Genomic DNA, 284,750 nt, shown 5'->3' with positions numbered 1-284,750 from the left:
TCCGCCCTGAGTCCCCTTCGAGGTGAGAAGGGTGGAATATAAATACTGTAAATAAATAAATAAATACACCATGCTGAATAACTAGACACTGTCAACTGAGGTCACTTCACTGCTAAGTCTACATTATTAATGAGCAAGATAAAAATCACCCTTTCCATTACAGATCCTTGGTGGAGTCCATGTATTTACAGCCAATTATTATAGGAGCCCTGGTGGCGAAGTGTGTTAAAGCACTGAGCTGCTGAACTTGCAGACTGAAAGGTCCCAGGTTCAAATCCCGGGAGCGGAATGAGCGCTCGCTGTTAACTCCAGCTTCTGCCAACCTAGCAGTTCAAAAACATGCCAATGTGAGTAGATCAATAGGTACCACTCCGGCAGGAAGGTAATGGCGCTCCATGCAGTCATGCTGGCCACACGACCTTGGAGGTGTCTACGGACAACGCCGGCTCTTCGGCTTAGAAATGGAGATGAGCACCAACCCTCAGTCAGACATGACTGGACTTAACGTCAGGGGAAACCTTTACCTTTTTATTATGGGAACAATCCAGTTATTCCTATCCCCGACTTTCTTTCTTGAATCTGTTACTGAGCTGTGAAAAGACCCATGCTTTGATACCATGTCTGCTAAGTTTGCTTGAAGGTTTTTTTTACCATAGCAATGGCTGGGATTTTTTAAATGTTCAAAGTGCTTTTATATAATACTTGTTTATTGATGGTTGGTGTTTTCCATTCATTTTTTATTTTATCTTAATTTGATATGTTACATATTTTATTTATATTATCTAATATGTTTTATTTCTTGGTTGTATAAGCCGCTCTGAGTCCTTTTTTGTGAGATGGGGAAGGGTATAAATAAAGTTTATTATTATTATTGGCATTAAAGTAATTTGGATTGAGCCCAGGTTTGCTTCCCCACCTTGATAGGTTTAATGACCGTCTGTTCTAAAGTATAATCATTATCTTAAAAATTTACTTCTTCAGAACTAAAACATATTTACTCTGTGTAGATATCCCATATTAGCATTTATTTTTAATAATGGATAGGAAGGAACTTGTCAAGTGTGCAAAGTTTCAACATTGTTGAGAAGTTTCATCTAGTTTGACATGGAAGTGATTTAAATGTCAACTTTTGAAATGTGTCCTTAAACCGGCTGTTAGAAATTGTGGGAGTTGGAGTCCAAAACACCTTGGGGGGGGGGGGGGGAGGCGAAGTTTGTCCATGCCTGCCTTAAAGGGTGCATCCACACTATAGAATTAATATGGCATAATACCACTTCAACTGCTTTGGCTCAATACTGTGGAATATGAGGATTGTAGGCTGGTGAGGTACCAGTACTCTTTAGCAGAGAAGGCCAAAGACCTGGCAAAACTATAACTCCCAGAATTCCAGAGTATTGGCAAGATTTCTGCATAGAATTGTAGTTTGTTGCTTTCCAGTCCACATTATTTCCCTATGAATTATAATTCGGAGGGCTAAACGGAGAGGGAGAGAAAGGGCTGAAATTTAGAAAGAAGGAGTGGTTTGAGCAGGATTTTGGCCTTTTCCGCCGGAACTGTATAAGGAGCTTCTGTTTCAGGCCGAGAACCCTAACCGGAGGACACGGCGGCTTTAAAGGGGGACACCGGAAACTGGTTCCCTCCCACCGGAATCTCCTTGGGTCACTGAGACGGGAGATGTTTTAATAATATACGAAGCTCAGGCAGTTTTTGGAGAGACGTCGCGATGAATGTGTCTGTCTCGGTTCCCTGAGATGCTGGGGACGCTTCCTGTGGGAAATGTGAGGGAGCCGCGCCTTTGCTTCCAGGAAAGCCAGTCAGCGACGACATTCAAAGGGAAGCTCGAGTGGAGCGCCTCTCCTGCCAGCTTGTCCCTCAATTTATAATTTCCTGCTGATAGAGGGTGAGTATAAATGGGCATGAAACATATTGTTGATGGGGAAAGACGTGGGGTGTATCTACACTGTAGAGTTAATGCAGTTTGACCCCACTTTAACTGCCATGGCTCAAAGCTACGGAATCTTGGGAGTTATAGTTTGGTGAGGTACAATAATAATAATAACAACAACAACTTTATTTTTATACTCGCCACCATCTCCCCGAAGGGACTCGGGGCAGCTTATAGGCAGGACCAAGCCCAGGGCATACAACAAAATTTACCAACTAAAAACACAGCTAAAGACATAAAACATATAACAATCTAATTAAAAACAACAGGGTATAAAAACATCATTAAAAATATCAAAACCAACCTCAACAACCAGTAACCAGGAATATGGTGGGCATGATCAGACAAGAGAGGGCTGGGCATGGGCTTGTGCAAAAAGTAGGCTATGGGCCAGGGCAGAAGGTAAAGTGCCGAGTACAATCTATCGGTAAATTAGGGCTGGGCATTCGTGAACAGGGCCTAACTGTCATCAAATGCACACTGGAACATCCAGGTTTTCAGAACCCTGCAGAAAGTGGACAGAGTGGGGGCCAGCCTAATCTCCTTGGGAAGGGAGTTCCATAGCCAGGGGGCCACCACCGAGAAGGCTCTCCCTCATCCCTACCAACCATGCTTATGACAGTGGCGCGAGCAAGAGGAAGACATCCCCAGTAGATTTTGGGGCTCGAGCCAGTTCATAGGTGAAAATGCGGTTGCGAAGATAGGCAGAACCCGAACCATTTAGGGCAGTGGTTCTCAACCTGTGGGTCCCCAGATATTTTGGTCTTCAACTCCCAGAAATCCTAACAGCAGGTAAACTGGCTGGGATTTCTGGGAGTTGTAGGCCAAAAACACCTGGGGACCCACAGGTTGAAAACCACTGGTTTAAGGCTTTGTAGGTGATAACTTGGTCTTTGAATTGGGACCAGAAAGTTAGCAGCAGGTAGTGGAGCTGCTTTAGTAGGGGTATCATCTGCTCCCTATAATTAGCTCCAGTTAACAACCTTTACACCAGTTGCAGTTTCCTGGCTGTCCTCAAAGGTAGCCCCATGCAGAGTGCATTGCAGTAATCCATTCTAGATGTAACTAAGGCGTGGACCACCGTGGCCAAGCCAGGCTTTTCAAGGTATGGACATAGCTGGCACATGAGTTTTAACTCTGTGAAGGCCCTCCCGGCCACCACTGACACCTGGGCATCGAGCTTCAGTGTTGAATCAAGGAGGATCCCCAGACTGCGGACCTGTGTCCTCAGAGGGAGTGTAACTCCATTGATCACAGGTTGCCACCCTATAACCCCGATCGACCTCGCAACTGACCAGGAGGACTTCTGTCTTGTCTGGATTAAGCTTCAGTTTGTTAACCCTCATCCAGTCCATCACATCAGCCAGGCACTGGTCCAAGATCCGGGGGGCTTTCTTGAAATTCTATAGATACTATAAAAGCCTTATAAAACTGTGGCCCCATGTACACTGCTGTATAATCCAGTTTCTGAGTCCAGATTATCTGCTTTAAACTGGATTATATGGCAGCATAGACTCACGTAATCAAGTTCAAAGCAGATAATCTGGATTCATAAACTGGATTGTATGGCAGTGTAGATCCAGCCTCATATAATCCAGTTCAAATCAGAGAATCTGGATTCAGAAACTAGATTATATGGCAGTCTAAATCCAGCCTATAATTCCCAGGATTCTGTACTATTGAGCTGTGTAAGTTGAAGCTGTATCAAACCACATTAATTCTACAGAGTAATTGCACTCTTGTAAAAGCGGAATGAAATACAAGTCAAGCTTCCTGTTTCATATACACCTTACACACATAGGTTGAAGGTAATTGTATTCACAATATATTTGTGTATGACAAAATGTTTGCATATTTTAAACCACAAGAAAGCAGTGGTGACCAATTATGGAGCATTTTCAATTTTGGATGTCTGTCAAAAGGATGCTGGAAGGGAAATGGCTCTTCAGAATTCACACTGAAGACAGGACAAAAAGAAAAGTAAAACTGGAGCCCCTTCCACACAGCTGAATAAAATCCCACATTTTCTGCTTTGAAATGGAATATATGGCAGTGTGAACTTAGATTACCCACTTCAAAGCAAATAGCAGATATTGTGGGATTTTCTGCCTTAATATTCTGGGTTATATGGTTGTTTGTAAGGGCCCAAAGGCACCTTCTACACTGTTATATAAAATTCAGATTATCTGCTTTGAACTGGGTTATAATCCAGTTCAAGGTAGATAATGTGAATTATCAGCTTTGATAATCATAATTATGTGGCAGTGTAGAAGGCGTGTTAGTTATGTTATGTTGATATTATTTTTAAATTAGTTTTATCTGTCATATTTTGTTTTTGTTTGGGCTTGTTTTGTTAGCCGCCCTGGGTCCCTTTGCGGAGATGGTGGCGGGATAGAAAAAAAATAAAGTATTATTAGTTATGCCTCTAAGCAAGTGACGGTATATAGCACATGTGTGTCTTTTATCTTTTGCTCTTGAAGAAAGGTGCATATATTTGTAAAGGATATACATTATCTTTAACTGGCAATTGAGCCAACTATGCTTCATGGTGTAATAATTATAGAATTAAGCAACAGCTTTTTTTTTAACAAAGAGACATATTTGACTCTCAGAATTTAAGTTATTCTTTTGTTATTTTATATGGAAGTCAGTTATCGGTAAATTTATTTTGAGTCAGAACAACATGTGCAGTTAGGGGAGGAGTATCTGTATATGCTAGAGATCTTTTGGATGGAGTCAGGACTCCAGTGTCACACTAAAATGTTGTCTAAATACAAATTCCTCTACTAATACTATATTTATTACTAGCTTGGGTACCCGGCAGTGCCTGGGTTATTTGAAATGGGCATTGTTTGTTTTTGGATGTTAGGTAATATCAGTTTTAGTCATATGTTACACTATTTCTTAGAAAAAACACTGTCTTTCCTGCTGTTTTTATGAATGCTTCAATTAGAAAATGCATAAGGATATGGGTTAACTGCAGTTCCCAAAAATCTTGGGTGAACCCTCCCCAAACTCCGCCAGTATTCACAGGTAGCCATCTTGGGTCTGTGTACCAAATTTGGTCCAGACCCATCATCTGTTAGGTTCAGTGTTCTCCGGATAAGGGTGAACTACAACTCCCACATGCAAAGGACAGTCACCCCAGAACCCCACTATTATGCAAAGTTGGCCATGTTGGGTCTGTGTGCCAAGTTTGGTCCAGATCTGTCATCAGCTGGGTTCAGTGCTCTCTGCATAAGGGTGAACTACAACCCCAGATTCCCAGGGCAATCACTCTTAAACCCTCCCAGTATACACAGTTGGCCATGCCAAGTGTGGTGCAGATCTGACATCTGTTGGGTTTAATGCTTTCTGGATAAGGATGAATTACAACTCCCAGATTCCCAGGGCAGTCTTGCTGAAACACCTGCCAGTATTTATTTTTATTCACAGTTGGCCATGTTGGGTCTGTGTGCCAAGTTTGGTCCAGATCCCTCATCTGCTGGATTCAGTGTTCTCTGAATTCGGGAGAACTATAAGTCTCTGTTGCCAAGGTCAGTCACTCACAAAGCTGCCAGTATTCACAGGTGGCCATATTGGGTCTGTGTGTCAAGTTTGGTCCAAATCCGTCACTTGCAGGGTTCAGGGTTCTCTGAATACAGGTGAACGATAACTCTGATGTTAAGGTCAATCACTCCAAAGTCCACCAGTATGCAAAGCTCTCAGTATTGTGTCTGTGTGCCAAGTTTGGTCCAAATCCATCACTGGTGGGGTCCAGAGTCATGGAATACAAGTGAACTGTAACTCCAAGAGTTAAAGGTCAATCACCCCCAAAGTCCACCGTTATTCCCAATTGGCCATGTTGAATTTGTGTGCCAAGTTTGGCCCATATCTGTAATCAGATAGGTTCCGTGTTTTCTGAATACGGATGAACTATAACTTCTGGATGTCACGGTCAATGTTCTTGGAACTATAGCCTGTTTGTGGAGGCGAGAGGCTGTCTGTGAAAGTGGACACCTCCACCACATACACATTTTCATGTTTATTATGTGTATAGATGTCCCACCTAGGAGCCAGGATATATTAAGGGGCTGCAGACAAGTTCCTTGTCATCCTCATTATTGGTTTTGTGGGTGAAAGCTGTTTCCTGTGTTGAGGCTTCTTACAGCACTATTGATTCATGTACTGTATAGAATTTAATCTTGCAAGTAGGCCAAGGGTATTTTGGATTTCACCTGGCTGTGCTATTCAGTGAATCTTTTCTCTGTCTTTCAGAGCTTATGAAAATGTTCCCTCAACTACAACGCTGTTGCTCCCAAATTCCTTTGAAGGTAACGTTCTCCCAAACCATTTTGGTATCTGTACAGAAACAAGTTCACCCAGCTACTTCGATTAAAACATTACGATTAAAATGTCAAATCACATCTTGTCACTATTCAGTTTTCTTCTCTGAATTACTAAAAAAAAATTCAAGATGACAGTAATCTATAATGACTAATTTATCAATTAAGGATTCAATGTTTCTATATTTTTACATGTCTTATTTTTAACACTTCATGCTGTTTCAGAGCCTCTATTGGGCCACATGGGCCATCATTGTTACACTGGGCAGTTAATAATAAACACTGTAGCAGAATTAGGGTAGAAGATAGCCTTTTGCCTGGTTTTGTAGATCAGTCCCTCAGTTGGCAAATGGACATTCTGGGAAACCTCCATGAGTGGTTTTTCTTTAAAACAAGATTTAACCTCATCTACATTTTATTTCATCCTTCAAAGTTTTTCATTAGGGATGGAGCCACTGGAGTTCATCCCTTTCTGATCTTCAGCTATGCTGCTAGGTCATATCAGATTATACCTTTATTTTTTGTCACACTGGTATTTGAAGTGTAAACACACAAAAATATTGCTGTGAGAGGTTTGCAACCAACCAAAACAATATGAGAAGGAATTGGTGCCTCTGAAAATATGGTCTTCAGCTCCATGATGCTATGTCTCCAGTCTCCCCATCCACTCTGCAAATAAGGGTTTGTCCTACTGAGTATTAAGCACTTCATATTTTACTGCCTGCTTAATCCTCCTCAAAAGTAAATAACATTCAATGTTTCACATTAGATTCACAAGAGGAATCGGCTAATCGCTTTCTTGTTAACATGTGAATCCTGTAGGGCATCTAGAATTCCCCTGCTAATGCTATAATCTGTCTTGGCCAATCCAATTTAGTGCCAGGGAATGCAGGAAAAGCTAGTAGTAGTTCATCACTGACTTGAAAATCCTATCCACTTTCTTCATTCACATAATCTGAAGAACTGTATTACAACAAGGACTAATTTTATTAGATATTCCTTAATTTTTCTCAGGAAAATGCCTATTTCTTTCCCTAGATAGTTTTATAAATCCTAATGTTTGCAAGCTACACATTAAAACTGTTTAACTGTTTGAGCTACTTTTAAGTCCCAAACTGAAAAAGAGCACTATTATTATGATCATCATTATGATTATGATTATTTCCAGTGGAAGAATTCAGGGTATGGTTAGTTCATTCAGCAGAACCTCAGTGGGGATAAAAGTACATATTTAAATATTACCCCTACTCTGATTAAGACACATAAACATTAGGTAGAATTCTTTAAACTATAATTTCAGCATACTATTAATAAAGAAGTGATTACATCTGAGAGTGAGTGTAAAGGAACCTATTCTTTAAAAGACCACATTCCTGAATGTCATACAGTAATGTGTTTTGCACTGTATTTTCAGATAGCCTGTGTTCAAAGACTTCCACAGCCAGGAAGGACTCAAGCTGTCTGCTCTCCTATCCCCTTCAAAGGTGGCCCAAGTCTCCTGCCAAAATTGCAGGTATTAAAGCAGACATCGGCTTGTATGATCAAGGTACAGCATTTCCATTGCTCCTTCTGCAACTGGAAGAAAAAGAAGCTTCCAGAGCCCGAACCTCGCAAGCTGGACTTGTTAAGATATGACATGCCATCACTCAAGGACTCACCAAAGGCTGCCTTTTATTTGGGATTTGCAGGATTGATTCCATTTGTTTCAATACCATTGTTCATGTCTATGCAGGAGGCCTATTATCCAGAGCTAGCATTTGCTCAGATTGCATATGGTGCCTCTATACTCTCTTTTCTTGGAGGAATCAGGTGGGGATTTACTCTTCCAGAAGGCAGCCCTGAAAAACCTGACTGGTTTACTCTGAGTAACAGTGTTGTTCCTTCATTATTGGCCTGGTTTGCATTGCTTTTCAAAGATGAAACCACTGTGGCTGGAACCATGGTTATAGTTGGCTTAGGAATAGCCCTGCATTATGATCTGGCCCTCTTTCCTACCTATCCCCGCTGGTTCAAAGCTTTGAGAGCTGTCTTAACTATAATAGCTGTAGGTTCATTGGGTACCACATTATATGTTGTCAACACTTATCCAGAGAAGCACTTAATTGAAAATGCAAATGGAATTAAAGAATCAAAATAAATGAGCAAAAAATACAATGACTATTGCAAGAGAGGGGAATCACTCAACATTTACAAGATTCAATTGCATAAATTTGAATTTTGGCTCTACAAGGAAGACTACTATGAGAGAAAATGGTTGCTGAATTTCTCTGCTTCTGAATGTAAAGCTGTGGAAGAAAAGAGGTAGAAGGTAACTACTAAAGGCCCAAGAGGAACTTTGCACATTAGAAAATACAGCTATGGCATGCGTCTGCTAGAATAGAATTCTAGTGTCTAGGCTGCCAAATTCTGCATACTTAAGAATATGCCCCTTAAATTCAGAAATACTTATTTGTGAGAATTAGGTTGTAAGACACAATTATTTAGAAGTAAATTAAATTAGTTTTATACTTGAACCCTTTAGAGATTCATCTCTAGCCAGCATGAAGTTTTAAGTAACGAGATATTTCTGAGAAAATGACCTGGCATTAAAAGAAAAACCCTACTACTGATGTGTATGATTTTTTAAAAACATGTTCATAGCTCAATGTATTTTCATTATATGTTTTATAATATTTTGATGCCAAAGATATGCATTTAAGTATTTACTCTTTTTTGTAGATTATTTGTTTACTGTGTTGATGAAGGCTTTCATGGCCGGAATCATAGGGCTGTTGTGTGTTTTCCGGGCCATACAGCTCAGAAAACACACAGCAACCGTTAGTTGTTTACCTTTCATATTTAGTTTCATTTTTTTGTGCAGGATGTTGATTGCCTTGCTAAATTTTTAAAAAGAAAAGTATAAATGCAAAACCAGAGCACATGCTTACAGATGCCTTTAAAAGATGTTTAACTGGACACTTTAATGATGAAGATAGGGGAGGAAGATGGGCTAATCACAATGAACTAAACATCTATGTGCTTGGATCCTCAACTACTAGGATACCAATAATGACTTAACATCTACCAGGACTATTTATTAAACAGTTTCAAGATAATACATTTGCTCTAACCAGCATTGAACCAAACATGACTTTTACTTGGACCGAACTTTTAATAGTGTCTTTTGTTATATAATGAATATGCATTTGAGTGAGCTACCCTCACACCTGATTTCAGCATGCAACAAATTTTGCAAATAAGAAATGGTTGTTTCTATGTAAGAAACATACAAAAAAGTAATGAGTGAACTCATAAAAGAGGATAATTTGAGTAGAAACGTTACTATTCCTCTTCTATCTTCAGTGTACCATGTGTTTGTATGTCAATAACATTCTTTTGAAAAATATTCATTTTTCCACTACATTTTCACATCATTCAGCCATAAATACTGATGCATATAGATTCAGATACACATGTATGGACAAACTTATAAAAGGATTAAGGGTGTATTAGCTGTGCCATGTGATCTTTTTTACTGCCATTGCCAACTAACTCATTTCTACTAGTCATTACCAAACATCAGTGCTGTTCTTTTTAACTACCCAGATTATTTGTTGTGTCAGCAGGGAGACATAGGGCACAGCCTTTGGAAGCTTCAATAAAAGATTCTATGGAAATATAGAATGAAAACAATGATGCCCAAAGACAGGTTCTTGTTATCCACATGGAAAGAGCTAACTGTATTTCAACAATAAAGCCACTAAAAAGAATTGTGATCAACCTTGAGGAAAGAAGAAGCATAAGATGTAAACTACAAATCTCATCTTGTGTTTCTATTTAAAAACAAACTCTGCCTCCTTTTTATTTCTAAGGCATTCAGCAACTAAAACATGCTTATTGAACATATTTCTAAAGAATAGCTCTATCATCACTTTGTTGTTTTTCTCCAAGTAAAATAATTTATGCAATAGAAAGTAGAAGCCAGATCTAAATCAGTTAATGGATTTTCATGACAATAAAATGCTGATGCTGAAGATTCTCATTAAGAATTGATGTGGTCAGGTTAGCTCTAAATATATTTCACTTCAAAGAAAATTGTCTAATTTTGCTTATGTCCTAGAAATGACAAAAGACTTCCAGGACAACAAGGATTTCATCTCTATGAAGATTGCTGTCAAGTTCCATTGCCACAGTTACATATGCACTCTTGCATGGTCCACAGAGAAACACAAAGATTTTAGTAAAGCCAGTAGTAGTAATCGCAAAAGATGTTGGTTCACGTTTTGGAAATCTAGATGCCCATGAACTGCAAACACTTTTAGGAAGCTGAATCCTCATATCTCTAGCACACGGACATTCATACTCAAATGCTCTTTGTTTTTTTTAAAAAAGTATTGTACTCCGTCAAAGCACTGCCACACCTCCTTCACACCGGCTGGTGATCATGTTAGCAATTTCAGTCCAAGCGTCCGTATGTGGGTTATAAACCTCCACAGAGTCTGAAGTCACTGGGGCAGCTGAATCATAGCTAGCAGTCCTTCCTCCTATGGCATAAAGGAGACCGTTGACAGCTACAACGCAAACTCCAGCTCTTGGGGCTTTCATTGAAGCAACTTCCACCCATTTCTCCTAGTCATTTAAACAAAGAAAATTTTAAAAGCTATATTTTTTGTGCAAGACATTATTTTGCAAAAAATGTTCTAAATTTACATTTTACAGATGTAAAAGGGTTTTTTGTTAGGAAAGGCTCTTTCAAATGGACAACTTTGCTTTCTTGTGAAGTTTCAACTTTCATTAGTGACCAAATGTAGAGAGTTGCAAATATGCAGAACAATGCAACCACAGTACACATGTGGAATGGAAAGGAAAATGTCAACAAATAAATAGTACAGATCTAGAGTAGCATTTCCTTAGACTTAAATAAGAGGGAGGTAGCACTATAATTGTCATAATAGCCAATCAATTAGTGTGCTGTATGAATGCCTACTATATGAAACAAGAAGATGCTGAATTCAGCTTGGTTGGAAGTGTGTACACTTACTCCTGAATAACTGAGTACAGATCCACTATTCAAACTGTACCTCTGTGCATAATCATAAAGAAACAGCTCAAGTTGCAACCTTGAGTATATATTTCTTATAATAGAGTAAGACGTAAGGTTAGCTGAACAACTCTACAGTTGCAATGTGATCTGCAGAAAGGACCATACCTCTTCAAAAGAGTATTTTTCACAAGTCGGAAGGGCATCTTGAGCCTCATCACATCCGCCAACAGCATAGATACAGTCATTCAGAGGAGCCACACCCAGATAGGCTCTCCTGGTGCTCATTTCAGGGAGTGTAGACCAGCGCTTAGTTATTGGGTCATAGGCTTCCACAGAACACAGTTCTATTCCTTCATTGCTAATGCCTCCAACAACATAAATCAAACCTGAAAAACCAATGGTTTACAATTAACTTCATGCCAGCTATATACACATAATACCTGCTATAGATCATTGGGCTAGCTTATCTTTGCACTCTCATTCCAATAATACTGAGCAGAATCACTGAGAACTGGGTCAGGTTAAAATCTTCCCTCTTTCTGTACCAGTACTCCAGTATTTCAGATTACGTAGATACGGGGAGTATTTAACTTCACTCCCATCTCAGCAATATTGCTCAATATACAATCCAAAAAATATCCAATTCCAGAACAATTCAGGATAACTGGTTAGAGACTATTTTAATATGCTCCTTCCAGCAACTGTGCTACTTCTGTCATGTTTTGTATGACATGGAGCAGACAGAAAACAATCTCACATAGGATTACTTCCCTTTACTCTCTTTCCAGCAAACATTCTGATGGGCAAGTATATGAGAAACAATATTTTTTCTGTATTCCATTTTCTAGTAAAACTGTGCCCCCAACAGCTTGCCAAATAGTTGTTTGATACGCTAATGGGAGCCCTATTTTGCAGGGCATGCAAGCGTGACTCTGAATTTTTGGATGGCAGATGGGGCAGGTGGATAACAATTCCACATTGCTGGGGAGGAGGACACATAGGCCATACACCACAGACCAAGTACTGCCCATATCTGCCTTAATGAGATTCTGTTTAAATGAACAGTTTTGAGACTGCAGCCTAAGGATGCTTTTCACCCAATGCTATTTTGCCCAATATATTACTTTTGAAAGATAATTCTTTTGCATAAACCTGCATGATTCAAGACTGAAAGCTTCTTGCAAACATTCTTAATCTGCAAACACCCTTTATGAACAGTCTTATGGAGGTCTATTCAAATGCAAAACTCAGTGAATCAAATAGTGGAAGTCAAATGATAAATGCACACAGGAAGCACAACATCCAGCACTATTAATACAATACTTAATTCCACAGAATATGTTTCATAGTACTGTAATTTCTGTGTGGAAAATGTCTTGTGTAATCGGATGTATTTACTGTAACCAGATGTATCTGGTGGGTTATCATCTACTGCATTATTAGCAATTAGCAACATTTATCCAAATATTTTTATCCATTTACCTTGTATTTCACAGCACCCAAAATTGTATCGTGGCACAGCCATACTGCCCACAACCTCCCAGCTATTTTCTTCAGGATCAAAGCGTTCAACTGAGGTGCCAATCTCTGCTCCAACCCAACCTCCTACAAAGCAGACAGCGCAAGTGAGAAATACAACCGAGTTAATAGTTCCTTAAGGCAGTTTTACATCTATCTGGTTTCAAAAGGATAACATAAGCAAGAGGATGGAATGTAAAACACTAGTCTAACAGCCCTGCTACCATGTTTTCCCAAAAATAAGACAGGCTCCCAAAGATACGCTAGGTCTTATTTTCAGGGGGTGTCTTATTTTTCCATGAAGAAGAATTCACATTTATTGCTGAACAAAAAAAGGAACATTTATTATATACTGTACAGTAGTTTTCATCACAAACCAGCATAACCAGACAAACTGTAAATCCTATTAATAATTTCTTGTTACTACCATTATTTCCATGTACAACAATCTATGGTACGTACATTTACCGATCCTACATGCTCTGGTGTTCTGTTTGGCAGGCATGCTTTGAAACAAAAACTCTGCTAGGTCTTACTTTCAGGGGAGGCCTTATATTTAGCAATTCAGCAAAACCTCTACTAGGTCTTACTTTCAGGGATGTCTTTTTTTCAGGGAAATAGGGTAATTAACATACTTATTTACAATTTCCAAGTTTCTCATTATTATTTTCAAGCACGATCACTCAGTCTACAAACTTCCATTATCAGGAAATTATTTTAAAGGCAAGCTGGAGATGAAGTGTTATCTATCAGCAGGTACATTAGATATTGCAATTACTAAGATTTTACTTTAGAGAAGAAATGTGTTTGGCCATTGCCAAAAAGGATTCATTGTTAACATCATACATCTTTTGCTGTTATTCCTATACATAAAACTAACCATATATTGCTCCAACTCAATAACCAAAAGACTTGCCGAAAGCATAGATGTTCCCATAACAGGTACACACTCCTAGACCACAGCGAGGATGATTCATAGAAGCTACAGCAGCCCACTGCTTTGTAATAGGATCATAGCGTTCAGTGCAGTCAAATATCATGGAGTCCTTTTCACCTTAGATGTAAAACAAGAGTACAGCAAACTTAGATATGCTTTGTATAATTTTAATTGGTTTTGTTTATGGCAATAAACAACAACCAATGCAACCAGAAAAGAAAAAAAAATGAAACCAAAATAGAAGAAACAACAGCAACAAAAACAACATAAAAAGAAAGAAAAATGTCATTTAAATCACCAAGATTACTCAAAGGCAAAGTTTCTGAAGGTTTTGTAAGAGTGTGGGCATGTGTATGTACATTATTTAGGTATACTGTACACAGATGAGTGTGTGTCTGAGAAGTGATGAAACAATAAATATAAGCTTCCGGGTTAAAAAAATACATTCATGAGTTTTAGCTCACTCAAGCACACACTTCAGTGTGAATCGGTGTCTGTACAGAATGGATTTAGGAGAAGTTTTGGGGAGATGGCTGTCCTACAGAATCCAACGTCCTGCCCAAATTATGAAATGTAGATGTTATTTCTGAAGAACTCTATAGATATAACTAAATTCTGGGTTTTCTGGCTCCATAATAATATATATCAACCTCTGAGTTCCTACATTTAAGTAAATAATTAAAAGATGTATAACAATAATGAAAGACCAATCCCTTTTGACTCCAGCAATTTTTCACTCTTACCTCCAATTGCATAAACCATTCCTCCCAACACTGCAACTCCCAGTCCACTGCGAGCTTGGTGCAAAGAAGACACAGTAGTCCAGTACTGACTAAAAGTATCAAAACGTTCCACACAGCTGAGAGCTCTGCTGTCACTCCAGCGGCCTCCCTGTAAGCGGGTGTATCCACCTTTTTAAGAAGCAGAAGAAATGGCAGAAATGGCCTGTTTCCAAATGCATTTCCCAGTAGTTCATATTCTGAAAATATCTGGATGCTAACAAGAATCCCTACCTACGGCATAAAGATATTTCCTGGCTTTCCTCCGTGGACGAGCCTTAGGTGTCTGCAAGAAACTGCTAATCTTGCTCTCTTTGGGAGACTTACACACTTCACAGTATTCTTTTAAGAGAGTTTGGAGAGCCACACGAAGACTAAAATCAGGAACACCTTGGGAAGAAAAGAAGATGAAAAATTTGGTAATACCCTACTGACAAATGAGTGGGAACATTTTCACTGTGTTACTGGATTTATAGCTTTCTCTATGCAAATAAATGTACTTTTTAAAAAAACAATGACTCAAATAACATTTCCAATTTTTTCTAATAATAAAAAGCCAACAATAAAATGCCTTGTTTTTGGAAAATATTCACTTCAGATATTGTTGAATGTGTGAGGGGGGAAAGGATCCAGTCTTCTAATGCTACAATAATACAGTTGAATTGTGAAAATTAGCAGAATTAGCTTTTTTAAATGTAGAAGGAACAGGGCGAGCCATAGTCTTTCATACATAAGCCATAATTTATCATCTATGAGTATTTGCATAAAGCGTACTCCTGAAAACTTCTGTCTTACCTCTCATCTTGACAGTCTACTTTTGTCTTTTCCTCCAGCTGGGAAGATAATCAATGCTTCCCTACCTGCAAAAAGTGAAATGCCACCATGTTCTGCATCATCTCACATGCTATTTTAATGGAACCCAGTACTACTAATAGCTGGAAACTTTCAGATAATTAGCACACTATCAAGGGTTCCAATACAGCATGGACTTAATGTAATGGAACTCTGCTAGGGTACTTGTTTTATAGCTGTGAAGTCTTCATAGAATCAGTCCACAGACTTGTAAAGATTTGAAAGGATAAAAGTCACAAATTCACACACTACTGTATACTCAGTTACCTTCTATATATTTCAACAGTCTTTGTGGGGGTAGCAATGGAAATCTAACCGTATCCAGTACTTCCACAACATATTTCTTTCTTTTCCCTAGATCCTTCAGAATCCACTGCATTGCAGACATGAAAACTTGATATTCATCTTCTATACTCAGCTCCTCACTTCGCAAGATCTTAATAAGCTGGTCTTTTGTCAGGGCCAGGAATTCCTCCCCATTCTGGATATCCAGGAAGTGGGCATGGATGTAATTCTCTGTAAATTCTAGGAGATCGTGGCAGGCAATTTGCTCAGAGAACTGGAAGAGTCCAATGCAGTTCACTGGGTCAATCTGTCCTTTCAGAAATTCACAGCAAAGATCCACAACTTCATTGAGTTGAAACATGTCTGCTGCCACTATCAGCTCCTGGACATTATTTTCACCAATGCTGACTATGCCTGAATATACAAGGGAAACAAACTTTTAGATGGTATACAGTAACAAACAACCCGTTCACAAAAATGTCCTTGAAAGATATAATGTAGTTGTTCATTACATTATTAATATAGCACAAACTCCCATATATATAGGGGAATATATTCCCAAACCTTACATGGGTACATGAAAATCAGGTAATAGTGAATTATATTATTTTCGATGGGACAAATGACAGAAGTATTGAGAAGAGGGCATACCTAGTACAGGAGGCCCTTAAGTGAATAAGTGAAGCAGTGGATAAGAAAAGCTGCATATATCAGTTCTGTGAATATGGGAGCCATGCTGGATTTTAAAAGGGAAGCTTATGCCAACTAAAATAACAAATGGAGTTAACAGTAAATGCAGGCATAATTTTCTTTTGTTGCTGTTTTACCAAACTGTATTGATTTAGGGTTTCTCTACAGCAGGCAGATAATAAAACAGACAATGTTATGATAGCATATCATTAACTAGTTCAATTCATATATTTAGGAATTGCAAACTAGGATGTAAACCTATGTCTCAACTATATAACTTCAAATAGTTTGCTGATCTCACCAAAATATTCACATCTCAACTGAAACTGACTGCAATTTGAAACCACAAATTACCAAATTGCAAAAAGGCAGTTTGCTTCTTCATAATTAAAAACTATCACGTACAGTTAATAATAATATCATTGGGTTCTGGCAATAACCATTAGCCAATAAACATTTTCAAAATCATACATTATGGAATATGTGTATACATTCTGTTGGTTTTCTATTCCATTGCCACAGATGCATACTGTCTTTTTGCATTGGCCTCTCAAAAAACTATTAATTAAGTATTTATGAACCATCATTAGAGGTAAGAAAGCTTTTGAAACAATCACAATTAAAGAGTAAAACAGGATGAACTGAAGCAATACATTTGATCCACAAGTTTCTCGTATTACTAAAGCACTACCATAAACATAAACAGAATTTACCTGTGTAAATAAAGTCTAGGAGGATCTGAAATATGCCAGCATCCACGCCCATGATCTGCACAGTATCCTTTGAAGCCTCTCTCATCCCTCCGGCAAACAGAGCTGAAAAGTAAGGGCTGCTTGCAGCCAAGACAAGCCGGTGGACCTTGAATACTTCTTCACCAACCTGGAGCTGCACATCACAAAAGTGGTGTCCGCATCTCATTTTGTTGATCTGGGCTAATATGAGTCGAGCGTGCCTGTCTGCCAAAAACGGGGATTCGCTTGTGCTGGAACAAGCCATGACAGGGTCATAAAGAAAGCATGCCTCTTGTAGCCATCATTTTTGGAATAACTGAGAAGAAACATTTTGGAAATAAGAAATGAAGTCAGTGCTGAGCAACAATAATTTAATGTAACTATATTTTAATAAAGGTAATCATACTTGTAGGGCCCCTGGTGGTGGCGCAGTGTGTTAAAGCGCTGAGCTGCTGAACTTGCAGACCGAAAGGTCCCAGGTTCAAATCCCAGGAGCAGAATGAGAGCCCCCTGTTAGCCCCAGCTCCTGCCAACCTAGCAGTTCGAAAACATGCAAATGTGAGTAGATCAATAGGTACCGCTCCGGCGGAAAGGTAACGGCGTTCCATGCAGTCATGCCAGCCACATGACCTTGGAAGTGTCTACGGACATCCCGGCAACTCGGTGTAGTGAGTTTGCTCACCATTTTGCAGACAAAGTCGCTCAGATTCGTTCCGACTTAGATGCTGGCCTTGTTGCAATGCCAGGTGAGGTAACCGAGGCTTCTGTCTGTTCGAACTTGTGGGATTCGTTTCAGCTTGTACAGCCTGATGATGTGGACAAGATTCTTGGAGCGGTGAGGGCGACCACCTGTGCCCTTGACCCTTGCCCATCTTGGCTTTTAAAACAGGCCAGTGGTGGGTTGGTTGATTGGTTTTTGAGAATAATTAATGCCTCTTTGGGGCAGGGTAGATTTCCATCTTGCCTAAAACAAGCGGTGGTGAGACCTGTCTTGAAGAAGGCCTCCCTAGATTCGACCAACTTGTGTAACTACAGACCAATCTCCAACCTTCCATTTTTGGGCAAGGTCTTGGAGCGGGTGGTTGCCTCTCAGCTCCAGGGATTCTTGGATGATACGGATTTTCTGGACCAATCACAGTCTGGCTTCAGGCCTGGTTTCAGTACCGAGACGGCTTTGGTCGCCTTGGTGGATGACCTCCGCAGGGAACTGGACAGGGGGAGTGTGACCCTGCTGGTTCTCTTGGACATCTCAGCAGCTTTCGATACCATCGACCATGGTATCCTTCTGGGACGTCTCTCTGGGATGGGCCTTGGGGGTGCTGTTTTGCAGTGGCTTCAGTCCTTCCTGGAGGGGCGTTCCCAGATGGTGAAGCTGGGGGACACCTGCTCGGACCCCTGGCCATTGTCCTGTGGGGTCCCGCAAGGTTCTATTCTGTCCCCCATGCTTTTCAATATCTACATGAAACCGCTGGGCGAGGTCATCCGGGGTTTTGGAGTTCGGTGCCATCTCTACGCGGATGACGCCCAACTCTATTACTCTTTTCCACCAAAATCCAAGGAAGCCCCTCGGATACTGGATCAGTGTCTGGCCGCTGTGTTGGCCTGGATGAGGGCGAACAAGCTGAGACTTAATCCTGATAAGACAGAGGTCCTCCAGGTCAGTCGCAAGTCTGATCGGGGTATTGGGTGGCAACCTGTGCTTGACGGGGTCGCACTCCCCCTGAAGGCGCAGGTCCGTAGCTTGGGGGTCCTCCTGGATTCGGGGCTGACTCTTGAGGCTCAGGTGTCAGCCGTGGCCGAGAGGGCCTTTGTACAATTAAAACTTGTGCACCAGCTGCAACCATACCTCGAGAAGTCTGATCTGACCATGGTGGTCCATGCCTTAGTTACCTCTAGACTGGACTATTGCAATGCGCTCTACGTGGGGCTGCCTTTGAAGACGGCTCGGAAATTGCAACTAGTACAACGCTCGGCAGCCAGGTTTCTAACTGGAGCAAATTACAGGGCACGTTCAACGCCTCTGTTTAAGGAGCTCCACTGGCTGCCATTTACCTTCCGAGCCCAATTCAAGGTGCAGGTTCTTACCTACAAAGCCCTAAACGGTTTGGGACCCGCCTACCTTAGAGACCGCATTTCCCCCTACGAACCCGCACGATCTCTTCGCTCGTCGGGGGAGGCCCTTCTCTCGCTTCCACCACCCTCGCAGGCGCTGTTGGTGGGGACGAGAGAGAGGGCCTTCTCTGTCGTGGCCCCCCAGCTTTGGAACTTGCTCCCTAGGGAGATTAGGCTGGCCCCCACCCTCCTCTCCTTCCGGAAGAACCTGAAAACCTGGCTTTTCCGGAAAGCCTTTGATGAGTGAATTCTGTTGGTTCAAGTTGTCTGCCTACATAATAATAGACCCACTGGTTCGCCTTCTTATTGTCATTATTGTCATTTCTAGTACTTTAATGACTATGTCAATTACGTAACTACCTCCCCCCGATTTGACACATTCGCCCTTTGGCCTAGACTTGTTTTATATCTGTTTTTAACGCTTTTTCCTGCAATATTGTTTTTACGATGGTTTTACTGATATTGTTGATTTATTGTTGTAAATTTATGTGTTTTGATTTGTTTTTATATTGTGATGTTGGGTAAGGCCCCATGTGAGCCGCCCCGAGTCCCTACGGGGAGATGGGGCGGGATACAAGAATAAAATTATTATTATTATATTATTATTACGGACAATGCCGGCTCTTCGGCTTAGAAATGGAGATGAGCACCAACCCCCAGAGTCGGTCACAACTGGACTTAATGTCAGGGGAAAACCTTTACCTTACCTTTAATCATACTTGTAGATACCAGCAAATATTATTTTGATTAGTAACCCACTTCATGTATGATTTCACAATGGAAAAAGCAATAAATGGATGAGATGATCAAATGATGGAGACTGAAATTTTCTTCAGGTTTTCTATCAACGATTCAGCTGCCACTTTATTCCTTTCCTATTTCCCCTTACTTCTCCTTCTGTGCTTGACTGCCCCCATTTGATAAATACTAGATTTGGGCCCTTTCCACACAGCCATATAACTCTGAATATCAAGGCAGAAAATCCCACAATATCTGCTTTGAACTGGGTTATCTGAGTCCACACTGCTATATATTCAATATAATAAAATTCCACAGATAATATGGAATTTTATTCAGTTGTGTGGAAGGGTCCTATGTCCACATCTATGCTGATTGTTTAATGCAGTTCAAACTGCTGTGGCCAGACAGCAAACTCTCACAAAAGTGTGCAAAAGAAAGCCCTTAATGTCAGATGCCTTACAATTGGCATCTGACTAAATACTTTCCCCCCACTGTATATCATCTGCACAGTGAAACCACTTTTTTCAATACCAATTTGAAACTGCTTTAAATAGTCAGTGTATATGGAATCATGCTTAATAATTTGGCTGTCTACTATACAGAAAATCGGAAATTGATCTCACAGAGACAAGGGTTATAGTAGAGCCAAAAAGCACTTCTAATTTCTTCCCTCAGAAGAAATACACTGGGATACTCTTAAAAGATGGACATACTGTCAGGACAACTAGAATCCTTTTAAAGATTCCTGTTACACTTTGCTGCATAGTTACAGATGACCCTTATCAGTTTTTCAGGGCCAAGACGTTCATCACAGTTTCATAGCACATCAGGATCCATCTGGTTTTAAAAGGACTGAAGTTGTAATCTAATCACAACACAAGGAACACAAGCGATACTATTTTCCTTATCACTGGCGACACTGCTATAGCATTACATCCCACTTCAAGTACCATGGCAACAGCCTATGGAATTCGGGATTGGCAGTTTAGTGAGGAGGAGCATTCAGAATTCTCTGCCAGAGCTCTTGGGCCTCATGGAACCACAAGCCCAGAGTGCCACAGAGTGTTGTTATGGCAGCTCAAGCAGAATAACAGTGCTACACCAGTGAAGTGTGCTAAAGGTCATAATACCAGGCACCTCTGCCCAGCTAGGAAGGCTTAAATATAATACTGTGGTGTGTATAAATGAACTGTGTTTTATGCCTCGACCTTCCTTTTTATGTGTGTGTGTGTGTGCATGTGTATGTATGTACACACACACACACATATACACACATAGTATACATATAACTAAACTATACATACATATACAGACAGTTTCCCAGGTTACAAACAAGATAGGTTCTATGTTTGTTCTTAAGTTGAATTTGTTTGTCAGTTGGAACAGGTACATTTTTAAAGTAATTCCAGCCAATATAAAAGCTTTAGATAGTCTAGAGAAGGGTTAACACCCTGTGGTATGTGTTTTGCTGTCTGTTCATGTTCAGAAAATTAGATTATAGGATTGTGACCTGTTGGTATTGGGTTATCTAGAAATCATTCATGCATTTTCAATGTGGGATAGTTTATGTAGTTAGTTTTGTTTGATGCTTAGTAACCTGAAGCCAGAGCTGCATTCCAGAGTTGATGGCACCATTTTAGGGGTTTTGCATGTGATGTGGGAAATGGGAGTATACTTCCTGGAGACATACAGGAAGTTACATATGCATTTAGAAGTTGGGGCATAAAAGGGGAGACCTTCTTTTGTTCTCTCTCTTCCTGCCTCTTGATTCTGCCATGCTGCCTGCTGATGTTACTTCTTGTTAAGAGATATGTAGTATCCTGAGATGTATTCTTTTGGAACTAAGATGTTTTTACCTGTATGACCATCATCATACAAGATTGTGAGTAAACATATTTTTACTATTTCACTTTTGATGTCTCTGATGCTTATTTTATGCGCATGACTCTTTAAAGGGAAAGGGAGGCCGGCTATTTTGCTTTTTCTCATCTCTGCTCACATAAACCCCGAGACTTCTGTATTTTTGGTATATTGGTATATATTGGTATCATAATCCTAACAGGTTATGATCATATTTTCTAATAGTTGGGATCATTTCATTTATTTATTTATTTACATCATTTATATACTGCCTTCCTCCCCTAGGGGACCCAAAGCGGTTTACAACATACTATACAAACAATGAACACAGTGTTAAAATGGTCAAACCCATTTAAAACACCCCAAGTAAAAAACAGATTAAAACATTGCAAGTAAAACAGTTAAAATCACACAATCCAAAAGCATCAATCCAATCAAGCCAGTCCAATGTCAATTCTTCATTGCACATATGGTTCAATGTCTCTTGTTGCTGTTGAGTAAAGGCTTGGTCCCACAACCAGGTTTTTAGTTTCTTTCTAAAGATCATGAGGGCGCAAATCTGATGTCACTGGGGAGTTCTACAGCCTGGGGGCCACCACTGAGAAGGCCCTGTCTCTCGTCCCTGCCAATCGCACCTGCGAAGGAGGCGGGATCGAGAGCAGAGCCTCCCCAGAAAATCTTAGATTCCGGGCGGGCTCATCGGGGGAGATACATTTGGACAGATAAGATGGGCCCGAACCGTTTAGGGCTTTATAACCTAAACAGGAGTGATGATTTGTTAGGATCATAATCTATTGAGTAGCAGAATTTCAGTAGTGTTCCTTTAGTTTATTGGGTAATGGAAGATCACTGGGCGCATAAATATCTTGTTTCTATTTGATGCACTCAGCAGAAAAAAAATTCAAGTAGACTTCTTTAAAATAACTTGTTTGTTTTACTCACAACTTCATGCATTTAAATATACAGGTACATTTTATTTATTTATTTACCATGTTTATATCCCCGCCTTTCTCTACACCAAGGGGGACTCAAGGTGGCTTACAAACGGCACTTATAAAGTGCTTTGGGCATAAAATACAGACATGAAGTAGAATTATAAAAATTAAAACAGACAGAAAACATAATAAAAATACATTCCAATATGAAACACATCATCCAAAGGCAATTTCTAAAGCCATTCCAAAATCCATTGCACGGTTTCCAGATAAATTTTAATGCACTGCACTATTTATCAAAGGCCTGCTCCGAAAGCCACGTTTTTACTCTCTTTCCAAAGGTTAGAACGGAGAGGGATGATCTAATATCGCTAAGGAGAGAAATTAGACAAGCTCCCAGTCTGACCTCATTCCAAAAAAAATTGAAAACCTGGTTTATTCAAGCCACCTTCGATTAAGATGAACAGTTGATTGAATCCCCCCTCTACCTATATTCTAGTCTTCTGCACTTAATCACTGCCCCATGTTATTAGTACTCCTAATTACTAATTTTGCACAACTATAATTTTATTCCTCTCCCTCAAGACTAAAGATTGAAGTGACATCATGTCGCCCTTGGCCACTGGCTCCGCTTTTATGTGATGTTGTGTTTTTATATTTTTGATGTATTAATTTGTTGTGATTGGATTGCATTTATATTGTTATTTTATTGTATATTGTTGAGCCACCCTGAGTTCCCTTGGGGAGATGGGGCGGGATATAAGAATAAAGTCATTATTATTATTATTATTATTATTATTATTAGGGAGGGAGTTCCGCTTCTTGTCAGGTTAAGCTTTAACACATTTCTGTTTGTATCTTTAACTTATAATCTTCAACAGTCTCTTCAAAACTATATTGCTTTGTACAGCTCTCTTTAATAACAGTCTACTTCCAAGGAACTCAAGCCTCAACTGACTTCTAACTCCTAACACTGGCTTCTGTACTCAAACAGACTCAAGCATCAACTGGCATTCCTCGACTGTCAGCATTCTGAACGGTCACTGAACCAGTCACATGGTCTGCAGTCCCTCCCACTGCCTCAAGTCACAGAACTAAGAAAACTGCACACCAAAGAAGGCATACACTTCAAGAAATAAACAACACATTACAAACAGACAAAATATTAGATCAGTGTTTGTCAACTTGGGGTCGGGACCCCTGAGGGGGAAGCGAGGGGGATTTCAGAGGGGTCACCTTTGATTGTAGGTAAACCAGAAATCCCAACAACTACAACTCCCAAATGACAAAGTCAATCCCCCCCCCCCCCCAAACCCTACCAGTATTCAAATTTGGGCATATCGGATATTTGTGTCAAATTTGGTCCAGTGGATGAAAATACATCCTGCATATCAGATATTTACATTACGATTCATAACAGCAGCAAAATTACAGTTATGAAGTAGCAATGAAAATAATGTTATGGTTGTGGGTCACCACAACATGAGGAACAGTATTAAGGGGTCGCGGCATTAGGAAGGTTGAGAACCACTGCATTGGATAGAGGAGGCTTGAAAAGGTTGCTATCTCCAACACAGAAGATTTCACCTCACTTTCTGTCCCTGTGATATTGGATTTTGGCAAAAAATGGCTTGTTATGGAAACAAGGATTGATGATCAAGCTTCAGTAGAGACCCCCTTTCCCCTTGATAACTCTTTCAGGAATGAATTTCCTTTCCGAGGGGTAGATTCCTCTCATTTCCTGTTGTCTCACCTCTGTTCTTAACTATGAGTAGTCTGTAAGTTGGATGTTTGTAACTCAGGGGTTGCCTATCCAGTTAAAATACATATATTAACATACAGAGGACAAAGATAAAAAAGGAACATGGCCAAACAGCCTGGAAAACTCACAGCTACCCAGTGATTCCGGCCATGAAAGCCTACGAAAATACAAAGGTAAAAAATACGGGTACTAATATATGTATGTTTACTGCCCTGAGTTCCTCTGGGGAGAGAGGGCAGTCTAGAAATAAAGTTTATCAATAATAATAATAATAAAAATAATAATATTCACTGTACAAAATTGATTAGGCAAGCCTGTTTGTATGCATGTGTCTGGACCTCCTTCCACACAGCTGAATAAAATCCCCCATTTTCTGCTTTGAACTGGGATATATAGCAGAATATCTGTGGACTCAGATAACCCAATTCAAAGCAGATATTGTGGAATTTTTGCTTTGATATTCTGGAATATAGGGCTGTGTGGAAGGGCCCTGGATGGATGGTCCAAGAGAGGGCCCTTCCACACAGCCCTGTCTCCCAGAACATCAAGGCACAAAATTCCACAATATCTGCTTTGAACTGGGTTATCTGAGTCCACACTCAGATAATGTGGACTTTCTGACTTGATGTTCTGGGATATAGGGCTGTGTGGAGGGGCCCAGAAATGTTTGTGTGTATACATATATAGATATATACATGCACATATAGATACATATATTTATATGCATGTCAGACACACACACACACACACGTATGCATGAGCAAACTTGGGCCCTCCAGGTCTTTGGACTTCAACCGGCTGTTAGGAATTGTGGGAGTTGAAGTCCAAAGCACCTGGAGGGCCAAAGTTTGCCCATGCCTGATATATTGAGAAAGAAGGAGCAGCTCAATTGCATCGTCCTTGGATTTGCAAAACTGGAAAAAAGGAGGGAGGCGTTAAGAAAACACTTAGAGCCCCCCCCCGCCTTCCCTATTTCCTTTTAAACACATTTTCTCCAATTGGATAGCAGAGTTCCAGTCCACCCCCCGGATGTATGCAGTCCCCTGCCAAGTCCTCCTTTCTCGTGAGGAGACCCAGCACCCACCCTTCCTTGCTTCCTTCCTTGCTTCCTCTTCCTTCCTGTCGTTGGAGAGCCTGCACTTACGTTGCAATCAAAGAGGAGCCGAGCCTAGCCCTCGGCCCCTCAACAGCATGCATTCATTCGGGCAAACGGAAGGGATCCCTCCTGCACCCCGAAAACCTCCCCCTGCTCCAGCCACTTACCACCCTGCGCAGCTGCTGGGAGAAAGTGGGCGGAGACAAGCAGGGCATGTACGTCACAGGGGGCGTGGCCTTCTTTCAACTACAAACCCCAGGAGCCCTAGAATGGCAGTTCAAGCGTCTTAATAGCGCTACCACAATGCAACCTGCTAAGGGATATACAGTAGAGTCTCACTTATCCAACATTCGCTTATCCAACGTTCTGGATTATCCAACGCATTTTTGTAGTCAATGTTTTCAATACACGTGATATTTTGGTGCTAAATTCGTAAATACAGTAATTACTACATAGCATTACTGCGCAGACATTCTCAGCACTTGGTTTTATCTATAGATACAATAGAGTCTCACTTATCCATCATCCGCTTATCCAACATTCTGAAGTATCCAACTCAATCTGCCTTTTAGTAGTCAATTTTTTTGTAGTCAATGTTGTGATATTTTGGTGCCAAATTCGTAAATACAGTAATTACTACATAGTATTACTGCGCATTGAACTACTTTTTCTGTCAGGTTTGTTGTATAACATGATGTTTTGGTGTTTAATTTGTAAAATCATAACCTAATTTGGTGTTTAATAGGCTTCTCCTTAATCTCTCCTTATTATCCAACATATTCGCTTAACCAACGTTCTGCCGGTCCGTTTATGTTGGATAAGTGAGACTCTACTGCATATCCACCTTGAGTTGCTGTGAGTTTTCCGGGCTGTATGGCCATGTTCCAGAAGCATTCACTCCAGACATTTCACCCACATCTATGGCAGGCATCCTCAGAGGTTGTGAGGTTTGTTGGAAACTAGGCAAGGGAGGCTTATATAACTGTAGAAGGTCCAGGGTGAGAGAAAGAACTCTTGTCTGTTGGAGGAAAGTGTGAATGCTGCAATTGACCACTTTGATTAGCATTGAATAGCCTTGCAGTTTCAAAGCCTGGCTCATTCCTGCCTGCGGTAAGCCTTTGTTGGGAGATGTTAGGTCAGTGATTCTTAACCTGTGGGTCCCCAGATGTTTTGGCCTTCAACTCCCAGTAATCCTAACAGCTGGTAAACTGGCTGGGATTTCAGGGAGTTGTAGGCCAAAACACCTGGAGAACCACAGGTTGAGAACCACTGTATTTATTTATTTTATTACATAATTTCTACCTCACCCTTCTCACCCATCAGGGGATTCAGGGCAGCTTACAATATGAAACACATACATCAAAACAATTTACATCACGTTTAAAAATCTATTTAAATTAAAATGACATTAAATTAAAAACCTGTGTTAAAAACCTACCTAATTATACATATAATTAGGTAAAGGTGTTAGGTAAAGGTATTCTCCCTGATGTTAAGGCCTTTTGGTCAGCAAGTTCAGCAGCTCAACAGTTTAACTCGCTGCGCCACCAGGGACTCCGGGATGGATTATAACAGGACACAAAAAGATGCAATTAATTGTCTTTGCCCTACATTCCCAAAGGTGAAAGTGATACAGGTCTTTCAGATCTTTACAGTCAGTTAGTGTGACAGCAATAAATCTGCTTGATGTCTGCACTTTGATGAATCTCACCTTTGATAAAAGCCTACATTTTCACTGTTTATCTGTTGTTATATGCCTTTAAATTGCTCCTAGCATATGGAGATGCTAAGGTGAACTTATCTCTTAGCAAGAATGATTCAAATAATGTTTTCTCTGCCTTCCTCTGAGGCTGAGAGAGTGTGACATGCTTAAGGTAACCCTGTGGATTTCCACAGCCTAATGAGGATTCACATCCTGAAGTCTGACAGTCAAATCATTATGCCATGCTGGCTCTTCTCTTTGAATAAATCTGCGCTCCTTTGAAGTGCGCAAAGATCCGAGTCTGTTGTAACAGAAGCACTTTGAAATTGTCCCTTAAAGGATTTTACAGCTTAGTGCCACATTATAGTGTTATCTTCGCAACAAAAGGCATCTCCTGTCATTTTTGCAAATAGTACAATAGATGGATGATTCCAGAAGGGGGCACACCTGCAGCATATTTCATATCCATTCATGTAAGAAGCAGTGTAACAATTGTGGACAAAAACCACCATAGTATTTCATTTTGTTATGAACAAATTGCAGATACAGGCTCCATATCTAATTTAGTGTAGCCTTATACACACCCAGAAGTAAGAGTTTAATCTAAACTCTGTGGGGGTTGCTTTAGGGCAAAAATGCATAGAACTGCAACATAAAATATTATCAGCTGTGGTCTAGTGGGTAGAAAATGAGGACTAGCAAAAAGGGAATAGGGAAATCTATTTAATAAAAGGATCTAAGATAAATATAAGGCTCATGTCCTAGGTCCCTTCTACACTGCCATATAATCCAGATTATCAAACAGATAATTCACAGTATGTGCTTTGAACTGGATTGTATGACTATACATTGCCATATAATCCAGTTCAAAGCAGATAATCTGGATTTTATATGGCAGTGTATTCTATCAATTCTGAATACAACATCTTCTCATCAGAAACAGGAGAATGGCATTTAGTGCAGGCACAATGGTAAATGTAATCTCAACTATTAATGCCTACCTGGACTATCTCTGCCTTCATTCAGTGTCTCTCTGACTATTTTGTTTGCTTTTAAAACACTTTGCGTTTTGAAGTGCCAAAACCAGCACCACCCAAGAATTCCAGTCCAACACTTCACCCACCTCTCACAGGGAAGATCAGTAGATAGGTACTGTATTAGGAAAGATGAGGAAAGGACATGCCTAATGTAATCGATAAAACCATACACAAGAAACATAATTAACACAAGGCAGCAGTGATCAGGCACCAGATAAGGTTATTAGACTACAGTATGAAAAGGTGCACTTGCCAAAATTCCTACCTTTACAGAAATATAAGAAGTCAGGTTGTTGTTTACCGACATCTAGTCGACCTTGATTTATGGCCCATTTCTTTTCTATTTAGTCATCATAATATTTGAGTTTATCATGTGAGGGAAGGAAATTGCAATTGCAGCAAGGAAATAGTGTCTTTACCTTGAACTTCACACATGATATTACTCTTTCCCACTGCTCTCCTGGTGGGAAACAGACTAAAAAGCATTTCTTTTAGATCCCCTCCACACAGCTGAATAAAATCCCACATTATCTGCTTTGAACTGGAATATATGGCAGTGTGGACTCAGATAACCCAGTTCAAAGCAGATATTGTGGGATTTTCTGCCTTGATATTCTGGGTTGTATGTCTGTGTGCAAGGGCCCTTAGAAATACACATAATGTGTTAATAACCTTCTTTTGTGAAAGAAACACCTTCCAATGGTCTCCCCCCAGAAGCACTGCAGGAAAGCATAAGTGATGAGTTCAAGGCGAATAGTTGCAATTTGCCTGTCTGATGAAATTAACTCCATTGATTGGTACTAAAACAACCCATTGAGATAGATGGGTTGGTAACTAGGTTGAACAAATATTTGTCATGATGTTTGCTAACTGAAATGTTTGGTTTAGATAAGTGTTGTATTTTAGCCCAAGACTGTTTGCAATTCAATGAGGCAATTTGTTTGTATGGGCAAATGATTTGAATATTGTCAGAACTCAGTGTTAGTATGTCTCATTTCCCCTTTTGGGAACAATCATCTTGTTTAAAAGATGAAGGGCTTAACAAGAGAATTAACCGAGGAGTGTGTGTCATGAATTCATCACAGCTGTGTGAGGGAGAAGAGAACCAAATGCTTAATGTGCCAAGGGCATTTCCATTCCATTTTCAGCTAGAAAATAATGTACGGACAGAAGAATTACTGTAGACTCAGAATGACAGGGATGTGGTCCTATATTACAGAGCTGTAGAGGAGTTTGAAAGTCTTGTGTTAGAGTGTATGCATGTGACTTCAAGTTACCTGTTGACTTAGGGCAGCCCCATTAATTTCTTAGGCAGTTTATAAATATGATTTTCTTTCTGTTTTTGCTGCATTGCTTTGAAAGCAGGACAAATGTGCAAAACACAGTGGTCAAGGATCTGGACCAGTTCCACTCATTGCTTCCCTTGGCACCATTCAGGACTTAAGACATGAGTCCTAGCTCATACAGGCACACAGAACGTATATTTTATTTCTAAGCGCTCAACCAACAGCTTAAAAGTATCAAGAATTTCCAGTTCTCTTTGTTTTGATTGTATCTGCATATTCCCAGGTTGACATCAGGTCCGTTCACTAGATCAGGTGTTACCTACAATCTCATGCAATATTTCAGAAACTGATTTTCACTGGTTTCCATTGAGCCTTTCTAAAAATTATTCAGAAATTATAGTCAAAGTGCTTTAGCAATATTATATGAGTAAAGGATTAGGAAAATTTTGTTTAAAGTGCTTAAATTAGTCTTTCCTCGTGCAGTCTCCTTGAATTTGTGTCTTGGAGACAATAGTTGTGTTTTCTTGACAGTTGCCATCTTTAGTGGATCTGAAACAGTGGAAACATACAAAGTAAAAGCTACCAAAAATGCTTTGTAATGAGAAAAACATCAAATAAATCTCCAAAAATAACATCGGTTTGTACAAGAGCAAACCTGGGACTTTCAGACAATTTTTTTACCCATCTGGAGTTAACCTAATATTGATAGCTTCAACAGACCTTAATAATATGATTCTGCCAGATTCCTTGAAAAGCCTTTATGTAACCTATTGCAGTAATTTAAAAACCACCAATTAATATGAATGGCTGTCCATCTTTTTGGCAGGTCATCCGATGTGTGTAAGCATCCTGTCTTCTCCATTTGGATTGTCTGAAAGGTCGTATTTCCAAAATCATATTTCCAGGTACACCAGAAGTTAACAAAAGACAAGGCATTGGATTAAAAGGCCCTTCTACAAAGCCCCTAAAAGGCAGATAAAACTGGAACAAAGGGGGGTAGGGTGGATAATGACATTAAAGGAAAATGGATGCTGATGTGGATTAACAGCTGAAAAACACGTGCACTAAACCCTATTTCAGCAAAAAATACCAAACATGGTTCTAATGTCTTAAAAGGAAAGCTGAGAGTGTCCTGGACTAGGGACAAAGAAAAAGAGAGCAAGAAGGTGTTATTGTCTAAAACACAAATACTGCCATTATAAAATAGTAAACACATCTACCACAAAGAAATACAAAAGTAGCTGCATGTGTCTCTGATGTTTCTACTACAACTATTCACATAGTTGAAGAGACAGCTGTCCTGTCTGGTAATGCAAATAGATGCAGTGGTCATATCAAATAAACATTTCCCATTCCTCCCATCCAAGACAGTCTGATGCACAAACAGCCTTTGAACAATTTGTTAATAGGACTCTGAAAACGAGCAAACAGTGTCATCAGGGAAGGTGTGCCAAGAAAGAAGTTGCCTGATGCTTGGTCCTAGCAACTTCACTGCAGTAGGATTTTTTGGCTGATGGAAGGATTGTGGAATTCCCAAAACTCTGTAAGGGATGAATAATGAACAAAGCAGTCAAATTTCATTTTCAGATTGCACAGTCCCCTTTTATAACAGCATTGTTTAATGATGCTATATTCCAAAGCTGTACCTTGTTCTGATAATGTAAATTAAAATGCCCACTTACCCAGAACTGCATCATTAGTTTTGCAACTGAGTTAGTTACAACAAAAGCACCTTCGACACTGCCATATAATCCAATTCAAAGCAGATTATTTGGATTTTATATGGCAGTGTAGAGGAGGCCTTAGCCAGCCAAAACTCAGTAGTCCACTGTTCCAAAATTATTTAGATTTGTCAAATCAACAAAACTTGAAATCTTAAATTATTGTCATTGAGTCGTTATGCATTATTTTTAATATAACTCCCAGGTCTCGGCGGTGGCCAGGGGAGCCTTCGCACAACTAAGACTTGTGCGTCAGCTGCGCCCGTTCCTTGGGAGGTCTGACTTGGCCACGGTGGTCCACGCTCTGGTTACAGCTAATAACTGGGGCAGCTTACAGGGAGCATACCACCCCCTTGTTAAGCCAGCTCCACTGGCTGCCGATATGCTACCGAGCCCAATTCAAAGTGCTGGTCTTGACCTATAAAGCCCTAAACGGTTCTGGCCCAATCTACTTGTCCGAACGTATCTCCTCCTATGAGCCAGGAAGATCCCTAAGGTCATCTGGAGAGGCCCTGCTCTCGGTCCCGCCTGCCTCACAGGCACGGCTGGTGGGGACGAGGGACAGGGCCTTCTCGGTGGTGGCTCCCCGGCTGTGGAACACCCTCCCCAGAGAAATACGGCACGCCCCAACCCTTCTGAGTTTTAGAAAAGCCCTGAAAACATGGCTATGTGCCCAGGCTTTCAAAGATTAAATGATAAAAGACGACCCTGGACTGATTTACGGCTACAGCACGAGGATTTTGGAGGAATGGATTTTAATCATATGTTTTATATTTTTCTATTGTTTAATTGTTTTATTGGATTTTCATTGCTGTTTTAATTATGTGCAGGCATTGAATTGTTGCCCATTTGTACGCCGCCCTGAGTCCCTTCGGGTGAGAAGGGCGGGATATAAATGTTGTAAATAAAATAAATAAATAATGGTTTGTCTATCTTTTTAGATGCAGTTGTGAAGACTCTTATAGCAGCTTTTGTGTCTATCTAAACAAAAAGGAACATAATTTTAAGTGTAATGCCCCTTCTCCATATAAAATCCAGATTATCTGTTTTGAACTGGATTATATGGCAATGTAGACTCATATAATCCAGTTCAAAGCAGACAATGTGTTTACTCCTATGTCAGTTAACAGGCTAGCTAGCTGGCTTCTGAAAGAAGCATAGTGTTATAGAGGACAAGATCATAAATCAGAAAAGCAAATCTTGGATGATAATAATAATAATAATAATAATAATAATAATAATAATAATAATAATAATAAACTTTATTTATACCCCGCCACCATCTCCCCATGGGGACTCAGGGCGGCTCACAATGTTACAAAAGTAACAGCGCAAATACATTAACAATATACACAGTTTAAAACACAAGAAAGTGATAAAACAGAAGTCAAAACAAAGGTTTATACAACAGTAATAATACCCTGTTTCCCCTAAAATAAGACATCCCCAGAAAGTAAGACCTAGTAGAGGTTTTGCTGAATTGCTAAAGATAAGACCTTCCCCGAAAGTAAGACCTAGCAAAGTTTTTGTTTGGAAGCATGCCCGCCGAACAGAACACCAGAGCATGCAGGATCAGTAAATGTACGTACCATAGAGTGTTGTACATGGAAATAATGGTAGTAACAAGAAATTCTTAATAGGATTCAGAGTTTGTCTGGTTATACTGATTTGTGATGACAACTACTGTACAGTATATAATAAATGTTCTTTTTTTGTTTGACAATAAATGTGAATTCTTCTTCATGGAAAAATAAGACATCCCCTGAAAATAAGACCTAGCACATCTTTGGGAGCAAAAATTAATATAAGATACTGTCTTATTTTCGGGGAAACACGGTATCAAACAACCACCAATGCAATTCAGTCAAGTTCAAAGGTGGGGGGGACTATAGCAGCAATATAAGATAAAATTATTAGATTAAAATACCCCGATGAAAGGAAACTAATAACATACCATATTTTTGCCATATAATGACTCAGCAAGCAGAATTAAATCCCCAGTTCATGGTTCAAATCTATTGGAGTGGTCCAAAGGTTCAGAAAGGAACAGTTGCCTCTGGTGAGAGCCAACCTTGGGCTATTCCCTAGTTTCCTTATGTTGAGAAGCTGGGATCAGACCAATGAGAGTGCAATCAGGCCTGTTTGCTAGGTCAATGCACTCAGCACAGATGTTGCCAAATAGAGCTAAGAGTGAGTGCTGAAACAGCCTTGTTCTCCAATTCTGGGACATATTAGGACTTTCAGGTACACTTTTTCCTTGACCACATGTGTATTCATTAACTGGCTTTACCATTTTATGATACACTGTACACTGTGATTAAGCTGGCTGCTATTTTATTTTTGTCTTTTCATGATATGCTCTCTCCCAGATGGACAAGGCCTCATAGTACAATATAATCACACTGAAGGCAGCATTCAAGCTTTACAACTACAGTAGAGTCTCATTTATCCAACATAAACGGGCCGGCAGAATGTTGGATAAGCGAATATGTTGGATAATAAGGAGGCATTAAGGAAAAGCCTATTAAACATCAAATTAGGTTATGATTTTACAAATGAAGCACCAAAACATCATGTTAGACAACAAATCTGGCAGAAAAAGTTGTTCAATATGCAGTAATGCTATGTATTAATTACTGTATTTATGAATTTAGCACCAAAATATCACAATATATTGAAAACATTGACTACAAAAATGCGTTGGATAATCCAGAATGTTGGATAAGCGAGACTCTACTGTAGCTATAGCAGCATTCAGTTTGGTTATACAAGACTTGACTACTACAAGATGATTTATCTGGAACTGTCTAGTAGCTTCAGTTTGACAGGAAAAAAGAAACACGCAGAATGTTCATGGGAACATAGCTGCATAAAAGAATTACACCCATTTAAAAACATTTGCAGAAGTTAATATATTTCTTTCCATTGTTTATTGACCATAGTCCTATATGGCTTGAGTCTAGAGTGCCTAAAAGACACATCCCATGGTGTTTGTTTCTTTATGGAATGGGTTGATATTGGATTGCCTGGGGCCATTTCTGTGACTATGCCAGCAAATACCAGATGCTGTAGGCTATATTTCAGAGGAAGAGAATGACAAAACATCTCTGAGTATTCTTTGCCTTTTAAAAATCTATTAAATCCATTAGATCACCAAAAGTGGAAAGGCAACATGAGGGAGCTCATTACAGCATAAGTTTCTTTACCTTCTTTTTCTTTCAGCTTCTGCCATTGACTGAGAACAATGTTGCTCAAGCAGGTCTTTCTTAGTCTAGGCATTTTTATTTGATTTCAAATTATTTGCAGTAATGCAGTTACTTAGTTATTTTATATGTTTCTGATTGCTTTTTCATGTTCTTGAGGTTGTCAGTTACACATTTGTGTACGTATTTCAAATGTTTCTATTTAAATGGGATCAGGTTTCATCTATCTTGTTTTTTTAAACAATGCTTACCTCTTCTACCACTGACATTATATTCCTGTGGCTTCTTCTCTTGTCATCTCCATCTGCTTTATTTTGTCTCTCTGGAGGTGGCACAGTTCTTCATCATCTTTGGTGGTGGTGCTGGTGGTGGTGCTACTATTGGAAGACCTCTCCTTAATGATTTTTATCACATTGTCATCCATTTCATTCATCTGCAGGCAGAGGCAGTTGGAATCGCTAACTTTGAGCGAAACGCCCCACATGGTCTCGCACATTTCAGTCCCATTGGCATACATCTATGTGTCAGAGAGGAAAAAGCTGGTCATGCATAGAACATCCAACCCTGAGATCCATTGTCATCAAACGATTATGAATGATCCAGGCTGAGATCTGGTTTGTCTGTATAAAGGTGGCAGGTACAAGACGTAGCACTGGAAACAGCTGGTTCAGGATAAATAATCAATAATAACAATATAATAAAACTTTTTTTATATACCACCCTATCTCCCGGATGGGACTCAGGGCGGTTTCCAATCATAAAAACAACACATACATTACATAGCAACATAATAACACATTATTAAGCAAAGTAAAATAATACAATTATATAGCAATAAATAACACTTACACAGTCTGATCAAGGGGACAGGAACCATAAACCCAATATATTCAAATGTATCATTTTAGGCTAGATCAATCTTGTGCAATATATTTAGGCCCAGAAATCGGCGGTATTCCAATGTAATTACAGTACTCAAAAACCTGCCGACACCACCAGGTCTTCAGTTCCTTACAGAAATTGGATAATGTAGGGGATTGCCTGATCTCTTTTGGCAGTGCATTTCAGAGCCAGGGGGCCACTGCCGAGAAGGCTCGTCTAATGCGTCTAATCAAGTCTAATGTGCCACTGAATCTAATGCGCATCTCCATTTTCAAAACCCTGAGACCAAAAGAAGTATTTGCTGGCTAATGCACAGCAGCAAAAAGTGCATTCTTTGTAATTTGGTTTAAAAACGACACATTACAGTGGGCTCCATGTTTATAGTTCCTTTTTTAAAAACAAGAGTGTTCGAACACCAAAGCTTTCAGCAATGGAAAATAAAACCTTGAGGTGCATCTATGATGTAGAATGAATCCAGCTCAACTGCCTTGACTCAATGCTATGAGCTTTTAGTTTAGGATCATGAGAAATGCCAAAAAATACTGACTCCTCATCAAACTATAAGTCCCAGGATTGCATAGCACTGAGTCATGGCAATTAAATTAGAGATGACATCCCTCAAACAGGATCTCCAGGTGCTCCTGAAGTAGCTTTCTCTTTCGCTTTGGCTCAGCACTGAGATTATCGTATTGTGCAAATATAAAGCACACCTTAATTTTGGGATGGTAATTTTGCCAAAAAGGTGAGCATTAGATTAGAATAAATGTGGTAAATCCCCGTAGTCTTTTCAGCCATTTGCACACATCAGACGGAAAATTGCTGATAGATTTACTATAAGGGTTAAAAGTTTGTGAGTTGTGGAAAAAAACAGAATAAAATCCTTTGTGTACTGTCCAATTCTATTCCTTTTTGGGTTGTAGCCACTTTAATTTTCAGTTGTGAGCCAACTCCAACTGATGGCCTCAAATTTCTTAGCATCCACAAGAATGTAACCTACACTATGAAAAAAAAAAACATTGCTCATTTAGACTGCACTTTTTGTTGTCCCTGGCATTGTGGCTAGTGCTAAATCATGGACTGAGGAGAATACTGGAATGATAGGGCCCTGAGTCAGAAATGTTGGGACCTACTATGTGGAATAAGCAAGAGGGCTCCTATTCAGTGCCAGTTGGATTGCCATATTATGACATAATGGAGGTTACCAAAGCTGGAAGCTGACTCATGGTGTGTTCCTGTTTGAAAGAAGGTCTCCCTTGGACATCAAAGAGTCCAAGAAGGCCCATGACATGGCAAAATGGCATCACCAGCAGCATTCATAATAAAAACAAAGTTCCCTCCTAAAATGGTACAAATATTTTTGGGGAGAAGGTGACATGGAGAGGCAGTATGCCCCCCCCCCCCCACAAAATATTTGTGGTTTCCCACCATGCTTTAGACTAACAACTGACCTCTAAAAAAAATTTAAATTAAAATTAATCCTATATGTGTGTACTGGCCCTATTTCCACTCCTGCTCCAGATAACATGTACCTATTAAAAATACTAGAATTTTGAAATGGTCCAAGTGGATACATTTCTTACTGAAATATGGTTTGTTAATTGAACATCTGTCACAGTAATCTGATTTATATTCGGTCTTCTGGTTGCTTCACGCAGGAGTTTTGTCTGTGGCTTATGGGCAGCTTGTGATACACTACCTTTCTGTAAGAGATGCACTCATTCTTACAGTGATTTTCTCCTCTTTCATCAATCTCCCAGTCTGTCAAAGCATTCTTGACACAGATGAAATCATTCTTACAAGCGTCATACCTACAAAGTGAGGAAAGAGACAAATTGTAAAAGGTTGCTTTGCTTTGTGAAGTCTCTCTTGATAGAACATAGAAGGCATGTAGGCTTGTTACTCGTTTTATTACATTCATTTCACTCTCTGTGTGTGCAAGAGTAAATAATTGGCATATTAGTAAACTGACAAAAGTTATTTCCCAACTGGCAATGATTTCAGTCAGTCAACAGTTATTCTGACCTTATTTTCGGCTAAATGAATACCTAAAGATTAACATATTTCTATCAACTAGGCTTTGAAGTAAGAGTCAAAGGAGTATAATGAGTACATGAAGCACAGGGCTGCTGAGATCATTGGGTACAGTACTGGAGATATGTTTCAAGAACCCTAATAGATAATTGAAACTGCAGATAATAGCAAACCCTATATTTTGACTATGTAGGGACCAGAAGTTTGCCATATCATAGTTCTGGAGGACCCAAGAAGGCCCGCAAATACTTCCAGAAGGGAATTTTCTGGAGCATGGGAAAATAAAACTGTATATTGAATCTTTAGATTAGGGGGTTGTGGAATGGAATAAGATAATCATAATCTTAATCACAGGGTTTTCAGAAGATGGCTAGATTGTCCTGGCTATTAATTATCAAATATGAATCAACCTAACTATAACAAAATACTTAATTTAATCTTCTGCTAACTTAATTTAAAAAAATGCTATTGCAACTTCACCAACTTTTTAATATTCTAGCCTAGGTTTTGTTGTTAGCACATCAGGAACAAAAGCCCACTTTGTTTCTCAGTATATGAATCATGCCTTATATTACTGAGATTTTCAGAAAAGTTAATTCGAACGATCAACATTTTGAAATTAATAGGACTCAAAAATGTTGACTGCAAATTTGATTTAGAAAGTCTACAGAGCCATTTAAAATGTGAGATACTGGAATTTTGAAACAGTTTAGCATGTTTCAATATACCTCACAACCTCTGAGGATGCCTGCCATAGATGTGGGTGAAACGTCAGGAGAGAATGGTTCTGGAACATGGCCATACAGCCCAGAAAACACACAACATCCATCCATCCATGAAAGCCTTGGACAACACAAGTTTAGAATGTTCTCTTATTTCAAAAATACTATAGTAACAGGTCTTCAGTTTATGATTTCTGCTTAGGGCGGAATATTTCTGCATGAATCCAAGATAGTGGTGGATTCCTTCCATGGAGATAGCCATTCTCTTTAGTTTGCTGGACAATTTAAAATCTGTCCTAACTACAGGATGTGTGAAAAGCTGTAGAGGACACAACATACTTTTTCTGGGATGGACTTTTGCCTGAAATCAGTCATATTATATCGGGTTGAGCATACCTGATACAAAATTTTGAAATCTCAAATATTTCAAAATCCAAAATTATTGATCTGGGTGACTGAGATAATGACATTGCTAATGGTTCTGATGGTTCAGTGTACACAAACTTTGTTTCAAAAGTCTTATACAAAAATATTGTACAAAATTACATTCAGGCTATGTGTATTAGGTGTCGATGTATTCTGTAGGTGAATAAACATGTGGCCAATCCAAAATCCAAGTATTGTATTTCAAAATCTGAGAAAAATTCAAAACATTTTTTGTCCCATGTGTTTCAGATAATGGCTAGCTAACAAGTTGCAAACTTTATATGGACATGTTAACTTTAAAGCCCTGGAGAGTAGGACCTGAAGCAATGGGTTCAAAATACAGGAAAGGATATTCCACCTGAACATTAGGAAGAACTTCCTGACCATGAGAGCTGTTCAACCGTGGAACTCTCTGCCTTGGAGTGTGGTGGAAGCTCCTTCCTTGGAAGCATCTAAACAGAGGTTGGGTGGCTATCTGTTGGGGGTGCTTTGACTGTCCTTTTCCTGCATGGCAGGGAGCTGGACTAGATGGCCCATGTGGTCCCTTCCAACTCTGATTCTACAACAGAAGAGGAAACAGCTTTCGCCTCTACTTATTCATTCCTTTATCTCATTGTCTAGCCTCTTCCTTTCTTGCAGCCTTGGATTCCTATTTAATGCAGCAAGTAGGGGACAGAGTGAATAAAAGGACTCTAAAGGAGCGAGGATACTTTTTTTTTAACAGAGTATGCCTCTAGGCTGCAGTTCAGTAACAAAAAGTATGACATCTCAGTCTTGGTTAATTGTGCCGTGCGTGACAAGGTTTGGTTTTTCAAAGTCACATAATACAGGCAGGAATTATATAACTGCTGTTCCAGTTAATGTTCTTGGTTTAAAATAAAGGAAACCACAGACCAAGACACTGAAGGCTGAAGGAAGGAAGACAGCAGCATGCCTCTGATCCTCTTTCCAGAGAGGATCAGGAGAAGCGTCCAATTGCCTACGCCTTCCGCAGCCTTCACAAAGGGACATTGTGAGAAATAAGACACTTGTTCTATTATTTGTAACTCAGGAAAAAGAGAAGTGCAGAGGAGGAATGTACTTTTACTTCTCCCAACGTAAAAGTGAAGGGAAGAATCTGCACACAACCTCCTTCCTCTTTTGCAACTCTTTCCTTTTTTCTAGATAAGTCTTTCCAGAATGGGTAGCCCAGAGATTATATTAATTATTGTATTGGGGGGGGGGGGGGGAGAGATGCAAAAATAAGAGAAAAATCATACAAAAAGGGAATGCAGCTGACCTGTTTGAACATATCTCCCTCTATGAACCATTTCTGAGTTTAAGATCGTTTGGGGGAGGCCCTGCTCTCAGACCCACCTCCTTCACAGGCGCGATTGGTAGGGATGAGAGACAGGGCCTCCTCAGTGGTGGCCCCTCGGCTATGGAACTCCCTCCCTAGTGAGATCAGATCTGCCTCCTCTCTCCTGACCTTCAGGAAAAAGCTCAAGACATGGCTTTGGGACCAAGCTTTTGATAAATAATTAGATCTGTGCAATATGTAACTATGAAACAATGTGTTGACAAATGGAAGAGCCCTGGATTATGTTTTGGTGTGATTTTAATTGATGTTTTAATTGATGTTTTTAATAATTCATGTTTTAATTATTGGTTTTAATTGTAATTGTTTATTTGATATATGTGTGTATGGCATCAAATGGTTGCCTGTTATAAGGCCGCCCTGAGTCCCCTTCAGAGTTGAGAAAGGGGAGATATAAATATGGTAAATAAATAAATAAATAAGAGTGAAAATGACATATACACACATAAAGAAAGAAAACAGAAGAGAACAAACATGGCAGAAAATAGACATGGATGAATGGAAGAACACACAGAGAGTGGAGAAAATGGTCTATTTAGCTACATATAGTGGTGGGAAGCATACTACTAAAGAATAAGGCAGAAAAAGCCCAACCAGTGCCAAGGATTCCATTGTCCCAACAGTTCTTGGTAGCAGATAGGATGGGCTTTCCTTCCTCACAGTGCTTTTTCTGGCTGCCATTTCTCCCCCACTCCCACCATGCATGCTAATCAAGAAATCATATAAATTATTTGAATTGGGGAGGGGGGGGGAGAGATAATAGCCCGAATGGATGAGTATAGAAGCAGGTATAATGATATCTGAAGATATTCTGTTGGGAATACTACTTTTATTACAATAAAAGGAAAAGTTTCACCTGCTGAAAAATCTCAGCCCAGCTATTAGAAATACTTGTGAGCTGGCTTTCACCAAATCTTGTAGCCTACTTCCAATTTCGTAAAATGTCTGCAATCATGCATATTAATCTTGTTAATTTCAATGGTACAAATTGAAAGAGTGTAAACATCTACAGTCCCAATTTTCATCGTTTTCCTATTCCATTCTACAGTTTTGGAGGGAGGGTGACATACAAAAAAGTTAATTATTATTCTTGATCATGAGAATTTGCAGCCTACCAAGGCAAAAAGCTCATTATAAACGAAATTACACTCTGAACTCTTCCTCCCTCTCTTTCCGTAATCTTCCATCCTATTCCCTGAATTAGGCACTTCCCATAGATGATAATCTGTTTCAGGATTTGTCCTCCATTTTAAAAAGTCACTTGAGAAAACTCATTTTTAAAGTGTGATGAAGTTTGCAAGTATATCCGGAGAAAACCACATCTTGCCAACTGTCAAAGAAATGGAATAATAATAAAGAAGTAATGCTCTGACTTTTTTTCTTTGGCAAAAATCTGTTTTCATTTAAAACAAATCCTTATGTCAGAGCTAAGAATTATTAAATGTGTCAAGTTCACAATTTCCTCTGCAGCTGTCCAAGGACTCTTTGGCAGATGGGTTGTAAAGAGAAGCTGCCCCTAGAGCTCTCCAAAGACCATAGGCATGCTGAAAGATGAGCTTTAGGAGCAGGCAATCCTGAGCCAACAGGAAGCTTGACATGAGTTTTTTAAATTCTTTAAAAGCCAAGTTTTTGCATTCTCAAAGCAATGACTGTGAAAATTATCCTTTGCAAAGATGCAGGAGATTTTAAAGCAAATGCTGAGGGAGAAGTAACATTTCCTTAGATGTCATATCACATATGAAATATATTCTAAAGGTAAAGGTTTGCCCTGACGTTAAGTCCAGTCATGTCTGACTCTGGGGGTTGGTGCTCATCTCCATTTCTAAGCTGAAGAGCCAGCGTTGTCCGTAGACACCTCCAAGGTCATGTGGCCGGCATGACTGCATGGAGCACCGTTACCTTCCCTCCGGAGCGGTACCTATTGATCTACTCACATTGGCATGTTTTCGAATTGCTAGGTTGGCAGAAGCTGGAGCTAACAGCGGGCGCTCAGTCCGCTCCTGGGATTTGAACCTGGGACCTTTCAGTCTGCAAGTTCAGCAGCTCAGTGCTTTAACACACTTCGCCACCGGTGCTCCTAAATACATTCTAGCATATGTAATAAACAGCCATTAAGCTTTAGGAATACAGGACATAGAGAGATGTTGTCCAAAACTCTAAATGAATACATTTCTTATGGGAATATGCTTAAAAGGCTGGAGTTGGGGCTGGAGGACCCCAGCCAAATCCCAAGGATTCTGTGTTAACCACAGAATTACTATATTTACATTGGATTGTTGACAGTTAGAGGAATCACCTTCTTAGTAATAAGACTGCCATCCCAAAGTCTAACAGCAGCAGATCCTGTCTGATTTTGGAAGTTAAGCAGGGTTGGCCCTGGATAGTAATTGGATGGGAGATCACCAATGAATATCAGGTTTTGTATACTTTTCATAGACAAACCCCCTTGCCTATGAAAACCCTTTGAAATGCATGAGTCACCACAAATCAGCAAGCAACATGAAGGCAAACACAAATAATATTTCCAGACTGAAAACTGAAGATGGTCCCTATATATTTAATGGTTGTGTAAAAGAGGGAATTTCACTAGGTGTTTTGCTCATTACCTGGGTGCATGACAACAAAATGCCCACTTCTACACAACCATGAAAGTTACTGAAACAGAGTTTTCAGTCTGGCAACTATGATTGCTATATTTCTGATATATTGCTCATAACAATAGGCATCAACTCGAAAATTACATTAGCATCACCTAGTATTCTAATGTCCACTGGAACTGATGGATTTTCTATACACTTATGCCTTTCCAGGAATCACAAATCAAAAGCCTTACTGGGTATGTATGGCCTTCTACATTAGGTCACACATTCTGGAAGTTAATACTGCATTATAATAAGTTAATACATTTAAGCCAACTTCTATTGGAATAAAGAGATGTTTTCATGTTGGAAAGCATTACATACCAATCCAGTATATATATACAGTAGAGTCTCAGTAGAGTCTCACTTATCCAACATAAACGGGCCGGCAGAACGTTGGATAAGCGAATATGTTGGATAATAAGGAGGGATCAAGGAAAAGTCTATTAAACATCAAATTAGGTTATGATTTTACAAACTGAGCACCAAAACATCATGTTATACAACAAATTTGACAGGAAAAGTAGTACAATATGCAGTAATGCTGTTTAGTAATTACTGTATTTACAAATTTAGCACCAAAATATCTCGATGTATTGACAACATTGACTACAAAAATGCGTTGGATAATCCAGAACGTTGGATAAGCGAATGTTGGATAAGTGAGACTCTACTGTACTTGGCAATAAGATCAATAGAAATAATGACAATTACACCTGGGTAAACATCATGCAGTGAATGTAATATGATATCCCCACCAATATACCACTTCATTATTTTAACATTTAAAACACATTCAGACCAAAAGCCTTCACCTTCTGGCATGGTCCCTTCCTCTCTCCTAAATCTTTGCAATTTATATGGGCCCCGGTGGCAAAGTGTGTTAAAGCACTGAGCTGCTGAACTTGCAGACCGAAAGGTCCCAGGTTCAAATCCCAGGAGCGGACTGAGCGCCCGCTGTTAGCTCCAGCTTCTGCCAACCTAGCAGTTCGAAACACATGCCAATTTGAGTAGATTACTAGGTACCGCTCCGGTGGGAGCAGTACTATGCAGTTATGCTGGCCATATGACCTTGGAGCTGTCTACGGACAACGCCGGCTCTTCGGCTTAAAAATGGAGATGAGCACCAACCCCCAGAGTCAGACATGACTGGACTTAATGTCAGGGGAAACCTTTACCTTTACCTTTACCTATATAGGCTGATGGAGACCTGACCCCTTTCACACCACCCAATTATAGCAGTATGGCTCCATTTCAACTTCCATGAGAACATTTGGACGAATTCTGGGACTTGCAGTTTGGAGTAGAGTGCTTTAAATTCTTTGCCAGAGAGCTCTAGTGCTTCAGCGAACTACAAACCCCACAAACCCATTGCAATTAAAGCAAAATCATAATGCTACAGTTGTGTAATATGGAAAGACCTAGCTCTTTTCTTCAATGTCATTATAAACATTATAAACATGTAGATTATAATGCCTGACAGGCACAAAGCATCCAACCTACCAGTTATCACAGAATGTTTTGCACACGGGGACAGAATCAATAGCAGCTTCATATTGGTGGTGTGCCCAGAAAGCAGCATGCGGTGAGCACCTGTAAAAGCACTCTATCTTCTTCAAATAATCCTCACACCTATTATTATGTGAGAAAAAAGCAACATTATTAGATGAAAAACGTGTTATCATTAGACTGTCTATCTCTGTATTATATGATCAATTTCCACTTTCTTAGGATGCAGCACTTCAGACAGCATATCAAATGAAAACCTTGTACTGATATATTTAAAAACTCATACATATTTATTTTTTGGTACACAAGAGTGCTATATCCCAGTACCTTTTATTTCATAAATGATGAGGCACTCTGAAACAGATATTTTTGTGATTTGAAACACACTTACAGTTCATAAGTGTCTTCTTGTTCTTATGCCTTTTATTACCAACAGAACCTGCAACAGGATTTTCCAGGGAATGAGATTCCAGATTAGAGCACCAGCCAGCCTTCCCGCAATCTATGCCCAGTCTTCAATGCACTATATAATTATTATCCCACCATCTTTCTGCTTAGACAGATATCATTTGGTGGAAGTACCTGAAGCAGGAACAAGGAATAAGACTATATCTGGTCATAATCGTGTTGGGTTTTGGGTTCGGGTTCTGCAGCCTGGAGTTCATGTTACCTGAGAATCTTTGACTTGGACTGACTTCTCGTGAGTGTGGCTTTCTCCCTCCCTGGATTGTGGACTGACTTGATGATGACTTTGTTTGACGGAAACGACGTATCCTTTGGCTTTCTTCGGCGACGACTCTTAGACTACGGCTGGCTTTGACAACTCCTTCTTTCAGTTAGCTCTTTGGGGCAGCGCTGTCTGTTGGAACTCTTGTGTATTGCGCTGCTTGTTTGCTGGTTACTTTGACTGCTTTTTAATCCAGTTTTTCCTCCTGTTTAACCCGGATTATTTTCTGTTTGCCTTTTGGAGCCCAGTTTGGGTAAATTCTTTGAGTTTTGGCCAGAGACACTGAAACTAAGTGTCTCTGAGCTTTTATTTGTTTTTTGCAATAAACCTTTTGTTGGACTAAATAGTGTGTGTGGCTCTTTAAGGCCTCTGTGTCTCAACAGGGTTGGTTTAACCTCCGGTTTGCTAGTAAAATTAAATTACTGTGTCACAAAATGATGCATGTCTAAAAAGTATGTCACCAACATGAAATGTTTGGAAAGCTCTGCTGTAACATGTAGCTTTGATTCAGTAGCTCTCCCGCCAAGTAACTCTGAAATTATGCTGTACTATTAAAATCAATAAAGGTCCTTTGCCAGTACTCTCTGATTCTTGTTAGTAATTGGCAGGCTGCAGTTTTTGAATTAAAGGTTTAGGTTACAGGAAAACTATATGCTCTGTAAAGGAAAATAGTAATCAGAACAAAAGGTTTTTAATTCTGCTGCGAGCCTCTACTTTTTAATAGTTATTATTTTCAAAATAGGCAGCTTTATTTTACTCTATGATAAACCTTTTCCTCTGTTGCATGCTATTTGTATTAAAGAGTTGATGAAAGATAAACATTAAGTATAAAGATTATTTTGGATGGCTGTAATGAGACAGGCTTCCTTGCTTCATCTCTGTCATGCTGCGTATGTGTTCAGTAATGTTCAGCGTTCAGAAACAGACTTGACTGAATGCATGTCTGAAGGCTGTATTTAGAATTATATGAGCCATGGGGGTGGGAGAGGAACAACTTTCCATAGAGAGATACTATTGGCTCTCTGCAAAACCTCAAGTTAGATATTAAAAATATGGAATCCTTTTTTTTTTTTTTTTGGGGGGGGGGGGGGAGGAATAAGAAGAACTTACAATTTACTGTGATTTCCACATCTGTTCCAGTAGGTGGTGTTTACTTTAATTACTGGAGAATGAGCTAATTCTTCTGTAATGTCTGCATGACAGCAAGAGGCTGCAGGGAATTAACAACAAGAAGCATATTATAAAGGCTTACTGTTTTACATGATTACAGCTATGAAGAACTTTTATAACCTTTTGTATAGGAGTGACATATATAGTGATCTTTATCCATGATGTTCAGATAGTTGTTGCCCTCGTATTACATTTATTTATTTATTTATTTATTTTGTGTCAAAAGCATTGCACAATAAATAAGTTTAAAAGAGATAAAATAAAGGAATCACAAGCGGGCAAGAGTGACCGCGTTGTCCTTAGCTTTAAACTGTCAGGTTAGCTTCACCTTGCTAAATACATAAGGCTGCACTCAGGGTATAGTCATTTGGAGTCTATTAGAAGATAGAAAATAAGTAGTTCTTAAAAGCAAAAGTAAAGTTCCAAAAGATTGATGCAAAAACAAAGCTATATAGAAAAATCCAAGAAAACATAAGGCATAAAACAAGGTTCCATGAATGCTTGACAAAGTTCCATAACTTGAATACACAAGGCTGCAAGGTAATCCAGGAAAGCAAGAGCTAAGCTTCTATACTCCAAAACGAGACGTTGCTTTTGACAAAGGTTTGTCTCTCAGCAAATCCTTTAATATTCCCTGCATAGCATGAATGCATTTCTTTGGCCTCTGACCTCTTTTTTGTTTGCTTTTTTGTTTGCTTCGGCGGACCCGGAATTCCAAATGGCCAGCCCAATCTAGAGATGTTGTTTGGTCAAGGCCAGACAGCTCGTTAACAGCAGCCTCTATCCGCCTGTTATCTAGCTGGCAGCTATCCTCCCTTTGCACCTGCCTAGCTTCAGTATCAACAACCCCATTCCCTGCTGTGGGAATGTCTCCTTGCTCATCGTCTCTCACAGCAGGGACACTCTGAACCTGAATCCCATCATTCCCATCAGAGTCATCTTGAACCTGAATCCCATCATCTTGAACATCAAGAACCTGAATCTCACAATCCCCATCAGAGTCACTCTGTGACTCCAGCTGACTCACAACATAAACAACTCCTCCTCCGTACATGAGGCAAGACATTGTGGGCAAGCATACATATGAGGAGTTGTTTGTTCTGCTCCACAGTCACACAAGATGGAGGAGTCCTCCAGGTAGTGCCATCTCGCCAGGTTGTCTTTTGATCTGCCCACTCCCCTTCTGAGTCTGTTTAGGGACTCCCAAGTTGCTCATTCTTGGTTTGCCCCTGGAGGCAGACCCTCATGGGGTGTCATCCAGTTGGTTTAGCTGGTTTAGCTGCCCAGAGGGATATTTTTGCTGTTGCTGGAGGAACATTAAGAGGAGTGGTGGTTCTCATGAAGCTCCTCCTTGACCTGAGTTTACTGGGAGGAGGCTGATAGTCATGCAGTGGGTGGCTTTCACAATTTTCAACCTTATTTCACTCACAGTTAGAAGCAACTTCCTGTCGCACATCGGGGGAGGGGGGGGGAATGCCAGCTAACTTGTAGAGTTTATCAACAGGTGTAGGTTTAAGGCATCCTGTGATTATTCTGCATGTTTCATTTTGTTCAGTGCTATTGTTAACGAGCAATTTAGAACAGCATTGGATAGTAAGATCCAAGCTGTGGGTTAAGCCTGGAGAGAAAAAGAAGCCAGTGATTTCCAGAATACAACTCACCAAGTTGAAGCAGAAGCCACCAAGGAATTTTATTTAATTTCAGCTGAAAGTGATGTCAGCCTGTGATAGTTTGCCAAAAATAGACTGAGATACATAACATAGCAAAGCATGCTGGACCTGTCTACTGATACATTGATTGAAATAACAAGTCCCTTGGATAGGAATCTGACACATAAATGCCAGCCCTATTGAAGAGCAGCAGCATCGGAAATCTTGATGGGATTAAAATGATTCAGAGTCCAAGGAAGGGAGATGGCTTTGTCTGGACAGCTGTGGCTTACCCTTGTCTCCCCGCATAGGGGGTAAGCCATTTAGGTGAATGATTAGAATGTCCAAAGGTTTCTTCATTCTCAAATGGTCTGGCCTTGCCCTCTGAGGTTTGAGAAGAAGTCCATTGTTGTGATGCCTCATGGGCCCTGTTCCTAGTACTATTGTGGCAGATGAAGATGAAAACATGGGGTTTTCGCCGGTTCAACAAGAGCTGGAGTCTCTTCACCTGCCGGATGTTGATGTTTGCCCTCAAGAATTCAGTAAACCAGGCCTTGGGCAGAACTCCCCTCCGTTTCCCAGGAAGGAATCTTATTCTAGAGACAGAGGAGTTAGAGAGGCCCAACGGAGGAGTTTACGGATCGCTGCCAAACAACAGACTGATTAGGCCTGCTTCCCTTGGGAAATTCTAAGGAGTCTTGCATCTGGACAGAGTTGGGTTTCGCTTCTTGTTCTCTAGGGAAAGAGATTTGTTGGCGGGAAAACGAGACCCAATATAGGTGTTTGGCGCGGGAGATTCTTTGCGGAGTCAATTGATCAGCTTGAGGAGAGAGATCGTGTGTGGACTTCGTAACCCCAGTTCCTTGCTTCCCAGATCAAGCTTTCAAGCCTTTGCCTTGCCTTGCTGTTTAACCACGGACCCTGCTCCATGCTTCACGCTTTGCCTTGTTTCTAGTCACGGACCTAGCCAAGAACCAAGTTTATTTCCAGCCTTGTTGTCAAGCTTCATTGGACTCTAAGACTCTGACATTTCCCCACACTATTGCTTGGCAAAAGTGTGTGTTTCGGTCAAGTGGATTAAAACTTTGAACTCTAATATCATTTATTGGACAATATATTTTTGGACTATATTTGACCTCATTTGAAAGGTCTGCTTCTGAACTATATTCTTCACTTGTTTTATTGCTTTTAAATATTTCCTTAATAAAGATATTAGATAGAGATTGGCCTCCGTGTACGGTTATTGGTGCCCAGCAGCCAGGGGTCTGACAATTGTTTTATTTTCCAGAGGGTGATCATGGTAATCCATACTGGTAGTATATAGCCTGAGGCATCCTGGTGGTGCTCAGGTCAGGATGGTGTGCTGGTCAAAACTTCACACCAGGGTGACAGTGCTTCTTTTATAAGGGGCAAGATATCATAAAGTATAATAATAAAAATAAAACTAATAAAAATAAAATAAAATTGATAGGAGACACATGTGGGATTCACAATGGGGGAGAAACACGAGATCCAGCATCTCCATTTGTTGGTAGACAGACGCAGGTAGTCCCATGAGGCATTCAAATGGCTTTGATCTCCTTTGTGTTTCTCATGGGGGAAAAAGAGAGGAATCCCAGAGGTTCTCCAGCAGCCCAGCAGGCAAAGGGGCTTTTTGGGGTTCCCCTAGAACTGGGAGACGGTGCAAAGGATACACGGGGTTCATGCAGGGAAAGGGGAAAGGGGTCCCTGATACCTAAAGAGTTAATAGAAAGGGGAAATTAATGGCAAAGGAAAGATTACAAAGCACAATATTTTCTTGGCTAACCTTTAGCCTAGATATGTAAATGTTTCTCAGCTCAAAAGGAAGTCCCCTTTGTGAATCTTTGACTGAGATGGGAAACAATTAGAAGAGTCGTTAATTCTTTGGCCCAGGTGTGGCTCAGATGGGAAAAGTCAAATAACTTTTGAGACATGGTTTCCAGTAATAAATTTGTTACCTTCTGCTATAAATATATGAAATATAGGACATAAACCTTGATTAAATGTACATACTATCTAACATGGGAAGGGTCCTTGTTGTTGTTGTTAGTGCCTTTGCAATTTGACCAAGACTTAACCCTTATTATCCAGCCTGATATCCTTGTCCTTAGCCAAACTATAAGTTACTATCTTTCATTGGTGGGGGAGGGGTCACCTTCGACTTCACTATGTTCACCTGCTTCGCATGGCAGACTTGTGCCAAATAGGGCAGGCATACTCAGCAGTTGAGTAAGACAAGGCCAGGGCTGATGTTCTTATTAATTTTGGGTCTACACCCCACACACTGCCAGTAAGTTTCTGAAGGATGTTATTACATGCAGCTACTTTGTGCTTGGTGTTCATGCAGTATTTCCTATATGTTAGTTTTTGATCTAAGATGACACCAAGATATTTAGGATGGAAACAGTGTTCAAGCTCTGACTTTCCCAAGTAACTTTCAGTTTCCTGTTGGTTTCACGGTTAAATAGGTGAAAAGCACACACTTGTGTCTTGGCAGGGTTAGGCTTCAGGTGATTATCTTTGTAGTAGCTGGAGAGATCTTTCAAGGTGTTAGTGAGTTGGTTTTCAACTGTTTCAAATTTTTTTGCTTGTGTTGTTAGGCCAAGGTCATCACCATATATAAAGCTCTTTGTGAGTGGTGGTTGTGGCTGATCGCTCCTATTACATAAGAGATCCATTCTGGAACCATTCATGTATTATTATTTTTGCATAATATCTGAAACCTTTCCCCCTGGGTGCCAAATCTGGTGAGAAGTCTCAGTGTGTATACCTCTCCACTGAGAAAGGAGTCTGTTTCATATAACTCAAACTGTGTAACATGAAGTCATGTAATACGTGGACCTACTGTACATTTTATGAATGAATTCCATTTACTGTTTACAAGCAACACAAATTTGTGCAAAACCCAAGGCATGTATAGCTTCAGGGTATCACACACTATTCAATAAGAAAAGCCTGAAATAATTTCTGGTTTGAGTGGAAAACAATTGCAGCGTGGACTGAAATACACATTGATCAAATCAAAGCAGATGGCACTTCTACAGCTTATTTAGAAATTGATAAAATGTTTTGCATTGGCTGTTATATAAACAAAATATTAAAACTCCAGCAAATACTTCAGTTCATCTCATTAATCAAGATGGCAGCACATGCAGTGAGATCGTATAAAGGCTAATTGTTTAAATAGTTTTGCAAATGTTTTTCCACAGATTTCACAACACTTACATTTGGTATACAGGGTACATTCTTTTAAGTTGTTCTCTTGGGTGGGTATGTCCTTATGACCACCTCCTCCCAGGCATTTTTGTTTTTTTTCGCTTATTGACACTGTTAAGCTCACAAAGAATAGGAGCATCCAAAACCTCAACATCTTCTTGTTCCCCTCGTTTTTTTAAAATGTTCCTGTAACAGAAAGATAATATTGTAGAATCAGACAACTTTCTTCAGGATCACGAACAACCATAGTGACAAATATCAGAAATAAATCGTATTAAAACATAGCAGTGCATAATATAAATGCAAGAAAATAAATGTTGTGTTTACCCTCTTGAAACTATAGATTAGTGCGATAAAGAATTAATAATGTTGTACAAGATGACTATGTCATTAACACTGGGAATATAAACCAAGTTAATCAGAGAAAAATGATCTTTAACTCATGTCTTTTGTGCCTTCCAAGCTGAAGCAGTGGGGTGGTGAGTGGGAACAGGAACATCCATGATAGCTTATATGCCTAACATCCTCTGATTATGTAAGCACACATTATGCAAGAGTCCCATTTTGCAAAGTGGATGAAAGCCTAAATTTGTGCTCTGCCTCTGGCATGATTTTGGATCTGATCAACTCAGACAGATCCTTCCTCCGGGGATATGATCAGATCAGGACAGACAGCAGGGTCCCAGTTCTGTGCTGAGGAAACGTTCTGTATTCAAAGTCGTTCTTTGTTTTAGGACAGAAAACCAGGAAGGCAGCAGAGAACAAAATGTGAGTGCTATGCATAGTTTTTAGGGAAGATAGGTAGTAATAAGAGTGGTAGCATCATTAGATGGGAATTACATTCCATTTAGATATGCCACAGAATTTGCTTTTTCCAGTGTTATTGAAAAATAACAGCAATGAATTTTCCAGCCATTTTCTTGTAATATTTATGGGATGCCATTTCAACGGTTCAACCAGTTTATGCTAAAGGTAGGAATAGGACTAGTCAGTTATTCTGATGAGCTAACTACATATCACAGCCACCCTCTATATCTATGGATTTTGCATCTATGGATTACAGAAAATAAACCTTGATTTCGCCATTTTATATAAGTAACACCCTTGTGTTATGCCAATGAATATAAAGGAACTTGAGCATCCATGGATTTTGGTATGAATGGGTAGGTCCATGTGTGCAACCTTTTACATTTAAAAAATGTACCAATAATAAACACAACGTGTTTCCCACATCATAAAAATTAACTGTTATTTGTGGATTTCTGGCTATGTGATTCCTTATTCTGGAGCTCACACATTGGGTGCTTTTTAAAAAAAGGATCTAACAAGCCACTACTCATATATGTATGGTGACTGCAATAGCACCAAGTTTCCAATTCTATTCTGACTTGAAGTGGAACAAAATACTATATCACTGAGGCAAGCTCCAACTAATAATATTTTAATAGGAAGCCAAAGCCATTTTTAGTGTATGGAAAGGTTTAAATCCCTCCACCAAATGCAATTTGCAATGGCAGGCAAATGATAATAAATTTGCCAACTTTGATATAATACGGAGCTGATACTATGTGTTATTGTTAAGTGTAGATCAGGGGTCCCCAAACTAAGGCCCAGGGGCCGGATGCGGCCCATCGAAGCCATTTATCCGGCCCCCACGGCACAAGGGCAGAAGGGGGTTGGGCTAAATGACCCAAGGGGTCTCTTCTTCTCTTATTATTATTATTATTATTATTGTTATTGTTATTGTTATTATTATTAACATTGAGGCTGGGTGGCCATCTGTCAGGGATGCTTTGCTTGTGCTTATGGTGCACAGAGGCAGAAGGGGGTTGGACTCAATGGCCCAAGAGATCTCTTCCAACCCTCTTTATTATTATTATTATTATTATTATTATTATTATTATTATTATTATTATTATTATTATTAACATTGATTCTGGGTGGCCATCTGTCAGGGGTGCTTTGCTTGTGCTTTCAGTGCACAAAGGCAAAGGGGGATTGGACTCAATGGCCCAAAGAGTCTCTTCCAACCCTCTTATTTATTATTGTTGTTGTTGTTGTTGTTATTATTATTTATTGCTCGGTGGCCAACTATAGTCCGGCCCTCCAATGGTCCGAAGGATCGTGAATTGGCCCCCTGTTTAAAAAGTTTGGGGACCCCTGGTGTAGATAGTCGACTACAACTCCTGGCAACCCCATGAACAAAACACCTCCAAGTCAATTGTCAACCACCCTGCTTAGGTCTTGCAAACACAGAGCTGTGACTTTCTTGATTGTAATGCATGTTTCCTCTTTTCCTACTGCTTTCCCTTCCCAAGCATTATAATCTTTTCTATTAAGTAATCCTGTCTCATGGTAAGTACAAAGTATGGCAGTCTGTTTAGCCATCTTGGCTTCTAGGGAAGTTCAGAATTGTCTGATAGAATATTGGGACATTACATTTTTTCCCCCTTTAACATCCCAATTGGAAGGAGAAAGTAGGATCAGGAACAATGCATGTGGCAGGATGGGAACACTTTCCTGTCAATTTCTCCCTTCGTCCTAAAAGGGAGGTTTCTATGTTCAGGATGAAAACCATTCCAAATAATGATTAGTAAAATCAGTACAAGTAAGGATGCATCTGTACCCCCCCCCCCCCACACACACACTAAATGTTCTGGTTGTAAACAAAATAAGACAAATTTCTTACCTCTTTGTTGAATTACTCTTTGTCTTTGAGACAGGCTGGAATGCAAAAGGCTGACCTTTCTTTCCTCTATCTCTCTATATACTGTCTATCATCACGAGGCCACTGTTTGTCAAGAAATGTTATCTGACATTCTGCAAAGCTAACATCCTTATCTTAGGGTCAGTTCCAGTAGGGATGCTGACTGATTTACCTTGGTGGATTTTGGACAGGTCCATAATCCACTTCAGTACCCTGCCTCTAGTCATGGCCAGTTAGAAACTGTTAAGAACAGAACGGAAAGCTTGTCACCTGTCTCATGCAAAACACAGTTTTGTAGAGAAGACGGGTATATTGAACCCAGTCCATTTTGCCAATACAGCAGAACTTTCTTCTTCTCATCTCCTTTCTTCATGCTTCCCTCTGCATGTATTAAAAATATGCTCTAGCATTTTCCAAGGCCACTGAGGAAGATTATTAGGATGTAAAGGAGAAGGAAGTTAAATTGCCTCATATCAATTCTCCTGAAGGAACATGTCAGAGAAATTATACTATTGGATCCTGGATTTTAGAACACCAAAGCACTTCAGGCATGTTTTATTATTTTTAATAATAATCTAATCTTTATTCCATCAAAACACACATGCACTAAAGCTACATACAGACACATACTGGGCTACTTTACCATATAAAATATCTAGCTTATATTATCCATGAACAGCTAATCCACCTACTATCACATTATCACCACCAAGAAGCTCACAAAAGTTGACTCCCCATTCTCCAACTCAAAGAGCTAAATCATTAATTTTTCAACTTTTTTTTAATGTCATGTTAAGCTACTTTCCCTCAAATTAAAATCTTATTTTTTTAATTATTCTATACAAGTCAAAAACAATTCCCAATCTTTCAGAGATGTATTCAACCGTTTCTCTCTAATTAAGTTAGATAATTTGTCCATTTCAGTAATTTCAAGAATCTTTAAAATCCAGACTAATTTTTCATCATGTTGTAAAGATTATTCTCTACTGGGAATATTATTCTTCATAGTACACACCAATTTTCAGATTATATCCAACAATCTAAAACATATGTGCAAATGAATAAACTTGTACACTTTATTTGGATGACAGAAAGTAGAAACTTTTGTTTCCAAGTTAATGTGTAGTTGTCATTGCAATTATGCACCTAAATTTTTTAAAAAAGAATTTGATAAATGTACTATTCAAAAAAGCTATGATTATTACAGCCCATGTAATACTCGTACTGGTAGTTTTAATTTTTTAAAAAGGTTTCTTTGCATTTAGATTCCAGACGTTTGAAAAGTTAATGCCAGCCAAGGTATTCTAGGAATTTGGAAATATTTTTTTCCCCCGGAAACCAACTTAAATCAATATAAAAGTTGGGTCCAGTTTTGCTACTGTCTGTTTGCCAACTACAAATTGATGTGAGTTTTAGAATGCAGTCAAGCTATTAATATTTGACTGGAAATTAGTTTCTTGAGAGTTGATGCAAGGCAATATGGGAAACAAAACCTCAGCCTGCTTTTAAGTTTTAAGTTTTAAAATCTAAAATCTCTATATCCTATATCCTACATCCTTCCTATATCTAATATATGTGTATGTGGCACAGGTGTCTGCTCACACAGACAGCCTTTGGCCTCCACAAACAGGCTATAGTTCCCAGGGCTGAGAAGTCAGCTAGTCACTCTGACATTATCGTTACAGCGAGCTCCATGAACACGTAGCCCAACCCCTGCCAATGTCCTCCCCAAACACTATGGCCTACCACCCAAGGAATGCTTTCATTTGGGGACCATTTCATCCTAGATTTTGTTTTTTCCACCACAGGCAGGCATCCCAGGGTTCTTCATTGCTGGGGAATTTGCATGATCCCGCCTACTGCCCTTCCCTTTCAAATCTGTCTGCATAACAAACAGTCAGAACTGAGCAACAACTATACTTACTGAAGGAGTTTGGGGGATTGAAGTTGTTGTTTATTCTGCATCAAGTCAGAGCATTGTGACTCCTACTGGGGAATTTATAGGAGTTGTAGTTCACCTACACCCAGAATGCACTATGAACCCAAACAATGATGGGTTCCAAACTTGCCATGCATACCTGATATGCCCAGATTTTAATACTGGTGGGTTTTGAGGGGAATTGGCCTGGACGTTTGGGAGTAGTAGGTATTGGGATTTCTAGTTCACCTGCAATCGAACCCCATCAATGATGGACCAGGACCACACTTGGCACACAGAGCCCCCATAATCAATAGAACATATTGGACAAGTTTGGGGAAAAGGAACTTATAGTTCACCTGCATCCAGAGAAACAGTGACCCTCACTGACAATGGACCAGGACCAAACTTCGCACAGAGAAGCCCCATGACCAACTGAACATACTACAGGGGTTTGTTGGACTGGGCCTTGATTTTGGGAGTTGTAGTCCACCTGTATCCAAAGACCACTGAACCCAGCCAATGACGGATCTGGACCACACTTGGCACACAGACTCAACATAGCCTGCTGTGGATACTGACAGATGTTTTGGAACAATTGCCCCAGGAATCTGGGAGTTGTAGTAGTTCACTCCCATCCAGAGAGCACTGCAGCCAGGTGATGACCAGCCAATGACAGATCTGGACCACACTTGGTACACAGACCCAAAACGGCCAACTTTGAATACTGGCAGGGTTTGGGGAAGATTGACCCACGATTCTGGGAATTGTAGTTCACCCACTCCAAACTGAGAATACATAACATTCAAAGACAAATAACGCCCTTTTCAAATAACACAGGCACCGCCGGGTCCCCAAGCTAGTTATATATAAATCCAACCATTCCAGAAAATCAATAAACCTCAGACACTTTTGGTAACCTAAGGTAAAGAGCAAAACATAGGCTCCAAATAATTTTATCAGGGAGAGATTATGCAAGCACTTGGGCAAGATTTCCTATCTGCTTTGACTTTTGCTCTGACTGTTTAGGAAACCGGCCTGACCACGAAGGATTGCAAAACTGTAAGAAGGAACAGGATGGCTCAAGAGTTCTTGGCTTGATGCTGAAACATCCTACAAAGATCTCAGCAGTGTACTGGCTAAAATCCTTGCCAAGTTTTTGATGTGTTCTGGAATGTGTCCCAACAATCATCTGAAGCAGAACTATTAAGAATTAGGATTTTTGTTAACAGCTTCACAGCCCCAATACACAGTATATCAGTTTCCTTAAATTTATAATGTAATTAATAGACAGAACAATTACAGTACAGAGAAAGAGTGCCTTGCTTCCTAGAGCAAAGATTTGAGGGTCCCCTGGTTTGCAAATATAGATTTTCCCATAAGGCAGCGTTTTTCAACCTGCGGGTAGGGACTCCTGGGGGGGGGGGGGGTCGTGAGGGGCGTGTAAGAAGGGTCACCAAAGACCATCAGAAAACACATATTTCTGATGGTTTAAGGAACCCCTTTGGCAGAGAAGGTTGGATGTAGATTAACTACAACTCCAAAACCCAGAGACAATGCCCAAACCCTTCCCGTATTTTCTGTTGGTCATGGGAGTTCTGTGTGCCAAGTTTGGTTCAATTCCATTGTTATTGGGGTTCAGAATGCTCTTTGAATGTAGGTGAACTATAAATCCCAACAACAACTCCCAAATGACAAAATAAACCTCCCAACCCCACCAGTATTCAAATTTGGGTGTATTGGGTATTTGTGCCAAATTTGGTCCAGTGAATGAAAACACATCCTGCATATTAGATATTTACATTATGATTCATAACAGTAGCAAAATTACAGTTATGAAGTAGCAACAAAGATAATTTATGGTTGGGGTCACCACAACATGAGGAACTGTATTAAGGGGTCACAGCATTAGGAAGGTTGAGAACCACTGCTATAAGCTATAAAAACTTATTTTAGCCCAGTCATGTATATTAGGCGCTTGGCATCTGTTATAGTTTTGTCCCAAGACTGCCTGCTGATACCTAAATCTATGGGTATCCAATTCCCATTATATAAAATGGCTTAATAAAATTAAGTCCCTAATCTAAAATGGAAAAATCATGGTTTGGTTTTGGATTTTTAAATCTGTGGATGTAGAATCTGTGGCTACAGAGGGCCTACTGTAATAGGCACTGGGTCCTCAGGAGGGAGACAAACAGATGAACTGACAGATGACTTTTTAAAAAATGCATGCATATTTAGCATGCAAGTATACAAAAAATCCAAGCATCTTTATTTCTCAATGTCCCTCTTTGCAACAGACAGGAACCAATGCTCAGTGAGAAGACATAAACACTGTTGGCATTCCTAAGACCTACGCAGTGAAGAGTGCTATTTTTCTTACCCAGTCATAATCTGGGTTGCTGTATTTTCAAGAACACTTACTCTGGACTAACAATTTGTCTTAATTTATACTTGGTTCTCTGCTTTTGAATTTCAAGACAGTTTTGGAAGAAGCATAGAAAACACAGTTACCTCTGAATGTTTCCTTAATTTGAAGATATCAAATTTTGCCGCAACAGAGAAACTTTAACAAGAAGGAGCAATGGATGGAGATGTAATTCTTGGGACGCTTTTACTTCCAACAACGGTAAAACTATTTCACTTAGCAAGCTTTGTTTATACAACACTTAAAATGTTTCCCCCCCCCAAATGTAACCTTACAAGAACCTTTTGGGAAATCAAATGTTCTTTGCCTCAAAAGGGAACATTAGCTCTGAGCAGGATGGGACAAAGTGGTTCTCAAGGAAGGTTACTTTTCTGTTGCTAATGGAGGCGATTTTTTTTACCTTTTATCTTCTGTGTCTCTGAGAAAGAGTGTGGCCTCTGTCTGCATCAAGATACCTCAATATACCATCTTAACTGACAAAAATAACATCTGAGACAAAATGTAGGCCTCTGTCTCTAAACACTGCTACTTTTCTTCCCCCTGCATGGTATTTTATAATGATAAAGAGACATATCTTCTGCATTTTGCCTGGTCAATAAAGGTATGGCTATTTTTTTGGATTTTGTTGTATTTGACTGCATGGATAACACGGCACACTTGAATTTTTCTGGATTTGAAGGTATGTCTTCAGCAATCTTTGCTGTTGTTTGCTTTTTGCAATTTGAATAAGAATACAGTATATAGGGTACTTCAAAAAGATGGCCCTATTTGTAATCGCTGTATCTCTACAAACACGAATCACCCATAAATGAAACTCTTACCACTTGAAAGGACAAGGAATAGAGTTTCAAATGATTACCACTAGATGCCTCTCTCAGTGCACAATCAGCCTCTAGACCCAGGACCTCATCAGACACAGGGTCCCCAATTCTACTGTTGGAAATAGCAACCTTCTTCAAGCCTCCACTAGTAATTTGTTTATATATGAGTCTATTTGCTTACTGTATTGTATATGTATGTTTTGGTATGCAGCTTTCCTTTTACTCTATGTTTCTTGAGATTGTGGGAGGGGCTGCAGACCACATGATCAGATCTGGGACTGCTCAGGCTAAGACTCCATTTTTGTGATGTCTCATGGGTCTCAGAGTTCTGATCCTAGCGCCATCATGGATAATGATGACGAAAACATGGGTTTTCTGCCGTCTCAGCAAGAGACAGATTTCTTCCAGATGCCTGTTGTTGACGAATCTACCCAGGACTTAATTAGAAGGGACCTTGAATCGGTTTCTCCCAGTGTTTCTCCCCCCTTTTCGAGAAAACATTCCTATGCGGCGAGTCGGGGCCAGAAAGAAATAACAAGGAGAAGTCTCCGATTAGCAGCCAAACAAGACGCTAATTAGCCAAGTTTCTCTTGGGAATTTGCAGGGAGGATTGCAGCTGCAGGAAGAAGTGTTTCGCTTCTCTTTCCCTTGGGAAAGGAAGCTTTGGACACCTGCTTTGCAGGAAGATTGAAGCTCTTAAAAGTTACCCACACAGGGAAATCCATGCGGAGTCAACTGATCAACTTCAGGAGTAACTTCGGCTCCTTTTCTAGTGTAGACTGCGTTAAGTCTACAACCCCAGTTTCCTTGCCTTCGCCGTGCCTCGCTTTGCCTTGTCAAGTTTACAAGAACTATCTCGTCTTGTTTCCAGCCTTGGATTTTTGTCTCAAGTATCTAATCTTGTCTCCAGTTCTTGCCTTGGACTTACTTTGAACCTCAGAAAACATTGTTGGATGTTTCCCCACTCTACGGCTTGAAAGTAGAGTGTGTTTCGGTTATGGGATTACAACTTTGAACTCTAATATAATATAATGGACAAAATATTTCTGGACTATATTTGACCTTCTTTGAAAGGTCTATTCTTGGACTACATTTTCTACTTGTTTTCATTCTTCTATAATATTTCCTTAATAAAGATATTAGATTATATTTGGCCTCTGTGTCTGGTTCTTAGTGCTCCGCTGCCTGGGCGTGACAATTTTAGAGCAGAGACATCATGAGACTTTGGACTGTTAAGAACAAACTCATGTTGTTGTTGATTATAAGAAAGATGACCGGAAACTACTTCAAATCCTATCTATACCTGTATTGACAAGTTATGTACCTGTATGCTGAATACATGAAGGTTGTGAGTAAACCAGATATGTTACTTTTAATTAAGTCTACTTTATTTTTGTCTCTTGAGAACATGATATATGAGGGTTGAATGAAAAGTAATGCCTCCACCTTTGTAACTCCTCAACAGATGGCAGTACTGGTATGCAGCAGGTACTGGCTTGTTCAGTAGACTCTCCTCTACAGTTTCATTTGGCGGGAAGCCTTAGCATTGAACAGTTGTGTTGTTAAAGTGCGAAGTATGAAACCCTGCGCAGACGGTCAGTCAATGTGACTTAAGCAACGTGCAGTCACTGAATTCTTGACATCAGAAGGTGTCACCCCAAAGGAGATTAATCAAAGAATGCAAGCTGTTTATGGTGATTGTGTTGGTGTGAGTACTGTGCATTGTTGGGCGAGTAAATTTAAAGATGTTGAGGTGGGAACATTTGACTTGCATGACAAACAAAGAGTTGGACGTCCTGTGACAGCAACCATCGAGTTTCACAAGCAAAAAGTTGACAGATTGATTCAGGACGATCGTCGTATTACAGAGAGAAATTTCAAGCATAATCGGCATTTCACAAGAACGTGTGGGTCACATTATTGCTTTGCTTGGCCATTGGAAGATCTGTGCACGATGGGTACTGTGAGATACGATGGGTACTGTGGAGTGTTGACTTCTTCCATGATGGCTTCAGAAAACTTATTCATCGTTGGCAGAAATGTATCCAATTGTCTGGTGATTATGTGGAAAAGTGAATAGTGGTAGTTAAAGTGCACATTCTAAGGATTATTTCTGTGTTTGATTTATTAAATATTCTCATCCTAACTGAAGTAACGAAGGTGGAGGCATTACTTTTCATTCAACTCTCATAGAAACAAGATTTTTATGGGAGTTTAAATGTTTTTGGGCACTGAAAAGAACTGCTATATTTTTTGCACTGGCGTAATCCCTGTTACTAACAGATCATAGGCAACCAAGTTATCTGTCTAACATTTGTACAAGTACATGTGGATATATCCCACTTAAGAGAAAAGTTTGCTCAAACGAGTTTTTGGCTCTTCTCTGGAAGATCATATTTTTTACAAAAGGTTATGATTTTCAAATGGGCGTGAATGCCATTTTTCTCCAAACGGTTATGGGGAGTCTCGTTTTCCAAACGGTTATGATCTCTAAAACGTCATGCCTTTCCAGAATCTACACACTTTAAAAACACTTTAAAGATGGGGTTGTTGTATGTTTTCTGGGCTGTATGGCCATGTTCCAGAAGTATTCTCTCCTGATGTTTTGCCCACATCTATGGTAGGCATCCTCAGAACCTCTGAGGATGCCTGCCATAGGTGTGGGTGAAATGTCAGGGGTGAATACTTCTGGAACATGGCCATACAGCCTGGAAAACATACAACAACCCTGTGATCTTGGCCATGAAAGCCTTCAATAACACTTTAAAGATGGAATCCCATGGAGTCCATCAAATAACGCAAGAGTACTTCCACCCATTGCGTGTAGGATTCCATCTTTAAAATGTTTTTAAAGTGCGTGGAAACTGAGTTTTTTGGCGTTGGGAAGCAATTGTCTTCATAGCTCCCAGAAATAGCTAAAGGCGCTTATTTGAAGGTGGGATGGGAACTGTTAGCTTTCTCCATTTTAGATTATTGTAGTGACGTTAAAGAGTAGGTGGCCTGCTAATGCTCCTTCTGTTTCCTTTAGTGGCTTAAAGATGGTGTGGCTCCCATTTAAATAAATGTTTTTAAAAGGGTGCCTTATCTCCTTTAATGTAAGGAGCCTGAGAGCAAACGATCTCAGGGAAAGTGGGGTCTCTAAAAAGAGACATCACCTGCCCACGGGAATTAAGCGGATGGTTGAGCTAGCAGTGAGAGAAGGCAGTCTTGTGTGATGGGGCTGAATAAATTCTCCACCTTCTTTCAAGATAGAATCCCACGAAACACCATACAAAGATTATTCCATTTCATCTCCTTGTGGGATGAGGTTCTCAGTCATTCACAAGATAGTGACCCTGCAACATAAGGCCTAATGAGATATTCTTCATTTACAGAGTAATTTTTTAAGATATGTGTCTGGCTCAAATCCTTTGTTGGGAGATTTAACTGGCCCTGATTGTTTCTATTCTGGAATTCCTCTGTTTTTGAGTGTTGTTCTTTATTTATTGTACTGATTTTAGAGTTTTTTAAAATACTGATTGTGTTCATTTTCATGGTTTCCTCCTTTCTGTTGAAATTGTCTACACACTTGAGGACTTCAATGGTTTCTCTGTGAGTCTGACATGGCGGTTGTTAGAGTGGTCCAGTATTTTTGTGTTCTCAAATACAGTAGAGTCTCACTTATCCAAGCTAAACGGGCTGGCAGAAGCCTGGATAAGCGAATATCTTGGATAATAAGGAGGGATTAAGGAAAAGCCTATTAAACATCAAATTAGGTTATGATTTTACAAATTAAGCATCAAAACATCATGTTATACAACAAATTTGACAGAAAAAGTAGTTCAATACGCAGTAATGTTATGTTGTAATTACTGTATTTACGAATTTAGCACCAAAATATCATGATATATTGAAAACATTGACTACAAAAATGGCTTGGATAATCCAAAGGCTTGGATAAGCGAGGCTTGGATAACTGAGACTCTACTGTAATATGCTGTATCCAGGTTGGTTCAACAAAGGATTCCCTCAGACAGGAAGTAGCCAACCTTTGAATCTGCAAGGCCATTAATGTCAGGACCCAGGCTGCAGAGCACCAATAACCATACACAGAGGCCAGAATCTATCTAATATCTTTATTGAGGAAATATATAAAGTTAATAAAAGCAAGTGTAGAAAATAGTTCAGAAGTAGACCTTTCAGGAAAGGTCAAAATTAGTCCAAGAAAACAATGTCCAATATGAAATATTAAGGTCCAAAGTTGTAATCCAATAACCGAAACACTCACTTTGCCAAGCAAAGTGAGGGGAATTGACAAGGTCCTTTAGTCCATGAAGCTTAATGCAAGGCTAGGAAGCAAACTAGATTCTTGGCAAACAAGGCTTGATTCAAGGCAACAAGAAGCGAGGAGCAAGAACTGGGTCCGTGGGAAATCCGTGGCGAGGTCCGGGGAACAAGGCAGGGCTGGAACGAGAACAAGGTCCTGGAAACTGGAGTAGCGTAGTCCACACACAATCTACTCCCGAAGCTGACGAATTGACTCCGCAAGGAACCCTTTGTGGGCAAGCATCTATATAGGATCTTGTTTTCCCGCCAAAGCAGACTTTCTCTGGGGAACAAGAACCGAAACCTAAACTGTCCAGATGCAGGACTCCTTAAACTTTCCCAAGGGAAGTAGACTTAATCTTCTAATTGTCTGGCAGCTATCCGGGCGCTTTGGCGAGTCGCCTCCCGCGCGTGTCTATCTTGATTATAATAAAGGCGGCGCGAAAATGTGGGAGATTTCTCCTCAAGGCTTGTTTGTCTGACTTCTTGTGGGCAAACATCCTGCAGCTGCAAGGGCTCCAAATCTGGCAGAAACGGTGGGAAACCCAAGTTTTCCTCTTCATCTGCCACAACAGTACTAGGAACGGGACTACATGGCCCATAAGTCATCACAATTAAATGCTGATCAAGGTGATCAATTGCAACATTCACACATGCCTCAAAACAGACCAGAGTTCCTTCTCCCAACCTGGACTTGCCGCAGATATATAAACCCCACTTGCTTAGTTTCCATCAGACCTCACAACCTCTGAGGATGCTTACCATAAATATGGGCAAAACATCAGGAGAGAATGATTTTGGAACATGGCCATACAGCCCGGAAAACTCATAGCAACTCTGTACTATATCCCATATAAGAATAAAGACACCATGAATATATTACAAACATTTGTCTTTAATTGCTTACTACAAATATGTGGCAGCTACCAACCTTGTGCAAACAATGCCGTCCACAGGTTTATTTTGAATAGCCTGTCTTCTGTGTATTGAGTGAAGAAATAACAATGACAGGGCCAACATAGTCTAAATGTTTTGAGTAAAATGCAAATGTATTCAAAGGTAAAAACCAGCATGATATAGTTTAAGTGTTGGACAACATTAGAGACCAAGGTTTGAATTCCTACTCAACCCACTGGGTGACCTTGGGCAAGTCACACTCTCTCAACCCTAGAAGAAGGCAAAGCTCTTCTGAACAAATTTGCCAAGAAAATCCCTCAATAGAATAATAGAGTTGGAGACCATATGGGTCGTCTAGACCACCCCCTGCCATGCAGGAAAAGCACAATCAAAGTACCCCTGACAAATGGCCATCCTGCCTTTGTTTACAAGCTTCCAGGGAAGGAGCTTCCACCACACTCTGAGGCAGAGAGTTCCATTGCTGAATAGCTCTCACAGTGAATAAGTTCTTCCTAATGTTCAGTTTCCTGTAATTTGAACCCATTGCTCTGAATTCTAGTCTCCAGGGCTGTAGAAAACAAGCCTGCTCCCTCTTTCACACCCTTTCCCATCTTTATACATAGCTATCATGCCTCCTCTCAACCTTCTCTTCAGGAGGCTAAAGATGCACAGGTCTTTAAGGCGCTCCTCATCGGGTCTGGTCTTCAGACTGCACTGTTCGCATTTGATGTGTTGTCAAAGTATGGTTGTGCGGCCTCGAAAAGAGAACAGCCACAAATTTTACAATAAACTATGGGAAACCTGTGTTGTCAAAGGCTTTCATGGCCGGAATCACTAGGTTGCTGTGAGTTTTTCGGGCTGTATGGCCATGTTGCAGAAGCATTATCTCCTGATGTTTCACCCACATCTATGGCAGGCATCCTCAGAGGTTGTGAGGTTTACTGGAAACTAAGCAAGTGAAATTTATATATTTGTGGAAGGTCCAGGGTGGGAGAAAGAACTCTTGTCTCTTTGAGGCAGGTGTGAATGTTTTAATTGGCCACCTTGATTAGAATTAAAAAGGCTTACAGCTTCAAAGCCTGGCTGATTCCTGCCTGTGGGAAATCCTTTGTTGGGAAGTGTTAGCCAGCCCTGATTGTTTCCTGTCTGGAATTCCCGTTTTCTGAGTGTTGTTCTTTATTTAGTGTCCTGTTTCAGCTTCAGTAAGCAGCCAGACCTTGAAGCTGAAAGGCTACTCAATGCTAATCAAGGTGGCTAATTGCAACATTCACACCTACCTCCAACAGACAAAAGTTCTTTCTCCCACCCTGAACATTCCAGATATATAAACCCCACTCGACTAGTTTCCAACATATCTCATTACCTCTGAGCATGCCTGCCATAGATGTGGGCGAAACGTCAGGAGAGAATGCTTCTGGAAAATGGCCATACAGCCCGGAACACTCACAACAACACACACAATAGCCGATTTCTTAAATGCCGTAATACCCTGTTCTCATTTGACCTCGTCCACTTCCCAACTGGTCCCACCCTAGCGTTTTCTTCTCGCATAGGGCACTTTCCTAGGCTTCCATTCTGCCTCTTGGCTCCGCCTACTCCGATTCGGCCCCGCCCACTCCTAATTTGGCCCCGCCTTCGTGCTTTTCTCCCGCAAAGGACCGCTTTGGACCAATTGATAGCATAGAACGGTCCCGCGGACCTAGGCAAAGGCATCCCTCGTCTTCCCTCTTCGCCCCGCCCACTAACACATTAGCCCCGCCTCCGCGCCTTCCTCTACGTTCCGCCCGCTCTCCAATTCCCAGCCCAGAAGGGGTCCACGGCCCCATGATGCTTTGCGCGCCATAACATTCAAGACACGGTGTCTTGTATTCCATCGCGCCCCGGCAGCAGCTCCTCCTCTCGCGATACGTGGCCGGAGGGGGGCGGGATTGCCGCAGTGCCCGGCGTGCTCGCGCCTGACAGGAGCCGCGGCGGTGTCGGCGTCTTTTGAGGCGCCATGGCCGACGGCGAGCCCCCGCGCTGAGGGGAATTGGCCTCCTCTGCCCAATTCCCCGCCGCCATTCTCACCATGAGGAAGGGCCGCTCTCGGGGGGAGAAAGTAGGGCCCTCGGCGCTGCCGGCCCCGAGGAGGTTGGAGCAGCCTTCGCGGGTCTCCTTGGACGCCTTGAAAAGAAGGAGCGCTGCCTCCGTGCCTGCCGAAACCAGCCGGGAGCCGCCCGAAAAGGTACTGAGCCTTTAATTCTACACTGTTTAGATCAGGCATGGGCAAACTTGGGCCCTCCCGCTAGGTGTTTTGGACTTCAACTCCGACCATTCCTAACAGCCTCAGGCCCTTTCCTTTTCTCCCTCAGCCGCTTAAGCTTAAGCGGCTGAGGGGGAAAAGGAAGGAGCCTGAGGCTGTTAGGAAAGGTGGGAGTTGAAGCCCAAAACACCCGGAGGGCCCAAGCTAGCCCATGTCTGGTATAGATCCACCCTTAAGTGAGCTAAGAAGGAAGTCTCTATTCGGGAGAACGAATATTTCGGCATTTGGAATTGTTTCTCAAGTGCTGTTTCATTCAAGTGGCAACCAGACATTCTCAGCACTTGGTTTGATCTATAGATACAGTAGAGTCTCACTTATCCATCATCCGCTTATCCAACATTCTGAAGTATCCAACTCAATCTGCCTTTTAGTAGTCAATTTTTTTGTAGTCAATGTTGTGATATTTTGGTGCCAAATTCGTAAATACAGTAATTACTACATAGCATTACTGCGTATTGAACTACTTTTTCTGTCAGATTTGTTGAATAACATGATGTTTTGGTGCTTCATTTGTAAAATATATCCTAATTTGATGTTTAATAGGCTTTTCCGTAATCCCTCCTTATTATCCAACATATTCGCTTATCCAACGTTCTGCCGGCCTGTTTATGTTGGATAAGTGAGAGTCTACTTTATAAATTTAAATAGATATAAATTTTATTTCTACCCCGCCACCATCTCCACGAAGGGACTCGGGGCGGCTAACAAAATACAGCAAAGTGTATATAGATAATACATCAATTTGAAACGATAAAAATCACAGAATTCAAACCACACATGTACAATGTAAAACATTAAAATTCATAAAATGCAGTCATAGCTGCGGTTAAAAACAAGTTGTTTCAATTGACATAGTCCAGTGTCAATGTAAATCCTCGGACTAATCCTTAAAAACCTGTGTAAAATCAAAGGCTTGCTTAAAAAGCCATGATTTAAGCTGGAACTAAAGGCTTGAAGCAAAGGGGCATTCCAGAGCCTGGGCGCCACCACCGAGAAGGCCCTCTCTCTCATTCTCACCAACCATATTTGAAACAGTGGTGGGACCGAGAGAAGGGTCTCCCCAGCAGACCTCAGTGCCTGCGCTGGTTCATAGAAAGAGATGCCGTCTTGAAGATAGGTTGGACCCAAAGCATATAGGGCTTTATAGGTAATCACCTGCACTTTAATTGGATCCAGAAACTTGTTGGGAGCCACTGGAGCTACTCCATTGGTTAGATTTATATTCCTTTAGTCTCCTACTCTCCTTTACTGTTTCAGTGAGGTTAGAAGAAGCTCCATTGTGTCATTCCACTCTTTAATGATTAGAGCACCCACCGTATGTATCTGTAGAACTGGTCTCTGTGATTTCATTTAATATAATTATATGCTGCAAGTCGCTTCTGGTTGCGAGAGAATCAGCCCTCCACAAAAACGTTGCCCAGGGGATGCCTGGATGTGTTACCATCCTGCGGGGAGGCTTCTCTCATGTCCCCCTGTTCGGATATCAGCCAGCACGTCAGCGTCTTAAATCAGTGGTTTTCAACCAGTGGGTCCCCAGATGTTTTGGCCTTAATAGAATCATAGAGTTGGATGAGACCTCATGGGCCATTCAGTCCAACCTCCTGCCAAGAAGCAGAAAAATTGCATTGAAAGCACCCCTTGACAGATGGCCATCCAGCCTCTGCTTAAAAGCCTCCAAAGAAGGAGCCTCCATCACACTCCGGGGCAGAGGGTGCAACTGCTGAATAGCTCTCACAGTTAGGAAGTTCTTCCTAATGTTCAGGTGGAATCTCCTTTCCTGTAGTTTGAAGGCATTGTTCCACATCCTAGTCTCCAGGGCAGCAGAAAACAAGCTTACTCCCTCCTCCCTATGACATCCCCTTCACATGGCTATCATGTCTCCACTTTGTCGTCTCTTCTGTAAGCTCAACATGCCCAGTTCTTTAAGCCGCTCCTCATAGGGATTGTTCTTCAGACACTTTATCATTTTATTCATAGTCCTCTGGACACATTCCATCTTGTCAACCTCTCCCTTAAATTGCGGTGACCAGATCTGGACACACTATTCCAAGTGTGGCGCAGTGGGTTAAACCGCTGAGCTGCTGAACTTGCTGACCGAAAGGTCAACGGTTCGTATCCGGGGAGCGGGGTGAGCTCCCACTGTTAGCCCCAGTTTCTGCCAACCTAGCAGTTTGAAAACATGCAAATATGAGTAGATCAATAGGTACCGCTCTGGCAGGAAGGTAACGGCGCTCCATGCAGTCATTCCGACCACATGAGCTTGGAGGTGTCTACCGACAATGCTGGCTCTTCGGCTTAGAAATGGAGATGAGCACCAATCCCCAGAGTCGAACACGAGTGGACTTAATGTCAGGGGAAAACCTTTACCTATTCCAAGTGTAGTCTGACCAAGACTTCCCTGGATCTAGACAGTAACTATTTATGCAGGCCAAAATTCCTGCCGCATCACATTATCGGGTCATGTTTAATTTGTTGTCCTGTCGAGCCAGGTGTCCCCCATTCTGTATCTTTGCATTTCATTTTTTTTTGCCTAAGTGGAATATCTTGCATTTGTCCCTGTTGAACTTCATTTTGTTAGTTTTGGCCCATCTCTGTAATTTGTTAATATCATTTTGGATTTTGCTTCTGTCTTCTGGAGTATTAGCTATCCTTCCCAATTTGATGATCACTCCTTCTAACACTTCATCTAAGTCATTAACAATAAAGATGTTAAACAGAACTGGGCCCAGGACAGAACTCTGCAGCACTCTACTTGTCACTTCTTTCCAGGATGAAAAGAAGGATTTCTGGGAGTTGTAGGCTAAAACACCTGGGGACCCACAGTTTGAGAACCATTGTCTTAAATCAAGAAATAGTTTTCTAAGATCTCACAGAAAGACCTCAGCAAGCGGGAGTTCAAAAGTGGCAGGCTAAATCCCAGAACCTCAAGCCAGGGCTGATACCGAACGAGAGACTTCCTCCTGGGCACACAGAAGACTGGACAACTTGGACGGCACTGAACAGACTGCACTCTGGCACCATGAGATGCAGAGCCAACCTTAAAAAATGGGGCCACAAAGTGGAGTCCACAACATGTGAATGTGGAGAACAGCAAACCTCAGGCTACCTATTACAATGCAGTCTGAATCCTGCCACATGCATAATGGAAGACCTTCTTATAGCAACACCAGAGGCATTCCAAGTGACCAGCTACTGGTCAAAGGACATTTAGTATAATGCCAAGTTTTTAACTTTGCTTGTATTTTGAAATGCATTACAACTGTACCTTCGGTTTGCCTCTGACTCAAAAAAATAAATAATATACTTTATTTATATTCCGTTTTATCTCCCCAGGGGACTCAGGTACATATATGACAAGCATTCAATGCCATTATACAATTGACAAAGACAAAACTGTACATAGGCAGGCTTCCTTCTTTTCCATCTCCCGGCATCTGGAGGCTGTGCTCGACTTGGCCATGGGGAGGTGCTGTTTTTTAATTTTTCCATGCCAAGGAGCTTTTCCTTTCATAGATGCCTTCCTGATCGGACCACTGGCATGTTTTTCAGGGGTGCCTTTTTCCTCCCTGGAAAGACTCAAAGCGGCGAACAAATGATAAAAATCAAAATCTACATAATACAATAACACAACATCTTCCCCCCAACCCAAACATATTAACAATAAACCAGGCACATTGCATAAACATATTACATACCATATAAATAATCATAATAATAGCAACGTTTAACATCATTAAAATTCCTGGGCCTCAGGCTACTAAGGTTGTCCTAAAAACTCATTGGCCCAGTCACCTTAACATTCTTACTGTGTTTTTTTCTGAAGATAATTTCTGTTTCTATTTTTGCTACTTGATGTTGCTTTGTGGTTGAGAGATTGAGATACGAATTCAAAAGACCAAATTATTGCATACCTTTGCCTGGTGCTCACTATCTGGCTATAGGCAGGTTCACGTATACCCTGTTTCCCCGAAAATAAGACATCCCCGAAAAATAAGACCTAGTACAGCTTTTGCTGAATTGCTAAATATAAGGCCTCCCCCGAAAGTAAGACCTAGCAAAATTTGTGTTTGGAAGCACGCCCACCAAACATAATACCAGAGCATGCAGGATTAATAAATGTATGTACCATAGATTGTTGTACATGGAAATAATGGTAGTAACAAGACATTCTTGATAGGATTCACAGTTTGTCTGATTATGCTGGTTTGTGATGACAACTACTGTACAGTATATAATACATGTTCATTTTTTGTTCAATAATAAATGTGAATTCTTCTTCATGGAAAAATAAGTCATCCTCTGAAAATAAGACCTAGCGCATCTTTGGGAGCAAAAATTAATAAAAGACACTGTCTTATTTTTGGGGAAACACGGTATTATGCAGTTAATGATACAGTATCTATTTAAACTTTGCCACATAATAAACCACTATGTAATGCAAATACTAAGCATTGAGCACCTAAATTATACCCCCCAACTGTCTCCATTTGGCAGGGGCAGTTTGGATTTTTACTATCTCATCCAACTTTCTTGGCTCCTTTAAAATGTCCCAGCTTCGCTCTCTTTGCCCCATTTTCGCACTGTATTACATCAGTTGCTGCAAATTGATTTCAAAGTACAGAATTTGTTTGTAGTGCTTCCCTTAGCTTTCTTTTTCTCACTAAAATACTTGAAATGCATAGCATTCAACATTTTCTCAACTGAACTTGCAGAATGAAGTGTTACATTGGATGTGGGGGTAAAGTGCTTAGTGTGCTTGAGGTGGACTTTCACATATTTGTTTTATGTTTGAAAGTAACAGCTAAATCTACTGTGTAAAATTGATTTCCCTAGAAAAATGGTCATGGCAGACTGCTGGTGGTACCAGAGAACCTGCCCATGTACAATGGAATTAAAAGATACAGTGGCACGTATCTACACTTCTAGGTATCTGCATTGCTGCTATTATACAGGCTATTTGTTGTTTGGTATATTTTTGGCATGCATTGGTTGCTTTCATCCAGAAATAAGTTCAGTGTTTTTTATAACATACACTAAAAAGTGCTGCAAATGTGCTCCATCCGTTTGACTGAAATGTTCTAAATGAAATCAGTTCTAATTTTAAAATGTTATTTAACCCATTTTAGTTTATAATTAAATTAAATGCATATTTATGTTTTGTAAATCTTAGACTCTTTGCATTGAAGGGGTGACTAACAGTTTTTGTTTACTGATTTAATCCGTTCATTTTTGTTGTATACATACTGTGCATGTGATGGAAGCTAACCCCTGATAAATTTGTATATGTGAAATTAGCATAAAATAATCTGAAATATGAATGGTTTTATTCATATACAGTGACTGAGTAGAGTAGAATGTTTTCAGTTGCAAAGATAGAAACTTATCTTTCAGTAAATTAGAAATTTTATGTGAACACAGAATTCTAGAGCATAAACTTTCTGTTTTTTCTAGATTATAGTTTACAGATGAATGAGCATTATGAGCTGCCCAAAGCACTTAAGATGACAACATTCAGTAATAATTTGCATATCAGTAATAAGTGAGAATCCAGACTCGTTGTCAAAATACTTAAATTGTTCAACAGTTTTTATTTTGCATAAACAGGTTTAAAAAATATGAGGACTTGCGCACAAAGTAGTATGGAACTAGATGGCACATTAAAAAGGATTATAGGATATGCATAGTTATCAGACTTTATTTGCCTTTTTTTGGTTGTTCCAGGATGTTACAGCAGAACCCATTACTTTGCGATGTCGAAAGCTCAGTAATCCTGACATCTGTTCATCAACTGGGAAAAGTAAACTCCATCGTCAGTTGAGTCAAGATGACTGCAAGCTCCGGAGGGGTAGTTTGGCGAGCTGTTTGTCAGGTAACATTCTTTTTTATCTCATGGCAAATGTTCACACACATTTTGTGCATAAATAAACATTATTTTCTACATAAACCAGGGTCAAGCTGATTTCTCTTGGAATAGGTGAGAATTTCTTCCTTCAAAATTGATAGTAATATATATTTTTGAAAAGCTTTGTTATCCAAGGTATGTACTCCATTTATATCCTGCCCTTCTCACCCCCAAGAGAGGAACTCAGAGCAGCATTACAAAAAGGCAGCAAATTGATGCCATGCACATACATACATTCAGTGAAAATAAACATATACATTACAACCAAAAATCACCAGCAATATTAAAAACAATTATTAAAATCACGTCATCCAGAGTCAAATCCAAGGCCATTCCATTAGTCATTTCACAGTTCCATATACTTATATTGCACTAACTTGCTAGCCAAAAGCTTGGTCCCATAACCGTGTTTTTACTTCAGGAGATCTTAACCTCCGAGGTGGATCATAGAGGGACAGGTAAGCTGGGCTGGAACCATTTAGGGCTTTATAGGCTAAAGCCAGCATTTTGAATTGTGCTTGGTAGACTGGCAGCCAGTGGAGCTGACATAATGGGAGTTGTGTGCTCCCTGTATGCTGCTCCAATAAGGAATCTGGCTGCTGCCCATTGCACCATTTGAAGCTTCTGAACAGTCTTCAAAGGCACATAGAGCACATTGCAGTAGTCTATTCGGGATGTATCATGAGTGTGGACCACCATGGCCAAGTCTGGCTTCTCAAGGTACAGGCGCAAATGGTGCACAAGTTTTAATTGTGCGAAAGCTCCCCTGTCCACCATTGAAACCTGGGGTTCTAGACTCAACGATGAATCCAAGATCATGCCCAAGCTGTGAACCTGTGACTTTAGGGAGAGTGTAACCTCATTGAACACAGGCGGTAACCGTATACCCTGTTCTGCTCTGTTCTCGGTCCTGGCTCCAAGATAGCTGCATCTTAAAAAGGATTCATTGAGAATATTATTTTTTGAATTTCATATAAAAGCAGCTTAGCAGACCACTAAAATACTTAAAAAGTAGGCTTTTGGGATCTGCAGAACTTTCAATCAGTCTTGGGGGGTGGGGGGGGGGGAGAGGGAACAGAAAAGTAAACAAATTATGCTGGCTAGATATTGAAACCACAGACCCTAGTGTCCACAATCACTTTGGGATGTCTCTGCCTCTTTTTCACTCCCGAAGAAGTTTTGTAGGCAATTAACTGTTACAATATTTAGTGGTGCTATAAAAGAACCAGTCAAACACTTTTAAACATTTTATTTATGGACCACATGGCTTTCTCATTCATATTACCATACAATTATGCTATTATATTTTGAACTAAAAAGCCAACCAGTAAAAGATATTTTGTGTTTCTCCCCCCCCCCCCCCCCGCCCCCATATAAAGGAAAACAGCTGCTTCCTTTATCCACTAGTATGCATAGTGGCGTAGGACAACCAACATGGCAACCGTCCGGAGAAGCATCAAATTTGGTCCGTATGAGGAATCAGTCATTGGGACAGTCAGCTCCATCACTTACAGCAGGCTTGGTAAGTTTAGTGTGCTACACAATTTTCTGAAATGATTAAAAAAAAGACAATGTGACTTGCTTTTAGATGTCTCCCATTACTGTGATTTGTTTATATTTAATGTTTCTATTTTCCAATGCCTCGTCTTTTTTGCTATTTAATACTCATTTTATTTCATTGGAAATTGATTGAAAAATCATGTGGCAGAAAAAAACTTAAAATTATGTGTTGAATTGAGCATAGAAGAACAATTCTATGGCCAGTGTTGTTAAGAGTCATGAATAATATTTAATAATAACCAGATTGATTTTACAATCTGCTTGTTGCTTAAAAATAAGTCTACTTTTAAGTCTGCATTAGGCCTTTAGAGCAGTGGATCTAAACCCTAGATGTTTTGGCCTGCTACTCCCAGAAATCCCAACCAATTTACCAGCTGTTAGGATTTAGGCCAAAATCATCTGGGGATCCCAGGTTGAGAGCCACTGCTTTAGAGGTTTCTAATGTGAATCAAACAACTATTCTCTGACATTTATGCTCAGAATAAGATCTTACTTCTATTACTTTATTACTGGGGAGGGCTTCATTTGTATTACAGAGACCTTCCATGCAGAGATGATAGTTTGTGCTAGCTAGATATGAGAAATTAGTTTCTCTGATTTCCAACTTATATTGTGGAGGGGTGGGACAATATAGACATACTTTAACAAAAAAAATCTTCTTTCCCAAAGTCTTTTTACACTTTCTTCCCCCATTCTTCCTTAATGTCTGCCTAGCTGGAAGTTTTAAAGCATTGGTAGGATGGTAAAAAGAACTGGAGAAATGCCATGTGTTTGCAGTACACAATGAAAGAAAGTAGAGTTGGAAAGAAGGGGGTTCTGCTATAACCAATCTTACTGTTTCTGAGTGCCTGCCTACAACAGGCAAGGTAAACAGCAACTTTCTACAGAAAACCTTGCTAAGAATCTGTGAAAAGAACAATTGAAAGAAAAGGGGAGAGTAAAAACACCTACATGTTAAAAAGAAGTCTAGATCTCTAAATTCAGCCAGCAAAAAATATATATTAAAAAATGAATGGTGAAGTAAAAAGTAATTCATTGATTTCTTCTGTAAGCAGCCTTCATGCAGTCTTTAGAAGGTTCAAAATGTTTTTGATTACCGTAATTGTGGAAGATATCATCATCAGCAGCATCTAATTTGGTTGTTGATACTGATGTTGTTAGGTCTATACAAAAAGTTTGCTGAAGCAAGTTGAATTGCTCTTTAATTTTTAGAAAGTGATCTTTATTCTTTACATGTTTTGTCTGCCTCTGGTACTAAATTTTCTATTAGAAAGTTAATGCCTAAGACACCCCCCCCCCCTCCAAATTGGTTACTTGAGTGGAAATCCACCATCGTAAGGTCCATAAGTCCTGGTGTGCAGTGCACACAACATGTTGGTTTAAGTATCCCTTTCAAACCACCTTTTAGAACTACACGCAGATTCACAGAGGGTTTAATATGAAAAATAGCATAATTTTATCTTCAATATTCATCACATTAATATATTCTAGAAATTGCATATACTGCTACTATCGGCACATTGGGATGCATTTGGTTGGATAGCATGTGCCTTACTGAATGCTAGTAATTTTAATGGTCTTCAGTTTGCGTTGAAATATAGGTACAGTAGAGTCTCACTTATCCAATGTTCTGGATTATCCAACGCATTTTTGTAGTCAATGTTTTCAATACATCGTGATATTTTGGTGCTAAATTCGTAAATACAGTAATTACTACATAGCATTACTGCATATTGAACTACTTTTTCTGTCAAATTTGTTGTATAACATGATGTTTTGGTGCTTCATTTGTAAAATCATAACCTAATTTGATGTTTAATAGGCTTTTCTTAATCCCTCCTTATTATCCAACATATTCGCTTATCCAACGTTCTGCCGGCCTGTTTATGTTGGATAAGTGAGACTCTACTGTATAACTGAATTGACTATGTAGTATAATGTACTATAATTTGTAGTGTATAGGATGAGTTTGGTTCAGCCTTAAAGCTGCATATTTTATCATGTCATGCTCTGTTAGTTCTCAGGCGCTTGAATTTTTAGTGGGCTTCCTGTGGAGAACACAGAAAATCCGAAGAAGGGGACACAGTGTTAATTAATGTCAACTCAACTAATAAAACCAATTCAGTTATTAGTTTTGGTGGTAATAAATTAATTTACCAGTTTATAACATTTAATATTAGCATACTTTTCCAACTAACTGTATATACTTGTGTATATAAATAATGTATAAGCAGGCAGGCTTCTATAATAAGCTCCTATTAAAAATAGCTCCACAGTCTTTCTGCAGAGAGATTTACTTAGTGTTCACCACATTTTTCAGGCTCCCCCATATTGCTACCGAAACACGTTTTTGGTTAAAAAAAAAAGAAGAAGAAGGTTGAAGTAGTTTAGTGTCACGCTCACTTCAAACGACCAGCATGAACGCAGATCAAAGACAGCTGCTATCAAAACCAATCTTTATTGAAGAACACACGACTTGGAAAAAGTCGAGAATGGCATAATGTTTACATACAAGCAATTTTATCACCTTGGTTGCAACGTAACATCACACGTAAATATCATCACCAAACCCCACCCCCTGTATCACATTTCTACTATTCCCACACAAACTACTCATTATAATTGTTATGATTTTCACCCCCGAGTTCCCATGCTCTGCTGCCAGGTGTTTTCGTGAGACATTCAGGAGTGTTGATGTTATGGCTCCAATTCCAGGGCTTGCAAATTCAGCCCTGGGAATTGGTCCCATGACATGGCGCCCCCCTTTTCTCCGTCCTCCTCTTCTGTGCTTCCTCCATCACGACTCTGAAATAAATCAAACAAGGACACTAGGTATCCATTTTGTCCAAAGTACCCATATACTTTTTTAATAAACTGCGATGGAATACTGGATGTATTTTCCCCAAACTTTTTGGCAAAGACAATTGGAAAGTCACTTCGTTTATCACATCCTGTATCCTGAAGGGTCCAATAAATTTGGGGCCCAGTTTTCTTGAAGGTAGCCCCAATTTGATGTTTTGTGTGCTTAACCACACTAAGTCCCCTTTCTCCAATTTATCGCCTTCCACCCTTTTCCTGTCTGCGACTGTTTTATATTTTTTGTGTGCTTCTTTTAAGGATGCAGTCACCTGACTCCAACATTCTAGCATTTGGGTTTTCCATTTCCCTGCCCCTGTTTCTTCATTCTCTGCCCATCTTGGCAATTGGGGCAGAGGCTGAATCTCATACCCGTAAACTACTTCAAAGGGGGTTTTATTTGTTGCGGAATGTATGGTAGAATTAAAAGCTAGTTCAGCGAAGGCTAGCCACTTAGACCAATCATTTTGTCTCATATTAGAGTACATGCGAAGGAACTGCCCAAGCGTCTGTTGAGTACGTTCTACCGCCCCGTTTGTCATGGGGTGAAAAGCAGAACTTAGGCTCCTTTCTGCTCCTAGCATTTCCAAGAATTTTTCCCAGAATTTTGCTGTGAATTGAACACCCCTATCACTGACCACTCTACTGGGACATCCATGAAGTTTGTAAATGTGGTTTATGTATAATTCAGCCAGTTTCTCTGCCGATGGTAGTTTCGTCAGTGCTATAAAGTGGGCCTGTTTAGAAAACAGGTCTAATACTGTCCATATGTAGCGATGTCCCCTGCTAACAGGCAGTTCTCCCACAAAGTCCATAGCTACACATTCCCAAGGCCTGGTAGGTTCTGCTACCGTTTGTAATAGTCCCATTGGCTTCCCTCCTCTCGATTTATTTCTGGCACAATCCTCACATTGGATAACATAATTTTTTATGTCCTTTCTCATCCCTGGCCACCAACAGTGTTTTGCTATCGCCTTCGTCGTTTTTGTAATCCCCATATGACCAGCGCTCTGGTTATTATGAAAACGATGCAAAATCTTAATCCTCAATATCGCTGGGATGTACAGTTTCTTTTTCACAAACCAAAATCCCCCCTTCTGCTCCCCTTTTTCCGCGTTGGATAAGATCCACTGATCTCCTTCATATGATTGCCTCAGTTCTTTTTCCCAACTATCTTCTTCGTCAAATTTGACAGTAGCAGTGCTCTCCCTTTGAGCCTGCGCTCTTGTACTGACAGCTAAACCCCATTGTCTTTCGGAAAATAACGTTCCCTCTTTTGCTGTGGTTATGTCCTCGTGCTGAGGCATGCGTGAAAGAGCATCTGCCAAAACATTCTGTTTCCCTTGGAAAAACTTTAATTGGAAATCGAACCTGCTAAAGTATTGTGCCCATCTAATTTGTTTGGGGGATAATTTTCGAGGAGATTTTAAGTACTGGAGGTTCTTATGATCAGACCAAATTTCAAATGGGATTCCACTCCCTTCGAGGAAGTGTCGCCAGCATTCCAATGCCTTTAATATAGCTAATGCTTCCTTTTCCCATATGGGCCAACATTTCTCAGTTTCACTGAACTTCCGAGATAAATATCCGCAAGGTTTTAAGTTCCCATTTTGATCTTTTTGCAATAGTACTGCTCCGTATGCACAATCCGAAGCATCACAATGTATTATGAAAGGGCTTTGAATGTCGGGGTGCTTTAGGACAGGTTCTTCTGTAAAGCGTTCTTTTAGGGTTTCAAAAGCCTTTTGGCATTCTGGCGTCCAACTCAACTTGGCGCCAGGGGCTTTCACTTTCGCCGTCTCCCCTTTCCCCTTTGTTTTCAAAAGTTCGGTGAGGGGTGCGGTTATTTGCGCAAAGCCTTTTATGAATGATCTATAGAAATTTGCAAATCCTAGGAACGATTGCAATTGTCTCCTGGTTTGAGGCACTCCCCATTCTCTTACGTCCGACACTTTGGATGGGTCCATAGCTAACCCCTCCGGAGATATTCGATACCCCAAGAAGTCAATTTGCGTTTTGTTAAATTCACATTTGGAAAGTTTTGCATACAGTTTTGCTTCCCTCAGTTTTTGCAAAACTTCCCGGACTAGTTCAATGTGTTGCTCTCTGTCCTCGCTTACGATAAGGATATCATCCAAAAATATGAATACTCCTCGATATAATAGTGGATGTAAGATTTCATTTATAAGCTGCATAAAGCAAGCGCCGCCGTTTTTTAAACCAAAAGGCAAAATTTGATATTCAAAATGTCCGAATGCGCAGGAAAATGCAGTTTTCCAAGTATCCTCGGGTTTGATTCTTAATTTATGATAAGCTTCAATTAAATCAAGTTTGGTAAACATGCTCCCTTTCTTTAACACGGTAATCAGATCCTTTACTAAGGGCATAGGGTATTTATTATCCTTAGTAATTGCATTTAAATTTCGATAGTCAATGCACAGTCTTAAAGAGTTGTCTTTCTTTCTCCTAAATAACACTGGGGCTCCCAAAGGGGAGCTGGACGGCTTAATGAAGCCTCGCGCCAGATTCTTATCAATGTATTTCCTCAATTCCTCCTTCTCCTGAACAGACATGGGATACACTTTTGGTTTTGGTAAGTTTGCTCCTGGGGTTATTTCGATTTCTACTTCTATATTCCTTTTGGGAGGTAATTTACTTGCCTCTTTCTGATTGAACACATCCACAAAGTCCCTGTATTCAGGGGGCAATAGTTCTTGGTCTATTTCCTCCGCTTCATCTCCCTCGCTCTCTTCTTCTGCTATTTTGCTTATCTCCCATTGCGTTTGTTGCTTTTTAAATGCCAGGCTCTTTCCCCTCCAATCCACTTCGGGGTTTGCCTGTTCTAGCCATGGAATCCCTAGTATGATATTGTATGTGGCAATAGGGGCTATCACAAAGGATATTCTTCCTTCCCATTTGCCTATTTTACATGGGATCCCCTGTATTTCTTTCGTGGATACTTCCCCAGCAGCAACTGATCCACCTAGCTGCGAAAATGCAATTGGAGCGTCAAGCAGCGTTTGCTGGCATTTTAGCGCCCCTGCTAATTCCGGAGTTATAATGTTCCTAGAGCAACCACAATCCACGAATGCTCTACAGGTGGCCCGATTCTCTAACCCCGACAAGCAGATCGGCACTACCAGCATGCGTTTGTCTTGACTCACCAGCCTCTCCGGGGGTTCTGGGGCTCGCACCTCCTCCTCCGCTCGTCTCCCGGCTGCTGGCGTGGGCTTTGAGGCTTTGGGCGGTTCTCCCTTTCGGGCCCAACATTCTGCCGCCCGATGGCCCGTCTTCCCACATACAAAGCATCCCGGCTTAGGTCTGTTGTCGTCTCCTTTGAAGGGGATCCCCGGCCTCCCTCCGGGTCTCTCCTGCTTCCTCGTTTCTCCCCGACCCCTCGCCACTGGTCTCTGCTGGCCGCCGCCGCCGCCGCTCCGGAAGCGCTTTACTTGGGACAGGGTGGATTCGACGCGCCCCGCCAGTTGAATCCAACCCTGTAGTGTCTCTGGGTCATCTCTGTGCGCCGCCCAACTAAATACCTCGGGGCGCAGTCCCTCTTTGAATATCTCCACTTTGGTCACTTCGGACCACTCTGGTACCCTTTCCGCGAGATGGAGGAATTCTTCTGCGTACTCGGGTACCGTCTTGTCCCTCTGCTTTATTCCTTTTAGTTGGTCTCGAGCCCTCAATTGCTCCAGCGGGTCTCTAAATCGGTTTTCCAGTGCGGCGAGGAATTGGGGCACTGACCTCAAGCACGGGTCGCGTCTGGCATGTAGTTGCACATACCAGCTGGCCGCTCCCCTCTTTAGAGTATTACCAATGGCCCGAACCATGCTTCCTTCGGAGGGGAATGTGTGTGCATTGTCCTCCATGTATCCTCTGATGCCAATGAGGAAAAAGTTCAGTTCGGATGATTCCCCTCCGTATTCCAGTTTGAGCTCCTCTCTCCTAGGCATCCATTCTGCGGCCCGCTGCCTTTGCATGGGTGGTCTGGGGAGGGGTTGCATCAGGTTCCCCTGAGCTGGCCCTTTGATCACTCCGCGTCCCAGCCCGGCGGTCGTTCCCCGCGGCCCTCGGAATTCCGCTGCTGCTGTCGGCCCTTCCACCCATCTGAACGCAGGTCCTGCTGTAGCCCCCGCACTTCGCACTCCATCGCCGTACGGTGCATCCTCCCCGTCTCCATGGATCTCCGGCTCCTCCCCGCCTTCCTCCATCAACCCGCTGGACCCGATCCCTGGTTCCAGCGGTCTTTCAACCCCGACACCCATTCGGGGGGTTGGGAGTACTGTTGGAGTTGGCGGTCTCAGAGTCTCCAAGGCTCGCTGGCGATCCTCCTCGCGCGCCATCCTTTCTCGGAACTCCAGCTCCTGCCAATACTCCTCATCTCCACCGCCGCCTGTCGCCGTTGGGCTCTGCGTCGATGCGCGCTGGCCCCTCTGGCTCCAAGCCTCGTCCTTACTCGGCTCTCTTTCGGCACCGTATCGAGTGGGCTCCCTCTGGAGATTCTCCTCCAACAGCGGCACCAATCTTCCCACGGTTTCCGACAGCCTGGACAGGTTGGTCTCCAAGATAGACAACCGTAGGGCCACGGTCTCCGGCATGCTCCCTCCAGACCCCCAATTGGTCTCTGCAGCTGCTGAGACACCTCTTCCTCCTCTGGGGATCCTCTGGGTAATTCCGTTCGGTCTGGGGTATCCGGTAGAGGAAGCGATGGCTTGTAGCGTTTCCTCTCCCAGCGGCCGAGCTCCACTCATTTTCACTTCACTGCGACTCCGCAGGAGGGTGAGAATGGGATTCTCGACTTAAATGTCACGCTCACTTCAAACGACCAGCATGAACGCAGATCAAAGACAGCTGCTATCAAAACCAATCTTTATTGAAGAACACACGACTTGGAAAAAGTCGAGAATGGCATAATGTTTACATACAAGCAATTTTATCACCTTGGTTGCAACGTAACATCACACGTAAATATCATCACCAAACCCCACCCCCTGTATCACATTTCTACTATTCCCACACAAACTACTCATTATAATTGTTATGATTTTCACCCCCGAGTTCCCATGCTCTGCTGCCAGGTGTTTTCGTGAGACATTCAGGAGTGTTGATGTTATGGCTCCAATTCCAGGGCTTGCAAATTCAGCCCTGGGAATTGGTCCCATGACAGTTTAGACTGCCTTTCTTTCTCTGACTTAGACAAGGGAGGGCCAAATGAGATGGAAGCTTCTTGCCTCTGCCTTATCTCACTATATTTGTGCTGGGTCCCTAATAGAATCAGGTTGCTTTCTTGCTTTTCTCCCCTCCCCTTTTGTTCCAGGCTGCACTCTCAATCTCTAGCCTAATTTATATTCCTTTCCTTATCTGTATTTGTATAGATTTAGACATTTTAAGCTAAGCAAAGTACTTTACACCCTGAACTACAAAAAACCCCCAGATCACTTACTGTTCTTCCTATGCATTTTAAAATGTAGAGGAACACATTTATTTGTTGCATGCCCCTAAGTTTTAGCCTTGACATATCCATGGGTCATAGCAAAAAATAATTTTGTCCCCAAATCTGCCCTCTACTTATACATTGGGTCAGCTTACACATGGGTATACCATAGAATCACAGAGTTGGAAGAGACCACAAAGGCCATCCAGTCCAGTCCTCTGCCATGTAGAATCAAAGCACTTTGACAGGTTCTAAAAAAACATCCAAAGTGAGATACCTTTAGTAACTTTCCAAGCTCTGTCCATACCTGAAAGGTTTATGTGAGACTGTATCATGGATTGTCAAGGTACAGATACCACAAAGTCAGTCCCAAGTACAAAGTAACAATAGTTTAATGAAGAAACAGCTCAAAAGAATAAAAAAATGCTTAACAGCAGCAAAATAGTATTCAAAAACAAACACAGACCAACCGGTCAAAAAGGAGGTAAAACAGAGTCCCAAAGTCCTAAAAAATCCCAACCCACTAACCAAAATACCCGGCAGACGTATTCGCTATCATTTCAGCGAACACGTTCCAAGATGAAGTAAAGTCGTAGTCAAGCCAGTCCAGAGGTCATCCACAGCAAACAGGATACAACAGCAGCATCAATGTCCAATCCAAAGTCAGGGCACAAGAGCGAACACAATGTCCAGAACCAAACCGAGAACAGTAGCAAATCCCAAAGAATCCACAAAGTTCAGGAATCACGACCCAGCATACACTTTGCCAATCGCAAGGTCCCTATTGCAACCAGCCCTCCTTTTATTACAAACCTTCCTCTGAGTTGCAATTAGCCAATGCCCCACACTCAGCTGCTTCTGCATTCTCCTCCAAACTAGAATCAGACAACACCCCACGCTCAGCTGCCAGTTGTGCTGCCTCAGCTGCTCTTTGCCTTGCCTGCCAAGCGGCCCTTCTCTTGCTTCTAGTTACATCCTCCCAAACAGCAGACAAATAATCTTCCCTCCAAGTTTCATTCCCAACAGATCTTCTGAATGTGCCACTACTTGTAGGCTCCTCACCAACTTCTGCTACTTTTTCCAATCCATCTCATCCACAACCTCATCAGTGTCACTCCCAGCACTTCTCATAGAAACTGCTTCATTGTCAAACCCAGCATCCCCATCAAACCCTTCAAAAGACTCTTCGTCAGTGGGTTCAGTAAGTATTTGCCGAATCCTCTCCTGCTGTTGCTCTTCTATAGGATCTTGTTCCCGAGTAGACCTTTCTGCCTGCCTACTCTCCAACTCCCTGTTGTTACTACTACTCAGAGACTCATCCACAACATGTATGGTATTATTTTGAGATAAACATTGCATTTGTGATCAGTAAAAACTAAGATCTATTATTGTCAAGGACAGAACGCCACAAGGTTCAAAATAACAGAGTTTATTAAATTACAGAACTCAAAAATGCCCGTAAAAACACAAGGGCCAGGCAATTTTAGCCTTTAGGAGCAAAAAAGGGACAAGGAAAAAAAAACGTACAAAAGATAAACCGGATTAAACCGAAGTTTAATCCGGATAAAAACAAACTGCTTGCTTCAGCCTGAGGGTAAACAAAACAAAAGCCAAGGAACAAAAGAATGCAACTAATTGGCAGCAGATTCCTCTCTGCTGCCAACACGGTGCTTAGAGGAACTTGCGTCGCTCCCACACACACAGCAGACAGGATTTCCAACACGAACAGATCAGCCAAGGATTGTAGCAGAAGAGTAGACCCAGTTCCTTTCCGTGGTTCAAAGCCAGAAGTAGACGTTTGTAGTTTCCAAGTCCAGAAGGGGGAAGACAAGCCGTGGTCAGTTCAATCCGAGTTTTCAAAGCAGGAGATGGCGTCCGTCAAGAAGACGACGGAAGGTCAAGCTAATAAGAGTAAGCACAGGTTTGCACAAACAAATGCCCACACAATTCCTCCCGCCGTCTGACCCTGAATTCCAAAAACAACTTACGTCTCAGCACAGGAAAACACACCAGTCTTCAGGAAAGCGTCCCACACAGATCCCAAGCGTTTGTCCAGATTACCTTGCCCAACGCAATTTGCAATTGCTCCCAAGCCCCATTTTATGCCAGTTACAAATCCTCATCACTGTCAGCTGTCCTCCTTAACCCGGGCGTTTCCTCATCACTTTCCTCATCAGAGCTGGAACACCTCTGACTACGCCCCACAGCATCTCCAGCTGTGGATCCCGTCCCATCCCTCCAGCTAAGCCATGGGTCTAGTCCTGAAAGTCCCCATTCATCTTCTATCCTATCATGACCAGTGGCACCCAATTCCTCCCTTACCCGAGTCCAATCCATCTCATCCTCCTCCGAGCTAACCAGCCCCTCCTCCATTCTCTCCGTAAACCCCTCAAAAGACTCTTCGTCAGATGGTGCTGCAAAAATGTCTCGCAGTCTTTTTCTTTCTCGCTCCTCGAGAGTATCTGACTCTCGAGGAGTCTTACGCCCACGTCTGTCAGTAACAGAGCCATGAGGCTCAATCATAACAATTATAGTTTTGTTTTTATATATACATTCAATGCCAAAACACTAATCTGTCTGTATATTTTTTGCTATTTAATAAATATATAAGACGGAGTCATATTCAGTCAGTTTTATACTGTGTTTTATAGAAAACATGTTTTGCTTAAAGTTGTTCATAGAAAAAAGACAGTCTGAGTTAAAGTAAACAAGTGCACGTACATTTGGATTGTTTGTTGCAGATATAACCTTCAAAAACGAAACATATGATGACAGTTTTGGCATAAATTAAAAGCTGTTGGTCTTTATGATTAATTCCATGCAACTAATCCATTTTCTTTAAAAGGGCAACAGTTGGTTGCAAAAAAACCAAGTGTCTTTTAGTATTTTTAGTATTTTAAACGCAGTGGATTTAAAAATGTACACATAAATTAACTAACCTATGAACAAGTCACATTGAACAGAGTGGATCTTATTTTAGAATAGACATATGTAGTTGGGCACTGTAAATTATATAAAAGATGCCATTTTATAAAAGATGTTTGTAAAACCTTCTTATTAATATAAAGTGGTATATATTTTTAGTTTTTCAAAAAATATTACATTAGTGTGAAATTGACTCTTAAAATCTGACATGACAGTTGTGTGGTATAAACTTTATGCTTTGGTGCCATCTACTGGGGAAGATGGGCTTATTTAAAAGTCCACAATGCTTACTAGGAGATATTCTCTCATAGCCCAGACTATTTTATGGAATTATTCTGAGGATAATGATAGAAAGAAGGATGCCAGCTTCAGTTTGTTGGAAGAAAAACGGGATATTACTGAAACTAATAAATGGTACCCATTAGTAGAATCATAGAATCATAGAATAGTAGAGTTGGAAGAGACCTCATGGGCCATCCAGTCCAACCCCCCGCTAAGAAGCAGGAAATCACATTCAAAGCACCCCCGACGGATGGCCATCCAGCCTCTGCTTAAAAGCCTCCAAAGAAGGAGCCTCCACCACAGCCTGGGGGAGAGAGTTCCACTGTCGAACAGCTCGCAATAATTTATTATGTAATCAGAGTTGGACAGTCTTATCTTAAATTACAGTTTTATGTAAATATTCAAAAACATTTAACCTACTGATATCTCAATGTAATTTTATTGGTGTCTATTTTTAAAAAAAATTACCAGTAGCTGCTACATTCCCCACCCTCGTCTTATACTCAAGTCAATAAGTTTTCCCAATTTTTTGTGGTAAAATTAGGTGCCTCAGCTTAGATTCGGGTCGGCTTATACTCGAGTATATATGGTAAATGGTACGAAATAGAAAATGGTACAAAACAGGTTAGGTGTCTGGCTTTAGAAAACAAAATTCTAGTTACTAGACCTGGCTACATAATACATTTTGCAATCTTTATCCGAGGAAGACCTGGCTACATGGTCTCCAAGACAATTTTTATAGAATTGTATAAGGGCTGTTATGTCCAATCCTCTACTTAATACAGGATCAATCTTGGGTATGGATTATGCTGTCTGACTACAGAAGGATGCACATTTAGATGATAAAACATGCTGTTGCCATATAGAATTAGTTAACTTTTCTTGACCGAATGCTAGTGAAGGGCAGGATCAGAGCTCAGGGAGGGTGGAATGGTCACTACATAGCCTCTTTATCTGTTACTCATCCTTACACATGTGCATGCACACACAGAGATGCACTCCAATAATCTTTCACCGTCTTCTCACACTCCCAGCCTTGGTTATTCACCGCCTTAAGTCTTTTTGATGGCAATGAATTTACCACACTTTGATACCTATTCCGAGATCACCCCAAGCCACATTTCTTTCAAATATTTTCCTATTTGCATTCCTCACATTGCCTTAGTAATACATCTGTACACTATTGCCCTTTTAAGAAGCATTTCCTTCTTTGCTCACCTCCTGCCCATCTTTTACATTTTGAGAACTGGAGAATAGCACAAAGGGAGAGATGGTTGGTGGGTGAGAATACCCTCTAAGTGAGTGGAAGAAGCAGTAGGGAAAGAGACCAAAAAAGGTTGACCACTGCATAATTATGTGGGAAATACATGGAGAAGCAGCTAGGAAGTGTCCGCAAATAAAATTTGACTTTTCCCATCTTTGGTGGTGGAGTAAAGAACATAGCAGTTGACAAAGAAATATCATGAACATAGAATAAAATTACCATGCTTAGTAGAGTACGAAGTCTGATTATCCCCATTCAGTTCTATTAGATTCCCAGCTTGTAATGTCTAAATCAAAACAATAACAAAAATACCCACTCCAGATGCTGGCAATTTGAGGAAAATTGGCTCCATTAAAATATGGGGGTAGTGTTTTCAACATCTCAGTGGTTTTCAGTCACAATTGCATCTTTGACTGAAATGTGTCTGAGCAATTTTGCTGTAAAACCTTAGATTTTGTGAAGAGCCGGGGTTATGGGAAGATTACTATTTTGAATTCAAAGAATTAAATTTATCTTCAGTACTTTTAGGAATGTTTAAAAAAGACATGATTGAAAATGGGATTTTCACAGTTATTTGTACAGTAATAATTATATGGAAGGTAATTGTGTCCAGTGACAGACTACTAAGAGTGGTGCTGGTGAATAGTTTGTTATTTTGTTAAGTGCTGTTAGAATTAAAACTAGCCTACGGTAGTCATCATTTTGTGGTGTACAAATATACAGTTACGTAAAGAAGATTAAATATTTTAATTTGACACATAATGCTATTTAATATAGTGTTCAAAACTTTTCAGTTTGGCAGAAATATTACAGCTCAGTTATGAATCTGGTTTTCTCTCAGTATTCTTCTCCTATGTTTGGAGAAGTTCCTCAGTTGTTGAGAAGACTCTGAATCCTTGCCATATATTTTGAAGTACATCATCTTATGGCTACATAACCAAATGTAAATTCATGGATCTTCCCTTATGATAATTGATATTCATCTGCTGTCAGCTGGAATGATTGCAGTTCTCATTATCTTCAAATGCTATGTGTTGTGTCTTTTTTGTTTTGTTTTTTGTTCTGTCCAAGAGCTTGTTGAATTGATTTTGGCACACAGACCGTGCTTTCTTTCTGACAGCAGTGCTATTGTGAGTGTAAAGTGAGAAACTGCTGGAGAGTGCTTGGCAAGCAAGATTCTTATTTTTTTGTCTTGGAAATAGTTTATAAAGAATTATTCTGAATGTACATTCAGTGGGATGAAAGATGTGTTCTCATAGCATGAATATTTTATGGACCGGCTTATAGCTTGCTCTTTTTATTTTGCTGTTTTAATTTTTTTTTCTGTTGATGTGCTGTTGATCAGTTACAAAATATGTATTGCAGCCCTGCAGTTCTACCTACATAAGTGAAGTTCATTATTCTTTTGCTGTTGTAAAACTATTTGAAAACCCAGTGATAGAACAAAACAGAAGTTTGAAATAAAACCCTAAAGTGACAGTATGGTCTCTGTGGTTTCAAATCATACCTCTTCTTTTTATTCCATGACATCTACTGTATATCTATGCAGAAGTTGGTTCCACTAAATTCAGATTTGAAGGCTGTTACATCTCTCCAGGATGGTCCTGTAATCCCTAACCTTGGTCTTCTATCTTTCACCTTGCCCTTTTACCCTTAAGATCCCTGGATTTGGTACTTTGCCCTCAATACTTTGATGTATTGATTGTTGACTTCAATGGGTTAAAGCATGATATTTTATCTTGTGAATTATTAAATCAAATCAGTACACAATAATAGACACTTTCTCCTGTCAGACACTTTCCCCGAATTCTCTTCGTTTTTCTCCTCTAGCAACTCTATTTCTGACTTGCTCCTAACTATTTTACAGATGATCCTGTAGGTTATATCTCTTCCTTCATAAACGCCCTATGGCATTAGATGCTGCTCCTATCCAGTCATGTCCCAGCTTCTGGTTTTACGAAGGGGAATTTACTACTTCTTTACTTTCTGTCTTCCTCTAGCTATGGATCTCAACTATGATCATTTATCATCTTTCTTCTAGAAGTGACAACCTTTCTTTTGTGTTTATGAAAGAGAAGGCAAGGATCTGACAATCTAGAGTTGATACATGTGCCTGATACTTGGGTTTTTTTTTAGTACAGTACTTTGGTTTTTAGTATCAGTAAGTTATTTTTAGGAACTTACACTGTTGATACCTGCTATTGTCTTTACTTTAAGTCTCTCTTGTGACCCTTTTAATCTAGTATCCATTTTTCATGGCTTCATTACCATATAGTATTTTTTTAGCTTTAGCCTTTATTGAAAGTGCCTTCAACATGGCTCTTAATATCATGTCACTACAGGTTTCTCCTATGTGTAGCCTACTGACTGTCTTTGGGTCACTGATGTTCTTATTTGGATGAAAGTTAATAATTCTTCTCTTGCTTCTTCTCTTTAGTCCATCTTAAACAGTAATTGTGGGTTGAGATTAAAAGGGTTGTTTGGTCCTCCATTTCCTGCCTATCCTATGGTCAGAACTGAATGAATTTATTCTGAGGAGTCTTCTTTCCATGTGTTGAGAACTCTTTACCCATTCAGAAAGTAGTGTGAGAAGGAAGGCGGCCTTCACTTCCATGATGACATAGCAGTTTCTCATTAGCATTCAGCTTTTTACAAAATTAGCCATTACTGTGTTTAGCAAGCACGAGACTGTCTTCAATAAATTATTCTATTTAAATGATCTAATTATGATGTGCTAGTACTTTCTGTACTTCCAAAGTTTTAAAAGGGTCAACAAATAATTCCCTCTATTTAAATATTAAAGTTTTAAATTAAATATTAAAGTGTTTTAACTCTCTGGAACAAAGAGTATAAATATGGAAATCTTGTCAATTTGAGATAAACCTAAAAGGGAACACAGACTTACATTAAAGAAATTCAGACAATAAGTGGGGATGCAAATTAAGGTTTTGAGAAGCATATTGCTAATAGAATCAAGAGGAATAATAAAAAAACCCTTCAAATATATCACAATGGAAAGCCAGCCAAAGAGGCTATTGGACCATTGAGCGACAATAAATAGAAAGTTCTGAAGGGAGAATAAGAATATCTGTGCTTTGTGTGATATTTTTCAGGGGGAGAAGGGAATGAAGAGCTAAAGGCGCTCTGAATCACTTCTGAGGTTGAGATAGAGTGGGGTAAAAATTCAGTAAATAAATAAATGTAAATAGTAGTTGCAAGAGCGGAAACTTTATACCTTATTGACAATTTTCAGATGAGAAAATCACTGCATTTATGTGAATTCTTTGAAAATTCAAAAACCAAATTGCTGATGCTCTAACTAAAATATAACGTGTTCTCAAGATCCTCCTTTGCACAAGCAGAATAGAAGATAGCTAAAGTACAACCAATTTTGAAACTAGGGTGGGCTGAGGAGATTAGTTATATTAAAGCTTGTTTTAATTGCTAGAAAGATTTTTTAAAATTATGAAACATGAATAGCAAGGTCCATTGAGGATAATATTTGCTGATCACACAACATTATTTAGAGCATGAAAACAAAAAGGGATTATATGGAGACCTAAAGGAATCTCTCAGATTCTGAGATTGAGTATTAAAGTGGGAAATTGTATTTAATATACCGTATATACTCGAATATAAGCCGACCCGAATATAAGCCAAGGCACCTAATTTTATCACAAAAAACTGGGATAACTTATTGACTCGAGTATAAGCCGAGGGTGGAAAATGCAGTAGTTACAGGTAAATTTCAAAATAAAAATAGATGCCAATAAAATTTCATTAATCGAGGCATCAGTAGGTTAAATGTTTTTGAATATTTACCATATTTCAAAGAAAAGCAATAAACTAGCTCTATAAGTGGAAAAGTAGGGGCAACAAAAACAATATGGTATCAACAACAACAACAACAACAATAATAATAATAATAATAATAAAAACTTCATTCGGATCCCACCCTATCTCCCCATGGGGACTCAGGCCGGCTTTCAACATAGTAACAGGCAAACATTCAATGCTTATATAACAATGCAGAGCTAGATATAGATCTATAATTATAGATACTAATTTCACATATGCATTTCCTCCTGAAACATTTGCAAATCCCTCTGTGTGTGTGTGTGCGCGCGTGCGCGCACTTCCCCTACAATATTTGCAAGCCCTATATATATATATATATATATATATATATAAAAGAGTAATGGCATCAGGGCAGCGGACAAAACAACAAAACTAAAGGCCCCCCCAACCTCGAAATTTGACAACACAACCCATCATTCACGCCTCTAGGTTGATACAACAAAAAGAAAAGAAAAATAAAGTCCTAATTAGAGAGAGAGGAATAATTGCTTTTATCCAATTGCTGCCAGTTAGAAGGCTAAGCTCCTCCAACTTGGTCTCCTAGCAACCCAATAAAAAATAATAAAAAACACTAAAAAATGGATACAATAAAATACTATAATAACAGAAAATAACTAAAAATAATACAATAAAATAATAAAATATAATAAATAAAAATATAACTTACAATAAAATTAATTTTAAAAATGCAAATAACGTCAAATAAAAATTACACAACAATTTTTAACCAATACCACCACCACTTTGCCACAGCAACGCGTGGCCGGGCACAGCTAGTTCACTATACAGTACTACACAGGGACATAGACCCCCTCTACCCTCACCACTTTCACACTACACAAACAACCAAATGCATACTAAACATAAAGACAACCATACAACAGACATTCAATACCACCACTACCTCAACAAGTTCTCACCAACACCACCAGACAACGCCACAGCAACGCGTGGCTGGGCACAGCTAGTATATATATATATTCCTATCTATCTAGACATGTCTGTATATATTTGTGTGTTCATTTCCCCCCTGTAATATTTCCAAGCTCTATATATAGGTAGGTAAGAATATATTCATATCTATCCAGACATCTCTCTTTATATAGATATTTGCAAAGACTTGCAAACATATGAGGATAAATTCATATATAAAAATAATGTATATGTATGCCTATAGATACACAGGTACATGGATCTATATGTATAAAGGATTTGCAAATACCTGCAAACATATGAGGGGAAATTCATATATAAAATTAATGTATAAACAGAAGGTTGGACTAGGCAAGCTTTTGATCTGATCCAGCAGGATTCTTCTTACATGTTTATGAAACACTTGACACACCACTTAACACAGCAGTCCTGTACACTGTTAGCTGAGATTGTGTCCCACTGAAGTTTCTAAACTTTTGAGTAGACATGATATAATCTGATATATATTGTTTTGCATTTGTCTTGTTGTTACACATTGACCATGAAGTATCAGCACTTATAGCTAGCCCTTAAGATGGATGACAGCAAGAAATGGACAGTACTCTGCCAGCTTTGTGATCATCTTTGTATTACTTTTAAATCACATAAATATTTATATTACTTTTAGCTGACGTAAGTACTCTCTATGTCACTAAAACATTAACAAGAAGCTTTACGTGTAAAGAGCAATGAACTGAAGAGGGCTTCAGAAGATGATCTCAGGATCTGGGGACCTTTCCATGAGAGGAGATGATCTTTAGTGTAGCCTAGCCCCAAAGTGCTTAGTACAGTAAGGTCTCACTTATCCAACATAAACGGGCTGGCAGAATGTTGGATAAGTGAATATGTTGGATAATAAGGAGGCATTAAGGAAAAGCCTATTAAACATCAAATGGGAACCAACACTCTGAGGGCAGAGGACAGCTAATGACTGAACAAAGGATGCCCCCAGGCAAGAGACAAAACCTTTCCAATGCTAATTAGGGTGATTAACTGAAACATTAATGCTGGCTTCCCAGTGACAAAGGACTCTTGCCACACCCTGGACTCTCCACAGATATATATTCTTTCCTTTCCTTACTTAGTTTATCCATACCTCACAACCTCTGAGGATGCCTGCCATAGATGTAGGCAAAACGTCAGGAGAGAATACTTCTGGAACATGGCCACACAGCCCGAAAGATATACAACAACCCAAACAGCAAATTAGGTTATGATTTTACAAATTAAGTACCAAAACATCATGTTATACAACAAATTTGACAGAAAAGGTTGTTCAGTACGCAGTAATGCTATGTAGTAATTACTGTATTTATGAATTTAGCACCAAAATATCATGATGTATTGAAAACATTGACTACAAAAATGCGTTGGATAATCCAGAACATTGGATAAGCGAGACTCTACTGCACTTGTGATGGGTCTGGAAACTGTCTAGAATGATGCTGTTGGATATTATGAAGCTCTAGCATAATGTAACCCTCTAGTCTTATATTACAAGTTTTATGGCCCTTTTTTGACCAGTTGAAGTTTCTAGACCATTTCATGAAGCATCTCCATCCACATAGGATGTATCTGCACTGTAGAATTAATCCAGTTTGATTCTAATTTAACAGTCATTGTCCAATGCTACAGTGCAGATACATCCTATGTGGATGGAGATGCTTCATTTGAAAAAAATAAATAAAAACAAATTCCTTTAAAATTCACTTTTTATTGCTTTCAGAATTTAAAAATTGGACAGCGAATAAAAACCATGTTAATATGAACTGCAGCATGAGGTGCATATTGGCAGCTTGTAATGAGCTGGAGGGCACAGTTCATTTGCATAAATTATTAAGGTAATTGGGAAAGTTACTGCATGCTGGGATTTGCCACAAATCCCTTATTGCCAGCAGGATCATTAAGACAGCTAAGGTGATGGAATCCTTGTAGAACTAAGGCCCAGACTTCTAAATTAAGTCAAATCTGAAATTTTACAATTTTAAATGATATATGTTGCATTTTTGAAGCTTGTCTGCAACTTGGGAATCATACATGTTAACAATTTTAAATATATTTTATGTTAAATAAATATTTTTGGGGTTAAGGGCTGCTGCTGTACTGTTAGAATGTGTATGTTCCCTTTTAAAAAGTAAGGAACAATAAGTACAGGATACAGCTGTATCATATTATAACCAGATTTTTTTTAAAAAACGTGAACATCTAGATTGTTGAAATACATATCCCTTCCATATTCATGTATACTCAAGTTCCAGTTTCCTGTTGGAAGGAGTGGGTGGTATGATTTTTGCCGATCTCCCTTTCAAGCTAATATTACCATGGTGTTTAGGGTGTGTGTATTTCAGTGGATATATAAGAGGATGCAGGAGAAAGGAGGAATGAGTCATATCATCCTTGTTTCCCAGAGCAAGCAAAACTGCACTGACCACAAGTCTGATTTATATATATATATATATATATGTATGTATGTATGTATGTATGTATGTTCCATACTGTATCAAAATATCTCATGGCAGTATAGTTTCAGTATAGTACAGTTTCAAATTTTATAACAGTAAAAGACAATTTCTACAGTTAACAAATGTGTCAAACCATATGACAATTTTAAAAGTTAAGTAAAAGACCATGTACAGATATTTTCCTTCGTGCTTGAATAAAACCATCATTAATGCCATTAAGGCCTCCACAAGGAAAAATGATTTTGTAATCAGTGTGTTGAAGCAGCATCAACTCTTTCCAACCGCTTTCCAAAATCTGTTGCTTTTTCCAGCATACTTTATTACTTGGGCAGGCATACATAGGGAGAAGTGCTCCTTTAAGCATCAAGTACCAAGCTGTTATTAAAGGTTTTAACTATTATTACCATTGCCTTGAATTCAGACTGAAGAACAGTGCTTCAAGGTTGGTTTTTACATGATTTCTTTTTGAGGTTTTAGTTAGCATTCTGGATGTAATCCTTTCAAGATTTTCTTGCAACATTTCAAATTCATACTGAGGAAAAACCAGACTGCATTTATGTGATTTATTACTTTGCTTTTCAGTACCAGATACATTCAATTAGCATTTTACAATCTGGGCGAAAACATTATCTAATTGGCTTTTGGTTAGGATGGTGCTGATTTCTAGGTCAGTGTAAAACAAATGAGCACTTAAATTGGCGAAGAGCAGCTGTTTCAGAGCCCTATTCCACATTGTCTAGCTTTAAGAATAAATATGTCACATTTTAACTTATGATAGCCTTGATAATTGAGCTTTACCTTGTTATATGTACTGACTTATAGTGCCTTGTCAGTGAAACAGACCATTCCATCATGATTGCAGAAATATCCATAAATATTGATTTTTCCCCAGACTGTTTGAATGTAAGAAAGATATTAGTAGGAATTGATAAAACATTTAAAGGTAGAATGTTTTAACATTAATTTTCTTGTAGGTTTAACATATCTTCAAAATATGAGTTCTAATGTGAATAATCAACAATGTCCTGATGAGAGTTAGTCTTAGTTTTGTAGTGTTTTTATTCCCCTTAACAGCTAGAAACAGGATATTCAGGCTTCTCCGACTACATTAGAGAAGGAATCGTATGGACTGAATGCTGCTTATTTTAATCACTATGTTTTTGTTACCTGCCATTTTTATTACCTTCACATGACTTCTCCTGTGCATATAATTTTACTATCAAATAATCTACTTTTGAAAGAGAACAAATGATCCTTTTATTATTGACTTTTGGCTTTTTTCAGACGCCTACATTTTAAAGCATCTTACAAAATGCTTTCTGCAATCTTTATTTGTTATATTAAAATTTAAAAAATGTGGGATGCTACCAATTTCTTCTCCTTTTACTTTATACTCATTCTAATATCTATAGTTTTTTGCATCCATAACTATATTTAACCATCCATGGTTTGTTTTTCTGCAGTAATACACGCAATCTTTGCTTTTATGTAAAAAAGCCACTTGAAATTGTTGGTCCGTTTACTAATTAGGCCGCAAATATTCTATATTAAACCAGTCAGTTATCTAGACTTGTTATCCTTCAGATGTTTTAGACTAGCAACCAAGGCCAGTGCTTAGGAATAGATGAACTGTGATCTCAAACATTTAGAGATTAACAAGTTGGAGAAGGCTGAATTCAGGTAAGAAGAGAATAGTTAGAGAACAGAGTTGTTGTCTTTTAGACATCATGGTAAACCATTGTCATTATACAACTAGAATACAAAGAATAGTCTCACACTCTTTGGACTGAGACAAGCCACTTTTCAACCATGGAGTATGAAGATGTCTTAAGATTAGCTAGTTAAGATTAGCCAAAGTTTGGCAGTTAAAAATAACAGTAAACTGCAAGTACAGTAGAGTCTCACTTATCCAACACTCTCTTATCCAACATTCTGATTTTCCAACGCATTTTTGTAGTCAATGTTTTTAGTACATCATGATATTTTGGTGCTAAATTCATAAATACAGTAATTACTACATAGCATTACTGCGTATTGAACTACTTTTTCTGTCAAATTTGTTGTATAACATGATGTTTTGGTGCTTAATTTGTAAAATCATAACCTAATTTGATGTTTAATAGGCTTTTCCTTAATGCCTCCTTATTATCCAACATATTCACTTACCCTACATTCTGCTGGCCTGTTTATGTTGGATAAGTGAGACTCTACTGTAATAAAGTGAAGATGAAAGTTTGTGATCTCTTGTTTGCAGTGAAGCAGGAGACAGTTCTTGAGACTGCAGATTTTTGTGATTTGTTCTTGTCACTGTAAACCATGAGTTTGCTATCACATCCAAACATGGTCTTCATATGTCTTTCTAACCCTTCAGAGGTTTGCTTGTAAGTGAACCAAACATACTGTTAGGAATACTAAGCTACATACCTCACCAATTAAGTGTGTGTTGGGATAGAATTTGGGAATCATGTACTGCTAAATGAATGTCCCTCTTACATTAGCAAAACTTATCTAACCTATGTAGTCCCCAGACAAAGAGTAAAAACAAAGGAAACAACCCCAAGAAAATTGCAGCCACATCAGGAACACTGCAACTCCCACGAAGCATGAAAAAACATATCAGCTATTTCCAATGTGTCATTCTGGCATGGAAGCAGTTAATTTATGCATAATGTTAGAGAATGGCTGCTATGACAACATCTTTCCTTCTCTCCATTACACAGAGCCACTGTTATATACCAGGTCAGCATCAAGACCTCAGAAAACTAGGTCCCATCTTATCTGGAGGAATTGGATATTTGATATTTCCAGTTGGTGTCTACATTCCCAATCATATATGGTGAGGAGCAGAAATATTGTGGAAAAAATCCTTGCCTTTCCAATAGAAATAGTTTTGCAGGAGATCCCAGGTTTGAGCCTTAGTTGTGGCCTTCCAAGAGACAAGACTGCTAATAGTTTTCGAAAGCCTAACTGGAGTGCTCTTTAGTTTGATCCCACCTACTGGCTTCCATTGGCACTAATTCTTTTGGCCCATCTTTTTTCTAGTTATTCTCACAATTCCTTCAATTGACTATCTCATTTTCTACAGCAGCAGGAGCTGCTCTATTAGTGAACTTTAGTTGGTCTATCCTTTCACACTCATTGGAATCTGAATCCTGGTGGGGGGAAAATGGAAACTCCATTCCCATTCATTGTCCTTATTAATCTGGCTGAATTGAGAGCCTAGGTTGGGAAAAAAGGATCCATGGTCAGAAAGTTATGTGACAAGGGTGTATGGCTTTTAAAAGAAATAAACTAGGGGGACTTAACTCTGAGGTTTTGACTTCCAGCAAACGTAAAATTTTTGGGCTATAATTGATAAGTTTTACTATTACAGCACCTATAACTTTTTCTAGATGTGGCAATACAGATGCTCCTTGAGAAATGCAATGCTTTGTGCTCAAGAAAGGAGCCTGTGGCTTCACAAACAGACAGGGACTTCCTGGATCACAAGTGGAGTTCCTTTACTATGGCAAAAGGAGTTCAATTTTAGTGCCCTTTATTTCTTTCCCCACATGACCAAAATGTGGGAGTTGTTTCTGCCAGCATGAGATCCCATAATAGAAGAAGAGAATTAACTTCTAAGACAAAATGTAGGTGTGCAGCTGCAACATTTTCACTTGTCTTAAAAAACTTTGCCTAATGAAACATCCAGTAGAGTTTTTAAAGCTTGTTTCATGTGTGCCAAACATTTTGATTAGCCAATAAAGATACTATTCCTTGGTGGATTTTTCTTTTGTTCTGGTGCATGGCTAATATGACTACCTCTGAATATATTAAGAGGGTTTGCCAGATTTTACACATAACCTGAGACTTTGAAAGTTTTAGCAAATCCCATAGGTCTATCTCCATGCTTGAGTATGTTTCTACTGATTTACACGAATGCTGATAATGGGGCTTACAAAGTTGTGGAAGGCTGTCTGGAATAAGTACGTTGATATTACTACTGGTCTTGCTGTTCTCTTGTCTGTAGAGTGCTGAGCATGTGGATGGTCTTGTACTGATCTGCTGCAAGAAAGCTGCTTGTAGAGAGTGAAGGAGAAAGAGAATAACAAACAATTGTCAACAGCTTTGGCTAAAGTATGTTTTAGTCAGAATTATGGGGAAAGGTTGAGCCAGATGAATCATTTTCTCAGATAGTATTGTGAATAGTATTGCAGTTTCAGCAGTAGCTTTGCCATATACTAAAAGCCTTATGAACCATTTTGGGAGAACTCGACGGTAATGGAAGCTTGAATCATCAAATGACTCATCTATAAAATAGATAATATCAATATAGTCATTATCTTGCAGCAATACCGCTATTATCCTTTTTTGGTCTACCAAAAATGTCCCCATCTTGAAATATTTTTATTCGGTGTTGAAAATATGATGGAATCTTCATTGTTCAGGACAAAGAGAAATGGATTTCAGTTTTTTTTTTCTTCTATAAGGAATCCTACTTTCATAATTTCCTTTTACTTGGTTTTCAATGAATATGTAGTAGCAAAGTTAAAGTTATCATAAATATCTCTGTGTTGAAGATGTATCAGAGCAACAGAGGATAAGATTCCAACTACAGTGGTGTTCACACAATATAATGAGGTTCATACTGCTTATGTTTATTATTGAAAGAATAATACAGATGAATTTTTTATTAAAGTGTATACATGACTTCTAGCTTTCTTTAGTCTTGAACATGATGCATAATAACAATGAAATCTTGAAATTCACAAAAAATCCTGGCTTGGAAGCAAGAGCAGAATTCTGTTTTCTCTTCTGCTATATCTTTGTATCTTCCACAAGATACTCACATATTATTTGTTCATGTTTAGAGCTGAGATTTACTAAAATTGGATGGGTATCTTTATTAGCAAAAGTTCCTTACATTGGGCTCAAGGAATCTCTTGGATTATTTTGATGATTTTAAGTCCCAGTTCATTCATATATACATGCATGTTGCTTTTCAATAATTTCAAGTATTTAATGTCACATGGTACATTCTTTTTAATCATTAAGGCTTTTGTTGTGACTGCGCCTTGGGGACTATGGATGATGGTGGTGGGATCAGGAGAGGAAGGAAAAACCCTCGCGAGGAGGGCTCATTGGAGGAGTTGCGCAGGAAAAGGATTAGAGAGCTTAATGGGGAATCTTCTGAGGAAGATTCAGATGGGGAGTTTGGGGAAGAAATGGATGCTGGTGAACAGGTGGTGGCTGAGGAAGTGGGCACTGAATGGGCACGGCCACCGGAGATGTCTGGGGAATCGGGGCCTATGGATACTACTGAACCTTGGGTATCTTCAGGAGCAGATCCCATTTGGGCTGCTTGGAGAAGGGAAGATGGATCTTTAAGTGTGCATGGGGTTGAGTGTGGGCAGGATGATTGGAACTCTGACGAGCAATTAGGCACGCCTGATCCACGAGCCCTAGCTGTGTGGAGTTCTGACTCTGAGTAAGATCCGGGACACCTGCTGTTTGGGTGTGGGTGTTTGGACACCCAAGAGGAAGGGGAATAAATTGGGAATGTTTGGTCACTTCACTTTGCGTGTGGCAAGGTGTTGCTGAAGCGCCATTGGGATTTCTGTTCGTTCAAGACTGGACTGGGACTTTGCTTCTGATCTGCTGTTACCTTCATTGCCTTGGCTCTTTGTGCCATTTCGTGGACCTGGTTTTGATGACTGCACCCTTTTGGACCCTGGCCTGGAACTCGACCTTGCTTCTGCCTTCGCCCTTTGATTGATGTCTACCCACGGCTCTTGACTACTGGCCTGTCCTCCTGACCCTGCTGCTGTCTCCTGCCCTGACCCTGGATCAACCTGACGACGCCTCTTCGCCTTTTCTTAGGAGCTCCTGGCATTATCTGCATCCTTGAAGCAGTTTGCTGCGGTTCCAGTTTATTTGTCCTCAGACCAGTTTGGTGATTCTTTTGAGAACTGTCTCTTTAAATCCACAGAGCCGGCTGTTTGCAACAGAAAGGGCTTGGACCCACAGTGCCTTTTGCACCGGCTCAAAGTTTGTTTTCCTTAGCTTTGTTTTCCTGTTTGGAGTTCCGGATTTAAGCTACTAATTGTAGCTCTTGGAAGGTTTTTGGAAGGTTCCAAGTCCTTGTTTGTTTTGTCTATTTTTATAAGCCAACTCAATTTGTTTTAGAAGCTGAATTGAAGCCCCTTTTTAGTTTTATCTGAATATTTGCGTGGATAATCCGGTTGGCTTGTTAAAACATACTTTTGATATATATTTTTGTTTGGACTGCTTTTAAACACTGATAGTTAAGTGTTTAAAGCTATCTTCTGTGTTTATGTTTACTTTTTGGCCTATCTCCTGAATAAACTCTGTTTTGTTCGTTAATTAGCGTCTGACTCTTGACAGCTTTTGTTAACAAAGATTGGAATCTTTTGGGAACTGAATTTATAAGATGCTAGGGATCAGGTGTTTTAGTTTGATAAAAGTAAGTGTGCTTGTTTTAGCCATTCAAAGACATAGCCATGTTTAATCTGTTTCATTCTTAAAAGATAAAAGAAATCCCATAACACCTTTGAGACTTACCGAAAACAAGGAAATTCTAGCATAAACTTTTATTGGCTCCAGTGCACATCATCAGATTTATGACATGAATGATAATTTCAGCTACATTATACAAAAAATTCCTTAATTGGTACAGTAGTTTGTTTTCATTACTATGTCTTATTTCTTCAGACATCATTGGGTATTGCTGCTACTGCTAATGCTATTAATATTAATAGTAGCTATGGCAGATATATCACAGAGTGGAAAAATTAGCGTTTGAAGCATAAGTGAACCATAAGGAAAAAAGTTAAGTTCACCTTTTAGGCAACTCAGAAAGTTACACTACATTGTTTCCTTTAAAGCATTGAAATTGTCCAGGTTTGGATGATAATTGATTTCCTCTCTTAAAAATAATCAGATCACATTATGATTTGTTTTACATATGATTTTTTAAAATTGAAAATTAATATTGGATGTATGTGAATATTCAAGGATTCCTAAACAGGCTGCAGAAAATAGCAGAAATGGAGACAGATGAGAAATCATGCTGATTTCTGAAAGCAATCATGTGTTGCCAGGAGGCAATACTTTGAAATAAGGTTATACATAACTTTCTGCATTTTGTGTTCTTTTAAACTGTGAAACACGCATTGTGTTTATATAGGGCAAATCTTACTGTGGTTGTTCCTCTTTGTTTCTTTGGGGATAATGATGCTGTTTCTTTAAAATCAGAGGTCTGGCAGAGATGTTTTCTGTAGTGCTCTCCTTCTGCATTGTATGATGGTTTATGCAAATAAGCTGCCTGATCAGTCTGCTTGCAGTTAGTTCTTCTGTTGGGTGGCTCACAAAGAATCCGTAGATCTAATTTAGCATTCAGTTGTTTAAAACGGCAGATGGAAGGAGATGCTGGCGAATTGAGGGTTTGTTAGGAATCCTCTCCCCAAGCCTATAGTGGTTACATGGCATATCAGAATGATGCTATTGAATGAAACTAAGCCGTATTTGTTTTTCTGTCACTTTATAATGGAATAGTTAGCTTGTGTGACTTCATGTCATTTAGCACAGACACTAGCTGAAATATGTAAATCATCTTATCACCTTTAAGTACTAGCTAAAAATATCTGATTGAAATACTCTTTGATGACAGCCGTGTTTAAATGAAATGATGCTTTTTGAAGAATTAGTAGCAGGAGGCTCATGCTTCTCATCTTCTTGCTACTATATTTTTAAATGGTGTAATAATTTAATGAAATAGTTTAATAAGCATTGGATTTATGTTTGCTATTTGATTCTTTCTGTTAAATGCCACATTGAGGCATGGAGAAAAGAAAGTCGTCTTTTTTTGTGGCATGATTCAATCAGAAGGTGGATTGTGCTGCTTTGTAAGATTACAAAGATTTTTTTAACTGGTTTATCTCACAATATTTCTTTGTCTAAAAGTTTGCTTCTTGTGGGCCTTGTACAGTGATGATGCTCTGTGGAATTCTTATTCACTTTGTATTTTGGCTTGTTTTTTATTTTATTCAAATATTTTTTCTTCAGATTTACTTAACTGTTGTTTCTGTAAGTATACTTTCATTGTATTTTAAAATGGGATTTGTAATTACTGTGTAGCAATACTTTAGAAATACTGTACTGTGAAGATAGTCTTTGGGAAGTAATGGTGTGGGTGGTGGGTGTGGGTGTGGGTGGGATAATACAGAGTGGGAGTGGATCTGTAGAAATATGCATGCCACTTAACCGTGAGATATCAAATAGAAGGGTTTCTTTGGGACAGTTCTGTCAGTGATAAATAGCTCTGACAACGATTGGATTGTTACGTATTCAGAACACCAGACATGTGTTTCAGTCCCTTAGTGTATAAAAGGAGTAGTTAATTCTCAGCATAGAACTAAAAGAAAAATCATGACAACTATATTCAGGGAAGGAGCTCAGCATACTTGAGACAGCAGAAACAAAAGAATATGCTACTGTATCTGAAGACTCTGACATCTGCTTTGTCTGCTCAAAGGATAAAGAAATTTTGCATGTTGAACATAATGACATCTTTTTATAGATGTTGGATTTTATATTTGTTTGAACTACTGGAGGACTTTTAAAATAAGTGGCTTGTGACATTGCATTGTCAAGGAAGTCAGTTTTGTGTTTTGGAAGGTTATTGCAAGATCCATGCAGCTGTTCTAATTTACTGAGCTTGTGTGGCAGATCAATTTGACCTGAGAAAGGAGGAAATATGAATTGATTGCTTATGACATTTTGTTTACACTTGCATTTCTAGGTGTTTAACTTGTACACAAATGTGTGTGTGAATGAAAACATCTGTATTCTGAAACCAGGATTTCTATTTGTCATGGCTACTTGAATATGTTGTGACAATGTCAATAAGGAAGCACTTTAAAATATATAACTGATCACAGGCACTGACAGCTTGTTCTTCATGATAGAGGCAGACAATTTTTGTTATTTGCAAAGAAGAGAAAGGGGAGGAATAATACAAGTGAGATACAGAAGAACACTGGAAGATTTTGGTAACATAGAGTAGCCAAGAACTGGAAATATGGATGATTCAAGCATCCTGCGAAGGAGGGGTTTACAGGTAAGAAACAAATTTAATTAGCAATGCCCTGCTGAGATGACTTTAGAATATTGTGAAGATGATAGAATTGTTTTTCTGGTTTTAAATAGGTTTGAATTTAACATGGTTCAAGAAATTCTATTACAGGATTTTAAAAGCATATTTCAAGTTGCATCATATGTCTTTTATTGCATCCTATCAAAAAACAGTGTCTGATTTCCAAAATAAAAAATAAAACCACACATTTGGTCTATGGTATACAGTTCGTGAATGTTGAGCTAAACAGTTTATATTTTTATATATTAGTGGTGTAGTATCACAACTTTCAGAAATGTTTTATAAAATTGTTATGGCAGTACTTTAAAATTATAATGTGCAAAAAGTGGAATCATGTTTAGTTCACTAGTAGCTATTTCTTATGTTGATGAAAGAAGGCTGATTTAATTGATAACAGATTGACAATCTGAGTTTATAGAGTTAGCCACCTAAATTGTAGTAAAATTGTGCTCCCTCTTAACATGTAATTCTAACAGAAGAAATATTTGAGCAGGATAGCTGAATTATGAACACTGTTAACAATTATAAAGAAACCTGACAAAATACAAGGCAGGATAAAATCCTGTAAATAATGACGTGGAATAGTAAAATATTATATTGATAGATTTTTCCAGAAATATTAATATTTTTTAAATAAAATAAAGTAGGTCAAATAATAGCTTTAATGATTATTGTACTTTAAATTCAGATACATTTGAAAACAAATGTGTTATTCATATAGTGGAGAATTCTCCTAAATGATGTTACTCTGTTTAATGCAAGAAGTTCACACTTTACACAGAAAAAATACTACAGAAACAGCAAACTGAGTACTTGTACTTATGCTTAAAAGCCCCTCATACTACTTGTCCTTTCAAATGGCCTACTTGGGGCAACAGTATAAGCTTAATTATGGTTATTTCATTAACTTTATTTATTTGTTTGAGGAGTGTTAAATTAATTATTCCTCTACATAAAGACCAAAGAGAGCTACCTAATACACACTTAAAATCTTTTTGTTAGCATGTAATGTGAATCAGGACAGGCCTGACCTGAAGATTTAAATTAGACTGAGATTGAAAACAAACTCTCCTAACTGGTTAACTCAATACCAAGGTTTATTTAAAACATTTTTACTAATATTTCATGGAATATAAAAATACATGGTTTATATTCTGCATAATATTTCTAGGAAAAAATATTGAAAGGTTGGATGTTTAAACACCATTTATTTTCATTATCAAAATTTATTAGTCATTCCCAATTTAGGGCATTTTTGTTGATGCAGTTGAATTGGATTAAACTTTTCTGTTAATGGAAGTCCATCAATAGGATGCTCTATTGCAACAACAAAAGAAATTGCTTAAGGAAATGCACAAGAAAGGAATATTAAATGAAAATGGCTTTTCCCACTCTTATTTTCTGGCAGGGGCCTTCACTGGATTACAATCTTTTCTGAAACTATAAGGATTCTTTTTGTTTGCTGTTTTATCTCATTATAGTTGATTATTTAGTTGACATACATTTTAGGTAATTTATACTCTAAATGTTTAGGAATGTTTAGGATAGTTGCTGGATAATAAAATGCTATTTCGGTTAAATAGATTCAGTTCTAGTTCCTCATAAGCAGTTCTGGGTGAACTGGTACGTATATATGTCTTCCATTCTTTATAGGTAAACGATTGGGGTCATTTTGTGGAATTGTATGCTTAATTGTATGTGGAATTGTATACCCCATAGCCTTTTGTTCCCTAGTTTGAATTCCTACTTTTTAAAATAATTAAGACTACTTTGACAACGATAAAGGCAATTTGGGCCTTGCTCAGGTAGAAAAGCTGGATATAAATAAGGATTTATTATTATTTATTATAATTTTGATATATACACTGGGCTAGGAGTAAGCGCCATTGAATGCGGTGTGGTTGCTTCAAAAGAGGATCGCAGTAGATGGCTTTATTTTACATTCGTTCGTACAACAGTTTAAACTAACTAGAGTTTTCGGATATATTGGGATTTGACCATTGCTTGAAAGGACATGGTGTAAATACGCCTTTACTAGTCAGGAAGAATATTCAACTCTGAAAATAGTTTTTTTAAAAACCACATTGAAATGGGGAAATGTGATTTTTTACTTTATTCGGGGTGTGTGTAGTAGAGTTGATTTGCTCTTCTATGGCATCTAATAGATAAATTGTTTGTTTGTTTTTTAAAACTAATTTTTCCTGCCTTGAATAAGGTAGAGTGCTTTCTGGTTGAGAAGAGCACCTTTATAATGAATTATATGCCCCATGTCATTGAACCCTACTTTGTATGAACATTAACCTTCATACTTAGCTGACAAATAATTGACAAAGTGCTCTTTTAAAGTGGTTTTCTCCTATAACCTTGAAATATAAATATTATTTGGCTTGTTATTTGATTTTATTATGTACTAGCTTTGCCCTGCCACGCGTTGCTGTGGCTTATGGGAATCATTTGTTTGTCAGGTAGAATAGCAGTGAATGGCCTTGCAGCCACAAAGCCTGGCTGTTTTCTGGAGTAGCTGGAGTAGCACCCTCAATCAAAGAGCTGCTTTGAAGCCTGGCTTCTTCCTTAGTAGGGGAATCCTTGTTTGGCCAACTTGAACTGCACTGAATAGTCTTGCAGCCTCAAAGCCTGGCTGCTTTCTACATAGGGCATCCTTGCTAGGCCAGGTTGAATGGGACGGAGTAGCCTCGTGGCTTCAGAGCTTGGAGGTTTTCTATCCAGGGGAAATCTTGGTTGGCCAGGTTGAATAGCACTGATTAGCCGTGCTGCTTGCAAGCCTGGCCGCTTTCTACCTTGCGGAATGCTGCAATTAGCCACCTTGATTAGCATTTAATGGCCTTGCAGCTTCAAAGCCGGTTTGCTGCCTGCCTGAGAGAATCTGTTATGGTTGAGCCTTCTGGCTCCGATACTAGGAGACGAGGTCGTAAGACTCCTCGAGAGTCAGACTCTTTTGAGGAGCGTGAAAGGAAACGGCTCCGGGACTTATTTGCAGAACCAACTGACGAAGACTCCTTTGAGGGTTTTACCGAGGGAATGGAGGAAGAGGTGGTTAGCTCAGAGGAGGATGACATGGAATGGACTCGTGTGAGGGAGGATTTGGGTGTCACTGGCAATGATAGCATGGGAGGCGACTGGCGGGTTGCAGGATCGGACCCGTGGACGGGCTGGAGGGATGGAACGGGATCCACAGCTGGGGATGCTGTGGGGCGTAGTCAAAGGTGTTTCAGTTCTGATGAGGATGATGATGAGGAGGCACCTGGAATTAGGATAGCAGCTGACAGCGATGAGGAGTTATGAACTGGCATAAAATGGGGTCTAGAATCAATGGCTAATTGCGTTGGGCAAGGTAATCTGGACGAACGCTTGGGCTCTTGTTGGGGAACTTCCTGAAGACGGGTGTGATTCGTTTGCTGGATACGTAAGTTACCAAGGACACTGGGCATAGACGGCGGGAGGAACTGTGTGGGCTTTTTCTGTGCAACTTGTGTTTAATCTTGATAGCTTGGACCTCCGTCGTCTTTTTGACGGACATTATTGCCAACTCTGGATTGACGCTGGACTGACTGACTGACTACGACTCTGGACTAACCCTTCTGTGGCTATCGGTGGAACTTGTGGAACCTTAGACGTCTGCGTTTGGCTTTCGACCTCGGACCGGATTGGGACCCCGCTGACCGTCGTTACCCTGATTGATGTGCCTGGACCTGGTTTTCGCCGTTGCACGGAGGAGCAACAGCACGAGTTACTTCTGTAGCTCTTGAGTAGCAGAGGGGAATCTGCTGCTGGGTTTTGTGTTCATTTTGACCTTTTGTTAACCAGTTTTTGTTTGTTTAATTGCCAGGCTGAAGTAAGCACCTTTGATTTAATCCGGATTAAACTTCTGTTTAATCCGGTTTATTCTTTTGAACTGTTTAAACTCAAACGAAGTTATTTTTGTTACTTTTCACACTGAAGACAAGTGTTTGCCTAGTCCTGTGTTTCCTACGGGCAATTTTTAGTTCTGTAACCTCAATAAACTGTGTTGTACTCTATTTGGAGCGTTCTGTCTTTGACAGAATCCTTTGTTGGGAAGTGTTAGCTGGCCCTGATTGTTTTCTTTCTCGAATGCCCAATTTCCCTGCTTTCAGAGTGTTGCTCTTTACTGTCCTGGTTTTAGAGATTATATTGTTCTGTTTTATTGTACCACAGTAATTATTTCATATTACAGTAGAGTCTCACTTATACAACGTTTGCTTATCCAGTGTTCTGGATTATCCAACGCAGTCGACCTTTTAGTAGTCATTGTGTTTGTAGTCAATGTTTTCAATACATTGTGATGTTTTAGTGCTAAATTCGTAAATACAGTAATTACTATATAGCATTACTGCGCATTGAACTACTTTTTCTGTCAAATTTGTTGTATAACATGATGTTTTGGTGCTCCATTTGTAAAATCATAACGTGATTTGACGTTTAATAGACTTTTCCTTAATCCCTTCATATTATCCAACATACTCGCTTATCCAACGTTCTGCCGGGGTGTTTATGTTGGATAAGTGAGACTCTACTGTATATTTATAATCTTATTTTATCTGCTTAGAACTGGATTATATGAGGCTCCTTCTACACAGCTGTATAAAGTGCACACTGAAGTGGATTATATGGCAGTGTGGACTCAAGATAATCCAGTTAAAAGCATATAATATAAGATTATAAATGGGTAATATAGCTATGTGGAAGGGCCTTGAGTCTACACTGCCATATAATCCAGTTCAAATCAGATAACCTATATTTTATAGGCAGTGTGGAAGAGGCCTGATTGAAGAGGCCCTTGGCTCCATTAAATGGCTGAGTGGGTTGCTAGGAGACAAAGTGGGCGGAGCTTACCCTTCTAACCGGCAGTAATGGGAAAAAAGCAGTTATTCCTCTCCCTCTAATTAGGACTTTATTTTTCTTGTTTTTTTGATGTAAAAACACAGACCAGATGACTATGTCTTTGGTGGCCAAATGTGGTGTTATTTGCTCCAGTAGTTTTGTTGTTAAAGTTAAGGGAAAAACGGTCAGAACATTTATATATATATAGACTAGCTGAGCCCGGCCACACGTTGCTGTGGCGAAGTATGGTGGTATGGGAAATAAAGTATTGAAGAATTGGGGGTAGTTAAGGTAAAGGGTCAAAGTTTTCCCCTGACATTAAGTCCAGTCGTGTCTTACTCATCTCCATTTCTAAGCCGAAGAGCCGGCGTTGTCCGTAGACTCCTCCAAGGTCATGTGGGATGACTACATGGAGCGGCGTTACCTTCCCACCGGAGCAGTACCTATTGATGCATGTTTTCGAACTTCTGGGTTGACAGAAGCTGGGGCTAACAGTGGGGGCTCTCTCCGCTCCCCCAATTCAAACCTGTGGCCTTTCGGTCCAGAAGTTCAGCAGCTCAGCACTTTAACACGCTGCGCCATCAGGGGATATTATTTCCTAAAGGTTGTGAATATACAATATTTCTGATTGATTTTGTTTGTTTGTTGGAGGCAAGTATGAATGCTGCAATTAGGAAAAATGATTAGGATATAATGGCCTTGCAGCTTTAAAGCCTGGCTGTTTCCTCCCTGAGTGATTTTTTTGTGTTGAGGTGTTAGCTGGCCCTGATTGTTTCCTGTCTGGAATTCCCTTGTTTTCAGAGTGGTGTTGTTTGCGATATTTTATGTTCTTCTACTGTCTGTGGCCCTGAGAAAACAGAGGATCTGCCAGACTTTGATGATGGAAATACTTTGTTGGGAGGTGTTAGCTGGCCCTGATTGTTTCCTGTGTGGAATTCCCCTTTTTATTTACTGTCCTGGTTTTAGAGATTATATTGTTCTGCATTATTCTATCCCAGTAATTATTTCATATTAAAGAAGAATCTCACTTATCCAACATTCGCTTATACAATGTTCTGGATTATCCAACGCAGTCTGCCTTTTCATAATCAATGTTTTTGTAGTCAGTGTTTTAAATTCATTGTGATATTTTAGTGGTAAATTTGTAAATACAGTACAGTAGAGTCTCACTTATCCAACATAAACGGGCCGGCAGAACGTTGGATAAGCGAATATGTTGGATAATGAGGAATTAAGGATAACCCTATTAAACATCAAATTAAGTTATGATTTTACAAATTAAGCACCAAAACATCATGTTAGACAACAAATTTGTCAGAAAAAGTAGTTCAGTACACAGTAATGCTATATAGTAATTACTGTATTTGTGAATTTAGCACCAAAATATCACGATATATTGAAAGCATTGACTACAAAAATGCGTTGGATAATCCAGAACGTTGGATAAGCGAGTGTTGGATAAGTGAGACTCTACTATTAATACTACATAGCATTACTGCGCATGGAATTACTTTTTCTGTCAAATTTGTTGTATAATATGATGTTTTGGTGCTTAATTTGCATAACGATTACCTAATTTGATGTTTAATTGGCTTTTCCTGAATCCCTTCTTATTATCCAACATATTCACTTATCCTGCCGGCCTGGATAAGTGAGACTCTACTGTATATTGATAATCTTAAATTATCTGCTTAGAACTGGATTATATGAGGCCCCTTCTTCACAGCTGTATAAAATGCACACTGAAGTGGATTACATGGCAGTGTGGAGTCAAGATAATCCAGTGCAAAGCAGATAATATAAGATTATAAATGGGTTATATAGCTGTGTGGAAGGGCCTTGAGTCTACACTGCCATATAATCCAGTGCAAATTAGATAATCTGTGGAAGAAGCCTAAGTGAAGCCTAAGTCTGCCTGTCCCCTAACTGAAACCTGGCTGTCCCTTGGTTGCTAGGCAACCAAGTGGGCAGAGATTAGCCCTCTAAACTGGCAGCAATTGAATAAAAAAAATTATTGCTCTCCCTCTAATTAGGACTTTATTTTTCTTTTCTTTTTGTTGTATCAACCTTGAGGCGTGGATGATGGGTTGTGTTGTCAAATTTTGAGGTTGGGGGGGCCTGTACTTTTGTTGTTTTGTGAATTGCCGTGATGCCATCACTCTTTTATATATATAGATTTGTTACCATGTGAGGTAAGGCTAAATAACTCTAAAGGCATCAGATCCTGTCTGATTTTGGAATTTAAGCATAACCAGGCCGGGAAGATTGCCAGCTAATAATAGTGCTGTGTACTATATTTCATCGCCAGAACCATTTCTGAGTACTCCTTGTTAAGAAAGCCTATGAAATTCATAGGAGTGCCTTAAGTCAGCAGGCAGCTTGAAGGCCCACACACGTGAGAATGATGTAAAACAGTGCAATTTTTGGGCTTAACTGCCAAAACACACCTGATTTCTTCCCTTATTGTTATGATTTATTGTTAATAAATATTCAAATATCAATTCTTGTTTAATTTTGATGCTTCAAAAACTACATATGTCAACTTGGATCAAAGACTATACCATTTAGTCTTTGATACTCAGTTCCATATGTTACTGATTTAACTTTCTTCAGGTGAAAAACTTGGAGCTACCTATTACCGCCTGCATTTAAATAGCCTTTAATGTAATTATTTAGAGGTTCTTGAAAGAGCCACATGATTGCATGTTTTTTCTACTCTTTCTGCAAACTTTACTTCTATTTCTTGACATTGTGCTGTAATGCTTACTCTCTAAATCACAAACCATGTGAGTTTCTGATAATTAGGCAAATGTAGTGACATCAGCCTGTCATGATATTTTTAACCCACTAATGCCAGGGTTTGAAAAAGCCAGTTGCTTGGTTATCTGGGTTGAGATTTGCATATGAGTCAGTGGCATAGATACATTGAAAGTGGAGAAGTACATGTTTTTGGTGGTGAAGGCATGAAAAAGAAGAATCAATTAGTTGCAGCTGCACTGAGAGAAAGAGGAGATTATGGACCACATGATTATACATGCCAAGGTTGGCATCACAGGATCATGTAGTCATGGAGTTGAAAGCCAACTCATTGGCCATCAACTTCCTACTCAATGCAGGATCCTCAGCTAAAATATCCCTATGCAGATAGCTGTCCAGCTTCTTTTTGAAGACATTCAGAGAATGAGACCACACCAGCTTTTTACGCAATAGCTTTTTAGGCCAAAACATCCGGAGACCCACAGGTTGAGAACCACTGCCTTAGACTCATCATAGATTGGAAACAACTTGATGGCACGCAACAGGTTTTGTTATTTCCTCTTCTTCATTCACTCAGTTGTTTCCGACTCAGTTCGTGACCTCATGGACCAGTCCATGCCAGAGCTCCTTGTCGGCCGTCGCCGCCCCCAGTTCCCTCAAGGTCAAGCCAGTCACTTCACGGATACCATCCATCCATCTTGTCCTTGGTTGGCCTCTCTTCCTTTTTCCTTCCATTTTCCCCAGCATCATGATCTTTTCCAAGCTTTCCTGTCTTCTCAGGATGTGGCCAAAATACTTCATCTTTGCCTCTAATATCCTTCCCTCCAGTGAGCAGCCGGGCATTATTTCCTGGAGTATGGACTGATTGGATCTTCTTCTGGTCCAAGGCACTCTCAGGATTTTCCTCCAACACCACAGTTAGTTCTTAATTCATATTTATTGGTTTCTTTTTTTAACAAAATCAGACTTTCAGAACCATCTGTCAGTATTTTGCTAATGTTGAAAAAATCATGCATCCCTCTTTCTTTTAATCTGTCAAAATTGTGCAGCATAATGGCTGCAGTTACTTATTCTCAGTACAGAGGTAGCGAATAGTCAAGTTTCTTTGGTATATTGTGTTGGAACTACCAAATAATAATTGCTTGTATCCTCCTTACAGCCTTTAGAGACACAGAATATATCACCTCAGATGCAACCATGTCTGTGCCAGAAGTCCCAACTCTACAGCAGAAATCAGTTTTCCCTTTTGGCATAATAATATGCTGGCAGCATGCTACAAAGCTGACTTTTTCTAATTTGCTTTGGTATCAATCTCCACAATGTAAGAAATCTCACCTGTCACTTTAATGAGAAAGAGCTACGAACAGCAGGGCAGAATGCATTTTGCTTAGCAAAATGGATGCCTAGGGACATCCGTTGTTCTCTGTCTTGTTGTTGACATTCCTCCCTATTATTTTAAATGAATTGAAAAGATTATTGTTACGTGATACCTTAAAAAGCCTTACTGGGCTCGCAGTAATCAGTCTGGTCCAATCTTGTATATTGAGGTATGGTTTCTAGCCACTTCTTGCATGTGCTTATTCATAATCTCTTACGTAACTGATTCCCATGATAGGGTGTTTTCAAGAGATCCCCATTCCAATTGTCATACAACCTCCTTAGTGTGCTTTCAGAAAGAGTGGTTTGTACTTGTCCAGTCAGCTTGCTCCATTTCAGTTGGGGATTTTACTTACATACTCCTTTGCTTGTCAGAAAACAGAATCTATGAAATTATTAATTTGTTGGATTCTCCATCAACCTGTCCCAACTCCATAATTTTCTGATTCTTTAAAGTTGATCCTATATGTTCACAAACTACTTATTTAAGGTTGATTCTATATGTTCATAAACTAATTATATAGGTCGTTAAAATTAATTAACGAGTGGCATATTTTGTTTTTTCTTTAGCTAATGATTTCATTGTTAATATATATAAATGATAGCTATTGTTTATGAGAAATAGGCATCTGATTTTGAATGGAAATTGACACAATGCAGCTGTAAATTCAAGGTTCAGGTGATTGTGAAAAGATAACAGTCTTCCATTTATTTTGTATAATTTTTATCAAGCTGCACAGTGACTCATTTTACAGATGTTTTTTGCTCCTTTGCAATCAGATTACTTGAGGACACCAGATGCTTCATTCTGAATAACTTTTTATCATAATGTTATTTGGTTTTTTAATAAGATGAAGAAGAGTGTCTGGCATATTTCATAAAGCTGGATGTAATGTAAAAGAAATTGGATGGAATGTAGTTGGAATAATAAGATAACCTGAACCTTGAAGGCTCCTCATTAAAACCATTATGTTAAAACTGAATGGGGAAAAAGGCTTTTGTCTGAAATCTGGTTTTTAGGTCTTAATTGATTATGATATTGGAAAGTTGAAAACATGAACTAGCTTGTTTCAAAGTTACATTTTATAATAAAAGCGTGTTTCAAACGTATTAACTACACTATGTATGTTTGTTTTATTTACACGCACACACAAAATTTGCTCAGGCAAATATCGTAAGTCTGTATTTTAGTTTTCTCCTTTGAAAGTGTTTGGTAGCTGTCTTCTTGAAACATAATCATAACTTTCATGTTATCTGAACAAGGGAGTGGTCTGACCTATCTGCAGCTATAAATTCTTGTAGTATTTAATAAACATCATGCCTCACTTAGTAGTCTTTGTTTTTAGCATGGTGCACTAAGGCCATTCCATCTCTTGATTAGTAAACCTTTTTAGATATTACATTTTTGTGTCCAGATTTAGTGACTGGATTTCTGGAGTCAAAACGTATTTTGATTGCTATGATAACTGAGGTTCAAGGGAGCACAGTTTGCTTTGTTAAGGCTGAATGCCTTCAACAGAAGAGCTCTAGGAGGTTGTTAGAGGTTGAAAGGGAGTATTTCTACTGTACATCAGGGTATCTTTAATTTACCCTCGCCCCCTTTTGTCAGGTTGACACAGGTTAGAAGTGTAAGAAAATATAAAGAGGGGAAATTGTGGCGACAAAGAAGTACACAAATAGGGAGAGATTAGGAAATGAGACATTTCATTAGTTATTAAAATGCTGGTCATTTTGAAAAGCCATTTTATAGCCCCTGAAAACATTTTTGCCTCTTGATGAAAACACCCACTTAACATAGTTGTAATTTTATGGACATAGGCAGTCATTCTTAGTAGGACTGATTCATTTTGGAACTCAGATATAGCACAATTCCATTTTAGAAGCAGAATGATCTTTCTCTTTGTTCACATAGGTTGCAGTTGGGGATCTTTTAAGTCAAACACTTAACTGAGTTGTAGCTTGTTATCCATTTCCACGCTCTGAGATGTTATATTATTGATATATTAACAAAGAAATATAGTCTATGTACAGCTTTACTCATAAAATACCGTGTTTTCTATCATAATTGAGAAGGATTTTTAAACCATACTGCTAGTAACATTGGTCATGTTTTGTCCTAAAGACACAAAACCTTTATGTGGCCAAAGTGCAGTTCTACATAAATATACATTAAGAAGAATCAAAGGATTAAGCTGATCGAATGTGGAAAAGAAACTTTTGATTTCTTAAATCTTTGATAAAAAGTAATATTCTCTAATGGGATAGTGGCAATTGCTCATTTGTGAACAATAAATTGGGCATGCTGGGCTGCTATATTTCTTTCAAAGTGACTAGTATGAGTCATGTCCCTTGAGGATGTGAGAATACAGTAATGTTTCAGAAAACAATGCTGTGCTTGATTAAGTTCAGACAGGTGATGAAGTGGTATAATAAAATCAATTTTGTTAAAGCTTGCCATAACTGCAGTGGAATGAAACACCAGTGAGAGTGCTCGGAGAAACAAAAACATGTCCTGTAGATTGCCTCCAGAGGGAAATACAATAAATGTAAATTAGTTACTCTCAGAACATATTGATTTGCCATGAATCGTGATAAATGCATCTTGCTCTTTTTGTGTTCAATATTTCATTTGTATTACTTGTTTTTGTATACTAGCTGCTATTCCGACAACATGGCAAACAGAAAACAAACATTTGGGTTAGTCTAGTACTAGATGTGAGAGTCAAGAATTAGAAATAAGCTGAACATACTTTATGGTGGATCTTAACTTATCCTTCTGCTCCACTGAAAAGTGTGTGTGTGTGGGGGGGGAGGGGGTTATTGAAGGCTCCCTGCTGGAGAAATGGAGTGATGGATTGTCTTCTCTAGTATCTAATATTATCCCTGCATGGCTCCTTAGGATCCCCTAGCCCTATAGATTAGTTTTTTAGGGGCATAGGAAAAGAAGACTTAAGCAACAATACTCCCATTCTTTTCTACAGCATGAATTGAACTTGTGACAAAAGATTGCATATGGTATTCTGGCATACTAGTCTCTTCTTTGTTAGAAAACTTCCCACTTGAAGCATTGGCTCCAGATATCTTATTTTGTTGAGGATCTACTGTTTAGTAATAGGACACAATTGATTAAAGATACTTGTTTTTCTTGTTAGTATGACTAGAAAATGTAGTGCTATGGGTTGAAAATTTCATATAGTATTTGCAAAACAAGTATATTTAACTTTCTTAAACATTATGTTTCATGCAGATAGTTACCTCTGGTTACATCATTTTCCTGCTCAGGATTATAAACTTTCAGACCTCTTCTGTCCAATGAGAAACAAAATTATTTTTGTTACTGTTTATAATTTTCATCAAGTTAATTTTGACTTATAACAAGCCTAGAAATGAGAGACTTTCAGATCATCATGTCATTAACAGCCCTGTTGAGGTTTTGCAGACCTAGGGCAATGACCGTCTTGATTGAGTGTACTTTCTTGACTGTCTTATAATAGAGTTTTATTCTTTCCCTACTGGCTTACACAACATTATTGGTTTTTCTGTTGGATCATTTCCAAAGTGTGATAGTCTCAGCTTAGCCATCCTTGCTTTTAGGAATTGTTCAAGCTTGGCTTGCATTAATACCCATTTAATGGGGTTTTTTGGCAGGCAAGAATATCTGCACAACTTGCCTCCAACAGCACATTGTAAATTTGTTGATCCCTTTCCTGTTAGCTTTTATCACTGTCTGGCTTTCACTGTCTTACATAGAGGTAGAAAATATGATGGCATGGATAATCATTCATTGATCTGTCTTTACAATTAACTCCTTCATGGCTACCTTTCCAAAGCCGAGTCATCCTCTGCTTTCTTTACTGCAGTCTCAATGTTATTGATAACTAAGTTAATACAGTAGAGTCTCACTTATCCAACACTCACTTATCCAACGTTCTAGATTATCCAACACATTTTTGTAGTCAATGTTTTCAATACATCGTGATATTTTGGTGCTAAATTCGTAAATACAGTAATTACTACATAGCATTAATGTGTAATGAACTACGTTTTCGGTCAAATTTGTTGTATAACATGATGTTTTGGTGCTTAATTTGTAAAATCATAACCTAATTTGATGTTTAATAAGCTTTTTCTTAATCTCTCCTTATTATCCAACATATTCGCTTATCCAACGTTCTGCCGGCCCGTTTATGTTGGATAAGTGAGACTCTACTGTATATAGGAAATTTTTATGTTGATGTCTTCATTGTCTGCTTTCAAGTTTTATAAATCATCTGTAGTCATTATATATTTTTTACCTAAGTTTCAAGTGTAACCCTGCTTTTGTACTTTATTCCTTGACATTATTTAATGGTGGTCTTAAATCTTTGCTAAGTAATAATAATAATAAACTTTATTTCTATCCCACCCTGTCTCCCTATGGGGACTCAGGGCAGCTCACAACATGAAAGGGTAAACATTCAATGCCATAAAAATACAGCAATAAATTAAACAATTCAGATAAACAATACAGAACAATAGACAATAAAGCAAATCACATGATACCTATAAAAACAAATTATACAGTGTCAAAAACAGTATTTAAAAACTATATCCATATTCCATTCCATTTTCATAAACAGGATATTTAAACATTCGCATCTCCATATTCCTGGGAGCACATGAAGGTTTTTATTTGCTTCCTAAAGGAGGACAGCGATGGGGCCACTCTGATCTCCTTTGGGAAGGAGTTCCAGAGGAGGGGGGCAATTGCAGAGAAGGCCCTCTCTGTAGTTCCCACCACCGGTTTGAGACGGGGGTGGGACTGAGAGGAGGGCTTCCCCTGCTGAGTGCAGTGTCGGGTCAGGTTCATATGAGAAGATGCAGTTGGCCAAGTAGTCTGGACTTGAACCGTTTAAGGCTTTAAAGGTAATTGTTGCACCCCTAGCCTGTGCAAGCACAACAAAACCACACTGGATCCCCAGAATATAAGCAAGCAAGCTGTTTATTGAAGATTATATGCAAGCAGTAGCAAATCAAAATTCAGTCAATAAAATGGGGTTTTAAGTCCACAAGAACAAAGTACTTGAGAATCTTGAAGCAAGAGTCTATAAAAGTCACTCTAAGAACAGAGTCCAAACAGGATTCCAAAGTTAGTCCCACTAAAGGTATCAATATTAGCCCAAGCAAGGTATCAAGGATTGTCCAGGGCACAGAATCAAACTGGAACACAGGCGGTAACACTGGAACACAGAAGATCAAACTGGACACAGGAGGCAACACTCCAAGATTAGTCCAAGGTACAGGATCAATGCTGGAACACAAGGCAGGGTTTTGGTTGAGCAGAAATCCAAAATGCAAATTACTGGAAGATCAACTGGATACACAAAAATCCCCAGAAGCAAGGACAAGACTGGAACAAGACTCAAGGTACAAGGCTGCAGGAATTAACATGAAATATTCATGTCAGAGCAGATATCTCTCTCCCTTGATTAGCAAAGTTACCACCTCTGAATTTCTCAGAGAACACTGTTCCTCTTAAAGGTAAATTCAAGGCCTCTTGCCATGGGAAGACTGCTTGTTATTCTTTCTGAATAACAACCTCTGGTTGCGGCAAAAACCCTCCCGTTCTCTCCTCTGCTGATAAATCACTTTCCTACAGTCAAGCTCATTAGTGTTATCACAATGAAAATCCTCACTAGAAGGCCCATCTGGCAAACTTCAACACTTCCGATGATCTCCCCCAGTGATTCCATGTAAATGTTAAATAGCATGGGTGACAGAATAGATCCTTGAGGGATCCCACAGGCCAATGGCCAAGGGGTGGAACAGGAATCACCGAGCCTCACCATCTGGGTTTGGTCCTCCAGGAAGGAACGAAGCCACTGTAAAACAGTGCCGCCTAATCCCACTGTAAAACTCTCATTTTTATTGATTCTCCATCCGTCAATATTTGTGCCTCCTTTCTCTGACTATAATTTAGCTGTATATGTGATACATTTGGTTTACAAGTTAAAACGGTGTGATAAATGCAGCCTTTCCTGATCCCCTTGTCAATTGGAAACCATTATTTTTCTCTGTATTCTGTTCTAATGGTGGCCTCTTGTCTTGAATACAAGTTACATATCAGACTAATCAAAGGTTGTGGTACACTCCTTTCAGAATTGTTCACCTTAGCTTGCTCACTCTAAGTATTTCAACATTTATACATTCAATTTCTTGTTTTCTTATGTGTACACTTCCTGATTCATGCTTTTCATATTCAATTTTTCCTATTATATGCATTGCGCATTCAGACATTAACATTCAATTATGCCAGCAACGGAACATCTCTTCTCCTTGAGCCCTGTTATGTTATGAAACACATAGCATTACTTACCCTTGCCCTCTGCTTTCCCCCAATAGCTAGCTGAGTTCATTTTAGATTGCATTTTTTTGTGGTAAAAAACATTCAGAAGTATTTTACAGATGCCTCTTTCTGTGTAATTCTGTGTTGGCCATGGTACTACTGCCATTCTCTTCTCCTATTGCTGTTTCCCAGTAGTCATTTGGCATATTTAATCTGGATCCCTGAGTACAGCCTCCCTAATATGGGAAACCCCACCAGCAGCAAAAGCTTCTTGCCTCATAGGAGCATGCAGTCCCAGCATTTGAAAAGTGCTGTGGTGGGAAAAATGTTTTGGTTTTCAAACAATGAAAGAGATATAATTTTAATATGGATTTCATTTAGCTAATAGTGCATAAATACCAATAACATCATTGTTATAAAAAAGGAGTGGGTCTGAAACAATGGTTGTTATATCAGATTATTGCCGAAGGAACAGGATTTTCTTCTGGAGGCCTCTGCCTCTTCTGGAAACTCATTCTAGAATTTTCCAGACTTCACAGGGAAATACAGAAGGAAAGGTTGCTCCTTTCTCGGTTTTGCTCAAGTAAGCAGTTCTGTCAGTGGAACTCATTGGATTATTTAATGATATCGGAGAGGAGAATCTCACTGACAGCAAGAAACTAAATTGAATTGTGTGTTTCTGGATATGTACTGCAGGGTATTGTAACCAAATGTTTAACTTCCTTAAACAGAAGGAGGAATTTAGTTATGCTGACTGTTTTTAGTATTTATAAACTAAAATATTAGTTTTATTATTTGTCATGTTATAATACAAGATAGTCTTTTACATTATTCTTACTCATGTTGATTATTCTGTTATGGAAAATGTCAAAGTTTTCCCCTGACATTTAAGTCTAATTGTGTCCAATTCTGGGGGTTGGTATTAATCTCCATTTCTAAGATGAAGAGCCAGTGTTGTCTGTATACATTTCCTAGGTCATGACTTCATGCGGCCAGTATGACTAGGAAATTTAGAGTAATTTAGAGTAGGAAATTAGAGTACTGCATATTTTGTCTGAAAAAATGTGATTTTTTTATAATGGATGCTGACTGGTGTATTTTGTCAATATTAATCATAGAGAGGATCTAAAATTGTGAAGACCTCGTGCATTTTATAATTTAAATGTGTACTGATTTTTAAAATATAAATGATCTGAAGTTAAATAGCTACTTTCTTCAGCGTGGTTTCTGTGAAATCCACACCTGTGGTATTTCCTGCATCCACGCAGCTGTTTCAGATTGTTCTAAAAAGTTTGTTCAATTAGGGATTCCAGTCCCGCCCATCCCCAGCAATGATATAATCAGGCAGCGGGGCTTGAGCCCTGAGTTCCTTTTGTCCGCGAAAGCAGCAACAACTTGGTATTCTCTACTCCTCTAAAGACTATTGGTTTGACTACTCTAATTTACTGGGACTCCAACTGATGTTCTAGAATGTTTGTTTATCTACTCAGGCCAGTATGGCATTTTCTTCAACTTTAAAATGTATGGCCTGTGGGGGAAGTTGCTCCAGGGTGACTCCTACCCCCTTTGTGTTTCTTTCTGGTGGGAGGACGAACCCACTCCCTCCCTCCCAGCTGCCACGTCATCTGAAACACAGGCTTCTTTGCCCTTGGCAGCGGGCAGTAGCTTACCATCTTTTCTTCTGTACCCCTTGCTCAGAAAGCGGGAGGGAAGAAGACTTTTAAATAGCCTACTGCCTCTCCGGAGAACCAGGAAGGGGCAGAGCCTGCCCTGGCAAAATGCCGCTACAAAACTAAGTGGCCTGGTACCAATAGGACTGTTTTGGGGCGCGGCCTAGCCTCTCAGCTGTTTCTGTCTTCAGAGGACAGCCTGCTTGCTCTGCCCATGCTTTCCCCAACCCATTTACTCCAGCAGATAGTGGATGCTGTAGCGATCCCTGCCATGCTTTTGCCCCCCTCAGGAGAGGGGAAGCTCAGGACAGCCACGCTGCCTGTGCGAGTGATGGCTAGCTGAGGTTTTGGGGCTCAGCACATGGAGGATGACCCCTTGGAAGGGCCCTCCAGCTACCAGCCTCTCTCTGCATCTCGCTGCCTGGGAGCTTCAGTGACGATTCAGAATGCAAGTATTATGTCTTCTGGCCCCCCTTTTGCTACTTGGGTCATGCATCAACAGGTAGGATGGTACTATTTTGGTCAGGCACCTTCTGCACCCTCTTTTCCTTCTCAGGGATTTGGAGGGTTTTCTTTTGGTTTTCAGGGTTTTAATAATATTTTTCCCCAAACCGTCCTGGTGCTTCCCCTCAGCTGCAACCTGCCAATGGCATTTCCTACTCTTAAGGAGGACTCTCAACTGAGTTCCCAGTTTCCACAGGAGATGAGTCACCTTCTTATTCTTCTTTAAGTGCACATTTGGCTCATTCCATGCAATTGCCTTCTGTGTCTTCTTCTGATGCACCAGTAGAAGATCTGCTTTTGCTGGCTAAGCAACAGCAGGAACAAGTTGCAAGTACGGTTCTTCCAGTGCTTCCATACATGCAAAGAGGGAGTGGTTAGTTAAGCCTACTAAACCAAACTCTATTGTGGTTAGAGTCATTCAATCCAAGAATTCTAAGACACCTCAGGCCAGCCTGCTAGTCAGAGAAGGAAAGAAAGAAGATCCACACTGCCACAAGCCTGTTCATGTGCATGGCTCACTACCAAATATATGGCAGCCTACCAAGCGTTCCTATGGGATAACTTCCCCTAGAACATCAGCAGATTCCAAGGGCTTTCCATCAGGAATATCTCACCTTAGCCTCTCATCAAAATGACATGGCTAAGCACAGCGCCGATAAAACAGGCAAGCTGTTCGCAGTTGCTATGGCTATCCGCCGCCACGCTTGGCTGAGATCCTCTACTCTCTCCGAAGAAGGTAGAGCCATGGCGGTGGAACTGCCCAGGGCAGAAGACAGTCTGTTTTCATTCTGAAGCAGACCCTCAGTTGAAAAGTACTCACAAGATCTGGCAGGCAGCTTCTAAGTTTAGTTTTTCACCTTAACCCCCTTTCCAGCCTAGACTTAAGTGGCCAGCCCATCAGCTCAACTATCATCAACCTCCTTGGCCTGTCCCCTTTAGGCCCTAGCAGGGCCAGAACCCTAGGGCTTCTCTGACTGGAAGACATAATTTATCCACTAGGAGACACTAGCAGACTAAAGGGAAGTAGCAAGATCAGGGCCACTGCCACTTTTAGCACATCTCTCATCCCTTTGATGATCGTATTCTTCCTTCCACACAGGTTGAGTGTTACACTTCTTTAATACCCTCCAACCCTTCAGCTCCTATTTTTGGCGCTTGACTAACACCATTTTAGATGCATGGCATCAGATCACTTCTGACTCATGGATGTCATGAGCATTATAGAGCATGGTTATGCTATTGAACTCCTTGAACTGCCCCCAGTAGACTGTACAGGCCACTCCTTTTTCTCCTGTGTTATGGCAGGTAGTAATTACTTTGCTTCAGAAAGGAGCAGTAGCTCCTTTACATCCTTCTATGTTTTCTTTTTCCTTCCCCCCCCCCCCCCAAAATACTTTTTGGTTCCCAAGAAAGGTGGTGGGCTTTGCCCCTTTTTGGACCTTAGAAGACTTAATGCATGTATTGCATGCTGCAAATTTTGGATAGTGTCATTACCAGCCATCCTCACTCTGTCATGCAGCAACACATGGTTCTCTAGCATTGATTTGAAGGATGCCTATTTTCATGTGGTGATTAGATCATGAGACATAGATTTTTGTTATTTATTTATTTATTTTACTAACAGTTAAGCCTTTTTCATTTAAAGTTCTTCCTTTTGATATCTCCACATCTCCATGGGTGTTTACTAAGTTAAGGGCTGTGGTGGCAGCTTATCTTTGGGTGCATGAGGTAGTTGTTTACCACTATATTGATGTCTGGTTGTTAGTGGCACAGTCCTGTGAACCTCTACAGAAGAACATTAGTTTACTCTGTCTTTACTGCAGAAGTTGGCCATAGAAAAAATCTCATCTTCAGCCTACCCAAACAATCTAATTAATTGGGGCCATATTGACTCCAGGCACACAGAGGCCTACTTGCCAGAAGACAGGTTCTGGAATCAGCGAGCATTACCTCTTTGAGTCTGACAGAAGCCTTACATCTGTGCCATGGATGTTCAGTGCTCCTTGGGACACATGGCCTCCACCATGGCTGTCATTCCTTTCTCCCGTTTGCGTCTTTGGTCTCCCCAGAATTGGTCTCTTTGGGCATTCCAGCCCATGAAAGATGACCCCAACAAACCTCTTGTTGTGACTTTAGCAATCCGCAGGTCTCTCAGCTAGTGGACTCGTAACTCTAATCTGTGTCTGGGCGTACCTTTTCATCCTCTGAGACCCTCAATGATATTAGTAACAGATGCTTCCCTATCAGGATGGGGAGCTCACCTCGAGGGTCGCACCACCCATGGTCCTTGGTCAGCCATAGAGGGTGCACAACACATTAACTATCTGGAGTTACTTGCAGTAGAAAGGGCAATGCACTCTTTTCGCCATTTTCTCAAAGACTGTATCATTCAGCTTACCACCACCAATACTACAGTGGACGTGCTCTCGTGCTTTGCTTGCCCTCACCATCAGAATCTGGGACTGGTATATAGCCAGCAACATCACCATCAGTGCCATTCATGTTCCGGGCATCGAGAACTCTCTTGCCGGCTCTCTCAACTGGACAACTTATGCCAATCATGAATGGTTCCTTCAGCCTTCTCAGACTTGAGCTCATTTTCTCAGATGGCAAGCTTCCCTTGTGGACTTGTTCGCCTACCCCCTCAACACAAAATGCCAGGTTTTTTTTGGGGGGGGGGGTTTGGTGCACGTCTTCATTGTCATCACCTGACAGGATGTTTAGGGGATGCCTTCCTTCTGGATTGGACTACAACCCTCCTTTACATTCTTCCACCCCTACCACTCTTATGCAGAGTGATGGCACATCTTTAGGCAGAAAGAGTCGACTGCATTTTGATTGCCCTGTGGTGGCCTCACCAGCCGTGGTTTGCCACTCTTCTTTAACTAGCCAGTGACAACTACGTTTGGTTGTCACTCAGATCGGACTTGTTGACCTTGGGCAACATCATAATCCTGTACTCTCAAATCAGATACGTACTGTTGATGGCATCACGAATCCAACCTTGGGCCTCTCTCAACCATTAAGAGACATCTTGGACCTTGCTTTTAGGCCTGCCACCAAGCATTGCTATCTTTACAAGTGGTTTCAATTTTGTACCTTTGCGCAACAGCAGGGGGTTGAAGCTCTGTCTGTACCCACTCCTGTGTTACTTCACCTTTTGCTTTCACTATCTGATTCTGGATGTCATTATCATCTATAAAAGTTTATAGCTTCCTTCAGAAGAGAACACTCTCTTCCCTCTCCCTTTTCTGAATCTCTTGTCAAGAGGGACTCAGCAATTTTTGGCCGCAGGTACGTCCTGTGCCTCCTTCTGGAAACTGGAGGTTGTGCGAATTTCATAGAACACCACTCGAAGAAACACAGTTACAGGTAAGCAACTATTTCTCCTTTCAGGTCTTTCAAAGTCACCATTTGAACCAATGGACTATTTCTGACATCCCATCTCTCCTGGAAGACTGCCTTTTTGGTAGCCATCACCTCCACCTGAGTGAGCCCATGGCTCTTTAGGTCGATAATCCTTACCTTAGATTACATAAGGATAAAGTAGTATTCCATACTGATATGTCATTTCTACACAAGGTAGGATCACAATTTCACATGTCTCAAGACATTGTTCTGCCCACTTTATTTCCAGACCCTGCTACACCTCTTGAGCGTTCTCTACATCTCCTTGATGTACGCAGGGCCCTTGCTTTTTATGCATAACATACCGTTCCACTGTGGAAGTCACAAAGATTTTTTGTCCAATATCAAAAAGACACCATGGGCCTTCCTGTATCAGAGTTTGGCATCATGGATTGTCTCCACTATCCGTCTGGCATATCTGTTGGCAGGACTGGACTTACCTGTTTAGATCCATGCACACTCCACTCAAGCAGTGGCTACGTGAAATTTGCACAACCCGCCCATCCTCTCCCCATTCTGTCATGTCTTCATTTGCAACTGCTGCTTTGCAATACGGAACTGAGGTCTCAAGCCACGCTGCCTGATTATATCATTGCTGGGGATGGGCGAGGCTGGAGTCCCTAACTGAACAAGCTTTTTAGAACAATCCAGAACAGCTGCATGGACACAGGAAATACTACAGGTGCGAATTTCACAGATAACCACTCGAAGAAATACGGTTACAGGTAAGCAACCTTACTTTCTCACAACACTGGTGATCAGTGTTGGACTGTGGGAAGTCGTCAACATGGTCAGTAATACAGTGCTCCCTCACTACTTCGCGGTTCACTTTTCGCAGATTCGCTGTTTTGCGGTTTTTCAATAAACTCTAAAAGACTATTATAAATAATAAAAAATTACAATTTACAGCCTAAGGAAGGGAGGAAGGAGAAGCCAAAGGGAGAGAAAAGAAGCCCAAGTGGCAACAGGAGAAGGAGGTGATTTATCAACACACAATTGGTTGATAAAGACTTAAAATAGTATATAAGTACTAAAATAATGTATAAATATTAAAATAAATATAGTGTCCCTACTTCGCGGATTTTCATTTATTGCAGGTGGTCCTGGAACCTAACCTCAGCAGTAAGTGAGGGAACACTGTATTAGATTGGGCCAGAACCCTAAACGGTTCTGGCCCAATCTACTTGTCTGAACGTATCTCCTCCTATGAGCCAGCAAGATCCCTGAGATCATCTGGAGAGGCCCTGCTCTTGGTCCCGCCTGCCACGGAGGCGCGGCTGGTGGGAACGAGGGCCTTCTTGGTGGTGGCTCCCCGGCTGTAGAACACCCTCCCAAGAGAGATGCAACAAATTCCAACTTTGTTGGGCTTCAGAAAAGCCCTAAAAGCATGGCTGTGTGCCCAGGCTTTTAATCAATAAATGGCGAAGATGACAAGGACTGAACAATTGATAAAGCATGAGGTTGAACGGATTTGATTTTATGTTTGAAATTTATACTTTGTAATTTATAATGTAATAATAGTTTTAACTGTTTATGCACTGTTTTATATTGATTTGTATGGGCATCGAATTGCTGCCATTATTGTAAGTCGCCCTGTGTCCCTTTGGGTGAGAAGGGCGGGATATAAATGTGAGAAATAAATAAATAAATAGTGTGCTCATGATGTAAACATCTGCCAGATATGATATCTTCCACAAATACTTCCATTCTCAAAGTTGTACCCGTATTTCCTATTCATGATTCAGACAAAATTTAGTTGCATGTCCCTTCCTGCCCTCACAGTTGCTATTTTTATGTTATTATTTCATTGAGACTTTTAGAGCTGCAGTAATATCATATCTTCTGCTATTGTTAAATGTTTATGTAATTATTTTAAAAATTGTGGGTGGGGGAGATACCCTTTGTGATGTTTCTTTGTAGACCCTTTAAAAAGTATCATGCCACAAGCTCTTGTTGATTTTATATCATATTTAAATTTGTTAATCTTAAAAGTACTGTTGTTGCTTTATCAACATTGGCATTACTATAAAACGAAACTTGAATTCAGAGTTATGAATGATGAGTAATGAGCTATTGGATATAGAAATGCAGGCAGTGGTTATATAGAATTATGGTAAGACAAATGCAGTTTTGCTACTTTAATATTTTTAAAACTAATAAGCATAGCACTGAGATTAGCAATGCCCATTTGCCTCCATTTTCAGTATCTGCATTTCTACTAGACAACTACTTTTTTGTGTGCATTACTTTAGCAAAGGAGATGTAAGGATACATTTTAAGTACTGGGTTGTAAAGGTCCATGATAAAAGTAACCTTTGTTACTATTAGCATCAAAACATAGTATCAATTTATGGAATGATGTGAATTGGAAATATATTTTTGATTTGGCTCGGTATCTAAAAGAAAATATTACTTCCTTTGGCTGGTATATATTCCTTAATAATGTTTTTCTGTATGCTCTCATTTCTGAAACATAGTGGGTAGCAATGTGAGATACAGTACTCTGTTTTTCTTTGTTATATACATGTATGGATTATTCTGATAATTTTTGATAAAAATGAATTGCTGGTAAAAGTCCTAGGTAAAAGTTAACTACTTCGCTTTCCTTTACATTGTGTTATTTTAGCATTTTAGGTCATTCTATAGAGAATTTGAAATTAAAGCTGGGTACAGTAATAATAGAGAATGCAGTAAATAGAGAATATGTGAACACCTTGTTGTTGGTTGTCTTTGCCATAGTTGTAAAGTACTGGAAGTTGAGCTTTTGAAACTTGGCATGGATACAAAGGGACTCTTAGAGGTATGCACTTCATGACGATGATTTAGCTTTTGAAAAGGATTACCATAGGTAATTAGGTTAATCAAAGTCTGTGTGTAGTCGGAAGTTACTTGATGTTAGAATTTCCTTATCTGACAAAAGAAAGCTGCAGTCAAACTTGACTGTTCTAAGATACTCGTACTTATGTAATGAGCATTGATGCTTTCCTCTGAATTGTAGTACTAGAGATGCTTGCTGTGAATTCAGAGTACCCCTTTTTAATGCATAATAATTTTTTTATGGAAAAAAATAATGCACTATGTAGGATGACTGCATTCTTTGCGAAAAAGAAACGATTTGTTACCATATATACTCAAGTATAAGCCAACCAGAATATAAGCCGAGGCACCTAATTTTACCGCAAAAAACTGAGATAACTTATTGACTTGAGTATAAGCCAAGGGTGGGAAATGCAGCAGCTACGGATAAATTTCAAAATAAAAATAGATACCAATAAAATTTCATTAATCGAGGCATCAGTAGGTTAAATGTTTTTGAATATTTACCGTATTTCAGAGAAAAACAATAAACTAGCTCTATAAGTGGAAAAGTAGGGGCAACAAAAACAATATGGTATCAACAACAACCTAATAACAACAATAATAATAACAACAACAACAACAACTTCATATGGATCTCACCCTATCTTCCCATGGGAACTCAGGCCAGCTTCCAACATAGTAACAGGCAAACATTCAATGCCTATATAAATAATGCAGAGCTAGATATACATCTATAATTATAGATACTAATTTCACGTAGGCATTTTCCCCTGAAACGTTTGCAAATCCCCCCTCTCTCTCTGTGTGTGTGTGCATTTCCCCTACAATATTTGCAAGCTATATACATATATATAAATATATATATATATATACTAGCTGTGCTCGGCCACGCGTTGCTGTGGCTTAGTCTGGTGGTGTTAGTTAGTCTACATTAGGTTGTATTGATGCTGTGACCTCCACCCTTCTGTATACTCACATTAGTAGTAGTATTTGAAGTTTGTTACCTTCTTCAATTTTTGTGTTGATTGATAATTGCTTGAGATCCCTGTTGTCTTTGGTTTGTTGTTAATTGTAATGTCTGATTCTGCTGAGTGCAGTTTATATTTTTATTGTGGTACAATAGTCTTTTTTTTGTTTTGCCTGTGTAGGTGTTTATTATTATTGTTGTTGTAGTGTTTATGAAGGTTGGATAAGTTAGATGCTACTGTATTTTTTTTGGAGGCCCAGTTTAGCACTGACTGGCCTCTCAGCCTCAGTGCCTGGCTGTTTCTTGCCTGTGATGGTGTTGATTCTTATTGTTGTTGTTGTTGTCATTGTTATTATTGTAATGGTTTTTTTGGAGGCCAAGTGTGAATGTAGGGATTGGGGAGGTGGATGAGTTGTGTTGTCAAATGTTGTATTTGTTATAGTCACAATGCGTTGTGAGTTTTGTGGGTCTAGATTGTGGTTTTGTGGTGTGGTTGTGTTGTTACAACTGAGAGGCAAGGCTTTTGTGTTGTGTTGCGAAGTTTTGTATTTCTGGGTCGTTTAGTTGTGTGCCAAGTTTTGTATTTCTGGGGCGTTTAGTTGTGTTGTTATAGTCACGATGCATTGTTGTGAGTTTTGTGGGTCCGAATTGTGGTTTTGTGGTGTGGTTGTGTTGTTACAATCGGGAGGGAATGCTTTTGTGTTGTGTTGCCAAGTTTCGTATTTCTGGGGCGTTTAGTTGTGTTGTTATAGTCATGATGCGTTGTTGTGAGTTTTGTGGGTCCGGTGTGGTTTTGTGGTGTGGTTGTGTTGTTACAACCGGGAGGCAAGGCTTTTGCATTGTCTTGCCAAGTTTTGTATTTCTGGGGCGTTTAGTTGTGTTGTTATCGCATGATGCGTTGTTGTGAGTGTTGTGGGTCTGGATTGTGGTTTTGTGGTGTGGTTGTGTTGTTGTAACCTGGAGGCAAGCCTTTTGCATTGTGTTGCCAAATTTTGTATTTCTGGGATGTTTAGTTTTGTTGTTATAGTCACTGCGCCCGCAACTTTATCCTTTTATATATATAGACTAGCTGTGCCCGGCCACGCGTTGCTGTGGCTTAGTCTGGTGGTGTTGGTCAGTGTACATTAGGTTGTATTTATGCTGTGATCTCCACCCTTCTTTATACTCACATTAGTAGTAGTAGTATTTGAAGTCTGTTACCGTCTTCAATTTTTGTGTTGATTGATAATTGCTTGAGATCCCTGTTGTCTTTGGTTTGTTGTTAATCGTGATGTCTGATTCTGCTGAGTGTGGTTTACATGTTATTGTGGTACAATAATCTTTTTTTTTTTTGCCTGTGTAGGTGTTTATTATTGTTGTTGTTGTAGTGGTCATGAAGGCTGGATAAGTTAGATGCTACTGTATTGTTTTTTGGAGGCCCAGTGTAGCACTGACTGGCCTCTCAGCCTCAGTGTCTGGCTGTTTCTTGCCTGTGATGGTGTTGATTCTTATTGTTGTCATTGTTATTATTGGAATTGTTTTTTTGGAGGCCAAGTGTGAATGTAGGGATTGGGGAGGTGGATGAGCACTGAATTGCTTTGTAGACTCAGTGCATGGCTGATTCTTGCCTGTGTAGGTGTTTATTATTAGTGGGTGAGTGGATGGATAGATGAGTGGATGGATAGATAGAGTGGGTGCTCTCCTTGTTTCCTTTATTCCTATGCTGTTCCCTTTCTCTGCTCCGATCCTGAGCTCGCTGATAAGAACACACTGGTCAGAAAGGAGGGTAAATATAACCTGATCAATGGTCTTTCTCTCCCTTTTGCTCTTGGCCTTCCGGGCAGAGAGGGAGGGCTCTTGTCCTTGGCGTTCCTTCGCTTCCCTTCCCTCCCTCCTTCCTTCATTCTATCCGTCCCAGCCTTTCCTGCCTGTGGAGCCATGGAACTGGGTCAATGGGTTGGATGGCGGGGAAAGGGAGAAGGAAGAGGCCTCTAATTGAAATGCATGGACTCCATGCCATGGGGTGCTGGAATTTGTAGTTTGCATCCAGTCCAACCCCTTTCTTTCTTTTTGTCATGGAGGAAGAACCCACCCAAACCTCTCAGACAGATGGCCATCCGGTTTAGTTGTGTTGTTATAGTCACAATGCGTTGTTGTGAGTTTTTTGGGTCCAGATTGTGGTTTTGTGGTGTGGTTGTGTTCTTACAACCGGGAGGAAAGGCTTTTGCGTTGTGTTGTCAAATTTTGTATTTCTGGGGCGTTTAGTTGTGTGCCAAGTTTCGTATTTCTGGGGCGTTTAGTTGTGGTGTTATAGTCACGATGCATTGTTATGAGTTTTGTGGGTCCGGATTGTGTTTTGTGGTGTGATTTTGTTGTTACAACTGGGAGGCAAAGCTTTTGCGTTGTTTTGCGAGGTTTCGTATTTCTGGGGCGTTTAGTTGTGTTGTTATAGTCATGATGCGTTGTTGTGAATTTTGTGGGTCTGGATTGTGGTTTTGTGGTGTGATTGTGTTGTTACAACCGGGAGGCAAGGCTTTTGCGTTGTTTTGTCAAATTTTGTATTTCTGGGGAGTTTAGTTGTGTTGCTATAGTCACAATGCGTTGTTGTGAGTTTTGTGGGTCTGGATTGTGGTTTTGTGGTGTGGTTGTGTTGTTACAACTGGGAGGAAAGGCTTTTGCGTTGTGTTGTGAAGTTTTGTATTTCTGGGGCATTTAGTTGTGTGCCAAGTTTCGTATTTCTGTGGCGTTCAGTTGTGTTGTTATAGTCACGATGCTTTGTTGTGAGTTTTGTGCATCCGCATTGTGGTTTTGTGGTGTGGTTGTGTTGTTACAACTGGGAGGGAAGGCATTTGCATTGTGTCGCCAAGTTTCGGATTTCTGGGGTGTTTAGTTGTGTTGTTATAGTCACGATGCGTTGTTGTGAGTTTTGTGGGTCCAGTGTGGTTTTGTGGTGTGATTGTGTTGTTACAACCGGGAGGCAAGGCTTTTGCGTTGTGTTGCCAAGTTTTGTATTTCTAGGGCGTTTAGTTGTGTTGTTATAGTCATGATGTGTTGTTGTGAGTTTTGTGGGTCCAGATTGTGGTTTTGTGGTGTGGTTGTGTTGTTGTAACCGGGAGGCAAGGCTTTTGCATTGTGTTGCCAAGTTTCGTATTTCTGGGATGTTTAGTTTTGTTGTTATAGTCACTGCGCCCGCAACTTTATCCTTTTATATATATAGATATATATACAGTAGAGTCTCACTTATCCAACATTAACGGGCCGGCAGAACGTTGGGTAAGCAAAAATGTTGGATAATAAGGAGAGATTAAGAAAAAGCCTATTAAACATCAAAATAGGTTATGATTTTGCAAATTAAGCACCAAAACATCATGTTATACAACAAATTGGACAGAAACAGTAGTTCATTACACATTAATGCTATGTAGTAATTACTGTATTTACGAATTTAGCACCAAAATATCACAATGCATTGAAAACATTGACTACAAAAATGCGTTGGATAATCCAGAACATGGATAAGCGAATGTTGGATAAGTGAGACTCTACTGTATATATATAGACATGTCTATATATATTTGTGTGTTCATTTCCCCCCTGTAATATTTGCAAGCCCTATATATAGGTAGGTAAGAATATATTCATATCTATCCAGACATCTCTCTTTATATAGATAACTAGCTGTGCCCGGCCACGCGTTGCTATAGCGAAGTATGGTGGTATGGGAAAGAAAGTATTGAGGAATTGCTGGTAGTTAAGGTAAAGGGTAAACATTTTCCCTGACATTAAGTTCAGTCATGTCTGACTCGGTGTTGGTGCTCATCTCCATTTCTAAGCCGAAGAGCCGGCGTTGTCTGTAGACTCCTCCAAGGTCATGTGGAATGACTGCATGGAGCGGCGTTACCTTCCCGCCGGAGCAGGACCTATTGATGCACTCACATTTGCATGTTTATGAACTTCTGGGTTGGCAGAAGCTGGGGCTAACAGTGAGGGCTCACTCTGGTCTCCCAATTCAAACCTGCGGCCTTTCGGTCCAGAAGTTCAGCAGCTCAGCGCTTTAACATGCTGCGCCATCAGGGGATATTATTTCCTAAAGGTTGTGGATATAAAATATTTCTGATTGTTTTTTTTTGTCTGTTGGAGGCAAGTATGAATGCTGCAATTAGGGAAAATGATTAGGATGTAATGGCCTTGCAGCTTTAAAGCCTGGCTGTTTCCTCCCTGAGTGAATTTTTTGTTGGGAGGTGTTAGCTGGCCCTGATTGTTTCCTGTCTGGAATTCCCGTTTTCAGAGTGGTGTTCTTTGTGATATTTTATGTGCTTCTACTATCTGTGGCCCTGAGAAAACAGAGGATTTGCTAGACTTTGATGATGGGAATACTTTGTTGGGAGGTGTTAGCTGGCCCTGATAGTTTCCTGCGTGGAATTCCCCTGTTTTCAGAGTGTTGTTCTTTATTTAGTGTTCTGATTTTAGAGATTGTATTGTTCTGTTTTATTATACCACATTAATTTTTATATATTCTGATTTTAGTGTTTTTGAATACTTGGAACCAGATTGTATTCATTTTCACGGTTGACTGCAACACAATAATAATAATAATAATAATAATAATAGTAATGATAGTAATAATAATGACTTTGGTAATACACAGTGCTTCACTCCCTTCTCAGCTTCCTTTCTGGAAGAATCCTTTCTTGGGAGATGTTAGCTGGCCCTGATTGTTTCCTTTGTGGAATTTCCAGTTTCCCTTCTTTCAGACTGTTGGTCTTTATTTACTGTCCTGGTTTTAGAGATTATATTGTTCTGCGTTATTCTATCCCAATAATTAATTCATATTAAAGTAGAATCTCACTTATCCAACATTCGCTTATACAATGTTCTGGATTATCCAACGCAGCCTGCCTTTTCATAATCAATGTTTTTGTAGTCAGTGTTTTAAATTCATTGTGATATTTTAGTGGTAAATTTGCAAATACAGTACAGTAGAGTCTCACTTATCCAACATAAATGGGCTGGCAGAATGTTGGATAAGCGAATATGTTGGATAATAAGGAGGCATTAAGGAAAAGCCTTTTAAACATCAAATTAGATTATGATTTTACAAATGAAGCACCAAAACATCATGTTAGATAACAAATTTGGCAGAAAAAGTTGTTCAATACGCAATAATGCTATGTAGTAATTACTGTATTTATGAATTTAGCACCAAAATATCACGATATATTGAAAACATTGACTCCAAAAATGCATTGGATAATCCAGAATGTTGGATAAGCGAGTGTTGGATAAGTGAGACTCTACTGCAATTACTACATAGCATTACTGCGCATGGAACTATTTTTTCTGTCAAATTTGTTGTTTAATATGATGTTTTGGTGCCGTTGCCAGCCTTGACCCTATTATAAGCTGGGAGAGGCTCTTTCAGCTCATAAAAAGGGCTGAAAAACTCTGCTTGTCTTCGAGTATATATGGTAACTATAATTAGATTCAGTAATAGTGTGCATAAATGAAAGAAACCAATTCCAAAATTTTCTAGATAATAGCATCACAAAAGTTTGTATTTGTCCCAATCACCTTAATTGAGTACAATAAATAATCCTTGGTAATTTAATTCCAGATTCACCCCAAAGGAATTCTTGATTGATCAGCCTTAGAAGTTTCGTCATACTGTATATTTATGAAGCCTCATAAAATACCACCCACAAAACACACGTATTTGTTTTTCTTGTCCTAAGATTATAGGTTTGTCTGTAAAGGAGAACATTTTCTTTTAGAAAACAAGAAGTTTTTCTTCTTTCAGTTAATTAAATTATATTATCTATCAGGGGTCCCCCAACTAAAGTTTGTGAGCCGGATTCAAGGTCCCTGCCCTAAATTTTAGACTTAGAGTCCCATCAGCAAAAAGCAAGCCCACGTTTCCCATTGAAAAACTGGTAAGTTTACGTTGGTTAAAATTGTTCTTCATCTTAAATATTATATTCTTGTTTCATTGTTTGCAATACAAAGAAGATATGTGCAATGTGCATAAAAATTTATTCATTCTTTTTACAAACTTTAGTCCCCCCCCCCTCCCCCCCGCAAACAGTCTGAGGAACTGTGGACCAGTGGACATTTTGCTTTTTGTTTACTTCTCTTTCTACATTCGTTGTCTAACAATTCAGTTGTTCTAGCTGTTAATTTGGATACTCCAATGTGACAGATTGCATACTTGAAATCATGCAAATCAAATACTAGAAATAAAATTTCAGAGCATAATCCTACCCACATTTGTCAGAGTACTTGTTTTCAGATCAAGATCCGTAGGCTCAAGATCCATAAGAACTTTGGCTTCAGTTTTTTCCCAAAAAAACAGCTTTTTATTCTACTTAGCAAATCACTTTTGAAACTGAGACACAATTTGAAATTTGGCATAGTATCTATTGCCCATTTCATTAGATGACTTTCAAGTACCTCCTTGGATTCAAGCTACAGAATTTACCCTGCAAAATATTACCCATACACCAAGGAATATAAACACTTGTATCAAATTGAATGCAATATCGAAGAGTAATGCAGCTTCTGAGTGCCACTGGCTCTGTAGGAAATGAGAAAGAATCCTAGAAAGAATCAACAATTGGCATAAATGCTTGAGGATCAACTCAGTGTTCTGGCATCATTGCATTCAGATTTGGAAACGTAAAAAAAAAATTAATTATTCCTTTCAGATGTTTCCTCTAATTTGCAATGTTTAGCAAGGTATCTTGCTTGCATCATTTTACAGCTGAAGGCATTTTATAGTGCATAGATAAGTCCCCTGTTTAAAACAGTCTAGACTGGGCCATCATTCGTCAGCAGAATACCAGAATTTCTCTCCATTTCATTAAAATATGGTGGTTAAGGGTTATGGATACTTACCCCATCAAATTGGCTTTTAAAGTAAAAGTGGGTAAAGTTCATGGTGTCTTCTGCATTCAGAGGGAGATGTTGTTTTTTGCTAGACAGGCTTCACTGAAGTTGAGGAAAACAGGGGAATGTTCACTGGAGGTGAAGAGAGCAGAAAGATAATTTGTGCTAAGGAGTAGACAAATGGCAGTCTCAGAATCAGGTAATAAAAGGAACCAAAAATCAAAATGACAAAGAATAGAACTATCAGTCCTCCCCAGAGAATCAAACTGAGCACAAAACAAAATGCAAACAAAGAAAGCCCGACAGGAAAACAGAAAAATGCAGCAATAGGCACCAGCGCCATCTTACCATTATAAATAGATTTATGCTTAAGCTTATTACGGAATGCTTCTTAAACAAAGCTCTTGCAGTTATTTATACCTGTCTCTGTAGAGTACTACTTGGGGGAGGTGAATGGAAAGGACACAAAATTATCTTTTTTGCAGCATAACTTCACCATAATATATTTTGAAATCTCTGTTATATGGTACTTTTGATGACGCGGTCTTAAATAGCTTGGGACCTCAATATTTGAGGGAGTAATTATCTCCATATGTGCCTTCTGAGGGACTCCTCCCTTGTGTCCCACCATTGAGATCAATGCATTATGTTGGAAGATGTAAGAGGACCTACTCAGTCATGGCACCCCAAATGTGGACCTGGAAGCGTGATTTGCCCCAGCACTTATCCCATTTAGACTCTAAAAAGTTGACACTTAGTCACTTAGTTGATCCGTTACTCAGCTTTCGCGCGGATCACAGCATCTTCTCTAATCGCCTCCATTCATATCTATTTTGAGCACGAGTTGACCAGTGTACCATTGTACGACCATGTTAATCTCTCACATTATATGCCATATGGAATGAACCAGACCATCGGATGGGAGGATGACCTAAAAGGTTTTGTCCATCCCCGCGAGTACTATATTGCCATGGCATTGCTCCAACAATTCCACAGCAACATGACTGGTCATCAAACCCTTTGGGTAAAAAGTTGACTGTTCACCTCAGTTCTTAAATTCCTCCCAAATAGAGTTGTTTTCCTTCAAGTCATTATAGCAGCCTGAAAATGAATATTTCACAGGATTATCTTGGCAAGATTTGTTCAATGGAGTTTCCCTTTGGCTTTCTCTAGGCTGTGAGAGTGTGCCTTACCCAAGCTCACTCAGTGGGTTTCCATGGCTAAGCAGATATTTGAATCCGGGTCCCTAGAGTTCTAATTCTACATCCAAACTACCATGCCATGCTTAAATACTTTTAATCTTTAAGTACTATTTTTAACCTTCTAAATCTTTAAATATGGTTTTAACACAATGTGATGTTCAACACCTTCATAGCTTATTTAGGTTATTTTGTTTTAAACAGTTTATCTTGTATTAATGTTATTTCTGAGATCCTCTGAGATTTTTTTTAATACAGATTGGGGCATAAACATTTAAAGTAATTAAATTAAGAATTAGAATTTAATTTTTAATATGGGGTAATTCCATTATCCCTATCATGCAGTTACCCAGGCGTTGGGTTGTTTTTTCTAACCCTAAAGAATTCTAAATAATGGTTTTGAATAGAATGTATACTAAAGATCAGACTCCATATTTCTGCCTACTACGAGGGTTGAATGAAAAGTAATGCCTCTACCTTCATAACTCCTCAACAGATGGCAGTACTGGTATGCAGCAAGTACTGGCTTGTTCAGTAGACTCTTCTCTGCATTTCCATTTGGCGGGAAGCCTTAGCATTAAACAGTTGTGTTGTTAAAGTGTGAAGTATGGAATCCTGCACAGACGGTTGGTCAATACAACTTAAGCAATGTGCAGTCATTGAATTCTTGACAGCAGAAGGTGTCACCCCAAAGAAGATTAATCAGAGAATGCAAGCTGTTTATGATGATTGTGTTGAAGTGTGTACTGTGCGTTGTTGGGCGAGTAAGTTTAAAGATGTTGAGGTGGGAACATCTGACTTGCATGACAAACAAAGAGTTGGACATCCCGTGACAGCAACCACAGAGTTTCACAAGCAAAAAATTGACAGTGATTCAGGATGATCATCGTATCACTCAGAGAGAAATTTCAAGCATAATCGGCATTTCACAAGAACATGTGGGTCACATTATTGCTTTGCTTGGCTATTGGAAGATCTGTGCATGATGGGTACTGTGAGATGCTGGTTGCAGAAACAGAGTGTCGATTTCTTCTGTGAAGGCTTCAGAAAACTTGTTCATCATTGGCAGAAATGTATCCAATTGTCTGGTGATTATGTGGAAAAGTGAATAGCGGCAGTTAAAGAGCACATTGTAAAGATTATTTCTGCGCTTGATTTATTAAAATATTCCCACCCAAACCGAAGTAACGAAGGTGGAGGCATTACTTTTCATTCAACCCTCATAATATGGAGTTATATCCATGGCAGCTTTGTAGTACTGGAAAAGACAGAGTGCCTAGAGAGTAAATATTTGCCTAAGGCCTAGATAAGCTTCCCTACCTTCACTGTAATAATTGTACTATTTTGTTTCACTGTTAGAATAGAAATCTGTTTTTTTAAAAATCTATTCTCCTGGAAGCCCTGGCTGTTTGAAAGGTAATCAATGCGTTTAACAAATAAGTAAAATACACAAAAAACATTACGTAAACATAATTGACCCATCACATAAATTTCATGTTAAACTGCATAGAAATGGTGAATATATTGAATACCAAATTTACCAGAAAGCGAATTTGGAAAGTAATTCTGACAGTTTAAATTAAATCTAATAGTAAAAACATGTAGTTCTCCTAACCATTTAGGATTATAGTTGTCCAGGATTATGTAAAGCATTATGTGAAAATGTAGCAGAATTATTTTTGAATCTGATTGTATACAAAATGAGGAGCTTTAGCTATTGAAATATTTAATTACATAATTATGTTTATTGTTTCTGTGTTTAACTTGTTCTGTGAAATTGGTGATTGTATATTTGGATGAAAACATGTATATGAACATGTATTACGAATACAATAGTTGAATGCCAACCAAATCACCCCTGTAATCCAGAGCACACATCGAGATGTCATGTTTCTAAAACAGATTATCTTTTCAGGTTTGTTTGGGATTATATATAATTTCCATCGGCAGTGTACACTGGCATTTTCCATTTAAATGACTCTGTAGTTAAGATGTATATGTTTGCCCATGAGAATTAAATAATATCCTAATAGTTAAATAACTATTTACCTTGTGTGTAGTAGAGCAGGAAGCACTCGTGCTTCCCTAGTAAAATGTGGGCTAGACAAAACTATGGTTAGGTGGGTCTGTAATTGGCTAAGCGAATGAACCCAAAGAGTGCTCACCAATGCGTCATCTTCATCTTGGAAAGAAGTCACAAGTGGAGTACCGCAGGGTTCCGTCCTGGGCCCGGTTCTGTTCAACATCTTTATTAACGACTTAGACGAAGGGTTAGAAGGCACAATCATCAAGTTTGCAGATGAGACCAAACTGGGAGGGATAGCTAACACTCCAGAAAACAGGAGCAGAATTCAAAACGATCTTAACAGACTAGAGAGATGGGCCGAAACTAACAAAATGAAATTCAACAGGGACAAATGCAAGATACTTCACCTCGGCAGAAAAAATGGAATGCAAAGATACAGAATGGGGGACGCCTGGCTCGACAGCCAGAATGGGGGACTCCTGGCTCGACCTTGGAGTCCTCGTGGACAACAAGTTAAACATGAGCCTACAATGTGATGCGGCTGCTAAAAAAGCCAAAGGGATTCTGGCCTGCATAAATAGGGGTATAGCATCTAGATCCAGGGAAGTCATGCTACCCCTCTATTCTGCCTTGGTCAGACCACACCTTGGAATACTGTGTCCAATTCTGGGCACTGCAATTGAAGGGAGATGTTGACAAGCTGGAAAGCATCCAGAGGAGGGCAACTAAAATGATCAAGGGTCTGGAGAACAAGCCCTATGAGGAGCGGCTTAAAGAACTGGGCATGTTTAGCCTGCAGAAGAGAAGGCTGAGAGGAGACATGAAAGCCATGTACAAATATGTGAAGGGAAGTCATAGGGAGGAGGGAGCAAGCTAGTTTTCTGCTTCCCTGGAGACTAGGACGTGGAACAATGGTCTCAAACTACAGGAAAGGAGATTCCACCTGAACATCAGGAAGAATTTCCTCACTGTGAGAGCTGTTCGGCAGTGGAACTCTCTGCCTCGGACTATGGTGGAGGCTCCTCCTTTGGAGGCTTTGAAGCAGAGGCTGGATGGCCATCTGTCGGGGGTACTTTGAATGCGATTTCCTGCTTCTTGGCAGGGGGTTGGACTGGATGGCCCGCGAGGTCACTTCCAACTCTACTATTCTGTGATTCTCCTATTGGCTGAGAACAAACTTCCCTCGATTGGGGAGGGGTGGGGGTGACCTTGGAGACCAACCAAAGGTTCATACTTGTCTAGGCTATTCAGTTACACATGAGACAGCGTGGTGGGAGGTTGAGTGCCACTTTTTAGTGAATCGTCTTCCAAACTGAAGTTTGACTTCTTGGTCTGTATATAAGGAGTTAGTGCAGAATTAATTTTTTTATTTTACATACATATCTATATCCTTTCCTTCAGATCATGTCTGCCTCTGCTATTTCTTGTCGTAAGTGCCTAAGCAACCATGATTTATTTTGTTACATCTCTGGCAGTTTCACCATTCAAAGGACAAACATTTGCGCATTTGTCTGACAAGCGTATTTTGCATATTTTAAAGTAAAACTTGGTGATCAAGATAAGTCTTGGGCCCCTCACGAGATGTGTAAGCAGTGTGTCGAAGGTTTACGGATGTGGACGAAGGGAACACATCATAAATTACTATGTAGTATACCTATGGTTTGGCAAGAGCTCAGAGATCATTGAAGTGACGGTTACTTTTGTATGATGAAAACATCAGGATATAACAAGAAAAGTAAATGTAAAATTGAATATCCTAGTCTACCATCAATTAAATGCCCAGTTCCACATTCAGCTGAAATCTCAGTGCCTGTTTTCATTTGATATATTGCCTACTAAACTGAAATTATTGTTAAAAATAAATTATGAAAGCTGGGAAGTGGTTATTTCAGATGGTTGGAATATTAGCTGGTTTCATTGTAGACAACTGCTGCAAAGATATAAAATGGAGAAAAATGTATTTGATTTCAAATGAAAGAGGAGTGAAATTGACTTACAATTATGTGCTAACAATGATCACTTAGTTGGTAAAATGTGTAGGTTTTTATTGAAAATGGAAATGGACAAATATATATGTTTTTTATATATTTTCTGTTAAATACTCAAATATATTTTTAAAAAAGAAATGAACCTGCATTTTGGTATTTCTGTAATCTTCTTGTTTGTGTTATTTTAAGTGATACAAAACATTAAACAAAATGAGAACATTTAGTGAGAGACTGAACAGTGAAGAATTACTGCTGTGGTAAAAAATTAGGTCAAATAGCATGGCAGTCTATTTTAATAGGTTATCATTTTTTACAGTAAAGGATAGAAATGCTTTGCAAGACTGCAAAACAGCAGTCTTGTATGCTGTATGACTTCCATACAGTCAACACAGAATACTGTGAGGTTGGGATACCAGTAATAGGTAGCTTCCAAACATGCTTGGCTGGCATACTAATTTCCCTGCTGGGATTTCTACTGATAGTTTTGAGTGTATAGCTGCATAAATTATTTGATGGAAGAAAAGAGTGACTTCAGCTATCATTAATCATAGTGTGTTTTGAAAGTGTATATAAAAAAGTTCTAGTGCTCTGTTCCTCTTTTCCCAAATAGTTTGACATTCAAAACAGATTTGTCACATTATTATGCTGTAGGCAAGGATCCCTCTCCCCATCTTTACTTTTAAAGCCTGAGTACCTGTAATTTCCCAGTAGCCAATATTCATAGGTTTGCCTTCCAGGCAAAAATTGTTCTCCTGCAATTAGTTGGAAGGAAGGAATCCCACATTGAGTGAATCTTTTCATTATCTTTCCAGGATGCAATCAGAACTTTCAATCAGAATAGGGAAACTATGATGTAGGTCTGTAATTCAGTGGTGAAGCACTTTTTGGGGAAGGCACGAAAAAAGTCCTAGGCTCAATTCCCAGGGATCCATGTAGATAAGAAAAGAACTCCTTTTTGAAGCACTCTAGAGCTGCTCCCAATAAATTAGACAATACTGAGCTAGATTCTGTCTGACTGAATCCAATAATTGTCCTGGTTTTCACTATGGTGTCGAACCTGTCTGTGATCACTCAAGATGAAGGTGGACAAATGCTCACCCGTATCACAAAGCTTTATTCACACAGAACTTAGTAGCAGGAAGGAAAGTTTCAATTATTTTCATCTAATATTTTCTTTTTCATTTGCTGAACCATTCAACCATATGAGCCTTCACCTACGGTCTTTTCTATTATAACTTTAGATGCAAATATTGTAGATTCTAAAATTCTAGTTTTATTATCCCACCAAGACTATGCCTGCATTGCAATGAAATACTATCTTATGTGGATGTGCAACATAAATTATGGGGTTCACTGGACAGAGGTGCCTGAGCATGTTGAGATTCAGTAGCCAGAGTCTATTTTTATAGTGTGTGAGAAATACAGTAAAATGGCTCTGAAGTCTTTGCAGAGGTCCACACATTAAATAGATAAGATCCTGCAACGTAGAGCGTAGTATAAAGGTTCTATAGACAGAAATGTGCTACTTCCCTCATCTCGGTGTCTCGCTATTTAACTGCTGTAGCGCCGCCCCCCCCCTCCCCCCCCCCCAAAGCAATATGTGGTTGGAGAATGGCAGAGTGGAGAACTGGGGAAATGTCTGGCTATGTCCCTATCACTTATTGATCCACAGGTATTATCCATAGGCTTTAACAGAAGATGTAATTCTAAGCCTAACTGTGTGAGGAGAGGCATAACTTTCATTGCCTCTACTCTCTATCAACAACCTAATACTTTAATGGGACTTTTGTTTTTGCATGTTACTGACAGGATGTTGGATAGTAGGAATTATCTTGCCTTTTGCATAGACCTAAATAGAAGGACAAATAATTTGCATGCTATTTGTTCTTTATAAGCCTGAGTTCCCTACTGGTTTTACCCCAACTACTTGACAAGCCCCTATATATGAGTATGTTGTATCACAGAAAGAATCTCTTTTCAAACCAGGTTTTAAGCAGATTTCCACCTCTTCCTGGACACCCATTGCAGTTCCCAATTTCATCCTAGACTTGCGTTACTGTCTGAAAATAAAAAGGGGACCCCCTCCCTCTGCCTTCATCTTTTTCTAATACAGAGAGTGATAAGGGAAATCATTCCAAGTGTGACTTGAGGATGGAGAAAGTCTGAGGCCACTCATACACTGCCATATAAAATCCAGATTATCTACTTTGAACTGGATTATATGTAGACACATATAAACCAGTTCAAAGCAGTTAATGTAAATGATCTGCATTGATAAACTAGATTATATGGCAGTGTAGAAATGGCCTGAGGAAAGTAAAAGGGAGATTAATAAACACTCTTCATTCTTTCTTCCAACCAGCTCGCCACTTTACAAAGTCAATCTATATATATATATATATAAATGTTCTGACCGTTTTCCCCTTAACTTAAACAACAAAACTGGAGCAAATAACATCAAATTTGGCCAGAAAAGACATAGTCATCCGGTCTGTGTTTTTACATCAAAAAACTCCAAATAAAAATAAAGTCCTAATTAGAGGGAGGGGAATAACTGTTTTTTCCCCATTACTGCCAGTTAGAAGGGTACGCTCTGCCCACTTTGTCTCCTAGCAATCCACTTAAGCCATTTAATGGCGCCCAGGGCCTCTTCAATCAGGCCTCTTCCACACTACCTATAAAATACAGATTATCTTATTTGAACTGGATTATATGGCAGTGTAGACTCAAGGCCCTTCCACATAGCTGTATTACCCATATATAATCTGATATTATCTGCTTTGAACTGGATTATCTTGAGTCCACACTGCCATATACAGTGTTCCCTCACTACTTCGCGGTTCACTTTTCGTGGATTCGCTGTTTAGCAGTTTTTCAATAAATGCTAAAACAATATTATAAATCATAAAAAATTATAATTTACAGCCTAAGGAAGGGAGGAATGAGGAGCCAAAGGGAGAGAAAATGAGCCCAAAAGGCAACGGGAGGAGAGGGAGGCAAATTATCAACACTCAGTTGGTTGATAAAGACTTAAAATCTATATATATAAATGAGTGATGGCATCACGGCGATCCACAAAACAACAAAACTACAGGCCCCCCAACCTCAAAATTTGACAACACAACCCATCATCCACGCCTCTAGGTTGATACAACAAAAAGAAAAGAAAAATAAAGTCCTAATTAGAGGGAGAGCAATAATTGTTTTTTTATCCAATTGCTGCCAGTTTAGAGGGCTAATCTCTGCCCACTTGGTCTCCTAGCAACCAACTCAGCCAAGGGACAGGCAGGGTTCAGTTAGGGGACAGGCAGATTTAGGCCTCACTTAGGCTTCTTCCACAGATTATCTAATTTGCACTGGATTATATGGCAGTGTAGACTCAAGGCCCTTCCACACAGCTATATAATCCATTTATAAGCTTATATTTTATCTGCTTTGCACTGGATTATCTTGACTTCACACTACCATATAATCCACTTCAGTGTGGTGCCTCATATAATCCAGTTCTAAGCAGATAATATAAGATTATCAATATACAGTAGAATCTCACTTATCCAACATAAACAGGCCGGCAGGATAAGTGAATATGTTGGATAATAAGAAGGGATTCAGGGAAAACCGATTAAACATCAAATTAGGTAATTGTTATACAAATTAAGCACCAAAACATCATATTATACAACAAATTTGACAGAAAAGGTAGTTCCATGCGCAGTAATGCTATGTAGTAATTACAGTAGAGTCTCACTTATCCAACATTCTGGATTATCCAACACATTTTTGGAATCAATGTTTTCAATATATCATGATGTTTTGGTGCTAAATTCATAAATACAGTAATTACTACATAGCATTACTGCGTATTGAACTACGTTTTCTGCCAAATTTGTTGTCTAACATGATGTTTTGGTGCTTCATTTGTAAAATCATAACCTAATTTGATGTTTAAAAGGCTTTTCCTTAATGCCTCCTTATTATCCAACATATTCGCTTATCCAACATTCTGCCAGCCCGTTTATGTTGGATAAGTGAGACTCTACTGTACTGTATTTACAAATTTACCACTAAAATATCACAATGAATTTAAAACACTGACTACAAAAACATTGATTATGAAAAGGCAGGCTGCGTTGGATAATCCAGAACATTGTATAAGCGAATGTTGGATAAGTGAAATTCTACTTTAATATGAAATAATTACTGGGGTAGAATAATGCAGAACAATATAATCTCTAAAACCAGGACAGTAAATAAAGACCAACAGTCTGAAAGAAGGGAAATTGGAAATTCCACAAAGGAAACAATCAGGGCCAGCTAACACCTCCCAAGAAAGGATTCTTCCAGAAAGGAAGATGAGAAGGCAGTGAAGCACTGTGTATTACCAAAGTCATTATTATTACTATCATTACTATTATTATTATTATTATTGTGTTGCAGTCAACTGTGAAAATGAATACAATCTGGTTCCAAGTATTCAAAAACACTAAAATCAGAATATATAAAAATTAATGTGGTATAATAAAACAGAACAATACAATCTCTAAAATCAGAACACTAAATAAAGAACAACACTCTGAAAACAGGGGAATTCCACACAGGAAACAATCAGGGCCAGCTAACACCTCCCAACAAAAAATTCACTCAGGGAGGAAACAGCCAGGCTTTAAAGCTGCAAGGCCATTACATCCTAATCATTTTCCCTAATTGCAGCATTCATACTTGCCTCCAACAGACAAAAAAACAAACAAAACAAAAAAAAACAACCAGAAATATTTTATATTCACAACCTTTAGGAAATAATATCCCCTGATGGCGCAGCATGTTAAAGCGCTGAGCTGCTGAACTTCTGGACCGAAAGGCCGCAGGTTTGAATTGGGGGACCAGAGTGAGCCCTCACTGTTAGCCCCAGCTTCTGCCAACCCAGAAGTTTGCAAATGTGAGTGCATCAATAGGTACTGCTCCGGCGGAAAGGTAAAGCTGCTCCATGCAGTCATGCCACATGACCTTGGAGGAGTCTACGGACAACACCGGCTCTTCGGCTTAGAAATGGAGATGAGCACCAACCCCCCCAGAGTCAGACATGACTGGACTTAATGTCAGGGGAAATCTTACCTGATTTAAGATTATACTATGAAGTCTCAGGACTCATTTGGATAAAAGATTGGGCAACACTAAAAGATCGGAAAACACTGACCCTGGAAGGCTTCGATTTAAGAAGAGGCTGGCATGCCTACATTTGGTATAATAAGATAAAGATAGAAAGAAATTTTTCAAATCATTTCGTAAGAGCCGGCCTCATTAAAATATGGGACCGATACAAGTTAAGATTTTACAGGTATACCCCGATGTGGATTTCTTCCCTAGAAGCTTTCCAAAGAAGACAACTTGGCTGGCAATTATGGCCCACTTATGAAGACTTACTAACAAAACAAAAAGGTCAGATAGGACTAAAAGAGGAACAAGAGATTAAAACTAACTTTCCTAATTGCTCATGGTTTCAACACAGACAAATAAGAGAAGCATTCAGAAAAGATACAGAAATAGGCTTTGCAGAGAAAACGGGTTTCTGGGATAAGATTATGAGGACAGAAAAAAAGCTAATTTCCTCCTTCCCTCCTTTTTGACTCAAATGTTCTTGCAATAAAAGTAGTAGTAGTAGTAGTAGTAATAATAATAATAATAATAATAATAATAATAATAATAATAATAGTATTAGTAATGAATCGTGCAACTTTGCAAGAATATCTCTTTTTCTTCCCCTTCCACCCATGCAATCTGGCTTGCAAGGGTTTCTCTCGCACTCTCCTTTCGCTTTTGAAAACATTTGCCTCTTGTCTCTCTCTCTCTTAAAAAAATAAGATAACTCCAGCCTGGGAGGAGAAGCAGAGGAGGGAGGTTTTGGAAAAGAAAACATACTGTGGCCTCCAGGCTCTGCTGCTGGCTTGACCTTGACCCCATTATAAGCCGAGGGAGGCTTTTTCAGCCCCCAAAAAGAGATAAAAAACTTGGCTTATCTTTGAGTATATACGGTAACTGCTGATCAGTTAGTCCTAGCTTGTTGTGACATTCTGACGTTTGGTCTAAGAAGAGTTAAATACTAATCTGTGTGTGTGTGTGTGGGGGGGGAGTATTCACTAAAAAAAAAGGGGAATCAGCAGCACTTTTCAAATTAAAACTGTCTGAGGTGTCAGACTTTGAATAGACAGTTTTCCCCCAAGGATTAAAGAAACATTGAAATTGCCATTTCCATAGTAAATGTTTTAAACATGAGTAGATTTCAACAGTATTAATCTTTATAAAGAAAAAAGATAGCAACATTGGTTTAGGGGGGGAAATACAAGATCCATAATTTGGAAAATGTGCCGAGCAGTATAATGATACCATCTAGTGGTCCAATATTACATTTACAGCATACCAAACATTACAAACTAGGGATGTGTGATCCATTAAAAAATGGTTCAAAAGTCATTACAAAACAGGGACGCTGCCGTTTTGTTACTAAAGTGTTCCTAAAATGTTTCTAAAGTATAGTTAGTGAAAAGTAATTGGGGAAACTTTAGGGGCTCCTTTCTCCCTCATTTTTAAAGCTATTGGAGTGAAACTTGCTACAATAGTAGAAGACATTTACCACTGTTAGCAAACCAAATTTCAGAACGTTTCACTTATCCATGGATTTTTGGGGAATTTTCAAATTTTTTATAAACAAGTTTTCTGATGCTGAGAACTGCATTTTGGGAAATGTAGTTTAGGGCAGGACCTTTTGCATTATCTGCCACAGGGGGTTTCACCTTACCAAACAACATTTTTAAGCTTGCTGTGTTCTCATTCTTCTGCCTATTAACTTTGCTAGTCCCACCTCCAGTTCCTTCCTTATGGTGATTGGGCCAAAGAAAAAGGATTGGTTTTTAAAACACTTGATATTCTCTTGGCTTTACCAAAGTTGCTTAATGCTTATACTCAAAATTAAGCTGACCTTGGAAGGCATCTGAATGTTATAGAATCTCAATGAAAATGATTGGTGAGTGTTTCAATTTCTAAATTCCCCACCTTCCCTGCATGTTTTTAATATCAATTCGTACGCCTGAACTTAACAAATTCGATTAGAAAAACTAATTTAAAATGAACATTTGCACACCTCTATTACAAACGTTGATCAGAAATGCAAATAGTAAGCATATTTCGACACATTATATAGGTGTATACAGGCAGCCCCCAAGAAACATCTGATTTACAATGATTCATAGATAAGAACAAGGGTGAGACAACAGAAAGTGAGAGAAATCTACCTCTAGGAAGGGAAATACACTCCTGAAAGAGTTATCATGGCAAAATTGTTTTTCCACTGAAGCTTTATCCCTGATCCTTGTTTCCTCAACACGGCAAATTTTCCAAAATTCAATTATCACAGGGACAGAAAATGAAGTGAAAATTTTTGAACAGGGGCAGAGACAGCAAAACAAATGTCACAAGAATGTTAAACCTTCCCTATGCTATCCAAAGTATATATATGCGTGTGTGTGTGTATATACACACACACACACAACACATGCACACACAAGCTTGGAGTTACACTTAGAAAATGTACCTGTTCCGACTTACAAACACATTCAACTTAAGAGCAAATATACAGAACCTATCTTGTTTGCAACTTGGGGACTGTCTATCTATCTATATCAATTAGTCAGTCAGTCAGTAGCCTTTATTTCGGTCAGCAAACCATTGGCTAAAGTCAAGTGAGAGTACAATGATGGAATACAGCATTTGAATAATTTTGGATATCGCGTTTGGCTTATAGTTAATAACAAGTATCTCCATTCTGTGATGGTTAGATGACTATCTTTTTTTTATCGTGCTCATTATTTTTTATTTTGTAAAGAAACATAATACATCGAAAGTGGTGGAACAATATATTGATAGGAAAGTGAGGGAGGTGAAAGGGTTCTGAAAGTAGGTGAAGAGAGAAAAACGGAGGGGGGGGGGGTGAAGAAAGAAAGAAAGAAAAAATAGAAAGAAGAAAAAAAAGAAAAAAAATTAATTTTTTTTGTTGACTTCCCGTCTTGACCTCGGAGTTTTCTCTTTCGTTGATTACATATTGGTATTTTCCCTTAGTCTCTTTTCGCTTAAACCGTTTTATATTGTAGATAAGTCTATCGTGAAGTCCATTCTTCTTTTTATCAAGAATTTTATGAAGTTTGTCCAGTCTGTTTTATTTTTACCCTTTTAAAGATGACTGTCTATATCATCTAAAACAAGAACTGATTACTGAGTAATAAGTCTCCTAGGTACTCTTTGAGAGAGATATATATATATGTGTGTGTGTGTGTGTGTGTAGCACTAGAGGAGTTGACACTTTGCTGTAAAAGGGTTCTTAGGTTTTTGAAGTAGGCTATACTGTAATTTATTTCTATAATGTCTTTCAGCCAAAAAAAAAAAGTAATTTGAACACGTCTATAAAAATCTCATTTAAATAGTATTATGAAATACAACTGACAAATTTAAAACAGCAATATCTGTTTTTAACTTTGGATATGTTTTAATGGATTTTAACTGGGAATTTTTAAATACTGTTTATATTTAATCCTGTTTTAATGTTTGCATATTTGTATATTTTAAATTGTATGCTGATGTTTTTATGTTAAGCTTCTTTGAGTCTCTTGCAGGGGAGATAAAGTGGGGTATACATAATAATAATAATAATAATCATCATCATAATCATCATCATCATATCTGAAATCTAAACACATCCAAAGTTTTGTCCAGAATAATACTAATCACTAAAAATGTCTAAGGAGAGCTATAATACGAGGGTTGAATGAAAAGTAATGCCTCCACCTTTGTTACTTCGGTTTGGATAGGAATATTTTAATAAATCAAACGCAGAAATAATCCTTAGAATATGCTCTTTAACTACCGCTATTCACTTTTCCACATAATCACCAGACAATTGGATACATTTCTGCTAATGATGAACAAGTTTTCTGAAGCTGTCACAGAAGAAGTCGACAGTCTGTTTCCGCAACCAGCATCTCACAGTACCCATCATGCAAAGATCTTCTGATAGCCAAGCAAAGCAATAATGTGACCCACACGTTCTTGTGAAATGCCGATTATGCTTGAAATTTCTCTTTGAGTGATATGACGATCGTCCTGAATAAATCTGTCAACCTGTTGCTTGTGAAACTTGGTGATTGCTGTCATGCAAGTCAGATGTTCCCACCTCAACATCTTTAAACTTACCCAATGATGCAGAGTCTACGGAACAAGCCAGTACCTGCTGCATACTTGTACAGCCATCTGTTGAGGAGTTACGAAGGTGGAGGCATTACTTTTCATTTAACCCTTGTAATATTATCTTGGGCTCCTTATAACATTACGTATATGTGGACAGGGTTGTTGTGAGTTTCTCGGGCTGTATAGCCTTGTTCCAGCATCATTCTCTCCTGATGTTTTGCCTGCATCTGTGGCTGGCATCTTCAGATGTTCTGTTGGCAATGAAGCAAGTGGGGTGTGTATATATATCTATATATGTCTATATATCTGTGGAATGTCCCGGGTTGGAGAAAGAACCCTTGTCTGTTTAAAGCAAGTGTGAATGTTACAGTTTGCAACTTGAATAGCATGAGTAGCCATGAGCAGGCTGCAACATGCCCACACAGCCCGAAATACTCACAGCAACCCAGTGATTCCAGCCATGAAAGCCTTTGACAACATATATGTGGACAGTCTGTATAAACTATATATCTCTTTCTTGGTTATAGGGAGGAAGCCTCTTCTCATTTCCCAGCAGTATATATGTGATGGCGGGATTTAGGCGACCTAGAAATGTATCCTCTTTGTGATACATGGGTGGTCTAAATATGTAACTATAAAGTATCATGAAAACAATGCTAATTTTACTAAGCTAGCTACATTCTCTGACATAGTTTATATTGATGTATACCAGGAGTAGGAAAGCATATGTGAATTGAGGACAATGGGTTCCCCACCTTTGCCCATACTACTGAACCAGAGATGAGCTGTTCTTACCTATTAGTGTTTCTAATAAACCATTTGATTATAAACATAAAAGAGGTAATTATTATATTTAGAGTCATGGGTGGTGATGATGGAATTATAGTATGGTTACCTGCACAACAGCAGGCTTTGCAAATCTCATATTTTCATAAAGGTATAATTTGGCATATTTATATATTCTTGCTAGCCATATGTCCTTATCTGTTACTAATTAGTTCTTTGTGTTTTTCTTCTCCAGAAGGAACTTAGTCTCCCCAGAAGAGGAAGTTTGTGAGTATAATGTTTTGTTCTTTTGATATCAGCTTGAACTATCAAAAATGCTGGTTTTGAATCTTTAAGATCTTTTATAGGAAGAGAAGATAAAACATATGCCACAAATATTTTTCCATTATGAGATAATTAGTATAAATAAGTTCTGCTGCATGTGGCCACTCTCCACAACCATATATGGTACTGTGGAATTGCAGTTGTGATGGAATAGGAAGTAAGGCAGACTGTTAGAATGCTAGCATTTACATTTTTATGTATCTTGTGGTCTTTAATTTTAGTAGGAAAGACATTTTGTGCTGATTCATGATTTTAGGATTACAGGCCAATATGGTTGTTCATTGATAACATAAAACTCTCTTTCTAGTTGGATTATTGAGAAGTAAGTGAATCTTCTGCCTAATCCTAGAATGAGAATGAAAAAGTGTATTATAATTGCAAATCACTATCTGAATACTTATGTCCCCCTGCTTTTCCCTTTTTCTTTCATTTTATTTTTGAGGCACTGGCTTGAATTTCTAATATTGAAATAAATATTGTCAGTATCTTCTTTAGGTTTCATTGTATTTCTGTCTGGTGTGACTAGTGCTTCTCAAGTCTCTATATTGGTAGATTTTGCAAGCTTTATACATTGAAGTGTCTAGACTGCTAGCCTCTCTAATATGTCTCTCTGATTACTTGGCTATCTCCTCGATACCCTGACTTTCTTAGTTTTCCTGTAACAATTTATTGCATAATGTGCCTTTCTTCTCATTAGGCATGAGCTATCACATCTATTAGCTTTAATAGTAAGGAATGTTTTGCTGACCCGGTACTAAATGAGAATGCTAATTGATGGTAAAGGTATGGGTTGTGTTACTGGAAATGTATTGAAAAAAGAATGATTTTAGACATACAGAAAAACCTGGAATACCAAAAGCTCACTTAGGGTGTAATAAGATGTTGTGCTTTTAGCAGATCTTTGTAAAAGATACCTCTCCATGACTTCTATTGAGCTTTTTTTCAGACAAATCCTAAAGGCTAGAAGTTGTCCAGTAGATTTCTGCTAAAAGAAACATATGAGAATGTTGTGAAGTAAGAATGCAGAGGTCATCTGTAGTGATAACCTCCCTGCTGATTGTCTTTCTCAGCTGACACTCAACACACAGTAGCTTATCTAGTGGACATTTATTTTCTTTTTGGCCTTGAGTGTAGTTTACTCCCATTTCATTTATGTATATTTGTTTTTAAAGTTGCATTACTGCAAAGTTTGAGGTTTCTTTGAGCACAGCAATCCCCATCACAACCTAGATATACATAGAAACTTTGGAAGAGGACATAGTCATTGTGATACGTATAAAATAAGAAACAAAGGGACTTTATTCATGCTTCTCAGAAGGGAGTTCTGCTCTTCGTTATTCCCTTGCATACTGCAGTGGAAATGGCACACCAGCATTGGGATCTCTGACGAGCTGGGTCAATACGTTCATGGGAAACTGATAAGTGCATTTTTATATATAATCTGTATATATACTTTCAAGGAATATGATAAATTGAGGACTAAATCAGTAACACTATAACCGTTTGAGCATTCTGTTAAAAGAGGTGAAGAGTCTAAAAATTTAGATCCTAAACATAAACATGCTTTTGGGAGGAAAGGAAAGGAGACTGAGACTGAACCACATACGTTCCCTTTAACACTGAAAGTTGCTTTTCAGCTATATTTGTCAGAATAATGCTATAAAATATAAAATAATGCTATGTATATTGACTGGCCTATTTGATGTTGCATGAGGGGACTGTACTTTTCATATGCTGCTATTGACTGAAATTGGAATGCATTGAAATTCTGTTCATGCTTGTGTAAAATTTATGATAAGTTGTCTCATTCTTCACTGGGTGTATGATCCAACAGCTAGGAAAATCTTTTCAGCTTCATCAGTTTGACATTTGAAATTTGACTGACTGTCAAATCTGGCCAAGAAGGAGAGCATAGCTCATCAAAACACACCTTCCCTGACAGTATGGATAATTCCTTCAGTTCTGTATAAAGAGTGCTATAGTAGGTTGGTAGGGGAGGGCCTGTATCAAGGCAGTTTTCTGTGTTTTCACCAATAGAAGCAGTTCAGTATGGAAGTTTCTTCTTTTCTTTTTGCCTAGGAAATGATAAATGAGAGAATGGAAAGACATGCAAGAGGCCTTAGGCCTCTGTGTAATTTGCCTTTGCATGACTGTAGACTTGAGGCTTAGTATTAGGCAGTGGAGTATCTCCACCCCATCGGATCTGTGGGCAGTGCAAGTTACATTGAGGTACACAGTGGAAAGAACAGCGTTCTTTCTACCTGTTGCTCTTTTGTTGTCTGCAATGAATCATTGCATTCAGTGTTTTTATCAGAGTTCTATTTCTGACCTTTTATGGTAATCCCATTTCTAGGATTTCTGGTAGTGTAGTTATGCTTAGCATGACCTTTGTTTAATTTCTGGGTACTATGTGGCAAAGCACTCTGAACTTAGGGTAGCATTTCTCCTTTACTAAATAGCAGTAGGATTAGATGCACGAAATGCAATGTTAAAGAAATAGGAAGAATGTTCCAAGTATCCTAATGTGTGAAAGTTCCAAGTGATAATATTTTAACTAAATCACTCACTTAGTCAAGGAGAAAGGCTTTAAAAATCTAAATCTAAAAATAACTGCCTATTTCCAAAAAGATAGGACACTCTGTTTTGGGACTTGAAATTGCAAACTGTATTGCTGATAGTGCAACACAGCTGACCAGAATTGTATGAGGAGAGTTTGTTTGGGTTGAATGGCAGAAATATATCAGGGGGGACTTAGGATTGGTTTTACTTATATGGTAAGGGGCCGCGCTGTGGTGCAGGCTGTTGAGCAGCTGCAGTAAATCACTCTGACCATGAGGTCATGAGTTCGAAGCCAGCCCGTGGCGGGGTGAGCACCCGTCAATTAAAAATAAAAAATAGGCCCTGCTCGTTGCTGACCTAACAACCCGAAAGATAGTTGCATCTATCAAGTAGGAAATAAGGTACCACTTATAAAAGTGGTGAGGCAAGTTTAACTAATTTACGACTTGGAATGAGGAAGTGCCATCAGAGTGGATGATGAAGCAGCTGCTCCCCCCTGTGGCCAGAATCGAACATCCCCTCAGGAGAAGGTTAAATTGCCTCTGCGTCTGTCTGTGTCGGTTTCTGTTTGATGTGTTTATGGGCATTGAATGTTTGCCCTATGTGTGTATAATGTGATCCGCCCTGAGTCCCCTTCGGGGTGAGAAGGGAGGAATATAAATACTGTAAATAAATAAATAAAATAAATAATATTTTCACACAAGGAATTTTTGTTGTGCTTCAGCAATAATTAGAAATTGTTTTCATCTAGCAGTAGTGCAGCTGGAGATTTGTATTATTAATAGCACTATATTGTTTAACAGATTTAAATGGTTTTAAATTATGTCAATTAAAATCCCCACTGCTGGTAATCTCCAAACATAGTTACTTTATGCACTTTATCTATTTATGAATTTATTACCCATAATGTGCACCGTACACTTTGCTTATCCACTATTGCAACCTCATTGTTTTTAACTGATGTTTTAATTCTGCGTTGTGTTTTTAACTTATTGTGTATATTTTTTATTGGTTTTTGTTTTTGTCCTGATGTTTTATATTTTATCATTGTTTGTATTTTGATTTTGCTGTAAGCCGCCCCGAGTCCCCTTTGGGGGAGATGGAGGTGGGATACAAATAAACAACTTCTTCTTCTTCTTCTTCTTCTTCTTCTTCTTCTTCTTCTTCTTCTTCTTCTTCTTCTTATTATTATTATTATTATGCAGAATAATTGTCCCATTTCTTTTTGCTTAAGGATAGTGTTATTTAAATAGCAAGCCAGTAGAACAGCTTATGTAGGAAAATTCTACTTTGTCTATATATATCACCCATAGAGTGGAAAATTCTTACTGTTTCTTTAGCTACTATGTGCAACATAAAGTGGTTTCATAACTTTTAAGTTTGGCAAATGCTTGTAATTTTATGTATTTATTTTTAACACATGGGACATATTTGATATAATTAGATTTTAGCAAGAAGCTGTTTGAATTTTTTTGAAATGCTGGATATGTAGATATTTGAAAACCAACAGAGTACTCTAGCACATTAGATACTAGTAAATTATGTAATGCCCACACAAGAAAATGTACATCAGATTTAGGGGTGTCTTTCTGCTGAAGACTGATGAATATAAAGTGCTGGGGAGTTCTGTATATTGTTGCTGCTCTTCTACAGTTCAAAAGCACTGACCCCTCTGTCAAAATTCTTCTTGTAATCCCTTAACATCTGTCATGTCTGCTATGTATGCTTGCTTTTTTGTGACCATGAATTTGTTTTCACCGATATTTACTGACTATACTTTAAACCCTTGAAATTGCTTGTGGTGCCTAATGAGTTATTTTTTTCTACTTCTATTAGTAAACTAGCTGTGCCCGGCCACGCGTTGCTGTGGCGTTGTCTGGTGGTGTTGGTGAGAAATTGTTGAGGTAGTGGTGGTATTGAATGTCTGTTGTATGGTTGTCTTTATGTTTAGTATGCACACTGAAGTGGATTTTATGGCAGTGTGGAGTCAAGATAATCCAGTTCAAAGCAGATAATATAAGATTCTAAATGGGTTATATAGCTGTGTGGAAGGGCATTGAGTCTACACCATACAATCCAGTTAAAATCTGATAATCTGTGGAAGAGGCCTAAGTCCCCTGGGCTGAGTAGGTTGCTAGGAGACCAAGTGGGCGGAGCTTAGTCTTCAAACTGGCAGCAATTGGATAAAAACTATTATTCCTCTCCCTGTAATCAGGACTTTATTTTTCTTTTCTTTTTGTTGTATCAACCTAGAGCCGTGAATGATGGGTTGTGTTGTCAAATTTCGAGGTTGGGGGGGCCTGTAGTTTTGTTGTTTTGTCCACTGCCCTGATGCCATCACTCTTTTATATATATAGATCTAAAAATGTTACATTTTTTATCAAGAAATATGTATTATTGGAAACTGTACAACAACATTTTGCAGACATGCATAGGGCTACACTGGGTTAAATTTCAGTCAGTGAAATACCAAAGAGTATCAGAATTATCTCTGGGGCATAGCTCATTGATTTGGTGATTTGTCTCTCTGTTTTAGGATCAATTATACTTTAAGATATAGCTAGCAGAAATTTCCCTTTTTTTCTTCATACCAGAGTGAATATAGAAACCCCAGTTTGAATAGAATGGGAGATAGCAGGACCTTTAAGTACTATTTACCCTTGCTATAGTCCCATACTTAATTTAGGACCCACTGTACTTGCAATTGACCTTGTCAGATACGAGCACAGTCAGGCCTCCATATCCATGGATTCAACCATTGACAACTTGAAAATATCCCCCCCATCTCAAAATCAAATTTAAGATCACAATTTTATATGATAGAACAATATATGTGGACACTGATATCCATGGATACAAGTGTATCCAAAGACCCACTGTACATTCATTTTGTTCTGTCCATTTTGGCAATGCAGATTTATTGTCACAGTTAAGCTGAGTTTGAATAAGGAATGTAGTGCAAAGCAAAGTGTGCATGATCCCCTGCAAATGCCGATATCCCAATCTGGTTTGGATCACCCGTGTTTACATTTCAGTTGTGTGGGTGGGAAACATAGCTATGTAACAGGGCCATGTAATACACATATATTTGTTATTAATTTATATAAAGTTGACTTCAAACAAAGCAGCTCTTTGAATGAGAGACTTCCAAGTTATTCTGTTGCCAGATCTTGCAGGCTCAGGCTTGTGACTTTTTTAATTGAGTCTCTCCATCTGTAATGTGACCTTCCTCCTTTCCTACTGCTTCTATTTCACCATTGCCTTTTCTGATGAGTTGTATTTTTTCAGTTTAGTCATCTTGGCTTTTAGTGAGTTCAGGCTTGATTTGCTTTTGGTCTCATTTGTGTGGGTTTTTTTGTGGCAAATTCTCCTCTAGCATCACATCTAAGTGTATATGCCTGGGATTAAATATTTTTTAAAAAATCACTCAACTTTTTCTTGTAATGATAATGAAGTAGTTTATAAATGAGACTCTCCATATGATTTTATGTTCTAAGATTTTGTCCTAGAACATATTGCTATATTTTTATTTTTAAGAAGCTTGTGTATAGAACTTGAAACAGGTCTAGGAAGTAGCTAGTACAAATAACTGGCCGCTTGTGATTATTTTCATTTTCTAAATTTAAATTATTTTTCTGTAGTGAAAGTATAATTAAAATACATGGCTGGAATTTAAGGATAATCGGATTGCTTATGCAGTGACTGTATTGTTTAATTTGATAATTAATTTGATATATTTATGATTTTAGCTATTTTATTTACTTTTCTAAATATATGCAATGTTGATGGAACAAGACAAGTGTTCTTATCCCCCACTTGCCAGTTTTGTATGTGTAATTTTAACCATTCAGTATATTTTTCTGTCATTAATACAGAGCTAGAACTGGAGAATGTCCCTATAATGCTGTTTTTGTGTTGTGATGTTGCAATTATCATAATTGCTGCTGTTGCCTGTAGAGGACTAGGTTTAGAATGTGCTTTTGGAATAAAGGGCTTTTGGAATTAAAAGGAAGTGTGTGAGCATTTGGTATTAAGTTATAATTTTATTTCTGCTAGTGGTGAGCTTTGAAGATACTGCAGAGGAACAGCATATATATGATGATACAGGTTTGAGTCAGCAACAATAAGTGCCATTCAATAGTTAAAACGAGTGAGTCCTTCTTTAGGGAGGGAGATATCTTTATAAGGTGTTTGTTAACAGTATGTTAAATCTGTAACATTTGAGCCCATGTATTCTTGGACTCTTTGCCAATAGAATACATAACCTATATTGTATTTATTATCGTATTCTATGGAATGTTATCATCCTAGAAAGATTTCTATCTTGAAAAATTTCTAGTTGAAAGTGCCAGTATTTTTATTTATCATCTAGATTGTAAGGCTTTTTCTTTAAAAAACAACAACAAAATATGACATCCGTCACTTGTGCAAAATCCTAAAATTAAATATCGATTATGGCTCCCTCCCCAAGTAAATAGCAGCTGCTCAAAGCCTGGTTCAAAGCAGTGACTATGTACTACTTTTGCAGTGTGAGCTTTCATGTTGGTATGTGAGGCTTCTGCCAAAGATTTTGCTCATGTTCTTTTTCTCCCTCTGGGTTTCTGTTTTCCTTGTGGCTTGCTAAAGTGAACAAATGTTTGTCAGTGATTTGCTGTTCTGCAACTGTGTGGGTTAGTTAGACATATATTGCAGGTTCTGTAACAAAATGGTTCCGTTCCTATCTTTGGCTTCTCAGTTGAAGAGTTCATGCTGGTTGGCTACAGCTTTGTTTTTTCTAGATACCAGAAACAAGTTTGGAGAAGCCTTCTTTTTTTAAAAAAGCCTTCTGAAACAATCTGTCCGGCAGATCTGGGCAGCATTTGAGTGTACCATATCTGTGGGTAACACTAAGACTATGCAACACACTCATTGGTGGATTTAATAGAACTTTTCTGGCTTTAAGATTTATATTTTCACCCAATGAAATGATGAAACGAAGAAAAGAAAGATTTGGAGCGCCATCTCTACGGATCCAGTAAGAATTGTTTTAGGATATAGATTTCTATTGAATATCTAACCTATCAAAATAAATAAATACAGTAAAATTTGAGTTTAAATCTGTTTATCATTGCTCTTCAGCCAAAAAGACTTCCAGAGTATCTTACATAGAATTAATAAAATAAAATAGTCCCTGCTTGAACAAATCCTTATTTCTTTTTAGTTTTTCAGAAGGGATGTTCTACTGAACATTCATAAATGTATCTTCTATATTAAACATTGAGGCAATAGATGTATTATCTTATAAAATATAATAAAATATCTAGGATATACTGAAAATATAAGAAAGCCCAAGTACTGTATTTTACACTCATTAGTAAAAAGTGAATAGAGTTCACATTGAGATTTCTGGATTTATTTTATTTTAAAATTATGTTTGTTAAGCTTATGATACCAGTCAAATGTTTAATATAGCTAAATTATTGAGGTCAGTAATTAAGTGTCAGGTTTTACCTTAATTGTTCCCATTAATGTATGGTTTTAGGCACTTCAAATATACTGAATTTAGAAATCTATATACAGTCAAAGATTCTTGCACCTTAGAAACAACTATTACAGAAATAAATACTGGAGCTGCAGTCTGCAGGGAACTAATGTCATTGTAGACATACTGGATATTTTCTTTTCTTTTGAAAAGTGGGAAACACCAATTATAAACTAGTGTTTAGGATCCATTTTGATTACCCAAACAGAAATTAACTGATATTTTATGTAATTTAGGGTTTACTCATATGATCTGCATGGACTATATTTATTTAGAGTACTTATGTGCCTCTGTTATGTGTAATTTGGCATCTGCAGTTTCTGCTTTCTTGAATAAGAAAAGTGCTTCACAAGAACGTACTGTTGAAACTTACTGTTTCTATTATGGTACTTTGTCAGAATCTCCTCTCCTTTCCTTTCTCACTGCCGAGGAAGTGATGTGCATCAGCATGCCTTCTCTCCTACATCTGCTCCAGGTCTGCAGCATCTTAAAAACCCACTTAGTGCTGATTGTGCCCTTGCTACCTCTCCTCTAGCATTTTACCTCAACCCACATCCTCAGAGCAACCCTGGTAGCCCCTGCCACAGCAATCCACTTCAGTGGAGGTAAGGAGAAGTTTAAATTGGGAATGTCTTGGTAATGCAGTCTTGCTTAACTTTCTGCTTGAATCAAGAATAGCTTTCTACACTTTTATATTTCTCTATGGTAGTCAGAATTTGTCATAGCTGCATAACTAAACATTTAGAATAAGGAAATAAGAGTGATTCAGATACACAGAAATACTGTAATGAAAGATGTCTCAGTCACTTGCATGTGATGCTGAAACAGCAGCTCTCTATTTCTCTACTAGGATACTTTTTGGTTGCCTCTACTGGTTCTATGTGACCTCCTACTAACTTATTTTTCAGGAATGCATTTTCATCATAGTCATGACTTGGTATTGCTATTCAACTGCTCCTCTTTCTAAAGAATCAATCTGGGAGGGGCAGAATGAAGTAGTTTCTTATTTGGCTGATGTCTTGTATGGGTGGCAACGGATCCTTTCTGTTCCTCCAGAGTTGGCAGTGCTTGCTTTTTTGGAGGCCTACATGAGATGTTGCCTAATTTATTGTTTCACAGATTTCTTGATGTGTTGGCAGTGTTGGCAATGTTTTCCTGATATGCCAATACAAACTCCATATTTATATATATTTGCTACAGCTGTTCATTTCCAGCAATGTTGTTGCATTTTAAATAACACTGGCTTAGTCACTTTTTCCATGTGTCATGACCCCATAAATGTCTCACAGTGATGGGTCAGGTGGAGATGAAGCCAGCTCAGTCTTACACACTCCCACATGTATTGCTCTATTCAGATTATGCATTCTGTCACATACTGTAACATTTCTTTGAGTGGATAGCAAACTGATATCTGAAGGAGTGATGAAAAAGTGGTATGAAGTAGGAAGCTATATGTGTTATGTAGTCAACTCTCATGTGCAGTGAAGGAGTGTTATCTTCATCTCAGGCAGAAAAACATTTTGGGCAGGCTCTCCGTTGGGAATGTTTACCCCCTCCATTCAATTCAGTACATGCAGATCTAAGGAATAGTTTCCTATGACAAGTTTTTATTGGTTTAGGATATGTGCACTATTTTGTATCTGTTATTGTTTTAAAGTTTTATTATGTACTTCTTCTGGTTTTATTGTGCTGTTATCTGACATTGTTGTATTGCTATTTTGTATTTGTGTTTGCACGTCTTCCATAGAACTTCAGTTATTGAGTAAGCTTAAAAAATAATTTCGTGAATTAATATTGTATAGCTTTTTTGTCATTTGTAAATTCTTTTGAACAAGATACATACACCTTACATTTTATTCTTAAATTATAGCTGAAATTATTTAGAGAGAAATTATATCTTCATTTGAATGCACATCATATCACAGTGAATACACATTGCATTGAAAGGGCTATGTCCAAACATTCATGTATACCTTGAGTACATTGAATAAATCTGCAATATTTTGTTTGGAAAAATGTCCAAGATGTGTCATCCAGTATTTTCTGTTTATATGTATACAGCTTGTTAGGTTACATCATATAGTTTCACACATGAACTACTGACAGGTGGGCCAAGGGGTTTTCTGTAAAGGGGGTTGCATTAATATGTTCTTCATAGATTAAAGGAAAAAAATGTTAAATTGAATATTAAGAGGTAGAAATATTTGAAAGATTCTTTCTTAAAATATACATTCAGCAACCAATATTTATTATATAAACAGCTGTGTGATATAATCTCTTTATAGATCTCTGCTTGGGTTTTTCTAATGATGGTGTGTTTTTAGAATTTCAGAAGTTCAGACTGTCTCCAAGTGAGTAAGGGGCTTGGGAATGCTTTCCCCCCAGAATACACCAGCCAACATGTTCAGTGGATTCTGGGAATTATAATCCAAAAAGGAACTTTTCCTAAGTACTGAATGAATGCAGCATAGTTTATATTCTACATGTGTGTGTCTCAGACTTAACTTTCTGTAATGTGAAACACTGTTGTTTCTGCCTCCTGATCTTATGTTAAAAATTCATTCTTTGTTGTTGTATTTACTTGGATACCAGTTAATCACGCTTGTTGCTGACTCATCCTGTCCGACAGTGTTATACACTTAACACCCACAAATAAGGAAGCACACAGCTTCTTTCGCTTCTTAGGGAATAAACTGTCCACAAATAACATTGCATTAATTTGTCAGTGTTTCTTCCACAAATGTTTGTATAGATGTCTTTTCTGTTCTGGTCTTGGCACAGTCAGCCTTTCCATGTGGACAAACAGGTGCTATCATCCCTCACTGAGTTCTCTTGTTACCGTGTCTGGCAAAAGAATATCCCTGCTTTAAAGAGATCAGATTTGCTTAGAGATATTGTATATCTCAGATGTTCAATAAATGTAAAAATGGTAATGTAGTTTAAAAAATTTAAATCACCATAATGTACTTCGTTTACGATCAGAGACTAGGATTCCTCTTGTTTAATAATATCTCTGTTTGCATGAGCTGTTTTCTCTAGTACTTAGTGGCTGTTGCTAGGGTCATAGATCTTTTCTAAGTGGTGATGAGCTGTCCTATATGTTTACGTCCACCACAGCGTAGACTGACTGTTTAATTGACTTTTTCAATGTGTCTGTGTCTTTTAGTGAATGTTTCTTTTAGTGTATATTACCCTCTGTTTTATATTGAAAGTACATCTAGATAAACTACTATATATCATGCAACTGAAAAAGTGTCTCATTGATCAATCCACCGGGTAGGGGCAATTGTATCTTATCTTCCTCCTGCTATGATAGTTTTCTGCCAAATGCCTATGTTTGGGTTGCTGGGGCATTTGCCTAGGTATGTGGAATCTGCTTTACTGATAAACAGCTCTGATATGGTTAGCAAATGTGTAGCTGCAAAGGAATGAAAAAATAGAAGCTTTAAATGAAACTTCACGAGAGTATTAAGGCACAGAGGGGATGGAAAAATTCCACAGAATCAGTGGAAGGAAGAAGAGATTTGTTTGAAAGCTGGGCAAAGATCCAGATTAAAGATGAAAAGGGGGATATGAGATTTTGCTGGGTGAAACAAATGGGAGATATATGTAGGAATAACTTCGATTGAATGATGGTGGCATGAAATCCACCTTGATAGGGATTTTAAAAAGGTGAAGGTAGCAGATTTGAGATAGTGAGAAATAACAGTTCTATCAAAATGTTATGAAAGAGACAAACAGAAAAATACAGGGTGTTTCAAAATAATGGACTCTGTTTCAAAGCAGTATATTTCACAATGGCAACATGTCACAATTACACAAAAAGTTACAAATGCAGTAGATTCTCACTTATCCAACATTCACTTATCCAACATTCTGTATTATCCAACGCGGTCTGCCTCCCGCCCCGATCCATAGCTGTTTCTCTAGGCAGCAAGGACTGAACTTTTTACGGATTTAATTTCCCACAATGTTGTTACTGTAAGTTCCACTTTATGCAATTCTATCTTTATTTGCAGTCAATTTGTAGTAGTAAAAGTTTTTGTAGTCAATGTTTTCAATACATTGCAATGTTTTGGTGCTAAATTCGTGAATACAGTAATTACTACATAACGTTGGCGTGCATTGAACTGCTTTTTCTGTTGATTAGTTGTAAAACATGTTTTTGGTGCTTAATTTGTAAAATCATAACGTAATTTGACATTTAATAGGCCTTTCCTTAATCCCTCCTTATTATCCAACATTTTCACTTATCCAATGTTCTTCTGGTCCGTTTATGTTGGATAAGTGAGACTCTACTGTATTTTAATAAGTTATCAAGTTATACTAACCATTTTGAGCCAAAAACAAATCCAAAAATACTGTGAAAATAGAGAATAACATGACTGAGGCTAGGGGTTTTTTGTGCTCTGGAGAAAGCATCTAATGATAATACAGTAATTTGAAATTCTATCCCTACTCTTTCAAGTGGTATGTTTCATTCATGGGGGATTTGTGGTTGCAGGGGATGTTAAGGGTGGCCATCCAGTGGTGCCTAACTGGATTCAGCACTGCTGGGCAGTTGGAACTTCTTCCTGCGTCTGAAGGAGCAGGAATAAATATGAAACTATTCTGGAGGCACTCCAGCATATGCCGTCCCATATCCACCAAAGGATAACACATGAGTGTAGCTCCACCCAGAGAATAGTTTTGCTATAAGAAGAGAGTGATAAGCAGATCAGAAATTACCAAGGAATGGACCATTAATAACATGCCGGTGTTTTCAGTCACTGCAGTGTGCAAGTTAGAGGTTGATCAGACCTGAATAAATGTAATTATTTTATTAATCTACCATATTATTACATAAAACACAATGGCACAAATGACAGTGAGATTATAAAAGGACAAAAGTAATTCCAAGCACACATATACTTGTGTTTTCTCACTCATTTTTAAAGATATCACAATTTTTATCTGGATTCTGGTTATAATGCTGAACTTTGGAAATGTCTCTTTTCAATATGAAGATTAATACTTAGTTTCAAATATATTGATGTATCTTTCTTAGTTTACAATATATAATTTTGTCACTAAGTATCTTAATTTTGGGAGGATATGTTAAGCATATTTTTTATGCTTTTAACAAGAAATATATCGGCTCTAATTAAAGTAATTATATAAAATTAAGGGGTGACAATGACTGTACTTAGCTGTGAATATTATAGGTACCTTGGGAGTTTTAGTTAATTTAGTTAACACCCAAACAATGAAGTGATGTTTTAAAATAATATTAGTATTCAGTTTGTGAACTAATATGCTTAGTTGTAAAAATGCATTAATAATTACTGTTTGAGAAAGCCAGCAGATAGCATTATGATACAACTGTCTGGCTTAAGCACAGTGCTCATAAGGGTTTGCTGAGGCATCCATTACACCAATGCTTTTCAGATTGGTGACCCTCGGATTAATGCCAGTCCCTGAGCCATTGGCAGCCTGTTCAGCCCCCAACGTGTGATATCTTGAAAAGCGCTGCAGTAAATTATTCTCCTAAGTACAATTGAATAGTCCAGTTTCCCATTGACTGGCATAGCAGGAAAAATGCTTTGCTTAAAAGAGATGGAAGCTAAATTGTCTTTCTCACTTTGGAGATTGCTACATCTAGGGATCTTGAAGTGCCACTGGACTCCTTTCTGCTCAAAGTACTTTTGGACAATATGCAAAAGGATCTTAGAGACTAACTGAGAGACTGCAGTGTACAATTAAAATAAACATTTTAAAATTGAATTAAAAACACATTAAATATTAAAAAACATTATGTTCACTATTAAAACCATGCTATTCGCAATCGAAATCTAGGCCATTCCGGTTGTCATTACACATAATTCCATATTCAGGTGCCCCATCCCACAGTCTACCTTGTTTGAGTGTGCTCATCTGAGGGTAGGGGGCCGGGACAGTTTAGGGATTCTGCTAGTGTACCGACCACCCCGCTGCACTACAGTCTCCCTGCCTGAGCTAGCAGGGATGGTCTCTGGCCTGGCGCTGGAGTCCCAACGGCTCATTGTGCTGGGGGACTTCAATGTCCATGCCGAGACCACTCCTTCTGGTGCAGCTCAGGACTTCATGGCCGCCATGGCAACCATGGGGCTGTCCCAACTAGTATCTGGCCCTACCCACAGAGCAGGGCACACACTTGACTTGGTTTTCTGCCAAGGATGGGAGGAAGGTGGTGGTGTGGAGGAGCTCACCATCGCTCCTTTGCCATGGACCGACCATCACCTGATCAGGTTTAGAATCACTGCGCCCCCCAACCTCCGCAGGGGTGGAGGACCCAAAATGGTCCGCCCCAGGAGGCTTATGGATCCAGATGGATTCCTGATGGCTCTTGGGGAATTTCCCGCCACCTTGGCTGGCGATTCTGTCGATGCTCTGGTCGCCCTCTGGAACAAGGAGGTGACTAGGGCAATAGACACGATCGCTCCGGAACGTCCCCTTTCGAGTACCCGAGCTAAATCATCTCCTTGGTTCACTGAGGAGCTGGCAGCGATGAAGCGAAAGAAGAGGGAACTAGAAGGCGTGTGGCGTTCGAAGCCGAGCGAGCCAAACCGAACACGGCTATGTCTCTATCTCAGGGCATATGCCGCGGCAATAGATGCTGCAAAGAATGTTTTCTTTGCAACTAATATTGCGTCCGCAAAGAACCGTCCGGCGGAGCTGTTCCGAGTTGTCAGAGGTTTGTTATATCCCACCCCCCAAGACGGGATCCCTGACAACTTGGCAGCCCGCTGTGAAGCATTTGCTCAGTTCTTTGCGGACAAAGTCGCTTTGATCCGTTCTAGTTTTGACACCATATTAACGGCAGTCTCCGAGGATGTAGCAAGAGCACCTGCTTGTCCCATTTTGATGGATTCGTTTCAATTGGTTCAGCCTGAGGACGTGGACAAGGTGCTTGGAGAGGTGAGGGCTACCACATGCATCCTAGACCCCTGCCCATCCTGGCTGGTGAGAGAAGCCAGAGGGGGGTTGGCCGAGTGGGTGAAGGTGGTGGTGAATGCCTCCCTTCGGGAAGGCATATTTCCAGCGAGCCTCAAATTGGCTGTGATCAAACCGCTGTTGAAGAAGCCATCACTGGACCCCACTCAATTGGAGAACTTTCGGCCTATTTCCAATCTCCCCTTTTTGGGCAAGGTCGTGGAACGTGTGGTGGCCACACAACTCCAGGCATTCTTGGTAGATACCAAGATCCGGCACAGTCTGGCTTCAGGCCGGGACATGGTACCGAGGCAGCCTTGGTCGCCTTAGTCGATGATCTACGCCGCGAGCTGGACAGGGGGAGTGTGTCCCTGCTGGTTCTGCTGGACCTCTCAGCGGCCTTCGATACCGTCGATCATGGTATCCTTCTGGGGCGCCTTGCCGGGATGGGGCTCGGAGGTACTGTTTTGCAGTGGCTCCGGTCCTTCCTGGAAGGTCGGTCCCAGATGTTGTCCTTGGGGGACACCTGCTCGGCCCCACAACCATTGACTTGTGGGGTCCCACAGGGTTCAGTACTGTCCCCCATGTTGTTTAACATTTACATGAAGCCGCTGGGAGAGATCATCCGGAGTTTCGGGGTTCAGTGTCATCTGTACGCAGATGATGTCCAGCTCTGTCACTCCTTTCCACCTGTCACTAAGGAGGCTGTTCAGGTCCTGAACTGGTGTCTGGCTGCTGTATCGGACTGGATGAGGGCGAACAAATTGAAACTGAATCCAGACAAGACAGAGATCCTCCTGGTCAGTCGCAAGGCTGAACAGGGAATAGGGTTACAGCCTGTGCTGGATGGGGTCACACTCCCCCTGAAGACGCAGGTTCGCAGTCTGGGGGTTTTCCTGGACTCATCGCTGAGCCTGGAACCCCAGGTCTCGGCGGTGGCCAGGGGAGCCTTCGCACAACTAAGACTTGTGGGCCAGCTGCGCCCGTTCCTTGGGAGGTCTGACTTGGCCACGGTGGTCTATGCTCTGGTTACATCCCGTTTGGACTACTGCAACGCTCTCTACGTGGGGTTGCCTCTGAAGACGGCCCGGAAGCTCCAACTAGTACAACGGGCGGCAGCCAGACTAATAACTGGGGCGGCTTACAGGGAGCGTACCACCCCCTTGTTAAGCCAGCTCCACTGGCTGCCGATATGCTACCGAGCCCAATTCAAAGTGCTGGTTTTGACCTATAAAGCCCTAAATGGTTCTGGCCCAATCTACTTGTCCGAACGTATCTCCTCCTATGAGCCAGGAAGATCCCTGAGGTCATCTGGAGAGGCCCTGCTCTCGGTCCCGCCTGCCTCACAGGCGCGGCTGGTGGGAACGAGGGACAGGGCCTTCTCGGTGGTGGCTCCCTGGCTAGGGAACACCCTCCCCAGAGATATACGGCAAGCCCCAACCCTTTTGAGTTTTAGAAAAGCCTTAAAAACATGGCTTTGTGCCCAGGCTTTTAATGAATAAATGATAAAGATGACCCAGATTGTTATATGGATAAAGTTGGAGGATATTGGACGAACGGATTTTGAACACGTTTTATGTTTTATATTTTATACTGTATTTAATTGGTTGTATTTTTTATATGTTGTTGTTTTTAATGATGTATCGGCATCGAATTGTTGCCAATTGTACGCCGCCCTGAGTCCCTCCGGGTGAGAAGGGCGGGATAGAAATATTTGAAATAAATAAATAAATAAATAAATTCCTCTATTGCACTACAATTATTCTCCAAAGGCTTGATCCCAAAGCCATGTTTTCACTTCTTTCAAAAGCGAAACATCAAACAGAACCAGGCAAAGTAATCATGCTTTTAAACTCTCAAGATTTTAACTGTTGCCTCACAGTGGCAAGGTTTCTGAATGAAAGGCAAATTGAATGTATGACAAACACAAAGTTTTCTATTGTATAATGTACACTGCATTTTACGCTGTCTTGTTATATATGCCAATAAAGCCTTATTGGATTGGACCTCTTTCAAAAGGTCAGGAGGGAGGAGGTTGATCTAATATTCCTGGGGAGAGAATTCCACAACCACCACTGAGAAGGCCCTGTTTCTCGTCCCCACTAGTAATGCCTGCGAAAGAGGCGCAACTGAGAGCAGGGCCTCCCCAGGCCGCTCCGGTGAACAATCTGACTGTTGCCAATTGTATCATTTGAAGCTTCCAAACAGTCTTCAAAGGCAAACACATGTAGAGCGCATTGCAGTAGTCTATTCGGGATGTAACCAGAGCGTGGACTACCTTGGCCAAGTCTGGCTTCCCAAGGTACAGGCGCAGCTAGCGCACAAGTTTTAATTGGATGAATGTTCCCCTTGCCACCCCCAAAACCTGGGGTTCCAGGCTCAGTGATGAGTCCAGAAGAACTCCCAAACTGTGAACCTGTGTCTTCAGGGGAAGTGTAACCCTGTCCAACACCGGCTGTAAAGCCTATACTCTATTCGGCCTTGCGACTGAACAGGAGTACTTCTGTCTTGTTTGGATTCAATTTCAATTTGTTCACCCTCATCCAGACCATTACAGCTGCCAAGCACCAGTTCAGGAGTTGTCAGCATAAGCTTTCATAGACGACACAGTGCAGAATTAATGCAGTTAGTCACCACTTTTAACTGCCATGGCTCAATGCTATGGAATCATGTGAGTTGCAATTTGGTGCGCCACCAGCGATCTTTGGCAGAGAAGGCTAAACACCTTGTAAAAGTACAACTCCCATGGTTCCATGACATTGAACTATGACAGTTAAAGTGATGTTACTCTGTATTAACTCTGAAGTGTAGGTACACCCTAAGTCTGCTTTTAGGGCAGAGCCGTTTTCTCCTTATTGAAGTTAATGGAATGAAACTATTGCGGGGCGCTTCCTCCGCCCTGTCCCTCTCGAGCTTGAGAGAAGGAGAGGGAGGGACCCCCCCCCCCCCGGCGGCGCCTCAGATAATACAGAGTCTCGGTTAACCAGAACCCGGTTAACTGGGGCTCTACTGTATTTATTTATTATCCTAAATTAACTAGTGATGCAATGCCTTATTTGCTTATTTAGAGTATTTATACCCAGCTGATCAGTCACAAAGGCTCTTAGAGTGGGTTACACATTTTAAATTTGACAGTTTTTTGCTCTCAGTTTTATAGTCATATGCCTTACATTTTCATTTGTTACATTTTTGGGAAGTACTGTAACACAGATAGGACTTGGCTTACATTTCAAATGATTCTTTATTCTCTGACACTGGAACGGTGACTTAAGTCCATGCTATTTTAATATTGTAATCACATACATTCACCTGTAGTAACAGGTTTCATATTCAGAACAGTATAAAAAGGTGCTGACATTAGAAAAAGAGATTAAAATGCTCAATGAAAACATTTCAAATGCCTTTCTTAGCCATCCAAGCAATGTTCATATATGATTTTATTTGATCAGAAATTGATCTTGAAATTCTAATATAATTTATACAGTTTATTAAATGATTTTATCTACTGTCACATTTATTTGTTAGTGCCATTTTCTTTGTTCAGCCAGCAGCTCCGTCTTTATCACTCTCCTTCCACTGTACAGATCAACAATAGGAAATTTATTTTTTGAGTAATAGGTTGCTTGGGGTGCTAGTTTTGCATTTCTGGCTCACACAAGATTTGTGATTATTGTGGCATCTTTTAAAACTTGCAACTAATTTTAATTTTTTATAAAGGTAAAACAGATAGTCCAGGTACTCGTAATGACAGAATATTTGATGTAGAAGGTTTCTTCCCTTGTTTTATTTTCATCCTCAATTGCATTTTATTTGACAAAAATAAAATTGATTGCCTTTTTGTAAAATGTCTTAGCCACAGGTATTTTGCTACTGATGTTCTCCCCACTTGGTTAGAATATGTACATATTTGGCATGACAATTAGTCATTATACTGATTTTGAAAATGGAATAATTTATTTCTGCATAATTTAATATATACTCTAGGCAGTTGTAATATTGAGAATTTGAAAGGATGTGACCATGCTATAAATGCTAATCCTTGAATAGTTTGGTTTTGGTACATAATGAATTTTGACTTGCTAGTTTACTGAAAAAGCACATTTTAAAGGGTTTAAAGGGTACACATAATATGACACTTTAAACTTCTTTCCTCTCGGATATCAGTGGGATTTATTTGTAGGTAAATGTGCCTATAATCTCACCCTTAATCTGGTATCTGTTAAAACAGGGGAAAGTTTATGTTTTCCATTATTACAAAGTTGCAACACTTTAAAGAGGTTTAAAAATGAAAAACTACAAGGTTTTAAAATAACAAACATAAAGTTGTAGTGGAATTAAGATTATGGTTTTCATTGTTTAGTAGTGAGATCAATGTAAATAGGGAAAGTAAAAAAGAAGCTTGGTTTTGTTACTGAATATGTTCAAAGCAGATTACAGTCACACTTCCACATCTGCAAGTTAGGTATTCATGGAGTGGTTTGTTTGTGATTTGCTGTATTTGCTGCTTCCTGCACTGATACCCTACGTATACCCTACGAATGAAAAAATATGTTCGTCCTAGGTATTTGTAGGCCCTCCACAGGTCAACCTGCAGCAGAATTGTCTTGTGGCATCTACAGTTGCCTAGAGAAGTGTTTTCTCAGGCAATATTTTAATATTCATGTTTTTCATTTCTTTATTTCTTCTCTTTTTTATAATAAACTAGCTTGGGGACCCGGCGGTGCCCGGGTCATTTGAGAAAGGCATTGTTTGCCTGTGTTCCAAGTTTAGTCAGGTTCAGGGTCAGTGGGGTTCAGTGGGTGCAGGTGAACTATAACTCCCATATAAAGTCCTATCATCCATGGTCCACTGCACTCTAAACAGTGCCAGGATGTATAGTAGGTCATGGGGACTGTATGTGTCAAGTTTGGTCTTGATCAGACATTGGTGGGGGTTGCAGTGGTCTCAGGAAGTGAGTGAAGATACTGCAGTTCCCATCATCCATGGTCGAAACTCTTCCAAATCAAACTAGGATGTAGAGTGGGTAATGGGGCCTCTGTGTGCCAAGTTTGGTACTGATTCATCGTTGGTGGGAGTCACAGTGCTCTAAGGAAGCCAGTGAAGGTATTGCAAGTCCCATCATCCATGGTCCACCCCCCTCCAAACAGCACCCAGGTGTAGAGTAGGACATGGGGGCTCTATGTGCCAAGTTTGGTCTTGTTCAGGCATTGGTGGGGGTTGCAATGTCCTCAGAAAGTGAGTGAAGGTATTGCAATTTCCATTGTCCATGGTGCATCGTCCTCCAAACTTCACCAGGGTATAGAGTGGGTCATGGGCGCTTATCCCTCAAACGGCACCAGGACTTAAAGCACATCATGGGGTAGGCTGTCTGGAATTGTGGGAGTTGGAGTCCAAAACACCTGAAGGGCCCAAGTTGGCCCGTGCCTGGTTTAAAGCCTTTCGTACAATCTTAGAGTTAAAAGGGGCGCCCAAAGGCCATCTAGTTGAACCCCCTTCTGCCATAGAGGAAGACACGATCCAAGCCCTCCCGACAAATGGCCATCCAGCCATAAAACCGATTGGGAGATAGATAGAGTCCTAGATTTGAAAGGGGTCTCTGAAGGTCATCCAGCCCAGCCCTTTCTGCTGTAAAGGAAGACACCATCCAAGACCTCCTGACAGATGACCATCCAGTCATAAATATGATTGGGAGATTTGAAAGGGGTCTCTGAAGGTCATGCAGTCCAGCCCCATCTGCCACAAAGGAAGACACCATCCAAGCCCTCCCGACAGAAGGTCATTCCAACCATACATACGATTGAGGCATTTATTTATTTATTTCTGATATTTCTCCCCCGCCTTTCTGCAATGGACCCAAAGTGGCTTGCAAGGTCATGAAGCCACGTGCTAACATCCACCATATAAATAAAACATAAAAGCAACGTCAAGCAATAGTATAAGACATAAAAGTAGAAGAAGCTGCCTTCTTTGGAGCAGTATTGGGGAGGCAAGATGGCGTCCTCTTTGGGGCCTAGGAGGAAAAAGCCAGCCTGGAAGGCCTTAAACATGTCAGCAGAGGGGCCAAAGGGGCCCAGTAGTGGGTGGGTAAGGTGTGTGTGTGTGGGGGGGGGGGGATAAAAGTGTTCATAATGACAGCAAAGATTGAAAAGATAACTCATTTTTTTTCTTTAGTGTGTTGTGCAATGTACTGTCTTACTTTGTAGAAGGACAGTTCTGGCAATGACCCAGGCAGAAGCTGCTTTCTTTGGAGCAATCTTGAGGCAAGATGGCGTCCTCTTTTGGGCCTAGCAGCATGGGGCCAGCCTGGAAGGCCTTAAACATGTCAGCAGAGGGGCCAAAGGGGCCCAGTGGTGGGTGGGTAAGGTGGGTGAGGGGGAATAAAAGTGTTCATAATGACAGCAAAGATTAAAAAGATAGTCATTTTTTCTCTTCAGTCTGTTGTGGAAAGTAGATATAGTAATCTAAATGTTTTTTATTATTTAAAAGTTTTTTATTATCAGTATGCAAAGTTGGTTTTAAAAATTAAGCACCAAAACATCATGTTATACAACACATTTGACAGAAAAAGTAGTTCAATATGCAGTAATGCTGCGTAGTAATTATTGTATTTACGAATTTAGCACCAAAATATCATGATGTATTGAAAACATTGACTACAAAAATGCGTTGGATAATCCAGAACATTGGATAAGCGAGTGTTGGATAAGTGAGACTCTACTGTATATATAAACAGATCACATTATATACATATAGGGCAAACATTCAATGCCCATGTACACACAGAACCGAGACAGAAAGAGACACAGAGGCAATTTAACCTTCTCCTGAGGGGATGTTCGATTCTGGCCACAGGGGGGAGCAGCTGCTTCATCATCCACTGTGACGGCACTTCCTCATTCCAACGTCGTAAATTAGTTAAATTTGACTCCCCACTTTATAAGTGGTACCTTATTTCCTACTTGATGTGGTGCTACTTCCATCAGCCCAAGATCAACCTATTTATGTACTTGCCGCCTTACCTTGTTGAAGGAGAGTGCTGTATCCAAAAGACCCAGGCAAAAGCTGCCCTGTTTGGAACCATGGTAAACAGGGAAGATGGCCGACTCTTTTGCGGTCTAGCAGAATGGAGCCAGCCTGTAAGGCCTGAAATGTGTTAGCAAAATGATCAAAGGAGGCTTGGATTGGGGCTTTGGGGGCTACGCATGAAAAGGCATCGTTAAAAAGATAAAAAGATGTTCTCTGCTGTCTTTTGAAGAAAGTAGGGCCTTACAAAGAAGTTGAAAGCTGAGGCAAGATGGCGTCCCCTTTTGGGCCTAGCAGCGTGGGGCCAGCCTGGAAGGCCTTAAACATGTCAGCAGAGGGGCCAGGGGGGCCCAGTGGTGGGTGGGAATTAAAGATTTCATAATGACAGCAAAGATTAAAAAGATAGTGAATTTTTCTCTTCAGTCTGTTGTGGAAAGAACTGTCTTACCTTGTACAGGACAGTTCTGGCAATGAGGCAGGCAGAAGCTGCCATTTTTGGATCAATCTTGAGGAGGCAAGATGGCCCCCTCCTTTGGGGCTTAGCAGGGCCTAGCAGCCTGCAAAGGCTGAGACATGTCAGTAGAAGCGCTGAAGGAGGTGAGGTGAGGGGGTAGAAGTTTTCATAAACATACCCGCAACCATTGTTTAAAAGGAAGCATTAAAACATAATTATTTTCCATCATTAGTTGGATTCAGAATGCTGTGAATGTGTGAGTGAATTGTAATTCCTAGCACCCAAAGTTTTTGTATTATCAATATGCACAGTTGGCCATGTTGGATCTATTTGGTCCAGATCCGTTGTCAGTGGGTTCATGGGTCCTAGGGGTTATGTGTGTCAAGTTTGGTCAAGGTCCAGCCTTCCTGGTGGTGCCAGTGGTGTTTTTGATTACAAAAGTGTAGGCCGAAGGCTGTTAAGTGTACCAAAGCTCGCATCGTTCTGAGGAGACAGAGTAGGCCGAACGAAGCCTGCTGGTAGTCGTTTTTTCCTCAGCGGTCCCAGTAGCCTGTGAAAGTGGCGGCCAAACAGAAAGCTGGCACATTCCGCCCGGCCAATCAGAAAGCTGGCCCATATTCCGCCAGGCCAATCAAAACGCTGGCCCATATTCTGGCCAACCAATCAAAACGCTGGCACATACTCCGCCGCATACAAACATTGACTTTTATTATATATATAGATATAGATATAGATAGATAGATAGATATAGATAGATATAGATAATAGATATAGATGTTTAACAATGACATAATATCACTTTTGCAGTATATTTTCTTTTCCAAAACCTCCCTTCTTTGCTTCTCCTCCCAGGCTGGTTATCTTATTTTTTTTGAGAGAGAGAGAGACAGAGACAAGGAGCAAATGTTTTCAAAAGCGAAAGGAGAATGTGAGAGAAACCATTGCAAGCCAGATTGCATGGGTAGAAGGGGTAGAAAAAATAAATTCTTTCAAATTTGCATGATTCATTACTATTACTATTACTACTACTACTATTATTGCAAGAACATTTGAGTCCAAAGGGAGGAAAAGAGAGCAACAGAAGGTGTGTATTTCTTTTTATTCCTAAGGAAACAAAAATGGGGTGGGTTTTTTTGGGAGGGGGAGAGAAGTTTTAAAAAGCCTTTTCTTGCTACTTTAGAGTTTGAAAAAGGGAGAAAGAAAAGAGGTGGGAAAGGAGAAAAGAGGACAAAGTTGTTTTTAGGGGGGCTTTGCTTGCATTTCTTCCTTGGGTAAATGAATGCCCCAAAGCTTCTAAATATTTATATAGACGTTCCCCCTACAATACATTAATATATGAATTTTCCCCTCATATGTTTACAGGTTTTTGCAAATCCTATGTAAATATAGATATCTAGAGATTTCCATGTACAGTAGAGTCTCACTTATCCAACATAAACGGGCCGGCAGAACGTTGGATAAGCGAATATGTTGGATAATAAGGAGAGATTAAGGAGAAGCCTATTAAACATCAAATTAGGTTATGATTTTACAAATTAAGCACCAAAACATCATGTTATACAACAAATCTGGCAGAAAAAGTACTTCAATATGCAGCAGTGCTACATAGTAATTACTGTATTTATGAATTTCACACCAAAATATCATGATATATTGAAAACATTGACTACAAAAATGCGTTGGATAATCCAGAACGTTGGATAAGCGAGTGTTGGATAAATGAGACTCTACTGTACCTGTATATCTGTTCCTATATGTATACATTAATTTTATATATGAATTTTATATGAATTTTACCCTCACATGTTTGCAAGTGCAGAGGGAAAATGCGCATAAATAGGGCTTGGAAATATTGCAAGAGGAAATGCACATAGAGAGAGGATTTGCAAAGGTTTCAGGGGGAAATACACATGTGAAATTAGTATATATAATGATAGATCTATATCTAGCCCTGCATTGTTTATGTACGCATTATTTGTTTGCCTGTTACTGTCCCACCCTCGGCTTATACTCGAGTCAATAAGTTTTCCCAGTTTTTTGTGGTAAAATTAGGTGCCTCGGCTTATATTCAGGTCGGCTTATACTCGAGTATATACGGTAATCTTTTGTTTTGTAGTGACTACAGCTAATAGGTTGTTGGAGAGTTGGATATTCTCATCCACCTCCCCTCTTTTTATAATGACAATAATTCTGCAGCAGAAACTCGTAAGGTGAACAATGATTTCACATGTACCAGGAAAATAATCCTCCCAGTATTCTGTTGAAGTCTTTAAATGTGTAAATTGAGCTCTATAATAGGCTATTTATATCCCTCTCTTTACTAAAATTCACATATCATTATGAGAAAATGAGACCTGCTATTGAACTTTTATATAAAGAACACAGTCAAAAAAGGAGTAGCTTTACTGCTGGGAGGGGGAGATACTCTTGATATATTTGCAGATTTCTCGGAGTTAAGTCTTCATTCTAAAACCTATCTCCATATTTGTGCCCAGAGGAAAATAATACAACCTTATGAATTAAAACATCATTTAAAAATTATATTAACATTCTGCTAAGGGATCCCCAGTTACTCACTTAAATAAAATACTTATCACCTATTAAAACTATTGTGGTGTTTTATGTATTTATATGGCGCCACTAAAGTCTGCTTCTCAGAGAATTTTCAGTACATTTCAGCATTAAGGAATGTAATGAAAGTGGATTGAAGTAAATGTGTTTCCTGTGCATTCTTCATATGCAAATTGAAAGAGTAAATTTTCTGTTGGTTTGAGGTCTCTTACACCCTAGTTCAAAAGAAGAGGGTAAATGTGTGGCCGGCTGTTACTTATTTGCTAGGCAAGTTGACAGTACATTTGCTTGCATTCATAAGAACTTTGATCCTCTGTTTTAAGAAATTTGTCTCATGAAGTGTCCAAGTGCTGTCTAATTTAGTTTTATTGGATTAGTTTGTTAGTTTTGCTAAGGATGTGGACTACATCTTCGGTGTATTTTGGCAACCACTTGCTGTTAGAACTATGTCTTTGTGTAGCAAGTGACATCTGGGACTGAGAGGTGATAACTGCTTTTTGTGAATAGGATCAGTTCCAGAATATATGGAAGAGACAGCAATTATTTGAACAGGGATCTTTCTTAGGCAAGCCTTTAGAGTAGGAAAAAGGAAAGTGTCACACACAGCATATGAACTGTTGTCATTGATGCCTTTCTCAGATCCCCAGCTCCCCAAATCCTTATTAAAAATTGGCCATTTTGTGGCCAAAATTTGTAAAAAGAAAAAAGCCAACCATAAAAAATGACAAATCAAATTTGAATGACCAAATCCAGAAATGACACTATATTCTTTCTGCTCATGCTATCACTCAAAACTGCATGGGGAAGAGAGAAAATCCCTACCCCACTGTACAATTTCTCTACTGTGAGAGCATTCTTCGTTTTTGTGGACCTACGGTATAGAACTTTGCTTCTCACATTTGACTTGGCTGGCCATTTGATTCACTTCTTAGACATCTTAGAAGTACAGTGTTCCCCCGCTACTTCATGGCTCGCTTTTCGTGGACTCACTGTTTCGCGAGGGTTTTGTATGCTTCTCTGACATGGCCATACAGCCCTCCATCCCACAAAAAGCCCCGGCTGAGATGCGCAGCCTGTCCTGTCCTCCTCAGCTGCCTGCAGGCAGCACCAGTAGGCCTGGCCTGCGCCTCATCGAACAATATTACCACCGCAAAGGAGGGTCTGGCTCCGAGGGCCCGCACCGGCCAAGTGGCGGGCCTCTTTCCTCCCCCGCCCTGACTGGATCCCAGAGGGCCCCAGTTGGGATGGCGTCGCTGCACATGGTGCTATCCCCGCCGCCACCCCAGAATTTGGAGCAAGCCGTGCTTGGATGAGGAAGCTCAACTGGCACACCAAAGCCACCTCTGGCTGGCATCAGGCAAGTGGGTGCTCCCCTCAAGCCCAGGCCAAGCTGGCGCCCTCCATGGCCTGAACAGAAACCCTGCTCAGATCTACAGCAGCGGCTTCTCTTTGTGCCCGGCCTGAGGCTGGTGGTGGCTCTCACTCCCTCGACCTGGACAATGTTCCCCCTCCTTTTCTGCTCCCTCATCCGGGGCTTTGGCCACTGAGCCTGAACTGAGGCAGCGGGCCGGCCTGGTGGAGCCCCTTTTGCCGCACTAGCGGCAGTCGACATATTCCCTCAATGCACAAGAGGGAGCGGCTTCGAGCAATATGGAGATTAAAAAAGGAAGGGAGGGAGAGAGAGAGGGAGGGATGCTATATTTATTAAAATAAATATAGTGTCCTTACTTTGCGGATTTCCACTTATCATGGGTGGTCCTGGAATTTAACCCCCACGATAAGTGAGGGAACACTTATTTATATTATTCATTTTTATAGTAATAAGTAATAAGTACAGCCAGCCCTCCATATCTGCTGGGGATTGGCTCCAGTTCCCCCCTTCATGGATATCAGAATTGTAATGTTCCATATCTAAAATACGAATAAAATGGCTGACAAACTAGGCACAAGCCAGTTTGCATTTCAGTGAACCCCTGCTACAGCTACATCAGTTGTGGTCACTTCAAAGTCAACACAGAAGTGACAAGAGCCATGCCACCATGTTCCTGGCTTTTCCTTGTTAATGCACATCTTTTGTTCTCTAGTGTCAAAGAACAAGTTGAGAGGGTAGTTAGATCTGTGGTTGTTTGAACCTGTAAATGGAGAACCTGCTAATATGGAGGGCTGATTGTATTGTGAATATGAACCAGTGGTTTGAGTATTGGTCCAGGATTCCACGAGACCATAACTTGTGTCCTTATCCTCCGTGAACAGGTCTTGTCAAGAAAATCCCATTATATGGATACCTTAGGGTTGCTATAAACTGGAAACAACTTGAAAGTGTAAATTTTACAACGTGAATATATAAGTCCAGTTTTTATTAGTTGTCAGTTATTGAAGGCTTTCATGGCTTTCACAGGGTTATTGTGTGTTTTTCAGGCTGTTATGGCCATGTTCCAGAAGCATTCCAGAGAATGCTTCTGGAACATGGCCATACAGCCCGAAAAACGCACAACAACCCAGTTGCCAGTTAATTACTGGGACAAATACACAGTGTTGGTTTTAAGCCTATAAAGCCTTACATGTTTTGGGACCTTCCTGTCTTGCACCTGAGGCCTACATCAGAGATAATTGTTTCTGTGCTTTTCTGAAAGAAGCTAAGATTGGGAGCTTCAAAAATAGCTCTTTTCTGTGACAGTTCCTTATTTCTTGGCTTGCTTCTCCAATACATTTCTTTTTCATGTTGATGTTATCATTGGGGGTGTGTGTGTGTGTGTGCCATGGAAAAACCTCTTATTTTCCCACTCATTTGGACACTCCGTATCACTTGAATTTTGTCGGTTGCTTCTGTAGTGCTTGTTCTAGGTTGTAGAGAGTGTTTTTTTATTATTGTGGAGTAATCTTTGTCATTTTTTAAGATTGCATTTTATGGTGTACATTTTTTAAAATTTTTATCTTATAGTTTTAAATGCAATTAATTCTGTTTTATTTGTAATGTTGGGTTGTATACTGGGAGTTAGTTTCAGACTGCTTTTAGAAGTGCATTAATTTAATTATAGGAATTTATTATAATAATATTTATTTGTATCCTACGTTCCTCTTCTATTATGTACCTATTATATACATAAATAATACAAATGCTACTATTGGTAAGGTGATGAACAAAAGGATGCAAAGCATAACAAAAAATGATATGAGCTTAAGAAGGTTTAATATAATTTATTTCAGATGCACATGGGAAGCAAAGGGTCAGGTTTTATGGTGAGACATTTGACCTTGTCTAATATCTTCTCTTAACAGCAGTGGTCAATCTTGCCTTCAAGATACTTTGGACTTCAGCTCCCATTAGCCCAATCCAGCATAACTAATGGCAAAGGATTCTGGGAGCAGAAGTCCAAAATATCTGGTGATCCAAATATCCTCCACCCATGCTTTAAACAAAAGGAATAAATAGCAAGCCTGAATGAAATGATTTTTAAAACAAAATACTAGCCACGCTATTAGGTTTTCTTTGGGAAACTGCGTGTCATTCTGTGAACGCCTTTCTAGGTAGAGAGAGACAGAAAGGCAGTCATAGATGAAATCAATAGAGAGAAGAGACACTGAATACAGCAGCAGTTTGCCAGCTTGCCTGCCTGCCTACTTGTCTCGCTTGCATTAATGGAACAGCCTGCAAGGTCTATGGGGAATTTGCATTGGCTCTGTCGCTGATTTTCTTGGTCCCTTATTTATTGCTCATGTGCAGTGTTTTTCCTGGCAATGAACGCTTACAAAGATCATGTCTGACTCCTTCTGGACAGTGCTTTCCAATTTCTCGCTGCCAGAAACAAGCATGTTGAGGCGATCCAAAAGGTAATCAAAGAATTTTAAAAAGCAAATCTTAGAATGTTTTCTTGATCTGTTTGTTCCGTGTGGTTGAGAGAGATCAAAGCTCATGGAATAGAAATATGGTTGGATAGACAGATGTTTTTAATTATGTGTATTAAAATTGTACAAAACTGTTTGAATATTTTTATCTTAAAAAAACACAAGATAAATGAAGGTGTAGTTTTCTCTTTTGTAAGATAATATGGACATCTATAAATAGATGATATACCCCTCCTCTTCTGGTTAATCAACAGCTAGGATGCTAGCCCTCTGTTAAATTTGAGAGGTGGTGTAATCTCTATTTCAAAATGACTTGTTGTAGTTTGTAATAACATCTCATAGTTCATTTTAATGCAGAGCTTCAAGCTATTTAACATATGTGCTACCATTTTGTCAAAATAGGGACTTAAATATGTCATTTAAGTGAGTTAATTAGCTTGATAATTTGGTGGTTCGTACATTTTCCTGTGGATTTAAAGTGTAATGATGCCTGTGTGAAGAGTTAGGAAATGGTTATGAATTCATGCAAATGGTTGCGAGTATGAGCAAGTATATCATGTTAAAATTGTACTACTTACATGCTTAAATTGTTTAAGAAGCAACAGGATACAATTAATGGTTACAAAATGTTTTAGTAAGGACCATCACACTTTTTCATTAATCTTGATGAGATAGCAGTTTAGCGTTCTTTAGCCTTTTCACTAATGGTGAAAAGAGCCACAATGCATTGAACTCACTTGGTAAAAGCTTTGGAGGTGTTTCACATTGAACTTTTGTTTGACCATTGATCCAAAACGTATGTTTAGTGACTACATTGGGGGCCTGCAACAACTGTAAAATAATAATAATTATTTGGTCTAAATACAAAATGGTTCCAAACTTGTCATAAGATTTTAGATCTTTGGTTTGAATAAATTATTCTAAATATTCACCAGTAGCTATTAAATATTGTTGCCTTAAAACCACTTGGCCTGTTGTCTGATACCAAGAAAAACAAATAAAAAGAATATCCCTTTTCAAGTTCAAGAGTACAGGACCATTCATATCATTCCCCTTCTATGAGTTTTTAGTATGTAGGTTGCAACCAACTTGACTGTGTTTGCTGTGAAGCCAACAGGATGTGAGCACTGCAGGGGCACTACAAGAAAAATGACAGCATCCAGACATAATAATTTTAAAAAACAAAAACCATACATTGTTAAGAATTTAGTCTGTGAATTGTAAGCTTTGATATGTCTGTGAAAGAAATTCAGATCCTAGTATGATATAGCTTTAAAGGACCTGGTGCACCTTGTTGACAAAAATATCCCCTCCCCATTCTCTGTCTGCTGCTCAACCAATATCAATGTCAAAATGATATAAATCATTTATTTCAATATAGAAACCATATTCTCTTATCTTTTTGTATCAAATAAGCTCTAGCATAATATGACATGAAATAAATTTGCTAGGGCTGTTGTTTCTGATAATGATTTTGGCATACTTCCATATTTTATATTACCCCCCTAATAGGGAATGAATGGATGAAAAACACTTGGGAAATTATCTTGCAAAGTATTGAGTTTCCAAACTCTAAAGTGATTATATTACATGTAATGCATTTTCCAACCAGTAGTTAAGGTGTGATCCTACAACAGACAATGATTTTACAGCGAAATAAATGTTATATCATTATGAATCCAAATGTCACAAAATAAAGTTATTTGTTGTAGAAGGACATTTCCCCAACAATCTAGTGCAGTCTTCTGTCATCTTGAAAACTGTAACTCATGAACACATGCAATACTAGTTATATCTCTGATGGTGAGCAGCCAAAATTTTGGTATAATAGGCCTTAGTATGTATGAGTAGGGGTGCATACAAGTTAGTTTGTGTAAGCAGAGAAACAAATTGCATGTCAGCACTTAAGCATTGTTCTTTATTTCCCTGTTTTCATGGAAGAGGAAATTGTGGCTAAGTCTTTCTAAACAAGCTAGGATTAGAATTCAGTTTTAAATAGGGTTTGGCATTGAAATTCACTTATGAATCCTAGCTAGTTCAGAATCATTCAAATAATTCTGAGGTTACAAGTAATGCCGAACGATGGATTTTATCACATGAACCCACCATTCTATGGCAGTAAAATGATTATAGATAACAAAAGTTCCAATCCTGGAATGTGTCTGTTATCACACTCCTCTTAATTTGCGCAATTATGATGATTTGGCCATTTGTGGTCCTGCTATTGTAATTCTGCACATCCTTATAATCCCACCTTCCCGCACTTCTGCTGCTTTGTAATTTTTAATAGCAATTTTGCAGTTTCAGCAATAGTTAACAAAGAAAAAATGGCAAATATAACTAAGAAAGTTTAAATAAATCAAAAACAGGCAGTTTGAAAATAGTGAGAGACGAGTGGGAAAGGAGAAGATCATGTCACTTTACTGTTGGCAGACTGGCACAGAAGTAAAACTGACCCATCACACAAGATAGGTGATGGGAACGTTGTGGGGATGTTTTGGGATTGTGAGTGTTCACAAAGAACACAGTAAAAGAGCAGTAAATTCTCCTTGTTCCTCTGTTCATGGGGAAGCTCTACTGCTGCTGCCTTGAGTTCATTGCTGAGCTTCTTACTTGCTCCAACTCCATTCTTTTCTCTTCCTGGAGTCACTTCATACTTCAGCTATGCTTCCGTTTCTGCTTGTTTCTTCCTTTGCCTTTTATGAGGTCTACCTCTCTCATTTCTTGCACCCTACCACTGCAACTCTCTTACTTCCTCCTTTCCCTTCCCTTCTACTCCCTTATTTCACACCCCGCCCTTCTCAGGATACACTACTAGTACTGACTTTCTCAGGTTCTACTATTTATACTCCTCCTGCCTGCTCCCTCACATTATATCTCTGTGGTGTACTCCTCCATTGCTTCTTGTGTAGTGCCATATTAACAGCTTAGATTCCCATCTCTTCATTTTAAAATGAAGTTTGGAATCCAGGTCAAATGATGATCCATATGAGGATTAAGTGGTATGCTGGGAATCAAGGTAAAACTAAAATATTTGGGTGGCAAGTCATCATTAAGAGTAATGGCTCCTGGTCTGGTTCTGATCCCTGAGGTATTTGCTGCCACTCCCTGGCAGTGTGCCAGGAAAAAAAAAGCAATAGCTATATCCCATGATATTAGGGTTCAACCCTGCCTCATTGGAAGACAATTATTGCCAGTTCTCCATTCTTGATAGCCTGAGATGCATTGATCTAAATATTCCTTATCCCAGTTTCAACCAAAACAAGAAGGAAGGATTTTGTTCAGGATTGTAGTTAGCCTGCAGTTAAAAAATAATTAATAAGTAATCCTGATCTTTCTTGTGGCTTTCCTCTGTTTGTTGTATCTTGTTTGATGGATCTGGTGTCCAGTAAAATCTCTCTCCCATGTGGAAACACGATTTCAGGTAGGAGATTGATATTTATCTTATAAAAGTGTACTATGAAAGGCTTTGCATGCAGAATTCTGTTTTGTTCAGTTAGTTTTTGCATATAATTTAAGTTGCACTTATGCATTAGCATTCTAGAGAAATCTGAATATATTATTTCATTGTCAGCTCAGTGTATTGCCACCTTTGTATGAATAATTGGTATAGTCATGCATATTTCAGTCAATTTTAAAGAACGTTTTGGTTGAAAATGGGGCAAAGTATAATGCCTTAAAATCTAGTAAGTGAGGGGATGTTTGCGTTTATTAATTTTGTGCACTAGGGTCTGTTTAAAAAAAAATAATATCTTGAAAAATAGGTAATTATGAAGTAGATTGAAGTCAGCATGCCATTCTTCATCATCTTTTCTTTTTGACTTTATCCTGCTTCCAATCTATCACTTTTATTGAGAAATCAGTAATATTAAAAATTCAATTTGTGTTGTCTTCAGTAATAGTGATATTATTTCAGTATTTTTCCCAATTTTATATACCTTCCAGCAATTTTTAACTGGTGTAGTACATGTACATGTAGTGTACTTTTTATCAAGATGATCACATGCATAGTAAACCACTATCTTCTAGTTTTCTGCTGTTGAAATCAGATGCACATTTCCTCCAGTTATTTTAGAATTCAGATTGCTGAGATATTCTGGATATATTTGCACAATAGTATGTTTCTAAGGCTACTTCTGCAATAAATAAAAGAAAAGAGGCAGATGACTGTTGGGGAACACAGTGCTCAGGTAGAGTGGTGGTTATATGTAAATGTAAAGAGACAAAGGAGCTTCTTGGTGCCTTTCCTCTCCTCTGTTATAAGGAATAATTTGCCATTATGTAGGAACTATATAGAATTAGGGAATTTTTTTCTTAAATTCTAAAGATTTTTGAATGCTTTTTAAATTGTAGGGATTGCTCCATTTTTGGACAAACAGGCAATTTTTAAATAAATAAAAAAAAAGTTTGTCTTAAAAACTCAAAGAGGAGACATTTGGCTGTGTTATAAACATTGTTAATACTGTATAACAAGTTGATATCTTGGAAGATTAGAAATTCAGTTAAAATGGGGGCTACGATTAGAATTGGATGTTTTGGATATATAGTGTATGCCCAAGTATTCTTCATGCATGGATAATTCTAAGGACTGGTGTCAGCAAATTACAAAAGAAGAATGATCTATATCATAATAGTCCCTTATTTAATTTTTCTAAGTTAGTTTGTTGACTAGCTATTCTTAACAAGAATGGAAAGAAAAGATGGAGAAATATTGAAGTGTGGACATTTAAGATGAAATGTGGATATTTAAGTGTGCTGCCAGTACACTTTAATTGCACGTTGATATTCAGTCTGTTATTTGCCATGATTGGTAATGCTTTCAGTTGAAATGGTCAGGCTAAGTAAATATAATACAGGCAGACCCCAAATTACAAACAAGATAGTTTCTGTAGGTTTGTTCTTAAGTTGAATTTGTTTGTAGGTTGGAATAGGTACATTTTAAGTGTAATTTGAGCCATATATATATATAAGTTTTGTATAGCATATAGAAGGGTTAATATCCCTGTGGTGTTTCTTTTGCTGTCTGCCCCTGTTCAGAGGATTTCACCTCACTTTCAGTCCCTGTGATCATTGGATTTTAAAAGCATTGGCTTGTTGTGGAAACAAGGATTGGAGATAAAGCTTCAGCAGAGACACCTTCTACACATGATAACTCTTCCAGGAGTGAATTTCCCTTCCTAGGGGTAGATTTCTCTCACTTGTCACCCTCACTCTTAACTGTGAATTGTTTGTAACTCGAATGTTTGTAACTCGTGGGTCTCCGTGAAGTCTAGTGGGTAATTACCTCTATGACTATAGAGTTCTGTGGACACTTAGAACTGAATTTCCAAGAGTGGCAACTTAGAAATGTCCTAGATGCTGATAATCCAACACCAAAGAGCTAGAAAATGAGAAACAAGAAGGAACTTTCTCCCAAGGAAAGGCAGAAGCACTGATGGTTATTTCATAACTACGGGTAATATGATAGAAATTATGAAATTATGCATGATTTAAAGGAAGATTTGAGAAGTGAGATTGAGAACCATTGCCCAACTACATGTGAATATTGCAGTAGGACTCTTCTTATATTGTTAGATTATTACAGTGAATGAAGTATTCCTAAATTGTTAATTGATTTATGCTGGCCAAATCTATATGCTGATCAAAAACATAGCAATGCCTAAAAGCCAAATGACAATAATTATCCAATAATTATACAGCAAAGACACCTTAAATTAGAATACTTTCTTCAAACATAATACATCTGCAGCAAAATTGCACAATCACAGTGAAGGCATGAATAAATGGAAATGATTTTTCATGTTTCCTTAAGCTCATTAGGTTTCAGTTCAGATAGGTTTTAATTAGTGGTAAATTCCATGGTGTCACTGAATGTATATATTTAATAGTGTATCACTTTGCTCACAATATGGAAGAAAGATTAATAAAATGTACACAGCACACTCTGTGTGTGTGCGTATATGTGCCTGAGAGACACAGCGTTATGGATAATATCAAATGTATAACTTTGGGAAAAACAAAGAATTTCATTTGTTTCAGGGCAGATATTTTCTTATAATGTTTCTGAAAATGGAGACAATTTTATTCCGGATGCTTGCTTGCTTGTTATCTATTTTAAAGGACTTAATTATTCCTGTTGTCAGTGTTACGATTGCTTGCAAAATTGCTTCCATCTCTAAATTACTATAATTAAAGCTATAACTTCCATATCTAGTTAATGTTGCTGTGCAGCTGGTACTTTTCATTAACATGTCAATTTTAGACTTGAGTATTTTGCAGCATAGGGAAGAATTTTTTAAAAAATATATTTGTTTTCATCTCCAAGCTATTTCTCATAAAGAAAATGTCTATGTTTAACATTAAGATAGATCTGGCCTAAGAGTTGCAGTAGTTCATAAAATTACTAATGGGAGATGTTTATCTTAAACAATTCATTCACCTTAGGGGCTTGGCAATGCTGTCTGTCCAGTGATGAGTTTATAAAGAAATTGTGTTCTGGTCTCTAATTGTTACATGGCTATATCATCTCACTTCCTCCCCAGTAAACAGAACAGGACATGATAGTCCTGATATTCCCCTACATGTGTGTCCACTGACACATGTCAGTGGATATCTGAGATAGGTATATATTGTCCTCTACATCAAGGTCCTTCTCTATTATAAATTGTTTCCCAGGAATTTGGAGGAAATTGTTAGTAAAGTGAAGAAGAGAAAATGGATCCCTACTGATCAAATTTTAAACATTATGCCATATGTTGTTGAAACTATGTTGATCAGATATGTATAGCTACCATTAGCAGCTAGTGCAGTCAGCTTGCTGCTGATTTAGAGAGCCTTGAGATAAGAGATGTTGGCAATTTTTAAATATTTGATTTTAAACCAAAGACAGGCTCATTAAAGGTAGCTGTCTGGAGTGATTTTAAACATCACAGTTTCCCCCCTGAAAATAGCAACTAGGTACCCGTAAAGTCATTATGTTTTAAATCACGGGTGGAGAAAGTACCTTCTCTGCCTCTCCTGCTTTTGTATTCACTGAAGCCTTTCTGGAAGGACCTCCCCCATTTTTAATGTTGAGGTGATTGGTAATTGTTTTTACTAATCTAGATGCTTTCCAATCCTTAAAATGTAGAGATAGTGGGGTCAAAAATTTCCCACCCACAGTTGCTTACTCATTTTCTAAATATGGGAGACAAGTAATAAAAGTATAGCTGAAATGGGTAGTGAAATGTGCTCTGGTAAAGAAGAAGTTCTTAGCTTGAAAATATTGGAGGTAACATTATCCCATATTACAACATGTGCATATTGGCTTTTCCTTCTGCCTATACATTTCTCATACCTTACCTTAGTAACCCAGTGCTGAAAAAGAGCTGAGCCATGGTATCTTGTTACAATATCTGAGGCCGGTGTTCCACAGTGTTGAGCTCAAAGAATGCATTGGGAACTCATAAGCACACGTAACACATGCTATTTTTACTTACTTGATTGCATGGTTAACAGTGCAGCAATATATGGAATATCAGTTTGTAGCTTTTCTACAGTATGTCTTGGTTAGCTTTCAACATTGTTTCTGATCTGAAGGTGAGTTATGTATTTCACAGTAGGTAACAAATAAATTGAGGGAGGCTTTTCTGCCTCCCAACTCAGGGAAGTATATGCACAGCTGAAAGAAAAGCAGGTAAAATGCATCATGTGTACAGCTTCCTCTGTCATCCTTTTCTTTTCCTTTCCATAGGAAAGATAAAAGTGATGGGGATTGATAGTGTGTATTGAAAGGTCATTAGAGGATGTATATATTTGACAATTTTGTGCTAGCAGCTCTCATTGTGAGAGTTATCCATTAAAATTCACATTTGATTAATTAAAAATGCTCCATTTTATATTCAGCAAACTGAATTTTGGACCACTGTCAAATGGCACAACTATTTGAGGTTAACATCAGTCTTCTTCTTCCTTGTCTGTGCTTTGCTGCTCCTATCTAGCTTTGCAACTTCATTCTGCAGGGTTTCATGCAACACATTAAGCTGGCCATACTTTGTGAATGTATACAGTAAACTGAGGATGGTTCTACACAGACAGTTTGAAAGTGGATTAAAGAAACAGGTTTCTCTGTCAGTATCTACACAAACACCCCAGGAACTGGTTCAAGACTAAGATAGTGTCCACAATATTTGCTGATTGTGGATTGGAACCGAACCCAGGAATTGCAGTAATTGTGGCTAGATAGCTGCCGGAAAATTCATTTTTCTTAATTGGCCCACTGAGATGCACTGATGTGTATATCCATGTCCATTTGGGATCAGAACCAGACTGTGGCAGGGCACAAGAAGTGAGAACAAAGGGGTGGAAAGCAAGAGTTTCATGGGAATGTGTGGTTTCTTCTCCCAGGGGAGTAATGGTTTCCTGTGTTTTGGCATTTTTAGAGAGCTTCAGCATTAAGTGTGTCATGGCAAGCTCTCCACATTTTTCAGTCCTAGTTTCAAGCCCTGCATTGGATATACTCTGATCAACTTCAGATTTATTTTGAACTTTCTGTTTAGTTTTTTTGGAGTGCTGGCTCAATACATGTTGCAATATGCATTATGGTTGTACATTTTGTGGACATCTTTCCCTTGAGCCGACTTCAGACTTCGTTAAAGTGTTTGTGTAGAACTGCCCTAGGAGGTAATCACACAGTGCTGAAACCTAATACTTTGTGTAATAATCTTACTTTGAAAAGATCATCTCGCATACCCTATTTACCTGAATGTAATACTCACCTTTTTAGACTAAATTGTCTCGCCAAAATTAAGGTGTGCATTAGATTTGAGTAATACACTAATCTTAGTGCTGATTGAAAACAAAAAGGGAATCTGCTCCAGGAACTCTTATTTTGTGGGATATCACCTCTAATTTAATTGCCATGGCTCAGTGCTGTGCCATCCTGAAATTTGGTGAAGCATCAGCATTCTTTGGCGGAGAAGGCTCAAGACCTTGTAAAATTGCAGCCCCCATGATTCCATAGCATTAAACAAAGGCAATTAAAATTGATTCATTCTACTACAGCATAGATGCATCCCAAGGTATTATTTTTCATTGCTGGAAACTTTGGTGTTCTAAATTACAACAAATGCAATTTTTGCTGCTGTGCATTACATTAGGCAGCAAATCCTCTTTTTGATTTCAGCATTTTGAAAATTGAGGTGTGCGTTAAATGTGATGGCACATTAGACTCAAGTAAACACAGGTACTGAATTAAGCATGTTAAGATTACTTCAGATTATAGATAGCTCAGTTTACTGCTGCATAAGGTGCTCTTGCTTATCTACTGAACAAGAATGAACTTACTTATATAAACAATAGTGTTTTTCTATCAGTTTTTATGTTTATTGCTTGATGTGAAAATGGTGTAATTGTTACTAAATTTGGACTGTATCTTTAGACTGGTCTGACTTAAGATACTGGCTTTATGTTATATACAAAATTCACTGAAGAAACACTTTGCGTGGGACACGCTTCCCACCCCCTCCTTTCTCTTTTGGATTTTCATGAAATCTGGAGGGCCTTGGTCTGACTTAAAATATAGGCTATACATGGTGTACATGAAATTCTATTTTGAAAAGTCTGTGGGACACTCAATTTTTTCATTCATATGGAATAGTGAGGCACATCAATTCAAAGATTTTGAAAATATTAGATATAAATGCACAATTAAGTTTCTGTGTGTTTGCATAATGGGTAAATGGCTAGATGGATTTTCACCAAATTAGTAAGGAATACCTTATTTAATATACAGCTCATAATGTATAGGACATTCATTTTGTGGACAGAATTCTGGTTATTTTTCTCTCATTCATACTGTGTTTGATGGCTCATTGGGAGAGGCATCATCTATCAAAGGCAAATAGGATAGATGTATAACAATATGTTATGATCTAGAAACAAACTAAATTTGTTTTTATTTTTTTTCTGGCTTCACTAATAAAATCATACTAACACTAATTCAAAAGATATGATACACACAATACTTACTATATCATTGTATTTTCTCACAGAATGTATTACATTACTTGTTTTTGAAACTTCAACGAACTTTCGTTATCAATATGACACAAGCAGAAAATATTGAAATTTGCAAGGATCACAACACAGGTTTGAAATAATATGTTGACCAGAAGTACTTGGAGTTCAAAAGAGAAAAGTAATTCTGTTTCAAAATATGAAACAGAGTTCAATGGAGAAGAAAGAACAATATATAGAGAAAGGAAAAAAAACACATTCTGCTATAGATAATAAGAACATTTATTTGCAAACCTGGAATAAAAACTCATTGCTATTCATTTCCTATTATCTCTTACTCCTTTTGTCTTTCACTAGGCAATCATAAATATGAATATGAAAAAGACAACAGTATAAAAAATAATTTTCAAATGGAGGGATGTTCCAAAACAAAAGCAAATGCTGACCTGATGTAACACTTTTCTATCTCTTTGTCTGAAAACCTTATCTATATATATAATAAAAGTGAAATCGGAGTATGTATCAGCGTTTTGATTGGCCTGGCGGAATATGTGCTCGCGTTTTGATTGGCCGGCCGGAATATGGGCCAGCTCTGATTGGCCGCCACTTTCACAGGCCACTGGGATCGCTGAGGGAAAAACTACTACCAACTGGCTTCGTTCGGCCTACTTATCTCCTCAGAACGATGCTAGCTTTGGGAGAGTTAACAGCATTTGGCCTACACTTTGGTAATAAAAAACACCACTGGGACCACCAGGAAGGCCGGACCTGGACCAAACTTGACACACATGACCCCTACGATCCATGAACCCACTGACAACAGATGGCTCCCTTTGGCCCTCTGCTGACATGTTTAAGGCCTTCCAGGCTGGCCCCATGCCGCTAGGCCCAAAAGGGGACACCATCTAGCCTCAGCTTTCAACTTCTTTGTAAGGCCCTACTTTCTTCAAAAGACAGCAGAGAACATTGTTATTATCTTTTTCATGATATGCTTATGAACACTTCTAGCCCCCAAAGCCCCAATCCAAGCCGCCTTTGATCATTTTGCTAACATGTTTCAGGCCTTGCAGCCTGGCTCCATTGTGCTAGGCCGCAAAAGAGGCGGCCATTTTCCCTGTTCCAAACAGAGCAGCTTTTGCCTGTGTCTTTTGGATACAGCACTCTCCTTCAACAAGGTCAGGAGGCAGTACGTAAATAGGTTGATCTTGGGCTGATGGAAGTAGCACCACATCAAGTAGGAAATAAGGTACCACTTATAAAGTGGGGAGGCAAATTTAACTAATTTATGACGTTGGAATGAGGAAGTGCCATCACAGTGGATGATGAAGCAGCTGTTCCCCCCTGTGGCCAGAATCGAACATTCCCTCAGGAGAAGGTTAAATTGTCTCTGCGTCTGTCTCTGTCTCGGTTCTGTGTGTATATGGGCATTGAATGTTTGCTCTATATGTATATAATGTGATCTGTTTATATATATATAAATGGTTCTGTTTATATGGTTATGCATTTTCTAATAGCTTTATTCTTAAATCCAAAATCCAACAATGCCTATTTCTAAAATATATCCTTACCAAATGAACCCAGGCAACATCAGGCACTAAGGCAACATTATTTATTTATTTATTTATTTATTTACAGTATTTATATTCCACCCTTCTCACCCCGAAGGGGACTCAGGGCGGATCACATTATATACATATACACATAGAACCGAGAGATCATCCACTGTGATGGCACTTCCTCATTCCAACATCATAAATGAGTTAAATTTGCCTCCCCATTTTATAACTGGTACCTTATTTCCTACTTGATAGATGCAACTATCTTTCGGGTTGCTAGGTCCTTTGGCTCTGGGAGTTGTACTTCACCCTTATATAGACAGCACTGAACCCAGCCAACTTCGGATCTGGACCAAACTTGGCACACTGCCTCATCATGTCCAACTGAGCATACAGGCAGGGTTTCGGGGTGATTCTCCTTTGGCTCTGGGAGTTGTAGTTCACCCTTATATAGTTAGCACTGAACCCAGCCGACTTCGGATCTGGACCAAACTTGGCACACTGCCTCATCATGTCCAACTGAGCATACAGGCAGGGTTTCGGGGTGATTCTCCTTTGGCTCTGGTAGTTGTAGTTCACCCTTATACAGACAGCACTGAACCCAGCTGATGACGGATCTGCACCAAACTTAAGTGATATTTCCTCACATCCCCAAACAACTCAATGCCGTCTACTAATAACCCGGGCACCGCCGGCACCCCAAGCTAGTAGCTCTATAAAAGTGATGCTGGGATAAACACATGTAAAACAAATGAAAACCCCAACAATCATCATTGATTTCCTGTGTCTCTGGATGTTTTTATTCTAAGGCTAACTCTAGTACTCAGCATTACTCAAGAAAATCATTAACCATCATTAATGATTATTCAGTTTCAACTATTCTGGTGGATGAGTGGTTAATTCAAGTATTCCTCTTGTTCCACTACTCTTTTTATTTAATACAGTTCACTTAGTCATCCAAACCGTGGATCATGAGCTAAGCAGAGAGGTCCTCTGCCTCCTGCATTCTGGAGTCAGAGTCACACTCTATGTCTGTTAGATGTTACTGGTTTATTTTACATAGTTTTGAGACATCTGTAGCGCTGAAACTGTAGCAGCACAGTGTGAAGAGCAGCAAACTGCTTAGCAAATAAAATTAGTAAACTCTATGAAACCTCTTCACTCAAATACTGCATGTAATATAGGACAGAAATGTTTTGACATATTATTTGTGTTTTTATATCTGGAAACAACATAGATAGATCTTCCACACAAATGCAAACATGCCTTGAATGCTGTAACATACATCTGTCTCTGTTAAAAATGTCTCTTATTCTTTACTTTTATTTCAGCTGTCGGACCAGTAATAGAAAGAGCTTGATTGTAACTTCCAGCACATCTCCAACACTTCCACGGCCACATTCACCACTCCATGGACATGCAGGTAATGGAAAACATAATAAATTAGCAAATCTTTATAAAGAGCTGCTGTTATTTTCATTATACTGGACATCTGAAATGAACTTGTTATTTGGAATTGAATTGAGGGAAAACATAAGAATCATTGTGTTTTTAATTTTGGCAAACCCTAGTTCTTAACTGCAGTCCTTTTAAAAAAGTCTTTTTTGTGCAAAAATCATATTTAATATTTGTCACCTTCAGTTTTGCTTCTTGCCCAGATAATGAACGTTTATATTTTGCTGCTTTCTCCGGAATCCTGTTAAAACACATTTGGCCTGGAAGATCAGGAAAGTCCAATTGATACTCTGTATGCACTTTTAATTGCATAGTATTGAAAGTTTTGAGCTGCTTTAGGTCTCAATCAAATGTGGCATACAAATACTACTACTACTACTACTACTACTACTACTACTACTAATAATATACACTTCTGTTATAAAGAGAGGTATTTTTAACAACAAGAAGCCGTTTTTACCACAAAAAAATGACTCTGGGGGTTGCATTCTGCCTGAAGCTATACTTTGCATACTCTTGTGGTAATGTAAAGTAAAAGTTATGCCATCCTTTTGGGAGACGTTTACCCAGACGGCTCTAATAGCTTTTGCTAAACTTTGGCATTGATCGAGTCAAGCTGTGGAACTCCAGATATTATAATAATACTGCCAAGAAGTATGAATAGAATTTAGGTAAATGCTGAAAACAGTAGAAATTGATGGGTTTTTTTTAGATTGAAATGATACAATGCATTCTGTTCAAAGGTTTCTTCATATTGGATGGCCTTGTATCCTCAAAACAGAGGGAATGTTTTGGGTAAAATGGTTGTCTATTTAGTTAGAAAGAGCCACCTGCTTTTCTCATTTAAGAGCTACTGAAGTACTCCAAAGAGCATTTCAATGGTTCTGTGCATTCTTTTGCAAAATTAGCATTGATATTTCAGAATCGACAGCTAAAAATGGGATTCTGTAGCTGAACTTTTAAAAAATGTCCTTAAAATCTTGCAAGCAATATCAGCTGACATATTAGTAACTATTTCCTTGGAAGCAGTATTTAAGCTAACTGGTTGGTATGTATGTTTCTGCATACTGTTATATCAGTTAAATGACTAACTATGACCCGGAATAAAAAGGAGAATATCACAGTAAGTAAGACTTAACTTGATAGGTGCTAATGAATAGCTTTTTCAAATCAGGATAAGTTTCAAGTTTGAAGACAGCTCTCATCAATGTATTCTCTTCAAAGGATTCTCCTTAGTCATTAAGTTCTCTTAGGCCCCTTCTACACTGCCATATAATCAAGATGATCAAAGTAGATAATCTGGATTTTATATGGTAGTGTAGAAGGGGCCTTAGTCTTCTCAATCCATATTTCCCTTGGGCTGGATGGCTAAATCTTAATTTTAAAAAATTGCACCTGGAACCACTATAATAAATGGCTCATAAACTTTTGGGCAAATAAACTACATCCCATCAGCAGCTTCAATGCCCAATCTCCAAAACAAAAATGTAGCAATTACAGTGCTTATGGAACATGGCCATGCAGCCAGGAAAACTCACAGCTACCTAATTACAGTGCTATTTTTATTCCTTGGACATTTAGTGTAGGAAAAAGATGCTATTGAGAAAGATTGGGAAATACATATTTATTTAGAAATGTGTATGCTCTATGCCAGGGGTCCTCAAACTTTTAAAGCAGAGGGCCGGTCAACAATCCTTCAGACTTTTGAGGGGCCGAATTATCATTTGAAAAAAAATACAAACAAATTCCTATGCATACTGCATATGTCTTATTTGTAGTGCAACAACAACAACAACAACAACAACAATGAAAGAAAAATAAAATATTTAAAAATAAAAACAATTTTAACCAACACAAACAGGTCAGGATTTCAATGGGAAGTGTGGACCTGCTTCTGGCCAACGAGATAGTCAAATTAATTAGGATTGTTGTTGTTGTGTGCCTTCAAGTCATTTCAGATTTTGGTCGAGTCTAAGTCAAAAATTTATGTATTTATTATTTATTTATTTACTACATTTATATCCTGCCCTTCTCACCCCAAAGAGGACTCAGAGCGGCTTACAATTTATATGTACATACAATATATTATATTGTTAGCATAGAACAATATTAGCATTATATATTACTATATTGAACTAAACACTATATTGTAATATTATTAGTAATATTACATGTAATATATAATATATAATTAATATTATTATATTGACTGGTCCATGAGGTCACGAAGAGTCGAAAACGACTGAACGAGTGAGACGACGACGATGGCATTATTATTAGTATTATATTGTATTACATTATAATATAACCATCAATATTATATGTGTATACAATATTATATTATAAAACTGAGGGCGGGGGCCAGGTAAATGATCTTGGAGGGCCGCATCCGGCCCACGGGCCTTAGTTTGGGGACCCCTGCTCTATGCTATGCTGTTATGGATTATGTTTGAGGAAGATTGTTTCTTGAATGTTGCTCCAGATACAGGCACAGCCACAAACTGACATCCTCAGTAAGGACATACTATTTTTTTCCTGATGCAGATAGTGAATGATAATCTATTGAACCTTTCAAAGATTATCTTCTGAACTAGTATTTTCCCCAGTGTCATTGTTCTTCTTAAATAGGTGTACATATTTTTGTTAAATATAACTGGTTGAAGTGTCCAATAATATGGTACTATTTCATATTGTTTAAGAGACAATAAAATGGCTGTTGTCCTAATTAGTCATAGTAGATTAGCTTGATCTTAATTTTATGTTTTCATTTTTCTTCATTCATAATATTACCGAACATTATTCTTGTTACAGTATTTGAAATTCACATTATGTATTTTGTAGCACATGTGATACCTGGTTTGATACTAATAGGATTTGAGGGACTGATGATCAAATGAATCATGAAGAGTGCCTGGAAGTTCTTAAGATGATTGGCATTACATCCATGGCATTATTCTTTCCACCTGTATGCATATGTCAAACATTGGCATTGAGCTTGAGGAGATTTGATAACTCACTAGAAAATGTTCATATTTCTTCAAACCCTTATCTTAATCATAGCCTTTCACCCAAAGACAGGTTGCATTTATATATCTGTGTTCTGTGTGGAAAATACTTCCTGCATTAGTTAGAGGATTAGGAGATTCTGTGTGTGTGTGTGTCAGAAAGAGGGAGAGAAAGAGTGAGCAGGAAAGAGAGAGAAGAGTGATGGATGGGTGGAGAGACAATATAGCAGATAACTAAATTGTCAAGAGTCAGACGTCAGTTAACAAACAAAACAGAGTTTATTCCGAAGATAAGCCAAAAATAACATAAACACAGAAAGTATCCTTGAAACACTTCACTTATCAGTGTTTCAAGAGTAGTTTGGACAAAAATAACTCAAAAACAAGCCACACTATTTTCCCATGCTGGCATTCAATAAAAACTAAAAGACGCTTCAATTCAGCTTTGGAGAACAAATAGAGTTGACTGCAAGAAAATATGCAAAATAAACGAAGGCTTGAAACCTTCCAGAAGCTGCAGAATATAACTGAAAGTGCAAAAGTCTCTTTTGGCTTCAAACCGTTTCTGAAAACAGACAGCCGGCTCTGCGTATTTAAAGGGACAGTTCCCAAAAGAAAAACAGCAAACTGGCTTGAAAACAAACTAACTAGAAGAGCAATAAACTGCTTCCACGGTGCAGATAAAGCCAAAAGCTTCAAAGGGATGATGAATAGCCGTCGTCAGGAGAATCCAAGGTCAGGTCAGGAGGCAGCAGCAAATTCCGAAAGGCAAACCAGTAGTCAGAAGTCGGGAGTAGTCGTCAGTCAGAGGGCGTAGACAGAAGCCAGGTCAAATTCAATCCAAAGTCCGAAGAGGGTGCAGTCATCCAAACCAGGTCCACGATAAGACACAGCGAGAGCCAAGCCAGATAGTATCAGCAGCTAGAAATAGTAATCAGAATGCAGTAATCAGAGTCCTAGTGGCGCCCAGCAACACATTGCCACATGCAAAGTAAAGTGACTAAACATTCCCAATTTATCCCAATTTTCCCTGGGTTTCCAAACACCAACGCCCAAAGAGCAGGTATCCCAAATCCTTAATCCGAATCAGAACTCCACACAGCTAAAGCTCGTGGGTCGGGCGTGCCTAATTCTTCATCAGAATCCCTATCAACCTGCCCACTCCCAACACCGTGCACACCTGGGGATCCATCCTCACTCCTCCAAACAGCCCAAGTGGGGTCTGCTTCTGAAGACACCCAAGCTTCCCCAGTGTCAGCAGTATCTATGGGCCCCGATTCCTCCCCAGGCATCTCTGGTGCCCGTGCCCAGTCAGTACCCACTTCTTCGGCCACCACCTGTTCCCCAGCATCACTTTCTTCCACAAACTCCCCATCTGAATCTTCCTCAGAAGACTCCCCATTGAGATCCCTAATTCTCTTTCTGTACAAATCCTCCAACGAGCCCTCCTCGCGAGGGTTTTTCCTTCCTCTCCTGATCCCACCACCATCATCCACAGTCCCCGAAAGCGCAGTCACAACATAATGTGTCTTGCATTTCCAAAACAATGTATACTGTATCTCTTGATTTTCTCAAAAACTTACATATAAATTCTTGCTTCCAATGTATGCTCTTTTCTGTATTTTTAAATGTAAAATTATTAAAGACCTCAGCCTTCATAGAATATACTGAAACGATTAAATTCCTCTTTTTTATGCTGTTTTCAGTATTTCACTCCGACAAGTATAGTAGAACTACTAATTATGTTTCATCTTAAACTGAGAAATATCTCACCTGGGATCCCATTAAAATTCCAGAGTCAGGAAGGAAATGTGTCCACAGAAATGCCATCAACCTGTTGTTGAATAGTTGGAGGCTAATATCTCCCAAGATTGTGTGCTGAGCTGATGTGTTAACAAGTACCCTACTTGATCAATGAAAAAGTATGCATTGTTTAAAATGTAAACCTGATACTCCACAGCTGTAATGTGAACTTTTGGGCATTTGTGCAGACAGTTATATATGATATTTTGAAGGTCACCAAATGGTTGCCACCAGGTGGACTTGCCATTCATAAGTGTCAAGAGACAGAATTCCCAAACTCGCACTATTGCAGTTATCTATGTGTTAAACTCTAGTTCAGAGATAGGCAGTATGTCTATCAAAAACAGCTGGTTGGAGATTAATTGTATGAAATTTTCCAGTGTTTAATTTTTCTGTGAAAAATTTTGTAATTTTAAAGGAAATTATTTTTGGGTAAAATTTATTGGTGACAGTAAATTGATGCCAAATGAATCTTAGTCAAGTTTGGAAATTTCAAATTTGTAATAAATGTTTTCAGGTGATTATCTAATGTAGCTGTGTAACAGAGTTCTTATACTGATTTGCAAATGGGGTAAATACACCATAGTAAGTATTCATAATAACACGAACCAATATCTAATTATAAAATGAACCTAAAAAGAAAACTCAGTATCTCAAATTCTCAGATGGGAAAACAAGACATGACCTCAATTTGATCCAATGGGGCTCTTTTTGTAATCTAAGTATCTTAATGCTAATTCATCAGAAAGTTGCCCAATTTTTATCTATTGTAAAAATAATTTTTTAAAAGTTTGGCTGTTTAGATGCTCTAGGCAAGAAAATACATCTCTCTAAATGACATATGCAAATTACAAGATGTTGTGCCTTGTGTTAAGTACTCATAAAGTATAATAAGAGCAGTGGATGTGATACACAGTTCATTTTTTGTACTTTTTTAACAGGTGGAAGTCCGTTGGACAGTCCTAGAAATTTCTCCCCAAATGCGCCTTCTCACTTTTCCTTTGTTCCTGCTCGTAGGTATGTGTGCACATTTCTGTTTATTAGTACTTCTGCTGCTTAAAGCAATTTAGATCTGTATGCTTAATTATTTACTTTCAAGCATTAATCTTGATTTTTATAATCTTTGGACTTTGAATCATTGACAGAACAAAATGTACAGATAAACTGTCTATTTATTTGCACAAGATCTGTTTTACCCTCCTGTATAAGAAAATAGATTCTTATACCAGGGATTTGGATATAGTATCCCTTATCTGGAAATCTGAAATTCTCCGAAATCGAAAATTGTCCACATTAGTGAATGAAATAGTGACACCTTTGCTTTCTGATGGCTCAGTGTACGCAAACTATTATTAAAATTGTGTATATATTGTGTATAATATGAAATATAAATATATACATCTTCAAAGTATTTCATTATAATATGCAAATATTCAACAACAGCAATAACAATAATCACAATTCTGATATCTAAAACACTTTTGGCCTCAAACATAGCAGATAAGGGATACCGTTTTGTGAATAATGTACCACTTTTATTACCCCTAACTGATTTGGTGTATAACAATGTTCATAGCCTGACCGCAGCATAGCAGCGTTTATCCTGTCCTAGTCCAATTGCTATTTAAAATTGGAAGAGGCCCAACACAGGTAGCTCTCATATCCTCTTAGGCCCTACAGATTAGGCTGAACTCTGTTTCATTTGTTGGGCTCATTTGTTATTTGCTTCTGAATGTGGGGTTGTTATATAGCAATGATTCCCAAAGTGGGCGCTACTGCCCCCTGGTGGGCGCTGCAGTGATACAGGGGGGCGGTGATGGCCACAGGTGCATTTGGGGGCAATAAATAACTGTAACGGGGTGGTGAAAGCATAAAAGAAAGCAGATTTGGAAAAAAATGATTTATGTATTCTGCTTATAGCGGGGCCTCTTCCAAGAGCACGAGACAGGGTTGAACCTCTACCTCACTCCTGAGGCACCTATTAGGACACGGGGGTGGGGTCAGGGGAGGGGCGGAGCCTCTTCCCAAGTGCCAGAGACAGGGCTGAGACCCTGAGGTGCCTGTTAGGGGGTGGAGCTAGAGGAGTGGGCGTGGCTTCTTCTCAAGAGCCCGAGACAGGGCTGAGAATCTATACCTCTCCTGAGGTGCTTGTTGGGACACAGAGGGCAGAGCTAGAGAAGGGGGCGGGGCCTCCTTCCGAGAGCCCAAGACAGGGCTGAGCCTTTACCTCTCTTGAGAGGCCTTTTAGGACTAAAGAGCGGGGCTGAGCCGGGGCGGGGCCTCTTCCCAAGAGTACGAGACAGGGCTGAGCCTCTGTATACCTCCCTTGAGGTGCTTGTTAGAACACGGGGGCAGGGTATAGAGGTTCAGCCGCGTCAGGCACTTGGGAAGAACCCCCTCCCCCCGTGTCCTGGCAGGCGCCACAGGACAGGGATAGAAGCTCATTCCTGCCTCAGAGCTCATAACTCCGCCCATCCCAGTCCTGGCTGCCCATTTGTGGCCCTGCCCACCTCCCCCTCCCAGACCTGCATCTTGGACTAGGGGAGAGGCTCAGTCCCGCCCGCTTGAGCAGGAGCCACGCCCACCCATCTAAGCTACACCCTCTTTCCAGGGGGCGCTGAGTAATATTTTTTCTTGACAGGGGGTGGTAGGCCTAATAAGTTTGGGAACCACTGCTATATAGTTTCCCTTTCTGCCTCATCAGAAGAACATGTTATGCCTTGTTCATCTTCTTCATTGTTTTTGACGCTTTATACATTCCTTAGATGTGTATCTTCCATTACCTATACCTCCCCCCCCCATTTCCCCCCTCCTTCTTGGAACAGCAATTCCAAAACAAGACTCGTATTGGAAACGGTCTAGTCTAACCAATAAAATAGACAGAGATTATAGATATAGCACTTTGAACCAGGCTTTCCACAGAGTTAAACTGATGCAATGACATCATTTGGATTTCTGTTTGTTTTGAGAATTCATGAGAAAAAGCATTAATGAAACTGGTAATAAATGAATGAGTCATCGTTTTTTAAATTGTTCTGGGAATATCCTATCACATTGAGATCTAGCAGTAACTTTAAATATGCAAACTATCCCATCTTCATCAGTTGTGTAGGCTCAAGAGATTTTTTTTTTACTATGGCCTAATGTCTCTGTTAAATTTTATTTGCTATATAAAGTTGTATATAGTAAAAGAGGAATTCAAAATGTATCATCACCATTATCTTAATATGTAGACTACAATTTTTGTAGTCTCCCAGAAAGATTGTCAGTTTAGGAATCTGAAAAGATAAAAATGCTGGTTGCTTACTTACATGTTACATTGCAGGCACATGTAATAGTGTCGTTGGCAGCACCTTCTTGTCAAGTGACTTCAGTGGAACATGATTTGCATGAGTGTGCATGCTGATTTCTTACTTTCTAATTGTTTTCTCCAGCTGCTTTACTCCTCCAATGATACAATACTGATCACTGGAATGAATAAAACCAATTAACAGCTTTTCTCCTCTTTTTTCTGCAGTGTAGATAATCCCTTTTAAAGGAATTTGCACTTTACCACATATAGTTGCCATATAACTATAGAGGAAGAGGTGCAGAAAATCAGCATACTGTTTCTGTAGTGCAGGGGTAAGGAACATGTGCCTTTTCAGATGTTGTTGGATGTTAACGTACTTTACACAAAAGAACCAGTCATGATGTTCTATGCCAACAATATTTGAAAAGCCACAAGTTCTCCATCCTGGAATTAGTTTCATTAAGAGACAAAGTGCTGCGCAGAATACAGGAAACATGTAGACCTATGGATCTGGAGAACTTTTTCAAATAGATATTTAACTGGCAACAAAAGTCTATTTAGATGTCATAGGGTTACTGGTGTGGTTATATTTAGAATGCCCTTCAGCAGCATTGCCAAGAGGATGTTTTCCCAGACACACAAGACACAGTGTGACTTGCTGGTCCACAGCAAATATCTCAGACGCCACGCTATCCCCTTCGCTAGTCCTCCAGTTAAGCTGCTAGATATCTTCCTTATTGGTCATTAAACTGTCACAAGCAGCACATCTTTAAATTGGGAAGCACCTATTTGCAGTTTCTATTATCCAAAAAAACCCTATAATACGTTACAATAGTAGTTCTGGGAAGCACCCAAGAAGATTCCTGATTCAGGTGACCTCAAACCATGAACTGGGGAAAGAGCAATTTAAGTTTTTGCTTCATTCTTAAGGTATCTCTGGATCTATGCAATGTTTCCATAACTTTTATCCCCCAACTTAGACAGGCTACAACTGCACGGGTTGCCCTTTACTGTCTGAATTCCTGTTTCTTGTTGTAACATTTTACCCTCACATTTGATGTAATATAATTAGAGTGAATTGATTTGTTTTGTCTTCCACTTACCCAAGAAATACCAGCAGCAATTCCTCCTGAAACAGTGCTGCTTTCTGTTCCAGTCTACAAAGATCAGGGAATATGTCTAGTATTGCTTTGTGAACATAGTCTTCTCTTTTGTCATTGCATCCCACTGCTTTGATCAAGGATGTTAATACATTAAGCAGAAGTAAATTTTACCTGGCAGGTACAAATAAAATACTTTGTACTTTATTTGAACAGAGTGCTTACTTGAAGTAAAAGCACTTTGAAGGTTATCATGGTACATCCATGACTCCCATACCTTATAAGATGTGGGCCTGTCACAGAATCTGCATTGGGTGGGACTTCATTTGTTGCCCATCTTGTATTTTTAGATTCTGGATTTTGTCAGTAAGACCTTGCAATTATGTAACCTTAATGTTAGTGAGTTGGATAGTTCATCTCCTTTTTGAATTTGTGCTTTAATTGGAACATCCATTCTCTATATGCTGTTGCTTGCTTCCAACTTTGTCCAGAGCCTCAGTTTTGGCTGTAAGATTCCTGATAGCAGCAGAACCTTCTCTTGCATTATAGAGTCATAGTATAATAGAGTTGGAAGAGACCTCATGGGCCATCCAGTCCAACCCCCCTGCCAAGAAGCAGAAAAATCACATTCAAAGCACTTTCGAAAGATGGCCATCCAGCCTCTGCTTAAAAGCCTCCAAAGAAGGAGCCTCCACCACAGTTCAACTGCCAAACAGCTCTCCCAGTTAGGAAGTTCTTCCTGATGTTCAGGTGGAATCTCCTTTCCTGTAATTTGAAACCATTGTTCCACGTCCTAGTCTGCAGGGCAGCAAAAAACAAGCTTGCTCCCTCCTCCCTATGACTTCCCCTCACATATTTATACATGGCTATCATGTCTTCTCTCAGCCTTCTCTTCTGCAGGCTAAACATTCCCAGTTCTTTAAGCCGCTCCTCATAGGGCTTGTTCTCCAGACCCTTGATCATTTTAGTCACCCTCCTCTGGGCACATTATAGCTTGTCAACATCTCCCTTCAATTGTGGTGCCCAGAATTGGACACAGTATTCCAGGTGTGGTCTGACCAAGGCAGAATAGAGGGGTAGCATGACTTCCTTGGATCTAGACACTATACTCCTATTGATGCAGGCCAAAATCCCATTGGCTTTTTTAGCTGCTGCATCACATTGTTGGCTCATGTTTAACTGTCGAGCCAGGGTCCTCCATTCTGTATCTTTGCATTCCATTTTTTCCTGCTAAAGTGAAATATATCGCATTTGTCCCTGTTGAACTTCATTTTGTTAGTGTGTTAAGATAATTTTGAATTCTGCTCCTGTCTTCTGGAGTGTTAGCTATCCCTCCCAGTTTGGTGTCCTCTACAAACTTGATGAACAAGTCTAACCCTTCCTATAAGTCGTTAATAAAGATGTTGAACAGAACCGGGCCCAGGATGGAACCCTGCGGCACTCTAATTGTCACTTCTTTCCAAGATGAAGAAGACACATTGGTGAGCATTCTTTGAGTTCATTCACTTAGCCAATTACAGATCCACCTAACTGTAGTTTTGTCTAGCCCACATTTTACTAGTTTGTTTGCCAGAAGGCCGTTGGGGAATTTGTCAAAGTCCTTACTGAAATCCAGGCATGCTACATCCACGGCGTTCCCTGTATCGACCCAGCTTGTAACTCTATCGAAAAAAGAGATCGGATTAGTCTGGCATGACTTGTTTTTCGTAAATCCGTGTTGACTATTAGCAATGACCACATTTGTTTTAAGTGTTCGCAGACCACTTCCTTAATGATCTTTTCCAGAATCTTGCCTGGTATTGACGTGAGGCTGACCGGATGATAATTGTTTGGGTTGTTCTTTTTTCCCTTCTTGAAGATAGGGACCATTTGCCTTCTTCCAATCTGCTGGGACTTCTCCGGTAGAAAGTGCTTTCCAAACTATGTTATGTGATAAACTTGCAGTCCCCTCCCACCCTCTCTCAGAGTACCAGTCTGATACCATATTTTATCCTCCTGGCTGCAATTGTTTCCATCTTTCCTAAAACCTTAGCAAGATGGCAGCTGATAGCTTGAGGACTGAGACATGCCCATGAAGCATCACTTTTAAGCAGCACAACATTAGAACCCTATGGTAACTAGAGGTAGACATATAACTTTCACCCAACTCTGATGTTCTCAGAGGGACCAAGGCTAAAGTAAGAATGGATGGGTATATCCAGGTGATGTGCTGGGAAAAGAAATAAACCCGTTACTGGTGTGTTATAGTATTTAACTGATTTTTCTCTCCAGTGTGGTATTTCCCTTTCATAATATGTGTTGTGTCATAGAGAATGTTTTTATCATGTAAAAATGCAGCTATTCTTCATCCTCATAATTTTGTGATACCAGTGCTTGGTTTTAAACTAATAAAACTGAGCTGAATAACATAGATGAACATTTCTCAAAACATAGTCTTTTGGTATAGTTGGGATTGAATTGTTAAGTTCCCAAATTGATTCAAAAATATTATTTTTGTAAAAGTTTCATATTTACAACTGGACTGTGATTTGTTCTCAATTTTTATTGCTGGTACTGTTTCTTTTATATAGCCATGGACACAGGGCAGACAGGTAATGGTTTAGCAGATATACATATACATATATATATATATATATATATATATATATATATATATATGGTGCATAGTGCTTTTGCATGCTACAGTCTCAGTGAGTTTATATGGTGCCATAATTGCTATTCCATTTTGTAAACATACAGTAATTGCACACTGCATTCTCAACTCTGAATCAAATTTCAGATATTCTTAGGTATATACTCACAGGTAAGACTGTAAGCCAGATAAAGAACAGCTTTTCAGTACTAAGCCTAATTGAGAGAGTCAGATAAATGTTGGATTGAAACCAGACACATTATCAGGGAAGAATGCAAAAAGACACTGCCTCTAATTAAAAAGAAAAAATCACATAACTCATGAAATTATTTAAATGGTTAAGGACATATCAAAAGCAAAAATAAAAAGATACAGAATCCTGAATATATTTATTCAGTGAGTTGCAAATGGAGACAAAGGGAACTATTATAAATAAATGCAGGAAAACTGAAACACAGTTAAAAGGTAGAACAAGAGACCTCTTCTACAAAGGCTGAGGAATCAAATAGAAATTTAAATCAAGAGTCAGATATCTCTTCTTCCTATTATTTACTGTCCTGCTTTCATGTCTTAAATGAGAATCAAGTATTGGCAGCTTTTCATGCTAAAGCTCATGTGAAAATCAGTAGTGTCAAATGAGACTCTTGCATTCACAGAAGCAGTAATTTTATTTCATCCCATGATAATTCAGTGTCCAGTACTTGTCCCATATAAGATGTAAGACACAAGAGAAAATAGCAGTGGCATTTGATGATCTTGATATTCAAAAGATTGCCTAAATGGGGTTAACTGCAGCATGGATTGTGTAACTGCATCATAATTATGTGTGATTTTATGCATGAAGCATGAAAGCATTGTTTATTACGGGTTTATTTTGTTATGTGTGTCTGTTATCCCTTTGCTTAATGTTAAGAGTGAGAACAAGGCAGTTTAGAAATATTGTTCCTGAATTTAATGGACAAAATATTTTAAGTTTAATTTTACACTTACCGCTCTTGTTAGAAGTAAAATACAATAAGGATAATCTGCCAAAAACTTTGAAATTTTTTCTACAAACATGGTAAATTCTCACGTTTAGTGTTGAAACACCAAACCCATGTCTTACATATTGGAATTCTGTTGAATATGCCTGTAGACATTAAACTATAGTTATCAATATGATTGTGTAAGAAACTGCTGATGTTTTTTGCAGTGGCACTATGTGCAGAGAATAGGATGTAAACCAGTGTGTACATATTTGTCTGTATGACTTTGTCATATAGTCTTCATAGACTTTATATTGGGTTCCAAAAACTGACAGGATGCAGACCAGATTTCTAGCTTCATAATTATCACTATCACTATTTTATAACCAACCTGGAGCCATTTGGGGAACAAATTTAAAACAATGGCTGAGCAGTAACTACGGCATATGTTACTTAAGTAGAATAACTTTGTTAATAAGTTACTAAAAAATTGCCATAGCATTTCTAATACTGTTTGCATCTCTCTTCAGGACAGATGGCCGTCGTTGGTCTCTGGCCTCCCTTCCTTCATCTGGATATGGAACAAATACTCCTAGTTCAACAGTTTCCGTAAGTTACTTTTTGTCATGGTTAGTAAACTATTTTTGAATTTTGTTCTTTTTTTACTTTCAATAGTTAAATGTTTATGAAGCTTCAAATGCCTTATTTTCTCCTCACTTACCCAGCAGCTTGTCAGTTTGTCAAGTCATTGCTTTTCTAACTCTTTTGTACTAAGACTTAGAAAAATGTTTCTAATGCCTAGTGTGAACCATTGTTGCAGTTTCTGCTCCATCTTTTTGTGTTCATTTAAAGTACATTAGCAACAAGAACTGGGAGTGTTCATATTTATATGTTGTAGCCTGGTTCACAAATTGATGAGTATCAGTTTAATTTTTATCAGTTGATTGTGCTTAGCTACATTTGTGAGCTGATTCAGTTAAAATGTATTATGTTTGCTTTGATATCAGGGAATATGGAAGTGTAATTAATCTGTAAAAGTTCATTTCTGCAGACTTACCACACTCAATAAATGATAGCTATATACAGATATCTTAGCACCAATATTTATTTTATAACCTATCTTCACCACCCTGCTTTATAGTGTTAAACCTTCAGACCAGTATTTCCCAACATTTGATCCTCCAGGCGCTTTGTCTCCCAGAATTCATGGCAGATGGCTAAGTTGGCTGGGACTTCTGGGAGTTAAAGTCCTAAACACCTGGAGGACCAAAGTTTGGGAACCACTGCTTTAGACAATTGTATCATAAGTTACAATTCATTTGTGCTACGTATTTACACCATATGTCACAAAGCTTTGTTTTTATCTTGTCTCAAGTGAAGTAATGATAAATAACATATATGATTATTTCTAAAGTATTTAAGATTAAAGGATTTGAGACAAGAGATGGTTGCATATACTAACATTTTTAACAGAATTTTTAAAACTCTAGATCATCTTTCATTCAGTCTTTTGGAGCAGGGGTTGTCAGCCCATGGATCATGGATATTTTACTTTTTTGGAAGTTTCTTCTCTTGTCTTTCCTTCACTAGGATAATTAACTGGGGGCAACTTCAAAATTCATACACTTTTTCATTTTGTTTTGAAAGAAAAGAACAGATAAAGTCATTATGTGGTTATGTATGAATCCTGTACCTCATCATAAGGAATCTCTTGTATATATTTTGTTCTTAGTCGTCTTGCTCATCTCAAGAGAAGCTACATCAACTGCCCTACCAACCAACAGCAGATGAACTTCACTTCCTGACAAAGCATTTTAGTACAGAAAGCATCACTGATGAGGAAGGACGACAGTCTCCAGCAATGCGCCCCCGATCTCGCAGTCTCAGGTAGGGTTGTGCACTTGTATAAAATTACTTACCATTTCTGTTTGTTCCATTTGTTATGGCCCCATTTCTGTTTCTGTTCACTGCTCACAGAAATGGGTGCCTATACAAATGGGTTTTTCCATCCAAGGTCCAAAAAACCCAAAAAAAATTTCAGGCCTTGGGGTTGGCAAAGCGCCAGGCCCTGCAAGCCGGGCCTACAAGCCATCGAGCGCTCGATGGCTTGTAGGCCCAGCTCGCAGGGCCAACAGTCAAGCACTCAATGGTAGGCCCAGCAGCCAGGGCCTATGAGCCATTGAGCACTCGATGGCTCGTAGGCCCAGCTCATATGGCCTACAATCAAGTGCTGAGCACTCGATGCTTGTAGGCTCTACTAGCCGAGCCTATGAGATATTGAATGCTCGATGCTCATAGGCCCTGCAGGCAGGGCTTATGAGCATTGAGCACCCAGTGCTTGGCTGAAGGCCCTGTGAGCTAGGATCTACAGCCAAGTACGAATCAGCAGAGGGGAATGGCTACTGTTCCGCTCTGCCATTTGTTTAGTTATTTCTTTTGTTTCCGTAGTGTTGTACTGTTCAGTGCAATCCAAATGGATGAAATGGTACAAAACCACGAATGAAACAGATGAAGCAGGATTCGAGCCCAACCCTAGTCTTTTGGTTCAACTTAAGAAATGTAACATTAATTTTTTCGTGTTCTCTGTGAATTCACACTTGTGGAGTATACTGAACCTGCACAGGCTCTAATGGAAGTTTCACAAGCTGTATTCTTTCACATTTTGGCAGTGACCCCACCCACTCCTTCCCAGGGCATAAAAGGCACCCTGGCCCCATGCTCCATAGTTTTTTTTCTTCTGCTGCTGCATCAGCTCTTCAAAACTTTGTTCGTGAAGACTCAGTTCAAGCTATTTGTCTAGTGTGCATCAAAGATCCCGCACTCAGACTGCCATGCCCAATGCCTCCTCTGCTTAGGAGAGAGTGATGTCATGGGCACGTGTAGCCATTGCCAAGCCTTCACGGCCCAGGCACCAAAAAACAGAGCTTCCAGACTGAAGGTGACGCTCTATCAACAAGCTTTGGCCTATTCTATGGCCATGGCGCCGTCGACATCAGCCGCTTCGACAGCTCTCTCAAAGTCCTCTAAAGACTCACAGACAATGTCAGAGCTTTCTCTGACCAAATTGTCTGAATGGCTGAGGCCCTTGACCTCGAAGTAGAACAAACCCCCAAAGTGGTCATGGATCCTGTTTTCAAGAGAGTTCAGGCAGAAGCCCCACCAGCAACCCTTTTGCCATTCCTAGCTTATCTACTGGAAATCATCCAAGCTTCTTGGATGAAACCCTCATTGATACCCCCGATTTCAAACAAGATTGAAACATAGAACCGATGATAAATTATTCTATCTTTTTAAAAGCTTAGAAATTGCTTGGCACACTTGCTTTATGTTTTATACAAGAGGAACAGTAACTTTCAGATTAATAAAATTGTTTTCTACTTTGTGTAATAATCAGGAGTCATTGGAGAGCAGTGTGGTGCAGTGATTTGAGTGTTGGACTAGAACTCAAGAAACTAGAGTTTGAATCTCCATTTACCGTATATACTCGAGTATAAGCTGAGTTTTTCAGCCCCTTTTTCAGGCTGAAAAAGCTTTATTTATTTATTTCGTGTCAAAAGCATTGTACGACAAATACATTTCAAAATGATGGGGGGAAAAAAAGGAAAGCACAAGCAACTAAATAGTTTTGGACCAAAAGCGGGCAACAGCAACCGCATTGTCCGTAGCTTTAAACAACAACTCCTTCGTACATGAGGCAGGGCATTGTGGGCAAGCATACATATGCGGAGTTGTTTGTTCTGCTCCACAGTCACACAAGGTGGAGGATTCCTCCAGGTAGTGCCACCTCGCCAAGTTGTCTTTAGATCTGCCCACTCCGCTTCTCAGTCTGTTTAGGGACTTCCAAGTTGCCCATTCTTGGTTTGCCCCTGGAGGAAGACCCTCATGGGGGGCCATCCAGTTAGAATTGCCAGGTTTAGCTGCCCAGAGGGACACCCTTGCTGCTGCTGGAGGAACATCAAGAGGAGTGGTGGTTCTCATGAAGCCCTTCCTTGATTTGAGTCTACTGGGAGGAAGCTGATAGTCATGCAGTGGGTGGCTTTCACAATGTTCGACCTTATTTCTCTCACAGTTAGCAGCAACTTCCCGTGGCACGTCAGGAGGGGCAATGCCAGCTAACTTGTAGAGTTTATCAACAGGTGTAGGTTTAAGGCATCCTGTGATTATTCTGCATGTTTCATTCAGTGCTATGTCCACCTGCTTTGCATGGGTAGACTTTTGCCAGACAGGACAGGCATACTCTGCAGTTGAGAAAGACAAGGCCAGGGCTGATGTTCTTATTACTTGTGGGTCTGCACCCCATGCGCTGCCAGCTGAAAAAGCTCATCTCAGCTTATACGTGGGTGAGGATCCCGGCGGGAAGGCATGGGGCTGAAAGAAGAGCCCCTTTCCCATTCATTCCCACCAAGACCCTCACTTCTCCTCCTCCCTTGCCCCTGCGCGCCTTTTTCTCCTCCGAGCCCAGAGGGGAGTGAGGCCGTGGACATACCCCACTGCTGCGGTTCCCTCCGCTGCTGAAGGCACGCATAGGGCGAGGGAGGAGGAGGGAAACGTCCCTCAATTAATAGAATTTTATTGGAATCTATTTTTATTTTTGAAATTTACCAGTAGCTGCTGTATTTCTCACCCTCGGCTTATACTTGAGTCAATAAACCTTCTCCGTTTTTGTGGTGAAATTAGGTGCCTCAGCTTATATTCAGGTCGGCTTATACTCAAGTATATCCGGTAATCATGAAGACCAAGTTAGACTCTTAGCTTCAGAAGAAGGCACTGGCAGCGACTCTCTGAATAATCTTGCCAATGGACCTCATGATAAATTTACATTAGGTTTACTATAAATTGATAATGACACAACAATTACAGCGGGGAATCTCATACTAAGTGGTTTCCCCACATGATTAGCAGATAGAAAATATTCACACAAGATACCTGTCTCCCATTACAATCAGCTGTCTGTATTCACTGGGGTTAAGGGCACAAAATCCTTGGAAAAGTGAGAAAACCATGAATAAAAAGGTAATTTTTAAACTGAGAGACCACCCCTCTAGGATTCTCTAGTTCCTGCAGCATGATTCTGTGGTCCACTTATGCCAGAGGTTTAACTTTTGCTGATTTAATTACTCACAAATTTTATTAAAATGTTTTCTTTGAATCTCTAGATCTGTCTGTGCAATTCTATTACCAAATGCTGGTAGACTGTGAGCATAGAGTTGCACTGAAGGACCTAGTAATTCCTAGAGAATATTTTAATCAAATTCAGTTAGATTTTAATGTCTTCTTTTTTTCTTGCAGTCCTGGCCGTTCTCCAGTATCATTTGATAGTGAAATAGTAATGATGAACCATGTTTACAAAGAAAGGTTTCCAAAGGTAAGAAGAAATACTGGAATAATTCTTCACCAGTTTTTTAATATAGTAATTAAAAAATATGTGGGAGACTTAATTTCAAATATAAGAATGTTATTTTGATGACATTGCTCTTATTTGACTTTCTACTTCCTGAGGAAGAGAAAATGACTAAATGTAACTCTGTTCGTTTTGGAAATTAATATCAGTTTAGGTTAGACTTTCATTGGTTGTATACTAAAAAGAGAACACTGATTTTTTCATACTTTCCCTTATGGTGGCAAGAGTCTTGTAAGGATTTGAAGGCATAAAGCAATTATTTTCTTACATCTAATAAGGCCAAGTTTGGGGCATTTATTTTAGAGGCTTTTCCCCATAGAAAACTGGACCGATTATTCATCATCGTCATAGGCTATCTCTTGGTACGAGTATGATTGTGGTCCAGGGACAGATTATTAGTAGCTCATTTTTAGAAGTCTCTCTCCAAATAATATTACAGGAGCAACTTAATGTTCTCCTGAATAAAATGTTCTTAATTGAACTCTGTCCTGGCTTCATTTTTATTTGTTGTCTATCTGCTTTTTCTTGTACCATTTATTATTCTAAAAATATGAGATTGTTTAATTCATTTGAAATTAATACACTGTAAGATGTAAGGTGATTACTTTTTACAGTGAACAAGAAACATGTAACTGAAATAAATATGTTTTACTTATTCCGTTGAATCTTATTTGTCAGTTTGCAAGTGCATCACTGTGCTAATAAGTAAGGAAAAACAGATAAAGCAGGATCTTAATTTTTCATGGGTGTGAAGGCTTTATACACATCTTCATCCATCATTCTGTCTCTCCGTATGCTTTTTGGTTTCAAAGAGCTGGATGATACAATGCCTTCAATATTCTTAATTGAAAAATCCAGCTTTTCTTTCTCAGGCAGCAAGTTAGGGAAGGAGAATTAAATGAATGGAAATATTAACTTCTCCTCACCTAGCCCTGCAGTACTCAAATGCATTTATTGCTTTGGCTTCTTTAAAATAAACATTAAAAATTAAATGTTGTTACTGATGTATATGCACAGGCTGTCCCCAAGTTATAAATAACATAGGTTAAGTAGGTTTGTTCTTAAGCTGCGTTTGTATGTAAGTCGGAACTTACAACTTTTCAGTATAATGCCAGCTGTGTGTGTGTGTGTGTGTGTGTGTGTGTGTGTGTGTAGATAGATAGCTTTGATAGCATAGGAAAAGAGTTAACACTCCTGTGGGGTTTCTTTTGCTGTCTGTGCCTGTTTAGATGATTTTACCTAACTTACTGTCTTTGTGATAATTTAATTTTGAAAAATGTGGCTTCTTATGGAAATGAGGATTAGAGGTAAAACTTCAGTGGAGACATTATTTCTCTATGATAACTCTTTTAGGAGTGAATTTCCCTTCTAAGGGGTTAATTTCTCTTACTTCCTGTTGTCTCTCCCCTGTTCTTAACTATGAGTAGTTTGTAAGTTGAATGTTTGTAACTTGGGGACTGCCTGTACTCCTCTCTAATGTTTAGTTTAGCTCTTTTAGATATTTGGTTTGCAAATCTCAACCTGTTTTACACCAAATTTTCTTGGTAACTTTAAATTCTTGTTTCTTCTTTAATCCCTGTATCTGTCATCTGGGAACTGTGTTATCACTCAGCTTCACGAGGCTTAATTGTATTTTTTAAAAAAATATTGTTATTAGAGGATAACCCCCTAGGGTGTGTATTGCCAAAATTATGAAATATTCAAGCAAAGCCTTCTAGTTGGGTTTGAAATGTTTAATTAAGTCAACCTGTAGACTTTTTAGAAGCAAAACGCCTGTGATTAATTTTTGACACTTCTTAGGCCACGGCCCAGATGGAGGAACGGCTGGCAGAGTTTATTGCATCCAGTGCACCAGAGAATGTCCTGCAGCTAGCAGATGGAGTGCTAAGTTTCATTCATCATCAAGTTATTGAGTTGGCAAGAGATTGCCTGGATAAATCACGTGAAGGACTCATTACTTCTCGGTACTTTTACGAATTGCAGGAAAACCTTGAGAAACTCCTACAGGATGTAAGTATTCTGATATCAATTAAAAAGAGCTGGATTATACAATGTTACCTTATTTACTACAAAAACTGGTTGAATTCAAAGGGCAGCCTCATTTATCTACTTGTAACTCATGGCAACTCTTATGTGATTTAGACTTCCACGCACAGAAACTAGTGTGCTTTCTCCAGCCATTTAAAGCAAGTAGTTCAAACCACTGTCTATAATGGAAATCGTGATTCAGCTTGGACCAGGAAAGTATGCAGTTTCCCAATCCCAACAAGGAGGAGCAAAAGAGCTGTGGTGCAATGGGTTAAACACTTGTGCTGCTGAACTGCTGATCTGAAGATTGGCTGAACTGCTGACCTAAAAGTTGGCAGTTCAAATCTGTGAGACAGGGTGAGCTCCTGTCTGTCAGCTCCAGCTCCTGCCAACCTAGCAGTTTGAAAACATGCAAATGTGGGTAGATAAATAGGTACCACTCCAGTGGGAAGGTAATGGCGCTCCATGCAGATAAATAGGCCAAAGATGAGCACTGCCTCCAAGAAGCTGGAAATGAAAGGAGAAGCTTCTGCCTTTGTTTGTGTTTGTGTGTCTTCATTGTATATGACTGTAAAGGCATTGAATGTTTGCCTATGTATCTTAAATGCTGTAATCCGCTCTTGAGTCCCCTAGGGGAGAAGGGCGGAATATAAGTAAAGTGTATTATTATTTTTATTATAATTATTATTAGTCTTTGAATGCTTCACATTTCAGAAGGGCAGAGATGAGTTTAATGCTGTAGGAATTTGTTGCAATTCATATTGTAGCATATTCCTAAGAATAACATTAAAACCCATCTTTGCCCTTCTGAAATCTGGGAAGCCCCTATGTAATTCATGGGGTTGTCCTAAGCTGACAGGCAACATGAAAGCACATATACACAATTTGTATTCACTTTCTGCAGATACAGAAGAAGTTGAGTTTGTGTCCATTCCCAGCATCATGTCATCTCCAGGACTTGCATTCATGGGTACAATTGCTGTTTTGAAACTTTCTCCCCATGCAATGAAAATCTAAGAAAGAGGAACATGTTAGGTCTGTTGCAGGTAGCTAGTAAAAGATTCTTTTGTTTTAGAATTGAATTTCTGTAAAAACCCAGTCCAAACCAAATTAAAAAATCAACAAGTATTTCCATCAAAAGCAAATATGGGCAACTATAGTCTTTCAGATATTTTTGAACTACCATCCTTCACTATTGTTTTTGATGGCTAGGTCTTACAGAAATTGTAGGTCAGAATGCCAACTGAACATGTAAAGTGTGTTTGGCAGGTAATCAGGTAAATTCAAGCCTATGGCAAACTAATTTGGTTTAAATTACATCATACGTTGTCATTGTTAATGTAGTAATGCTAGTATATTATTGTATAACACAGCAGAGAAAGTAGTTCTCTGTCTTCTCTCTATAACTTAATAGTGTTTCAGCTGGATGGGAGGGAGGTTGGTATTTTAAAAATTGTTTATATAAATTGACTGCTATTCACCAAATTCACAGAGAGGTTCAAAGATGGGGTAGGTAGTACTTTGGTAGGAGATAGGTGCTAACATATCGAACAGCATAAGACAAAGAAGATTGCTGCAGAAAGATGATGCTGAAGCCACTTTCCTCTTTCTGTTCTTGTTTTCTTTGCTTTAAAACATTGACCCAGTTTTTAATGTAAATATACTTCTTAGCTTCCTTTGTATTGTAATTAGGCATGCTACTTGTCATAACAAAATATCTCTCACTAAATCCAGACTTACTGTAAATCAGTGGAATTGTAGGTGTATTCTTGATTGACATAGTTGAAGAAGATGGGCATACCCCAGTCACAGTTCTCTTTTATTGAAATTTTTGAATCAATTTTTGACATTAAAATAAAGCATACTTATAATCTGCAATGTCACAGAAAGAAGACATTCAGAACAATGAAAATGTTGAATTTATCCCAAACGAGTGAAATGTGTGTATATAATTAGTACAGAAATATATATTTTTGTTTCGCTTTTTTAAAAAGACAATTAAAAACACTCTGTAGATGTCCCTGTAGGGCACAAACTACTGCACAGGCTTATTTATGTACCACACTAGCTTTATGTTGCCTACTCAAACATAAATCTTAATTAGAACTGCTGTTCTTAGGTGCAGGTGTATTGGTTCTTTTCTGTGAGTTTGGCTGTCTTGGGCTGTATCAGTGTATTAGCTCAATTACATAGTTGTGACTTGAATATCACTGCTGTTGGTTCTGGTGAACCCCAAGGGAGGACTGTGATTTTAATTTCACGCTCGAGTGGCTATAGTTAGTGACACATGAGTCTTTCAGAGCAGGGAATCACTTGGAAATTGCCCATTTCTACCTCCAGTATCTATGCAATTGGAAATAGTTTTATTTCTATAAGTTAATGTCACCACCTTCAGTCTGTAACCCTTGTGCTTCCCCTTAAGGAAGGGAAAACCTCTGAAATGACACCCACAACTTTCAGACAAGCATATTGTCATTGGGACTGCTGATTAAATGGCATGCATCATACCAAAGGAAGTGAAAGATAGGCAGCTATTTGGTATATAACACAAGCATACAAGTGAAATGTATTCAAAACAAAACATTTGGGGAGATATCAAGACTGTCCAGTGAAATAAGGAATGAAGCAACATAGATTTTATTCAAGATTCAGGAGCTGCAGTGCTGGGCACATATCCTGGCTGAGTGGCTGCTACAAGTTTCGTGTTGTTTATTTTCGCATTTGATTTAATTTAGATTTTAGAGGTGTGCGAAACAGCACAGAAACTCTTCTTTTTTTTAGGGAAGATTCTTCCTGAAACAGAGCTCAGAGTTCCGAATTATGAATCTGAATGACCTCCTGCCTAATCTCCCAGAATCTTCCCAAAAACAGAACTGGGGCACCTGAAATTTGAAATGAAAACAAAACGGATTCGCACACCACTAGCATGCAGTATAAATTATATGTAATAATAATAATAATAATAATAATAATAATAATAATAATAATAATAGTATTTCTTGCCCACCTCTCCTCACAGCTCGAGGTGGATTACAACATTGCTAAAACACACATTCACCTAAAAAAATATTTAAAATACATTTTAAAACATATTTCCACAAAATACATATTAAAATACACAAAACAGAGATTAAATATATTCATCGTCATAACTTTATTACGGTCCATGGACCCACAGCTGTTAAGTAAATAACATACAGGAATTTACCAAACAGTTAAACCGGGGAAATTGCTTAACAAACACAAATTACACAATGTCAGGTAATACCCTGAATGGAGACTAGGCTCTTTCTCAGCCTTGCTGCCACTGCAAGGAACTTTGCCGCTGTGAGGGTCACCTCATGGTGCTTATCCTCCATCAGATATTGTTAAATTGTTTTTAAATGCATTCTTTGATGTCTTAACTATTGATTTTATGATATTATATGATTGTATTGGGCTTGATTGTGTGAGCCGCTCGGGGAGATGGAGGAGGCATACAAAAATAAAATTATTATTATTTTATTATGACACAGCAAACAAGATAGATATGCTGGATTTCATATCACAAAATCACAAGTCGAACACTTCCCAAGTGTCTAGGACTGTGTGATGTATTTTCGGATGATGCGTGCAGATCCCAGCAGGGTGGCCTTTTGCAGTTGGCAGATCATAATTTTGTCAATGTCTATTGTTTCCAAATGCCGGCTGAGATCTTTTGGCACGGCACCCAGTGTGCCGATCACCACCGGGACCACCTGCACTGGTTTCTGCCAGAGTCTTTGAAGTTCAATCTTGAGGTCCTGATAGCGGCTGAGTTTTTCCTGTTGTTTTTCGTCAATGCGACTGTCACCTGGGATGACAACATAAATGATCCAAACCTTTTTCTTTTCCACAACTGTGATGTCTGGTGTGTTGTGTTCCAGAACTTTGTCAGTCTGGATTCGGAAGTCCCACAGTATCTTTGCATGTTCATTTTCCAATACTTTTGCAGGTTTGTGATCCCACCAGTTCTTTGCTGCTGGAAGGTGGTACTTGAGGCATAAGTTCCAATGAATCATTTGGGCCACGTAGTTGTGCCTCTGTTTGTAGTCTGTCTGTGCAATTTTCTTACAGCAGCTGAGGAGATGATCAGTGGTTTCGTCGGTTTCCTTGCACAGTCTGCATTTTGGGTCATCAGCTGATTTTTCGATCTTGGCCTTAATTGCATTTGTTCTGATGGCTTGCTCCTGGGCTGCAAGGATCAGGCCTTCTGTCTCCTTCTTCAGGGTCCCATTCGTGAGCCAGAGCGAGGTCTTCTCCTTATCAGCTTTTCCTTCAATTTTGTCAAGGAACTTTCCATGCAATGTTTTGTTGTGCCAGCTGTCAGCTCTAGTTTGTAGTGCGGTTTTCTTGTACTGGTTTTTTGTCTGCTGTGCTTTGAGGAGTTTCTGATTTTTGACTTCAATGAGAGCAGGTTCTTCACTTTGCTTTACATATTCTGCCAGGGCATGTTCTTCTTCTTTGACTGCTTGTTTTACTTGTAAGAGTCCTCTGCCCCCTGATCTTCTAGGCAGATATAGCCGGTCAACATCACTGTGAGGGTGCAGTGAATGATGAATGGTCATGAGTTTTCTTGTTTTTCTGCCCAAATTGTCCAGTTCCATCTGTGTCCAGTTTATGATGCCAGCAGTATATCTTATGCCAGGTATGGCCCAGGTGTTTATGGCTTTGATGGTGTTGCCTCCATTGAGCTTGCTTTTGAGAATTTTTCTGGCCCTTTGTGTGTATTCTTTACTGACCACAGTCTTCACATGTTCATGCTTGATGTTGTCCAGCTGTAATATGCCCAGATATATATAGGCCTCTGGCTGGTGACACTTTATCGTTTGGCTATTAGGCATATTTATTTTTTGTAAGATTGTTGACAGAGGGATCATGGCAATAATAATAATAATAATAATAATAATAATAATTATTATTATTATTATATCTGACCTTCCCTTGCGGGGCATGGTCAGACAATCGAGTCACGATTGGGTGAATGAGTTGACCTCGTTGGGCTGAGTAATAGTGGCACTGCAACAAGATGTGTTCTAATGATTCTATTTCATTTCCACCACATGAGCATAATCTTTGGGAGTAAGGGATACCAGATAGTCTGCCATTTAGCAGCTCTGATGGAAGTACATTTATTCTCACTTTTGTGAAGAGTCTTCGGTAATTAGACACTGTGAGACTCTCAAGATAATTACATGACTTAAATGGCTCGATGTATGGTAAATTCAAGGCCCTAGGAGAACATGGTGAATTTGAGCGAGCTCTGAGCTCTCTCAGGGCAATATCCCTCATCCGTTGTTTCAGTAATTTCTGTGCTGTTTTGAAACCAAGGTGCATCAAAAGAGACGCTGATAGACCAATTGAGGTCGCTTTCCGATCGGCCCTCCTTTCCCAAAGGGGTTGAGTGGTTTCAAATGGGATGAAACATGAAAGGCCCGTTCCTGATTTAAATACAATTATTTTCAGCCAGAGGTTCATTTTCAGAATCCAGGCCCTTGTGCTTAGTGGACTTTCGCCCGTTTCAAATAACAAAAATGCGTTAGGAATGCAGTACGGCACGTTTAGCAGGTCTCTTATAAACCTTACTTGGATTCTGTCTACGTTTACATAGAATCATAGAATAGTAGAGTTGGAAGAGACCTCATGGGCCATCCAGTCCAACCCCCTGCCAAGAAGCAGGAAATCGTATTCAAAGCACCCCCGACAGATGGCCATCCAGCCTCTGCTTAAAAGCCTCCAAAGAAGGAGCCTCCACCACAATCCGGGGGAGAGATTTCCACTGCCGAACAGCTCTCACAGTGAGGAAATTCTTCCTGTTGTTCAGGTGGAATCTCCTTTCCTGTAGTTTGAAGCCATTATTCCGCATCCTAGTCTGCAGGGCAGCAGAAAACAAGCTTGCTCCCTCCTCCCTATGATTTCCCTGCACATATTTGTACATAGCTATCATGTCTCCTCTCGGCCTTCTCTTCTGCAGTCTAAACATGCCCAGTTCTTTAAGCCACTCCTCATAGGGCTTGTTCTCCAAACCCTTGATCATTTTAGTTGCCCTCCTTTGGACGCTTTCCAGCTTGTCAACATCTCCTTTCAACTGCGGTGCCCAGAATTGGACACAGTATTCCAGGTGTGGTCTGACCAAGGCAGAATAGAGGAGTAGCATGACTTCTCTGGATCTAGACACTATACCCCTATTTATGCAGGCCAGAATCTCATTGGCTTTTTTAGCAGTCGCATCACATTGTTGGCTCATATTTATCTTGTTGTCCACAAGGACTCCCAAGATCTTTTTCACACGTACTGCTGTCGAGCCAGGCGTCCCCCATTCTGTATCTTTGCATTCCATTTTTTCTGCCGAAGTGAAGTATCTTGCATTTGTCCCTGTTGAACTTCATTTTATTAGTTTCGGCCCATCTCTCTAGTGTGTTAAGATCGTTTTGAATTCTGCTCCTGTCTTCTGGAGTGTTAGCTATCCCTCCCAGTTTGGTGTCATCTGCAAACTTGATGATCGTGCCTTCTAACCCTTCGCTAAGTCATTAATAAAGATGTTGAACAGAACCGGGCCCAGGACGGAGCCCTGCGGCACTCCACTCGTCACTTCTTTCCAAGATGAAGACAACGCATTGTTGAGCACCCTTTGGGTTCGTTCGCTTAGCCAATTACAGATCCACCTAACCATAGTTTTGTCTAGCCCACATTTTACTAGTTTGTTTGCCAGAAGGTCGTGGTGGACTTTGTCGAAGGCCTTACTGAAATCCAGGTACCCTACATCCACAGCGTTCCCTATGGCTGCATTGAAGAGAAGTTTCGAAGCAATTTTGGCATTGAAAAATTTTAATGCCAAGCGGACGTGTTGTCCTCCTTTGGTGTAGTAAAATTTTAGTATGGCAGCTCGGCTAGCCTTAACTTTTTGGGGTCACAGTTTCTCTATGTTCTTTCCATGATAATGTATGGTGGAAAGTCAGTCCCAGGTACTGGAAGCTTTTTACTTGCTCTAAAGGGAATTTTCTGGTAGACCATTTGTATTTTGTGTATTTGCGTTCAAAAACAAGGATTTGGATTGGCTAAAATTGATAATTAGCTCATTTGTTTTACAATAGTCTGTAAATATCTTGAGTTGATGTAGGAGCCCTGTTCTGGATCTGGACAGGTTGGCTGTGTCATCTGCATAAAGAAGAATGGGGACTCTCCTCATGCCCAAACTGGGAAGGTGTCCTTGAGGATCCATCATGATTTCTTCTAGGTCATTTAAGAATATGTCAAACAGGGTCGGAGCTAAAATACAACCCTGCCTGACCCCTCTGATCATTTGAATTGGCTTAGAAATTTGGCCCTGAGGACCACATCTAACCTGTAAATGACTGTCGCTGTATAGTTCTTTGATGAGGAAGAGTAGTCTTCTGTCAGTTAGACACTTACCTATCTTAGACCATAATCTGGGTCTGGAGACAGAATCAAATGCTGCTTTTAAATCCACGAAGGCCACGAAAATTTACCTTTCAGTATTTTATGGTATTTCTCTGCTAGATGTAGGAGAATTAAGCTCTGATCCGTGGTGGATGAGTTTTTCCTGAAGGCTGCCTGTGCCTCTGAGAGAGTTTTATTTGCCTCCAATTCCTTTTTCAATTTCTTGCAAAGGAATCGTGCGTATAGTTTCCCTGGGATGGAAAGCAGGCTGATCGGTCTATAGTTACCAGGCTCTTTTGGAGAGCCTTTCTTGTATATTGGAACTGTAATTGCCTGTTTCCAACTCTCTGGGATTTTTCCTGAGTTAATTATTTGGGTGAAAAGAGAGGCCAGTAGTGGGGCCCACCACTGAATATTTGATTTTATAAATTCTGCTGGAATAAAATCGTTTCCTGGGACTTTGCTGTTTTTGAGTTGTGAGATGAGTTCAGCCATCTCCTCAGGTGTAACTGCACACCAGTTTAGGGCACCTGAGAGTGGGAGCTCTGAGAGGTTGGAGTGATGCAGGGTGGTTGAGTTATTTCCAGAGAAGATACCTCTGAAATAGTTTTCCCAAACTATTGATGGTATCTGCTGACTGGGGGACGAGGGTTAAGCGCACCTGAAATGAGGTGCGAGAAAAGTCTGGAGTCTTTTTTGTGATGCTTCGAGCAAGGAGGACCACGCTTTTAATCTACATTACTTTTTTTGTGAAGCAATAGGGCCTTGTATTCTTTTTTTCTTTTTTTTTTCTTTTTTTGTTGATTGTAGTTTATTAGAAGTGGTCCGTGCCCAACTTGTCTGAAGGTTATGTAGGCATTTTTTAAAATTTATTTTTTCTTTTTACATTCTTCATCAAACCAATTTGATGAGACATGTCTAAAATGATTTCTCTCTCTAATTGGCTGACTGATCGGATAAGATAAGTTCTCCTTAAAAAGGGCTATCATGGCTTCATATGCCTCAATTGCTGGTTCGGTGGTGTTTCTCATCATTACTTTTTGTCTCAGCAGCTCTATGTTAGCTGAGTTGATTTTAGTTTGCAGCCATTCATCTAGTTTGGCTGACCATCTATATCTTATCCTAGATGAACTCTTATCCAGCTGAGCAGGAAAGAACTTGTGTGTATCTCTAATTTCTTTTTCGGGGAGAGTCAGTTGTACGGTTAGCGGCAGGTGGTCGCTTTCGATTTTGGGTAAGGTCCTAAAAGACCTAGCCCAGCTTTCAGTGTCTCTAGTTGTCAGAGAGTAATCCACCGTCCTGGCTCGCTCTTTGTTGTTAAAAGTAAGTTCCCCTCTAGGGTCCTCCTTACATGTACCATTTAGTACTAGAAGATCCAATCTGTAAACCATTTGTAACATACAATATCCTGCATAATTTGATGTCTTGTCATTTGATTTCCTATCTGGGAAAACTCTGCCCTCTTTAAGATCTCTTAAAAGTGGGTACTTGGCTTCTATCTCAGAGTCATTGCCTCCTATCCTGGCATTTAGGTCACCAAATATTAGTATTGGCACCCTAGGGTGACTCATCATTTGGGATAAAATGTAATCCTCTAATCTTAGCCAGAACTCTTCTATTTGACTTTTTGTCTTGGAGGGTAGGAGATAGGCTGTTATGATTATTATGTTTGTTTGCTTTGCCTTTAGCAGGATTCCGTGTGCTATCTGAACCAGATTGTCTAGGGGCCTTGTCTCAGCTCGTAGTATGTTAGAGACAAAAATAGCCAGACCACCCCTTTGTGGACCTTCAAAGCTTCCACGGTAAAGCTAGCAAATCCGTCTAGGGTTACAGGAGTTAAGGCCCAGGATTCTTGGCATAATATTATGTCAAAGGAGCTAACAAACTGAAAAAAGGAGTTGTCCCCAAGCTTGTTTGCCCACCCAGCTATGTTCCCGGAGATGATCTTTAGATGAGAGGTCTCCTGGAACCCCGTGTGGCTGTGTAGCTTTCATGCTTTTTCCACATTTGACTCCTTGCCCTCTACTTTAGTACCTAGGGATGGTTCACCTGGACATATGATAAAGGAATTATCAGTGTAAACACAAGGGTTAGTAGTTTGGGTTTTCATAATATTGACCTTTGGGGACAGTGGGAAGTGTTTGGTGATGGTCTCGTCTTTCTCCTCAGGATATGAAAATCTCATCTCTAGCCAGTTTGTGCTATCTGGAACTGCTCTCTGCTGCTCAATTGTTTCCTTAAGTCCTTTCTCATTTGAGTACTGGCATTTTGTATTAATTTTCCTCAAAAGGCAATTTAGTGCCTCCAGCCTTTCTATGATTTGGCTTTGCTCCTTCCCTGGCAGATCTGCGAAGGATGCAATCAGAGACTGTTCCTCAGCACTAAACAGATAACCCTGACCATGAGTGTCATCCCCTCCATTTACGGATTGGACTGCTTGGGCCTTATGGGAGTGCCTTTGTTTTTCTTGATTGAAAACACTAATAAAACTTTTTAGTTTTACAAGGTTTCAATGATTTACCTGCCACCTATTATTAGGAATATATTCATAACCTGTTAGGATTATGATACCAATATAGTTAGATATGGGTGCAGAGTAGCAAAAACGCAGAAGACTATGAGTTTATGTGAGCAGAGGTGAGAAAAAGCAAAATAGCCAGCCTCCCTTTCCCTTTAAAGAGTCATGCGCATAAAATAAGCATCGGAGACATCAAAGGTAACATAGTAAAAATATGTTTACTCACAATCTTATATGATGATGGTCATACAGCTAAAAACATCTTAGTTCCAAAAAAAATACAGTTCAGGATACTACATATCTCTTAACAAAGAAGTAACATCAGCATGGCATGGTCAAGAAACAGGAAGAGATGAAGAGACAAAGAGATAGAAAAAAAGAAAATCTCTCCTTTTATGCCCCAAATTCTAAAGGCATATGTCACTTCCTGTAAGTCTCCAGGAAGTATACTCCCATTTCCCAAATCACATGGAAAACCCCCAAAATGGTGCCATCAACTTTGGAATGCAGCTTGGCTCAGGTTACTAAGCAACAAACAAAACTAACTACATAAACCATCCCACATTGAAAATGCATGCATGATTGCTTAGATAACCCAACACCTATGATGTGGACCTCACTAGATTGCATAACAAACTTCCTAAGCACTTGTGTTCAGCAAAACACTTCACTATTGGTCAATGGAAATAAATTTAAACATTTAAACACTGCTATTTATTATATATCAATTTATGTTAAGTTTTACTTATTTTTAAGAATTGGGAATAACAAAATTATCTTAAAAATACCGTAAATGATGCAAATTACAAGGTTCAGGCTAAACTAATCAGATTTACTATGAATTGTAACTTTCCCTTCAGTGAGTTCTGACTTGCAAACTCTGGAATTTATTGTTTGCTTTGTTTCTTTATTTTATTGATTTGTAAAATACTACATAGGGCTTTTGTGTAGGAGATTACAAAGCATTTCTATGCTACACCATTGACTCCATTTACCATGTGCATTCAGAGGCTAAATTATCCTTAATTTTAAAACATAATGTTTCCATAAATAATAAGGTAATGTATTGGTATTGGTCTGTATCTGTATATGTCCTTTTATTTTTTTAAAAATGAATGTTACTAAGTAGTTCTACTCTTGCTGGTTGCTGTTGCATTTGTTCATTAAATTCGTGATGGCTAGAAACCTAGAAAGTTCAATATTTGCCACTCATCAGGCCTTTGAAGTCTACTTCTAATATTAGTTATCACACATCTGTCTTTTAGTGCCTTTAGAGTAATACAGAGTAATCAAGCCTTTTGTATATTTATCAGATAACGATTATTGTGATGAGTAAAGAGGATGAAAAATTAGGAGTTTCTTCCTCATATGCATTAGAGAGTTAGAATGTTATATATACAGTGGGGGGAGGGGGGAGTATTTGGTCAGATACCAATTGTACAAGTTCTCCCACTTAAAAAAATGAGAGAGGCCTGTAATTGACATCAAAGGTAAACCTCATGAGAGACAACATGAGAAAACACATCCAGAAAATCACATTGTCTGATTTTTCACCTATGAAAAATCAGACAATGTCTACCTATGATGTCAATCGCAGGCCTCTCTCGTCTTTTTAAGTGGGAGAACTTGTACAATTGGTATCTGACTAAATACTTTTTTCTCCCACTGTAAACACAAGAAAATAATGGATTAAATCCACTTGTTAGTTCCAACTGAAGTATAGACTTATATGTCCATACTTAGGTATGCTAAATCCCACTGATTTCCTAGATATCTTCTGTTTTCGATCAGCAGCAGAATGAGCTGAAGTAGTTCCCAATGATGTATAGATACCATTTGTACCATGCATTATATGTAGAGCTTCCCATTTAGCTAGGTGTTTCTACAGTTTCGTTTTTATGTATCTTGCATTTTATTGAATGTCCTGACAGAATAATTAAAGAAATCTCTCACTTACTCACACTCTCTCTCTTTTTGGAAGGAAGGGAGAAATAGGAATAGCCAAATAAAAATCTATACCAAACAAAACTAAATTTAAAACACTAATATTATAGATTAGAATAACATAACATAAGCAAATTGGTTGCTGTGTGTTATGCTTTTAAGTAATTAAACAGATGATAATAGCCTCTGCAACAGACTTATATGGAACTAATTAATTTCAAACATGATCATTCTACAGGCTCATGAACGTTCAGAGAGCTCAGAAGTGGCATTTGTAACGCAGCTAGTGAAAAAGCTGATGATCATCATTGCCCGGCCTGCACGATTGCTGGAATGTCTGGTAAGCAAACAGAGTCTTTGAGGAATCATAGCAGCGATAAATTGCTCCAGGAGTTCAAAATTAAACTTAGTGGAATTGTAAAAAATATGCCAACTAATAAACAGCGCAGTAAAATTGGTTCTGAAAAAGACTTTACAGCTAAAGGAAATTGGAGAGAACTAGGCAGTTCAGTGAGGAATATCTATAATGGATATCTATAATGTTGCTTGCAATGTTTCTCGGAAAAATAGACAAATATTACTGTGCACAGCTAATGGTTATGGTCACACACGTTTAAATACTACTGTCCTTGGAAGTAGTTCCACAATTAAACTTCAGTTAAAATTGGTTTATCAGAATCTGGACATTCACTAATTTCCTTCTCAGTTCTTTTGAAGAAAAATTTTTGGAAGCAAATATAGACAGCAGCATTTCTGACGATCTGAATAATGAACTCCCAAGGTGGTTGTTACACTCCTGAAAATGGATGTGGATGACTTCTAAGATCATTGTTAACATTTTACATGTGTTTTATCTCTCCACAAATGGATGAATACCAAAGGTCTTTATCAAGACCATTGCTAACTATTATATCTATTAAAGGCTTGTCATTTGCTAAGGAAGACTACTAGCCAAAATGTCTGAGGACATTTTGTGTGACATTTTATGTATACAGGAAACACACAAGAAAAAATCACAGTGAGAAGACCAAAAATTCTTGGAATGCAACTGGCAGGGGAACAACCTCACAGACAATATATTAGTGCCATTTTTGTACAATCTGGTGTAACAATCTCTGCAACCTCTCTCACAGAAGTGAACAACATTGAAATCCTATCTGTGAAACTTGATAGTTGCAGTGTATCATCACTCTATAAACTTCCTGGGGTTAATTTCTATTTTACGCCCCCAACCAATTGCAACAATCATGAAGCCCATTTTATTGTGGGAGATTTTAATAGCTGTAGCTGTGTCTGGGGCTATGATGAAAATGATAGAAATGGCAAAGCAATTCTAATATGGGCCGACATTTATTTATTTATTATATTTATATTCTACCCTTCTCACCTCAAAGGGGACTCAGGGCGGATCACAATACACATATAATGGCAAACATTCAATGCCATTAGACAAACGACATATATAGACAACCACATATAGACAGACACACAGAGGCAATTTAACACTCCAGCTTTTGGCTTTGTGAGGATTTGCTCGATTCTGGCCACAGGGGGAGCTGCTGTTGCTTCATCATCCACTGCAACACCGAGTCCTTGATGGAACTTCCTCATCTTCCGCATACTGCTGGAGATTTTATGGCATCGTAAATTAGTTAAATTAGCCTCCCTGCATAAGTGGTACCTAAATTCCTACTTGACAGATGTGACTGTCTGTCGGCTGCATAGATCGACAGCAATCTGGACTATTTATGGTCAGGAGCTTACCCTGACCCGGGCTGGCTGCGAACTCATGACCTCTTGGCCAGTAGTGATTTATTGCAGCTGGCTACTAACCAGCCGTGCCACATCCCGGTTCCGGTCCAATAGTAGAATGAGTCTCCTTCATGACAGTAAATTACCACCGTCATTTAATAGCGGCCAATGGAAGCGTGGTTATAACCCTGATCTGATTTTTGTAAATGAAAGCATAATCCACCAATGCATTAAAAGGGTATTAAACCTGATACTTAATAATGAACACAAACCAATATGCTGCGTAGTATATGCAGCTGTAAGACCAAAAAGTGTCCCATTCCGCAGAACATTTTCAATAAAGCTAACAGGACAAAGTTTACAGAGACCTTGGAAGCGGCTATTTCTGATATAGAACCTTCTATAGGAGGCTATGACCTGTTTGTAGAAGCTGTGAAAAGATCCTTGAGGCTCTCAATCCCTAGAGGCTGTTGCACAAGCTACCTTCCAGGCCTTAACGAAGAATCGCTAAATCAGCTACAGGAATATCTCAGACTATTTCAAGTGAATCCATACAGCGATGTGACTATAACAGCAGGCCAAAAATTATCTACAGCCATAGCTAATGCTAATAAAGATTGCTGGATAGAGCTGCTTGAGAATTTTGATATGTCCAAGAGTAGCCAAAAAACTTGGCAATTGCTGAGATGCCTGGATAGTGACCCTCTGGTCAACTATGGATATGCAAATGTAACACCAGACCAGATAGTTCACCAGCTAATTCAGAATGGGAAAACCAAACACAGCAGAGTAAAGATGAAAAACAACAGGTTGCCAGAACTTGAAAGAACCCGAAGAAACTATCAAGCGATGTAAAACTGGTAAAGCACCTGGCCTAGATGACTTAACGATGGAGCAAATCAAATCAAATACTTGGGGCCCAAAGCTGAAAACTGGCTTTTGAAATTTTATAATCAATGCTTGGCACACAAACAGATTACCAGAGTATGGAGGAAAACTAAGATCATTGCCATTTTAAAACCTCGTAAAGATGCCTCCAATGCCAGGAACTACCGACCAATCTCTCGCTTATGTCATCTATATAAAGTATATGAGAGGATGCTATTAAATTGATTAGGACCTGTTATCGAATCCAAGCTTATTTCACAACAAGCAGGTTTCAGACCAGGGAAAAACTGTACAGGTAAGATTCTTCATCTGACTGAGCGTATCGAGGAAGGCTGTGAGAAAGGCTGCATTACGGGAACAGTTTTTGTGGCAGCCTATGACACAATGCAACATAGAAAAATGCTGCATAAAGTCTACCATATTACCCGGGACTTTGACTTTACAAAAACTGTCCAGACCCTCCTGGAAAACCGCAGCTTCTATGTGGAGTTTCAGGCCAGGAAAAGTAGATGGAGGAGGCAAAAGAATGGTTTACCCCAAGGCAGCTGTAACACCCCTAAGCAGCGTGAACACTGGAAACCAACACGGAAGCCAATAAACAATCTAATATCTTTATTAAAGCAATAAAAGTTCTAAACAAAAATAAGCAGAGTATATAGTCCAGCAGTTGACCTTTTAGAGAAGATCAAAATTAGTCCAATAAAATGAAGTTATATGTCCAGTATTAGAGTCCAAAGTCTATAATCCAAATAACCGAAACACACTCAAACTCTTTGGAAGTTTGAGTGGGGAAAGAGCAAGGTTTCACAGGGAGATTCTTGAAGTAAAGTCCAGAACAAGGATTCAAGGCTAGGCAAGGTATTTCTGGTGGATCTGAAATGCAGTCCAAACTTGACAAGGAGTGGAACGCAACTCCCGGTTTACTCGTGAGTAAGCGCACCAGAGGGCCGCTTGGAAGCTCAGGAACAAGAGACGATGTTCTTCTATAAATAGTCACGTTGACACCGCAATAGGGAAAGCTCAGTGCAGAACTTTTATGGAAGTTCAAGAGCTCCCCCCCCCAAGCAGGTGTTTGACTCCCCAAATCTTCCCAGAGAACGGAGCTGTTTCAACATCGTACCAGATGCCTGCCTCCCCGAAACTTCCCAAGGGAAACGGTTTGGTCACAATCGTCTCTCTCCGCTAATCTCGCGCTTTGCCTTAAAAACTGCTTTTGGGAGCGATGTGTTTTGAGAAAAGCCTTCCTATCAAACACCAAGCTTTCCGGAGAAACAGGCTCTGTTTCAAGGGCGTCCCTAATTGGCTCTGGCACAAAAATGTCAACAGGAGACATCTGGAATGGAACAGAATCTTGATGAGATGGGAAAAAGCCCAAATCCTCTTCAGTTTGATCTATGATGGTTGCAGGGTCATGGGGCAAAGCAGGTGAACATAGCACTGAACAAAACATGCAGAATAATCACAGGAGGCCTTAAATCTACACCTGTTGATAAACTCTACAAGTTAGATGGCATTGCCCCCCCCCCCCCGATGTGCGATGGGAAGTTGCTGCTAACTGTGAGAGAAATAAGGTTGAACATTGTGAAAGCCACCCACTGCATGACTATCAGCCTCCTCCCACTAGACTCAAATCAAGGAAAAGCTTCATGAGAACCACCACTCCTCTTAATGTTCCTCCAGCAACAGCAAGAGTATCCCTCTGGGCAGCTAAACCAGGCAATTCTAACTGGATGGCCCCCCATGAGGGTCTGCCTCCAGAGGCAAACCAAGAATGGGCTATTTGAAGTCCCTAAACAGACTCAGAGTGGGCAGTTCAAAAGACAACCTGGCAAGATGGCACTACCTGAATGAATCCTTCACCTTGTGTGACTGTGGAGCAGAACAAATAACTCCGCATATGTATGCTTGCCCACAATGCCCTGACTCATGTACGAAGGAGGAGTTGTTTAAAGCTACGGACAATGCGGTTGCTGTTGCCCACTTTTGGTCTAATTCCTTGTGATTCCTTTATTTTATCACTTTTAAATTTATTTATTATGCAATGCTTTTGACACAAAATGAAAATAAATAACTTCTAAGATATGTGTATTGGGCAAAATTAATTAGAAGATTTAACAGTGCGAGGTAAAAAAATTAATCACTTGTGTTTTTAAGAAAAAATTAGCATTATCATCTCTTTGTGTTCATGCTTTATGTGCAAGACAGTTGGATGCCAGAACATTTATTGTACTTATGAAGCAACATAAAAATTAACTGTAGAAGATCAACCCTGACTAAGCCCTTTCAGGAATTTATGATACCTGTCCCAGCTTGTCTCTTGATCACACTTTCAGATTGAGTACTTACATTTGCTATCTGTTGCTGTTCTTAGTGGACAGAGTTTTTCCAAAAATAGATCTAAGCTAAAGTCTGGCTTCTTTTACATCTCTTTCCCATCTGTTAGCCTGTTTCTGGGTAACTAACTCTAAAAGACATATGAAAATGTTCTCTTTTCCTTTTTGGTAACAGGGCAATATATGGATATCATTTTGATGATTTGGAATACATAAAACATGAATCTAATTATTGTCCATTCTGTTATTTTAAAAGATACATGAAGCATCATAGTGCTTCTGTATAATCTCTTTTCTTTTTCCTGTGTTGCCTTACTAAAAAGGCAATGAATACAGCCATTTCTAGGAATTGTTAATTTTGTTATTTTTATTTTTCTAATGCAGAAAAATATATAATGTTAGTGTGCCACTGCTAAGTTGTATTGTGAATTGTGATATTTGGTTTTGAATTTGAATATTAAATAAACCCATATTTTCAAGCTGAATTGTGCATTTTGTTGCATTTTTCTCGTCATTCGTAAAATGAAGTGAAATGCTTTTTTTTGGAAATCATATTAACTGCTGTTTCTTTATATCCTTGAACTTCAGGAATTTGATCCCGAAGAGTTCTACCATCTGCTAGAAGCTGCAGAAGGCCATGCCAAGGAAGGAGGAGGCATTAAATGTGACATTCCTCGTTATATCATCTGCCAACTGGGCCTCACCAGGGATCCCCTGGAGGGTGCGAACTTTCCCTTTCTATTTTTTAAAGAGATATATATACACACACACACACACACAAGTTTGTTAACAAATTTAAGACATCTGAGTTGTTGATTTTATTATTGAGGACCAGTCGGCAATTTGAAGTTTGTGCTGTTTAAAAGTTTGTGTTGCTTGCATTCTGGGTTGTATCCAGAATAGCATAGAACAGAACTCCACAATCTGAATCATCCTGTGGGTGGAAATGAGGGGAGGGGATTACTTTAATGCATTCTCTCTCTCCCACACAGCTGCTTATCCTCCCCTAAAAGTATGTGAGGTCTGGAGAAAATAGAGCAGCTCAGTATGTGAACCATGGCAATTTTTGTTATCTTTTCAAGTGAAATGAGCCTTTCCATTTTCTAAGGGTCACTTTCTGATCCAACCTACTAATGCCATGTAGAAAGTGGCCTTGTATTGCCATTATAGAGTTTCATCAACAACATTTTACATTCTCAAATGTGTAGCCAATCAGTGTCTAGTCTGATAGACTGTTTAATCTGTGAGCCCATCTACATGGGCTATATAAGTTGGTTTGGTGTTCACATGATGCACGGAGTCCATTTGCCTTAACACAGCCTTGTCCCGATTTTTTAAAAGTTATGGGATGATATTGAGCTTTCCTGAAATTCCAGAGCTCGTCAACACTTTGGGCCAGTGTAAAGAGTTGGGAAGTGGCTGCAGCTGTTCACATCACCATCCCACTTTTCCTGGGCTTGGGCAACCCCAGGATAAGGGGATGGCACTTATCTTCCACTTGTCAGTTTGGCCTCAGTGGCGACTACTGGCCATGAAACTGGCAGCACCATGCGGTCCCTGTAGTGACGATAGCTGGAGTGCCAAAGCTATCGGAGAAGGGAGGTCGAAAGGAGGAGTGACTTCTCCCCCTCACTACAGGAGCCACGTGGCAATCGCTGCCAGTTTCATGGTGATGATTGCCACTAAGGCCAGATCGACATGTGGAAGGTAAGTTCCAAGTCTGAAAAGAAATTTAAATGGATCTAGATAATCATCTCATCCAGGAACTCCTGTAATTGGGAAGCTACCACATGCTCCAGTACCTTGTCCCTTTTAGAAAATGGAAATCTCCAGAACCTTTTTGGATATTTTATGATCTTTGGAAAGAAATGATCTTGTTAGACGTCACAACCTGTTGAAAAAGCATGACCTGTTAGAGTCATAACCCTTTGGTAAAATGGCATTCACCAGCATTTATGCAAGGCAGTTTAACTGATATCTTTAAAATCTCTTTGAACTGTGAAGGACAAAGATATGCCAGTGCACAAAAACTTATATATTCAGAGTTTTAGACATGTTCCTTGAAGTTGCCCCAAAACATCAACTCTCCCTTAAAATATATTTGCCTTTAAATCATGCTCTCAAGAGACAAAATAAACAGTCTTCTTTAAAAGTAACAGAGTTGGTTTACTCACAGAACTTCATGTATACAGCATACAGGCACTTTGCTTATGAATCCAGTTACAATAGGATTTTAAGTAGTTTCTCTATGTAGGTAACACAGGGCATCTTCCTTAGAAACAATAGTCCATAGTCCAATGGAGTTTTAAAGCATATGTCTCACTGAAGTCTAAACTGTGTAACTGTACTCAGTGCTTCTAAGGCGAACAGATGGCTTCTACTCTAAGAGTCTAATGCCAGGCTTCTCAAAGCAAACACACGAAAATGGAGTCTTAGTCCAGACCTGATCACATGGTCTGTAGCCACTCCCACAACAAAGAGGTTAGGTAAAATTGCAAACCAATACACACATACAATACAGTAAGCAATTATATACATAACAAACAACTAGCGGAGGCTTATGAAAGTTGCTATTTCCAACAGTCCCAAAATGCATTTGGTCACATAAATTTCTCTTTAGGGTGATGGAACACTGAACAAATAGATTAAACCATTCCTAACCCTACAGAGATTGTAGCAAAATTATTGTATATGTATTAGACTTTGTTTGTAGTACTATAAAGCATGTTATATGGAGCTGTGTCACATATTTCCTTCAAATGTACAAATCTAATACTTGGCTAAAGCCAGTTGCTGTTCCCATTACAAGATGAATGGGTCTTTTATATAAGCTCTATTTATTTCCCAGATATTTAAAAATTCTTTTTGAAGAAAGATATATATTTCCTAAACACGCTATAAACTGATTTTCTTGATGTTAATGAATTCAATGTATTTTGCAGGATCATTTTTAAAAATGCACTGATCACTGATGAAAGTGTGCTTTTGGGGAAAGATTTCTACTAAGAAAGGTCACACAATCCACTATCTTCTTTGTACTTCTGGTTCATATACTGATTCCTTCAGACATCTTGAGTATGGAGAGTTGTGTAATTGGGGGCTGGGGTTTACAAATGTGCGAAGGAATATAAAATCACATCCTACAAGTGTTTTTTCTGTCTCCCCCTTCCCCAGAAATGGCCCAGTTGAATAGCTATGACAGTCCAGATACTCCAGAGACAGATGATTCTGCTGAGGGAAAGGTAAATGAATTAAAAGATGAGTACCACAATATAGTTTTTGCATGTTTACAAGTAATTTCTAACTAGTAACAGAAGTTTAGTAAAGCCATTCTTTTAAATAAATTATTAATAAATTGTAAATTAATATCTTCTAGTAGTGAAAAATACTTATTTTACTTATAACATTTTAAACTTATTTCAATAGATTTTAATGATAGAACATATTTAGAAAATGTTTAGTGCATTAATTTTTATGTATGTTAAAGTTTTAGTAAAGTAGCCACTTGAACTGAACGTGAAAGAGAGTCCCATTGTTACTCTCCTTATGGTCTGAAATGTTGAAATGCTCCTCTTCCTCTCCCGCCACCTCCCACCCCGAGGTCCTTATACACAAATGCTGCATCCAGAATTATTCCAGTTTCTTTAATCTAAGGAAAGCAATAATAGTTTAAATGGTCTGAGAGAAAATCACTTTAATACAATTCAAAAACAGATAGTTTAGAAGCATATTGAAATTGTACATCTTCTAATGGTAGAAAGAAAGTGAAAACTATCTCTTGTGTTTTCAGAGCCGTGGAGCCACTGCACAAGTCAAGAAAACTCCATCTGAAGAAGAATTTGAAACCATTAAACTAATTAGCAATGGGGCATATGGGTAAAATATTAAATATATATCTAAGCAATTTTGAAGAAGAATCTGCAACCTAATAAAGAACTAGCAAAAAATAATGATACGGGAGATTTGTGATTCTGATCATAAATAAGAATATGTAAGGTTTTGACTATAAATAATACTGGAGATTTATGATTTTGATCATTGTAAATCATATGGAATTTGAGAGTTGGATTTTAAATGGTGATCTCAGATTCATTATAGTGGTGTGCGTCTTCTAAAAGTCCTTTAGAAAGTTTACATAATAGTAAATGAATGCTTATTTTTCCAAGACAGTATAGACACTATTATCGGCATGTTCTCAGTGTTCTGTCCTGCTCAGCATTCCTTGGGATACTTAATTAGATGGAAGAAGAATGAAAATAATTTTGATTAATAGATTAGAAAAATATAGAAGAACTAGAACATTTTTACTAGATAAGATTTTCACATATTAAATTTATATTTACATTCTTAGCATCTTTTGGCAGAGGACCAAAGACTTAATTGGTCACCTACTCTTGTATTTTTTTCTTCTGCTTGTGAAATAATGGTCACATTCAGATGCCACTAACCAGCTGTGACTCAAAATAATTTCCAATTATCGAGGTTAAAACTGGGTTTTGGTGTATGCTGGGAAAATACTGACGTTGCAGTAGAATAAGCTAAACAAACCATGGGCCTTAATTACATTTTTGTTTTGACATATAAATCTGCTGTTATAAAGCTATTTTCCCAGACAGGCTTGGGAAGAGGTGGGCTGCTTTGGCTCTCCAGATGTTACTGAACTGCAGCTTGCACAGAAAAAATAATTTTAAAGTTAGTGTACTATTATGTTGCTTGTAGTAGGAGATAAGCAGCAGCATGCTCATCCTTGGTAAATCAGAGTTCCTGTGAATTGTAACATTAACACAGGCAAACAAAAAACAAATGTTTTGCCTTTTTTTCTCTTAATACTTTTATTGATTTGTATCTCAAGGTGAGCAGCATTAGCAACAAGCCAGAAGTAAGCCATGGGTCCTTGTTCAGACGTAACAAGCAGCCATGGTTCAAACAATCCAGAAGCCAGCCAATAACAAACTGTAGTTTCTGATTATAGTTTGTGGCAGGTCAACAAAGCATTGCTCTTTTTAAAGTCTGGATTCAGACCCAACAACATGTTAGAATTTAACAAATCACAGTTTGGTTTATCATTACGTGAGGGCCTGGCTATTTGATGATGGCATATATCCCCAAAGCCTCTTTCAGTGATGAGATGATTCAAAGTAAATGTTGGTATGTTGAATCACATTATTGGGAGAAATGAAGAATATGAATGAATGATAGTAATGCATAGGCAGCAAACAATATATAGTAATATAATAAGAATATTTTATTATGAATGTTATATGTTCTTGAAGCCAAATGGTATATAGGGATGAGGCAGAAAATCTGTATATCTGTGGAAAGTTTTGTTGGGACAATGATTAATTGTACTAGAATAATAACTTTGTTTCCAAACACTGGTTCTTCTATTACCTCACCTACTTTGACATTTCTATTGTCATTGGGGACTTGAATTTATCGCTCTTATTCACTGTTAGTTCTAGATGAAACCTCATGCTTCTGCTTAACGTTGCAGTAGAAGTAGGAAAGGATGAAGAATTCTTTGTCCTTTGTTTTCTGCCTTTTGGTGGCTATATGAACTGATCAAACAATTGAAATTTCAGAACAATTCCTAGAATTCAAAACCTCTGGAGTATGTCCATGGTATATCTAACATAATTCAATTTTCTTGTGTCATCTTAGTGCAGTGTTCTTAGTGCGCCACAGAACTACACGTGAACGCTTTGCAATGAAGAAGATCAATAAGCAGAACCTTATTTTGAGGAACCAAATTCAGCAAGCTTTTGTGGAAAGAGATATCTTAACATTTGCAGAAAATCCGTTTGTTGTCAGTATGTTATGCTCCTTTGAAACCAAGCGGCACTTATGCATGGTCATGGAGTATGTTGAAGGTATTGTTTTCCCACCCCTAAACTCTCCTGATTGTAATACTGATCTTATATTTTTTGTGGTTGTGGTTTGCTTTATGACAGAAGTACAGAACATTGCATATGCTGCCTTCTTATCCTTTAGGACTGAGGGGTACCAACTTATTTCTGTAAACCTTTACATTCCTCTTGATTACTGTTGACAAGGACACAGTGATGAATCCTCATGATACCCCAGAGTTTACAACTTAACACTGTGGGAGGACCTTTCCTTAAGAAGGTCCTGCTCAACATGAAATGGAGCCAAGCCCTATGAAGTACAGTTGATGAAGCTGAGTCTGTTTAGCCTAGAGATGATGATGATGATGATAAAAAATGTATTTTTACCTGCCCCTCCTTTTGGCTCAAAGCAGGGCACAATATAATTTGGAGGCAACATAGTAGCCATGTATAATGTCTGTCACATAGAAAATTGAACCAATTTGTTTTCTGCTCTCCAGAGGGTTGGCCCAAATCAATATATTCAAATTACAAGGAAGAAATTTCTGACTAGGAAGAAAGTCTGAAAGATATGGGCTGTTTAACAGTAGAATGGAACCCTTGGGAACATAGTGGGTTCTGTTGGTCACAGGAAGCTTTTAAACAGTTTAAATGGCCTCTGTTGTGCATGTTTTAGCTGTGGTTTCCTGCATTGAAATGGGGTTTGGTTAGATAAATAACACTTGGGTACTTTCTAGCCCTACAGTTCTGTGATTACAGTAGAGACCCATGGGGATTGGTAGATGCCAGATAGGTGTCATTTGTAGTTGCTTGAGAGTTACTCTTAGTCCAGTATTTCAGTGCACCTGGCACAGAGCTGACTTTCATGACTCTGCAGAAGCTATAAGTTTTGCAAAGAATAGGTTCCCATGTTCCTTTAAAGTGGATTGCTAGTACAAGCATTTCAGTGTCTACATTTAAATTTTCAGAATATAGCGGCGTGAGCGGCCGCTGTTAGCTCCAGCTTCTGCCAACCTAACAGTTTGAAAACATGCAAATGTGAGTAGATCAATAGGTACCGCTCCGGCGGAAAGGTAACGGCGCTCCATGCAGTCATGCTGGCCACATGACCTTGGAGGTGTCTACGGACTAGAAATGGAGAAGAGCACCAACCCCCAGAGTCAGACAGGACTGGACTTAACGTCAGGGGAAACCTTTACCTTTATCAAGATATAAATTTAGAAAATTCTCAGTGGACCTAACTGGCATATTTTAGAAAGGGTTGTGTTCCCTTTCCTCATTGTGTGTATTACATCATTCTATACTATAAACTATTTTTTATTTTATGGATTGCCCTTATATTTCAAGAGAGGACAGGAAAGCTATCTCAGGCTTACCATTTGCTATCCCAGAACTGGAGCTCACTGTACTTGGAGGCTTGATAAAATCTGAAACAACTTTGAAGTGCTGAATTTATCACGTTTATCTCAAACAAATACCATTGCCTACCCCAACAAGTACATATGTTCAACAACAACAAAATACTTGCAACCATAATGTTTTGAAGCTCCATTATTCATAGCTTCCTGTTGTCTGTGGAGTTGCCTTCATTGCCTATGGAAACCTTATGCTTTCACCATTGTGTGTCTCTGTGTTAAGAATTATTCTTTGACAACCTTACAGGCTGAACATCCCCTTGTGATTTTATTACAGAACGCCAAATTAAATGGAGTAAGGATTATGCAGTCTGTTTCAGGAATGCATTGCCAGTTTTAAATACGTATGCCTCTTTTTCTGTCTTTCAGTACATTTGAAATGATCCCTCAGTCTATAATATATATGTTTGCTGAGGAGAAAAAAAGTCAGCCTCAAAACTATTATGCTACAGTGTACTGGGCGAAAACATAGTCCCACTGTGAAAGGAGTTGTTATGTAATAGCAGTCTAAGGCTGTAGTCCTGTTCCTCATAACATCTGAGTATTCACTAGTACTGAATATCTCAATAGACAAGTATATGACAACAGGATAACAAGTTGAACTTTGTCAGCTTTCGCTTCTGCCTGACACTAGCACAAATGTTCTTCACTCCCATATGTTGTGTCTTCATTGTGAACCAGGAGGAGATTGTGCAACCCTTTTGAAGAATATTGGAGCTTTGCCTGTTGATATGGCAAGGATGTATTTTGCAGAAACTGTTCTGGCACTGGAGTATCTCCACAATTATGGCATCGTCCACCGTGACCTAAAGCCTGACAAGTATGCTTTTAGCTTCTCATGTTTGGACCTGTCCTTGCAGCTGTCCATGCTATAAATAGATATAGGAATGTGTGCCATTTTCTGTGTTCCACAAGGCTGACCATTTTATTTTTTGTGTTTGTTCTTGTTACTGAGCTGCTTTATAGCAGATGTCGTATTGTTATTACCTAAAAATATATATTTCAAAATCTCATAAACGAAGCTTTACATTTAAAATCAGAGTATTTTTGGGCAATATCAAACATTTGCATTGTCCATTTAGTAAGAAACGGACAAACTTTAAAAGCCATTAAAAACACTAAGTCTAAATATATGATATATTTTTTAAACAAACTGCACTGATTTCCATTTTATGGTATGTAGTATTCAGATAAAATAAAATAAAAGAGTAGCTCTGCTGGACTCACTGGAGCTCACTTATTTAATTGATTTTAGTGGGCCAGCTGTAAGCATTACTAACTCTGTATTTGACTCAGTGTTCATGTTTAGATCTTAATCAGCATGGACATTGAAATTTTGTGGATCAGCTTAGGCCATGTACAGTGTTCATGTTGACATTGAAACTCCTGTGTAGCCTTCCCATTAAATATCCCCTTCCTCAAGTCTCATATTCAGAACAGCTTTACTTTTTTTCTAGGCTGTACTCCCAGAGGGAAAAAAATAGGAAGTATTATTCACCTCTGGATGAATCCCTTAATCTCTTTCCCAAACTTGCAACCAAAAACTGGTCTTGGTGGCACTTGATTTAAGAAACAAATCCTTTCAATCCAGTTAACATTTCCTTTTAAAATTGATCACATTAAAAGTAGAGGGCTGGCAAAGCCGAAAGGGGAAAACCATAAGCTAAATCCAAAAGAATCACACGGCACTGGTCGCTTATTCTTTTTAAAATAAGGATATTGTATTGAGGAGTTTGGATATGATGCTATGAAGTATTTTTGATACTTTAAAAACAATAAACATCTAATATCTTTCCATCTTGTCATTTCATGCACCTGAATAAATTAGTTTAAAGTGCTTAGATCTCTGTTAGTTGTCACCAGTACACATTCACACTTTAAGAGTCCCTCACTGGCAAACTCAATTATGTCTTTATTGGATGAAATACATAGTGGTTAAGTTGTAACATTTATTCTTCAGGAGTCTGCTCTGGGAGAAATAAAACTCAATGATGAAAAGATTATATATCCATATACATTTAAAATCTTGCTTCCTTTAAACATTTACCAAGACTAAGTGTGGTTTTTCACCAAGACTTACCTGTTTGTGACTTATATTTTGTTAGTAAACTCCTCATTAATAGTGTATTGTCAAGTGTTTTGAGTCAGTAAATTTGCTTATAATTTGCTTGACTTTTAAAACACTTTTCTAATACTCACATGTGATTCCTTTTTTCAGTCTTCTCATAACTTCAATGGGACATATCAAGCTGACTGATTTTGGTCTTTCTAAAATTGGCTTAATGAGTCTGACAACTAATCTGTATGAAGGTCACATTGAGAAAGATGCCAGAGAATTCTTGGATAAGCAAGTAAGTTGCACTTATATTTTCTGTGAATAATTGCATACAGGTATACCTCAATCAATGAGGTAGATGCATTACTGGTCATTCCTGTTTCTTGAAGGGAAATTTTAGTATTAGAGATAGAGATAACAGAATTATAAAGTACACCACAAAAAGAACAGTTCGGCATGTTTCAACAAACATTTTATCCAGAACGAATGATGTGCCCATGAGAAATGAAACAACCAGATCAGAGAGGTTTTGCAAAATAATCACAAATAGTTTGATTTTTTTGGAGACTTAATTAAAAGTTTCTTCCAAATGCATCCAACAATGACTTTTTCTTTTGCTTGACTTCATCTTTCTTAAGAGTTTCTCTTTGGTGCCCAATTCTGTATATTATGCTTTTGAAAAAGCTGGAGGCTAATACGTTTTCTTATTTCCCTATTTGTTTTGCTGTCCATGCTTGCTCAGTAAGGAATTCTTAAAGCAAGTGAAGTTTACTTTTGCCTGTTGTATAGCCACAGTATGGTACACTGGAGTAGAATTCACTTATTTCCCAGGTCAAGCTTTATTGCATTGTTTAGCGCAGGCACATTGCTGAGTTCAGCACAGAAGGTTCAGATTTCTTTCACCATCTTCCTAAGATGGATGCTGCTTTGAAATTTTCAGCTAGATGAAGGATAAGAAGGAAAAGAGGGTGTAAAATCATTGTAAAAAAGAAGGTTCTTTGTCATCTGCATGTTGAGAGTTATAAACAACATTATGATATATCTAAGCTTCTACATTATTTTTTCTCCCTTTCTAGGTTTGTGGGACTCCAGAATACATTGCCCCAGAAGTGATCTTGCGTCAGGGTTATGGAAAGCCTGTGGACTGGTGGGCCATGGGAGTAATCTTGTATGAGTTTCTAGTTGGATGTGTTCCTTTTTTTGGCGACACACCAGAAGAGTTATTTGGGCAAGTAATCAGTGGTATGTATGATGGGTTGAGAATCAGCAGGGGTTGTCTGTCTGTATCTGTTAAATAGTTCCAATATTATTGAATCAACATTCACGAGAGTTGCCTGTAAAATGTAATGAAAATAGTAAAATGTTGAAAGAACAAAAAAAAAAGTCAAATTGGATATTGGAAAGCAAAATCAAAGGTTTTGCTTTCATCCCTAAAATGCCAACTGTTTGTCTGGCAAGCTTGTTTGAGACATCAGGGCAGCTGAGTCAGTTACAGCCCAGGCACATATCAAATTTGATGAGGCCTTGCAAGCTACACTCATGTGACTGATCCACTTGCAAAACTAATGCAATCTCAGTGTATGAATTCTGGTGGAACATACCAAAAATATGTCTACTTCAACACTTATTTTCTATACTTCTTAGGAATGCAGAGATAGGGTTTGAAATGCATAGCTTTTTCCCTCCTTATGCTGGAAGTAGTGTTCAGAAGCATGCAACCTCTTCACTGGGAAGTTATATTTAATTCTCCTATTTTCTTGTACCATGGTCTGCTTGACAGGGTACACAATCTGGGGGTTTCTTGGTGCCTTTCCTAATATAGAGGAGAAAAGCCTTTAGATACTTGATAGTTTTCTCTATTTTTCTGCTTCTGCCATTGCTTGTTCTGTGCTCTTTTCTCCTCTCCAGCAATTTTCTCAGTTCCCATTTGATCCTCACTAGTCTCTCCATTTAATCCTCACTGCTGCTTTTTTATGAGAGCATAAATGTCTGCCTTTGTCACAACATTAATCTTAGTATGTATAACAGTGTTCTCAGTAGAACTCTCTGAATACTGTCCTCTGCATGTGGAAGCCAGGCTGTCTTTCAGATGGTGTCCTAACAGACACTGTTAAGGGGCTCTAGCATTCATGCTTTGTGGACACTGCTTCTGCTACTGATGAAGAGTCCAGCATTTTAAAGTAAATTGGATAAAGTAACTTGCAGTCATCTCTCATCAGAGAAGACATGAAGCTGGAGTATGAGGAAACTGAAAAAGGGAATATACTCTAAAAATTGAAACATAATGGAAAGGTGGGCCCTGATAATGGTAGGATTGGAACCCTAATCTCCAGAATTGTAATCTAATGTTCATATTACTACACTGATGAAGATAAACAGTATTAATGGTTGGGTAATAAATGACCTGATATGCAATTCTTAAGTGTTTTGCTTTGGTAAAGAGGGAGTATTTTACTTGCTTAATATATTTAAAACTATGTACTGGATCTAAGTGAGCAATATAAGAAGTGGAAACACTTTCATTAGCTTATAGTGACACCCCCCCCCCCCCATTTATAAGTTTTTCTTCCTCTGCACATATTTTACTACAGTATATCTATGAACCAGAGGTTTTCCAATTTCAGAATTTTTTTATAGGAGATTGGAGTAGGAGCAGGAAAGTCCTATTTTAAGAACAAGTTTATGCTTACACTTTGTATCAAGATCTTGGAGTAGAATTTTATTCCTAGTCTTGTGTGATTTCTGTAGATGAAATTGCCTGGCCAGAAGGAGATGAGGCTTTACCACCAGATGCACAGGACCTCATTGGCAAACTTCTCCGACAAAACCCCTTGGAAAGACTGGGAACAGGTACAAACTAATTTTTATAAAAATGGTTCTCTGAAACATTGAAACTTAAGGAGAGGTAGTTTAAATAGAAGGAAACCTTTGCTAATCAAATTATTATCTTTCTCAGTTATATAATGTCTCCTCCATGTATGGTATAATGGTCTTCAGAAGTTTGTACTGTTCTGCAGCAGAAATATAGTAGAGTCTTGGTTATCCGAGATAATGGGGCAGGCCCAATCTCGGATAACTGAACTCCTCGGGTTGTCGGGAGGCCCTATTATCCCTCCCTGCAATCCGGTTTAGGTAAGTGCCTGTGAGTGCTGCTGCCTAGCAACACTCATGGGCGCTTCCCAAGAGGCGAGTGGTCACCAAGGGACGGGTCTCTGTCCCTACGATGAGCACTCGGCCTAGGAAAGTGCCCGTGAGTGCTGCTGCCTAGCAACGCTCACGGATGCTTCCCAAGAGGCGCGTGGTTGCCGAGGGATGGGGCTCTGTCCCTACGATGAGCATTCAGCCCAGGGAAGTGTCCGTGAGTGCTGCTGCCTAGCAACCCTCACGGGCACTTCCCAAGAGGCAAGTGGTCGCCGAGGGACAGGGCTCTGCCCCTACGACAAGCACTCGGCCCAGGGAAGCACCTTTGAGTGCTGCTGCCTAGCAAAACTCACGGGCGTTTCCCAAGAGGTGAGTGGTTGCCAAGGGAAGGGGCTCCATCCCTACAAAGAGCACTCAGCCCAGGGAAGCGCCCGTGAGTGCTGCTGTCTAGCAACACTCACGGGTGCTTCCCAAGTGGCTAGGGCTCTCTGAGGGACGTCTCCTCAGATCTCCCTCGGCCAGGCCCTTGCTGGAGGAAATCCAGCAAGGGCCTGGCCAAGGAAAACCCACGGCACGCTCCTCATCTCTCGGAGGGACAGGCCCTTGCGGAAGCACCCCGGATCTTCCTTGGCCAGGCCCTTGCTGGAGGAAACTTTTTCCCCCAGCAAGGGCCTGGCTGAGGGAGATCTGGGGAGACGCGGGGTGCTTCTGGAGCGCTTCCTCCTCCTTCTCCCTCTCCTTCTCTTGAGCTCCCTTCGTTCGAGAGAAGGAGAGGGAGAGGCGTTCCTCGCGGCGCCTCGGATGATACGGACACTCGGTTAACCAGGGTTCGGTTAACTGAGACTCTACTGTATGTCATTTTATAGGGATAACAAGACTTCAGGATTTGATTTTTGCTACTTCCTAACTTGTTACAATGATCACATTGCATCTTCCAGCAGCTACAGCCTGTGTTGGCTAATGTTTAAAACCTCAACATTGGTTAGTATAGTGCATAGTATATGGCAGTGTATATGACATCAAAGCTTTGACATTCATTGTTTTTCCCTGCCTCTTTTTGCTTCAGTTGACAATGCAATTAAGACCTTATGAACCATGAAACATTTGTTTGCTCAGATATTTGAGATTAAACATGACATATCTCAGAGATTTCTCTCTTCTCAAATACAATGACCATTTAACAAGAGCAAAAGCCAATGGAGAGCCTCCACCCCAACACTTTTTCCATTCTGATTACTGCCAATCTCAGGCAAAATACCCCAGTTTTTTTGCCTTATAGTTCTTTGAAAAGTGTGAAAAGACACTTTATTGCTTAGTAACTTTATGTATTTAAGTTAGTGCATGTTTGGACCATCTTCTATAGATTCAGTGCCATTCCCATCCCATCCAGAAAATCTCAGGGTCTGTGACACTGCTGAAATTCAGCAGTATGATATCAACATAAGAAACTTTTAAGAGCATCCCTATTTTAAATTATAGTTTGTAGTGAGCATGCCCCCCACTTTAGATTTATACTCCCAGAAGGTTTCCAGGAATACAGTTCTCTTTTAAAATGAGCATCTTACATATGCATCTTGATTTTTTTGGCTGTTTTTTGGCTGCTGTACCACCAATTGTAATGGTGGCAAGTGATCAGTGAGCTTGGTTAAACATATTAGGGGTGGGATGGAGTGGCTAAATGCAGCTTGTGTGTTGCCCTCTCCTTATTTGGAATCATGGCCTTCCCCATTTCTACTATCTGTATTAGCAACACTTTATCTACATTATTCTAATGCTAATTATTGGAGTAGATTAAGCTTTGGTTTTGCCCCAGTTAAACTGTGGTTTCAAACCTAGTTTGAGATGTGTTAGGCTGTAGTTCTTCTGTTCATTATGCTAGTACTACTCAAACTACTCATTTCTGGTGCTGGTCTATGGCAGGTTTCCAGGGGAAAAAACAGTTTTAGCCAATGGACATAAATTTGACACCAGTCCTTCCTCATAAGAAGAAAAAAATTGCCACCCCTTTCAGATATTTTAAGAAGCACTGTATTAGGTTGTAGTGGCTACAGCATGGTTATAAGAATATTTAACAGTGTTATCATTTCAGGTAGTGCTTTTGAAGTGAAACAGCATAGGTTCTTCAAGGACTTAGACTGGAATGGATTACTTCGGCAAAAAGCAGAATTTATTCCACAGTTAGAATCAGAAGATGACACAAGCTACTTTGACAGTAAGACAGAGATCTAATAGTTAAACATAGAGAGTATTTTAAATATATATTTTCGTATTAGCCATTAAGATATGCATATGCTATTTTACAAACTGTTTATGAAACCATGACCTTTAAGCAGATCAGACTTTGCTTTCTGTAGTCTTTAGGCAAATAACTTGAAAGTGAAGAAGACCATTGATTACTGTGTAGGAATTGTGCCCAGTTTGTTTACTTTGTTTTTAATTAATGGATTTTTTAAAAAGATTCAGACATCAATAATGATGTTATAAATTTAAGATACCTCTGTGACAATCTGGGCTCAAATCTGTGTTCTTGTTTGCAGCTCGTACAGAGAGGTATCAACATTTAGATTCTGAGGAAGAAGAAGACACAAATGATGATGATCGTGTGGAAATTAGACAGTTTTCTTCATGTTCACCAAGGTTTAGCAAGGTATGTGCAGAGTTTAATAAGTTGGACTTGAACCCATTTGTGCTCAATACAGCATGAAGGTATTTAACCAGCATGGAAGCTAGGTTTTTTAAGGAGACAATTATTTACGTGTACAACAGTGGTCCATTGATAAATGGTTTCTTTTATCCAATATAATAATTTCATGCTGTAGCTTTCGAGAGTGATCTGAAATCAGAAGCAAATGCTTGTTAAAAATACTGAAGATTGTGCATATTAGATTATATACATAATTTGCTTCTGAAATGGTCTTCTTGGAATTATTTCAATTGAAGAGAAAGGAAGGAAAATAAGTGATAGCAACTAGAATGTTCATGTCAGCATTTTTAGAAGAGAGTCAAACACATTATTGGTATTGTTGGGCTGTCTCAGGTCCTTCCTTACTAGCATATGAGTGATTTTACTTTTGTTAGCAATCTTCGATAAATCTATCAAATAGTGATCTATTTGATAACTGAAAATTGGTGTTTGTTATCCTTCCTCAAAAGGTTGTGAGCAATAGACATATATTAAATGCATGATCACTGTGTGAAAAATTTCTTGTATATACAACTGTTAGTTTATTCTGCAAAACAATAGCTATTTTGAGTATTTTATGAGAAAGCAATATAACCTTTTTTGTGTCTGCACCTGTTAACTTTAAATCATAAGTGAAAAATAAATCATTTCTGATAATTTGTGGGTAACTAAAGATTTTTTTTTTGCAAATTTTGAAGTACTTATTTTCTCACTGAATGAAGGTAATAATTATTACTTTTTCCTGGGTTGATTATTTATATACTGAAAGTTTGAGTAGATGAATATAATATTATCTTGTACATATTTTATGTAAAGTTCCTCTTTTTGGCAAAGCTGGAATACAAATAAATTAGCATCTTAGAAAAAACCCAAAAAATCAGCCTGATTAAAATGATGAAAAGGTTGATAATAAAAGATGCCAGGAACAAAAATCAGAATTTGGGTCACTGAACCAATATTTTGCAAACAAAAGAGACATTGTGACAATAATAATACCTTTTTAATTAGGGATTGATTTCTATTCAGTGCAGAGAGGGGTGCTGATCTGGATTACTCAGTGATGGGGCAAAGAATGGGGTACAAATTGAACTGGCATTTCACAATGTTGGGAGGGAGAGGTAAATTCTGCAAAAAGAAATGCTTACAGGCTTGGCCTTATCTTCAATATGAAAAAATAATACATCATTTGTAATGTGGTTGGCATGAAAGGCTCATTATATTTTGTAAGGCTTGTCTGACAATTCAGCCAGATAATTTATTAATAGCTATCCTGTTGATGTTGTGAATTTTTAATAATGTTGTTTTCATCAGTCTCATATGCAAATCAGTTTCTCAGCTGAGTTCAGTCTTATAAACATGGATTTCTTTTTTTCCTCCTCCTGTTAACTGTTGAATGATTTAAAATGTCATTGTAAAGCAGTCGAGGGATGATTGGCCAAGCAATTTAGTTACTAGGGGTTGGACCCCCCCCCCCCCCCGGGTCACCTAAATTTTCTCCGGGTTAACAGTGTTCTCTAAGATTTTTAGAAATAGATTGTCTCTGAACTTGAAAATGTTACTAACTCGATTTATCCTTCACATTAGATTTTAAAACATGGGTGTTTTTTTTTTTACAATCTCTGTTGCAGTTTGCATGTTTAAAATGCCTTCTGTAGCAATATCAAAATTACAGAATGCATGGCTTTTATCTGGCTAGTTTTTGCATAGTGAATAGAACATACCAATTTGTACTGCTGTGGCTTCTTTCTCTGCTGTAACCAAGTTGTTGGTGCTGCCATATTTTTGTTACTCCCTTTCCCTATCTTTCAGAATTCAATTGAGATTCTGTAATACCTTATGATTTAAAAGAGTTCCTTAATGACCTCTGACATGTTAACATTGTCCTTGTAGGTATATAGCAGTATGGAGCGTCTTTCAATCCATGAAGAAAGAAGAGCACCACCACCCACTAAACGTAGCCTGAGTGAAGAAAAGGATGACAGAATAGATGGTCTTGGTAGCCTTAAGAGTCGTGACCGCGGCTGGGTGATTGGGTCTCCTGAAATGTGAGCTTAATATGCTTGCTAAAGAAAATTCTAGATCTGCTTAACTCTCCTATGTATCTTGTTTGGATAAGAAATATTTAGTAAAGTACAAAAAAGAACTTATATATATACACACACACACACACACACACACACACACACACACACACACACATATCAGTCGACCTTGTGTATAACTTGAAGGCAGATTTAGAGGCCAACATGGATCCGTCGCCACAAAAAAATTAAGGAGGGTTTTAAAAAAAAATGGGGGGAGTGGGGTTGAAACGAGCCTGGGTTGGCAAACAAGCGGGGGGGGGGGGGGGGGGGGAGCGAGGGCAGGCGAGTGAGCAAAGGGCGGGCAAATGAAGCTAGCGCAGGGGGGGGGGATTGACTCTATAAAAGCCCCATCCCACTCCCACCCCTGGTTACAGGCTTGGGCCAAAATTAGGGATTTTGATATGATCCCTGCATAATTGGATGGTTATTGCTCAGAGAAGGGGAAAGCACCAATCTCATCTCAGGGGAACAGCCATTTTTCCACTCAGACATTCAAAAAGACCAGAAGTGTCAAGCGTATTGGGGAAGGTTCTGCAAGGACAGACTAAGCTCAAGTCTTTTGCCATGCTACTTAGAGAAGATAATTGTTCCCTTTTGGATAAGAGTTAAGATACAGTACTTACGTTGACCCATCCATGGATAAGTCGACCCAGTTTTTTTGGGTTTATTTTTTGACTAAAAGTTTTAGACTTGCACATGAGTATATAGGATATATGCCCCCCCCCCCCCACATGCTCAGAAAACAGCTTCAATAACCAAGAACCCAAGCTTTCATTATAGAGTTTTTGGAAAGCTTAGGTATTTTCCCAAAGTGAAAGTCTGAAGTGCTATAAGATAAATTGGATATAAATATTAATTGGAGAAGGTTTGTCTACAGTCTGCAATTCAGGATAGTTTTGGCCTACTTTACAAGGATTTCTGAGAAAATTAAGTGCATGATAGATACATACTGCTGTTGTTATTGTTAGTAACAAGGTTTCAGCTTCCTGAAAGTTTTGCTTTTGAAATGAAATTAAAAAATCCTTTATATTTGGGTTTGGTGTAGTGAAACATATAGAAAGGAAGAAAAATCACAGCTGCCTATGATATTAGAAGATTTAGGTTATATGAGAAGTGACTTTCCAGTCTTCTCGGTCTAGTAAGTCTCAGTCCTGTCTTGATGGAAACATCATTAGGCCTAATTAACATATCCAGACAGTCCCCGACTTACAAACATCTGACTTACAAACAACTCCTAGCTAAGAACGGGTGTGTGTGTGTGTGTGAGAGAGAGAGAGAAACAATAGGAAGAGATAGAAATCTGCTCCTAGGTAGAGAAATTCTCTCCTGGAAGAGTTATCATGGGGGAAAGGTGTCTCCACTAAAATGTTATCACTAATCCTTGTTTCCACAACAAGCCATTGTTTTCAAAAACCAATTATGACAGGGACAGAAAGTGAAGTGGAATCTTTTTAACAGGGGCACACACAGCAAAACAAACACAACGGGGGTGGGGGGTGGGGGCGAGAGAGTTAACCCTTCTCTTTGCTATCCAAAGCTAATATATGCACATATTTGGCTGGAGTTACACTTTAAAAATGTACCTTACATACAAATTCAGTTTAAGAACAAACTTACAGAACCTGTCTTATTTGTAACTTGGGGACCTCCTATAAATACACACCATTTTCTTGCCCTGTTTACAAATCTCTCTAGCTTTTAGCCTGATATTGATTTTTTCTCTTTTGTTTTCTTCTATTACTCTAAACAGGTTGTCACTTTTGACTTCCACTTTGCTGTACTTATACATGAAGAGCTATTATAGAATGTGAAGCATCTTATTAATCCAACTTGATTGCAAAATAAATGGATGGCAATTTGTTTTGTTCTTTCCCCGCAGATTGCGTAAACATATCTCAGTGTCTGAATCCTCTCATACAGAGAGTGACTCCAGTCCACCGCTCACTGTCCGTCGTCGTTGTTCTGGGCTTCTCGATATGCCTCGCTTTGCTATTTCAGCAGAGGAAGAAGGGAAAAGGAAATCATTGGATGGGATATTGCTGCCAATTACACAGCCACGGGAGAGCCTTCCTCTTCCAATTCCAGAGCAACCTGTAGAACAAGAATTCCAATTGGATGATAGTGATGGGCCAAAAACACCCTCTTCAACTGCTAGTAACATAAGCAGTTCAACATTGACAGGTATGTTCCTATGATGATAGAATTATTGTCATTAAGCAATGCTAAACTAATGTGCTTGCTCACATTTAGCCAGTCATCTGTAGTTATCCCTTTATATAATTGGGAAACAAGTCTTTCACACTGGAGAGTCCAGTCCTGTTTAGATATTTGTTCATAGGCATAATGTTTGATAAAGCTTATGTTATATTTAGAAGAAAAAACAAACTGATTCATATTGTATGTGCATTCTGGAAATCTGTGGTTTGAGTGTATGTAGACTGTCAAGAGTCAGACGCCAGTTAACATACAAAACAAAGTTTATTCCGAAGATAAGCCAAAAAATAACATAAACACAGGAAATATCCTTGAAACGCTTCACTTTTCAGTGTTTCGAGAGTAGATTGGACAATAATAACTCAAAAACGAGCCACGCTAATTTCCCATGCTGGCATTCAATAAAAAACTAAATAACGCTTCAATTCAGCTTTGGAAAACAAATAGAGTTAATTGCTGGAAAATAAACAAACTAGAAAAGCAGTAAAGCTGCTTCCACGGTGCAGATAAGCCGAGAGCCTCAAAGGGATGATGAATAGCCGTCGTCAGAAGAATCCAAGGTCAGGTCAGGAGGCAGCAGAAATTCCGAAAGACAAACCAATAGTCAAAAGCCGGGAGTAGCCGTCAGTCAGAGGGCGTAGACAGAAGCCAGGTCAAATTCAATCCAAAGTCCGAAGAGGGTGCAGTCATCCAAAACAGGTCCACGATAAGACACAGCAAGAGCCAAGCTAGATGATATCAGCAGATTCAAATCATAGTCCAAGTTCAGTCTTCATAAACACAGAGATCCCAATGGCGCCTCAGCAACACCTTGCCACACGCAAAGTGCAGTGGCCAAACATTCCCATTTTATTCCCCTTCCTCCTGGGTGACCAAACACTCACACCCAAACACCAGGTGTCCCAAATCTACTCAGAGTCTGAACTCCACACAGCTAGAGCTCGTGGATCTGGAGTACCTAGCAATTCGTCGGAGTCCCAATCATCCTGCCCACACTTAGCCCCATGAACACTTAAAGAACCATCCTCCCTTCTCCAAGCATCCCAATTGGGATCAGCTCCTGTAGAAACCCCAGGTTCAGAAGTATCCATAAGCCCCAAATCCCCAGACATCTCCGGTGGCTGTGCCCATTCAGTGCCCGCTTCCCCAGCCACCACCTGTTCCTCAGCATCCATCTCCCCATCTGAATCTTCCTCAGAAGATCCCCCATATAGCTCTCTAAGTCGCTTCCTGCGCAACTCCTCCAGTGAACCCTCATCACGAGGGTTTTTTCTTCCTCTTCGAATTCCATCACCATCAACCATAATCCCCGAAGGCGCAGTCACAACATAGACTGATTTTATGTGTAGAAATCCTATTCAAATGTTAATTCAGACACAGCAATCTCTCTGAGATAAGAAAGCTGGACCTGGAAGATAGGAAACAATGGTCTTGCTTGCCTTTCGTATAGAGGTGCCTTACTGCACCTATAAAAATCAGGTCTGTGTACCTATTATCCATGTTAAAAATGCTTATTTTTTAATGCTAGTGTATAATGTAGAATGTCATATCTAGAATTTGTAGACAGCTTGTGTTATTTACTAATAAGGCTAACTGGAGTGTTCATCTCAGATTTCTTTCTGTTATTTGGTTCATCAGTTCTCACTAATATCTCAATTTTTTATTACTCTCCCCCACTATAGTAGACTTAATTTTATTCAGTGTGGAGGAGATTATCTTTCTTTAGCTTAATTATGCTTCTTTTAATAGCAAAGTGAATGCTGGTAATTTTATTGAGATTGTATCACCCCTAGTTAAATACATCTGTAAATAAGACTTTGGGGCCTGGGTTTGCTTCTGAGAAAAGTTCACTGTTGAGTTGTGTGTAAACATGACTTTGATTTTATATATGAGCCTACAGGGGAACAGGTTGCTAGGAATTCCCTATGGCTCTAATCTATTTTAATTGAAACTGTAGCTGGGAGCTATACAGACTTCTCTGATCAACGCACTCGCAGTAATAGTAATGAAGGCTCAGAATTTACTACTCCAAAAGCCACAAGTGACTTAGCAGTGCGAAGAGCCCGTCATAGGTTACTTTCTGGTGAGTCAGGGGAGAAACGGACTTCACGGCCTGTCAATAAAGTGATTAAGTCAGCATCAGCCACTGCCCTCTCCCTTCTAATTCCCTCAGGTAAGATATTAGAAAAATACCATTTGTGTGATTTTTCTAGTGTACTTTTAAGCATCAAAACCCCTAATAACTTTATAGCTTTCTGTTTCTGCCAAAATGTTTTTTTCCTAGCAAAAAAGATATACGTTATCATAATATCTTATAGGGCTATACTGGGCACTTTGATCTCATTATGATTGTTTCATCCTAATTGTCATAAGCTGTTTTGTGTACTAATTATATGTATATTCCATATTTCCCCCATTTTTTTCAAGGCAGCAGACATAACTACCCTTTTGTATTCTATAAAGCATAGTTAGTTTTGTTTAAATACATTCCAATGGTTTATGAATGTATGCTTTGTTAAAATTAGCATTTTGAAACTACTGGAAAAGATATAATGTAGTTGCAAATGTAAATGTCTTGCCTCCTGGATATTAATTTCCTTGCCTGGTATTTAGTTTTTGTATAATGTAGTGCATAGCTGAGATGATACAGTGAATGTGGACTGCTGGAAGTGTCTAGCTTCCCAATTCAAGCAGTGCTCATAGAAAGAGAGATCCTAACATCCATAGGTCAAGCTTTGTCTCTTAGCCTGCTTGTTTGCCTTTAACCTATTGATGGTATCGCTCCTTGCATTTAATGGCATTGTCTTTTTATAGCAGTGGTATTATATGCTCCAAGGGATAAGAGGCTGTGTAGCACTTTTTCTGATAGGGACTCTGACGTTTGACAAACCTTTGCTGAAGAGCCAGATTAAATGTGCTGGGCAACAACATTATTGGTGAAGAATCTTTCAGGGCCCTTCTAGACAGGCCCTGTATCCTAGGATTTGATCCCAGGTTTTGTGCTTTAAACTGGATGATATGAATCTACACTTCTGGATAATCTGGGATAAACAGAAAACCTGGGATATAGGGCCTGTCTGGAAGGGCCCTCAGAAACAACAGTAGTAGCACTTTGGCTAACTTGTTAGTACTGTGCAAAAGAAGGCATAGGTAAACCATTTCTGTGTGTATTTTACCTCAAAAACCCTATGATAAACCCTATGATGAGAAAAATCAAAATGAAGTAAGAGATAGTACTAGAAGATTAGACAGCCAGTCAAAAAACAGGTACTGGAAAAGAGCAGAGGATAAGTTTTGAGAAGTCATGTGAAATATTGAGCTTGCATTTGTTTGATGAAAAAGGAAATTACTACTACTATAGATGTTTTCAAATATAGTTGTAAGTTTCATTATATGTTTTTTCAGTCTTCTTAATCCTGTATTATGCAACTTGTAATTTCTGTTGTAAACTAGGCTAATTTGGAATTCATTTTCATTTCCCTATAGAACACCATACCTGTTCTCCGCTCGCCAGTCCAATGTCACCTCATTCTCTCTCCTCCAACCCATCTTCAAGAGATTCTTCTCCAAGTCGAGATTTTTCTCCTGCTGTCATGAACCCTAAACCACCAATCATTATCCACCGTGCTGGGAAGAAATATGGCTTCACTCTTCGTGCCATCAGAGTTTATATGGGGAACAGTGATATCTACACAGTGCATCACATGGTTTGGGTATGTTTATGCTTCTTTGATTTTGTTTAGTTACTGTATGGCATAGCAATAGACTAATATGAGGATAATAGGACATTTAACAATCAAAGCCTAATAAAATCCCATATTTTTACCTAGACATCTTCCTAGAATCACATCAGGAAGAAGTAAATCCTTTCCACAGAAATCAGTGTGCGTTTAGGACGTATTCTGTACCAGAGTTATAATCTCTATGTTAATTGCATTTAATTCCTTTGGAGCTATTTTGACAATGATAGTCTGCTTTAGATCACATCCTTCCCTTAGGACTATTCACACATCTGCCTGGAGTTGATTACATGTCTTTAGGCATCATTGAATTGACTAGGGATTTGGGATTCAGTTCACTGTGAGTTATACAAGTGGCTTATTATTGTGTACTGTTTCTTTTTTACCCACATTCTCGGTCAGCCTGTATGTATATCTCTTTTTGAAGTACAGGGAGTTGTTTGCCTCAGTATTCTTACTAATAACATTTTCCATTTTTAATTTTGCTAACAGGTGGAAGAGAAAAGGGATGCTAAAGTGCACCTCAATTTCCCTATAGATGTTACTTATGTTTTCTTCATTTAAAAGGAGATTATTGTTTGAATCTTAATTATCGCTGATACAATAATATGGAGCAGTTTAATTGCTTTTGTAAATATATTTCTAATCCTTATTCCATTTGACCTTGACAAGGACTGCATTATGTAGTAAGTTTAGCTTCAATAAAACACAGGTCACATGTCACAAATGCATCTCTATAATCACTGGGGTTGTTTTCTTGTTGCAGTCAACTCTTTTAACTACTGTTGACTGTTAATATTTACACCTATTTATATTTAGAGATAAATTCATAGACACAAGACATTATTTTTGCATATAAGAGGGACCAGACCCAGCTCCTGACATTTCATAAAGGTCCATAGGTGTAGGAGCTGGGAAAGCCCTCTGGCTGATATCCCAAAGAATGTCTGCTAGATGAGCTAGTTATGCGGTTTGGTATGATGAAGTATTGTTATGAATGAGAAAGAAAAAAAGAAATTGGCAGTGAGCATTCCAGTAACTACTGGCATATGTGTTCTGAAGTTTATACCAGACAAACTGTTTTTTGTGGAAATGAAGAGTGTCCCTCATATGGACAGAGACATCTGTTTTTGACATTAACATTTTTTGTTTCATATTAACAGCATGTTGAGGAAGGTGGACCGGCTAGTGAGGCAGGTCTTCGAGAAGGAGATTTGATCACCCATGTGAATGGAGAACCTGTTCATGGATTGGTTCATACTGAAGTGGTGGAGTTGGTCCTGAAGGTACAGAAACGGCACTGTGACTAGCATAATGTGCTTTAATCAAAATGCTTAAGTTAAAAGACATTGTTGAATGTCTTGGAGGTTGCGGCAACATCTATTTATTAAATTGTGACTATAAATTATTCGTTACAATTTTGGCAGATAGATTTAAACAAGTATTAGCAAAGATTATTCACAGGGATCAAGCAGGATTTCTACCTGACAGACATCTGAGTCAGAATGTCAGAACAATTCTAAATGTGTTGGAGATAACAGAGAGCGACCCCAATAAAGATCTGGAATTATTCTTCCTGGATGTGTAAAAAGCATTTAATCAGGTTAGCTGGGGCTACTTGGAGAAATTCTTGGAATTATATGAGGTGGGCCACCGCCTTAAAAAAGCAGTGGGGACAATATACTCGAAGCAAATTGCTAAGCTAAAAATAAATGGTAAATGGACAAATAATACAGAGATACAGAAAGGGACCAAACAAGGCTGGCCACTTTCGCCATTAATTGGAAATTCTGAGTATAAGAATTAGAGAGGATAGTCAAATTGAAGGGTTTAAAGTAAGGGGTCAGGAAATTAAAATCAGAATATATGCGGATGATATGGTATGTATTTTATCTAACCCAGCACAGAATGTTTCAAAATTATTAGAAGTAATTAAACTGTACGGAGAGGTATCAGAATTTAAAATAAAGACAAATCCAAATGTGTTACAAAAAATACAGACACTAAAACGATTAGGAAATTAGAAGAGGCTGCCAATTCTAAGGTTGTCCCAAAGATAAAGTATCTGGGAATTATGATCTCAAGCAAAAACATTAACTTATTTCAAGATAATTATGGAAAAACATGGTCAGAGATCAAAGAAAACCTGAATAATTGGCAGAAGTTACCATTAACTTGGCTGGGCAGAGTAGCAATAATTAAGATGATTATACTCCCAAAAACCTTCATTCTTTTTCAGAATATACCTATCAACATATGGAAAAAGGACATTATGAAATTCACTTGGTCAGGGGAAAAAAGCCAAGATTGCTTACAAGAATCTAATTGGCATCAAGGAGAGGGGGAACTAAATTTACCAGACCTAAAAACTTACTATGAAGCCACCTGCATGAGCTGGCTCAAAGATTGGATACAATTCAAGAACACAAATTCACTTAATTTAGTTGATTTAGGACTAAGATTTGGGTAGCATGCATACCTATGGTATGAAGGCCAATGGGCATTGAGGGAAAAAGATGAACTGGGTATCAAAGATTGGTTTCATTATCACCAATTATATGAAAGATTTAAAAAGCACGGAAAGAAGGGTTTGCCTCAAAAAAAATCAGAATTGGAAACTATACTACACAAAGGAAAAAAAAGGTTTAATAGCCAGACTTTATAAACATATTCTAGGTTACAACCTGGAAGACAATTGGGTAAAAACCTCCATGATTTCATGGGCAAAAGATCTAGGGAGAAACACAGACTTTGATAACTGGGAGAACCTGTGGAAAAAAGGTTTCAAATTTATAGTGGCGGGTTCAATAAGAGACAATTTATATAAAATGTTTTACAGATGTTACACAACCCCAGCTCTCCTAGCCAAAATAGACAAATTACAATCAGGATGCTGTTGGAGGTGTAAAATACAGAAAGGGACCTTTTTTCACGTATGGTGGTCTTGTGAACTGGTGCAGGTCTACTGGAAAAATATCATAAAAGAAATGAATAAAATGATCCACAACAAAGTAAAAAGAAATCCAGGGATGTGCCTATTAGGGCTATTCAGTGATGAATTAGTGCAGCCGGAAAGAGAAATCTGCTTGGACAGTTTTGTGGCTGCACACATAACGATTGCCAGTGACTGGAAAGGTGAAAAACAAACATTAAATATTGAAAATTGGAAGGATAAATTGTGGGATTATGCACAGATGGCCAAGATTTCTAACAATCTGAAACATGAAAGTCATGACATTTTTTGAAAGAAATTGTAAATTGGCCTTAGCATATCTATGGGGGAATTTAAGAAATAAAAACAATGGGAATTTATTGATCCAGAAGCACAGGGGGTTAAAAAAAATTATGCATAAACTCTGTGTACGTCAGTGTTGAGAGTCAAGGTGGTGGGTCGCACAGGGGGTGGGTTGAGGGGTAATTGTATTGTGGGTGGCGGGTTTATTTATGTGTATATGTTTGTAATGTGGATTATGGGTGTTGCACAATTTAAAAATAAAATTCTATTTTAAAAAAAGAAAAGAAAGGAAGTTGCTGCAAAATCTATTTTCCTCATTCAAAGTTGCACAGGGCATTTGTTACCAAGACAGACAATTGGCTGTGGTTCCAGCTGTACAGAAATAACCTTACCAGAGGTACCCATATTCTGGTAATCTCCAGACAGACTGGTGTAATTAATGTATTGTGTGTAGGGAGGCTGCCTTTGAAGGAAGTTTGGAAACTGGAGTTCACAGTAGAACTGCTAAATTGCTAACTGAGTCTAGCAGTTTTGATTCTGTCATTCTGGGTGGTGCTTTGTCAGCTGTCCTGCTTTCAGACTGTTTCTGGGCTCAATTCAGAGCAGACTTTGACCTGTTAAAGCACTTTACAAAAGGCTGCGAGGTGGTTGTTAGTTTTTCGGGCTGTATGGCCATGTTCCAGCAGCATTCTCTCCTAATATTAGGAGAGAATGTCTGGCTCTGTGGTTCGTTAATTGAAGATGCCCAGTTTATCTGCAGGTATTACTGCGTTTTTAAATTTAAAAATTTATCATTTGATGACGTTGTCTGCTCATTTTGTATTTGGTTAAATTTATGTTGTACTGTTTTTATGCTTATGTATTTCTATTTTATGTGTGGCAACCTAGAGTGCTTTTGTGAGCCGCCCTGAGTCCCTTCAGGGAAATGGTGGTGGGGTATAAAGTTTATTATTATTATTATTATTGTTGTTGTTATTATTATTATTATTATTATTATTATTATTATTATTATCATTATTATTATTATCATCATCATCATCATCAATAATAATAATAATAATGTTTCGCCTGCATGTGTGGCTGACATATTCACTGGTTCTGAAGACTCCAGCTACAGATGACCTTCTGAAGATGCCAGCCACAGATGCAGGTGAAATATCAGGAGAGAATGCTTTTGGAACATGGCCATACAGCCCGAAAAACTCACAACAACCCTGTGATTCCGGCCATGAAAACCTTCAACAACACAAGCAGAAAATACTCTTATGTTGTTTGTTTCCGGTAATCCAAAACATGATATATTATGCCAGAAAACATTGTCACCTTGAGAAAAATATTATTTGAATGTTCTTCTGATTTCACCACTGCAAACAGTACCATCTTTTACTATTGTTTTTCCATATTGCCAGCAGTATTTCAAAAAGGGTTTGTCATGATTGATCTTAAGAATTTCCCATATTGAATGTTTCTAGCTCATTATAAATGTGCAGTTATTGATTGTTTTATATGGGAGTTTCAGATGTTTCCCTTCAAAAACACATTTCTGATTCAGGGATATTGCATTTTCCTACTACTGAAATAATGTTTTGCTGCAGACATGCTTTGTCCAAGTGGCCAGGTGAATACAACCTGGATTACTTTTTGGATTAGAATAGCACAAGTGCTATGGGAATCTATTAAATTGTGATAAAATTACAACTAACTAATGGCACAGTTGTGACTATGTTGTGTTCCTGATAGCAAGTTATTTGCCAAAAACATAACATGCATGGGAAAAGCATTGGTATAAATACTTTTGGAACCAATTGCCTGCAAGATTGTTTAGGAAGTAATCTGAATAAACATATCCAGTTCTTACACAAAATTGGTTTATATTTGATGGCAGCTCTTTAGCAGAAGAATTTGAAATATAAAGAAAGTAGCAATGTGAGACTTGGACAGCTGCTTGACAGAATTTCTAGCATGAAGCTGCTGGTGGTGGACGTGTTCTAATTTACTTGACTGCCTGCTGCTTAGAAAGCTTATGTTGGAAAAATGAAGAATCACAAAATTAGAGCTCTCTGAATCTGTCAGTCAACTAGAAAAATCGTTGTTTAATCAGTGAGATGAGAAATTGAAGATGTGCCTCCAGCACAATTTTCTAAAGACAAAATAAATATTGGAAGGGGAGAAAAGAATTAATCAGGGGAATTTAAGACAGCCACTGATGGACTGGTATTTTCTTTGGTTCAACATGCAGCTACTCAGAAGGGATGAATAAAAAATATTAAAATGTGTGTTTTTCTTCCTGGCAGAGTGGGAATAAAGTATCTATATCTACTACACCTTTTGAGAATACGTCAATCAAAGTGGGGCCAGCTCGGAAAGCCAGCTACAAATCAAAGATGGCAAGGAGAAACAAGAAAAGTAAAACAAAAGATGGACAAGAAAGGTGAGTGAGGTTTTTCTGTGGAAAAAGAAATTGTGTCACAGTAATTGGTGAAAATAAATCTCTGTCAGCACATATTGTTTTTATGACATAATTATTATGCAGAATAAATCAGCTAGAAATTTTAGTAAACTGTGGGTTGAATCCAGAGTTTAATGAGCAAAGTTACTGTTTATGGAATACAGTCTCTCAGATTCCACTTTGGTTTGCATCCCTTCAAAATCTTCCGGAATGGCATAGAAACCACTCAGCACCAATGTAGGTACTAAAGAAATTGCTGGGCCTGTGCCGCATCCACAAATAGAGGGTCTTATTGCAGATAGAGTCTCTCTAGTTTGCATCTGATCTTGTTGTTTTTACAAATGATCATTCTTCACTTTTTCCAGTAAGAAGAAGAGCTCTTTGTTTAGAAAAATCACCAAGCAGGCATCTTTGCTTCACACCAGCAGAAGTTTATCTTCTCTTAACCGTTCTCTGTCATCTGGAGAAAGTGTTCCTGGTTCACCAACCCACAACCTCTCCCCTCGTTCACCAACTCAGAGCTACCGATCTACTCCCGATTCCACACATTCAGGTAGAAATAGAGACATTGACAGGTTTTAAACCTTTGGGTTTGTGGTCTCAGGATGCTTTCTCAGATGGTGAGGACAAAGTAGACTTATGTTGCGAATTGTTGGGATAGTCCCCACAGGGAGATAGGGTGGGATATGAATAAAGTTTATTATTATTATTATTAGTAGTAGTAGTAGTAGTAGTCGTCGTCGTCGTCGTCGTCATCGTCGTCGTCATACTGAATTCGGAATGCACTAAAAGTAGTGAAAGATTCCAAGTGCTACAAGTCAAGTTACCTCAAGTGTATGGGAAGCCAGTAACAGAAATTATATATAGTATAGAGATGAGTAAAACCTCACAGGTAAGAAATATTTGGACAGGATTGGGGACAGGATGAAATTCGATCAGGCCTGCGCAACCTATGGTTCTCTGGGTGTTTTGGACTTCAGCTCCTAGAATTCCTGGAAATTGGACAAGCTGGTTAGGGCTTCTGGGAATTGGATTCTCAAGCACCTGGAGGGCCAGAGGTTGTACAGGCCTGAATTAGATGGTTGGGATCAGGCAAATGAATAAAGTGAGATATTTAACAACTTCAGAAGGGAAGCATACTTCCAGAATATTTTAGAAACAGTGACTGGTGTATATTTACACCATAATTTGCAAATAAATTCATGAAAAATCAGACAATGTGATTTTCTGAATGTGTTTTCTCATGTTGTCTCTCATAGTTGAGGTCTACCTATGATGTCAATTGCAGGCCTCTCTCATCTTTTTAAGTGGGAGAACTTGTACAATTGGTATCTGACTAAATACTTTCCCCCCCCCCCCCCACTGTATCATTAAAACAACAAAGGCAATTATCGTACCCAAAAACCTTTCTGTGGCAGGATATTAGTTTTAAAATTTAAATAAATCAATCGAATGAATGATTAATTAATTAATTATTAAGCAGAAAACTAGAAGCAATTGAAAATAAAGTTGACATGTCCAGCCATAACATGTCCAGCCTGAGCAAACAAATTGGCCCCTAAAACAAGATTCAGAACATTGTTTCTACTAGTATTTTTTCATAGAAGTAACTTGCCTGGTCTTTTAAAAGTACCCATAACTGAGCCCTGGCAGGATAAATCCAGGCAAATATGTAAAAATTGGACAGCAGTGCAGCTGGGTGGGACAGATTGAAGTTAACTGGCATCTAACACTTTCTGATGCAGTAGACTTCAACCACAATATTAATTCCTTCCTGCCAGTGCAAGATTTCCATAGGCCATTAATCACACATGTGATGTAAATGTTACAGCATTTCCTAATGCCTTTCCAATTTTTTTTGCCATCAGGCATTTGGAAGAGGATGAGATAGGGTGGGCTATATCTGGGAAGGAGAGGTCAGGGTTGGTGAGGTTATTTAGTTTTAAATGTAATTTTAATTGTATAAGTATTTTTATTGTATCTTATTTGAGTATTTCTTAACTTACAGTTTCTTAACTAAGTACTTTAACTTTTTTCACTGACAAACATTTAATTGTTTCTGATTTTTGTATTTGCCATGTTTTCAATTTATTGGATTGTGTCATGTTATTGTAAACTGCCTTAAGCCCTCATGGGGAGAAAGGTCGGGTAGAAATAAATTTGATTATGATGATGATGGTGGTGGTGACGATAATACAATGTTCTCTTTTTTTATGTTTACAGTGGGTGGAAACTCTTCTCAGAGCAGCTCACCTAGTTCCAGTGTTCCCAACTCTCCAGCTAGTTCAGGACATATCCGGCCCAGCTCTTTGCATGGATTAGCACCAAAACTTCAACGACAATATCGATCACCAAGACGTAAATCTGCAGGGAACATTCCACTCTCACCGCTAGCACATACTCCCTCACCAACTCCACAGTCCACATCGCCTCAGCGTTCCCCTTCTCCTTTACCTGGGCATTCAGTTGGCAGTTCAAGCATCATGCAGTCTTTCCCTGTAAAATTGCACTCCTCCCCACCCCTCGTCCGACAAATGTCAAGGCCCAAGAGTGCCGAACCACCAAGATCTCCCCTGTTGAAGAGAGTGCAGTCAGCTGAAAAACTAACCTCCTCACTGTCCTCCTCAGAAAAGAAGCTGCCCTCTTCACGTAAGCATAGTTTGGACATTTCTCACTCCGATTTCAAGAAGGAAATGCTCCAAAGAGATCCAGGTCTCCAGAGTTGGCAAGAATCAATAAATGAAGCAACCGGAGGGAAAGTTGGGCTTGCAGAAAAGGGGACACTCCAAAAACCTTCTTCCAGAAAACTAGGGGCCATCCGGCAAGATCGGGTGGACAGGAGAGAATCTTTGCAGAAGCAAGAGGCCATCACAGAAGTAGATTCTTCTGAAGATGAAACCGATGAAGGGTCAGAAGATAGTCAAGATGGGAAAAGACTGGACAGGCCACCTTTCAGTAGAGACCATCACATTTCTGATTCTTTCACTGAGGACATGAAGCTTTCTTCCAAGTTGGAAAGCAAAGATAGTATGGAAGAAGATGCTTTCCTTCCCGAGGAACCAAAACCTAGTAATTTGCAGAACAGGGCAAACCAAGAGCAACCAAAGGATATTACAGGAATACCACTGCCTGATATAGAGAAGTCACAATCTAAGATAGCTGTGAGAACTTCACTGATAGAAAAATCTGGTAACTGTGAAACAATTAAGTTAGCATCAGAAATTGAAATAGCATTGGTGTCTGTAGAAGGCAATATAATTAGTAATATCAAAGATGCTAAAGATCTTAAAAAACCTGTGGCTATCCAAGAAAACATAGATTGCCCAGAGCAGGTGAAGTGCCTGCCACTGAGATCCTTGCAGGTTGGTCAAGGTGACTGCTTGAGGCTGGCACATGACAAAGATAAAGTGAAGAAATCTGCTTCTGAGGAATCCACACACATGTTATCCCACAAATCTATGCCTTCGTTAGCACTTTCTTCTACTTGCACAAGTAGTACAAGCTCTCTTCCACCACTAAGCCAAAAAGACTGCAAAGATGCACCTCAGAAACAGGGGCACCAATATATCCAGGAAAATGTCAGTATGTGGAACTGGGCAAACAGTGACAGAATGTCTGCACAAAGATCGTCTGATGCTGAAGAACTAGAAGAGATATCTTCTAGAGTAGCAACTTCAAAACACAAATACCAAACAAGGGATAAAAACCTAAGTTGTTCTACAGATGGTTCAGCTTGCACGGTTGAAAGTGGAGAAGCCCCTTGGCCAGCTCATTTAGAAACCAATGCTAAAAGTATGCTGGATCCCAAAAATCCCAATATATCTGGCTCAAAAGTACTAGAAAAAACAAGAGGGGAGATCCCTCAGGAGGAACTGTTTTGTATGAAAAAGAGTGTGTCCGAACAAGGAATGGAGGAGGCACCGAGAGAAAGATCAAACCTAGAAACAGCCAAAACATTCAGCATTGGGGATCTCATTGGGGTATGTAGTTCTCACCCCAAGTCAGAAAGCATAAGAATTTCTTGGAAGTCAGGCTACTCGGAAGGAACAGAAGAAGAGACAATTCCTGGCAATTCTAATGTACCTGAAATTTTGGCGGCAAAGAGTCAGATACGTCCACCTGAAGATCAGGGAGATGGCATTGTGGAGCCGAACATGGGGGTTTCTTCTGGACCAGATGGCCGCCTGAGTCCTAAAAGGGAGAAAACTCTGATGTCAGGAGAAACCAGAGAGACTGGAAATCAGTCACAGACAAAAGACCTCCTATCAGAAGGTGATGTTGCAAAGAAAACATAGCATTCTGCATTCAGAAAAAAGACAGCATTAATAGAACACAGTTATAAATCAGAAAACCTGTACATCTATTTTTTGTAAGTTTGTGTTTTCACACTCTTGCCTTTTTCATTCTTGCAATTCTATTTTTGTACACAGTATTTGCCATTTGATGCCTCGTAACAAGGTATCTTTAAAGAAAAATTACAGACTGAGTTGCAAATGTCTCCTCCCCCTTCCCATTTAAAAATGCCCTCGTTCTGGAGTGCCCTGTGCATAGTCTTCACTTTGAGCTTTTTGAGAACATACATTTACAAAACAAGGCTCACTTGAGGAAGCTACATTTTGACCATCAGTTCCAAATTTTAGTCATTGTGAGCCAAATTTTGGTCACTTCTTTACATTGGTAAAGGCCTGCCATAATACCTTTGGCAATATTATCTTGAAATATTTTCTGTCTCTGCACACTTTCTTTTCTCACATATCATAGACTTTTGAAGAAAGCCTTGTATGTCATCTTGTGTAATTGGGGAAATATCCCTTTTAAAAAAATATGTTAAGTGGAATATTAAAGTTTCAGTTTGTGCGTGATTTTTAAAAAAATTGCTTTAAAAGAAGCATGATGCCCCATCTTCAACTTTTATTTAGAATTTTAATGCTTGTGGCCTTACCAGCAGCACTTTGCTCAGGGGGCAAGTACCTAAAACAGGTACAGGCTGTATTGGTTAGTTCTTAGTGAAGTAGCATCCCAAATTGCACCACAGATGTTTCTGAGCATCTGAAACTATCCCCGCCCATCTTGTGGGAGAGCATACTAGTAGAAGCAAGTAACAGTTGACAAAGAGCTCTGATTTGATTTCATTGGAAGGAATTATTTTTACAGATCTGTCAGGAACGGACTAAGACAGCCCACTGTGTTACTTTTCCAATTGTAAGCATACAATTAACTGGCCCTTCAATCACAAATTAATTATACATTTGTTATAATTTAGATTTCTCTGTGCATCTGATTTTTCTCTCTCTAAAATGCTATTACCTATTTAACCTTTTGGAAACTCAAACAAAGCTGCCTAGACCAGTTATACTGCACTGATATATAGACAGATAAGTATACATATACACGACTAAGCAGTAGATGAAGCATTTCAGATCTATTCCTTATTGAATCTAATTACAGTGTATAGGCAAGACAACTACTTGCGCAAATGTCATAATTCTTACGAATTTAACTTATAGCTGCTAAATGTGTGTGGGCAGAGAAAGCAATCATTTGCATTGCCCACAGTTTTCTGTAAACAAGAGGTGATCACATGGCAACTAATAGCTCCCTAGGGCATATGCTACAGTTAATTACAATACAACTTCATTACTCGGCCATGTTTCTGATATAAAGCCTTCTGCTGTGCAGTTTCACCTTAGAAAGGCTACTTTTTGACTGGGAAGATGATCTTAACTTTATTGTCATCACATTTCAATGGCCTTTTGTTTATTTCTTGAACTTCTTGATTTCCCCCCACTGCCTAACTCTGAATTCTTTGGTTTCAGTTTTGGACCAACTCATTTGATTTGGGATTATTTTTTACATTAACCACTGTGTTTGCTTGCGTGTGTGTGTGTGTATGTATGTATGTGTATGCGCGCGTGCGTGTGTGTAATGCGCGCGTGTGTGTGTGTAATGCTTTTTGTGCGTGCTGTAAAGCTGTAAAAGCAGATACATTGGTTTTCTCAAATTAGGTTCTCAAACTTTCAAGATTAATAATTCTCACAGATAAAGTACACTAATCTCCTTAGTTCTGCCCACCAGCATAGAAGAGTAGATGCCATATGTGTTGGCATCTAGGTCTGTGTTTGAACCGCCTTTTCTCTCACTTTGCTGCATTGAACTCCAGGTAAAGTCAGTCAGATGTGGATACATTGACTCATTTAGAAAAAGGGAATTGTTTTTCATATCAGTTGATAGCCACTGAAAGTACATGCTGATTTAAAGTAATGTAAAAATATTAGATGTCATGATGTACACAGTATGGATTTGAGCCCTGTGGATAAATGGTGTGGCTTCAAATATACCTTGTAGCATCTATACACACATAGATAGCCAAAGGAAGTGTTTATCTAGTTTAGCCAAATAAACCATATTGCGACACCTCATGTATGTATTATAGATATGCTACATAGATGTTATCTTTTTGATATGTTTACCTAACAGGAAAACTCTGTCATCATTAAAGTCTCCAGGAGTGTCCATCCCTTACCACTTGCTAGATTCATTTAACTGTTGGCTTACTTGAGAAAAATACATGGCTGGAAATAGTTCCATCCAAACCTTATGTTAATAAATGGGATTTACACATTGACATTTAAATACAAGAGTTCTGACAATCATAATGTTACAGAGGGAAGAATTTAAGATATTAAAAGTACTTGGAACCATTAAGCCTAACATAAGGTGGTGTGTAACGGGCCTCCTGAACTCATATTGTTAACATTTTGAGGGGAAACAGTTGTAATTGTGACTATTTATAGTCCAGTTAAGGCATTCAGTTCATACATAAAGTTAGTTCAGACATCACCACTGTGTTCTGTTTAGGTAAAACACACATGTATCCATCTTTACCGTATTGCTTTTCCATTTTTTATGTTTCAGTTTATGTATCTAGATTTCATTTATTTTCTTAATTCGGCCTTTTAAACTTCTAAGTATCCAGGTGATGCATTCCTCGGCAATACTACACACCATTGAATGGTGCATCTAAGACCATCAAACTGATGTTTAGTGTAAATATTAGATTTTAGCATTGCTAAAAGTCCGTCCTGAGAGAAACATGTCCAAAATGTTACTGTGCTCATTATGCTGTAAAAAAGATACTCAGCATTGAGCAGGAAAAGGGGAATGACCTGCAGTTGTTTTTGTTTTTTTTCTACATTAGCACTGAATTAAGGTGTGACATTTTGATTTGTTTGTTTGTTTGTTTGTTTGTTTTCCTCTGGGGAGGGGTGAAGTCTCTTTCCAGTTTTATCTTTACTGGACATGAAGAATGGTGCCGTATTTCTAGTAGGTGATTTTACAGCTGTGTGTGTGCGTGTTTACAATTGTGTTTTGATTTTTGTTACTTCAAAGACTGTGAGCACAGCTTTCACACTGTGTTCCAATTTCAAACTGGTGCCGCTCAGCACCTGGCTAGCAGAAGACAATGTGGGATATAAATGTTTTTAGAAACTTGAACAATTGCCACATAAAGAGAGGTGCAATAATTTTTATTCTTGTTGTACCTGCATGTTGATGTTCAAATACTCTTCTGAAATACACTTCATTTTTTACATAAACCTGTGTCTAGCTCTTGACTCCCCTCTGCTTCTTCTGATGTTTTTTGTGAAATGTTGCAACAATCGTATGGTTTCAGGCAAGCTGACTTGTCTTGAGACAAGCTTAATGGACCTTGGGGCAGTGGGATCATTTATCATCTGTTGCCAACAGATCATCATCTTGTTGATATCTCAGATTGGGTGCTATTTTTTCTACTACTTTCATAATGTTACACTTGGTCAGTAGTCACCACAATGTGTTCTATATGTTCCACAGAAACTATAGTTCAACATATGTCTGCTTTTGTATTTTCTGGCACATATTACCAATTTTGGAAGATAGCCATGTGCTGCTGGTTACTGATAAACTAGAATCAACCATTATAATTTTATTTTATAACAATTGTTTTTATACTTCACAATAGTGTAGGCTTTCTCTTGATCCTACCAACATCACTACCATTGCCTTCTAGTAGATGCCCTTGGCCCTGAAATTTTTTCAGAGGAAGCTCTGTTGCTCCCTTCCCCGCTCTCTTTTTTTATTTAAGGCAGTAGCTCTTTATTGGTCATTGCAGAAAATCTTTTAATTTGAGAGGTGGGGTGTTGGTGTTTGTCTTTATAATTTTAACTGCCTTTTTAACTTTTAAATAATAATATGAGTGTTTTTTTAAACATGTGCTATGCAATGTTTTCACTATCCTTGGTTTTTAACTTGCACTGTGACCTGCCTTGGGTCCCATACAGGGAGAAAAGAGGGATATAAATTACGTAAACAAATATAGAATTAAAACAGAGAGCAAGACCATAACATACTGCTCCCAGTTGCCCCTGCACTGGAAACGTCTTTAACAGGTACGCCTGTTGAGCTCAACCTTTCACACAGTTGGTAACAGAAAGAAATACTGTGAAGAGGGTTATTGGATAAAACTGATAAGGCAAGAATGGCTTTGTGTGGGTGCATATTTTTTAAAGAAACGCCAGAGTATGGAATCCATTTGTGCTATACAGTTATAACACTCATTCCACTTCATTCCAATTTAGGGAGGGGCTTTCAGAGTTCTCAGCCTGAGCACTCTAGTGCCTCATCAAACTACAAATGAATGGGCCTCAGGAAGGCTCTCCTGTGCATGTTGGAATTACCATGGAAACAGTATTCTCTTGCGTACGATGTTTTTCATGGTAAGCATGTCCCAGGCCTTAGGATGCACGGGAGAGTTTTGGTTCCACTTCCAAGTTGTACTACAACCCTAACCAATATATTTATCCCACCTTCTCCAAGAGAAACACTCTCTCCCTAATTGGGAGATTTTAGAATAGGTGGGATTTGAGTTTACACCTGTGTTCCTCCGATTCACCTAATTTCAAGCCTTGAGCGTTCCAGGGCTCAAATCAGAAAGGAAATGTATGAATCAACCCAATTTTGTTGCCATTCAAGTCATGATGCACAGTACCCAACTAAGCCAACCAGATTATTTTAGCTCTCAATCAGTGGTTTCCAACCTTTGGTCCTCCAGGTGTTTTGGCCTTCAGCTCCAACAAGTCTTACCATTTGGTAAGCTAGCTGGGATTTCTGGGAGCTAATTTCCAAAACAATTGGAGGACCAAAGGTTGGGAACCACTGCTCTAGATAAATCAACTTCACTAGAATAACGATTTCTCCAGACCCTTTCACATCACTCATGTTCATCTACTTGAAACAGACACTTCTCTGGCTAATTCAAGCTCTGCTCCCTCCACACCATTGAATGGAGAATAACACCTGGACAAGGTTCCTTTTTTTGGTTATTTCGCAGAAATAACTTCAGAGGAAACGATTTAGTTTAGACACAGTACTTTGGGAAATACATGCAAAGCTATGAATAGGAAAAATATTTCAAGTATTACACACTATGATGTGTATGGTGCAATCTGTCCAATATAAAAACTCATGGGATGGACAGATAATGGAAATGGGTGAGTGGGTAAAGGAAATTGATGCCTACAGTTTTAGTTTGCTTATTGACAATGAAGTGATGGCAGTGTCCAGGTTAATGAAGATGAATCTACACCACCCTTATAGGGGACTGCATTTACTATCTGATTTCAGGAACTGTCTTTCTGGAAAAGTGTGATTTCTGGGGAGAAAAGGAAGGGCAGAAACAAGCACTCCAATTATCTGACATGCTTATTGAACATTCGTTTTAATTTGTACCTTTTGGGAAATGGTGACCTGACACAAATCGGTAGGATGGGAGAGAGCAACGTCTGTGATCTAAGAGCAATTTTTAAAGGGCCAGCCAATAGCTGCAAGGCAGGTTTCTTAAGTCAATTTCAACATTTCTCAGTACTTTTCCATAGGTATTTTCCCTTGGGAGAAACTAGTGGAAAAGTAATAATCTTAGAAAGCACATTCACATAGGACTTAATATATGGTCAGAGCATAGCCTTCCATAGTAATGCATATAGAATTTGTAGCAACGTATATTCAGGGAATGGTTTTATGTCTGTCAAAAGCTTTTTACTGATACTTGAAAAGTGTGTTAAAATTGGTAGAGAATAACTACCATATCTTAAAACTCTTAGAAATGGTAAAGCACCTTAACTGAAGCATAACCCTTTACCACCCTTTTCCCCTTCCTGTCCCAAATGTTATAAAGACCCACAAATATATTACATCTCAGGTAAAAAAAATGAAGTGAAATTGGGGCACACAAGTTATCAAAATTTGTCTAGCTATCCAGGTACAACAGAACCAGAAAATAATAATTCTGGAATTTAACTTTTTTTTATTGGCATTTCATAGTTTGCATTCTGTAATAAACAGGTGCTCATATTAATGCTCTCATCACCATTTTAATATGAGAACGGTTTGTATCATGACTGCGACTCCCAGCATTCTTCACTATTGGCTATGCTAGCTGGTGTTGGTGGGAATTGTAGTCCACCTTCCAGAGGGCTACATGATCCCCATGTCTGTTTTGGAGGCCTGCTAGTACACCTCTTTCAATATCTATCTGCAGCCTTGATCTGATGCTCTATGTATAGGAGTAGTAGCAAAATAGTAGCAAATACTGAAACCTCTAGTTCCCTTCCTTGATGCCTTATCATTGCACTAGAGGGCAGCATTGTCATACATGAATAAGGGCTAAGTTTAATTCCTTGGTGTATAGGCTGAATTTTGGAGATTTTATTTGGCTCAGGTAGCACTAATATATCATATTATTATTGTTATTGTAATTATTTCCACTTCCCTCCCCAGATTGGGACCCAAAGTCAAAACTTTTAGAAAACTCAATTAAAAACATACAAAACTAAATATTGAATACAATTAGAATCATAGAATAGTAGAGTTGGAAGAGACCTCATGGGCCATCCAGTCCAACCCCCTGCCAAGAAGCAGGAAAGTTACAATTAGACAAATTACAATATTAAAATACAATATTTTAAAAAGCTATTAGAAACAATTCAGCAAAAATAGTACAGTACCCTCTTACCTGTTCTTTAAACACTTTCTCTTTTAAAAGCTTTTCTGAATAAAAAGGTTTTAGCCTGCCAGAGCCCAGGAGCAGCCACCAAGAAGGACCTCTTTGGCTTCCACACCACCAGTGCGTACAGTAAAGATGGAGCTGAGAGAAGGGCTTCCTCTGATCATCTCAGAATCTGGGCCGGCTCATACAGGGAAATAGGGTCCACCAGATAGCCTGGACCTGAGCTTTATAGAACTATATAGACCAGCGCTTTGAACTGTGTCCAGAAACAGACTGATAGCCAGTGATCCCTGTAGCCAGCCCCAGTTAACTAGTTGCCTGCAGCTCTTTGGACCATACGCAGCTTCCAAACTCTCTTCAAAGGAAGCCCAAGTAGAGTGCATTTCTTTAACCCAACATTTGGCTTCAACATTTACACCTGCATTAGCCCTTAGTAGGGGCAGTTGCCCACAGAAGAAATGACAGTAATACAGTCATCAGTATCAGTCTGACTGAGGATCTAAGAGCAAACTCATGATTATACCACCTGTTTTTATTCTTTCCCCCTTGTCCTGGGCTCGCAGGTCTATCACCTATAGTTCCTCCATTGTGGTCTGGATCAATTCACATTCTCACAGATTCACATATGCACACATCTTGTTTTCTCTCACTATCTCCCTGTTTTAGCTTGGAGACCCAAGTGAATGTGTACCAGATAATTGCAGTGAATAATTTTCACAGCATTTGGGAGCATACAGCTTGTTTGTCTGTTTCTGTAGATACTCAGTCAATTGCTAGCAGTGCGTCTAATTTGCCTTTCGAACATTGTGAAAGCCATCCACTGCATGACTATCAGCCCCCTTCCAGTAGACTCAAATCAAGGAAAAGCTTCATGAGAACCACCAGTCCTCTTGATGTTCCCGCAGCAACAGCAAGAGTATCCCTCTGGGCAACTAAACCAGGCAATCCCAACTAGATGCCCCCCCCCCCCCATGAGGGTCTGCCTTCAGGGGCAAACCAAGAATGGGCAACTTGGAAATCCCTAAACAGACTCAGAAGTGAGTGGGAAGATCAAAAGACAACCTGGCAAGATGGCACTACCTGAGGAATCCTCCACCTTGTGTGACTGTGGAGCTGAACAAACAACTCATATGTATGCTTGCCCACAATGCCCTGCCTCATGCACGGAGGAGGAGTTGTTTAAAGCTACGGACAATGCAATTGCTGTTGCCCGTTTTTGGTCCAAAACTATTTAGCTGTTTGTCATTCCTTTATTTTATCACTTTTAAACTTATTTATTATGCAATGCTTTTGACACAAAATAAATAAAATAAATGGCAAAGGTACATTTTCAGTTGCCTGCAAAAGAAAAGTGGGGTTGGGGCCACACTGGTCTCTCTGAGGAGGAAGTTCCAGAGTAGGAGCAGCCATTAGAAAGGTCCTCGCTTGTTCTCACCAAATGGGCTTGAGAGAGCAGCCCTTTCCAGATGATCATAAGAATTCTAACAACCTCATACAGAGAGATAATACGGTCCTTTAAATAACCTGGACCCAAGCCGTATGGAGCTTCATAGGTCAAAACCTGTACTTTGTTGTTGTGTGCCTCCCAACTGACTCTGATTTATGGCAAAAACTATCCCAGTATTTTCTTAACTACATTTATTCAGAGGAAGGTTGCCATGCCTCCAGTGCGGTGAGAGTGCGACTTCCCCAAGGATGCTTTCACGACTGAGCAGGGATTTGAACTCTGGTCTCCCAAATTCTTAATCCAGCATTCAGACCACTTCACCACTCTGGCTCTTAAATGAAAAAGAAGCTTGGTGGCTGGGATTTCAAGGGCCAGGTCAAGGGTAGCACTCATATGCACCAGCTAAGATAGAGCATGATCTGAATGAAAGCTTATGCAACAGCTCTGGGGAATAGGGACTATCCCTTTCCTGGGAGGGAGGCCATGAGCAGCTGCAGGAAGGGAGGAGCAGCCAGGACTAAGCAAGAAGGCTTGGAATTGAGACAAGATGTTCTTAAGACCTAGTAGGACAAGGGATGTCTGCTGCTAGAAAACTTTTATTGTGTTTGGCTGCAAGGAGAAAGTGTCATACTTCTTCAGCTTTGGCAGGATTGTGGACCGCTCAGTCCAGAGTAGTCCAGAAAATGCACGTATAGAATATGGAAATGTATCCTAGCTCTTCCCTTTCTTGTTTTAGATGGGACACACACAGGAGTTGGTGGGTGAAGGACAATGCCCCTTAGAGGCTGAGAAAGGAGTCCTCAGTGTCAGTTGCACCCCATTTGCTACCCATACGTATATTTTATATTGTTTCTGTTGGTTGAAAAGGTTGTTGAAATATTCATGGCAGTGGTCTCTCAGATTTCCTGTGACAAAGCTGTGACAAAGTCTTGTTCTACTTTGTTTGCCTGTTATGTAGAACATGTGTTTTTATCTTTTTCAGTAGAGTGGACCATTTGTCCACAACAGCAAACCAATAGAGATAGAAGACAAGATGGAAAGTGGATTGCATAGAGATGAACTCAAGCTTGTCCCTGTTCCGTTCTGCATGTTCCCCTATCCTGCATTTGCATTACCGTTTTCCTCCTAAGCAAACTTCACAACACAGCACTTTCCAATTTCTGCCAATGCTGCCCTTTTCTTGCCCTATCTTATTGGAATATTATAAATTTACAGATATTGTAAGTTCTATTATCACAGTGACTCCTTCATATAATTGGCATGATTGATAGGACTTGCAGTCCGCCATCAGCTGGAGTGATGAAAGTTGCCCACTCTTGCTCTAGTACACATAAACCAAAGCCACTGTGAGCCTTACTCTCTGGAACCTGTCATAGTCTTGAAGATCAAAAAGTCATTACAAATAAAAGAAACAAATCAATAATTCAGATTAAAAGCCATCTCTCCCATCACAGCAACTTTCCAAGTCATCATTAGGAGTGTGTCTGGTGAGCAAATTATTCAAGCAAAACAGCCTGCCATTCCCAAAGTACCAGGAAAGAGTTCCCCCTTCCAATTTCCCCCTTATTTACTACATTAAATAATAATAATAAAACATCCAAGCAGAATGTTCTGAAGAATCGTGCAAGTATTGGTTTCTCATGCTGTGTTATGAAGGACTTTTGCCTTCAGGCAGAGACTAATAAACAGACAATAACACATGGGGCAAAATCCCATGCCACAGCTTATTTTCATAACTTTCATTTACTTTTCCTATAAATGTTTCATTTCTAAACCCTAGGAAGAGATGAGTACGGGCTGGCGGGCAGACTCACTGGGGTCTTACGAAAGTATTGCTGGTTTATTTCTAATCAAAAATAGCAAAGTATGTCCTTGCTTGTAAATTTGAGAGGGGCTGCATAGAGAAAGGAAAATGTGGGCAAATCACAACTGTAATTTCTTGGAAACCATGTCCCTCCCCACCAGAAAAAAGCGTTGGAGTCAGTGGGTCGGTATGCCATATTTCACCAATTCCCTCCCTTCCCACACTTTATAATTCTCTTTGAAACTTGAATGGGGATAGCTCGTGCAATTTCATGTCTTTCTTTTAAAATCTTCAGAAAGCTTAGGGAAGAAAACTTAGATTGGATACCTCAAAGATGCCTCAAAGAGTTCTAAGTGGAGATAGAGAAGGAAAGACTTGGGATGAAACTACAGCTTTCTGTTACTCTCATTTCTAAAATGAGATTCTGTCAACTGGCTTTTATTTTCAAGATGCTCTGAAACATCCCATTAGCCATGATGGCTTCCCCAAAGGAGCAGCTCCTTATCTCCCATACACTTGTGCTCACTCCAGATGAGAAAACAACCAGGAGATCGTAAGTCTATGCAAACTGCTGTTAACTAAAACAAAGAAAAGCTGGAGCTTCTATGACAGAGATATCAATGGATAAAGTACATACTTTGGCCTCTTCAGGTAAGTTTGGGAAAGACTTTCCTCTCTCTTGTGCCCCAGAGAACAACTGCTACACAAGGTACATAACACTGAGCTATGGAGACCAAGTACCAGGTGGAATAGAGACACTTAGAATCATAGAATAGTAGAGTTGGAAGAGACCTCATGGGTCATCCAGTCCAACCCCCTGCCAAGAAGCAGGAAATCGCATTCAAAGCACCCCCGACAGATGGCCATCCAGCCTCTGTTTAAAAGCCTCCAAAGAAGGAGCCTCCACCACAGTCCGGGGAGAGAGTTCCACTGCCAAACAGCTCTCACAGTGAGGAAGTTCTTCCTGATGTTCAGGTGGAATCTCCTTTCCTGTAGTTTGAGACCATTGTTCCACGTCCTAGTCTCCAGGGCAGCAGAAAACAAGCTTGCTCCCTCCTCCCTATGACTTCCCCTCACATATTTGTACATGGCTATCATGTCTCCTCTCAGCCTTCTCTTCTGCAGGCTAAACATGCCCAGTTCTTTAAGCCGCTCCTCATAGGGCTTGTTCTCCAGACCCTTGATCGTTTTAGTTGCTCTCCTCTGGATGCATTCCAGCTTGTCAATATCTCCCTTCAATTGCAGTGCCCAGAATTGGACGCAGTATTCCAGGTGTGGTCTGACCAAGGCAGAATAGCGGGGGAGCATGACTTCCCTGGATCTAGACGCTATTCCCCTATTGATGCAGGCCAGAATCCCGTTGGCTTTCTTAGCAGCCGCATCACATTGCTGGCTCATGTTTAACTTGTTGTCCACAAGGACTCCAAGATCTTTCTCAGATGTACTGCTGTCTAGCTAGGCGTCCCCCATTCTGTATCTTTGCATTCCATTTTTTCTGCCGAAGTGAAGTATCTTGCATTTGTCCCTGTTGAACTTCATTTTGTTAGTTTCGGCCCATCTCTCTAGTCTGTCAAGATCGATTTGAATTCTGCTCCTTTCTTCTGGAGTGTTGGCTATCCCTCCCAGTTTGGTGTCATCTGCAAACTTCCTCTATTCCTTTTCACAGTAAAGTCCAGCTAGTAAACCTTCCAAAAGCCTAGTCAACACAATACCAGACTATAGGAACCTGAACTGATCCAGAAGTTGGGGACATCTATCTAAGCTTTCATAATGGCAGCAAGGAGGCAACCATAATGATGGAGTGTCCGCCCTCGTTGACCCCAAAGAAGCCAAACCCTATGATAGGATGTGGTTAAACTCTTCCTATGATCTTGAAATTCCCCTTGTAAGTGAGTGTGGCAAGCATGCTTGTGTGCACATGTCAGACCCCCCTTAATATCAATGCTGAATGCATTACATATCCATTGATAAGCTAGCACATGTTTACACTTTTAAAGATTTTCTATACCTGTTTCTCTGTTTTCTATAACTTTCATGAATTCCTTTCACTTTCTCACTGTGATTTGTGCCAGTGAAGCATTAAGAAAATCCTGGTGTTGCATTTCTGAATATTCAATAACATTCAAGAAACAATTTCAAGAATTTTAGTATCCCTTGATTTGTATTTCCTTAAGACAAGCTACTTTAATGTGGCCAGTGTCTAGGGCTCAGATCTAGGGCTGAGAGTAAAAGACTACTGAGGGAAGGGGTGGAAAACTAGCAGGAAAAATAAACTCATTTGAAATGCAGTGGTAGAAGAAAGTTATACAGATACCACAGCCCACCAAGAATATAAATGGGTCAGAGCAAATCAAACCTGAGCGTTCACTGGAAACCAAATGACTAAAATTTGATCATATTTTGAAATGACACAACTCATTAGAAAACAAAAATACAGTAGAGTCTCACTTATCCAACATTCTGGATTATCCAATGCATTTTTGTAGTCAATGTTTTCAATACATAGTGATATTTTGGTGCTAAATTCATAAATACAGTAATTACTACATAGCATTACTGCGTATTGAACTACTTTTTCTGTCAAATTTGTTGTATAACATGATGTTTTGGTGCTTAATTTGTAAAATCATAACCTAATTTGATGTTTAATAGGCTTTTCTTAATCCCTCCTTATTATCCAACATATTTACTTATCCAACATTCTGCCGGCCCGTTTATGTTGGATAAGTGAGACTCTACTGTAATGTCAAAGACAATAGGAACAGTGTATAGTGGCTTAACTGAATCAAGGGCTCAGAGCAGTGGGTGTGATGCAGATGTGAGTGGCAATTCCGTGATGATACATTTCAGAAAGTTGGGTCATGGGAGGAAGCAGCGTGGAGAAAATCTACTATAAGGAAAGATTTGCCCTTAGCCTCTAGTAAGGCGTTAAATCCCCAGACTTAAAATTTGCAACACAGAAAATGTTTGGTAGCCAGGACAGAATTCAAAAACTTCAGACCCACAAAAATGGATTTTACACAGCAAGATTTAGGTGAATGGACCTTCTTTTCTTCATAGCCTTACTGCCACTCACCATCTGTGTAGTTTACTAGTTTTTAATTTTTGTGTGTGTCAGGAGCGACTTAAAGCATTGCAAAGAACATGATCTGGAAGGTGTTGCCTCTTAGTGCACTCAGTCCAGGTTAATTCCTGCAGAGAATTTGGAGATAACTGAATTACTTGGAGATCTATGAGTTACTTGGAGGGTCAGCTAATGAAGGCACAATGGATTTATTTGTATGCAATGCAACAGTGGAAACCAAGTTACTCTATTAGTGTGATGAGTATCTTGTATTTATTTCTAATTAGTACAAGAATATTTTAAGTTCTATGCCATTTATTCACTCAAGCAATCTTTCACTCCCATACTGTATATAGAAACCTTAAATATATAATTACAGATACACACATATATAGTTGGCCATTCATATTTACAGATTTTGTTATTTGCAAATTTGATTTAAATGTTCTTTCTGGGACTCTCTAGGTCCTAGAGAGTCCACTACAAATCTATGATCAACAGCCTGAGTAGGACCATAAGAGGATTTAATCCTCTGTCAATAAATGCATGTGTCCGTTTGGATGGTCTTGTTGATATTATGCACCTCAATGGCTGTGTAATGTATAGCCCTCCTGCTATTTCCGCACTACTGCTCACATAATCCCTCATTGCTGGCCATGCTGAGCCCATGCCAGGGCTGATGGGAGTCATAGTTCAACAGCAGTTGAAAGATCACATATTCCCCATCCATGATCAAGGCATTTATCCACCTTGTTATGCACCTTGGAAGCATGGAGGGTATCTTTTTTTAAAGGGAATGTTATTTGCATGGCTCCTTCAATGTTCTATTTTTTTCTCGTCCTGACTTTCAGACACTTTATTTTCCATGGCATTCTGGACACTCTGTTCCCCTTCCTGGCTGTAGCTTTTCCTTGAAGCATTAGCCAAATGCCCAGGAGTGAAGCAGCCACATGCCATGGACATTAACTCTGAGCTGTGATGGGAGCTTTGCTGATCACATGTGGCAGCTTTCGGGAGCCTTTTCAAGCTTCTGTCACTCTTGGTTTCCAAAAGGCAGGGCTGGGTGCAGCAGCCACTCTCTGGCCCTGGGAACACAGAGGCATAATTACCAGTTGGGTAATGAGGACGGATGGAAGAGACCTCAGTTGGAGGCCTCTTTCCGTCACCCTCTCAATAACTGTGCTGTTAGGAGACCAAATGATAAAATAGCAATATTCCATTCTGAAGACATCTGTACTAAGAGAAAGACCCTGCCCATATTAAGAGACACTCTGATCTATCTTATCATGTACACTCCAGAGTCCCAAGGCTTCTAGTGGTCAAGGAAAACCATAGTACCTTGTGAAATCAGCTTTATATAATACCATATACACTGAGTACATATGCTACAGGCATTAAGTTTAAAATGTTTTCAAAATTACATTTCCCAGACTCTCAGCATGGCCAGGAAATTTAGTCCAACAAGGTTCTGGGAGTTATTATTGCAAAAATACCTTCCCAAGCCCTGGTCAGCTGCTTGTGATGCTCATTTCATTTAAATCATGTTCACACTGCAAAATTATAGCACTTTGATACCACTTTAACCTCTGTGGCAAGCTATTTAGCATTCTCAGCTAGAGACTTTACATCATACAATAGATCTAACTATGTTACTATGGTAATCTCAAAGTGACAAGTTTGTGTAGGACGTGGCCATAATACATAAGGCTTTCTATAAAGCTTTATACTGTTTGGGTCCAGATTATTTGAAGGAATGTCTATCCCTGTATGAGCCCATTAGAGCTCTAAGATCATCTGGAGAGGCCCTTCTCCCCATCTTCCAGCTTCTCGGGCTCACTGGGTGGGAGCAAGGAAGAGGGCCTTCTTGGTGGCTGCTCCCAGACCCTGAAACCCCCAGGATGGTCCCGTCCTGGGTTTCCCTTTGGTGGCATGTCAAAATATTTTTGTGCCACCAGGAGTTTACAAACGGACATGATTGGGATGCTAATGCTGTTATTGTTGTTGTTTATTTGTTATCTGCCTGTCCTTTCAGCTCGAGGTGGGGCACAACACAGTTAAAACACATCACCATAAATGCATACAATAAAATGCATATATTAAAACGCTACTATAAAATACAGATATTAAATACATGGGTGCTGTTTTAAATATTTGTCTGTATAGAGTTTTTAATATATTCTACATTGTTTAATTATTTTAAAAATATTATGGTGATATTTTTATTGTGACTTTTGCACTGTTTTAAAGTTGTTTTAAGTATACGTTAGCTGTCTTTGGTCCCACTATGGAGAGAAAGGCAGGATATAAATGAATAAACAACAACATCCCAGCCTGCCCATTATAATGTGTAGTCCCATAGTGACACCATGAACCTCATATTTATTTTAAGGCAAAGTCTCCTCACAGGGATTTTGCCAGTTCCTTCCTCTGAAATACAGCCTACAGCACCTCATATTCATTGGTAGTATCCCATCCAAATGCTGACCTGACTGACTCTGCTTAGCCTCCAGGATCACTCTGGATCTGATGCCTTTAGAGTACAGAGCTGGTGTAATATATGGGAAAAGGAAAGGATGAGAGCTGAATCCGTACATAGGAAGCAAGCTGTCAGACCATATAGCTTGCCTGCCTCGAGAGAAAACTGTTGTGGATTGTAGATGACAGATAGAAGCTCTTACGTGTGGCTGTGAGCCCAGAGTCACCCTGCAGAATGATGCACCACTCAGCTTTGCAGAACAAATAACACAGGAACTTTTACTAAATCCAAGAGATCAACAGAACAATGGTATTTACAATAGTCCCTCTGTTTGCTTACAGAAATCAGCAGTTATAGGCAATCCTTTCTTAGTCCATAAATCTACTTCAGTGAAGATCAGCAGCAAGCAAGGCCTCAGAAATAATTAGGCCTCTCTGACTACAGAGCCATCTTCTTTCCAGCCAGTACTCAGTGGACTCTCTCTCACACACAGAGAAAAACCTGTTCAAAGTGATTATCCAGCAGCAGGACAGCAACAGTTACAAAGCAATTCCCCAGGTCCTTGCAAACTCAGCCATTCGGCTTCATGCATTTGATTTTCCAGTTAACACACATATAGTATCTTTGCAAACCATGACAAGAGCCACCTTTTTGGTCCTATGTGGTATTGCTTTGGTATCAAGCGCTGCATTTTGTGGTGCCCTAAAGAACAGTCAGAACAAAACAAAGGCCTGTCTTAGAAAAGCTTTCCATTAACATAGTCCTAATGACAAAGTTCCTCCTCTCATATGTTAAGATACTAATGCAGGCATGGGCAAACTTCACCCCTCTGGGCATTCTGGACTTCATCTCCCACAATTGTGGAAGTTGGAGTCCAAAATACCTGGAGGGCTGAAGTTTGCCCATTCCTGTATTAATGCAACCTTTGGAATTCTGAGATTGTTGCTGACTACAATCAAGAGTCACAACTGGATCCTATTTGAAACCTGGTCACTCCTTAGTAGATCCAAGGGCATAAGTGCTGCTCAAAACACTGTTTTTAGGGGAGAGCACTGCATCTTATTAAATAAAAACTACTGCAGACTCATCTACTTATCATCATCATCATCATCATCATCATTTAATTACTTATTAATCGCCCTCCATCCAAGATGCTCTAGGCTATTTACAAGCTAAATTGTAAAGGATAAAAATACATACATACAAATATTGATAAAATTAACATAGATCAAAAGCTCTAGTAAAAAGCCAGGTCTTAAGTGCTAGGGTAAAAGGCCCTAACTCACTTATGACCTCCATACATGTCTGAGCTATGCTTTTTCTTAAACCATAACAACATTATGATGGGGGGAAAAGTGCTAAAATTCTCCACAGAATGGGGGCGGGGGAGTCTTAGAAATGAGGCATTATCTCATCATTTTGAGGTACAGAAGTGAAGTCATTTGGAAAGCCTGAGACACTAGGTGGCATACTATTCCATGTCATCTGCAAAACTCAAATAGACGGACAACATTCCAAGTGCAAAGTGTAATAAAAAAAACGACAGCCATCCCATATAACAAGCAACAGTGAAACGTGCAGAAGTGATCACTGTTTATATGTAAAATATTTTGTGTTTATTTTAATTAACTGATTTTGTTTTACTTTTAAAACAGTAAGGTTTTACTTTGAATCAAGATGTGCATCTTGAAACAGGTACCTATGAATCAGAGCTGAATAGAAAATAAAGTGAAAACTACTGGTAAATACATCTAATAATTTGCAGTTCATCAACAAGTGTTTCTAACTCCCAGTGGCTTAACGACAACAACACAAAGAAATAACAACACTTCTTTGTGCCTAAAGAAGTCTGGAATTGAGAAGATTGGAGAAAAGTTGAATTGATTTGCTTGTGGAAGTACTTGTGTGCAAATCTCAGAAAGAAACCACAAACAGTTGACATGCTGAAATGTTGGAGAAAAACTGAATTAATTTGTATGTGAAAGTCATTGTGCTTTGTACTGTAAACACCTTCTTAACCTGAGCATTTGCTCAGCTGCACCTTCTTCAACAATTATATGTCAGCCAGCCTGTATTGCTGTTTTGCAAATGATATCTCTTGCAGGGCCGTAGCCAGAAAAAATTTGGAAGGGGTTTTGAAAATTTAGGGGGGGGGGTTGAACCCCTGACCCACCCGCCCCCCAGGTTCAGACCTGTCAATATCTGCTTGAGATAGTGCCTGGAGGGACTCTTAATGTTTTACGTCTCATAGACTTAGCATGGGGATTTGGTTAACTAGTTAAAATTCATGAGTAAACCAGGTTTTTTTTTAAGCTGAATTTTTTTTGGGGGGGGGGGTTGAACCCCTAAATCCCCCCCCCCCCCCGGCTACAGGCCTGATCTCTTGGGTTGCAGGGTTCTAGTGAAACAAAAAGTAGATTCCAACAGGACGAAAGGCTACCTGCTCCTGCTACAAAAGCTCTATTGACATCTGCTTCACTCTTTCTAGTAAAGTTCTGGTACCCTCTTCTGTCTATCTTACATAGTGGCTCCTATTCAAAAATAATGGTTGAAATCCTGCAACAACTATACATGAAATGATGTGCATGTAGAAGGACAAATCACATTTCTTACACAGGAAATAATGTTCCTGATAATAGGCTAATCTGAACATTGTCACCAAAGAAGTCCATTAGGTAAGTCTACAGGTATAAACAGATCTCTCACATCATGACACTTCTTTTCTGTGGTGGTGGTATTTCATGGTTCTGTGAGACAAGAGGCTATGCTCCTAGTAGCAGTGTTGCTGGTAGGGTCCCCCACATTAGACAGGTTTTTGCTGAGACTAAAAGTGTCAAACAGCTACTGTGCATCTGCAGTAGTGGAGGGTGACACTGGCAGAAGGTCTCACTAGTGACGTCAGTGGCACCATAGCTATCACTTGGAAGTATTGTGCAGAGGAAGACACGATAAACTCCTTTTAAATGCCTTTTACCATGAAAGCCCTATGACGAGACAATCCAAAATTAAATAAGATGGGGCCAGAAAAAGAAGCTCCCAGGTCGGAAAGGACTCAATGAGCTACTGGAGTACAGCACAAGACACCTATGAGTTGCACTGTGTTGATGGGACTGAGTTTAAGCCAAAAGGATGGTCAGCTGTTGACTTGCTTTAGAGGTCAGGGGGAAATCCAAAATTGTACAACATCCATCATAGGGATGTGGAATGTGAGAAGCATGAATCAAGGAAGATGAACATAGTAAAATAAGAAATAGAAAATATAAACATTGCAGTATTTGGGGTGAGCAAGCTAAAGGGGACAGAAAAGGGGACATTTTGAGTTGGGGTAATTTCAGTGTTTTACTTATGAAATAAAAATAGGGTGACATTAATAGTGAGGTGAGATGTAGCAAAGGCAGGCAAAGGATTCAATGCAAAGTCTGACTGAACTATCAAAATATTGTTATATTGATTGGTTTCAGGGGAAACCAATCAATATAACCATAATCCAAGTTTATGCTCCAATTGCAGAGGCCGGAGAAGAATAAATGGCAAGATGCCATACTGGAGTTCAAGAGGAAATTGTTTACACATCAAAACAGAACTTGTTAATCATAGGAGATTGAGGTGCAAAAGTAGGAAACAGCAGAATAAAAGATTTTAGGAAAATTTGGCCTGGGGTCAAGAGATGAAGCAGCAGAATGACTGACTGAATTTTGCAAGGCCAACAGTTTATTCACCCTTGTTGGGATTGCCTTCCATCTGGAAATCAATGTCCTCATTGCCAAAGAACATACAGAACAAGAATAGGTCTCTACAGTTGTCTATGGACCCACCGCCAAGACCTTACACTTGGAAGGCAATCATACTCGGCTACAAGGAATCGCCTATGGTGATAACCTTGATACTGAGACAGACCATTTGCTCTAGCCTATTATTGCCTACTTGCTTCATTATTTAAAACAGCTTTACCATTTCAGCCCAAAACCCTGGCAGTACTTTTCACATAACTTAAGACCAACAGTCCCCCAAATATTTATGTCAGTCTCCTGATTTATCTGCAGCGAGAATGGCATTCATGTCAAGGAGGCATGTATCAGCAGGCTAAGGGCAACCTCTTAATGAAAGGAATGCCCACACAATCCAATAAAGACAGAGTATACTCACTGGCCACAAAACAGTGACTGATTATTTGCTTCACTTATTCCTGGAGAATTCAGGTGTGTGGAAGAATGAAATGGAGTATCTTGAAAGAAGCCACAAACAGACTGTTGATATGCTGAAAAGAAGCTCTCTATGTTTGATCATTTAATTACAGGTCCCACTTGTGCTAAGTCTTAGCATACTCTAAAATTTCACAGATGAATTTCTGGGACATCTGGGGTCAAACAACATTAGAATGTGATGAAGATGGCTGAAGTTATTAATGAGAAAAAACAGACAAGCTAAAAGAGTCTGCAGCAGTGTGCTTTTCCTTGAATTTACAGGGAAGGATAAGAGTCTGCCCCCTTCTGTCCTTTTTCTTCTGCTGAGTTAAATAAATTTGAACTACTTTGCACTTTAAAAGGTTTGTAGCAACTAAAATACCAGTAAGCCTAGAATGAAGGGGAAAGGTGGGGCATCTTAAAAGCAGCTGGAAAAGTCAGATGGCAGAGGATTTATCAGGACTATTGAAGGTTATGTACTAGTTGCCTTGGGGATCCTAGCAACCAGTATGTGACTTGGATAAAACTGCTTCTGCTGGTGTTAAACTTAACCTGCTGTCCAGCAGGTTTCCTTTTGTAAATAAACCCAAGGACATTCTGCAACCAGCATCTCATTCTCTCCATCTGTACTCTCTGGCCTGGTAATCTGGAGGATCCAAAGTGCACAGACTCTTGGAGCTGGGAGCCTGACACCAAAGACTGTTTTCTAGCCATGCGTTTGTTTGTTGTGAATCCAAGAGCTCACCAAACATTGCAAGGGTCCAAAATACAGATCTGTGGAATAGCAACAGCAGACAGCCTGGTCCTCTCTTCCAGCATCACTCAAAGATTGGGCTTCTGTTTCTTGCTGCTTAAGCAGTTTATATTAGACCCTGAGGAAGTTGGCGGGGGTGGGTTGTGGAGTGGGGAGAATAACATTTTTCCTTCAAAAGACGATGACTGCATTAAACATCTACGTCCTTGTACTTCTTTCACTGGGATCCAAATGTCGCTTTCATGAATCTGGCAGGTTTTATTTAATTTTTTTTTAAAAAAAGTTTAGACATCCTTCAATAATTTCAGTGCTTTGAAACTCACAAAATCTTGTCAGGAGGCCATTGCCTTTTCTTTTTATTTCCTGGAGTTTCTCCACCTCTCCTCTGGCCTTCTTGCCAAGCCCTCAAGCGCTTGCATTTTTCACAGCAGGGCCAAAACCTGGAGACACTTTCAAGGCAATTCCTCCTCCACTCCTGGCAGAGGGATATTCGTTTGGAAGTTTTCATTAATTAGGCTCTGATGCCCTTTCACCCTCCCCACTCCCCAAAGCCTTTTGTGCCTCTGTAGTGCTGCTGCTGCTGCTGCTGCTGAAAACGGTGCAAAGTCAGCACATTCCTCACAACGCTTGTTTCACAAGGGCTTCAGGCAGAAGGATCCCCCTCCTTTCAAAATCCACAGCATCTGGACATTCCTCAAGGACCTCGAGGGCTGAAACACCTTTCAAAAAGTAACCCACTGTGTGTACATTTAGGAAATACAGTGCTGTTAAAAACAGTCTGCTCTCTCTAGTCTCCCCTCCAGCCTAGTGCTGAGTCGCACGTATCAACTCTCTAAGTTTGCTTTTGACATAGATGTATTTCCTTTTGGAAATAATGGGCTTCAGTTGTGGCTCTTTGACTTTAGAAAAAAAGATTAAAACTTATCAAAACATACAACTTTAAAAACATAACTTTAAAGAAATAAACAACCAAATAGAATTATATTGTCTGCATCAGAGGTTCTCAAACTTTTAAAGCTGTGGAGTCCTTTTTGAAGGAAAAGTTTCATGTGGAGCCTCAAGAAACTTTGGGACACAGGGGCCGCATTGCATTTTAAAATTTGACAGATGGGTCGTGCCAGTGGCAGATGCGTGGACAATGTTTGTGGGAACGAATTGAAAAAAACATGGATTCCTATGCACACTGCACATATCTTGTTTATAGTGCAAAAAGGAAGGAAGGAAGGAATGAAGGAAGGAACAAAGGAACGAAGGAAGGAAAATAAAATATTTTAAATGAAGAGCAATTTTAGTCATCATAAACCTAATAGTATTTCAGTGAAAGACTCCAGGGGCCATCCAACCCAACCCCCTTCTGCCATGCAGGAAAAACACAAAGTGCCTAGGCAGATGGCAATCCAGCCTCTGTAGTAATAGTAGTAGTAAACAACAACAACAACAACAAAAACAACAACAACAACAACAACAGCATAAAACCAGGGGGCACCCAGTCCAACCTGCTTTTGCCATGCAGGAAAGTCATAGTCAAACCAACCCAACAGATGGCCATCCAGCCTTTGAAATACTAATACTAATACTAATAATAGAATGAGCAACCCAGGGGCACCCACTCCTTCTGCCTTGCAGGAAAATCACAGTCAAAGCACCTCTAATAGATGGCCATACAGCCTTTGCAAGAACAACAAAAACAACAACAACAACAACAACAACAACAACAACAACAACAACAACAACAGAATGAGGAACCCCGGGGTATGATAGCCATGTTTAAATATCTGAAAGGATATCACAGTGAGGAGGGGGCAAGCTTGTTTTCTGCTGCTCTGGAAACTAGGACATGAAGCAATAGATTCAAAAAGCAATAAAAAAGGTTTCATCCAAACTTTAGGAAGAACTTCCTGACAGTAAGAGCTTTTTGGCAGTGGAATATGATGCCTTGGAGTGTGGTAGAGTCTCCTTCTCTGGTTTTAAAGCAAAGACTGGATGGCCACCTGTTGGAAGTGTTTTGATTGTATGTTCCTTTATGGCTGGAGGTTGGACTGGATGGCCCTTGTGATCTCTTC

At 39.3% G+C, this 284,750-nt stretch overlaps 4 protein-coding genes and 1 long non-coding RNA gene across 16 annotated transcripts; 3 read left to right on the top strand and 2 right to left on the bottom strand.

The window, feature by feature from the left end:
* Window positions 1-1,579: 1,579 nt before the first annotated feature.
* tmem69 (transmembrane protein 69) lies at window positions 1,580-9,417 on the top strand. Its single transcript, XM_003220216.4, has 3 exons — window positions 1,580-1,900; window positions 6,203-6,258; window positions 7,685-9,417. Exons 2-3 carry the CDS (start codon window positions 6,208-6,210, stop codon window positions 8,405-8,407), a joined length of 774 nt encoding a protein of 257 aa, XP_003220264.1. The 5' UTR covers window positions 1,580-1,900; window positions 6,203-6,207; the 3' UTR covers window positions 8,408-9,417.
* On the bottom strand, window positions 9,324-26,744 carry ipp (intracisternal A particle-promoted polypeptide). 3 transcript variants are annotated; one of them, XM_008109545.3, is made up of 9 exons: window positions 25,759-26,744; window positions 17,068-17,401; window positions 15,647-16,078; window positions 14,762-14,917; window positions 14,492-14,659; window positions 13,728-13,865; window positions 12,776-12,898; window positions 11,459-11,679; window positions 9,324-10,878 (listed from the first exon to the last, which is right to left on the bottom strand). In XM_008109545.3, the coding sequence occupies exons 2-9, from the start codon at window positions 17,348-17,350 to the stop codon at window positions 10,654-10,656; spliced, it is 1,746 nt and encodes a 581-aa protein (XP_008107752.1). In that variant the 5' UTR covers window positions 17,351-17,401; window positions 25,759-26,744; the 3' UTR covers window positions 9,324-10,653. The 3 variants fall into 3 exon arrangements, with proteins under 3 accessions (XP_008107752.1, XP_062834427.1, XP_003220316.1); XM_062978357.1 differs by lacking the exon at window positions 25,759-26,744 and adding an exon at window positions 25,580-25,752; XM_003220268.4 differs by lacking the exon at window positions 25,759-26,744 and adding an exon at window positions 25,640-25,751.
* Window positions 20,683-45,413, top strand: LOC134298385 (uncharacterized). Its single transcript, XR_010005432.1, has 2 exons — window positions 20,683-21,820; window positions 44,543-45,413. It is a non-coding gene; the product is annotated as an uncharacterized LOC134298385 (long non-coding RNA).
* On the bottom strand, window positions 29,793-53,734 carry LOC100560252 (riboflavin-binding protein). Of its 3 annotated transcripts, none has more exons than XM_008109544.3 (7): window positions 53,579-53,734; window positions 50,899-51,075; window positions 45,944-46,043; window positions 44,101-44,229; window positions 37,119-37,230; window positions 34,792-35,057; window positions 29,793-31,157 (listed from the first exon to the last, which is right to left on the bottom strand). In XM_008109544.3, exons 2-6 carry the CDS (start codon window positions 51,041-51,043, stop codon window positions 34,809-34,811), a joined length of 735 nt encoding a protein of 244 aa, XP_008107751.1. In that variant the 5' UTR covers window positions 51,044-51,075; window positions 53,579-53,734; the 3' UTR covers window positions 29,793-31,157; window positions 34,792-34,808. The 3 variants fall into 3 exon arrangements, with proteins under 3 accessions (XP_008107751.1, XP_003220265.1, XP_062834429.1); XM_003220217.4 differs by having other exon boundaries at window positions 29,793-30,165; XM_062978359.1 differs by lacking the exon at window positions 53,579-53,734 and adding an exon at window positions 51,217-51,334.
* Window positions 53,735-65,803: 12,069 nt separating this feature from the next.
* On the top strand, window positions 65,804-265,512 carry mast2 (microtubule associated serine/threonine kinase 2). 8 transcript variants are annotated; one of them, XM_062978356.1, is made up of 31 exons: window positions 65,808-66,189; window positions 71,989-72,136; window positions 73,549-73,691; window positions 149,954-149,985; window positions 158,521-158,727; window positions 191,851-191,942; window positions 197,724-197,799; window positions 203,745-203,765; window positions 205,302-205,380; window positions 206,504-206,658; window positions 210,061-210,136; window positions 211,973-212,182; window positions 224,320-224,421; window positions 229,643-229,775; window positions 232,229-232,296; window positions 232,845-232,930; window positions 234,716-234,924; window positions 236,997-237,135; window positions 238,534-238,666; window positions 239,448-239,613; window positions 241,120-241,221; window positions 243,602-243,724; window positions 244,050-244,159; window positions 246,086-246,240; window positions 248,159-248,460; window positions 250,451-250,666; window positions 251,980-252,206; window positions 253,397-253,519; window positions 257,763-257,899; window positions 258,283-258,470; window positions 260,141-265,512. In XM_062978356.1, the coding sequence occupies exons 1-31, from the start codon at window positions 66,034-66,036 to the stop codon at window positions 262,210-262,212; spliced, it is 6,186 nt and encodes a 2,061-aa protein (XP_062834426.1). In that variant the 5' UTR covers window positions 65,808-66,033; the 3' UTR covers window positions 262,213-265,512. The 8 variants fall into 8 exon arrangements, with proteins under 8 accessions (XP_062834425.1, XP_062834426.1, XP_062834419.1 ...); XM_062978352.1 differs by lacking the exon at window positions 158,521-158,727 and adding an exon at window positions 71,101-71,193 and having other exon boundaries at window positions 66,079-66,189; XM_062978349.1 differs by lacking the exon at window positions 158,521-158,727 and having other exon boundaries at window positions 65,810-66,189.
* The last annotated feature ends 19,238 nt before the right edge of the window (window positions 265,513-284,750 follow it).

The sequence above is a fragment of the Anolis carolinensis genome, chromosome 4, assembly GCF_035594765.1.
Source record: "Anolis carolinensis isolate JA03-04 chromosome 4, rAnoCar3.1.pri, whole genome shotgun sequence".
NCBI classification, from domain to species: domain Eukaryota; kingdom Metazoa; phylum Chordata; class Lepidosauria; order Squamata; family Dactyloidae; genus Anolis; species Anolis carolinensis.
Note: the sequence above shows the minus strand (reverse complement) of the source record. Positions and strands in the feature narration are given on the sequence as shown.

Coding starts and splice junctions, on each gene's coding strand:
- tmem69 (XM_003220216.4), top strand. CDS start 6,208: ATGAAAATGTTCCCTCAACTACAACGCTGTTGCTCCCAAATTCCTTTG. Junction 6,259..7,684: donor GCTCCCAAATTCCTTTGAAG/GTAACGTTCTCC, acceptor CTGTATTTTCAG/ATAGCCTGTGTTCAAAGACT.
- ipp (XM_008109545.3), bottom strand. CDS start 17,350: ATGGCTTGTTCCAGCACAAGCGAATCCCCGTTTTTGGCAGACAGGCAC. Junction 16,079..17,067: donor CCTAGACTTTATTTACACAG/GTAAATTCTGTT, acceptor TTGTATATTCAG/GCATAGTCAGCATTGGTGAA. Junction 13,866..14,491: donor AATGGTTTATGCAATTGGAG/GTAAGAGTGAAA, acceptor TTTACATCTAAG/GTGAAAAGGACTCCATGATA.
- LOC100560252 (XM_008109544.3), bottom strand. CDS start 51,043: ATGTTGAGGTTTTGGATGCTCCTATTCTTTGTGAGCTTAACAGTGTCA. Junction 44,230..45,943: donor TGTGGAAATCACAGTAAATT/GTAAGTTCTTCT, acceptor ACATAATAATAG/GTGTGAGGATTATTTGAAGA. Junction 35,058..37,118: donor AGTGCATCTCTTACAGAAAG/GTAGTGTATCAC, acceptor TCTGACACATAG/ATGTATGCCAATGGGACTGA.
- mast2 (XM_062978356.1), top strand. CDS start 66,034: ATGAGGAAGGGCCGCTCTCGGGGGGAGAAAGTAGGGCCCTCGGCGCTG. Junction 197,800..203,744: donor TCCTTTGTTCCTGCTCGTAG/GTATGTGTGCAC, acceptor TCTTTTATATAG/CCATGGACACAGGGCAGACA. Junction 206,659..210,060: donor CCCCGATCTCGCAGTCTCAG/GTAGGGTTGTGC, acceptor TTTTTCTTGCAG/TCCTGGCCGTTCTCCAGTAT.